The sequence below is a fragment of the Phaenicophaeus curvirostris genome, chromosome 1 (genome assembly GCF_032191515.1).
Source record: "Phaenicophaeus curvirostris isolate KB17595 chromosome 1, BPBGC_Pcur_1.0, whole genome shotgun sequence".
In the NCBI taxonomy this organism is placed as follows: domain Eukaryota; kingdom Metazoa; phylum Chordata; class Aves; order Cuculiformes; family Cuculidae; genus Phaenicophaeus; species Phaenicophaeus curvirostris.
The window spans coordinates 165494599-165766768 of NC_091392.1; the positions used below are offsets into that span (position 1 = coordinate 165494599).

At 39.5% G+C, this 272170-nt stretch overlaps 3 protein-coding genes across 19 annotated transcripts; 1 reads left to right on the top strand and 2 right to left on the bottom strand.

Moving 5' to 3' along the window:
• Positions 1-53020: 53020 nt before the first annotated feature.
• On the bottom strand, positions 53021-197339 carry LMO7 (LIM domain 7). Of its 16 annotated transcripts, none has more exons than XM_069880157.1 (35): positions 197170-197330; positions 155693-155763; positions 152105-152174; positions 132661-132767; positions 102557-102587; positions 102038-102151; positions 101349-101547; positions 100004-100256; positions 99243-99542; positions 98606-98893; positions 98157-98354; positions 97000-97716; positions 95028-95057; positions 92272-92389; positions 91024-91166; positions 89325-89766; positions 88239-88565; positions 85263-85377; positions 79098-79259; positions 76854-77038; positions 75931-75991; positions 74829-74885; positions 72706-72731; positions 72293-72397; positions 70299-70391; positions 68555-68898; positions 68285-68338; positions 65312-65377; positions 64660-64725; positions 62752-62804; positions 60859-61078; positions 59732-60004; positions 58254-58362; positions 56526-56628; positions 53025-54198 (listed from the first exon to the last, which is right to left on the bottom strand). In XM_069880157.1, exons 1-35 carry the CDS (start codon positions 197236-197238, stop codon positions 54176-54178), a joined length of 5592 nt encoding a protein of 1863 aa, XP_069736258.1. In that variant the 5' UTR covers positions 197239-197330; the 3' UTR covers positions 53025-54175. The 16 variants fall into 16 exon arrangements, with proteins under 16 accessions (XP_069736271.1, XP_069736258.1, XP_069736241.1 ...); XM_069880131.1 differs by lacking the exon at positions 53025-54198 and adding an exon at positions 55855-56014 and having other exon boundaries at positions 98157-98351; XM_069880148.1 differs by lacking the exons at positions 53025-54198; positions 74829-74885 and adding exons at positions 55855-56014; positions 74634-74675.
• Positions 197340-203785: 6446 nt separating this feature from the next.
• On the bottom strand, positions 203786-236358 carry UCHL3 (ubiquitin C-terminal hydrolase L3). The gene is made up of 7 exons (XM_069880248.1): positions 236230-236358; positions 232868-233024; positions 232390-232475; positions 231259-231306; positions 208397-208472; positions 205783-205841; positions 203786-204501 (listed from the first exon to the last, which is right to left on the bottom strand). The coding sequence occupies exons 1-7, from the start codon at positions 236302-236304 to the stop codon at positions 204418-204420; spliced, it is 585 nt and encodes a 194-aa protein (XP_069736349.1). The 5' UTR covers positions 236305-236358; the 3' UTR covers positions 203786-204417.
• A 15204-nt stretch (positions 236359-251562) lies between these two features.
• On the top strand, positions 251563-260966 carry COMMD6 (COMM domain containing 6). 2 transcript variants are annotated; one of them, XM_069880260.1, is made up of 7 exons: positions 251563-251638; positions 253395-253453; positions 254263-254328; positions 254487-254563; positions 255767-255935; positions 257056-257208; positions 258250-260966. In XM_069880260.1, the coding sequence occupies exons 1-7, from the start codon at positions 251596-251598 to the stop codon at positions 258298-258300; spliced, it is 618 nt and encodes a 205-aa protein (XP_069736361.1). In that variant the 5' UTR covers positions 251563-251595; the 3' UTR covers positions 258301-260966. The 2 variants fall into 2 exon arrangements, with proteins under 2 accessions (XP_069736361.1, XP_069736370.1); XM_069880269.1 differs by lacking the exon at positions 251563-251638 and adding an exon at positions 251665-251681.
• Positions 260967-272170: the final 11204 nt, after the last annotated feature.

Here is a 272170-nt window from a genome sequence, read left to right on the forward strand (position 1 = left end):
GTTTTGGGCTTCACAGTAGAAGACAGACACTGACATACTGGAACGAGTGTAGTGGAGGCCACCAAGTGGGTTAAGGGTTGGATAACATGTTCTACAATGGGGGTGGTCAAACACTGGAACAGGTTGTCTCAAAAGGCTCCATCCCTAGAAATATTAAAAAACAATTGGGCATGGCTCTGAGCAAACCCTGACTCTGGTTTGAGCACAGGAGTTTGATGAGAGACTTCCAGAAGGGACTTTCTGTGCTGCCTGATTCTCACTTTCAGTTTCTGAAGACTTTTGTTGTTCACACAACAGCAACAACAAGATACAGAAATTCTCTGTTGGCTCTCCGGCACTTCAGCAGCTAAAGAAGAAACAGCACATGACACTAGATCAGAACATTCACTTGAAGCTGTTCTTTGTGCATGTAAAACAAAATTCCTGCCAATGAACCTTTATAAAATTTTTGCTTCTATTTTATGTGTTGGAAAAGCAGCTACCTTTCTGTTAATTAAATGCTGTTGTTTAACATCATCTGTAAATGGCTTTGCCTGCCTAATAGCACAGTAAAAATATGAGCTGCCACATTACCAGAGAACGTGTTCAGTATTTTCCAATTAGTGGAAAGCAATTAAGAAACTTCTGTGTCACTCCAATAGGGGTGATCTGTTGTTAATCAGACATAAATATCACCTTAAAGAGATAAACAGATAGGTCATTTCTAAGTCAAACACACACATTAGCAAACCTGGGGTCATGTTTTTTTAAAAAACAGTAGCTCTCACTGAGTCTGCTCTGTTCAGCAAGTCGACTGGCCTAAAATGCCTTCTCCTTTCCCTGATCCATGAAGACAGGCAAGGGAAGTTTTGGAAGCCTACTGAGTTATTTCCTTTCAGTCTGTAGAAGAGGAGAGTTTAAGGGGCATCATGAGGACTTTAATCTTCAAAGAAAAAAAGTTGCAAATGACAGTTTTCAATATCCATTCTCTTCGATCAACTCTGGCATCTCCATTGATGCTATTCTCAGTAGGTTAACGTAGTATTTAGGATGACCTCTGTTGGAAAAACTTGTAGATTACAGATGTTGATAGGGAATTTTAATATTTTTTTATGTTACTTCCTAGAATGCAAAATTAAAGGTTATAACTTAACATCAGTTGCCAACTGAGAAGAACATATGAAACTGTGTATCAATGTCTGTAACTGCCACAGGTAATGACAGTGCCATGAATAATGTATGAGTGACAGTGATTGCTAATCATACTTGGAGTCTCTAAGATGTAGCTCTGAGTTAATTTCTTCTGATATTGGAGGAAAGTAGTAAAGTTTATGGTGCATGAAGTAATGCAGTTTCTTGTTACATATATAGGCCTCTAAGGGTATTAAAAGTGCTTTCTGCCAGTCTTTATCTGCAAAAGAAATGTTAACATCTCTGGCAAAAATACAGTACTTGTAACTTACATTTGGAATATTTCTCATTGAAGAAATAGCATAGTAAATATAGATTCATATTTCAGGCAAATCTGTTGTTATTTCAGAATTTCTGAGTTCTGCCTTGATTGTTGACTGTCTTCTCAAGAAACTATAACAAATATTTGTTTTCTAAGTATACAAAGAAAGGAAACAGAACCATTACTTTTAATTTATTGTAAGCATTTCAGTTTCAGAGTATTGATCTCTCATCTTTCAAAGTCACCAACTCTTAGTCCTGGAAGAAGAACAACAACAAAATAGCAAACCCCAAAATACCTAAAGATGAAAGCAACTAGGCAGCACATAAGAAAACTGGTGATTTTCCAAGCTCTCTCATTGCCTCCTTCTCTGTGAGAAAGGTGTCTGGTAGCAAACACTACTTTGATCTCATGAGTAAGATTGTCTTCTCCATAAATCATGATGGCAAGAATGAAAGGAAAGCAACACACTCCTTTGAAGTTTTGCCATCCACAGCTGCTGGTCTGGGTGTTTATAAAAGTAATCCTCTCTAAATACATTGAGTTACAGTTCCCCAGCTTTTGGATTAGGAGCCCTGTTGAACATTGCTGTATTAAGATGTTGTTCTCATGCCCGTGGCATTTGGTAACTTGCCTGATTTAAGGGATGGGAGCATATTTGATTGGAATGTTTTGAATGGCTCTACGCTTAGCCACTTCCTTATTTCTCTGATGCCCTTTGTCACAGATATAGAACCACAGAATCATAGAATCATAGAATCACAGAATCACAGAATGGTTTGAGTTGGAATGGACCTCAACAATCATCCAGTTCTGAACTCCCTGCCATAAACAGGGACACCTTCCACTGGATCAGGTTGCTCAAAGCCTCATCCAGCCTGGCCTTGAACACCTCTCGGGATGGGGAATCTGTGACTTCTCTGGGCCATGAGTGCCTCACCACCCTCGCAGGAGAAAATTTCTTCCTGATACCTAATCTAAATGTCCCTTCATCTGTTCCCCCTCATCCTACCCCTGCAATTCCTGATAAAGAGCTCCTTTTCATCTTTTCTGGAGGCCCCCTTTAAGTAGTGGTAGGCTGACATAAGGTCTCCCTGGAGCCATATCTTCTCTAGGCTGAACAATTCCAACTCTCTCAGCCTTTCTTCATGAAGGAGGTGTTCCAGCCCCCTCATCACCTTCTGTAGTTGTCCCGCGTAGATCCTTTTCTTATCCTGAGTTTACCTCTCTAGTGATCTATAGCTCCTCAGCACCTTGCAGTTCCCTTAGCTGGGAGAAAACAAGCTGTCTGCAGTGCTGCAGGAAGCTTGTTGCCAGAGCAGAAGCACAACTGTTTCTCTTTATCGTGAGGATCCAAGACAGCATTTTATGTGTTCAGTGTTTTAAGATCAAGGTAAGACAGTTACTTCAAAAACCTTAAAGAGAAAGCATGGCTCAGGAGGTGTGTAACAAGATTAACTCTATGCATAAAAGCCACAGACATGGGATGCATCTGGTAAAAAATAGAAGTTATTTGATTCTAAAACCAAATACCTTGATATTTAACTGAGACAAAAAGCAAAGAATGAGAAAAACTAAAAAAAAAAAAAAAGGCAACTAGAGCTTCAGCGTTACTATTGTGATATTTTGCCAGCAGCACAACAGTAAATAAAGACACTGGCAGTTTTTCGAGGGTGCCTAATACCAAGGTTTCTTGGCTCTAAATGTTTCTAGAAGCACAAATGCTTTGACACTTCAAAGGTAACGTAACACAGATGAATAAAACATGGATGCTAATGTAAGGCACACAGATACATGATTTCAAAAAGGAAAGTCAGACAGCTCGTTTAAAAGCAGGGAGGAAAAGGAAGGAGTCAAAAAAACCCCCCACCAAGCAGTGAATTTTCTTTCACAGCTGACCTGAAGTTTTCTTCCTCTCCCTATAGTCATTCTCAGTCAAGCACTTAACTTCTGCCACTTTGCTGACTACTCCGTACCACTGTTTGGCCTCTTCCAACATTCACTCTTCTCATAGTTCATGCAAAACTTATCTACCTGCCTATCTATCTGTTCATACATATCAACACACAGATACGGAGTCAACATTCTTGCCCTTTAATCTGAGCTTTGTTTATTCACCTCTGAATTCCCTTGCTATGGTCTGCCACTTACAGTTCAATTCACTTGCCTTTCTTTTCACTCTCATGCATGATGCTAACCTTTTTCCCCCTGTTCCTCTCTGCCTTCTCCATCAGAGGTGATCAATCAGTGATTATCTCTCAGTTATATAAATCTTTGTAGCTAGAACCCTCTTCACATTGATTTATCCTCTTGAGGACAACATCAATTAATCATAATATGGCAGAAAGGGGAAGAAGTTGGATGGTTTAGGTTTATTTTTTTAATTGTAGTCTTCTATTTAAATTTTTTTTCTAGATAGAAAGCTGTTTTTGCTCGAGGGGTAGCAAACTTCTTGGTTTGTATGACAGCTTTCACTTTGACAGTGTCATTGCAATCAAATTGCAATTGAGACAATATATGGTTTGCTCCAGAAAGCTGATGAAGTGTGGAAGGGACATTGAAGATGTGGATTTCCCAGCAGCATTAAAAGCGATAAGAAGGATGGATTTAATTCTCACCAAGAGAGAGGAAGGTAAGATTTCTCTACAGAAACCCATTAAAGGGTGTTAGGAGAGACTTTGAGATCAGTAGATACTTAAAGGGTAGCCACTGTGAGAGATTAATGTTTTTGGAAGAGAAAAAGTACTGCCCCTCCCCCAACATAAGCAGGACATGGACCTGTTGGAGTGAGGCCAGAGGAGGGTGACAAAGATGATCAGAGGGCTAGAGTACCTCTCCTATTAAGAAAGGCTGAAAGAGTTGATGTTGGTCAGCCTAGAGAAGAGAAGGCTCCAGGGACGCCTTACTGCAGCCTTCCAATATTTAAAGAGGACCTACAGGAAAGCTGGGGAGCGGCTTTTTACAAGGCCATGTATTGACAGAATAAGGGATAATGGCTTTGAACTGAAAGAAGGGGGAATTTGTTTTAGGTATTAGGAAGAATGTTTTTTACTGTGAGGGTGGTGAGGCACTGGGAAAGGTTGCTCAGAGAAGTTGTGGGCGCACCCTTCCTGGAAGTGTTGAAGGCCAGGTTGGATGGGTCTTTGAGCAACCTCATCCTGTGGAAGGTGTCCCTGCCTATAGCAGCAGGGTTAAAAGCGGATGATCTTTAATGTCCCTTCCAACTCAAACCACTCTATAATTCAATGAAAAGTGTTAAGTAAGAACATAGGTGCTAGTGGAAAGCTGACTGTTGCTTAAACAGGAATAGAAGTACCCACCCCCCAAAACCAGCGTCCATGCACTTCTATCACCTTAAAAATATTTGCCCAAATCAGTGAGGGTTTTGGCTGTATGCACATTTTTTACTGGTTTTGCTATTAAATATACAGCCAAAAATAATTTCCCTGATTTATTTACAGAACTGAATTCGACAAAAGAATTTTCTTTTTTAACTTACTCTGTAACAGTATTGTTACTCAAACAAAGAATGAGATAAAAAACATACAGAAATACAGGTTGGGCAGCAGTGTTTAATTTCTTCATTGCTTACAGAATATACTCATTTTGTTTCCATATGTACTAGTTCATTAAAACTCTTAGCTATATAACTGTACCAGTATGGAAATAACATGTTGAACATTCAGCCCTGCTATAATCATGACCTCAGCTACTCTATTAAGGTAGAAAAACTCTCTCAGGAGCTGTGTCCACAAATGCACCTGTGGGAGATTTTTGCCTTTTATACCTATGAGAAAACATGCTGGGATATTCCATTTGCTGGTTTAATACAATAATTATTCAATGAGAAAGGTATATGAAAGCTATCCGAGCAAAACAACAAAGTGAGGCAGCATCTGGAATAAGCACAAAGCAGCCACCCAAGTGTGAACTGGAGCTATGTAAAAGTGATGAAGAAGAGAAATTTTGAGCCTTTGAAACAACTCCAGTAAGCCTGAAATAGACTGGACTGCTATTCCAGTAATAATACTCCTAAATAAATTGTTACTATTCCAACAAGCAAAACAATCAGACTTTCTTTCTTTTCTGTGATGAAACCATATATACTGATTCCCTTTTATCTGTCTCTCACAATGCCCTCTTCTGACACAATGATTCATCCTGTAGGATTGAATTCTCCCAACAAAATTTCTATTGATAAATAGAACCTTTTGTGGCAGAACACATTGCCTGGGAGTTTCTCAAAGAGTCAGGTTGAATATTTAAGACAATTCTATGTAGAAACAATACTAAGAGTTGGCCAAGGTCTTCAAGATCTTTTCTTCTCTGTAACAAAGTGCTTAGAAATTACTTATCTTAACTTGTTAATCTGATTTTCCTTGTAGGAAACACTTTATAGTTAAATATAGAAAATAAATTTGGCTTATAAGTCTGTGTTACAATGATAAGCATTGCTTTTATAAACATGCTGCAAAGTTCAAGGAAAGATGCATGCTGTTTGGTGATGTACTGATAATATTTAAGAAAGATTTCTAACAAAAGAAATTCCTCCTTTGCTCATGCTAAGCTTTATGGACTCTGTGCTGCACAGCAATGAAGTTGTAAAAATCTCTCCTTTCAACCCAAAGTATTCTTTCTCAGGTTTGCAGGAAGGGTAAAATCACGAAAAGGAGAACAGTCATTTGAAATCAGCTTTTGCTGGCAATTTTTGGTTTTGTGTTCTGAAAAAGAAAGGGTAGAAAGTCAAAGAAATTCACCTGTGGACGGAAACACGGCATAGATAGGATAAACTAGGGGTAAGAACACATCACAGGCTTGTGATGCTGGATGCATAGAGAATGCAGGTTTATCTGAAGTTCAGATCAGGAAGTTTTAAGCAGTCATTCTGCTACTTTTAAAGATTTTTCATTCACCAGTACTGTCCAAAAAGAGCCGTCATCTCACAGTAGAAGCTTTCTGAGAAGGGGAATAGCTATAATTTGACATGAACATCATTTCAAAATAAACCAAGCCAGAACCTATGCAGAATTTAGGCTCACTATGTTCAAAATTGCAGTTCTTAACTCTCTGTTTAGCTGCTACCTAACCTTGGAAGCATCACTGCTTTCAAAGAGAGAGCTGTTCAGCAGTTGAGCTTTTCTCTGCCCATGCCTCACATGCTGTGAGATTTGGCAGATTATGTCCAGACTCACTCAAGATCTGCAAGTTAGTTGTTCCCTTACAAGTATCTAGTAATCATTTCCATTCAGTAAGTGTACACTGAAAAGTACCATAAATCCATGGATGTGTTACACAGTGGTAATAGTTTTCTTTTAAAATACTGCTGTTGCTACCTTCTCTCCTCAGCCTCTACTGCAAACTTCTACAATTTACAGTGGTGAGACATTGGAACAGGTTGCCCTAGGAAGCTGTGGATTCCCCCATCCTGGAAGTGTTCAAGGCCACATTGGATGAGTCTGGAAGTGGCCTGGTCTAGTGGGACGTGTCCCTGTCCACAGCAGGAGGGGTGGAATTAGATGATCATTAACTTCCCTTCCAACCCAAACCATTCTATGATTCTATGCTATCCAAGGAAATGGAGATTGAGGTCTACTTTCCTGTGTCTTCTTGAGATTACTCGTATCAGTAGGCTTCTAGCTGACAGAGAAAGACCTTGTAAGAACATGTTAGTTTTGTTCCCTTTCTTTAATCAGTCAGTGTTACTTTGTGCTTTGTGCATAAATTATTTGAAGATTCATTGCATCAGAAATGAAGCATGAGTCCGTGAGAACTATGCTCTGTCCCTTGCCCCATGGGCTGTTTAATGAATGACTTCAGTGTTGCTGACGAAAGAAAAAGGTTTGAGTGTGTGAAGACATCTCAGGTGAAAATGCATTGGCTCCAGACTAGTAGTTGTTTCTTCCTGAGAATGTGTCTGAAGGCTACTGATTACTGTAGTTCAGTCTGACTTATTTGACAGACAAGACATTCATATGTCTATGTGTCTCGGTAGTGTGATTAAGTAGTAGCCTAGACATGAGCTGCAGGACTTTCTCCAGATCCGAAGCCAGGCCATCACTCTATCTCTGTCTTCAGTCTGGTAGAAGAATTATAATAAGCCCCTGAAAAATCCCCTCCAGCAGATCACTAGCATTGAACTTCACTAAATTGCAGTCATATGAGGAAAATTATAACCATCAAAACCGAAATCAAAATGCTTGAAGACTATAATACATGCAATTTCTCTGTGCTCACCAAACATTTTCAAACGTATTGAATAAAAGCATGTTAGATTCCTTTGCCACTGATTAGTAATTCTGAATCTTTTGCCCACAGCTCAGACACTTCTTTGTATATCACGAGACTCCTGAGGTGTTTTGTTTAAATAATTGAAGAAACACATATATTTGAGAAATGTTGGGCTGGTATTGTGAACAGCATGATTTAGACTTAGCTTGTTTCAAGATTCATGCAAGGATCCATCTTTCTAAAGAAATTCCAGAATATATAATGTTTGATTGTTCCATGATGCTTTTCACTAATCTCTTTCCAAGCTTGAGACATATTTGCTGTGTTAATAAGGGTGCGGTCAGTGTCTCCTAGTTGTCCAAATACCTGATGATACACAGAAAGCTTTGGACAGTCAGTGTAGACTGTACAGCAATTTTCAGCATAGGAGAAAAAAACAATGAAACCCAAGAAAAAGCTCATACTTATTAAAAACCCAGAAACAAAAGTGAAGTTTATGGCATGTTGGATTAACCTTGAGAGGCATCTCTACTCAAGAGGAGAGCCCTTTGTGCAGGAGAGCTCAACAGGCTCTGGGCTGTCCACTAAGTATGGAGTAAGATGCTTGATTCATAATCGCATTTACATACCAACTGGAGGTGACAGTTTCTTCCAAATTTGTCTTGAGTCAGACACTGACCAGTACTGTGGCCAGGCGGATGCATTGTCATAGATTAGCTCTTGACTATCTGTCTCCCCCAAATCCACCGTGAGCCAGTTGCAGCAATCATGATCACCACTGGTGGCTATTGCTTGAGCATTATTACAGGAAAAGGTCAGGTTGAGAGGGGGAGTGGGTGGGTGGAGAGGTAAGAACACTATCACAGTTTGCAGTAGATGTTTTGTGTGTTTTCCCTAAAACAGGACGAAAAAATCCAGGGAATTTGTAATGGATTGTCTGTTGAAACCAAAGACACTCTTTAAATATCTTAACAGCTGCAGTACCTGTTTAATTTTAGCCTTTGTGGATTTTTTTACAGCTCAGCAAGAGGTGTATAGTTTACTGACAAAGGCAGAAGGAGAAAGAAAGGAAAACACAAAGGTATCAGTTGTATCCCTGAGGCTCTGATAATTGTAGAAGGGCTTCCCATTTATCTGGTTCTATTTTGGTTCATTGAATCAAGTCTACCTTTCATATGTTGAATTATGACAGTAGAGTTTTAAGTTTTCATGTAGGAGGCTCATTACAGGTCCTATAGCAATGTGTGAGGAAACTATTTCAGTGCTGTTTCAGGGTGAGGAAAATGGGTTAAAGCTCAGCAGGCTCTGGAAATGGCTCTCTTTCATGGGAAGAGGATGCTAGCATTGTGAGAAGCAGAGACAGCACAACTCTATGATTCTCAAGCAACAGCCCAGGACCCACAGCTTTTCAGTATGGAAAGGTACTGCCAGCCAGGAGTATCCAGCAAGTAGAAGATCCTGGGACCTGTAGGCAGGGAACCCAGCAGAGCTGTGTGACCCCTTCTCACTGCTTAAGGACGCCAGATGCTTGACTTGGGACTTATCACCTTCCTGAGGCAGTGGGTTATAGCATCGCATGGCTCCAGCTGGGCTCACAGATCCTGCATATTGCAGGAGCAGCTTTTTCCATATAAAACTTCTGCATGCACTTTAAATAAAACCCTCTTCCCCTAGAAGCAGTGAGCATATCTTAGGAGAAGAGGAAGAAACCAGAGGGCAGAGCATACCTCTGTTCTCCCACTTCGAGGATTATTCCCACATCTATCTACAAACAGGTGAAAGTGCAGATAAAAGACTAATTTACCTGCCTTAGCTCAGTGGTTAAATTGCAAACAGAAGCCAGGCATCCTGACTTCCTTACTCTGTTCTAAAGCCATCACCATGGTTAGGAACAACTCAGACAGTCTTGAAATTACAAGTGGTGAGGGTGACATCTTACTGTGAAAAGAGAAAATGTCAAATATGAGCAAAGACAAGTTACTCCATTGTAATATTAAAAGAAATGGAATACATGATCAACCATAAATAGGATTTGAGGTCTGCAAAATAAAGGTCTTGATCCAACAGAAGTCAAATGGCTGGATTTGCAGCAATACGGATAATCACTGAAACTATCCGTAATGACAGCTAGATGTACATTTACCTGTGCAAATATCACCTGATGCACAGCCACTGAGTGCTACATCCTCTGGCAATGAGTTTTACAGGTCTGCTAGCTATTTCACAAAGAACTGGCTCTTTACAGCTTCTCTAAATCTGGCTGCCTCTAGTTGAATTTCATGGCGCTTTTTTCTTACACTAGATGAGACAGCAGTCATTTACCTGTCCTGTGTCACTCAGGTCTGCAGACCTCTGCCAAGATGTATTGGCACTGTTTTCCAATTGCAACATATCCTATAAAAATTGGAGGGACCAGAACTCTACTCAGTGTATCAGCTGTGGGGGAAAAAATGGACTATACAGCAACAAGATGATGTTTTTTCCTTGTAATTTATTTCCTTCCTAATGATTCCCAGCGTTTGATCGGCTTTTTGACCACTACCGAGATAATGTTTTCTACTATCTATCATAACCCCAGGGTTTATCTCTTCAGCAGTAATGACCACTCCAGAGCTTATCATTTCACGCAATGATACGATTTTTTCCCCTTGCACTTTGCTTTATATTTATTGATACTGAATTTCTTTTGCCATTTTTTTGTCCAGTCTCTCACTTACATACATATTCAGCTTTTTCAGCTGCCAAAAATAGAAGTACCACATCCATGTAACTACTTTGTTTGCTTTTCATCTGCTGTCAAACACTTTCTCATGAAAATCTTTGCAGAATTCATACATCTCCAATAACTATTTCTGTTTTGCTGAAGCCACAGCTTTTCAACAGAGTTGTATTCATCAAAAAATATTGCATCCAGCTTTCCTTGGTAATATAATAGTCTTCATTTGCTTTGTAGTTCTGTGACTTTAAGCCTTTCCAATGTTTTGCATATAAATTAAGCTGAAAAGGACATAGACACAGCTGGTGTAACTCAATGTGGTTTCAATGAAAGTTTCTAATTTTCTTCTCTTATTTCCAGTTATTTGAATAATTTTTTTTGTGCAGTTGAGCGGAACTGTGTGTAGAACTGCTGGTGGGATGTGTGAGATAGCAATACTAGAGATGAATATAGTCCTTTAAGGGTTTTCATTATTTTATCTTTCCCTTCTTTGTCTTCTCTGCTTTCATTTTATCCACAATCTCTTTGGCATACCTGTGTTGAAATGACAAAACCCACAACTGACATGGATTTGGAGGCATGACACTGGTAGGCTGTTTTCTGGGATATGTGAATAAACTAGTGAATTCCTAGCAGGAGTCTTTAGAAATTATTGAATTGGAATTTACTTGCAGAACCCTAATTGCAAATATACACCCAGAAAACTGCATAATTGGGCATTGTTTACACTGTGGTCCACATTAGAGTAGCTGCTCGATGAGACCTATATGATTATCATACCATGTGGTGATACAAACTCGTACAACAAAATAAACTGTTCTTGATCCATAACAAAGGAGGCCTGGTAAGCAATATTACATTAGCACTGAATCAACAGCTTATTTTGAACACACAATAACATCTGCCAAATAGTGATATTGTTGAAAAATGTTAATTTTATTATTTTTTAAAAATTAAAGCAATTAATGATCCAGTTGTTAATGTATTCTACTTGTCAGTGGTTTTATTAGCTTTCAGGAAATATAATTGCTTTGGCAGCTGTCATTGTTAATATTCTGTTTCAACATTTTATTATACACCTATAAAATTCAAGATGGTAACTGCTTTGAAATGTTTAAGGCAGAGCTAGATGTTATTTTATTCATTAACTACAAGAGATTACCTGACCTGTTTATGTTTAATCACCAACGTTGCAAGATGCTTACTAAGTTCACTTGGACTGAGGAGCATAAAAGAAAAGATGCATCAAAAATTGTATAAATACTGATGGCATTCGCAACTACAGCTGGAACTCTGCAAGACATTATAGGTGGTTTTATTATACTATGGTGATTCCAGTCTTTTAATATATTTTTTCTAGCACCCATGTATTAAATTTCTAAATATATGGATTGCAAAGATGCAGTTGTTATGAAGATTAACAGAAAATAATTTCATATAAATAAATGTAACACTAGGGACATAAATATATTCTGAGCCAAAATGTCATAGCTACCTTGTAATCATAATGGATTATGTACGCAGCAGTCCAGTGTTAAATCTACCACAAACATAATATCTTCTAGAATAGATTTAGGGGTAATTTTTAAATCCTTTATTATCATTTTCCTGGGACTGAGTTAAAATTCTGATCAATTGTTTGATTTTTGCAACAATTTCTTGAAAAGAGAAATCCTCACGAAAAATAAAGTTTGTGTTTGCATTGCAATAGTGTTGAGGGAACTAGGGGACTGTCATGCCAGTTCCAGGAAGAAGTCCTGTTGAAAAGACATTATAATCTCAATAAAAATGAGACCTATCCAAAAAGAAACAAGCATTTTGTGTTCACTGGTATTAACTATATGATTTATGTTAAGGCAAATAAGAATCAAGGAGTTCTTGCCCTGCATTTCCTATCATCTCCTAGAAAATTAGTGAGTGACAAGAAAATGGGTAACAATAATAATTTCTTTGTTGTTTTATATTCATGTCAAACTGGCAATGGCCTCCCTTTATGTTATGATCAAATCAGTGTGCAAGGAAGGTATTTAAGTGTGCAGTAAACATATTCAAAAGCTGCATTTTAAGTAGAATAAAGCATGTGTTTGGGATGCTGAGGAGTAGTAACTGGGACAAGAAGACACAGAGGAATAACTGAGATATTTGTCACAAGGAAAGGAAAGAAATGGGAGGTCTTGAAGATGCTGAAGAGGAAAAAGCACTAGATGATGCATAGATTAGGCATATGTCAGGCTAAGAACACCTCTGAAAGACAGAGAAGGAGTTTTGCAGGTAAACCATACTAATTTATCAATTACTGGAATAAAGAGGCTACTTGAAACCATGCACTTCAGTTTGTAACACAGAATCATAGAATGCCAGGTTGGAAGGCACCTCAAGAATCATCTGGTCCACCCCTTTTTGGTGATACATAATTTCAATGAGATGGCCCAGCACTCATGGTCAAGAGTTTTAGAGCAAATAGGAACAGGGAAAATGAATACTGCAAAAAGTCAATGAAGGTCAGAACTAGAGAGAATGATCCAAAGCATTCACTTGCAGAGATTTTAATGGAAATATTGATTCGTCTGAATGAAGAACTAATGGAAATATGTGTGTGTGACAGCACCAAAGAACCAAATAGGGTGATAACCAAGGAAATGACTGATAGCAGTAGACTTGTTCAAACTTAGGAGCCTGTCACTATTTACATCAAGATCAGCAGATCAATGATCTGATAAAGACACTGCACACATGACTTTTCAGCAGAAATCCTGTGTGCTGACAATAGGAAGGTGGCAATAAGGTGAAACCACAGAATGTGCATTATACATTTTTCTCTTATCCCAGCTGGAATACTGGAAGAATGAATATAGCTCTGAGGAGACCCAGAATGAGGAAACACTGACAAAACTTTGCTCTGTTTTAGGCAGGCTGAAGAAAGAAACATTCTGAGGCGAAAGAATCACATCACACCTTATAAAAAGAGTTAAAAAAATATTTTATCACTGCTGGAACAGAGCATGGTGATTTGATTAGGATTCAATTGCTGCTATTCCTTTTCTCTGTCCCACACAAGTGACCCTGGGTAGACCACTCAGACATGCATCTTTGTGCTTGTTTATCAGTTTGAGAGTGAGGGAAATCTTCGTGGGAATGACCATGAGAGTCTGAATGAATTGTTTGGAAAAAAGAAAATAACTCCTTGTCTTTCACAAGGTCTCACAGTGAGTTAATTTGCTGATTATCTCAGATAAACCAAGCCTGTATATTTTGATCACAATTACAAGCTTAAGAAATACAAGGATTCCCTTTTTAAACAAAATAAATTTGTCTGTGCAATGAGACTATATTCACTGTAAGGCTTTTTTAAACCTTTTCACATTACTATTTTTTTTTAAATTGCGTGCAGATATAATAACTACTGAAATATATGTATTTGTATAAAAAGTGGGAAAGACCTCAGCATTAATAGAACATATTTACTGGTGAACATATATAGCAGTTATTAATTCAATTAGAAATTCAGTTTTGCTGACTAGTTTGAGCTCTACTCACAGCGTTTAAAAAACGGACAGTTTCTTACAGAATGTATTCATAGACTAATCATTGAATCATGGAACTGTTAAGGTTGGAAGGGACCTTAAAGATCATTCAGCTCCATCCCGCCTGCCACGGTCAGGCACACCTTCCAATGGATCAAGTTGCTCAAAGCACCATCCAGCTTGACCTTGAACACTTCCAGGGATGGGGCATCCATGACTTCTCTGTGAAACCTGTTCCAGTGCCTCACCAGATTCACAGTAAAAAATTTCTTCCTGATATCTTATCTAAATCTCACAGTAAAAAATTTCTTCCTGATATCTTATCTAAATCTCCCCTCTTTCAGTTTAAAACCATTCCCACTCATCCTCTCCCTGCACTCCTTGATAGAGAGCCCTTTCCCACCTTTTCTGTGGGTCCCCTATAAGTACTGGAAGGCTGCAATAACGTGTTTCCTGGAGCCTTCTCTTCTCCAGGCTGAACAACCCAAACTCTCAGCCTATCGTTATATGTGAGACACTCCAGCCCTCTGATCGCCCTTGTAGCTTCCTCTTGGGCTCACTTTAACAGATCCATGTCTTTCCTGTGCTGAGGACAGCAGAACTGAACACAGTGCTCCAGGTGAGGTCTCACAAGAGCAGAGTAGAGGGGCGGAATCCCCTCCATCAACCTGATGGTCGCAATTGTTTGGATGCAGGCCAGCATACAGTTGGCTTTCTGGGCTGCAAGCACACATTGCTGCCTCGTGTTGAGCTTCTCATCCACCAGTCATTTCATTTCTTTACACTCATAGAATCATAGAATCACCAGGTTGGAAGAGACCCACCAGATCATCGAGTCCAACCATTCCTATCAAACAATAAACCATGCCCCTTAGCACCTCATCCACCCACGCCTTAAACACCTCCAGGGAAGGTGAATCAACCACCTCCCTGGGCAGCCTCTTACAGTGCCCAATGACCCTTTCTGTGAAAAATTTTTTCCTAATGTCTAGCCTAAACCTCCCCTGGCGGAGCTTGAGGCCATTCCCTCTTGTCCTGTCCCCTGTCACTTGGGAGAAGAGGCCAGCACCCTCCTCTCTACAACCTCCTTTCAGGTAGTTATAGAGAGCAATGAGGTCACCCCTCAGCCTCCTCTTCTCCAGGCTAAACAACCCCAGCTCTCTCAGCCGCTCCTCATAAGGCCTGTTCTCCAGCCCTTTCACCAGCTTTGTTGCTCTTCTCTGGACTCGCTCCAGAGCCTCAACATCCTTCTTGTGGTGAGGGGCCCAGAACTGAACACAGTACTCTAGGTATGGTCTCACCAGTGCCAAGTACAGAGGGAGAATCAGAGGGAGAATAACCTCCCTGGACCTGCTGGTCACGCCGTTTCTGATACAAGCCAGGATGTCATTGGCCTTCTTGGCCACCTGGGCACACTGCTGGCTCATGTTCAGTCGACTGTCAACCAACACACCCAGGTCCCTCTCCTCCAGGCAGCTTTCTAGACAGACTTCTCCTAGTCTGTAGCACTGCATAGGGTTGTTGTGCCCCTAGTGCAGGACCCAGCATTTGGCCTTGTTAAACCTCATGCCATTGGTCTCAGTCCAGTGGTCCAGCCTGTTCAGATCCCTTTGCAGAGCCTCCCGACCCTCCAGCAGATCAACACTTCCACCCAGCTTAGTGTTGTCCGCAAACTTGCTAAGGGTGCACTCGATGCCTTCATCCAGGTCATTGATAAAGACATTGAACAGGGCTGGACCCAGCACTGAGCCCTGGGGAACCCCACTTGTCACTGGCCTCCAGCTGGATTTCACACCATTTCCCACCACTCTCTGGGCTCGGCCATCCAACCGGTTTTCCACCCAGGAGAGTGTGCGCCTCTCCAGGCCAGAGGCTGACAGTTTCTCAAGCAGAATGCTGTGAGAAACTGTGTCAAAGGCTTTACTGAAGTCCAGGAAGACCACATCCACAGCCTTTCCCTCATCCAGCAGATGAGTCACTTTGTCATATAAGGTGATCAGGTTAGTTTGGCAAGACCTGCCTTTTGTGAACCCATGTTGACTGGGCCTGATCACCCGGTTCTCTTGCATGTGCTTCATAATAGCACTCAAGATCACCTTCTCCATGACTTTCCCTGGCACTGAGGTCAGACTGACTCGAATTATACACTTTACACAAAGTTCTGTGAATCTGTAAAACAAAAATTATAAGGTAGTAATCTACTGAGAAGACAAAATTATTTCCCATAACCATGTTACATGTTGGCAATATAACCCAGAAATGACCTATCAGTTGAAAGGTGGAAGGAAAAGAATACCTGTACATACCTGAATTATATACAATTAATATATATGCCAGAATCCTATTGATCTTTACCCATGTCTAGTTCACAAAACTCTCAATAAGGCAAGCAGGATTTTGCACTTACGTGCGCTGGATTATAAATCTAATGATAATCCTGAAATTGAATACAAGCAGGGACAATCCCAGGTGCAATCTCTGGATCTGGATTGGAGTCTTAACCATATGGCTTCTGACCTCCTTGCAAAAACTCTTTTACTGCATACTTGCATGAAATAATACTAGAGCAAAGCTCAGATGCAGAATGCACTTGTTTTGTTAGTGACATAAAGCTCCTAAACTTGCAAATATCTAACACCGACATGATGTAGAATAATAAAAGAGCTGAAGAAAGTTATTTTATAGACGTATATATGCATATACAAATATTTCTTAGCTACCCTTAAATTGCTGAGAGCCATTCATACCTAAAAAGTTGCCACTCAACGGTCTGGAACCTTCACAAAGTTAAGCTAGATCAGGAATCTGTTCTTTCTCCTACCATGCATGGCTCTGCATTAGCAAGGATCCTTTTGGTCTTCACCCACTGGTAATCCTGCCCACCAGGCATGGAGGGCAGCAGAAGGCTATTCAAGAAGCCCAGGGATGTGTTCTCTGAGCCACTTTCTCACCCCTGACTGAACTGAACAGGCAGTGCATCTGCTAGTTACTTCATGTTTGATCAGTGCCTCTGGCTGTTAAATCCCAAAGCTGTTTGTGTCGCAGAACTAAAGCTACAACACCTTTCTACTGATGGTTTTTAGCAGCTTGGCTCTGAATGTGTGTGAGTATGAATTATATTTTCTCATTTATTTGGATAGCACCTGGCACAGTTGGAATCAAATCTGTGCTCTCTTTCAAAACATCTGTTAAGTAACTGATAATTCCAATGGTGATATTCATCTGGAATGGAGAGACATCTCGTTATTTCTGAGAGGCAGAAAGATCTTACAAGAGGACTGAATTCCTATTTTTCCTCCCATCTTATTCTACATAATTCTCCTCCAGGTGTTGTACCTTTTCTTTTTCCAGGAGAAAAATATATTTTCTCTTGAAGCCAGCTAAAAACTTGGATTTTTTGCAGTGAGTGATGTAATCTCACTTTTGACATATATGGTATTATGAAGAAATAGTAATATTATTTCATATCCCATTAAACTGAAAATAAATGTCTAGTGCATGCAAGAAGAACCATTTTAGAACTGTAACCACAGAAATCTTTCATTTGCTTGAAACAAGATGAAGTCAGTCATGCCACTACCTCAGCACTGGTATTAACCTCGTCCTGGTGGCAACTATCTCCTTAGTTGATAGGCCTGAAAAACCTGCATAAAATCTTCCATAAAGAGCTACTTCTGCATGAATTCCTTCCCTCTATGTTACTCTGGCTGCAATACCAACAAGGTCTTTTAACTAAATTTCCTTTTGACCAAAACGTAGTGATGGATTGAGTTTATAAACCCTGAGTATTACAAATACATTCAAGTATTCTTTTAGTGCCAGTCGGATAATCCCACTTACAGAGTGCATAGCAAAAGCCATTCTGTTTGCCTAATGGTTTTATTTATACTTATAGTCATTTGAGGTCATTTCTGAATTGTCTGCTCCTGCCTTACAATGATGAAATGCAATTTTAAGGCTCTCCCTGAGCTAATAATTTTTAAGTGCACTGTATGTGCGTTGTATATGTGTAGGAAAAATTTATTATAATGAGGTCCTGATTGAGTTCAATTACTCAGGACTTGCATTTGTTGAAACAACATCTCCTGTTGTTCATCAAAGAACTTCATGCGGGTCTGTTGTTTCCTTAGCAACAACAACAAAAAGCCTGAGCATTATCTAGAGTTAATCTCTGGCCAATTTTGTTTTGTTTCATCACAGTAAATTAGAGTTGTGGCTTGAATTGATTACTAAAGCCAGGGACTTGGGGCCAGAGTCAGTTGTTGTTCACATAGGAGCTCCATCCACACCAGAGAAAAACACCTGGTTTAAGTTACTGAAGGGAAACTTAAGTTACTGCAGTGTAACTGAGAGAATAATCCAATCAATTAGCCAAAAGGATGTAGAGGAATTTTTACACCTTGGTCTAAACTTTCACCCTAATTTACATGGTTTTGCATTCATTATACTTTTTTCAAAGCCATTTGCATGAAGCAAAAGATATTTGGTCAGTGACCACACCTGGCTACTCCAGAAAATTAACACTTAAAACCCATATCAACAGCAGGCTGCATACACAAATTAAAATAATCTCAGTCCAAGGAGTTGAAAACTTCGTCTCTGGTTTAGTCCCTTAACATACAAAGAGCAACTAAGTCAAACTGTGCCTCAACACACTATTTATTAGAGTCCAGTTACATTTCACAGTTCTCCTTGCCTGTGAGACAAATAATTTGGGGTGACATCCATACAGCTAGAGACAGTCTTAATACATGGAAACATTAAAATTCTGTTGGGGAAATACAAGGCCCTCAAAAGATAAAAACACACAGTTTTGCTCTGTTCAATAGACCAGATCAATTTCTATTACTTGGGCCACAAAGTCTCCGGGAGGCCTTTCCATGGCTCCTATTAAATGAGGGCACAGTCAAGATCTGGATACCTCTCATCACTGCAGTGTGATGCGCCAGCTCTGATCATTATCTAGCCATTGCTTTTTATGCCTTCAGTGTCAAAAAAAAGTATAAGGTCCTCATTTACCAAAGGTATTTTTCTCATGGCATGTGGCTGAGCACACCCAGGAAGATCATAAAAGCAATAGTCAGAAGTTTCAGAAGCTCATTGGCAACTGAAATTCAGTTTCAGGTGAACCTAAACTTCACACCATCTTCTCATGTGTGTGTGCGGGGTAGGTTTATTTACTGCTACAGCTTCCAGAGGTGGACTAAGAAAGGCAGCTTTCCCTACTCAAAGTGCAGTTGCTGTTCTTGTATTCATGCAAATTCATCCCTGAGCCTGCATAACTCTTAAAAGCAACATGTAAGGTCAGTGATTGTGCAGAGCAACAGGGGGTGACTTTTAGTTAATGTTACTGCTCCATTTGCAGCAGTTTTCTAAAATGACTGTGATAGCTGGTATGCATTCTGCATTTGACTGGCCTACTCTCCTTCCTATTATATGTCTTCTTTCAAGCCACTATTTATTTCATTTCTTTTCAGATACTTTCAGAGGTCCCTATTGAAAAAAATAGCCATTAGCTGTCTGCCATGTACAGAAGCACAGCAACTAAAGAAATCTAGAAATGACAAAGCGATAATGCCAGGGAACAAAAGGTTACTATTTATGGTGGTTTAAATCTCCAGGGGGAAAGAATGCATGCAGGAGTTGAAAGAAGGCAGGTCGGAGGGAGAAAAGTTCTTGCTGAACGATAAAAAATTCATTATTGCTCCTCACTTGTGTGTTTGCACTTCATTTTCAAGAGTAGTATCCTACTCTGTTGATTCTGAGCTCAATTAGAAAAGAGCAAATTCCAGAATGGTATTAGGTTTTATGCAGAAGAATGACTCAGGTAATTTAATATCCAACAGGTCACAGGCCAGAGCTGAAATTGTTTACAGTGCAGAAAAAATAGGTCTAGCTTTCCACTACATATAGCTGCTCCTGCAAGCTAAAAAAAAACCTCAAGAAACTCCAACCTGCACCTCCTTAGTTGCAGTACTTCTACAGGTTGTTTGTTCCAAACACAACCAAGTATCACTGTTGCATGATGTGTGACATTAAAAATCACAAGCTGGGATCTCTGTCAGTGAATCACTTTGTTGAAATCCACCAACCTTTGCCATCAAGAAAGGGTCTGACCCTTTGTCTTCTCTTTGCTCACAACATGACTTTGCAGCCAATATAGTTGTAGTGGGTTGACTTTGGCCAGCTGCCTGACGCCCACCCAGCTACTCTCCCCCTCCACCTCCTCAACAGGATAGGGGTAGAAAATAAGACAAAAGAGGTCATGGGTTGAGATAAAGACAGATAAATCCCTTATCAATTACCATCATTGGCAAAACAGACTCCACTTGGGGAAGATTAGTGTTATTGATTGCCAGTTAAAATAGAGTTAGGTGGTGAGAAACAAAGACAAAAGTGAAACACTATTTTCCTCCTGCATCCCACTTTTTCCTAGGCTAAATTTCACCAATCCATTCCACCTCCTCTACTTCTTCCTCCTCCACAGGAAGCACTCAAGGATGAAAAATGTAGCATGCAGTCAGTCCATAACATCTCCTCTCTGCTGCTTCTTCCCCTTTTCTCCATTGCTAGGAATTAGTCTGTTCATGCCTCCTCTGCTTTTCTCCTGCTCCAGCATGGGATACATTCTTCAAAATCCACACAGGCAGGGGTCCTGCCCATGTGATGCAGTCCTTCAGGATAGGCCTGTTCCAGCATGGGTTCCCCACAGGCTGCAAGGGAATCTCTGCTCTGTTTCTTGGAGCACCTTCTCTTTCTTCTCTCACATTCACATTTTAAGAATTGGAATAATTTTTGCTTGTGTGCTACTGTATCTTCTAAGCCAGACTGAGGGATTTTTGTTCATTACTTACTCATCCAGACAGTAAACTCACATCAACTTTATTAATACAACCACACTCTCAAAAAAGAAACACATTCATTCAGGCTTTAAAAAGTACATTCAAGACATGAAATTAGTTACTTTTTTTTTCAAAATCTATTGGATTTGCTTATTTCTAGGTGCTGCAGGGTTTTTTTCCCCCTTTTTCCTGGTCTTGCAAAGATGACTGAGCACTGGCACAGGTTGCCCAGAGAGGCTGTGAAGTCTCCATCTCTGAAGATGTTCAAAAGCCACCTGGACACGGTCCTGAACAACCAGCTGCAGGTACCCCTGCTTGAGCAGGGGAACTTGGATCAGATGACCTCTAGAGGTCCCTTCCAACCTCAGTCATTCTGTGGTTCTGTTGTCTTAACATAATGTCAACAGGGCTTTGTGTGGAAGTTGGTTTTACTGACTACAGGTGGAAATAACTCACTTGTTACATACAACAGATACACTGAACACCTACATACAGCAAAATGCATTTGGCAGGACTGTGATGCTTTGTTGTTATGAACAGACTAAATCTGAGCAATGAAGAGGGAAAAAATGCTCTTATAATGCTGAAAATTGCACCAAAGGCAATTAAACTCAATGTCTAGGGTTAATTTTGCATGATTTCAAAATTGATGTCAGTAGTTAACTAGTGTCAATGATTTTCTCCTTCTTCTTATGGTCAACTACAAAATCAGGTGTCGGTAATGCTAAAATTGAAAAATCATTTTGGTTGATAGTTAACTTTAGTGGTGGAGAATATGACAGAAATATGATTTCTTTTCACATGCACTCCAGTACTTCGGTGTAGCTGACAAATATAATTTTTTCATTTGAAATCGTTTTGTGCATAGATACAGAAGGAATTAAATCATTACAGATTAAAGCTGTCTCTAACGTCATAATTAAAACCAAAATATTCAGAAAAATATACTCACTTTAGTGTTCAGTTTCATGCAGTGACATTAAAGTAAGTAGAAGTACCTCACTGAAAGGCATTTTCATTTAAAACCTCTGAATTTATTTTTTTAAAATAAATAAGTCAATAAATAAATGAGTGTGTCCCCTGCTGCACATAATCATGATAAACTTGGACTTCACTAGTGGCATTCTGGTGGAGGTTTCAAGCACGATAAGCTGAATTAAGATCTGCGAGTTACGAGGCATATTTTCCTGGTTTAATTGTGCTTTATTAGGCTAGAAGGGTCTATCCCTGCTCTCAGTGCTTTGGGTTAGACTCATACAACAAAACATCTCTGCCCAATTATTCATTTTTAAGTTGCTGACTCCATATGAAAACTAGGAAATTTAAAAAGTATGAAAAAAAATTTATGTTTCTGTAACTAAGATGGTAGTTAATATTATTTAGTTATTTTGCCTTGAGAGATAGCAATAACTGGGAGACAAACAAATGTACGTGATCAAAGCACAGGAATCTAGCAGCCTGTTAATGTTAGCAGAGGAGTGCCTTAGGGATAACTTCAGCGGGAATTTCCAGAGGTAAATGCAAGCTATTGTCATGGCATTTCCCTGACGGAGTAAAGGAAATTATTAATCATCTCCATGATAACACTTATTTCAAGGATTAAAATAAGGAAAATAAGGAAAAATAAGGAAAATAAGGAAGAGTTTGCCCAGAGAAATCATGGATGTCCCACCCCTAGAGGTGTTCAAAGTCAGGCTGGATGAGGCTTTGAGCAACCTGATCCACTGGAAGGTGTCCATGCCCATGACAAGGGGGTTGGAACTGGATGATCTTTAAGGTTCTTTCATACCCAGACCATTCTATGATTCTGTAACTCTATGAAAATATCAAAGCTTCTTCTAATTTTTTTAATATTCAAATTTTGTTAAATATACTTCCTGAAGAATAAAATAGCTCTCTCTGAGATATACACAGAAATGACCTCTAGGAGAAAAGAATTAAGTTACTGTTAAATGTAGGCATTATACTTTCAGAGAGTGAACATTAACAAAGAAAAAAAAAAGAAATAAAGAGCTTTCTGCTGTAGCTCTAATTCAGGAAAACACACACTTGCTTCATTTTATTTCAAAGAGGAGTTTAAATACAAACTCAGTAGGACTCCAAATGCCATAGCCTCAGCTGAAGTGCAGTAAGATAACTCTTTTCCAAAAGATCATATAGGCTTCTCTAACAGTTAAGAAAAAGAGAGCAGTGAGCCCCAAAGGTGATTCCCAGCACAAGCCTTTACAGTGAGCTGAACTGCCCTTGAAGTTCTTATCTTTATGAGGGAGGCTGAATGACTAAGATCTTGCTCAGCTGAACAAAGATCTCTGTCCTGATCTCCCAGTGCCAAGATGCACCTCAGAGCCCCTGGAGTAACGTGGAGATCCCAGTGCATTCTCAATACAGGGAGTGGAAGGCTAGCAGGACAGAGCTAGACCTAGTTCTCAGTGAAGGATTAATCTCACCTAACTTTAGATGTTTCAGTCACTGTAAGCTGACTGTGTAGCCAATGGAGAAAGACTGGCATTTTTAGAAAAGGATCCATTTGTTTGTTTTAGATACGTGTTCTAGGATGAGATGGTATCATAGGATCTTACAATGGTTTGGGTTGGAAGGAACATTAAATATCATTCAGTTCCACCTCCCCTGCCATGGACAGACACCTTCCACCAGAACAGGTTGCTCAAAGCATCACCCAGCCTGGCCTTCAGCACCTCCAGGGATGGGGCTTCCATGACTTCTCTGGGCTACTTGTGCTAGTCCCTCACCACTCTCACATTAGTGATGATGGTCTGGGAGATGTGATGCTGTAATTCTTGTACAAGATGTCCAACAGATGTGCTGTGATAGCAGAGAGATACCTGGCTCCAAGCCTGTGCCTTTGAGAAAACTGCCTAAACCAGTGTGTCTGAAAGCAGTCCAGTATCTCCACCTTTTGTCAATGATTCTGCCAAATAATGTATTCTGTATCTAACTAGAGTTTTCTGTCAGGCCCAGGCAGAAAGGAAGGAAGGAGCTGCACTGAAGGATAAGGTTTTCCCTTAAATCTGTCTCCTGTTACTTTGCATCCCATTTTAGTATTTGTTATGCTTGTGTCAGAACATTTTATCTTCACAAGCATAGTACCAAAAGTAGATATAAGGTCTTACTTTTTGATTTATGAAACACTCATCTCATAGACTGCTCAGTGAAAACTGAGGAAGAAGGAGAAGCTTTACGAATAGCATTCACTACACTACTTAAGAGCATCCCAAATTAGCTCTCGGTTGCCTCCAACGCCTTAGCCCTTAGACTACACCTAGTCCTGCCTCCTGAAATGATTCTGACCATTTTTATTCTGAATAAACATTTAGCCTTCTGAATTTTTCTATTAATTCACTTTCCTTCCTTCTTGCTTTCATTAATTCTCTGTCAGACAGGAGCCTATTGGTTCTTTTTGTCTCCTTCTCTATCAAGTACTACCAAAATACTATATTTTTTTTTTTGTTGGAGAAAATACTCAAATCCTGTGGCAGCTCCCTTTTCACTCTCATCTTGTATGCATTGGTTTCCCTTCAAAACTTCCTTTATTCTACATCATTTCGTGTCCTAGATTCTTCGGATTGTTGGCAGTTGCCTCCATTTATAACTCTTAATCTTCCCCTGTCACACTTCTAACCTGCTATTTCAGGCTTATCTCAGTCACCTGTCATTCACTCCAGTCCCCTGACTCCAATTTACTTCCTTTTTTTTTTTTTTAGTGAGTCAACATAGACACACATCATATTTGTTTTCTATTTAACAAAAACGCTGAAAAGAAACAGATACACGAAGGACTAAACTCTGTTCTGCTATGTCTATCCATTCTAAATCACTTAAATGGAGAAAGGTTGTTTTAACTGTGAGAAGAACTGACATCCCAGTCTCAAATGTATCTGCTGGAGTACTTTGAGAATGGTAAAGACAGATGAAATCAAAAGGCTGAGTGGAGAAGAATACATAAGTGGGTAATCATGCTCTGTTTTTTAAAATCTCAACAGATAGTGATGATTTGCAATGCAAACACAGAAAAGAAAGAAAAAAAACTTTCTTGAGCAATAGTTTGGAAATTGCACGAAATGTTGTAGTCTTTCTTTGCGGTAAAGGTGGGTTTGGAAGAAAAAAAATTAAATGTATTATTGAAAAAAATAAAATCAAATCAACCACAGAAAATTTTTAAGCATCCCAAATCTCTCTTCAATACTCTCTTGCCCACAGTTTAATGTAGACTAGCACATCATGCAGCATGGCAAATGCTGTTATAATGTTACTCACCTATCAAAGAACTTGCAGGCCTTAGCACCTAATTAATTACATCCACCATGAATTGGTTTAAATGCCATACTAACAAACATAAGTGAGTTAATAAATGAAAAGGCCATATATGGAGCAAGATACATCAAAAGTGGTAAATACTCTGTCAATCTAGGTTTTGCAGTACAAAAATAGAAAATTTTTCTTCTGGTGGCCGTATTTTTGAGCCCCTCATCACAAGAAGGATGTTGAGGCTCTGGAGCGAGTCCAGAGAAGAGCAACAAAGCTGGTGAAGGGGCTGGAGAACAGGCCTTATGAGAAGCGGCTGAGAGAGCTGGGGTTGTTTAGCCTGGAGAAGAGGAGGCTGAGGGGAGACCTTATTAGACACTGATTAAACCCCACAGTTGTAAATCAAGCAATAAGATTAAGGGAAACAGAGACTCTATTACAAAGGCTGGACAAATACATGCAGAGACAAATCATTTTAAAATCAGCCTAAAAAAAACAGGAAAGAGAAAAATACTGCATTCCTATGAGACTTGCTGAAAAAAGCTCCACAGCAGAAAGCAGAAAGACATACCACTATTCCCCTGCAACGGTCAGAAGTCAGATGGCTATTTCCTAAACAAGGGGAAGGCATTAAAAATCAATTTTTATGAAAAATGAACACAGTTGGGTTATGGCAGAGATTTAAAAGAACATTCTTGACTCAGATTCGTTCCTTCAGAATTTCGGGTTTGTGAAAACAAGCTTTTACAAAACTGTATGATGACGTTTCTTTAAGACATCACTGGAAATAATTTGGTTTTAAACAAATATAAATATATTCCCCAGTGCTGTTGGCAGCCTAGGCTTCCTCAGACACCAAAGCTGATATTAAACAAAAATGCAGCTAACCTCAATGTCTAAAACGGGTGAAATGAAGGAAAGGAACAAAACAAGCTGCCTACAACCTGGCAGCTGAAGACCTGTTTAATATCTTCAGTCTTCCTAAGGTAAGAAGTTGATCTCAGTCTTCCTCAAATCCGTGAAAAGATTTGCAATGCCTTTTAGGGAGCTGTGCGTTAAGCCTTCCATTATTATCATAGAATGAATCATAGAATCTCAGAATGGTTTGGGTTAGAAGGAACCTTAAACATCATCCAGTTCCACCTCCCCTGCCATGGACACAGACACCTTCCACCAGATCAGGTTGCACAAAGCCTCATCCAACCTGGCTTTGAACCCCTCCAGGGACGGGGTATCATGACTTCTCTAGGCAACCTGTTCCAGTACCTCACCAGCCTCACATGAAAACATTTCTTCCTAATATCAAATCTAAATCTCCCTTCTTTCAGCTTAAAATGGTTACCCCTCATCCTGTCCCTGTAATCCCTGACAAAGAGCCCTTCCCCAGCTTTCCTGCAGAACCCGTTTAAGTACTGGAAGGCTGCTAGAAAGTCTCCCCAGAGCCTTCTCTTCTCTAGGCTAAACAATCCAAACTCCCTCAGCCAGTCCTCATAGTGTAGGTGCTCCAGCCCTCTGATCATCTTTGAGGATTCCTCTGGAATCCCTCTGAGAGATCTATGTCCTTCCTATGCTGACTATAGCTTGTAACCTACTGTGTTTAGCAATTATTAGTTGCTTGTTCATTAATTATCAAATTCTCTAGGATATATCCATGTTAAAAACATAAAAAAGTTAACTTCCAATATCCTTCTAAAAGCTTCATGGTAACTCTTGGTTTTGCTAGAGAAGTTTTCTAAGGTTTCTCCTGCTGATAATCCAACACAGAACTTAAACATAAACCATATTTAATACCATATTGAATTGCTTATTCCAAACATGAGGATTTTGGAGACTAAATAAATTCCTAAATAATATTACAAGGTAACTAATGACTTATATGGATTTTGGTTAACACACCTGACAATGAAAAAAATAAACTTACTATTTCTCCAATCCCATGACGAAGAGATTTGCTAGTGTAAGGTTCAAAACATGAGCACAGTAATGTGTACAGATTCATTTGGTCTGCAGTCTCAGTACATTTGCTGTGTTTCAAATCTTAGCACCTAAGCTCACGACAGGTGAAATCAGGAAAGTGGTGGGGAATGAGACCAGCAAGATATCCAGGAACTCACAGTCAAAGCATCAATTCAGATCATGCTGCTCGACGCTGCAAAGAGTACTTTAAAGTGGAAAGTTGAAAGCACAGTACAAGAGCTCCAGCCCACTTCTCTAAGTGTTGCCTTCTGCATTCTCAGAAATACAGCAAATCCTTTAATGCGCTTCATCCATTTGCAAGTTTCCTAATAAAAAAAAAAAAACAACCAGTGAAACCCCTCACTTTGCTGCCAGGCTTTGCTGCCACTGTGATTGCTTGGGGGCTTTTTCAATTCCCTGTACAAAAAGGGGAAACGAAACAGCGACAGAGAGTTGCTTCTTACGTTCTCATCTCCTTCAAGTATGTATTGAAAGAAATCTCTCCAAGAAGAAAAGGCATTTCTCCGGTATCCATTGTGAGATAGTGTCTGAAGAGTCTTTTAAAAGAATTCCATGTTGAGAATTACCTGAAAATGCTAGTCCTCTTTTGTCCTTCTGTCTAGTATTTATATGGAATTATGAACATGCATGCATAATTATATATATGCACAAAAAAAGAAATTGTAATTATAAAATTTCTAAATACAATTTATTATAGTTATACTTCTGGTACTTTTTTTTCCTTTAGATTGTTTCTCAAGAGGAAGAGGACATAGCAGTCTGCATCTGTGATGCATGGATACTGCGATACTGAATCTAATAGAATCATAGAATCATAGAATAATCAGGTTGGAAGAGACCCACCGGATCATCGAGTCCAACTATTCTTATCAAACACTAAACCATGTCCCTGAGCACCTCGTCCACCCGTGCCTTAAACACCTCCAGGGAAGGTGAATCAACCACCTCCCTGGGCAGCCTGTTCCAGTGCCCAATGACTCTTTCTGTGAAGAATTTTTTTCCTAAAGTCCAGCCTAAATCTCCCCTGGCAGAGCTTGAGGCCATTCCCTCTTGTCCTGTCCCCCGTCACTCGGGAGAAGAGGCCAGCACCCTCCTCTCTACAACCTCCTTTCAGGTAGTTGTAGAGAGCAATGAGGTCTCCCCTCAGCCTCCTCTTCTCCAGGCTAAACAACCCCAGCTCTCTCAGCCGCTTCTCATAAGGCCTGTTCTCCAGCCCCTTCACCAGCTTCGTTGCTCTTCTCTGGACTCGTTCCAGAGCCTCAACATCCTTCTTGTGGTGAGGGGCCCAGAAATGAACACAGTACTCTAGGTATGGTCTCACCAGTGCCAAGTACAGAGGGAGAATAACCTCCCTGGACCTGCTGGTCATGCCATTTCTGATACAAGCCAAGATGCCATTGGCCTTCTTGGCCACCTGGGCACACTGCTGGCTCATGTTCAGTCGCTGTCAACCAACACACCCAGGTCCCTCTCCTCCAGGCAGCTTTCTAGACAGACTTCTCCTAGTCTGTAGCACTGCATAGGGTTGTTGTGCCCCAAGTGCAGGACCCGGCACTTGGCCTTGTTAAACCTCATGCCATTGGACTCTGCCCAGCGGTCCAGCCTGTTCAGATCCCTTTGCAGAGCCTCCCGACCCTCCAGCAGATCGACACTTCCACCCAGCTTAGTGTTGTCCGCAAACTTGCTAAGGGTGCACTCGATGCCTTCATCCAGGTCATTGATAAAGACATTGAACAGGGCTGGACCCAGCACTGAGCCCTGGGGAACCCCACTTGTCACTGGCCTCCAGCTGGATTTCACACCATTTCCCACCACTCTCTGGGCCCGGCCATCCAACCAGTTTTCCACCCAGGAGAGTGTGCGCCTGTCCAGGCCAGAGGCTGACAGCTTCTCAAGCAGAATGCTGTGAGAAACTGTGTCAAAGGCTTTACTGAAGTCCAGGAAGACCACATCCACAGCCTTTCCCTCATCCAGCAGCCGAGTCACTTTGTCCTAGAAGGCGATCAGGTTAGTTTGGCAAGATCTGTCTTTTGTGAACCCGTGTTGACTGGGCCTGATCACCCGGTTCTCTTGCATGTGCTTCATGATAGCACTCTAGATCACCTGCTCCATGACTTTCCCTGGCACTGAGGTCAGACTGACAGGCCTGTAGTTTCCTGGGTCCTCTCTGTGACCCTTCTTGTAGATGGGCACAACATCAGCCAGCCTCCAGTCCAGCGGAACTTCCCCAGTCTTCCAGGACTGTTGGAAGATGATGGAAAGGGGTTTGGCCAGCACATTCGCCAGCTCCTTCAATACCCTAGGGTGAATCCCATCCGGCCCCATAGTCTTCTGGGTGTCTAGTCGGGCTAGCCCAACTAGTCTGCTACCCCTCAGAAATGGCTCCTGACTTTATGTCATCTAACTTTAAAGGCCTAGCTGAAGCGTCTTGACTCCTCATGAGATCAGTAAAGGGACGGACAGAGGCATCTGGAAGACCTCTAAATAGGGAGCTAAAATAATATCTATGTCACAGGTTCTAATTATTCTCTGGCGCTGACTCTTCCCATGGCTGTATAAAGAACTTCAGCTCTCAACCTAAAACAAAGAGCTAAAATGTTCTCATTGTAAATGCTGGAAATACCCTCCCAAACATCAGCCTTCATCTCTCTTTCCTGCTTTTGAAGAAGATCAGATTAGCCAGTTAAATGACTCCACATTATTTCCCAGAGAAAAAAAAAATCATTTACCCTCATGAATCACAGAATCACAGAATCATTAAGGTTGGATTAGACTTCTATGATCATTGAGTTCAGTCATCAGCCCACTAGTACTATGCCCACTAAACCTTGTCCAAAAGTGTCACAACCAACTCTGAGTTAAAGTGTATCCTTATTCAGTATGTATTCTATTCAGAGTCTGATAAGAGGTATAATCCTTAGAGTAAAGCTAACTTGATAGAGCTCAAGATTTGGAGGGGAGAGGGAGGATGTGAATGGATATTTATTGGTTTAGGTCATCTTTTGAAAAATGATTCCTGTACTCAAGGCCTTCATAAGTAATAGAAAACATAGCTACAATTCAGCAATTCATTCAGAAGACCTATTATTTCTGATAAGACCAGAAGTTTGGAAGCAGTTCTGTGGCTTGGTTTATAGTAGAATCATAGAATGGTTTGGGTTGAAATGGACCTTAAACACCGTTCAGTTTCAAGCTCCCTGCCATGGGGCAGGGACACCTTTCACTGGATAAGGTTGCTCAAAGCCTCATCTAGCCTGGTCTGGTCTCATGGGGCATCCATGACTTTTCTAGGTAACCTGTTACAGTGCCTCATCATCCTCACAGGAAAAATTTTCTTCCTAATATCCAATCTAAATATGAATCTCTATATGAGCAGCAGTATGCCCAAGTGCCCAAGAAGGCCAACGGCATCTGGGCCTGTATCAGAAACAGCATGGTCAGTAGGAGCAGGGAAGTCATCCTTCTTCTGTACTCGGCATTGGTGAAGCCACACCTCGAATTCTATTTTCAGTTTTGGGCCCCTTGGTACAAGAAGGACATTGAGGTGCTGGAGCATGTTCAGAGAAGGGGAATGGAGCTGGTGAAGGGGATGAAGAACAAGTCTTATGAGAGACAGCTGAAGGAACTGGGGTTGTTTAGCACAGAGAAAAGGAGGCTGAGGGGAGGCCTTATCACTGTTTACAACTATCTGAAAGGAGGTTGTAGTGAAGTGGGTGTTGGTCTCTTCTCCCAAGTAACTAGTGATAGGACGAGAGGAAATGGCCACACGGTTTGCCAGGGGAGGGTCAGACTGGACATCAGGAAAGATTTCTTCACTAAAAGGGTTATCAAGCACTGGAACAGACTACCCAGGGATGATGTTGAGTCACTGCCCCTGGAGGTATTTAAAAGACAGGCAGATTAAGTGCTCGGGGATGTGGTTTAGTAGTGGATAGTTTTGGTTGGACTTGGTGATCTCAAAGGTTTCTTCCAACAAAGCATTCTATGATTCTACATATCTCCCCTCTTTCAGCTTAAAACCATTCTGCCTCATCCTACCCCTGCACTCCCTGATAAAGAGCCCCTCCTTCACTTTCCTGTAGGTGCCCTTTAAGTACTGGAAGGCTGGTAGAAGTTCTCCCTGGAGCCTTCTCTTCTCTAGACTGCACAATTCCAAGGTTACATACATAACATTTAAATACCAAATTAGGCAAATACGTATTCAGGGATTTTTTTTAAAACCTAGTTCATGGATACATTTAAGCTATTAGCATCTATTCCAGACACAACTTCATGAAGTTCATAAAATGTTTATTAATCAAACTGAGGAGAAGCAGAGCACTTGCTCCTTGCTGTAAAGTAAAAATTTCATATTAAATGTCATTTTTATACCAAGTGGGCCATAAAACACCCGTGAATTATTTTTACATAGACAACATAAAAAGCACGGACTTCTGCACAGAAAATCTTTATTAAAACCAGAAAAATGCTCATATCTAGCAGCTGACTCAAAATTGCAGGCTTGAGCCAGCTATGAATTACTTTTAACGCATCGGAGGAGGAAAGTATGAGACCATATTCAGGGATTAACAGCTAGACACAGTGCCTAGGTCAGTAAAAATACAAATTGCCCTGTCTTAACAGCCAAGGACATCAGCTCATGGAATTGTTTAAAAAAAATCTTTCCTAGTGGAGTTAAGATGCCAAAGTTCAGACATCTGTGTGGCTGGGCTAAGCGGAAGAGAGCAGAGCTGCACTTAACAAATCTGATTCCCTTATTATCGTGCTATCTGGGTGCAGCAGCCATGTCTCCACTCTTCTCATTTAGATAGACTTACTTTTCAGAGAGTTTTCAGACCTCACCTCCAGCAAATTATGAAATTACACATGGACCACCTGCATGTAAAACATCTGTTGGTGGTGTCATTGTCATCATGTCATGTCCCTCTCCATGTTTTCTGCTTCATTCATGTGCTCTTATTTGCTGCATTTCTTTCTCACCCAGCCCTGTGGAATGGATCCCTCCAGCCTGTTTCCTGCAGAGGGAGCGGTTGCTCTGGGATTAGCCTGTGTTCACTAGCATCTCTGCCTCTCTTAGGAGAGAGGAGAGGCCTCATGTGAGGTTGTTAAAGGGAAAATCGGCAGCAGGTCCCTTCTTGCCTTTGCTCTCCTATTGATCACATATGGTGTAATGGGGATGGGAGTACTAAATCCTTACGTGTCAGCATCACTGGTCTTCACTCCTACAAGGTGTTTCTAGCCAATTTTTCTAGAGGGGAAGATGTCTGCATTTTCAAAAGCAACTAGTAATATTAGGATCTTTGTATTTTGTCTAGCTTGCTTAAAAGGTGTTTGCTCTGAAAGTTGTATACTTCCATCCTTGGACTGTATTGCCTATTATTTAAGGTATCTCACACACTAAGTACCAAAAACAATGCAGTGGTATTCAGAATCTAGTCCTTTTCCAAAAGAGGCTAATAATTTTAATAATAAACGTCGACTTCCCTGTGTTACCCACACAGGCATGTTCCAGCTATTCTTTCTCTCTACCCCATGTAAGAGGGAAAAGCATCAAGGCTAAAAGGAAAAAAGTCAGAATACAGAAGAAATCAATCACTAGATGTGTCACTTAAATGTCTTACCTCCTAAACCTTCTGAAGATTGCCTGCTGACATATGCTGATTGTATTTCATCCCAGATGCTGGGAGATTCCCTGTAGTTTGATTTCTTTGTAAGGCAGCTCTCTGCTTTGCTAGCGGGCTGATTACATGCAGTTCATGCCGAAGTTGTCCTATGAAGAATCAGAAAGCAGAAATCCTCCTAGGAAGTACATGATACATAAAGGCTATGGCAGCAGGGTGCTATCATGTTTTCTTTAAAAATCAATGGCAAGATGCTTGTTGACTTTGCTGGTGACAGGATTTCAGAGCATGTACACAAAGTCCAAGTCTGAGTGCTGCTGAGGTCTCAATTTCATTCCTCATGAATAAGTAAGATACTAGGAATTTTTAAAATCCTAAAACCAGTTTTGATACTTCAGTGCTATCTTATGTCCCTGCAAGAATGCCTTCTATATTCTTGAGGTATTTTTGAATGGTTGTTATTAAAATATCATTCTCCTCATCCTCACTCTGACATAGTTTACTGTAGCATTATCTTTTAATCTTAGCCAAAATGACTCAAGGCGGCTACGTTATGCAAAGTATCTCCGGGGTAAAATAGCAGGAAACCCCAGGGTGGGGTGCTGGGATTTGAATCTGAGTCAGCTCCAGGTTCAGGCATCTCACTGTAGACGCCTACAGAAGTGTCCACACTCCGTGTTAGTGGAGACCTTGTCAGAAGGTTCAGAAGAGCAGTTCAGTGAGCAAACAAAGGGACACAATTCAACTGTCTTAGTCAGTCAACTCTCATATCTACAAGGCCCATACAGATACCTCATATATCAAAGACAATTTCAAATAGCCTACATTTGCCTACATTTTTTTAAAAACTGAATTGAGCCCTAGCTATCAGGTATAGGATAAAATGCATAAACATCCCTCTCAGTTGGTCCCACTGACTGTATTATTGTCTTTGTTTGGACTGTACTTCACACACAGGTGGACATGTAGCCATGTACATTTATATATGAATCTGGAGCAGAACCCCACCTTAGTACAGTGATTGCATGTATCTTCGCTGTCTGGACAAAAGAGGATCGCAATTTCAGAATTTACTCTCTCGGTCCAAAGTGAACATGTGCTTGCATTGATTACTAGTGTTTATGATAGTCACTCACTTGTTAACTTAGTAAGAAAGGCAAAAAAACCCCCAAAACAAAACAAAAAAGTGGTATCTACAGGCATAACATTAAAAAAAATCATATATATTTTCCTTTTTTCCTGCTTTTGGATCTCGTTGATCCACGTTGGGTTGTGTGCCTACTTTGTTAATACACATTACATATGTGACACGTATATACAAGTACTTTTAACAAATGTTAAAGTCACCTCAAAATTTGAAACGGTCTTGAACACCTACTTAAATAAATATTCACATCCATAATTAAACATCGTTTCCATTCTCTCTGCTTGACATCAGCTGTGCTGTGACATTACCCAGCTAGTCACTGATACTTTCCAGACACTCCTTTACAGTGTATTTGAAAAGGATTTCAGTTGCTTTTCACATTATCTTGTCTGGCTTTGAGACTGTTAAAGGTGGAGACTGTTAAAGGTGGATACTGTGGAAATAACGTTCCTGGCTTTGAACATAAACTAGGGTAACAGGCAGGGAAAAATAATTGGAAAAAAAAACCCAAACCAACAAATGGGCAGCAAAGCCTAAACTATGAAACAATGCAAGGAGTCTTTTCAATACATGGCAAAGCCGTTTCTGTGTCTGGTCAAAAATGCCTGCACCCATGAGCAGCAGAACAGTCCTGCCGCTGGCTGCCTATGTTTGCAGCCTCTGTTCCCAAAACCTCTTCATCACCCCAACTCTACCTCTCCACAATCCCTGCAATATCTCCGTGAAAACCCCAAGGTGATTGACAGCCACTCAGTTGACACGTATGAGCCAAGACACATAACAGCCGAGCCTGGATCCATCTCTGTTTGTCAAAAGCTTTCAATGCGGGCACTGATTTGAGTCTTTTCCATCCACACAGCATTTTCACAGAACCCCCAGGAATGCAGCTATTTTGAAATTTTTCACATCTCTGCCAGGTTAAGTGGATGTGAGCCAACAAAAGCCTGACAGGCAGAGACAGTGCAATCACAGAAGTCTTTGCTCATAGGAAAGCAAGATAAAAACAGGCTTCAAAGTTATTTCCCAAGTCAATGGGGAACAACTTCTATTTCACTCATCCTGGAGGATGTGCAAATTGAAAGTAGTGCACTTCTTCAAGTGAAAATATTTACTTTGTATGAAACATGAACCAAAACTTTTGTTTGATGGTGTACTGATGTCACAGAGCGAAAGCCGTGTTAAATTAAATGACCACAACATAAATGCTGAGTTTGCTGAGACATTACTTGGGTATTTGTATTTCATCCAGGAGTTTCTTGATTTTTTCCATGGGGAAAGGCAAAGAACGTAGACTTACTTACCATATCTACCTGTAGAATCAGAATAAATACATTTACAAAATCAGAAAGCTAACAGGTTTTCTTAACAGAAGACTAACAGGTTTCTGTTTTTTTTAACAGGCTTTCTTGTTGAAGGCAGGCAGGTAAAATTCAAAGTGGACTTAGAGTCAATTAAGGGATGTCAGTGTTAACAAGCAGTGTTTCTTTACTATTTTGCTATTTATCAGCAAAGAAGAGAAAAGAAAGTTTCTTTGACTACAACAGGAGTCAGATAGCAATAAGCGACAGCCTGGCTCATCAGAAAGCAATTCCCTGTCATGGGAAAATTTGTTTTCTTGTTCCTCTATAAGGGAGAACAGTCCCATGACCTGTAAAAAATTGCAAGACTCAGCAACTGCAGTGAATATTCAGTGGCTCTGTGGTCACAACGCTTGCATTGGATGAAGAAAACCCAGAGGTTGGTACAACTCTGTGGGTTCCCTCATACTGTACTTCTGGGTCTACTAATATTTCTGGGATCTGCTTCTGCATTTTTGCCCGTTGATGTAAACCTAAATTGTTCCTGTTTGAAGTTTCATTGAAAGCCCTTTGGAAATTTGCTTTAAGTAATTAGTATTATCCTATTTAATTTTTTTTTCTGTTTCAGATTTTTAAAAATGTGGCCTTTCTCAGCTCACTTTCTTCACCCAGAGGAACTTTCTCTAGGCTTCTCTGGGGATTACATCCTTGGTCTTGGATCTAGCTTTATGCTGTCTCTCCTGTTTTCAGCTACATGTACACATTTGCTTAATAGTTCCAAACAGGACCTTTGTATGTCACACTTCTTTACAGCTCGGCAGAATAGGTGGCAGCAGGGAGAAGCTGATCAATTAGAGTGGGAATGGAGGGAGAAGCAGGGCAAGGTAGATGCTATTCACCATGTGTTACGGTTTAGCCCCAACCCTGGCTTGACTGGCAGAGAAATCTGAGCAGTTGTGATTCCCATCCCCAACAGGGAAACGGGAAAGGGAAGTGAAAGAGAGACTTCTGGGCTGGAAGCTAAAACTAAAATAGCTTTAATGAAATAATAATAATTATAATGATAAGGAAAATACTATTAATAAAAAAATATATAAAAAAATAAACGAAATTGAGCCCTCCTTGATGACTATCATCACCACTGATGCTGCAGAGGAGACACAGGGAAATGACCCCAGGCTGGACTTCACAGCATATGGGAGCTGGACTCAGCAGGTGAGTTTATGAATGCACGGATCTGGGACCAGGGGCAAAAAGGCAGATGGAGATCTTACTGGACGTCGGCAATTGAAGAAGAGAGCTTGACCCTTGTGATCGTTCACAAGGGTCCCCTCCCTGCATGTGGGGCCATTTTTGGCTTCTTTGACTTACAGCATTCCACAAACTTGAGGATGACCTTCGTCTCCATAGGGACACCTATGGAGTGCATACCAATATCCTGTGATTTTGATGGTAATCATGAATTTTGTTATCACTTCTAGAGATAGGCACTGTCTGAGAAAACATGTACTTAACTTTCAGAAAATGAAGTTACTTAGATGAGGCTTAGTTGAAACTTGGAAAATCAATACTGCTTTATCTCAAACCAGAATGCCACGTGAGTTAGAGATCCCTAAGCAAACAACATGAGCAGCCCACAGCCCACGGTTTCAACACAAGCAGCAGTTTTGATCTATGCAAAAGCTCTTTTGGTTAGTTGGGTTTTTTTTTCTTTTATGGTATTTTTCTCCTAGGGCAGAACAAGAGGGAAAGTCTCAACATAGTTTTTTAATACCTTAAATGAAAGTTTCACAATCTCTTTATCTGCACTCCTTATATGAACATGTCATGCAGTGTTTTATTTGTGTCAGGTTTGAAGTAAAGCTAAACTAAGATTTTTCCAAAGCAAAATAAGCGGTGAAGAATTTTTGCAATTACAAACACATTTTCCTTTTTGTTTCCCTCAGACAACTCATCTTCCATTGCAGCTATCTTATGATGTATTTTCATACCTAAAATAATTATGTGCTCTCATGATCATTATTTTGCTATTTGTGAGATCTACAAAGGACTTTCTGACAATGAACTTTAAATAAGAGCCGATGACAAGGGGCTCTTTATCAGGGAGTACAGAGATAGGATGAGAGGGAACAGATTTTAGTGGAAAGAAGGTAGATTTGATGAGATATTAGGAAGAAATTTTTTACTGTGGTGGTGGTGAGGCACTGGCACAGGTTGCCCAAAGAAGTTGTGGATGGTCTGTCCCTGGAGGTGTTGAAGGCCAGGTTGGATGAAGCGTTGAGCAACCTGATGTAGTGGAAGATGTCCCTGCCCATGGCAGGGGGATTGGAGCTGAATGATCTTTAAGGCCCCTTTAAACCCAAACCATTCTCTGATTCTACGAGTCTATGATTCTATAAAATAAAACCTTTAATTAGAGAAGAAAACCAAATTAATTTTCAAACCCTGATATTACACTGCTCGACAAACCTTAAAATTATTTCAAGGAAGCAATCAGCCAACATGTGGTGACCTTTACTTGATTATGATGTAATGACATTGCGAGTAGAGAATTTACATTCAAGTAAGCAATCAGCTCTTTGGAAGCATATCAACACGACAGGATATTCTTCCTTTGAGTTATTGGTGTAACTCATCTTCATGTGAAGAGAAATAGGCAGCATTAAGAGGGTATGATAGAGGTTAGCTGAATTAAATGGCTGTGTGCTTGCAGAACTTTTCTTTATCCCAATTAACCATGTTTTTCAAGGGGATGTTGGCTGCTTTGATTGTGCACAGAAATGTCTGGATTTGCACAGCAACGAGTCATATGGGCCTGTACTGCAGGCAGATAAACACTGGAAAAATGAAGTTTAATGAATAGATTAGTTGAGTAAAGGCAGTTGGCAATGAACAGAACTAACAGCTTTTTTTTTCTTTTTTGGTAATGAAGAAATTACAGATTTCTCTATTCAGGTTCCTGTGAGAGGTTTCCTCCTACACTCATGAATACACCACGACTCCTTTTTTCTAAGTCTCCATTCAACACGATGTGCATGGATCTGTGCAAGACAGCTGCATCCCACTGATGAAGAAGAGTTCTGCCAGCAGAAAGGCCCAGCTAGAGATCTAGGTTAGAGATTCTTTATAATATTCTTTCATTACCACTAAATGTTTTACTGAAGCCAGGCATTTTTCCTCCAGAAAGACCCTCAAGTGGGTTTAACCTCTACTGCTCTAAGGAGAACAACACTGAGCCATTTAAGTAATGAGTATTTTGAGAAAGAGGCTTCACACAGCTCATGGACATTAGATTAGTGAGTGAATTCCATCAAGGAGTCCATACCTAAGCACCATTGTCATCTTTTCCTGTATACAGCTGCAGGATAAAACACAGCCTGGTAATATCTGAGGGGACTAATCCATAGCTTATCTGCACAGCAGTTACACATGGTAAAGAAGTCAGCTGTTCAGGTGTAACCCCTCCACAAGACTTAGTGAGATACTATATGATAAATTCAGACAGCACAGATGTTTACTTTACCTGACAGTCAACAAGCAACAGAAACAGAAGCATCCCATTACCCCATAGACTTTTTTTTATTATGGTTGTCTTCTCTGCCTTAAGGGAGATTCTCAATACCATGTGCTAGACAGTGCTAAGAAAAAGTCTAGCAAGGAAGAGCCTTCACAGCACAATGGCTTTAAATAGACAAGAATTGTCAAAACTTTGTTTAAAAAAACAAAACAAACAAAAGCAACAAACCCTATCAACAGAAAAAGCAATGTTTAAAGGAAAGCAACAAATCTGCAACAGTACCTCAGAGGAGATTCAAAGAATGGAAAGGAGTCCTCAGCCCATGGGGAAAATCACAGTGACCTTGTGATGAGAAATGTGCAAAAATTTTGTCTGCTGGAGTACCACAGTCCACTGAGATAGTCATAGCAGTAGAGAATCATAGAATCATTAAGGTTGGAAAAGACCTCAAAAATCAAGTCCAGCCTTCAGCCCAATGCCACCATGTCTCAAAAGTCCCCTAAACCATGTCCCAAAGTGCCATGCTTACATGGTTTTTGAATACCTCCAGGGATGGTGACTCCACCACCTGCAATGCTTCACCACTCTTTCAGTAAAGAAATTTTTCCTAATATCCTGTCTAAACCACTCCTGGTGCAACTTTAGGCCATTTCCTCTCGTCCTATCTCTTGTTACTTGGGAGAAGAGACCAACATCCACTTCACTACAACCTCCTTTCAGATAACTGTAGAGAGTGATAAAATTTCCCCTCAGCTTCCTTTTCTCCAGGCTAAACAATCCCAGTTCTCCCAGCTGCTCCTCATAAGACTTGTGCTCCAGACCCTTCACCAGCTTTGTTGCCCTTCTCCCCACCAACAGGGGAGAATAGAGACTAACATCCTGATGACTTTAGACATAATGAAATCAAATATTACCTTAGGCAGTCTACAAGAGAAATAGAAAGACTCTGGCTCAGCATTACTCTTGAGGCAGATTGACAGGATGCAAAACTGAAAAGTTTTAACAGAAACAACTAAGTGTGCTTGTTAAATATTGCAGGTACGGCAACTTTACCCTGATTAATTTCTAAAACACGTTATTGTGAATACTATTATATTTTATATTTATCATATTACAAACAGAGCCAACACAATCTTGTATATTATTCTGCTGTTCTGATTCATGATGTCAAATCTGTACCTTCTGTTACAGCACAGCACATTGGGCCATCAATATCCAGTTGTGGAATTCTGCTTTTCTACAATGAGGTGATCCAGCTGTGACCTACAAATCTGAAACTCTATATGCTGAAATAATGAAATAAATGAAAATACCCCCACTGCCAGAGTCTTTCAACATCTTTTTTTCAACATGCCAGAATCTTGCCAAATGATTTTGAATGTATTGTCCATCTTGTGTCTGTTGCCACAACTGGAAGACAAACTCAGATCCCATTCTTCAAATGGTCATTAATCTTGTAATTTCCAGCCTAAATTTATGACCCGTGTGCAACACTAATCTCATGCCAGTACTTCCTCTTAACTTGAGATATTGTCTTTTTTACCACCTTCCCTCTCCTGAATGCATTTGTACATGAAACATCACATTCTCCTTCAACCTTTTCCTAGGCCAAACAAATCTAAAAGCAATGGGACAAAGTCATACACAGAGCATTTTTTGTTATATAAAAATATATATATATATATAATGTGAGAGTCAGGCTCATATAGCATCCTCATGTATTACAACAATCACACAAGATGTATGAAAAGTTGCATTTATAATATAATTTAGAAGACTTTATCTGCTCCTCTTCCATTTATTAGGACTCTAAGAACATGCAAAGGAAATGCAATTGATGATCATCTACATTTAATCTTAAAGCAACAAAACTCAACAAATTAGACTCATAGCAAATAAAATAGAAACTGGTATGTCCACCTAATTGAATATTATTTTGAGCTATGAAAGCAGTTAATTAACTCTGATAAAGTTTCTCAGCATAAAAAAGTCATGTAAGTATAGCGTAATTTTAAAGAAAAATATTTAAACTTATTCACTAAATATATTTAAATGGGATTTATGGAAAAGAACACGACCTTCTTTTAAACAGTCTTAATGAATTTAACCTGAGAAGATGAGATTCATGCTGGCTGACAAGATTTTTGAGGGTAAAGAAGAGATGAAAAGAAGGTAATTATATTGTGTCAAAAAATGTATAGCAGTTTGTGTTAATGGATGTAGTCTTGTAAAATTATTTTAATATAAAATATTGCTGTCAGTGGCCAGTAAACTCTGTGAGCCTCTTTGGGCTTGAATTTCTGATTCCTGGCTTCTAAGTGTCCAAATAGACTAAAGCCCACAGGGAAAACAGAGAACTCAAAGCGTGGATGTACTTTCCAAGTACATGTCCGTGTATCCCAATCAGTTCTTAACCAAACTACAAAGACTGAATCAGTTGTAGTTCTCAAACATAACAACAGCTGAAGCCAACTCAGAGGAGAATAAAAACTTCACCTTTGTAGGACTCTATCATTTTGCTTCTCCGCTTCCTCTATTTTAATTAAAAATTAAAAGGCATATCTAATTCTGTAATCATTGTATAGGTCTGCAAAGCTAGAGGCAATGCGTCATATGCCACAGGGGAAACAAGGTTAAACCTACAAAAAGCTTGGATACAAACCTCAGAGAAAATCCACCATCTAGGCAAGAAAATATCTATTACAGAGTCTAAAGCCAATATTTTTTTACAAAACACAGAAAAACACTTGAGTGTTTTTCAGATAAAAATATCCGAAATTCAGCTCTTTCATTGATCTGCTACCAGTGGCTCAGCTTCTCTTGTTGTCAAGTTAGACCCATTATCTGAATTCTTCAGAACAAGACCTGTAGAAAAAGGTATCTCTGGTTGAAATACAAAAAAGAGGGGGTTATCACAGTCTAAAAAAAATAAGAAATTAAACCTATGATACCCTCTGTCTATGTAAGTAGTTATGCATCCAGTTATTCACCATGTAATGCAAGCCATAGTTCCATCACATAGTCCTCCAACAGAGTGGGATTTTCACCAAACTGGTTATAACGTCTTCTTAAGAGGAACTAAATGCATCTGCCAGAAAATGCAGGAAAAAAAAAGGCTTTTTGCATTGTGTCATTATCATTTAAGGTCTAATTTTTTTCTTTAAGGATCGTTGAATCATAGAATGGTTTGGGTCAGAAGGGACCTTAAAGATCATTCAGTTCCAACACCCCTGCCATGGGCAGGCACACTTCCCACTGGATCAGGTTGCACAAAGCCTCATCCAGACTGGCCTTGAACACCTCTAGAGATGAAGCAGCCACAGCTTCTCTGGGCAACCTGGGCCGGGGCTTCACCACCCTCACAGCAAAAAAATTTCTTCCTAATATTCTAAATTTCCCCACTTTCAGTTTAAAACCATTACCCCTCGTCCTATCCCTGCACTCCTTGATGAGGAGCCCCCCAGCTTTCCTATAGCCCCCCTTTAGGTAATGGAAGGCTGCTATAAGGTCTCCACAGAGCCTTCTCTTCTCCAGGCTGAACAATCCAACTTCTCTCAGCCTCCCCTCATATGTGAGGTGCTCCAGCCCTCTGATCATCTTCACGACCCTCTTCTGGACTCGCTGTAACACATTCACATCCTTCCTGCGCTGAGAATTCCAGAACTGAACACGGGCAAGATCTCACAAGAGTAGAGTAGAGGGGGAGAATCGCCTCCCTCAACCTGCTGGTCAAGCATCTTTTCATGCAGCCCAGGATACCGCTGGCTTTCTGGGCTGCACACACACATTACTGGCTCATGTTGAGCTTCTCATCCACCAGCATTTCTAAGTCCATCTCTTCAGGGCTACTCTCAATCCATTCCTTACCCAGCCTGGATTTGTGCTGGGGATTGCCCTGATCAAAGGCTCAGCTCAAGGTGTGATAAGGGAAATAGTTTTTAATGACTGCAACCAGTGAGTTGAAAAACGCCTTTCCCTCTTCTGGGTCCAGACCTTTCCTGCTGTGACTTACCTCCATTAAAATTCCTGCAGTCAGCATATATGATCATACTCATTACAGTACTGCCTAAAAACAGGAGGCAAGGCTTCATACAGTTCCTCATATTTTTGCTCTTACATACTGCTCGCTGAGAGTCTTTGGCAGCAGAGGTGGCTTCTGCTGAACACACACCACTCCCATTGTGTGGTGGCAGGCAGATATACAGCTGATAGAAAATGGGGAAACCCTAAAAGTGGTGCACATTTAAAGGAGGTGATTTATGAAACCTACAGCTTGACTGAGTTCCCTTCACCATACTGAGTGCAGAGAAGGAACCCAGTCCCTGGGTATATCTGTAAAGTGCTGCTGAAGCAGAGCTGAAGGAAAAAATACTAAGTACCGAGTCACACGTGGGCCAGCTGCCAAGGAGACATCACTCCTTTTGCCAGCAACACGACTCTCACTAGATAATTGTTGAGCCAGCCTGGAAGTGCAGTACAGAAGCAAAGAAACTGTCACATTTTGCTCAGCAGAATGGCTGCAAGAACCCCAGGGCTTACTGCTTGGCAAGAAAAACATTGCAGTTAATTACTGACATTATAGGGAGAGGCTGAACATCAGGTTTCTTCCTGCTTCGGCTGTCAGGAATGTAAAAATCTGACTTTACTGCTGGAATGTGAGTATAGAGAAGGTAAAACCAACAGCCATGGCATGGGAGTGTGTCCACCTCTCTTGGCCCAAGCCATCAGTGGAGAAAACGCACTGGAAAGTGCTGTTCTGCATAGAAAAGTGACTAGGCAAACACATTAAATTATGTACAATGCAACCCCCAAAGCAAATCCTATACTGGCAGAAAGAAGAGAGTCCATATTCCAACACTGGAGAAAGCAGAACAGCAGAACTTGACTGATATTTATCTGTCCTGGCTGTTATCTACCCAATCTTGCATGGAAAAGCTGGTAGAAGACAGCCATTTCTACACATTGCAGCTTCTAAATATTGAATCCACTCTCACAGGTTCAGGGTTTAGTAACTGGGCAGAAAAAAGAAACAGACACTGTTCCTTCTAATCTGACCCCGTGCAGTCAAGAGGGACGTGTATGGCAACAGATCTGAGTTGCAAAACCTTGTACCACTGGTGGAGATGATATATTGCAGAGCAGTGTCCCCATCCCCACAGCATTTGTCCTCTGCACAGAGAAAGAGTAACACCTCTGCTGAAATTGGATCTATTTAAACAGAAACTTTTATCATGCTTCTAAGCATTCTTCTCACAGGTTCATTAATGGGTGATGGGTGGTATGAGTATGTCTGGAAAGTTTAAAACCTAAGTCCTCATGTGAAAAATAATAATCAGTACAGACACACAGATCCATACTACAAATACGTAACTAGGAAAATTAGAAAATATTGCCCAAAGATTCCTTCTAAAGGTACTCTGTAATCACAGACACATCACTCAAGAGTCCAGGACCAGCACATTGTCTGAAATTCATTTTATAATTTAAGGAGGAATTCAAACTTGACATTTCTTTTGGTGCAGCAACCATTTATCAAGGGCTCTTCACACCTCTGGCTGAAGAAATGCAAATGGAAGCTATTTTTTTGTTGAATTTCCTGGTTTGCCATCATAGTTTTCCTGCTTTAATGAGAAAAAAGGTCACCTAGTTTATAAAATTAACCATTTATTTAGACAGTTTGACCCATCTCACAACTAGCAGGAGGCCTTGCTGACATACTCCATGAGCAAATGTCCACCGGCTGGTACACCTCATCAGGTGAGGAGCAGGCATGGGAACTTCAGATTATACGGAGCACCTTATGCACAGCAGTGTATCTGTATATCACCCGAGGAGGACAGGAGGGACATGCTGGACAGTGTGTTCCATACCCTAAAACTTTTGAAGTTAAATGGTGCCCAGAATCCCACCCACCCTCCATGAGAGGAAAAAGCTCCTCACAGGACTGATTAATATGTATATGATCATGTCCATAAGTTGGGTTAATAACAGGTTGTCCTGTGACATAAGGATATACAGCTCTTTCACCTTTGAAGCTTTGGGTTTTGTTCATGAGGGCCTTATTTACCTTTCTTTTAAAGATGCTCATCATTTTAGTATTGTTTATGACAAGGAAAAGATCCTTTCTCTATATATTGATTTATTTACATACAACAAACGGCATGCTATTCTATTAGTCTCATGACCACTTTCCCAGGTTAATGAAAATTAAAGACAAACGTATGCTTTAAGCCTGCTTAAAAAAAAGTGTAAGCCTCCGTACCTGTATTTAAAAGCTGCAATTTTTTCAGCAGTTACAGAGCTGCTGGCCACCATATTCCAGGTCCAGAGGACACCAAACTTCTTCTGAAGGTTTTCTACTAATGTAACATTGTTTGAGACACCACTCCAGTAACATAGGACTTGTTCAGTAAAAGGCATCTAAATGAAAACCTAAGGATAGGAACTTGTTCCTTGTTGGCAAAGTGGAAACCATGAGGCAAGGCTGTTGGAAGCCTAGCTGCTGCGCTTGAAAAAACTGTCCCTTGAATTTCAAGGGGCAGACAGGGCATGCTTTTGGAAGCCTACTATGCAATACAACACAACACAACACAACAAAACACAACACAACACAACAGGTCTGTGTTCAAAGAGCATTAATTCCATCACAAGGATGACCCCACCTCCCAGCCAGGGTAAGGAGCTTAGATAAGAGAACAAGTGAAAAGTTGAATGCCTGATTTCATGGCTGGTGCTGTACTCAAGACTTCTGTGATCAGAGATCTACCTTGGAGAAGCCGGTGCTTTGGGGAGCTGATAGGATTCACCTGGCCAAGTGGGCCAAGATGGTTTTCACCAAGAAGGTGTCCAGACTTAGAGGGAAAGATTTAAACTAGATTTAGCAGGGTAAGGATATGGAGTTCTGAGCAATAGAGAAGAGCCAGGGGCAGTTGATGGATTAGTAACCAACAGGGAAACACCTGTGAAACACCCACTGGAAAACATAATGCCTGTTTTTAAAAAGGGTAAAAAAGAGGAATCTGGGAACTACCAAAATTTGGAATCACCTCTGTGTCCAGTAAAACCATGGAGAAGGTCCTCCCGGAAGATATGTTGAAACTTATGGAAGACAGGGAGGGAATTAGACACAGCCAATATGGCTTCAATGAGGGCAAATTGTGTCTGACGAACCTGGCACCCTTCTACGATGGAGTGACTGCATCAGTAGACAAGGTAAGAGATATAAATGACATCTAGCGCAATTTCTCTGACCACCATTAAGGAGATTATAATCTAAGAAAACAAGTGAGCACCCAACATCTTCACAGCGTATAGTTTTCATCATTCTCCCAAATCTCTAGCCACTCTCTCAAGGTTCCAAAAAAACCCACAAACAACCCAACCTGGTGACACTTCTAACACCTCGCAGTGATCTCAAGGGTCTTTTCCAATCAATTGATTCTATGATTCTACACCTGTAGAAGACCTACATAGCACCTTATAGAAAAAGGTAAAGTAGAGATAAGAATTACAAGGTAGTTTTAATTTTATCTCCACCGCACATACATCCCCAGCTGTGGCACAACTAAAAAGCTAGTTTCTCCTAACACCACCCAGCAACAAAGCCTTTAGTATCTAGCTCAATCAGGGCTATAATTTCACAGCCTCTCTAATGGGCCTTTCTTATCAGAGTCATAATCCGGTTCTAAACCGATCAGTAATGAAGCAAACCTTCAGTGATACAGGCTCTCTTTTCACACAAGCCACTGGAGTTTATTGAACAGCTGAGCATACCCGCAGGTTGCACGGGGAAATCTTTTTCCCAGTCTAAAGAACAGCAGTGCTGTTGCAAAGAGACTGTTCCATCATGGGAGGCAAGAGGTGAGCAGACAACTCCCAGGCTTATCTTTGTTGAGTGCTCTGCTTAAAACCAATCAGGCTCTGTGGGAATTGAAGAATTGCAGTCAATCTATGTACATGAGAAAGGCACTATAAATGCATCTGTTTGGCTGCCTCAGCATGAAGCCTGATCAGACGATAAATACATTTGCTGAACAGTATAACCACTGTTGTCATCATGGAAAAAAACAGTGAAGCAAGACTGATGAGAGAAAAATAAACTTTGAATTTAAAAGTCAGTGGATGTAAATACCTGCTTCTTGTGGGAAGGAACATTTTTGCCCTTGTCTATAGATACTTTTATGGACATACTTGCAATGTCATAGCCTTGAGACACAGAAGGGAAGAATTCAAATGCTCTCTAGACCTAGTTAAAGGGGTGCTTGGGGTTTACAGGCTTAATGAAGTTAGCACCGTTGGTTAGTTATTTTTTTTTACACAACTCAGCCTTATGAACAATTCATGATCTGGCAAGGAGATAAGGATTAAAAGATTATGTAAACAGTGTTTCTGAACAGACAGGTTTCTTGGCTTTGAGCCCAAGATGTTACAGAGAAATAAGATTTAAGAGAACAAGCACATATGGTATCAAGAATACACTGTGTGTAAACACTATCTTCAAAACACTATAGGGAATGATCAAAAGGACTATTAGCATAATAGGGGCAAACGGAATGTGTAGCCTGTATATCCCCTCTTGTTTAGCATCTATCCATTTTTCTAGTACCAAACTAGTGTTTATCTGCTCAATTTTTGTTTTCCATTTAGCACTGCACTACATCACTAGAAGGTGCAGATAAAATGAAAAAGATTAAGTGACGGTGAAACCAAGGTGGCTAGTGTAACACAGAACGTTCTGGACAACCTAAATACCTTTTTACATTGACAGGGATGACCTTCAGTCCAGAATTGCCTTTTTTATTGCTGAGTTGATGCAGTACTAAGGGAGAAGTAACACAAAATCCTGTGGTTTGCAGGTGTTATACATCCTATGAACTATCATAGAATAGTTAGGGCTGGAAGGGACCTTAAAGATCATCTAGTTCCAATCCCCCTGCCATGAGCAGGGACATCCCACTAGATCAGGCTGCCCAAGGCATCATCCAACCTGGCCTTGAACACCTCCAGGAATGGGCCATCCACAACTTCCCTTGGCAACCCGTTCCAGTGTCTCACTGCTGTCATGGTGAAGAAATTCTTCCTAATGCCTGTGGCTCAAAGAAAACTCCAAAGAACACTGACTCTACCAGTCAAACGCCAAAACATCCAATTATCCAAACAGCAAAGAGTAAAGACGTGATTTGTTACCGTTTTCACTTGCTGAGGTCCATAAATACTTGTAAGCATTCAAATTGTTCATAGAAATGCTAATCTGTAACATGAACGTTGCATAAAATATGCTAACTAGCATAGCTTGTGACTGCCATTCTGCAGTATGCTATGCTAGATGGCCATGGTTTATTAACACACAGTAGCTGTGCCTAGCTGAAGGCTATTCATTTATCACCTTGGGCCCATTGCAATCCTCTAAATTATTTTGGGATGCTCTGCTGATTTGTGCAAACAGAAGTATACCGGGACAACCACTGGCATTAATAATGAAGTGCAGCACATATATATCTGATAAATGCAATAATTACCTCAGCAGGAATGAATTTTACTTAAAATGAAGCATCACATGCAAGTAAAACTGTTTCTCCGTAGGAGTCTTGTTTTCATGGGCATCAAAAGACAGTAATTGTTACCTCTATAGAGCTAGATTTTGATGAAAGGCTGCAAGTTTGACCCCTCCTATGAATACCTGCCAAACATACCAGGAACTAATTGTATTTTTGCAGCTGACACTTCATGCTGTGAAATAAAAATGAAACGTTATCTTTTCCCCTTGTCAACAGACACAAGTCAGTATGGGAATCTGTGACAAGTACTTCCCTAAGGCAGGAAAACTAGAACCACACAGGAACTGGGGCACTGTCATTCTCATAAAGGTAATTCAATGTCTTACAAATATGCCGGAATAGTTACACTTTATGTTCAGGTATAAGAAATAAAACTGAAAAGAAATAGGGATTGTCCCAAGGTCACATGTACAATCTAGGAGTGAAAATGACAAAGGCGTGCTAGGAACATAAATCACGTTAAATGAACGAAATTAAAGTCATAATAAGCTAGAAAGCTCATTAAAATAAAAGTGCTAAAAACAAAATTAAAAATTTTAAGAGTGCTAATTAACCACTGGAACAACTTATGTTGACACGTGGTAGATCTTCCATCATTTGCGTACTTCAGAAGTACACAGGGCTTCTTTCCAACAAAGAACAGTTATTCACACAGTTGTGTGTTCAATGCAGGAATTATTGGGTGAGACATTCTGACCTTTGTAGGGATATAGTTGGATCAAATTACCGCAGCAGTCTGATTTGATCCTGAAATTTCCATCCCAGCAGGGCCATATACAATTGACACACCAATAAACAGTACATCTGGTTGACTGCCTAAGGACAAAAAGAAAATTCCCATTCAGGGAATCATAAACACTTGCTCTGGCACAGCTACTTGCAAAAGGCCACTTAAGATGGCACGCTGTGCTACTGCAAGCCTTGCTTTCACTGCTGGAGCTTGTCCAGAGGAGAGCAACAAATCTGGTGAAGGGTCCGGAGAATGAGTCTTATGAGGAGCAGTTGAGGGAACTGTGATTGTGTAGCCTGGAGAAGAGGAGGCTGAGGGGAGACCTTACTGCTTCCTAGAACTACCTGAAAAGAGGTAAGGTGAGTGTTGGTCTCCCAAGTAACAAGCAATAGGACAAGAGGAAATGGCTTCAAATTGCATCAGATTTAGACTGGATATTGGGAAACATTTCTTTGCCGAAGCATTGGAAGAGACTGTGCAGGGAAGTGGTGGGGTCACCAACCCTGGAAGCATTCAAAAAATGTCTAGATGTGGCACTTCGGAATATGGTTTAATAAGCATGGTCTTGTTGAGTGGTTGGACTTGATGATCTTAGAGGTATTTTCCAAACCTTAATGATTCTGTGACTCTGTGATTCTAGGTTCTGTTTATGAAGTGTCCATTCAATGGCCCGAGCTTCTTCTTTCTTCTACTATGATCAATAAAGTAATCTGTGTGTACATACACTCTTACACCTACCTTTTGTTTTTAAGTCCTTAGGTTCTTTGTACAAAATTGATTGGTAAAGCAAACCCATAGAAGCCAATAACTCCCACTGCACAGCGCACCTCTTGACTATTTACTGCCTACAGCAGCTACTTAATCAGCAAGTTTGTTTCCAGTAGACTGAACCAATTGAAAAAATTCTTTACCTTTAACAAACTGATACCTTGCTGTTCACCCTAGAATGCTCCTTTTGTAAACAAGTGCTCTCCATCACCCTGCTATGTTGTTTTATATCAGCACCTCTAGCTCCCAAGAAGCATGGAGCTAAAATGAAAATGCTGAAGAGCTTCCAGCATGAAGTTGCTCTTTAGTGTAATTATTCCTGCTGCTAATAGCCTTCCATTACGGTCATGGCATAGGTTTTGCTAATCCATTACAAATGATTGGTTGGAATTTAAAATACTGCTGCAAATGCACCAGTTTTCACTTTGAGCTTGAACTGTCCTATTTCAAACCCATTTGCCCTCCATAAGTGACAAGGTAGGCCATGTTACAACCGCTGTTACCTAAGGGAAGAGCTGAACTTGTCACTTAGGCCCTCCTCGGGGCTCACCTGCAAGCTGCTTTCCTGAAAATAATGAGCCTGGCTGCCCATTTCTAGTATCAGCAGTAGCACACCATGCTCTAACAAAGAGCTTGCTGCATATATCCTGCCACTAACCAACACTGCCTGCTGTGCTGCAGCTTGCCTAAAGAGATTAATGCACAGGTAATTGAGTTTGAAATTTCTGACAAATCTATTAAAAAAATCTTAAGTAACCTCAACAAAACAAAGAACATACGCAATACCTTGAATTTCACTCCGAGATGCTTGATTTGTTTGTTCATATGTGTTAGAGAAAACCCACAGCAATTTCACACTGAAAGTTACAGAAGACATTTTCTATTTTTGAAGTGCCATTTTATTTAAACATTGTCCCGTGCCAGAGCTGTTATCTGTAGACCACTCAGTTCTAAAGCTGTATTCAAATGTACATTGCAATTAATCAACTGACAGCCTGCAAGCCTAAAGACAGGCTAGATGAAAGACTTAGCTGAATCAGTTTCTGAGTTATTTCTTGAAAAATTCAGTCAGCATTAAGATAGGTAAACACAGATACATAAAAATGTGGGTGTCTATATGTGAACCAGGGTCCATGTGCCTCTTAAAATCAGTGAAGCTTAGACAGCCAAGCAGCTCACCTGAAAGTGGACACCTACTCACTGGCTCAAGAAATCATACCTCTGCTCCACCAGCTGTAGGGACTCGAGCCCGATTCAGTTGCTTTCTTATAAATCTCTGCTGCCCTTTCAGATGCTCTAAAGCACCCCACGAGACCTGCATTGGCAGCTGCATGAGCACCTCCCTGACTTTCACCTGTGGATGTCCTGTATGCTTGACAACACCTCAAGTGGGACTAGATACTCGAGAGTAAAAATAGAGCAGAGCTCTAAATCCACTCAGATTTTAATAGCAGTGTAGAGGCTTAGCCCACCTGTAGACACGTCCATTTAAGGGTTTTAACCTTAAACAGTGTGTCTGAAGCTGACGAACTGAGGGAGAGCAATTGATTCTTCCCCAAATAACATCTTAAAAAAGAATCCAACCAAATATGTCAACTAGAAATCATCTAATTTTTCTTCCTAGGAAGTGTTCTCTTCACCTCTGTCTCTGCTTAACACGGGTTTAAGAAGCATTTAATGAAATAGCAAACAACAACAAATGAGAGAGATTCAGTCACACATCACACCTTCATGATGCCAGGCTGGGAGAAAGGCCCAAGATTAAAAGAAAATTCTCCCTACAACTCCCACCACATCACAAATTAAACATCATTTAGCAAACACGACTTTTTTTTTTTATTCAGGATTACAAACATGGAGAGGGCTTTTTATTGTGCAAGTTGCACTTAGACACACTGCCATCTTGTGTTGCTAGCAGATAATCGGTTTTGCTGAACTTCAGAGCCCAACAGACTCCAAATACTTTAGCTAAGATCAAGATACACAGATAGCAACAACATTCATAATGTGGGTTTCTCCATCTGATCCCTTCCAGGGATCCCCTCCAGAGAATGAAGAGAAGGAAGGGTTTTTCTTTGCTCACATATGCAAACTTGAATAAGCAAATGCAGGTTTGAAGAAGCCCTTTTAAAGTAGGCCTTTCACAAAGGTGATAAAAACAGCGTCAACTCTGCAAGAGCTTCAACTTCAGCTCTTTGGCCTTTGCTAAATCTGAAATTCCACTCGCTGTTTGCTCACAGGCAAACAATTTAGAGCAAGCTAATGAAATAACCCATTTTTTCACAGGCATTTTATGGGAAAATGAAATTGGAGCCCACACGGAAATACTTGACATCATTTAGGAAAAATAAGCTCGTCTCAGAGTGTGACACTCCAGGCTTTGGGACAACAGTCAAGCAGCTCTAGTACCACTGCAGACACAGGTTGCTGAGCTTTCTTCTCCCTCCTTTTCCTTTACCTCCAAGTGACTTCGATGCCCAAATGATTCCCAGGGACAGGGCAACAAGACTGGGCTCAAGGTGCAGAAGCTGTCCATCCCTAACTTTCCCCACAGCTTTGCTGCATAACACAATGCTGAAAGGGGGGAAATCATAGACATGACTTGGAGGTTGAGAAACTTTGACCTGTGACAAAGAATTTTGCACCTCTCAGTGCATTTCAGGGCTGATGACAGGAATTGCGGGGCTTCTGAACTTATAGGGGGGCATCACTGATAGTCTGATGCTGCCTGCCATAAAAGAAGGCTGACAGCTAGGCAGTATAGAGGGACATCCACATCAACTCAATTAGGTATGGGTCTTAACTGAGAGCCAGATCTGCACAGCACCTATTTTAGGTTCCTATTCTGAACAGCTACAGGGAAGTGATCTTCCACAAGCAGCAGAGAAGACCTCAGGCTCCCAGAAGTCTGTGTGAGTAGGCAGTGTGAAAAACCCTCAAAAGTCTGTATTCAGTGACTAGGGTTTTCATATGCTAGAGTTCTCACCTGCAGTCTACTGCAGTGAACCACTGCAGTGGTCCAGACGACTTCATAGAGGACACTTTACCAGAACACCAAAAGCCAAGGCTGAGTCACCAAAGTGGTTGAACAAGAGCTCGGCAACTTTAGGTGGATGAAGCATCACAGAAGGAAAAATTTGCAAATAATGTTTGGCACTTTGTAATTCAGCATTTATTAGCATGAAATTCCCTGGCTCAAGGCAGAACCAAACTGTTCAGGAGAAAGATCAGTCACAACCTCTCTCCCTAGTCTGCTAGCTCTCCTATTCACCCCGAGATACCTCAGTAGGAATCAGCACCCTAAGCTGCACTCTTGTTGCACTTTTTCATGGTGTCATGCATAAGCTCAAACTCAGCCCCACCACCCTCCTACACATCCAAGCTGCCCTCTTTCTCCATTTCATCCACAAAATGCTACTCCAAATTCCTCTGATCCAAATCCCGTGTTTTCTTTGCTGCTTCCGAGGATGTGGACACAGAAGGGTACATAAATGGGCATGAAAAGATTTGGAGGAGTCACTGAACAAAGCAATTGGGGAGCCACCCCTGGAAAATACTTAACAGACACTGAAGCCAAAGAATCAGTCTCACCACTTGTATTAAATGCTGTCTAGAAATAGCGTGAGGAGCTGGATAGAGAACTACATTCAAAGCCTGAAGTCTACTGTGAAGTGTAAGACAAAAGCAAGATCTATTGTTCTTACACCTGCTTAGGTAGACATCTTAATCCTTTCATAAAAAATATTTTCCCAAGATGAAATTAAAACAATTTTATATGTCAGTAATTCACCTCAAATACATTAGCTGGACAGAAAGAAAAAAAAAAAACTTTCTAATAAATGCAGCATCCAAAATTTTATTTACAAATATACTGTAATTCAACAACCATTTTCCACTCAGTTAGTGGAGGGAAAAGTGACAGTTACATTTTCCAAATGAGAAAAGAGAACTCTTCCCCTTAAATGGATTCCACAGCATATTATGCCAACACCACTGAGCAAGCAAATTATTCTTTGTATTTAAGTTTCAAAAAAAGCACATAATTTTAGAAACCCACATATGGAAAGCAGACACACTTGTGTGCATTTAAATGCAGCTTCATATTGATCTAGAGAATTCACTTTCAGTATAAGTCAAAAATAAAGACAGCAATTGCAAATATATATTTATATTAACTATTTCTCTAATGCTCATTTTAAGAGCTTAGAAACAAAATACCCTCTTCATATGCCATTGGAAAGTCAACTAGTTGCTTATAAGCCTCAAAAATATTTTGAAGTTATTACTGAAAATATACTTATTCTCCCCTTGTGCTCTCAGTACTTGAAGCTGAAAAAGTGAAAGCATTTTCCCCAGGTATTTCCTTACTGCAACTGCTTTCTTATAAATAAAAATAGTTATATATGAAGAATACAATGCATTGGTATGAAGACTAGACAAGCAAGAGATGCTCTTAGAAAAAACACACATACACACTATATATATTTATAGATCTACATCAGCAGCAATCACCTCTTCTTTTATCTGCAACAGTGGTTTCAAATCTTCATTTGCTTCACATGGAGGTTGGTTGTCCAGCTGTTACAGAGAGACAGAAGAAATGGTCATTAAAGTTTAGCTACTGAAGACAAAAATTAAAATTTCCATGTTACAAATTGCCAGAGAATGGTATTTCCAAAACCTATTGAAAATGGTAACACAAACTAAGGTACACATTGTGAACCTAGCAATGCAAATATAATGAACAATACTAAGTTGAGCTTAATCCAATTATAGCACTGCAAGTATTTCAGGCCAAGGAATATTCCACAGAACATGCACCTTATCAAGTTATTAAGAATTATTTTTAGTATTAGCACAGAGACAGGGTGATGTTTTTACTAAATTTACTCCCATAATCAAATCAAAATCTGCTAAATAACTGTAGCAATATTAAAAAAAAGAGCTTTTTATCTTCTCTCTGCTTACACTTGTGGGCATCTCCAATATGCTGGTGTTTTGCTACAATGTTACAAGTTTAGAACACAAAATTAACATAAAAATGTGCAAATATCACACCATAAAATTATACAATTAATATTAATAATCCTATAGTTTATCAGACCTTCTAGTCAATGTGCTCATGTTCTAAACCAAGGAATAATTAGTCAGGTTGATGTCAAGTGCCGACTGCAAACAAAGTAAACTGCATTACAGTGCTGTGCTGTCAGTATATTTTCATTGCAGTAAATGCATAGCTGGATTTTATCTTATTCAAATAACTAAGTTCAATGCCTTATTCTGTACCTAAAAGTCCTTACAATTCCTGATTTATTTTTATCTCATACAGCTATGGTTTGAGCTGCCCGTTGGCCCAAGAAGATGCAGTCTGAAGGGAAGAGAATAGAACAATATCTTACAGATCAACTCTGCTTCTGAAAGGCATTGCTGCAGTTTTATGGGCTATAATGTCAAAAAGAGACTAAGCAGCAATTTATCCTTGATAAAACTTTTGCTTACTTCCATCACTGAATTCCCAAATCCCGTCTTGCCAGGCAATAACAGGGGTTATTATACAACTCATCCAGCAATTTTGCTCACTAACAGAAAAGATAAAGCAAAAATAACATGAGTGAGCTCCAGATTGAATCTTCCACACTTTTGGGTGCTTCAAACACGGTCACTTTGGTGTAGTCTTGTCATCAAGCAGGAGACCAGTATCTGAACGTTAACTCAGAGATACACAAGTGGTCCTCTGGATCACCTCTAGAGGGATGGTAGAAATTCCCTTCTTCCTTCCATTAATCACAGTTGCATCCTTGCATCCAATATAAACCTCCTTGAGTGCACTATCAGCATCAAGGAGAGGTGTGGGGTTTCCTGCTTTTAGCTTGGGCACCACACAACGATTTGTGTGGTGCAGACAACTTTTCCTCTTCATAGAAGCCAAAGAGCCTGAAAACAGCAACAGATTCAGATGCAGAGCTTCTCTTTTTCTGGGCTAGGCTTCTCTGCCAGCAGATGCCCAAGTCCTGCTCAAGTGTTGTAGCATGAGTATCCTGTTCCCTTCACTGCCTTCGGGTCCACTGTGAGAAAAATGTGCTGGGCTCATGGAGAAACAGAGACATATTTCCCATGAATGTGTTTCGAAACACTTTCCCATGCCCAAATGTTATCATTCTAGAGATTTCTGTATTTGCTACATAAAAAATAGTCATATAAAACTCTCAAGGCTTGTCAAAAATATGAGATTGTCTACCATCATCTATGATAGCAGAAAAACAACAACATCATTCAAAGCCTTAACATCATGCTCCAATAAATCAGAATTCTGCAAACCATAATAAAGGAAAAAAATTATACTGCACCTTTTAATTAAGATCTGTAAGTAAATCAATTCCTCCTGAACTTGTACCTAAATGAATAACCAATCACAGACCTATAATTTAAATAATAGCAGCATTGCAAAAAGAAACCAGCATTTGGGTCACCTGCACAAGATAAACTAACAGCTTTCCAGGTATGCACTAGGACTGAATTAAATACACGTTCAGACTACTTTTTTTTACATGTAGACAATTTTTCAAAAAGATATCTCTGTTATCAAGACAAGTCTGTTCAAGAACTGACAACTTCCTTGACACCACTTCCTCAGATCTATGAAGAAAACAGGGTGACTATACCACGTTGTTTGTTTGAAGTTGCTTAGTAACAAGGTGGTAAAATCAGCTACCAGAAAGTTCAAAATTAGGAATGACTACACTACAAAAGACAAACTGGCAATCAACCCTTGTTAATCCTATTCACTAAACACCAACTTAAAGCTAAATGTGAAAGCTATTGAGTGGCTCAGCTGTGGAAACACTTGAGGTTGTACAGCACAGAGAAGAACTATGGTCACACACACTGCAGTCAGATTGTCTTACTTTTAAATCTGATATAGCAGTCGTTGCAGAAGAGTTTGTTGTTTCGGATCCTAACTTCAGCTCCAGAGCGGGATCCTCCAAGGTCGCATCCACAGGCAACACACTGTATGACAGATGAATAATTAGCAACTCCTTATAAAATATTAAGAAACAAAAAAGCTGTTTAAAAGCAGCTTGGATTGAGCTCAACAAAGCTTGAACTATAAACCCACAATCACCAGAAGCCAACGTATAATGATTAGTAGATCAAAATGCAGTTAACCTTGATAAGGTATTTTAAGGTGACAACTGGACAACAAATAGCAGAGATAGACCAACAAAGCAAACATAGAGTCGACCGTTTTTAGTGATTAGTTCACTAAATCTAATTTCAACTTCAGTTTCTCTAAACACTAAAACTGGTTCAATACGAAAAAAATTAGTTCTTTATACAGCAACAGCGATTTTGGCACAGAACACCTGGGTGTGCTACCTGCAGATTTCCATGCGGCACCATACACTGCAGGTCCTTTGGCACTCAAGGCACCAAATCCTCAGGCACCCTCAAATTCCTGGGTTTGCATTATAGAAACAACTTCTTATTTGGAGAGAAGGGGATGATTTAAGTTTCTTGAACAAAGGGCTTGAAAGCTTTTATGCTAACATTAAACTATTTAATGGTGGCTGAACACTTCTTTGCCGCAAATACGAACCATCTCCAGAAAGAGTGGAACCCAAAGCATAACGCACTCCTTACCAAACATATTTGGCTGGCTGCAGGAGGACAGATAGTTTGCTTGCTTAAATAAGCAATGAATCTTTTGGATGGCAGTTTGTTCAACAGCTCATTAATGTTCACAGATTTGAAAACTAGAAATTTGGTATTCTCTTATGCAGGTTAAGAGCTACAGGTGGGCTCCCTCGGACATAATACATTCTGTGGAAAGGGAATGATGATCAGCCCACATGAATTATTCCAGTCACTCCTGTTCAGGCAGGCAGGATCAGGAAGAGCTTTGAGTCAGTCCAAATCAGTCTACTACTCATCTGGTCCTAGTGCAGGGGAACTTTGAGTGCTTTTGCATCTTTTGCAGGCAGGTATTTATTATTTCAGTTCTGTGTATGCCTCAAGTTGACTGGAAACCACGTAACTGTCTCAGCGCTGAGAGCTAATGCCCCTAGCTTCTCATCGAGGTTGATGAGCGCTAAATATACCTAGGCCTGAACAGAGTTGTTTTGCAGAGATTCTAATTTGGTGCTGGGTTTTATCCTTCCAGGCTGAACACTGCCAACTATGCCTCTGCCTGGAAAACACCACATGAACACTGTCTGCTAGGACTAGCTTAGAAGCAATGGGTCATCTTAAATGATTCAATTGCCAAGGTCCAGGCTGAGATTCTTTGTTTTCTTTTTTTTTTATTATCAGTTTCTCTGGGAGAGGTGGCTCAGCACCTTCTGATTTTTTTTGCTGTCTATTTGAAGAAAGAATAACTTCGATCTCACAGTCACCATGTCCATTTCACTTGTCAGTGTCCTACTTATGAGCTCTGGCATTTAAAAAACAGTTCTAGAGCTGAGTGCTAAATGCCTGCAGACAGGACTGCCTCATGGAAATATGCAAGCACCACGCTGTCAAGAGTAGAAGGCAAAGCAGGTGATTAGTAGAGCCCCTGGTGAGCAAAACACTGAGTAGCCATGCGTGCTCCTGATTAGTTCCTGTTCCTTCACCATGTGACTCCCAACTCTCACCTTAAAGCAATGTAAATGATAACAAAGACCAAGAGACTCAATGATCATGGCTGCTCCTTTGCCCAGAACGTTATTACAGTATGAACAGATTTTCTTCCCACTGACTGACCTAAATACAGAACGAAAGTCCTTAAAACCAGCTTGAAAAGGTTTAAAAGACAGAGAAAAGTTATCAAAGACTTTTTGAGAGTAAAAATAAAAGCACACTGGTAAAAGGTGGACTACTTGGCTGCTTGGGGAAAGTAAACTGAAAATTAATATTATTTACAGTAGATCTGAAAGTTAGGGAAAGTTGAAGTGTTATAATTTAGATCAAAGTTACACAGGAACAAATGAAAGAATTCTGTCACATTCTTGGGAGATACTTCAATGTATAAAATATCTTCTACAAATAAACATAAGAAGTATATTTTTAAGTTTGGAGATTAAGAACACAAGTTTTGTGTTCCTGCCTTATTTCTTATTTGTGGGGAATTATCCCAAAGGCTAAGTTTTAGGTAGCACCCCTGCCAAGTCCCACCATCTGCACCTTGTTAAGTAACAGAAGGCTAGTGCTGAACATATAAAACTATGTTAACTCTTTGAACATAAACCATACAGAGGTCAGTTTCCATAGACCTACAGAGATGTTAGCAAGTAGAAGTGAGAACAAGATAAGAAAACATGGCTAAGAAGGTAATTTTCTTACATTATAAAGAATGTAGAAGCCTATCTTAAAAAAAAAAAAAGGAAAGAAAAAGAAAAAAATGAGTCAATTTATCACAAAGTGCCTGAGAACGTAGAGCTAGTGAAGCAGTGCTCACACTGTTGTTATATCTAATACATATAATTGTGTGGGAATGATTCTGTATAGTATTATCACAAGGTATTCTGAAAATGTTTTGAATACATAAAGCAGCAGAGTTATCTACCCTATCACAAGCAAGTTCCATTTTTGTTTCAAAATGTGTTGCAATTCTTGTTTTCTCCTCCTAGATTAAAACCAACATCCTACTCTAATTCTCTAGGGTCATGGGTTAAGAGCATTCCTAAGTGCTCCTTGAGATGCCACATGCCAGGAAGGGAGGAGGAGAGATCAAGATGGGGGCCATAAAGTGTGGGTTTTAGGAATCTTTTGTCAAAACAAAGCTAAGAAAATAAATGTCAGAAATGCCATCTGGTGTAGGCTTTTACTAATCATTTCAGTAACCAACATACCGCTTGGAGACTGGAGATTTATTATTCCAGTTCTTTTGTTGTTTTAACCGATGTCAAGCAGTGACGACAAACCTGGGGAATTTTCTGAATGATTGGAGCAGAGAGGTAATACCAGCTCATATTTCCACTGTTCCATTCAGCCCGAAAACTCCAGGTACTTTTCAGACTTGTTATGCAATGTTATTGGCAAGAACACTGCTGTAAACCACTATATCTACAGAACCTACTCTTTAGTGTGAACTGACATTTATACCTTTCCCAGCAGAAAGGTGCACGCTCACCTGCTGCGCGTCTGGGACCCTGTCTGGGAAGTAGAGAGGGGAGACTGAGCCCGGGGGGCTGTCTGCGACACAGTGGGGGCTCTTGCAGGGGTGGCCGCAGGAGGTGCTTTGCTGGAGGAAGGAGTGCACATGTAGGCTCGGTTTGAAGTGGACACTGGGCGACTGAAATCTTGACTAGAGGACAGAGATGAAGAGGAGGCAGACTGGTTCAGCCATGAATGGTGCCTCCATGAGCTCGTTCTCGAAGAATCAAGATTGTCCAAAGACTCGCCTCTGTAACACAGGGACACATACAAATGTAAATGGAGCAGAACTATATTCTGATTTTAAGAAAAAGAAGGAAATAATTATCCTAGCATTTTTAAGGTTTTCTAGTGTAAATACCCTTGTCTGATCACTCCAAGAAAAGTTCTTCACATACTGATTTAAAATGTTTGAGCTGCAAATTACCCTTTGTGTCCAGTCCCAGTCTCACGGGAAAAAGCAGGTGAGGTAGAAGAGAGGTGGCACTTAACCACTACAGAATAAAGGCAAAACACTCTTTACTGCAACCTTATCAGGGCTAACCATATCAAAAGCCGCTGCACAGCAACAGTCCTCAGATACCAGGTTTGTTTTTGTTTTCTCCAAGGGATACCAGATGGAAAATAATCCACCCAGACTGGATAGCATCATCTAGGTACAAGGTGTTGGCCCAATAGCCAAACAAACGCTTGACTGGTAGCTCAGCAGTTTCCTCAGTGACAATGCCAACATTCACACATTTCTTAAAGCAAGAAAACAACTCCAGACTATTTCTGTATAAAAAAACCAAAACTGTAAATTGTAACGCTGAAATTCTTAGGCATATCTGTCATCAACAGGCACACATTAATTTCCGTTGCTGGTTTACTGACTAACAAGCAATTTAGTTATTTACAGCTTACATCCACATTCTTTATTTGAAAAATGATTTAGTCCCAGCTGTAATACTGCTACTTTCTTCTACCTGTGCTGCTATTCAGTTTACCTTAGAACATTTCACAGACTCAATTTTTTGGGGGCCACTGTAATATAAGCTGAAGTTTAGAATAACCAAACAAAAATATTTGATGAGAGACAAAATTAATTTTTAATGCAATTCCTACCTCCTCATACTATTGCTGTACAGACTAATAGGCTCCTTATGTATACTGGAACTGCGCTGCCTAATCCAGCTGCTGTCTGTGTGTAGAGATGTTTTCTTTCTCATTTCCTGAAGGATTTGCTGTCTCTCCAACTCTGCTGCAGAGAGGTTGTGCTCCTTCTGAGACTTCTTCTGTGTGTCGCCTGCATTCCAGGACCTCTCTGAATACTTACTCTGTGTACCTGTTTGGACAACACGTGCAAACTTCAGCTCTGGCCCTTAGGGCACAAAATCACACATTCAGTATCCTGGTGGTAACTCCAAAGGCAGTCATTCATCACTACATCCCAAGTTGTTTCTATTTCTTTTTAAAGTGCAGTGACCAGTATCAAACCTGACAATACACTAGTATTATTATGAAGTGTTTTAGTCATATACCCATTAATGTGTCCTTTAGCATGTTTTACATTTTTTTAAAAGGTGTGATTAGGGAGGTAGTGGAGGACCCATCCCTGGAAATAGTCAAGGCCAGGTTGGATGGGACTCTGAGCAACCTCACCTAGTTAAAGATGTCCCCACTCCTGCAGAGGGGTTGGATGAGATGACCTGGAAAGTTCCCTTCCAACCCAAACTATTCTATGATTCTCTTTTAGCACCACAAGTTGGACTCTCCCTCCAATACAAACTGAAGCATGAATAGAATATATAATTTGATGGTGGGATACCTTCTTTCCCTTTAGGATTTCATATTTTCTTTTTCTATAAGTTGTTCCTGTTTTCATTATTTCTTTCCTTATTGAAGGCACTAAACAAATTGCTTTATCATCCTTTACAAATACATATGTGTATTTGTGTACTAAATTTACAGAGTCTGTTATTTGGATGTTTACCAGCCAGTCAAAATAAGATTTGCCTTATAGGAGGCCTCTGAAATTTTGGAAGCAGAAACAAACAAGTCATGTTTTTCCAATACGTGATGACATGTAGAAGGCAAAATTTTTTAATTTCCTAGATTCAGTAAATATTCTCTACAACAAGACTTATCAAGAAAATTGCTCAGCAATAAATAATTCCACTGAAATTTCAGTTCCCTTCAAATATTTCTCTGACTACCGATTCACTTCTGGTTTTATTGCTACAGATTACGATTATAAAACATTGTGGAATTTTACACGCTCATTAATTTCAATGACTGGGCTGTAGTGTATGAAAGGAGTGTTTACAATCTGCAATATTTCCTCTAATACACCATTTACTTTTCCATGATTACTAGCGATTACTTCTTTTAAACCATATTTCAGACACACAACTTCTGGGCATTCTACTATAATATATTTATAACTCTGGGGTGGAATTTTTGGTTTGTTTTACGCACTTTCCCCTAAAAAAAGCAGTAACATAACTGAAGGACAATGCAACAAAGGCAGCAATGAAGTACAGTCCAGGAGATAAGCTGCTGTGACAGCAACAAGAGCTGACTTCTAGCTGTGTTATTCCTATGCTAATAGAAGTTAAAAAGAGCAGACAGTGGTATTAAATGCATTACCATCATGGGTACATGCAGCTTTTTTTATTGATAGAGTCAACACATCAAAAGCACATGCATCTTTGATGATATACCTACGTGATGGGCTTAATCTCATGTAAGTCTCAGTCATGTAAAATTTAAGGCATCCAAGATCCATTTGCTATCACTGCTACAGCACTTCAAGAAAGCAGTTAATTACATTTGCCCTCGGTTTATATGTTACTGCATACATTTTCCTTTTGCTATTAAGACTTCATTAAATTGTGGCATGGTATGAATTTGAATTACAATGCAGCTATCAAAAAGCATTTTGAGAATTAATTTCTTTCAGATGACTATGTCCAATACACCTCTTAGTAAAAATAATGCAAATTAAACAGTATTTACCATTTCTGATTGTGTTGAAGTCATTCAGTTCTGAAGTTGACTTGGACTTATTCCTAAGGATAAAGAAAATATTCATTTCTCTGTCTCCTATAGGAGATCTCATCATTGACAAAGATGTTATTACAGACCACAGATACACAGATTCTTTTTTCAACACCCCTCCCATCAACAACTTATGCTGCGCTTAAAACAAGAGGCAAAACCACCCAAACAAAGATCAACAAGATATTAAGGGGGAGGAAAAAGATGCCAACAGTTAAATGCCAACAGGTAATCACCAATTAAAAATCAAAACTGTGTATTGAAAGTTCCCAGTCCTTCAGGTACAAGGAACTGGTCATTGCATATGCTTTAACAAAACTATAAAAAAACAAAGTCCTACCCTATGGAAGCTTTGGGAAGACTACAGTCAGACACAGTCAAAGTGATAACTTTCAAAACAGGTTTATAAATGACTTAACCTCATGAGAAAATTAAATCATACTTCAGCTTGCTTATTAGAAAATAAGCAAAACACCTCCTCAAACACTGCATGCAGATTGTTCTCAGGAAATCTATCACTCACTGATTCACACAGCAGCGTAACTATTTACTGAGTTCTAGCCAAGAAACGTCATTGAAAATGCAGGAAGAAAAGTGGCAAAAAGCTGTTTTTCAGAGAGTACATAGCAGAAGCCTCAGCAACATCTCTGTGCTGTAGTATTAGTCCTAAGTAATACAGCCAGTTTCTCAGCTTAAAAGAGCAGAAATTCTTCACTGGGTCACAATTCAAAGCTGCTACAGCAATGTGTTTATACATACACCATTGGCTGCATAACAGCCTTTTGAGGGAGTTTTGCTCCTTGTTGATAGATAAATGACACAAACTACATCACATTTCTTGCTTTTCCAAGTTCTGATAATTTTTCGTATGGTGTGGGCCTATTTTGTTATCTATTTGAGATGATGCAACAATTTTTCAGTTGCTTGTAGTAAAGAGGAGCTACAAAAAGCATTTCAGCTTTGCCAGGAATGCTTTCAGGACCTGAGTGTCCTCCTCACATATATCCAAGAGGAAGCTATTTAGTGCAGGCCCCTTCTGAAGCTGCATTTAGATCTTCCAGGTAACAGATCCATTAGCTGTGCCCTGTAAATTTTGGGGGCTCCTCTTAATATAAAAAAAAAAAAAGACATGCTCACTTCAAATACAAGAACTGACTAAATATGCAGCAGAGGTGATCATTCAGCACTACTGTGGGATGCCGTTGAAGACAAAGGCTTGATACAAGTATTCTGGATTTAGATTACTACAGAATTTTTTTAACCAATGTCCAGTAATTAAAAGGGAGAAGAAATAGCTATCTATTCAGATCTACACTGGCTAATATATCCTATTGAAATAAAAATAAAACAACCCCCAAAAGCCATCAATAACCCTCCCAAACAAATGACCAAGCAAAACAAAATACAAAATAATACAGTAAGAGAGTGTAACTTTATAGGTGGCACATCTACTGTCTTACTGATAAATACGCTTCTGATGTTTCTCACTTCCCTCCCTGTTTACTCATCTTAGATTTCACAATCCAGATTGGGATGACTGCACCTTAGTTTGTACGGCACGTTATGACATAACCACAATTGTTTTCCAACCAAAGAAGTCTAATACCACCCACATATTTACTCCCTTATAGTTCTGCTTCCCTCAGTAAAATCCTACTGACTAATTGTTGTTTACAGCACAGTGTATAATACAGCAAGAGCTTGGCTGCTTTTTTTTTAATATGAAAACATGCCATAAAAGCTGCAAAACACAGCAGCAATACAAAATATACACTTAGCTGCCATGGCTGACGTTTATTGGAAGATTAAGGCTGACATCAAAACTGTGATGTTATAGTTTACATTGAGATTCAGTATCATGCACACCTGTCAGCAAATGACTGATCGGGTTGCTCCTCAATTGTTTTGGAAACTTCATATCGCTCATAATGCCTATAAAAAAGAAAAAAAAGAAAGGTAAATTATGTTCATACACAGAAAAAGACATACATAGACATAAATATTTCATAGAATTTCAAAATAGTTAGGGTTGGAAGTGACCTTATAGATCATCCAATTCCAACCCCCTACCACGTGCATGGACACCTCCCACTGGGTTAGGTTGCTCTAATCCTCATCCAACCTGGCTTTGAACACCCCCAGGGATGGGGTGCATCCATGACTTCTCTGGGAAACCTGTGCCAATACCTCACCACCCTCACAGTAAAACATTTCTCCCTAGTATCTAGTTTAAATCTCCCCTCTTTCAGCTTACCATTCCCCCTCATCCTATTACTGCACTCCCTGATAAAGAAAGAAGGAAAAACAAACAAACCCAAGGAGTTATAGTTCTAAAGAGGCTTAATTTTATCAGAGAGAAATACAATTTACAAGGCAGAAAAAGAAAAGTTGTCAGAAAGACTGCCTGAAATTACTTTTTTTTGTAAGTAACAAGAAATCCAAATGCGGGCATGCCAAAATGGTTAATGCTTATTGCTGAAGATGTCTCAGCCTACCTATTGATTCAATTTCTTATTACCTGTCAATGAGAGGATAGCCAGCTCGATCCTCTATTGTTTTTGAAACTTCATAGTGCTCATAATGTCTAGAAGCAAAACACAGATAAAAGAAAATACATATAAAAAACCTCAAAATTTACTAGAAATTGAGCATACAGCATGTATGCATAGGGACAACTGAGGAGGCTCAGATGCATTAGTTAGAAACATGAAAACACAAGAATAAACTCCCCCAAAGACTGTAAAGGATGCCAGAAAATCTACAATTATAAGTATATGACAGAGTTTATTTCACCCATTTTGAAGCCAGGAACTAAGCTTTGTCCAAACACAGCGGTTCTCCAAAGTTACACATACATTCCAGGAAACAGCATAGGTGTAGTTTGTAACACAAGGAGAAACAGTCCCCAGCTTCCACAGACAAAGCTCTTACAGCTGCCTGTCCCCAGCCTCAGTGCTCTCTGCAGCAAGTACCATTCCTTCACAGACATTTACATAACGTTTCAGATTTCAAGTCAAAACTTCGGGTATCATCATAAAGCAAATATTTAGACACCAGATATTTTCAATCCCAGACTCACTGCAATTCCCCCTTTACTACTAAGCAAAGCCATCCTTGTTTGGCAAAACACATCCTTTGGCAGCAACCTCAGGAGCAATGAAATCCCCTGCAACTAAAATATTTATCAGGGATTTAGATATGCAGATATTACAGCAGCTTAATAAGTTACCGCACAAAGTCCTATTATCTTGCAATTGGGTTAAGATGAAACTGTAGAGATACCCTGGCACAGCTGCCAAGAAGAACCTGTTTAGCATTGTAACAATTGTGGCTCTGCTTTGCTCGGCAGGGATCTCAAGCAGCAGTCATTTACAATGAGCTAAAGTAACTCAAGGCCTCACAATATCTCCCACAAATAAATGCAACTTTATAATGATATTTTCTTCTCATAGGACTTAACTTCATACTATCTTCAGTCATCTCTTATTACATATACAAGAAAAGGGCAAAATCCTCAAGAGAACAGCAAAGCTAGTCATACACAAGGCTGTATGGTAAATGCTCAATAGATAAGGAAAAGGTACAGTTTTAATCTGATTCAGATAGATTAATCTCCCACGATGCCTGTAGCAGCAGTCCAACAACTTCTGGACAAGAACATGCACTCGTAAACTAAGTGGGGGGTGGGGGCTGTTTTGTTTTCTAGGGTTTTTTTTTATTAAAGAAAAGCTGCTAAAGAAGGGAATTGAAGGAACTTTTTCATGCTCTACACAGTAGAGCATGTGGGCACAGTACCACAGAGAGTAATTCTAGCAGAAGCACTAGCTTCTTGAGTTTGGAAACTTCTTGAGTTTGGAAAAGACCTCTAAGATCTAAGACCTCTAAAGTTTAACAAGGCCAAATGCCGGGTCCTGCACTTGGAGCACAGCAACCCTATGCAGTGCTACAGACTAGGAGAAGTCTGGCTGGAAAGCTCCCTGGAGGAGAGGGACCTGGGGGTGTTGGTTGACAGCCGACTGAACATGAGCCAGCAGTGTGCCCAGGTGGCCAAGAAGGCCAATGGCATCTTGGCTTGTATCAGAAATGGTGTGACCAGCAGGTCCAGGGAGGTTATTCTCCCTCTGTACTCGGCACTGCTGAGACCGCTCCTCGAATCCTGTGTTCAGTTCTGGGCCCCTCACCACAAGAAGGATGTTGAGGCTCTGGAGCAAGTCCAGAGAAGAGCAACAAAGCTGGTGAAGAGGCTGGAGAACAACTCTTACGAGGAGCAGCTGAAGGAACTGGGGTTGTTTAGTCTTAAGAAAAGGAGTCTGAGGGGAGACCTCATTGCTCTCTACAACTACCTGAAAGGAGGTTGTAGAGAGGAGGGAGCTGGCCTCTTCTCCCAAGTGACAGGGTACAGGACAAGAGGGAATGGCTTCAAGCTTCACCAGGGGAGGTTCAGGCTGGACATCAGGAAAAAATTTTTCACAGAAAGGGTCATTGGGCACTGTAAGAGGCTGCCCAGGGAGGTGGTTGAGTCACTTTCCCTTGAGATGTTTAAAGGACAGGTGGATGAGGTGCTGACCGGCATGGTTTAGTATTTGACAGGAATGGTTGGACTCGATGATGCAGTGGGTCTTTTCCAACCTGGTGATTCTATGATCATCCAGTCCAACCATCAGTCCAACACCTCCATGCCTACTAAGCCACGTGCTGAAGTGCCACGTCTATAGGCTTTTTGAACACCTCCAAGGAGGGGGACTCCACCACTCCTTCAGTATAGAAATTCTTCCTAATATCCAATCTAAACCTCTGCTATGCAACTTGAGTCCATTTCCTCTCGCCCTATTGCTTGAGAGAACAGACCAACACCCACCTTGCTACAATCTGCTCTCAGGTAGTTGTAAAGAGCAATAAGGTCTCCCCTCAGCCTCCTCTTATCCAGGCTAAACAATCCCAAGATCATCTAAACCAGTACCTGTTCACTCATACATCATGATACCCCTCAGCAACAAATTAACCTAGTACTGCAAATAAAATTTATGGTTGCACTGTTGAACTAAAACGAGAGAGGAGTGTGGTAAATCAGGGTAGATCACACATTTGTTGGACCAGACTTAACTTGGTATTTCTTCTGAAAGCCCTGTATGTTGAGCCACTGGATCTCAATTTACAAGCCTAAGCAGGGCTCTTACAAAATTTTCAGAGTAAGTGCTTCAGGTCATCTTTGATTTGGCTATAATTACTGTATTTACTCTTCCTACTTGAAAAACAAGCTGAGGTGGGTCAATAGAGTACTTGATTCATGGGGAAAGATTGTCTCATGCCTGATTCTTCTATCATTAGAAAGAAAGGCTCTCCTGTGATATCTTACACCGACTGATTAATCTACAGTACGAGTCTTAAATGAATACAGTTATATATTCAGGACATACACACTCCTTTTAGAAATAAATTTGAATTTTTAAAGCAGATGGAAGAGAGCATACATCCCAACACAAATGCACACCTTTGGTATTGAGGAATCTTCACTGACTCCTCCCTCTGCCTTTCAGTTTGCCGCCTCTGCTCCTCCATCTCTGCCTGCCGCCTTTGCTCCTCCATCTCTGCCTGCCGCCTCTGCTCCTCCATCTCTGCCTGCCGCCTTTGCTCCTCCATCTCTGCCTGCCGCCTCTGCTCCTCCATCTCTGCCTGCCGCCTCTGCTCCTCCATCTCTGCCTGCCGCCTTTGCTCCTCCATCTCTGCCTGCCGCCTCTGCTCCTCCATCTCTGCCTGCCGCCTCTGCTCCTCCATCTCTGCCTGCCGCCTCTGCTCCTCCATCTCTGCCTGCCGCCTCTGCTCCTCTATACATCGTTGTTCCCTCTCTTTACGTTGTCTCTCAAGTTCCAGCTCCTGAAGTGCCCTGTCTTGCTCAAAACGCAGGGCTGCTTCTTCCTGGATCCTTCTTTCCTCCTGAAGCCTCCTCCTTTCTTCTTCCTTGCCCAGCAAGTGTGGCGACACCTCACTTCCTCCATCTCCTTCTGATTCTTCAGGAATATTTGCTTCAGGGCTTGACCTCCAGCTGGACACAGATGGAACATGTGCAGAGAATGATGTTGCATTTAAGGTCAGAACGGTCTGCTCCTGTAGCAAAGAAAAAACATCATGTTTTTAGGTGAGGGAGACACTTTTCATAGAATCATAGAATCATCAAGGTTGGAAAAGTCTTCTAAGATCATCAAGCCAAATTACTTTTAAAAAGGTTGCCCACTCAGAAAAAAAGTTGATTTATTCTATGAGGGAAGGCTGTGCAAAAAGCATCCCAAAAACTTTCAATGTAAGGCCTAGGGAGTGCTTTGGTTTCATGTTTTGAGTGCTTTCTAGCACATTCTTCTGATACAAGACCTTCATTCCACATAGCAGCCTTAGTGAGTGCCATGGGTAGCATGGCCACAACTATGTGAAACATTCCGCTTTCTAAAGTATCACTTACATTTCAAGCCATTCCATCCCTACTTATATACCCATGGAAAACAAACTCTTCCATGATACCCAGCATTTCTCCCTACTGCTTTGACTTAGAAACCCAAGACTTACCCAGGAGCATATACACGAAGATAGACACTGTGAGTGTTAACATTGAAACTCACATGGAGGAAATCCCCACCTTCCTCCATTCTCCTATGATTTACACATCAAGCCTCAAACCTCCCACTCTATGACTCTTCTCTCAACCATAAGAAAAGGTCTTTCAGCGGTCAAAAGATGTTTTAATTGCGGAGAACAAATACTGTTTACAGGTCTATCCAAAACTCTAATGACAGAAAAAAAATATGAAATTGTTTACATTCTTTTAGAGTAAAGCTCAACGAGCTTTATTATTGAAGTCCTAAGCCTTAAATTGCAGTCTACTTATTCATGACTGTATAAACACAACTAATCTAGCTAGGATGCCTAGAGCAGCACTCACAAGGTAACAGAAAAAAGATATTTCAGACACCTCCCACACTTGGCAAAAAATCTATTCATCTTCCCGTAACAACTGTAACAAAAGTCAGCATCTAGAGAAACCACACACATTCAGTGTTTTGAAACATATGACAGCAAATCTGAAGTTGATTTGATATGCAGATTTGTCAGAGCTAGGATGAACTTGTTGCCAGTATCAAAGTCAGGCACTTATGAAGATGCCTCATAACGGAATATAGAAGCAGAATTCCAACAAGAAGTATCAGGAGATAAATACAGAGCAAAGGTGACCATGTCATTCTGTTCACAATAATTAATACATACTGTAACTTTTTGCCAAGATATTTCTGGTGTTAGTAAAAAAGCCAAATGTAAAAGGTCTTAAATCATCCCATTTAATTTTTCCTTCCCATTTTTTTGCAATCTATTTCTACCAAGTAATAAAGAACAATTTATTTTTCAAAATTAGAAGATGATACAGCAAAATAGGTTATTGTAGATGCATGCAGGTAGGCAAAGAAGGAAAAAAACCCATCATGAAACTAAATAAACGTGAAGCCATAATCATAGCCTACCTCATCAAAATACTTGGAGCTCTCTTTTTCTGCTTCTTGCTTAGCTCGTAGCCACTCTTCCCTCAGTTTTTCTTGTTCTCGTTTGTATTTTTCCTGTTAAGTTAGATTGAAGTTAAACATGCAAATAAGAAACACTGTATTTTTTTATTTGCTTTAAAAAGGTACCACCTGTATTTGATGTGTTTTCTTAACAGACCAGCATGGTAAAAACATGCTTGAGCTCCACTAGAACATTAAGCCTGCCATGAGTAAATGAAATCCTGACTCAAATACAATCCAAAGTAGCTCTGCAATTGATTTTGGAGAATTTTTGCTTACTACATGCTCTACCTCATAACATCTGACTTCACATCTGTTATATTCCCTGTCTTACAGTTTAGTTCACATATGAACAAAAATTAGCTGCTTCAGGTATTTCTTGAAAGATTAAGTGGTTGTATTTAACTTGGATTTGGGCACATTAATATGGCAAATACAAAGTGATCACTAAGTGAAATATGAGGCAGGTTTGAGCAAGAACTCCTGGTTTTTTGGAATGTTATCTAAACAAAAAAAACCCAATATCTTGACCTTCAGATTTGTCCTGTGACTGGACTTGGTAGTAAATCAATGTAAATGCCTTAAAGACATAATATATACAACAAATGTTTTGGTGGTTTTGTCAGTCATCACTTAAATCTTGGGAAAACAGACTATTGAATAGGTTCAAAAGTATTATTTTTAAGATGTTGGAAACAAGCAAAGAAAGACTTTCCTTTTCTCTGTTATTCGAAAATTCATTGCTGGGATCATGGGGAAGATAAAGAATAACTATTTCTCTCCCAAATTTACTACTTTAGGACTAAAGAAGTAAAGAAAAGAAAAACTATGGCAGAGAGCTGAGATTGCTCTCAAGAAAGGGGAACCAAGGTTTATATTCTTTAAAGCTATCTCTTCAGGCATCAAGTGGAGTACCTAAACATAACAGAGACTACAAATATGTCTAGGGAGGCACAGCTCTTGCCTTACAGTGTTTGTAAGCTAGAAGGAATACAAAAGATAAAACATCCAAAAAGCAACAGAAATGCTATGTTGTACTTTGACATTACAATTTTCTGCTGAATGCACCAAACTTAAGAGGGCTTGTGCAAAGTAAACAATCACAGAATCATAGAATGGTTCACATTGGAAGAGACCTTAAAGATCATGCAGTTCTAACCACACACACACCACCAGGCTCCTCAAAACTTCATCCAGCCTGGCCTTGAGTGTCTCCAGGGATGGGGCATCCATCATGTCTGGGCAACCTGTTCCATTTATTTTCACTGATGCCTCTCCTAGCCAACAGACTAATTTTAATTTAATTTGCAGAAACATGTCTTGTTGAATGATCTCTTGTTTTATTGGGCTGAGGTCTTTGCAGAGTTGCAGATTTTCTGTGCTATCCTAAGATTGTAAACATTGTTTCTTTCCTCCACATCTAGCAATTGTTATGAAGGTGGTTTTGCATTAGTGGGTTCAGCTTTCTGACTCACAGGCATCCTGGGAACCAGGTCAATGCCAACCAATTAGCCAACTGATAAATGACAGGATGCTCGCAGGCATACAATCATGACATTGGCCACCTTCTCTTCACCTCTAAATTTAAGGCACTATTGCTAATCCAAGGTAAAACTCACTCTAGAGACAATTTTCTTAAGGGGAAAAAATAAAACTCGTACTCAAAAGTGAGAACTACTGCCCCTTAGGTCTTTGCTTCTCCTTTAAATCCTGCTGCCAGTAAGGCTGCACCAACTTTGTGACAATTGAGCACTTTTAGCAGTAGTGAATACTCAGTCTGGGTTTGATTCCATACATCATCCTCTTTTTGCCAAATAATTCTTAGTGTGTGAAACTTTGCAGCCTAGCAAACATATCTGAAAGTCCATCAGTAAGAGTTAGAGGAGTTGTGCTCTTTCCTAACAGTTGCTGCACCCAAGGGATTATCAGCCTATGATTATGAATATTAATTATACCTGCAATAAACGGTCCTGCTCCTTTTGCCATTTTTCCTGTCGTTTTCGTTCTTCCTCTTGATCCCAAACTCGACGACTAGGAGCACTAATGGATGGGACTGGGAGCTGATGTAGCACAGAAATTAAAAAACATTACTTTCTTCCATGTAATCAACACTCTTTTAAAAGTACTTTTTTCAAAGTAAGAAATAACAGCATTACAAATGCTACAACTTTATAGTCATAAGGACCCTAAATTAGCCTTTTCTTCAAAGGGACAGAAAGCAATCATTCTATTACAAATTAGAAAATCCCAGTCACCGCTCTCAGCTTTGATCACAATTTTAAAGCGTATAACAAGCAATAGAAAGCTGTGGGCTTCTTAAAAAGACCAAGATTATACAACTAATTAGTAGTTTGTAAATAGTACTTACATCAGGCATTGCAGGTTCTGGACCTCCTGTGAGATTTGGAAGACAAACACCAGAAATCATTAGAACCATACATAAACAAGTCTTGCAGTACTGACTAAATGTGGCAAGTCCAAGCTTCAGACTAATTTTTGCTTCCTTTGTAAGCCATGCTTGCATTTTGCCCTACTGAACTTACTTAAGGTCAGAATTCATTAGGTGCTTTCAGCTAATGTGCATAATATTTTAAAAGCTTTACATGCTTATAAGTGCCATCAGCTACTGCTTGAATTAGCCGTACAACTCCCACTGTGACAATACTTCTTTGCTACATCTCTCCTACTACTGTTCTGAAACCCAGCTTTTAGCATGACCCATGAACAGAACATTGCTCCAAGGGAGAGTAACTACCGCCCTTGATGTGAATTAAGAGCAACAGACATTCACAGGCAAGTTCTCTGCCACAAAACTATCTATTTTCCCTTTCCAACTGTCTTCCTTTCCTACTCCCAAAAGCACATTTAAATTTGGTGAGCTTGTCACCATTCATCACAAACCTTATGCTACTCAAGGCTATCATTCTTGGTCTTAACTTGCCCCAAAACAATTACTAGAGACATGTATTATGCTAGCATATTAAAATCCAGAAAACATGGAGAAGAACAAATGTAAGTATAATCTTCTCCCAAGCATCATCACTATTTTTGTTTGTTGCTAGTCTACTTGTTACATGGCTGTCCAAATTTTAGTCAAAAAAATGCATAAAAACAACAAGTTACAACTGTTTTCTGAAGCGGAGAAAAGATTAAATTTATGCTACAAAAGAGTCACAGATTAGTGTCCAATCTACATATGCACAATTTTGTCTTCATTATCAGATCGCAACAGCCACAGTGACGACAGCACAAAAGGACTCTGTCTCCTGCAACTGCACCAGGAGATGCCAAAGGGAGGCTTAGGAAGCATCTGTCTTTGCTACCCACCCTCTTCTCTCACCCTTATGCTGGCCTGTACAGATTTAGAAACAAGAATCTTTCATAACATTGTAAAGCTAAAGTGTCAAAAGCTAAAAAGTGAACAAAACTGGATGGCGGGTACACTCCAGAAATACTCCCTTCTTATCCCCCACAGAAACCAAAAGTAAAATACTTCCAGTATTGCTATAAATTTGATTATGATAAAACCAAAACTTCATAGCTAACCTTTAAAACAAAACCAGCCCCACAAAATAAGAAAACAACCAACAACAAAATACCACCATATTGCAGATACAATGCAGCAGAAGGATTTAAAAGCAAACAGAACCACAAACACAAATTTATGCTGTGGCACTTCACATCATTTCTGGAAAAAGAAAAAGAAAAAAAAAAAGCCATCACCACTGAAAGCAAAGTCCTGGCTCCACTAAAATAACTGGCAAAATTCACATAGAACTTCCAGTGGGCCAGAATTTCACTCTTTCAGGCTACAGCAAAACAGCAAGGCATACGTCATCTGAAGACAGCATTAGACATACAACATTAGTGGAAGCGTGTGAGTTGTGACATGCAGAACGCCAAAAAGCAACCTACAAAACCAAAACTTAGTGCTTCATTTTTTTGCCTTTAAAAGCCACCATATTCAATTCAAAATTTGTATTTGTCTTCTTCAGATCTTGTGATATCACCACACCGTGGAAAGCCAGAAACTGCCTTTTTCCAATTTAGATGAAAGCACAGAGCTGCAACTCAAGATAAACTCAAATCCAGAGTTAAATATTTTATCAACAGCTCTTTGAGATCTGCACTAAGCCTCTGCTGGAATATTCAATGGTATTCATGTTTTGTAGGTAGTAGTGAACCTGTACAGAGAGTGCTATCCTTCTTACTACTACCCAGTGAAAAAATAGTAAGAACAACAAAGAAGAGATATAAACGGCTATAGATATAAGAGAACACGCAAAGACCCATTACCACAAAGGTAGACCCATGAATTGTAAGAATAACCTGATGACCCTGGGGAAAGAAGGGAAATTAATTATGTTGCTTTATTGTAATTGCAACAAACAACGCTGAAGAGATTGAGTACCCAGCACCAGACTTGTCAGGAAGAATGTGCAGCAGGAACAATTTCATGGAAGTACATGAAATGTCAGCTCTTTGCTTTACCTTGTTCAAAAAATTGTGATCGTCTTTTTAAGTTTTTCAAATAAATAGGTTCAGATGCTATTTGAAAAATACAAAGAATACAAACAAGTCAATGAAGTGCTGCCTTTTTTTTTTTTTTTTTTAGAAAATGACCACCACCATTGGATAATAAACTTTTGTTAGATCTCAACTCTACAGCAACATCACTTCAGAGAAATAAAAGGCCCCTAAACCAGAAAGGAAATCTAATATTTCATGATAACAAATACACTTTTTAGTAGGTTATATCATATATTGATTAGTATTTCATTTTATCACTAACAATGTCCCAATTATAACAACAGTGGAAGCATCAAACTTGGACTCAAATTCTCTTTATCTAATTTAAGCCTCCTCATCCGAGATGCCACACAGGATTGAGGAGCCTAATGACCACTTAAGGTTATCAGAAAGGCACCTCCAGAGGGAAATTGATCTCTTGGGGAACTTGTTTATAAATCACCACATTCAAGATAAAATGAAACACAAATTTCCACTTAAAGATTACTGTTCTATTAGGAAGTCGACGTACATGGTTTCTCTCACTGTCATCAAGCAAGGCTATAATTGTTCATAGCATCATAAGTAATTATTATTCCTATCAGAACCATCAATATCATTCTTCAGGAAAAAAAAGTAAAATAACAATAATAAAGCAACCACTACGCCCAAAACCTCACAACTGAAATAGGAGAAAAACAAAGTTGAATACTCTTTATGCTCTCCTCCTTGGCAGTGAAATAAATTGATGTTTGCAGTGACTCAGTCTCCACATAATGCAGCGGCAATTAAAATAAATTGCGTGTTGCCTTCTCTTTCACCCCTACCATACAGAAAATTTACAACTACTAATGCTGAGATGGAGTAGTTGTCACTTGTTGTCAGTTCTTCAACTGCCTCCCATGTCATGGAAGCAAACTACACCCAGTTTAGATGCAACTAGATCTCTGTGATACCTGTCTAGCTTTCAGTTCATTAAGGTCTCACTTCATCTGCCATATAAAGCTTGCAATGATTACAGGTTTAGTGACTGTGCTTGTTGCAAACCCATACAATTAGTGGATGAAAAGCAGTAGTAGTTTACCTTTTTGCTCACTAGAGGAGAGATCTCCTTGCATTCCATTTATCAATTTTTTTTCTGTATCCTGAAAAAATAAAAAAAATAAAGAGCTTAGGTTCATTAGATTTGAGAAAGTTTATCCAATTACATGTCTCGCCTGACAGGAACAGTATATCATGGAACACTTTAGAACATATTCCAAAGAGAGATACAAGACTATCTAAAACATACTGAGTGTATTATATGACCAAATGACTCCAGGCATTTGAGGGGATCAATAGCCAGCTGTGAACTGATGGCCAAAATAAAAACCGCCCGTTTACAAGAAAATGCCAGAAGCCAGGATCTTCTTATTTCAGCTCCTTGGCAGGCAGGGTATTATTTGCAAGTAATTTGAAAGTGTGCATACACTTGCTCTTTGGGGCTACAGCTTTCATTTACACAAATAACGGAGGTAAAAGTCTTCACTAAAGAACTCCATACACTTTAGTTGAACATAGTCTGCAAATATTTTAATACTTATCACTTAGCAGTTGCCCACTCATGAATGGACAGTAGCAAGTCTTTAAATTATCTTTTCAAACATCTTTTAAACACCACTGGAACAGGCTTCCTGGGGAAGTAATCATGGTACCAAGCCTGACAGTGTTATAGAAGCATTTGGACAGCCCCCTGGGATACATGGTGTGAACGTTGGGGTTGTCCTGGGCAGAGACAAGAATTGGCCTCAATGATCCTTGTGGGTCCCTTCCAATTCAGGACATTCTGATTCCAAGATATAATTTATCTGAATATTTATATAGCTACATCTCTGTAGCTGTACTATCCCATAAGTTCCTTAAGCATTAGAAGTCAAAATAAGATTTCCAAGGTCTTTTCACCATCCTCCCCCTATTAAGGTGTTATATTTTTACTTTCTCTTCATGATCCTTCAATAACATACTCACAGAACTTGGAAGGCTGCTGGAGGAATCTCTTTTTGTTGATACGGTGGAAACATTTGAAACTTGTTCTCCAGAAGTTGCATCAATCCATTTATTTTCAGGTGTACCTATAATGTTGGTAGCCATACTGGTGAGATTGAGGATTTTATGCCTTACATGTGGCAGGGAAGGCTGGTCTTTGCCCCAGTCTTTTTGGTATGTGGAGGATCAAGAAATTAATGTAGACAGTAATGTCAAAGAACAGAATAAAAGTTAGTGAAAACACATTAAAATAACACAAAAAAACACATAACAGAAGAGGGAGAGACATAAATCAGGTGGAATTTGTGAAGATAGGAAAAAGGGCTTCTATGAACAGACCGCCTTCCCCACAAATGCAAGTGTTAGTCATAAGCCAGGTAAAAGTTTACGAGATGCTTTCCTAATATGGACTACAGCAGTTCAACATTACAGAAAAATTAGTATTCATTGGAAACTATTTCATTAGCATTAGTAAGGATCGAGAAAATTCTTCCAGCTTTACTCACACAAGGTACAGTTTGACTCATATATAGTATCCAGGGAAGTGTCATTCTCATTTCCGTGCTCCTCAGGCAACACACAGATGGGCAAAACAAGGCAGTCTAAACTAAATGATCAAAACTGATGAGGTGAAGACAATTCATGATCTTCAGACTCCATCATTTCTCCCACTAACTCCATAAAATTTACCCTGTAAGTTCTTCTCCGTTGATTTCACTCTTTGTTTGTGTTAGGGCCTGTATAAGTTGTGATTTGTTTCCTGTTTCTTCCCCACCCCACTAATTTTCTCTTACTTGCTGGTAACTTATTGTACCTAGCTTCCCACCAAAAGTATGTTTTGTTTTTATAATGTGAAAGAAGTTATCGATCACACTGCCAACTCTGGCAAAAACCACCAACCACCAAAAAGGAGGTTGTAGTAAGGTTGGTAATGGCCTCAAGTTGTGCCAGAGAAGGTTTAGGCTAGATATTAGGAACAACAACTCCCTCTGTACTCGGCACTGGTGAGACCGCTCCTCGAATACTGTGTTCAGTTCTGGGCCCCTCACACAAGAAGGATGTTGAGGCTCTGGAGTGAGTCCAGAGAAGAGCAACAAAGCTGGTGAAGGGGCTGGAGAACAGGCCTTATGAGGAGCGGCTGAGAGAGCTGGGGTTGTTTAGTCTGGAGAAGAGGAGGCTGAGGGGAGACCTCATTGCTCTCTATAACTACCTGAAAGGAGGTTGTAGAGAGGAGGGTGCTGGCCTCTTCTCCCAAGTGACGGGGGACAGGACAAGAGGGAATGGCCTCAAGCTCCGCCAGGGGAGATTTAGGCTGGACATTAGGAAAAAATTCTTCGCAGAAAGGGTCATTGGGCACTGGAACAGGCTGCCCAGGGAGGTGGTTGAGTCCCCTTCCCTGGAGGTGTTTAAGGCACGGGTGGACGAGGTGCTAAGGGGCATGGTTTAGTGTTTGATAGGAATGGTTGGACTCGATGATCCGGTGGGTCTCTTCCAACCTGGTTAATTCTATGATTCTATGAATTTCTTTACTGACAGAGTGGTGAAGCACTGGAAGAGGCTGCTCAAGGAACTGCTGGAGTAACCATCCCTGTAGGTGTTCAAAAACCATGTAGATGTGGCACTTTGGGACACGGCTCTTTAGGCACAGTGATGTCAGGGTGATGGTTGGACTGGATGATCTTAGAGGGCTTTTCCAACCTTAATGATTCTACAAGTCTATTTGAGTCAAAGGTCAAAATCATAGCACAGAAGTTCTATAACAACCACAACTTCATATGAAACCCAAAACACTCCCTGAAAGAAGGAACACAGATCCTTGTTCCCTGATGAAAAACTGCTGACTGAAGGAAGGAGGCTTTAAAAATTTCTGTCCTTAGAGACCTGGTCCTCTTTGTTTCTGTGGCACGGCAGGAATAAAAAATTATATTCCCTTGTGTGGTAGTTGCACATATTTTTACCTGTGCATCCTCTCAGAAACAGGACAGAGTACAAGAGAGGTCAGTAGCTCAATGTTTTGTACACCTGCTTGTCAAGACATTTCTAATGCATGAGTAGTTAAAGAAAGCCAAGTTGTGTTAAAATGCAACAGACATGCTAGCAAACTACTTAGCTTAGGTAAATATTACTACTGTAAGGGTAATAAGGACTCTCAACTGCCAGGCACAGCAGAGACAAAGCTTATTTACCTTACAGTGCATACTCCATCTGCCCAACGAAACAACTCACCATTCTTTCCGTATCGTCTGATATCCATGACCAGGTTTCCAGTTTTTAGTGCTCTGCTGATGGCTTCTTCCCACTGACTGTAGTCCATATATGAAACCTTTGTGCCATTGATAGCAATGATCTCATCATCTACATGCAGCTGACTAAATGCAGCAGGGCTACCTGCAGAAAATAGAAGAAAAACAAAATTATGTCTCTGTTCACAAGTTTTTTTATTAATCCAATGTGACTGAATGACTTATTTGCCCCGCTCAAAGAAGTGCTTATTGGTGGATATTCAGCAATTCTTTGAAAAAAAAAAAATCTACTGTAGTGTGACCATTAAACTCAATATATAAGCAGTGTTTCAATTTTAAACTTTTGAAAATGACAAAGGACATCATTCTTTCAGACTTGCCAATGTTCACATTCTGGCTGGTCCATGTAATAGACAGTCCCTGTGCCCACTGTGGGATAGTGAGAGAAAGGCAGCACCACATAGTTTGTAGCCAATGATTAGCTGAAATTGAGCTAATGCTTGGGTAATCCTCTTATTTGCCAAAAAAAGGGCCTCCACACTGTTAATTCTAGTAGAAGCTGTCTTTCTCATATTCTTATTTAATTTTTATGGGCTCTATGAACAAGAACATGCTGCTTTATTTCTTTAGTAAAACAGCTCTGAATTGACTGATAATTAGACCCAAGATATTGCTAGGTGCTGTCCCATTAGACTTCTCTGTATTCTGCTCATTTTGCCAATTAAGAGCAAATTTTATGGCAACTTGGACTTTGAATTCTACCGATAGTTTTACAAGACAGAGTGCACTTTATACTCTTTTTCATCTACCACTAAACATTGGCAGGTGATCTCACTAGCCAAAGGACAGAGAATATACAGGACTAGTTAGTAAACTGTTTTCTATTTAATTCAGAAAATGAATGAGCTGAGAAACTGACTTCCCCAAGTAAGATTTTATGAATTAGATCTGAATGATTCTTCCATTAACAGTTATTCCCTAAGCAGAACAAAAAACAGAAGGTAAGTGAAAACACAATTAAAGACTGCACAATAAATCCTCATGTTAATAAAATAAACCAAATTTGAATTACACAATGAAAGCATTTTCCAAAGTAAGTAGTGAAATCCACGTATCTTGTTTAAAATACCCAAAGAACAATTCAATATTACATTATCAGAAAAAAATGTGGAGAAGCATGACTTGACTTCTGGGTGGTATCTGGGGAGCGAGGGGAAACGACTTTTTACAAGGGCATATAGTCATAGGACAAGGGGGAATGGCTTTAAATTGGAGGGGGGAAGATTTAGATTAGACATTAGGAAGAAATTCTTCATAATGACTGTGTTTTGACACACTGGACCACGTTGCCCAAGGAAGATGTGGATGCCCCCTCCCTGGAAGTGTTCAAGGCCAGGCTGGATGGAGCCTTGAACAGCCTGATCTAGCGGGAGGTGTCCCTGCCCATGGCCCGAGGGGGTGGATCTTTAAGGTCCCCTTCAATCCAAACCATTCTATGATTCTATGACAAAAGAATTTAAATTTAGACATCGTACGCTTCATTCCAACCTTCCTCTGACTCACTAGCAAAATGCTGCTAGAAGTGTGGCTCATCCACTAAGGATTCAAATGGCTTTTGATATTCCTGGCACCCTAGGGAGTTAATAAATGAAGAAATGTTACTTTTCCTAATGCTGCATCAGTGATCCATCACAGTTCACTAAAAAACAACACTGCTATGTTAGAAGAGCATAGTTTCATATTCTGTTTTTTTACATTATTCTTAAAAGCGTGGACCAAAGACTCCATTAGCAGTTATCAGCAAAATTTTCAAATCACAAATACTTCTAAGCAATATTATAGAAGGAAAGGTAGGGTTTTCATTTGGAGGAAGAAAACATGGGTGATAGTTAAACTGGAAAAAAATGTGCATCTCCTCAGAGTCAGGAAGAAGCTAAAGAATTAATGGATTTTCAAAACCATAAATGGAAGGAACTGTTAAGGATACTATTGAAGATACTGACACTGAAGTTACTGTTTTCAACACTATCATATAAAATTTGGAACTATGCCTGATTTCAAAATCAAAGAACTTTAGCATCATATAGTTTGACCACATGTAGACTGAACTTTGTGCTCATGGTACACAGAATACCTCAGGCTCACGAAGAGTCATCAGAAGTGATAATCTCCCTGCTTCATGTTGCAATAGAATGAGCTCTAGTTCATTTTACTCAAATAATTTGACAGGGATGACACATAACTCAAAGGTAAGAACTGTACACCTCTGCTCAATTACAGTGGGCATGTGAATGGAAAAAGTGGGTTGCTATTCAGGTTTTAGGAAAAGAAGGGAATTCAAGATTGCATGGGTCCTCCTACATTTGCACCACAAAGACATATCCAGACCACAACCCAACCATACAGATTTGAATGGATAGCAGTAGTCTCTACATTGCACAGTGCAGACCTAACATATCCAGAATAACTTACACCACTCAATTTTTGACACAACTTTGCCAGCTGCTCTTCCTCTACTGCCTCCACAGTCTGTGAATAAAGGGGATTCTCAAGAGTGCAAAACAGAGCTCTGATTTTTGGCTTCTGCTCTGATTCACCCCCAGAAATGCCAACAGAGATAAGCTGGCAATTCAAGTTTTACGGTTCTAGCTGCCTTTCCCTGTCCAGCTCCCCCAAGACTACAGGATTTACTGATAATTCCTTTATTCCACCGCAGAGGATTTAGTTTACATTACATAGAACAGGTAATGAAAACAAAACCAGGCAATAGTCACTCACTTCCTATATGGATATAGTTATCTTCAACTTATCCCCATCTGTTGTTATTACAACAGATAAAATACCAGCTCAGAGTTGTAGGAAAAAAAAAAAAAACCTCTTGAAGGAAGTGGGTCAAATTTCCTTTGTCCTACATACCTGCAAGTGTTTGATTGCAGACTTGTGCACTCTTACATCAACAGCCTCTCAAAAATTGATTGCAAATAGGGTGAGTGAAAGGGGAAGGACTGAAACAATAAAGATTACATGGCAGCAGGGAAGCTGACATAACAATGTCTAGATGTAATGACTTTAAGGCTTCCCATTTACTTTATTTTTAGTGTAAAGGCTGAAAATGCCTGTAAAAAATTAGTACTATCTTTTCTATGTAGTAAATGGGCTGCAGCAAAACATATGTTACAAGCTTAATTCTTATTTAGCTTTTTGAGAACACTTATAAGAAGTTAAGTTTGCTTGCCACATAGTTTTCTTAATTTTTTGAAGGAAAAGCATATGTAGAATAAAGCGTAATTTTAAACAATAAAAAGACTGATGCAGATTATCATCTAAAGAAAATCATATAGCTAGTTAGGCTGACAAGTACGTCAAGGTAATTGGAGAAATTCTTCCTGAAAGATATTTATGGGCTCACAAAGACAAAAAGGTGACTGGGAACATTTGGTATGAATTTGTGAAACCTAAATCACGCTTGATCAACGTGGTTGTCTTCAATGATGAAATTACCAGATCTGTGGGCAAAGGGAGAGTGGTTGATAATGTCCACTTTGTCTTCAAAAAGGCTTTTAATGCCATCTTCCACAGTATCCTGGTGTCAAAGTTGGGGCAATATTTTATCTACGGGGCAGAACAACCAGATGGGTGAAAAGTGACTGGGCTGTCAGGCTCAATAGGTAGCGGTTAATAGTTCATACTCAGCCTGGAGGCAGGTTGTAAAAAGAGCTCCGCAGGGATATATCCTGGGACCTGTCCTCTCTAAAGTGTTCATCAATAACAAGGAGGAGGTGGTGAAACACACCCTCATCAAGTTTGCAAACCACACCAAAACGGAGAGTGTCTGTTACACTGGAGGGCAAGGCTGCCATTCAGAGCAGGCACCTGACATTCAACAAGGGCAAATGCAGAGCCCTGCTCCTGGGATAGACTAACCTCAGTGACAGCACAGGCTGGGGGCTGATGGGCTGGGGCGATCCGGGTAGTGGTGGAGCTATATGAAGACCAGCAGATTGATGGGAGTAGCTCATTCACTCAGCACTTGTTATGTCACATTGACAATGCTGTATCTAGTTTTGGTTTCCCACTCTAAGAGAGACATCAATAAACTGGCACACGTTTCACTGGTGGCTGCTGGGGTGGTCAGGATTGGAGCGCCTCTCTGTGAGGAGAGGTCGAGGGACATGGGCTTGTTCAGCCTGGAGGAGAGAGGCTGGGGGGAGACCTAACAGCTGTACTCCCAATCACAATGCCTACAGGAAGGTCTCAGGTTGTGCCAGAGGATGTTTAGATTGGATATTAGAAAAAAAATTCTTTAAGTGAAGAGAGGTCAAGCATTGACACAGGTTGCCCAAGGAAGTGGTGGAGCCACCATCACTGGAGGTGTTAAAAAAACATGTAGATTTGTCACTTTGGAACATGGTTTAGTAGGCGCAATGCTGTTTGGCTGACAGTTAAACTGGATAAACTTAGATGTCTTTTCCAACCTTAATGATTCTATGATTTATCAAAAATCACAGCAGGAGAACACAGCACAGTGGTTATAACCTGAGATAGTCTCAATAGATATACAAGGAAAATTTTCTCTAAGTGTGTAATTATGGAATGCCCAGAGCAGTGCAATTTTCATCCTTGGAGGGTTTCAAACCCACCTGGATAAGGCCCTAGGCAACTTGATCTCAATTAGCCTCAACACTCTTTTGAGCACGAGTTTAAGTCATCTTCAGAGGTTCCTTACAACCTGAATTATACTACGATTCATCATTAGAAACAGCAAAAGCAACATTCAGATGTGCTGAGCCAAAAGCACATCTTGCTCTTTCAATGGGTTGTTCACTTCTTACATCCTTCATTCCTCTAAAGGAAGCTACAGCTTATTGAATAAGGATACAAAACAAGTTTCTGAAAAAAAAAGACTAAACACATGCTCATCAAAGATACAGTCTATTCTCCATTTAATCTTTATGCTTTGCACTCTTCCTTGCAAGAATGGTAATAAAGCATAACCAAGATAACAGGCACAAGGCCTTCATGCTCTCATTGCCTACAGAGCTGGGGATAGAGCCCATGTGGACCTCTGTGAATGACCAGCAGGAATATTCACTATCTTCAGGTTTCTCATTTACAACTGTCAGTGCAAACAGATACTTCTCCTTCTCGAAGTAACAAAATTAAACTAGAAGCCTAGCAGCAGGGCAAGTAAATGGAAAGTTATTCTTCGTGCAAAGCAAGTATTCACATTTACAATCTAATTATGAGAAGTACACAGCTAAAGTGAGGAGAGTACTTTGAAATGAAAAAAAGAAAAGTGAAACCCATAAAAACCACGCGAGGCTGCTCAGTAAGTGGTGCTAAGTGGTATTTTTCCCTCTCTGGAAAGCATAATGAGGGGTCAACTAAACAAGAACTTTCCAGTAATTTCTCCTTTCTCAGGATGACCTTGTATTAGCTGGAAGAAAGGGCACAATTAAATATTCTTTACATGCTACTGGCTATGAGAAAGATGACTATTCAGAAAACAAGCATTATGTGTTATTTGCCTGTGTTTTTGTTCTGCTTTTTTACTTTTTTTTTCATAATTAAGAAAAGTGAGCTTGTTCTCTGCAGAAGACTACTACAGCTTAGAAATAAACTTTAAGTATGTTTAATTTCAAGACAAAACCATTGCTTTTCCACAGCATTAACACACCTGAAAAAAAAACCTGCTCTGGAAATCAATATAGAAGTTGCATCTGCTTAAAAATATTAACTGTCTCCAAAATTCAATAAGATTAAAAAAATACTAACTCCTCACTAAGTTTCCTCTGCACTGTTTATAAACCACATGAAGTCAAAACTTTGAAACCTACCTGAAAGGAACAATTTGGATATTAAAAGACCGTATGTGTCTGTTACTACTGTTCTCTCAGGGGTTTAGTGAATGTTTAAGTAATCATGTTTATGCCTTTTCAGTGGTTTTAGAAATGTCTTTGTTTAGGAAAAGACATTTTGGGATTTCTGAAAATCTGTTTCAGGATATGAGAATTCACAGTATACATGAGTAAACTAGATTTTGAATTTTCAGTTCTCAATCTGATTTTTTTAAATATTTGCAGCATTCTTAACAGCAAATGCCTTAAATGAGAAGCAAATTAAACACAACAAAAATTTACACATTTACCTTCTTCAACTGTCTGTACAAAGGCCCCTGAAGAATTCCAATTTGTTGTAAACCCAAAGCTGCGACTGTGGCCAGGTCTCTGGTTTATACTGATTCTCATTTCACTGTACTGTTCCTGAAAAATAAAACATGACACTACAGTATCTGGTATCACAGGAATCTAAATGAAGGAAAGTTTATCCACTAAATAAGTGAAGCTGCTGCTCACAATGTGCACTTTAATCATCTATTATTAGCATCACAGACAAAGGAATCAGTATTAAAGTCAATTAACTAACTCATTTGGGTTTTACTCAAACAGGTATGTTTTCAGTTTCCACGTATATTTCCTCTACACATATATTTAGCCATGCTTTTCTCTTCTTTTTTTTAAATGTTTCATAACACAACACTACAAAATGAAAGAAATTTGAGGAAATTAAACTCTGAAATGTGTCTTCATGCATAGTCTTGTGAAGTTGTGGAACACACTGCCTTCTGAGAAAGCATCAGTCAAACAGAGATATGAAAAAGCTAGATAGTAATAGCATTTTATCTTATATTTTCCTTGCACATCCTACAGTGGGCATCATCAGTTTCCCTTAGGCTCAATGGTGCAACTACGTTTATGTGGGTGAACAATCACCTTTTTAATTTTGTGTGAAATACTACTATCTTTCTATGGAGGCCTTAGACAATAAAACTAATCCCAAAATTTGCTAGAATACATAACTTCCATTCTAGCGGACTTGCAAGAGTCTTTCAAAAGCAGAATCAAACCCTAACATTACCATTTTTACCTACAGAAATATTTGATTGGGAAAACATTTTAGAGTTCTTGTTTTCAATCCCACACAAGATTATGAACGTGTGTTGCATTTAAATGTTAATTCATTAAAAACCAATGAAAATACCCAAATGCATGTCATTCACTTCATTATCATGGAACTGACATTGTTATAACAGGAAAAATAATATATTATAGCCTTTCCATCAAATATTTAAAATGGACAGGCATGTAGGAGATCCCTGCACATATACCATATTTGGTGTAATAGATGTACATCTGCATTTTAGTTGCCTAGTAAACTAGCTTTCCTGAAGTGTGGGATTCATTTTCCCTGACTGAAAATATTTACATGTCTAGGTATCCAAGCCAATTCCCCAAAGGTAGGATGCAACAGGCAGACGAAGGGAGCACTGCACAAGCTGATGTAGTCAGCCAGTCTCTCCAGCCAGAGCACAGGCAGAGAAGGTCTCAGCATCTCTGGATGCAGAAGACAACAACACTGCAAGGCAACATCCTGAGGTTCTGCCTTATGTTACATGACTGTTCCTGGCAAAACACTCCTCATTACAGACCATAGTAGAAATGAAGTACTTTCTTCAAAACAGCTACTAGCTTGCAAATGTTCCTACACAAGCCAAGTCCTTATGTGAGTAACAGCATATTAAAACTGAATATACTAATAGGTGAGTTAGTATAGTGGGCTAGAGCACACATAGAAGCTTTTGTATTTGAGTGTGTTTGCAAATTACTGTTGCTATCTTTATTTTCACCATTCCAACCCAGTTATCCTTCAAGCCCATCTCTTGTCAGAGGAGTAATGTGATTGTACATTGAAATTCATAAGCTGGACCGATTGCCTCCAAAATACTTTTTACTCTACAAATCTGGTTTTATTGCCCTGATGACTAGTGAACTATATCAATCTCTCAGCTCTGATAAGGATTTACAAACATGCTGAATGGAACTTGCGTTCCTTAAGTTACAGCTTGTTTGAGGCACAACACAAGCTTTTTTAAAATTTATTAAAGATTTTTTCTTATTTAAAAAAACCCAACACATTAATCATTTGCAGGAAGGACAATTTATAATCTTGTGACTAATGACAGGAAAAGAAGGACCTAGTACACTTAGTTCTCATTTGACTCTCTTAAAGTTATACTAAGAACTCATATTTAATTTATTTTTTCACTGATTAGAACAGCAATTCCTCTGCCTGTTTTTGCTACAATACAGAAAAAAAATGATCATGACCTGTTTCCTTATAGAGCACTCACAGTTTCAAAATATTATGATAATTTCATTGCAATGGCCACAGGTTATCAGTAGAATTAAACTGAAATGTGTTTCTTTTCCACAAGTGATTATGAAGAACAATGGTTTGAAGCAACTGAATTTCTAGAAACCTGGAGTGGGAAGCGATTTCATAAATCAGCATCCAACAAATCAGCAACCATCAAACAATTGATCTCTAATCTGTTAAGGGGTATGAACCACATCATTAGATATTATAGAAAGGTATCAACAATTAAAACTGTTGCTGATCAGTTTTTCAAATATGACCAGTTGCAGAAAACAGCACTAAAAGTTACATATTCCACAATAGCCACTGAAAGATCCAACTCCTGGGTAAGCACAGACACAAACTAACGGTGATTTTCTTTAAAATTCATTAATGTGAACATTATTTAGATTAATTTAAAGTAAATGACTGTTTTTAAATAAAGGGGAAGCTCAATCCACAACAGATGGGAAAAAAGGATAGTATTATACTAATGTTTAAGACTGGCCTTCGCAAAGCTGATCTTCATTTTCCACCACCAGTTTAAAAGTGCAAATGAAAATACAGCAGCTCACATCATTCATCTAACTGACACACTTGATTGTGTGCACAATCTGCTGATTTGGAGAATAACAAAAACTTTGGAAGCATTAAACAATATTTAGAATAATAATTTTGAATTAGAATGAGAAATACAATTAAGCACATTTAACATATAGAGGGTATGACAAAAATGCTGCAAAAGAACCAATTATTTTCTCTCCAAAAATTCTTTTCCCCAGAATTAAATCAAAGCAAATAGCAGTTCTCTGAGCTGCTTTCTCACTACCAAAATATACCTGTATCAGATGTAGCTTTATTTTATATTTTCTTTTACACTGCTGTAGCATTCAGTTACACTAAGAAACCACATTATTTTCACACTTACCAGGTATTTTGAATCCTCAGGATGAGGCAGACTCGTATGTTCTGCAGAAGATGCAAGCAGAAGAGAATCAGGAGGAGGGCAATATTCTGGTTTAAGAATACTGCTTCCAGCATCTTGGTCTTGGGATTTTACAGGTAATGCCAAACTAGGAGGAGATGTTGACTGAATCCCTTCTTTTTCCTCCTCCTCTTCCTCACCTCTGCTTCTGAATGCACCAGTGGAGAGAGGGTGTGCAGAGTCTGGTTGTGAAAATGAACTGCTAGTGAACAAAGTCTGAGTTCTTTTAGTTTTTTCTACTTCTCCATTGTATTTCTGGGCATCATCCATCTAGGACAAAAATGACAGTTTGGTTAATAAGTGTTTTTTAAAAAAAACCCCTAATCATTCAGCAAACTAAATATTTAACAAAAACCCCTTTTTCATGCAAATTCTGGTTACCATGCCCTTTACTAACTTTAAAGAAGAGCCACATATTTTTTCTCTTGAAGTGCTCACAGAGTCAGTAGTTCAGACTTCTTAATATAAACTTGTCAAAATTACTTGCTTAGAATGATTTGTATTCTTACCATTTTTTAAACTGGGAAAAATAGAGATTTAGGAGAAAGCTACGAAAATTGACATAGTAATTGGCAGGGGTGGGGTGAATCAATTTCTGTGTTTCAGTGCTTTACTGAGCAGATAAATTTAGGCTAGCATAAAATTTCAATTTCAAGATAGTGAGCAGAGTAGAGGAAACGTATACCATCTGAAAAAAAAAGCATCTTTAACACTTAATCATTTTAACTTGGCTTCAGTTACATCTGATGAAAGCAGGTTTTTTGATAAGGAACACTAAGGAGACTTCCTACAAGTATTAAGAAGATTATTTTACCAAATCTATTTATTGGTCTTATTTCTAGGGAGTGCCTTTAAGTAGAGAAATACAAGCAAACATCAAAAGCCATGACCAAATTGCCTGCTCTGTTAACAAAGCCTTCAAACAGCAGACTTCTTTTTAAAAAAACAATTAATGTAAAAACTCTGTGGTTCCCCCAGCTATCCAAGACCCTAACATTTACAAACATTGTGAATGAAGCAGAATTTTACCGTGAACGACCGTGGAAGTGACGAGATTCCTCTTGAGTGGACACCAAAAGGTCTTGGTGTAACCACAGATGTTAACCTAGAGGTATCAGTTTTCTGGTAACTTCTCGGGAGAGAAGCTGAAACCTGAGCTGACCCAGTTTGAGCATTCATCGAGTAGCGAGTAGACAAAAGAGCCGAGCTCGGCTCCTCTGCCAGGCTCTTTGGTAGAGCAGGAGCTTCATGAGCAGCCAAATTCTCTGGCAGGTTCTCCTTCTGAAGTTGTGTGGCATATGCACTTTTGCTGTCCTTACTGCTGTAGGAGGTATCCTCTTCCAAAAGGGAATCTTTTGCTGCTGACTGCATGGAAGGTGCTTTTTCTTCACGAAACACATCATCATTCAGGGAATACATCCACCTGCTTTCATGTTTTTGCCGACCGTAGGAGTCTTGATCTCTGTCCTCCCTATGGGGACAGAGTGTATTAAAATACCAGATAAAGTCACTGGACAAACAGGCAGGCCCTAAGTCTTTTGACTGCTGAATATTCAAGGCAGAGCATAAACTGAGAAACACATGTCCAGTAAATGAGAATGAATGGTACCATTGAAAATACAGTCAAATACTAATATATTTTAAATCTACCTTCTTTCCTTTCCTCCCCATTTCAACGCTCCCCTGACATTCAGGCATGCTACTGTCACGTTATCAGGTTGCCACCATGGCAGAAATCTCTTTGCCAAGAAAATGATATAACTGTTCAAAATAGAAATCCAGGTTTTATTGAGGAAAGAATAGGAAGAAAGTAGTCCCACAACACTGCCTGAACCATACAGCTCTACTGTTGTCTTTGCTTTATGAAAATGCTATACTGTACTTTAGATAACGAAGTAAAAATCTGTCAGATTTTCTGTCAGAAAAGTTCAGATTATTTTTCATTCCTTTGTCATAAAGAAACAATCACCAGAGATAATCCTTATCACATCATTTTTAAGATTCTGATGGTACTGGACATTCAATACAAACAGCATTTGTATTTTTATGCAAAAGAATAATTTTTACCCTCAGAAATAAGTATAAATATACAGAAACTCAAAACCTCATTATTAAGACTTATTTAATTTTCTTATGAATACATGCCATGTGCATATTCCCTTCATCTCAGTCATAAAAGACTACCACCAGTAGAAATGGTACTGTGCTACTCCGTTTACACTCTTTACTCTTTAGAAATGATCTTGTTCTGTAAATATCCAGAGGAACAACTGGCAATAGAGGAGAAATCAAGTTAAAGTTCACAGCTCTGTAATATACATTAAAATTCTGGCTGTTATTTATCTATGGTGGCTAAAAAAATAGTAAATACAGTGGTAGACGAAGAGAAATAGTTAAGCTGATCCAAGAATAAAGAGGGCAATTATCTATTCTTTTAACCTCTCTAAAGGGGATGCAAATACTGACTTCCCAATAAATTTATTTATGGGTAGAATAAAACATCATTTACAGAGCAAAACTGTTCAACATTCTGTGAAAACAAAGCATCAGCAAACCATATTCTACCCTTCAATTGTTAAGATTTCTAAACTACAATTTGCAACTAGAACTGTTGAGATCTCTGCAGAATCAATTGCAACTTGCCAGTAGAAACTGCTTAAGAATTCAAGGGAATAAAAATGCTCAGATATAAGTTCTTCAACATAAATACTCCCATTAGGATGATTACCTCTCTTCCTGCATTTCTTTCAGCGACTTGGTTCTCCTTCCAGACACCTCAGAGGCTCTCCTTTCTATTTCTTCTCGCTCTTCCTTCTTCTTCTGCAGTTCAGAAGTGAAGCTCTTTCTGCGATTCTTCCATTTTGCTAGATCCTGTAAGAATAACATGAATATATACAACCAGATTTTCTCAAAACTTCACAAATCCACAGACACATTCCATCACACACTGCCTAATGCCCTGATACATTTGTATGTCTGCACGGCAACCACATTTTTATGCACCAGGTTGCTCAGAGCCTCATCCAGCCCAGCCTTGAACACCTCCAGGGATGGGTCTTCCAATGTTTTAACCTCTTCCCCTTCAACATTTTCAATTTTGTTCTAGAATACTTCACCTAATGACACACAGTTGCAAACTAATGCAAATGCCCTCTATATTTATTCGTTGGAAGCTTTGGAGTTTAGGATTATTTTTTTTCCTAATAGCTACTATGTTAGACTGATACATTCACTTAAAAATAAATGTGCCTTGAATTCTAAATTGAAAATATATACTTCCACATTTTCTTCAGTTCTGTAAAACCACATGAACTGGCAATATTCTTCATGAAATACCACAGCAAGTTGAGAGAAGTACTGAATATTAGAACTGGTATGGCTGAGAGGCATTAAACAAACATATGAACTTCTTTCTTGGCGCTCTGTTCTTAATTTCAGCTTCTTCTTGTCAAGCAGAGATTTTAATAAAAAAAGAAGAGGTCTTCAGATACCCTCATGATGTTGTGCAAAGCTGCCACCTCAGTTTACAAGCTGAATGTAAGACAGAATTACTAGGAAATAGGAACCTCATGGATTTGCACACAGAAATAATATTTCCCTCCCTTCTCCCAAAGGGTCAAATACTCAGACATTCCAATTGTTTCATAAAAAAAGTATTCACAAATTTCAGATAACACATGAAACTGTGCCCTAATATTTCTTTATGCTCCACAGAAATCAAACCTAGAGGCTTTATAACAACGCATACAAGTCTTATCTGAAACATTACTCAGATACTTAAGATGATCTTTAGAATAATTTCAGATTGTATTGAACAAACATTCCCAAAACAACTAGTAGTTGCATAAGATGGATCATTTTAGAAGACAGCCCCATAAATTGCTGCATGTGTGCCAAAGACAGTTTGCTAGGGACACTTAAGGTAAGCAGCACCCAGTCCTACAGCAGGACACGAGGAGTGAAAAGGAGTACTTACTTCTTGCCACTTTAGATCTTGTTCTTGTAACTGTTCTTTTATCTTTTGTAGCTCTTCATAACGGATTTTGCGATATGACTGCAGCTCCTCTGCACTGACATCATTCAAAGATTTACTTCTATAAAGAAAAAGAATACTCAGCTTTATCATATCTTAGCCATCGTTTATGCAAGTGGAACCTTTGAGAGAGATTTATATTAGTACAACTGAGCACTCAAGTGTTATTTCAAATAGAGCAGGTAACACATAGGCAGCTGAATAAGCAAGGCTAGGATGTACTCTAGTACCATGCATATTTGAGCAAATAAAACCAGGTTAAGGGAGTAAGCAGCTCTCTAGCAGTTCCATGCTGATCATTCACATTGAGCTCCCAGTACTGTCTCCTATTTCTGTTTAAAATTGTTACTCTCTTTATTGACTTTGAGTGTTTCTTTGACCTAACAGGCATGCCCCTCTCCTTGAGTCCAAATTCCCATCCATTCACTTCTCTTCAGTAACAGCCCCAGAATCACCTCCCATTCTTTCCTTTCTTAGACTCATCATAAAATCAAGTCTGTTATCAATGCACATTACTAAAAAATAGAAGTTATTCACTGCGAAATGCTCAGATGATGCATGTCATGGGCCCCACTGGCCTATGTTACTTCTACCCAAGCCTCCTGATGTTTTCAATCCAAGTAGCCAACTTCTAACTAATTTCTTCAATATGTCTATGAGTTTATCCCATGAACTCCTACTCACTAGTTACCTTTAAACCAAATTCCTCAAAGCTCACCCTTCATACTTTTTTCTCCTCCCTCCAACACTATTTACCTTTTATTGTGCAGTGATAAACACAATAGCATTTTTAATTTAGGTATAGGACAAGACTACTGCTCAGAGTTGACAAGCCTCTGAGACACTGAGCAAAATACAAGTGTTTCATCATAAGGTTCAATCCTGTAATATAAAAAGATAGCTAGACTTATGGATTTTATTTTTTTAAAAAATACTTTTGTTTGCATTTATCCAAACAAAATTGGAATGACAGAGGAGTGCAACCACGTTCTAATAGGACTTGAAAATACGATACTTCTCTGGTACAACAGAAAATCAGGTTAATTCAGCACAGGGCTTTACTCTGTTATACACGAAGAGAGCTCTGAACTAACAAACCAGACCCTCTCACTTCCTCCAGAAGGGCCCAACTCACTTTTGTTGGTTACATAAGACTTTGGACTTTGACCTCTAGAAGTAAAGGCTAGGGCATTAACTCATTATAGCTGTTTGCTTAACTGTTTCTGAATGGGAAGAATGCCAAATTTAACAAAAAAATCACCTGGTCACTATTGCAGGAACTCTTTTCTTGTACAATTCTTTTCCTCATTTTTTATAATTAGATTAGATCACATGTAGAAATGCTTTTGGATAATTGAACTGTATATAAGTATCAAAATGTTCCAGCTGAATTCAGGAAAACTTACAGGTTGAGAGAGTTGGGGTTGTTCAGCCTAGAGAAGAGAAGGCTCTAAGGAGACATTAGAGCAGCTTCTAGTACTTAAAGGGGTCTATTGGAAATATGAGGAGGGGCTCTTACTCAGGTAGCATAGGGACAGGATGAGAGGTAATGGTTTTAAGCTGAAAGGGGGGAGATTTAGACCAGCTATCAGGAAGAAATTTTTTTACTGTGAGGGTAGTGAGGCACTGGAACATGTTTACCAGAGAAGTCATGGATGCCCCATCCCTGAAGGTGTTTAAGGCCAGATTGGATGCAGCTTTGAGCAACTTGATCCAGTGGGAGGTATCCCTAGCCATGGCAAGGGGGTTGGAACTAGATGATCTTTATGGTACCTTCCAACCTAAACCGTTCTATGATTCCACGTCTTATAGTTTTCTTGACTTTCTATACCTGCCTGCAACAAAATAGGAAAATCTAGACCAAAATACAATATACCCTGAATACAGGTATTCTCAGATATTCATACCAAGGAACAGGAGGTTAGTTTCAATTCCAGTCTTAATTTCAAAAATCTAAAAATTGACTTCAACCTTCTGAGCCTCTTTCCCCTAATATCTTCTGAAGCATTTCCCCTAATATCTTCTGAAGCATTTCTTACTACTTCTGGGAGCGTTTAGTCATTTACTAGGTTTGGGTTGAGGGTAAAAATAAATAAACAAACAAACATTTAAAAAAAAATCAGAACACCATCCATAGTCAAATATTTAACATGCCATTACATGGTAAGTGGCAAAATATTTCTCTTTGAGTCACAGTACATCATAAATGATGCCTAAGTTCACGTGGCATTAACCAATAAGTTTACCACTGAGGATTCAATAACCTGGAGTATAAAAAATAACCACAGAACATTCATCAATCCCATTCTAAAATACAATGTCATTAATTATTTTCAGATTCTAGCTGCACCGCTTTTGAAATAAAATAGTTATTAAGCTTCCTTTAAGTTTCCTAATGTTGTAAACCGTAATTTAAATACAGAACACCAAATACTTCACTCCAGCAAGAATAAAATCTCAGAGCTGGCTTTCAAAATGAACGATAACTGTGACTCGGATACCCTAGGTGCCAGACAGAACTTTTGCCAGACACATAGCTTTTAATCTTACATTCATTACACAAATTGCCCAAGCACAGAACAACAAAGCAGCATGCATAAGTTGCTTTCAGTATGAGTTCTTAGCTACTCTGCATGCACAAAAACTTAAACAAGAGGCAAAAATAGCATCATGGCCTTTCAAGCTTTTGTAAAACTTACCCTTGCTCATCAGAAAGCTTTTGAAACAGTCTGAGAAATCAGAAACCAAAAAGAAAAGATTCAGTCTTGATATTCACAACAACATCAATACCACCACTACACCACCACTTTTCACTAAGTGAAGGGAAAACTGAAAGCTTGAGGACCAGCCAACATACAAAGGCACAACAGAGACCTGATACTAGTCAAAAAAAACACATCAGGACTTGCATGATGTGTAAATCGAGCAGAAAACTGACAGAACAAGGCTGCCTGCAGGTTTCCAATGCCTCAAATTCAGCAACACCACACATGAATAGAGCCTTGTATTAATTCTACATCGCTTACTTCAGTGCTGCTGAACAGCATGATACACAGAAGATACTCATTTCAAGAAATGAACATTAATGCCAACTTGAGTCCCATCAAGAAGTCTGGCTTACAGAGTCTTGTTTCTTGTTACTTCAACCATCTCTAATACTAAATGCAAGTAATACTTGAAATGCATAAAAATAGACGTTTAGCACATTAAGTGGAGAACCACATTAATCCAACGTGATTCAAGAAGATTATTATTATTCTTGAACATGAGTATTTTATTCTATTTGAATGAATTCTTAAAATGATAAATCTTTTCAAGCACTTTAGAAATATTCCTCAGCGAAGCTCACACTTTGTTAACAGCATTAAGCCTAAAAATTAAATGCAGCAACATCAAAGAATCCACTGGAACATGGAAGTGTCTTAGTCAAAGTAATGATGCACAGCTTGGAGAACTGCAACTTGCAATGCCGTATTTTCAGAGCTAAGGAAATGCTTGAAACCTCACTCTCTCCCAGGAACTACAAAGTCCAAAAGAGAGAGAGGAAATAGTTAAAAACAGTATTCAGTCAGAGAAAAATTTTTATTACACCAGGAAAGGATTAGGCAAAAGTATTAGTTAGGACTGTAGGAAAGCAGGAGGAAAATACTTCTAGGATAAAATAAGCCACAGCGGAATTTAATATTACTTAGATACACACCTTGCATTCACTGTGACTGTGAGTGGGCAAAACACCACTAGTATTTTTTTCCACCTCATCTAATCATTTCAAAATTGTGGCAAGAGAGTTTAGAAGCTTTTTCAAACTTAAGTGCAAACAATAATATCAGAATACCCATAACCAGAATTTATCATTAAAGCATTCATGCATATCAGAAATGTTTTCACCAACTAGGGCCACGGAGAAAATCAGAGGGCTGGAGCACCTCCCATACAAGGACAGGCTGAGAAAGGGGGGCTTGTTCAGCCTAGACAAGAGGAGGCTCCAGGGAAACTCTACAGCAGCCTTCCAGTGCTTAAAGGGAGGCCTACAGGAAAGCTGGAGAAGGACTCTATCACAGACTGCAGGAATAGGACAATGGGGTAATGTTTTTAAGCTGAAAGAGGGAGATTTAGATTAAATATTAGGAAGAAATTTTTCCTGTGAGGGTGGTGAAGCACTCGCACAGATTGCCCAGAGAAGTTGCAGGTGCCCTGTCTCTGAAGATGTTCAGGGTCAGGTTGGATGAGGCTATGAGCAACCTGATCCTTTGCAAGGTGTCCATGCCCATGGTAGGAGGGTTGGAACTTGGATGATCTTTAAGGTCCCTTCCAACCCAAACCATTCTATAATTCTATCAATTCTATATTTCTAGCTTCCACGGTCTTCTGAATAATCAGTATTCCTGTTCAATTATGGACAGAAACTTCTGTAGAACTCTGAGCCTGAAGGAATGATAATATAGTTTCTCTAAAATAACAGTCTAAAACTAGGAAACAAGATAATTTTCTGTTGAAAATATGGTATTGCAGTCATAAGCTTCTATTCAAAGCAAATAAAATGTTTGTCCAGGATGCCACGAACAAATAGCAGACTGGCACTCTACAAACAGTTCAGCACAAGACGATGTTTTTTGGAATGAAAAAGGTTCAACTGCACTCAAGCACAATCCGTGCATGACACAACCTGACCTCTCCACCATCTGCCGTTTCTTGTGTCTAACTTTGCTGGCCTCCCTGATTGCTTCCCACTTCTTCCAGTCTTCTTCACTGCACGGACCAGGGATGAAATTTACTGGCTGGACGTTGCTTCCCACCTTCCAAGAATCAATCTTGCGGGTCAGCATATCATCCTTCTTATGGCGGGAAGATGGAGACAGCACTCTGCCGTTGCTCTTTCTTTCCTCCGGTGTCGTGTTTTTTTCAAGTAAACATAGAAATTTGGACCGGATCTCCTCGGGAAGACTCCATGGATCAGGAAAGAGTGCTGGGTGATACGTGTCTGGAGCACCCGATAAAGGCACCTCTTTTTTCTGAGAGAGGATTTTACGGAAAATCATGTCATCCTTTTCCAAATCTGGAATCACCTGTTGGCCCTCTCTGGGTTGCAGAATTATCTCACCCTCTAGGGAAGGCTCCTGCTCAGAATTCTTTTTAAAATATCGGGGGTCTTGGAGAACAACTTGATTCACATGGAAAGCTCCAGTTTTCCGAACAAACAAGTCATCGTTTTCTAAATCTGGATACAAATATCCATTTTCTCCGTCTCCTTGCTTGTATCCTGGTACAAAGGAAATATTCTTTCTACATTTTATGAGCCTAGGACCAGAAGTAGGATCAATTTTGGTCTTCGTTTCAGAAGACAAGTAGTCAGAGTATTTTTGCAGGGCCTGAAGTAACGAAAACTGACTGAAGCATATAAAACAAAAGGAGGGAAGTAAAAATATGATTAACTCGCAAGAGACAAGCAGATCACAATGTATCGTGATATACATTTGGTTTAGACTTGCAATATCCCAAGCAGTACAACTACATGACTTGGCATTCACCATCACTAACTGTAGCACAGCACACGTTAACCAACTAAAAGGTACCACAGCATAGTAACCTGCTCAGAAACAGCACACTTACATGCTCACACACAAAGCCAGTAACCCTATGCACCATGTTATGCTTCTGCATTTGCAGGTTTAAGAAGACTAGCAACCTAAAGCCATGTTTACAAAAACAAAATTCTAATAACCAAAATGTGCAACATCACAGGACACATTCTAATTTCGTTTAGCTGTTGCATATCCAGCCATTTCTTTTTGATGAAGCAAGAGTACAGCTCATGCAGCAGTATCAACCTGGGCTGATCAGAAGCCTCCAAGATTTTTCCTTCTGCTATCTGGGACAATGAGCTTCCCACATATTCAGCAGTTGGCTTATAACTCTGATCCCTTCTGCAACTGCTCCAGTCAAAACTTGGTCTTGGTTGATTAGCAACAATGGCAGAGCTTTGTTTGTAAGCAAATTCCTCTTCATCAGAATCCGATTTCTTTCTACTGTGCAGCAGTACAAAGAATGAGCAGAGGGAAAGAAGAAAAATAACAAAGTGTACTCATTGAGTAATTGCACAGAGGCAATGATGCAGCACTGTAATGACGATTTCAATTATTTTCTCAAAAACAGAAAAAAGTGTATCCTGCAGCTACACTGACAATAAAATTGAGAATTAAAAATAAAGCCATACAACTACACTTTATTTATAGGTTTTGCACACAGGAGAGAAACAGGGGCATGCATGAAAACGCACCTGAACCCTTGAATCTCTTTATACCAGGGTTTGAAAGAGGATTTCCTGATTTTTTTCCATAGCAATTCTTCTTCTGGAGTCCAAAACTTAGGAAGAAATTTGTCAAAAGCAATTGTATTTGCTGCTGTAGAACTTAGCTTGCGAAAATACAGATCATCTTTTTCAATGTTTGGGATGCCTATTTCTTCTTCCTCGTCCTCATCAAAATACCCAGATATTTCTGAAGGAATGTTAACTCTTGGTTTGTTTTCCTCTTTTGTATCCAACTGCCTCTGCCTCCTCTGGTTACTGTTCAAAATACCCAATCAGTGAAGATATTTTAGGAGCAACTTAATACACAGAATGCGAAAAAACATGCTTTTTGGCTCAGGAGTTCAACCTCGTGAATGAAGCAAATTAGTTCTCAATTTCATCACTGCAGCACCAGAAATAAAATATATTTTAAAAAAAAAAGTTAAATGGTTATATCAGCATCCTATTTCCTCTGACAAAAAAGAAAAGAAAAAGTTTGACAGAAAAGACGTAACATTATCAGCTCTGTTAAAATGCCGATTAGAAGGCTAACTTTATAGAGTTATTTATGGACTGCAATTTAGGTAACACAATAGTTACTGGATCTTGGATTAGTATTTCTGACCTCAATGGTTCAAGCATTGCAGCTAGCGGGCCAGCTGGATAGTTCTCTTTTGAGCAAGATTTAGGAGAGTCATTGTGCAACATGAAATGATGTCCAGGTGCAGCAGAGCTTACAGGGCTCTTTTTGACTAGAAATCTACGATTGGCTAAGTCATCCATAACCACGTCGGGCAGCCTTCTTTCATCTTCTGAATCAGAGCCACTGTCATACTCATAGATCATCTGGATGGAAGCTGGATTTGTGAGCTCACTCTCTGCTTTGCTATTTTGGCAGGAAGCTATGGGATTCCTTTCACATCCACTAAGGCTGACCAAAACAGGAACAGAATGAAGACAGTGAAGTCACGAAGGCAATGATGAAACCCAAGAACTGCCCACTAATCCCATTTGTACACACCAAGAAGCTGGACAATCAAAATTCATTGCTATATTTTGGAAGGCTTTAATGAGAAACTAAAACCATTAGGTCTATCTCTCGTGAGCTTGCATTTAAGATCATACAAATCTCCTTTATCTGGAGTCTGACAAGCCTCAAAACATTACTCAAACACCAGAAAACTAGTTATGAAGAACAAAGTAAAAAAAAAAAAACAAAACAAAAACAAGGCACACAATCCCCCCTCCATTAAAACATGGAAGCTCGAATGCTTTATTTTGTACTGTAGCAATGGCAGATTTTTTTTAACTAATAAAGAAAAAAAATTATTTAGAAAGTCCTAAGTCAAAGTCCACCCTACTAAGACCATACACATACAGCACTACCTTGAAAATGTTCCATCTGACTCCGTGAAGACAGGACTTGCCCAGCTCCTTCTGCTGTCCTCGTTCTTCTCTGTCCTCTTCTTCCTTAAGGGTGCCGGCACATAAGCTGTCTGCTTATTTTTGCTGGGTAAGAAGCGATTGAAGTCAGTGGTAGGTTTCGGTTCAATCACAGAAATCCTGCGGTAAGACCTGTCATCTTTATGGGAATCGTGCATTTTGAAAGGCAGTTCCAAGTCAGTGTCACTGTTGCAACCTTAAAAGAAAGGAAAGAAAAGGGAAGGCAGAGATGAATATTATTCTGTAGACACAAGCTTCTAGTTAGAATTTGCACCAAAATCTTCTAGTCAATTTAACACCTTATTCATGATATTTCAGCTAGAAATTTGCTGAGCTACTGAAAAGACAGTAGGGGAGCTTTTTTTAGGAGTTTGTGGCAAAGCCACAATAAAGTTCACTAAGCTGAATTTGTTTTGTACAACCCTGCTACATTTGTTCCATTTTTTTCCACTATGTTTCCTGCAGGGAGCAGTGAAAGTGCTAGCCTTTATATTGAAGATGTAAATCAGCACAGAAGTTTTTAATTAAAACATACTTGCCACTCAAATTTACTAACAATGACAAGTTACAAGCAAATGGTCTTGCAACATGGTCATCTTACCAGATTAATGCCCAGTAGAAACCTAGGGTACACCACATATGTAACATGGCTACATATTCCTTTGCTCAGATTAGAAAAGCTCCATGAGGCCGTCACCCAATGATTTTATGTTATTCACATGGAACAAAATCCAAAAACTCACTATTTTTATACTTGTCAGTTAGACTATAAGTTTGTATTTGGCTATAAGTATCCAAAGTCACAAAACTTTCTTCATGTTACCTTTCTTTCCATGACAAACTATGTAACGTAACAACTACTATTCAGTTTTTAACTTAGGCAGGGAATATCCTACTGATTATTCACAAATACAGCAAAGATATGAAGGTTTGACATATCTGCACAAGGACCAAGGAAAGACCTTTGTAACCATTGAATTTTAGGTAATCTCATCATGATTCTAGCAATTTTATTTCCTGAATTATGAGAAATACGCACATTCTAATGTGGCTGTGAGAGAAACAGTCCCAGCAACCTGCCCTAAGAGAATTCATGTGTGTACTGCTTTGTTTCTACCTGGTAGAGGTCAATATTTACTTAAGCAAAATGCAACTGCAGGAGTTGCAAAACCAGAGTTGCCTTTCCAGCCGATTTAAGTACTGGGCACTCAAAGTACTAGGTCCATACATTATTTTTTCCCACACTCAGAAGACATATGTCAACAAAAGATTTAAGAGGGAAACATACCTTCACTGCCACCTTTCAAGGTTATATCAGATGAAAAGCTTGTGGAGGATCTTGAACCAAGAGAGTCCAAGCTATCAAAGGAATCGTCTCTTTTATGACTGGTTGAAGATGAAAAGGGCTCTCCTCTGTCAACGTACCAAATATCACCGTACCCACTATCCCTGCCACTTCTGTTCAGGTGGCTGGACTCTTCAAGTGCCTATGAGAGTAAGTTTTGAAAGGTCTTTTACAATAATTTAAGATATAAATGCTACTTGTGATTTTTCACTCAAAAATTTTTAAAATACATTTTCAGTGTACGAATGAACTTCAACAAAGATTATTGTAAATTCCTAAAACCCCCATATACAACAGCTTGGACAGGAGATTCAACACAACGTCTTAACTTTCTCTTATCTCAGCCAAAGGGAATCAAGACAGGGCTCTTCACTATATACCTCATGAATCAGAGCATGTGGATTCTGAATTCAGTGATTATATGGGTAGCAGAAGAACCAGCATAAGCTAAAAACCATTCATTTCCCATGGATTTGACAGCAAGCAGAAAAAAACCAAAATAAATTACTACGTTCTCCAAACTAAGAATAAAATTAAACCCTCAAGAGATTCTTTAGAGGAGTTGATGCTGTAACATATACCAAACTTAAAAATTCAGGCTATTTGTTTATTAGTCTTTTTGGACTCCTTACCTTAGTCAATGCTTGCCCTAATAACTTCTCAAAGGCTTTAAGATTGAGGTACGGACCATTATAATGAGGGTTACTTTGAGCTTTTCTCCCAAGCCAGTATAACGTAATCAAAACCTAAAAATGAAACAAAAAAATTTACAAATTTAATTATTTACCTCTCATACCATGTACCAGTATAAAAGACTGATAGCATGCTGTTAGAGATGTTCTCCACAATGAATCATAAAAACTTGTTTACAGCATTAGCTATGACCTCCATCAAAACCAATTCAAGTGTGTTACAATGCATCTCATGTATCTCAAGTAAGTGGATGTAGGTACTATTCTCAATTATTACATTTATTTGGGAAAGGAAGTTGTATATAAATCATCATAAGATGGCACTAGTTTGCATCAGAAAAATAAACAGCTGAAGAATAAGGTAAACATGATACTGCCATAAACAGAAGTGTGTTAAAACTATTTAATCAGAATTAGTCTGAAATTATAAGAGAAATCATTGAAGCAGATGTGCCTTACATTTTTCACTCTTCTGTTGGTCTCCTCTGGTCTGAAGCAGGGCAGGGAGAAAAAACAAAACAAAAAAGTTTTAAAGTATCTGACTTTAACTGTGCTTGAAACCTATTAAATATTTAATAATAATTAAATTTAAAGCCAGGATAAAATATGCAACTATGACTGTTCCAGAAAAAAATAAAAAGCATTTAGTTTTGGATTCATAGTCGTAACTCTTAACAATTTCAACCGTTACACATAAAGCAAGAAACTAGCTGATCTATTGCAGTTTCCAGTTTGAGAGGTACTCAGAAAGGCTCCAGGCTTCTTTGATTACCTAAGATTTTTAGTTAACAAGAAGAAAAAAAAGTTGAAAATAAGCTAATGACTGGGAAATACAGTCCCTATTAGCTGGGAAGATCTTCAGTTCCATACAAAAGCATATCCAACTGTTACTTTTTTTCCTGATTGTACTAAATTTTCTGAAATATTGCTTCAGATACAGAGAATGCTTTAGCCTAGATAGAATTTTTCAGACAAAAAACCGAGCAACAAACTGGGACATATGAAGAGAGAAGTTGTAGGGCTGGAGGAGGGGTTTGGTTCACTTTCATGTAAAATAACATGTTTCTCAAAACATGTTAAATAAATATGCAATCATTAACATCAGTAAACTTTATATATATATACACACATATATACATATCACAAACTTGTGGCATACCTCAGAATCATAGAATGGTTTGAGTTGGAAAAGACCTTAAAGATCATCTAGTTCCAGCCCCCCAGCCATGGGCAGGGACACCTCCCACTGGATCATGTTGCTCAAAGCCTCATCCAGCCTGGGCTTGAACACCTCCAGGGATGGAGCATCCATGACTTCCTTGGGCAACTTCTGCCAGTGCCTCCCCACCCTCACAGGAAAAGAATTCTTCCAAATATCTAATCTAAACCTCCCCTCTTTCAGCTTAAAACCATTACCCATTGTCCTATCACTGCAATGATGACAGGGCCTGGTCAGCATAGACGTACCCCTTCATGGAAACACAGTATTTGATGCAATGTGACAACTGGCAGGTACACAGATCACTCCTCTTTCTCTTTCTACCTAGTTTGAAAGTGCACGCTCCCACTCACTGCATTTCTAACTGCCATGCCTGTCCCCTACATCATAAGGAAATCAGGCTGCCAAGATTACAAAGTCCTGAGATGGTTGCAACCTGTGCAACGCACACCTGCGGCTTTCCTAATATCACATGCCAGAGATGCTTTGTAGCCAGTAACCTCTTCCTCACAGGTAAGGAAGAACTCTTCTCCTTTAATGCGAAATATTTACACTTTTTTTTTTTCCCAAATCCCTTCTGAAACATGTTGTTCTTTCTTCACTGGAAACTACTTCTGGAAAAAAATGTCCTATCCTTTTTTTCAGTACGTGGTTTTCTTTTCCAGTGTCCATGCTGCAGGATGCACCATGGCTGTGACCTAACATGCTGACTAGAGACAGGTTGGTGTCCCAAGCAGAGGATGGAAAATCATCCTTGTAGTGGTGTGTATGAGCGTTATGCTTCTCACTTTACAGAGAGCATTTTAAAGGTTTACATACACTAGCTTCAATATCTAAGAGGCTTTCATTAGGGCAGAATTTCTTCCGTTATTTGCAATTATAAGAGCAAAGGTCATGAATGCCCTTGATAAGCGTGCCTTAAAAGTTTGTTTTCAAACTTCAGCTGCCTAGCAAGCAGTAAAAAACTCCACCCTTATCTGGAGCCTGTATTGCCAAACTTCAAGTAGAGCAAAGCTACCTGATTGAACATGACTGTGTCCACTTCTGCTTTCCATGAGTTCTCAGAGATCACTGATGTCAATCATTTGCAACAGCAGGAACATCCAGCTGTTTTTATATTTTAATGCATTTTCTAGACTTGAATAACCATAAACGCACTAGGCCTAAACACTCAAGCTATAAACAACATAAAACTTAACATTCACACAAACTAATGAGCATTATTGAGACCCAAAATGCAGGCAGGGAAATATTTCATGCTCTCTTGAATGAGAAACTGTGCTCTATTTGCATGTTTGCTTGACTAACGTTGGAAGCAAACAGACAGGTTGTCTCCTCTTCATGAGCAAAGTTTCTTCACTCGTATTGTGGCTCTCTTCCTTTTTAACTACACCTATTGGTCTTTAAATCCTTTAAGCAATTTTTCATGATAGACAAAGTCTGAGCAGAAGAAAAAACCAAATGAGAAAAACCCTTCTCAACTACAGCAATCAGCTCCTCATTTATATAGATGTATATTTATTCTTTGGTAGCTCTTAAAGTAAAGGGGGGAAGAAGGATTCTGGATGATTAGTGTAAAACAGAAGTTATATAATTTTTTGCCAAAAGATAATTCTGAAAAAAGAAATAATGCTTTTATATTACTGGAGGGCCTTAAAAGTCACCAACCACCTAAATACTTCACAGTTGCTCCTTCCGAGGCGTGTACATTGTAGAAGATGCCATTTGGATCTACTCATTATCATTCTCAGGGTGAAATAAGAGCCTTTTATATGTACAACCTGGCTGAGCTCATGATGCACATCTGAGCTTAGAAACAGAAGCCATTGCCCAGTTAACCTCCAATATACTGCATTTAAAATAGCTGGGCAAGTACCTACTGGACAGAAGTATGATATGAACCAAAACACATTTACAAGGAATTACTTTTTCCTGTTAGCATCAAATAGGAAGATTTTATTTCAACAGAAGTAAATGAAAACACAAAATGTAATAATTACATTAAATAGAAGCTAGATTTCATGAAGTGTCATCAAAATGTAAGTACTATGCAGCAGTATGCAAAGAATTCAAGTGCAGTCTTGTATATAGCTCTGAACAACTACAGATCATTGCAGGGAACAAGACAGAGGCATCAACCTCAGGCACAGAAAGTTCTCTGCTTCTATGAAAGGAGGCATGGCCTTCTCTGCCAACCCGTTGCTACCCAACAGTGACCTCCTGCTCTCACCTCCACTCCCTCTGCTTCCAAATCAGAAGATGGAGTGCAAGAACTTCAGCAATGTAGCCTTTAAACTTTTCAAGCACTGGGAAATTATAATCTGATTTTTAATTTGTCTATAGCATCAAATTGAACACACAGCACTGCTTATGGAGACTTTTGTCCTATGAAAGCTATTTTACGAACTGAATAAGTAGTATAAGTAAGTCAGCAAGTAATCTACTTGCTGAAGTATCTCTATGAATGCAAACAGACACCAATCTTACACTGGATAACTGCAAAAGTAGTCAACTCTTTGATGTTTTTATCCAAAATCACCATAGAGCCCAGCTGGTGTGGACTATACTCCTTATGAAAAAGTATATACAGACACATAATATATATTCTGTATAAAATACATAAAATAAGTATTGTATAAATATACAATATATCTAGACAATAAATATATATATATTTATGTATGTAAAAATACAGTATATACATTCTGCAAAACCTAATTTCTGGCTTGAATAAATTAATGCCATTATGCTGAAAGTTATAAGCAGACTGCTGCTTTGCTCAGGAGGAAAAGTGCTCAGGGACATGGTTTAGTGGTTGATAGGAATGGTTGGACTCAATGATCCTGGAGGTCTTCTCCAGCCTAGTGATTCTGTGATAAGCCAAGGTTGCATCTTAAAAGCAGTCTGCCGAAAGACATGGATTCCTATCCAAATGACAATACAACACCAGTTTACTAGACCACTTCTTGTCATTTCAAACATTACTTTCTCTGTCTTCTCAGAAGTTTTTATATCTCCTTTCTAAAAATGCAACTTCACCAAAGATGCCTGAACTAAGCAAAGAAAGCTGCTAAAGAGAGCAGTTAAGATCTCACAGAAAGAATTTTACTCTGACCACTCTATCTGCTCCTGTCACTGTCTCAGCATTTTAGTATTCATTCTGAAGTTTAAAAGAAAGGCAACACCACAGAATCATAGAAACATTAAGGTTGGAGAAGACCTCTACGATCTAAAACCATTGATCCTCTGCATTACCCAATCTAATCTCAGTGTCAAACCCCAAATCAAAATTGTCAGAATTTAAAAAGTACAGTTTTTAATGCACAAAGCACAAACCTTAATCACTTACAGTGGTTTCAATGAAAGTTTATGTACAACTTCAAGATCAGTCAGCCTAGAAAATATCTATCAAATGCAGCATGAAAGTCTAAAGGGCACAAGATAACAATCTCTGGGAGTTATTGCAATAATAATGAAGAACAACTGCACCATTTCAAGTTCAACACTAATGCAAAAAGTAGTGAAATAATTCTATGTAAATCATCTAATCTACGTCAATCCTTTAGCAAACAGAAAAAAGACAAACGCGACAAAAATAGCTCTCACTTGTTAGTAGGTGATACACTTAGAGACCAAATACCTCTGTTACAGCTGAACACAATTCAATATTCACAGACATCACTTACACCCAGCCACCATGGACTGACGGATATTTCTGTAATGCGTACCACTCTAAAAGAATAAAGCAAAGTGACAAGGCAGACCAGCAGGCTGAGTCGCAGTTCAACGAATTTATTCTCAGCTCCACTGTTTGCTCAAGGTTAAATAGCAGAATTAGTCACCAAAGCCCTAGCCTGCCATTACAAAGGCTTTGGCAGCAGCTCTAGCTTAAGGATTTCCTGGTCTCCTCCTCCCTTCCAGCCGCTCCTGTTTACTGCCCCTGAGGTTATGCCAACACAACTCTAAATTATACTGCAGTTCCATGTTGCCCATCAGGACCAGAGGGTTGCACCCATTTCTGTGTTTGGGTTTCTCCTATTATACATTCTCAAAGTCCAAATTAACTTGCCATCAACTGCATTAGCACTGCAGCACAGGCAATACATTGTCACAGAGGAACGAGCAGGGAGCTTGTTGGAGGAGGACTCTGCTCCTCATTCCAACACCATCAGAGTCCAAACACGACAAAATCCCAGCCACAGGTGCTCTATGCATCCCATTCATCTACTAGTGCTTGACTTTGACAGGTGAAGAAAGCTTGCTTTCTTTTCCTAACACAGCATTTGTTTCCCCCATATCCCAATACATATTAAATTATAGAAACTATTAATTCATTACATCAAATCTGTTTTGACACTTCACTTAGTTTTACTCCAGGGATAACATAAGCATGGAGTCCAAAACAAAATCCAAGATGCCAAGAAGTCAGAGCAAAATTATGGAAGACAATTTTACAGCATCCTGTTTGGAAAGTGTGGCCTTATGAGGGTCTGTTTCTTGTACAGAAACATATTTACAGTATAAATATCAATCTATGATTATTTTTTTTTAAAAAAAAAAAAAGCTAGATTAGAGAATTCCACCCCTTCCCCTAAATGAGTTATCTGCCAAAAAGAGGCCACATGGTCATGGCCAAAGAGATAAGACAAATCTGAATCCATTTACGGGGAGAAAGAAGGGACAGAGACACTCCCACTGATAGAAAGGAATGTGCCAGTGACAAATGCACCCTGCCCAGTGCCAAACCCTTCCCTTGGTGACGAATACCCCAGAAACTCCAACAGCTGCCAAGGCTATCTGTTTTCCATTCCTTCCTCCGTACTACAGATCTCACAAACATAGGACTTGAATAGATTCCTCTTTAAAAAGAAGTATCGGTACTTTGAACTTCCACCCACCAAGCCAGCAGTTTCACGTCCCAGATGCCCTGGAAGAGCCATGCCCTGGCCTGGGAGCTAGAGTGGATCAGCAGGCTGCAGAACAAGCCCACTCCCAAGGTCCTCACCAAGCTCCAGGCACTCTAGCCTGATACAAACGAGTTTCACTTACGCTTCTGAGAAGAATGTTGGAGAGTCTGAAGGATTCGCCACCCCCACGGAGGTATACTTTGCAGGAGACAAATGACGGCTGTGTAACAGGCATCAGGCTTGTGCTAAATTTCAACCTCTTTGGCCACCTACTCAACTGCTATTAATACTGCCGTTATCGGATCTCACTGAATTCCCACGTGCTGCTGAGAATAGAAAGGGTCCAGTGGAAGATGGGGCTGCCGTATGGGTACAGAAGCATGAGGACATTCCTCCAGCACTTGGATTCTTAGTGAACTGATATTCAACCCCAAGAGCCACAGTTCAATGCAGAGATTACTGGAAATAAAATGGTCAGATTGTGGCTGCAGCCACATTTGAAAACAGCTTTTGAAAATGCACCTTTTTATTTGACCATAAAAACCCACTTCTATTTTCCATAGCAACCCATCCACTAAACTCAATGCCATTTACATTGTAACAGTATGCAGAGTCAGGTATAAAACTATGCAGAAAGCATTTCTCCATGCCCCTGCAAAACCACTGACTGGCAGTAAGGATCTCTGTGGGCCCTGATGACCCAGCAGTCTGTCCCCACCCTGTGCCCTCACCTACTGATGAAGAGGCTGAGAGGTGGAGAAGAGATGTCCAAGAGGGGAAATGTTGAGAGGGAATGCAGCCAGCCAACACCCTCTGTAGGAACGCGCCCCCAATCATTACATCAGAGCCTGTCCTTTCATACTGCTTCTTGAGTGTAGCGCTTCCTCGCTGATCTCACCCATTATGCTTCCATGCTATTCTTAAATCCCTTATCAAAACAAAACCAGGCACTTCTAGATATCCACTTCTGTGGATCAGCCCCAGCGAGTCACCAGAAACTTACATTACCCATTTCCTCACGCTCTTTTCCGACCCCTCCCTGGGTGGTCCATCTCTGCCAGTCTCCTTGTATCTCAGTCTAATCTACAGGTTCTCCCAAAGAGAAAACTAATATTCAAGATAGCATAGGGCAGAAGGCATACCTGTCAATTAAAAAACAAAACAAAACCAAACCAAACCTAAACACCCAAACAAACCCCAAACTGTCCCCAGAACAAGCCTGTGTGGAGGAGCCTTGATGATAACCTAAGCACTCCTTGGCTCTCGGGGTGGGCAGGGGGAGAGGGATGAAGCATCACTGCAGCAACAACGTGCACAGAAAGAAGAGGCTGACAGGATACTCCAGCTTCCTGCTCAAATTTTAAGCTATAGAAGAGAAAATTATAATAAATAGCGTGACCTGTCCCTTTTTGTGCCTTTTTCTCACTCCATTCCTAAAACCCCATAAAAGTCAGCAGCTTCAATAATTAAGGTAATTAAACTGTGTATTTCTTCTACAGTTTTGTTTGTTTGTCTTTCCCAGGGCAAACCTAGAATTTTTCCCCAGTCTGCATTTATTAATTTAAATTCCAGATCCAAAAGAAAAAAAAAAAAATAGTGGTTATTTTATTTCTGAAAGCTACCTGTCACGTGCCATATCCTTTTGCCAATAAGCATGAGAACATCATTCATTGACTTTTATGAGAAATGATGGACTTTCTGCACAAAGAATTAGACACTGGAGCTGACTCTAAGCTCACACAGAACGTTAGCAGTTCTCAAAGGAAATCAAACAGCTCATTCACTTTCAAGAGGATGCTTGAATTTCAGAGGTAAAATTAATTGCTTTTCAAGAAATAAACTCCATACACTAAAAAACATAGCAATTTAGATAGATGGATAGATAGCTATTATATCACTATTCACACACCCTATAGATTTTTATAACTTCAAAACCACTGGCGTATAGAACTTGGAGCATATTACCTTGGTGGATCACTCCAGCTCTCCTTTTACCTCCCAGTTTCTCTTTTTTTCCTTTTTTAAAATCTGTGCATAATTCATTTGACTCTTACACCAGAGTTCTACTAACTACTACCATTTCTACCTTTTTTCTTCCTTTTACCTTCTATAAATGCTAATATTTTACACTCTCCCCTCTGAAAAAAATCAACAGACTTAAACTCATCCTGTCGATCATCAGGATCACCATCTACCTTAACTTCTCCTGCATTCAGTTTTGAAGATCCCTTTCACTTCACTCCCTCCTGCTCCAAACTGGACCACATTGCACAAATTTTGTTCATTAATTTGAATAGAAATCCATATGTGGAACACAGGCTTGTACTAGACATTGTTTCTAAAGGAAAAGTTGGTGTATCTGGGGAGTCACATGGAAAAAACAAACATCAAAATAGGCAATTAAGTGCGATCTTGTACTTTTTTTTGGAAATATATACAAAATACATGGAGGTGTAGCTGTTAACCAGCATAGAAATAGTACAAGACCATTTGACAATAAAATTCTTCTGTATAAAGTATATTATTTGCTTTAGCTAAACTGCTGCAACCATGGCAACTCACAGTTAGCCTTTTTTTCCAAGACAATACCAAAATTCACTTTCTCTATTGCCTGACGCATCTTTGCCATTATTAAATTAAATATTTCCAAAACTGTTGTCCTTTTTACTCCCACTATTGCATCTAACCAAAGTATTTCAACATCCCCTCTTCCCACACACAGATACAAGAGGTAATTTTGTAGAATAGCCCTCAATACTGACTCATTTATTCCCTCTGAAGCATCACTCAGACACCTCTTCACCAACTCTCGGTATGGATAAACAAGTTACTGCAAGGTAAGCTAAGGTGAAAAAATTTCCATGTACCAGCTACTCCATAGCAACTGCCTATGTGCACTCCTACCCTGGAACCCCAGGATTAATACAATCATTCATGTTGGGTAGAGCGTTAGGAATTGGTCTTTTAGGAAGAGCTAGGATTTGGCAGGTTATACAACTTTACTTGCTCAGAGAGACAGAGATTTTTATAGCCTCCATAATCAGAGAGGAGGAGGGGAAAAAAAGAACCAAAACCAAAACACCAACAACTTGCCCTCCTGCATTCAATCTCCTTCCTTGCACCATGCCCAGAGAAAGATTTGGTAAATCTAATCTTTTGTTATTTTTGTGTCATGCAAACAGGTGGTGATGTACAAGTGCCTTGTGTATAAGCAATACAGTTTAGCCCAGCTTACACCACTCAATAGTGGCTTTTGAAGGCTGATTTAATTTCTCATGGTGTACAGATTAAAAATATAACTTATGTCTATACTGTATAGTTTGTACTGTATATTTGGCAAGAAACATATTCATTGATAAAGAGGATGACTGACAGTAACATATACCTGGTATTGCTACATGCACACCTGAGCTAACATCGAGTTTCACAGTCCAAATAGATATCTGCATGGTTGCTGTTCTAATGCATACACAGAAAACAAGTCAGCACAGAGGTGACTCACTAAGAGCTAACAGCCGAAACTACAGATGCCCTATCCACATCTGGTGAGTGGGACATAATCCACGCTTCAGTCCAATTCAGTCACCATCTCTGCAGGGGAGACAAGACCCATAATGCTAGGTACAAGCACAAGGTTGGATACACCACCTGAAGGGGAGACAGGCCCCCTGCATTTTGGGATACATGGGATGTCCAACACTTTGGAGTCATTTACACAGATCTCTATCAGATCTTTTTTTTTTTCTTCCCCCTAGAGCATGGATCTGTTAGAGTGAGTCCAGAGGACGGCCACCAAGATGATCATAGGGCTGGAGCACCTACCCTATAAGGACGTGCTGAGAGAGTTGGGCTTGCTTAGCCTGGAGAAGAGAAGAATCCAAGGAGACCAGATAGCAGTCTTTCAGTACTTCAAAGGGGCCTACAGGAAAGATGGGGAGGGAGTATTTAACAGGGAATGCAGGGATAGGATGAGGAAGAACATTTTTAAGATGAAAGAGGAGAGATTTAAATTTAATTATTAGGAATAATTTTTTTACTGTGAGAGTGGTGAGCCACTGGAACAGGTTACCCAGAGAACTTGAGGCTGTCCCATCCCTGGAGGTGTTCAAGGCCAGGTTGGATGAGGCTTTGAGCAACCTGATCCAGCGGGAGGTGTCCGTGCCCACGGCAGAGGGGTTGGAACTGGGTAGTCTTTGAGGTCCCTTCCAACCCAAGCCATTCTATAAATCCCAGTTTAGTGCTAACCAAACTATTGCAGAGAGTATTGAGGCAGTGTCTACCCTAGCCCCTCTTTTTATTTTCAGCTTTGTCATATTAGTAAAGAACTCATGCTTTAGCAGTTTAAAGGGGGATAACCAAATGCAAAGCTTTTGAGTTTCATACAGCTAGGATTTTGGAAAAATTTAAATATATTTATAGAGATGGACAGAACAAAGATGACAAAATGGAGGTAGAAGCAGTTTATTCCACAATAAAGATTCCAGAAACAAGTTAAAGCAATGTTGGAATTTGTCCTTAAGTAAAAATAAGTCACCACTGCATGACTGCATCGTTTAGTTTAGTACCTACATTAGAATAAAAACTTTAAAGACTACTGGGTTTTCACAGTAATATTTTGTCAAATTATTTCACTAGCAAGTAAGAAACACTGAAGAAATTATAATGCTTCCTTTTTGAAATTTTGCCATATTTTCTCTGTTTCTTTGGGTTACCCTAGCAACACAGAACAACATCATCATTCATGACACAAAGCACAAAAGTATAAAGCACAAAATGAACCTCAATTCTCTCTATTGAAGTCAGTTCTCTATTAACATAGGTGAATGCATGCGTGCCTAGAAGAGGCACACAGATACAACTGAACTTTATTATTTCTTATGTTTTATTGATCTGCCTTCATTTGCAAAAACATATTTAAAGCCAGGAAAGAGGAGAGTCAAAACTTTATCTGTTCATCCTTATCAAAAAAGAATTCTAAAAGAGGGTGTATTCTGTTGAATCAGATCTCCAAGAAGACAAGGTGTGAAACAGCAACACAATTTAAAACAAAAGCAATACACAAAAATCAATTAAAATTCAGAAAGTGTACTACTCTTAGCAAAAATATGCACTTTTGCTTTTGGGAAACAGGCAAGGTCTCAGATGAGCAGATATTCTGCACATTTGCTATAATTCTCACCTCACCTCCTCAGCTCTCGCAAGACCCACATGCAGGGGAGCTACTTAAAGATGTAACTGCTCTTATTCAGGTTCCTTATGGCTTCAGATTTATTTCTGTAACATCTGAAATTGCTATAGTCAATTTGTTGTTATCAATACTACTAGGTAAATATTAGCTTTTTTATTAGCTATTTCTGGGAGGGAAAGAATTTGTCCACCCAGTCTGCTTAGAGCAGAAAGGTCAGAGGGTATTTTTAAACATTTGCTCAAAACATTAAACTTTTTGGTCTAGATTTTCTGGCCAAGCCTTTTAATATTGGAAAAATGAATGCTTCTTTACTGCAAAGTGAGAGAATGGGTCTAAGTCCAAATACTTGCTCTGCCAGAATGTTAGAAAGTCTGTATGGGAGGCAAAAAAAACAGCGAGAGAGGGAAAGAGAAAAAGAAGAAAAAATTAAGCTAGTCTGACCATATACCTCAAACTGGAGAATTTGCATCAATTTTGAGCATTTCAACCTACTGAAACCAAATGTGGTATTAGTCACTTGAGAGTTTCTGTTGAAAAGTTGGAGGAGTCTGAGGATAAAAACTTGAACAAAATTAATGATACGGGAAAAGAATCCCAGCCAGGGAACTATAGAAGGTCTCACACCTCTCTCTTTTACTTGTACTCATGAAATATGTAATTTGCACCATGAAACCAATGACTGAGGGGAAAAAAAAACCTTAATACATCAATTAAGACACCACCAAAATGCTCCAACAAGCTATTACAGCTAAGTCTGGTGGTAGGGAGGGAGTGGAACAAAACGATCTGATTCTCCTCCAAGTCAGGCCATGGCAATACTCTCAAGGTTTTTAATAAGTGTATGAGTAAATGCTAAATTAAGAATATTCCTTCTTACAAGAAAGAAGATACTATATGCACCAACTCTTGGAAACTACAGTTAGCCATCTGCAGAATTTCACCAACTGTCTAGCCAGATTAAGCACTGGAGAAGTAGGCTGCTTAAAACACACATGGTGGTTGTAAACTATCCCTGCCAGAAGTCAATCAAACCACAGAGCTAGGATAACACAAAAGTAACTCTTGGGCTCTGGAAGAGGCTGTTCTACAAATCCCTTTCCCAACAAGTCCGATTTTATGATTCTGTGATAAAGATTGGGCAGTCTTTTCAATCCAGATAAGCTAACAGAAGCCTTCAGACTCTCATCAAGGAATCCATAGATTCTAAAGATTAAGATTCTTGAAAAAACTTAGTTCCAATCATTCCAATCACTGCAAAGATTAAATAAAACTAATGGTTAAACTGCAAACCATGTCGATGGCAACAGTTTGCTACAAGGCTCAGCTTTGTAAAGGACAGTACGCATATGGCATTAGCAACTACTAAATCCAGACCTGCTACCTCAGAAGTACCTATGGTAGTAGCCCTTTTGATCTCAAGTTTTATGGCCCTACTAGATTCAGAAATCCCAGTATCAACAGTGCTTTCACTATATTCATTGTTTCACAATTCAAGGAAAAGCCAAGTCCTTATCATTCCCCAATCAAGACAGAATGAGAAATGCATAGATAGCTTGATAAAGCTAATCAGATATTTCTCCACTTAATCCTAGAGTTGTTAGACTACCTGAACCAAACTGAAATAGGAGAAGAACTACATGGGAAGCCATCTCAGAGGTCCCATCACCACAGTGCATATCGCAACTGTGAGATTGAGAATAACTTCCAAGGTCTCCCTCCTCCTTTTCACCTCCAGGCTGACAGAGCAACAAGAAGAAATTAACTCAGTGCAATGGAGGAATGACCAGTAGCATCCACCAACGAGAGAAGGATAAATCAGTCTCTGCTGATGATTTAGAAAAAAGTTGTCAAACTGCAACAAGAGTCAGATGCTCCTTGACATGAAGACAACCATCACAAAGTACAGGAGAAAAGAATGGGATGGAAATACCTTCACCCTTTGACCCACAGATAGCAAACATGGGGTATAACCTTCAGCATTATCACCACATTTGGTTGCCAGATAGCAAACGGTTGACCATGTTATCCACACAATACTGAACTTTTTTTCGCAACCTACTTGCACTTTCTTGCCACATGGCATTAGATAGGTGGAAGAAAATACCTGGAGTGCTCCCTAAATTTCCTCTCTAAATTTCAGCATACATATAGTTAGTGGCCTAATTAACCTGCTAGAGTATAAATTTTAAAAATAAATTTAATAGAAGTCCCCATCATAGGTGTTATTTTAGCAAGTGACGGTACAGAGACATGCAAGTCTTCATCATTTCTAGTAGAGCAGTACAGCGTGCAAGTTTTCTAAGATAATCAAAAATAACTTATATTGCAGTGTAAGTTACACAAGCCTCATCTTTAATAACATCAATCAGTACCATCAAAACCAGCTCATGATATAACAAACCGACCATCTGTTTGATGCTAATTTCTTGGAAGACACTGATTCAGAACCACCAACCACAGTCAGATATTTATTGCTCAGTCAAAGAGAAGGAAGATGAATGTGAAGTCCTCTTCCACACCACGTTTAAAGCTCTTTGCTTGGAAAACAGCACACTGAGTACATGTCAAAGTATGCCCCCTCCCAAGTTTTTTCAGGCAGGAAAGAATCTGTGGAAGCTTTTGCTAGAGAAAGAAATCCAGAACTGTCTCGTGAACCCTGAACAGAATGTCAAGTATGTAATTATTTGAACTATTATTAAAAGTAACATAGTTATTATTTTAGCCCCTCAAGGAAACACCCTAACAGACACATGATAGGTACAGAGGTGAATATATTTGAACTGTTTTGTATAATAAAGATACCAACAAAAAACAGGCAATGCTTCAAAAATGAAAACCACCAGGAAAGAAAAATAAATGTGAAGGAGAAAGGCACCACTTTTTTCATAGTAAAAAAAAAATACTGTCAAACGCACTCTGAAATCCCTTCTCTTTTTAAACAGTGACATTGAAATGTTCATGTTGGTGATAGTTGATAAAAGCATAGAAATCAGCAGATTGGATGTGAAGTAAACAGTCCTTTGAAAATACATAAATGCATATTAAAATTCTTTCTCTGCTCATTTTCAATGTGTAAAATCTCAAACACACTCACTCCGAGTGTCATACTAACTCCCCTCAAAAATATGTTCTCTAACATGGTCATGATTCCCAAGCAACTTAGAAAAACAAAAACTTTTTTGAAATTACGCTTTCTTCAAAAAGGCTTTGACTTGTGCTAATTTTGGCTTGCACAGAGAATCCTGTGTTTCACAGGTACAACTAAGCCTTGCCAGAGTGCTTTTACAAGTTGGAGATCAGCCAGGGAGCACCACCAGTAGTCACAGAGCTTTAGGCAAACTAAAAAGCAATTCCCTATGAAAAATTAAACACAGAATTATCCAATAAACATGATATCCTAGTATTCACTCTCTTAATAATTAATTTCATCGTGAGTACAAAAAGCTTTTTACATGGTTGATGGATGAAGATTAGAACGGACCGCAATTTGCTTTCTTTAATGAGCCAACTTCTTTTTCTGCCCTCTTTTTTCTATAAGGCTTTTTAGTTGACCATGCATATCCAGTTTGTTCTATGTTTTTGTCATTGTCCCTGTACCTTCCTCTGTTAACTATCACTTAAAAGCAATCTTAAAAGCCACATGCTTTCAAATCCTGGCTATAAACTAATTTCTACTTCTATATTCTCCAACACCAAGGAAAGTATAAGGTTTTTTTTTCTAATAATTACCCACTAATTACCTTTTGTTTGTAAGGGTCGGGGCATTATACACTTTAATAAGCAAAAGCATAGAAACATCTACATCTACCTTTTGGAACACCTTTTAAAGATGTCCATATAAAAGGACTAATCTTTTATAACCTCACCTACACTCTACCTCAAACTGTGCACACTTTGAGGGTAACTTGGTGTTGCTGTTTGTTTTGTGAGTTGCCTGGGATAGACGCCTGAGAAATGGAGAATGAAAACAGAGGGCAAACATCTTCACCATGTATCCCAAGTTAGATGGAGAGTTATCAAAAGGCTATTCTGGATCATGGTAGTGGTGGCACGCTGATTGCCTACAGCAAGGAACTGGAATCTGAGAACATGCTACCCTCTCTTCATTTACAGTAAAAGCAGATTCTAGAATATTTTAATACACTTGATTTGAAACCGAAGAGACTCTTCATCATTAAACACGCAGCATGAACAAAGAAATCACAGCACCAAGAGTTTAAAAATCCTGCAATAATTAGCTGGAGTACTCTCTTATGGGTGAAGGCAAAAAAATCCCATTGCTTTGTAGTATTCTTCCACCGTTCTCACTGCTCCCTATTTCAGCTTATAAAGAGACTAGTCTCTCCTGCAACTACAGATGCACAAATAATAGGAACATGTTCCATTAAACGTTGCATGCCAAAACCTACATGCAATTAAGCCTGACCAAACAGTAACTAAGACTTCAACATATTTGCTTTCCTCACAAAAATTCTGCAAACAAAAGCTCCTTGCATAAGTAAGGTATGTGTGCCTTTGGTACATGTCCATCAAAAAGATTCCTTCTCTCTCTCCTCTGACTGATGAGAGAGTAATACACCATTTGCACATGATGTAAAAGACGCACACACACATTCCAGGGCAACAGGAGACAAGAAGAAATTTCCAGTGTTCATTACTTCCCCATATCCCCTGAACCAGAATTAAGCCACTACAGAACCTTTCAGACGAGGCTCCACTTGGACCTGAAAAATGCTTCACAAATACAACCAATTCTGTCATGTTAAATACTATACTTGAAAATGAGAAAAGGCATTTCAGTGATGGTGACATTAACTTACAATGCTTCTTTAATACTAGTCATTAGGTAAGACCCATTTCTCCATCACAGACAATAAAAGAAATAGAATCATAGAATGGTTTGAGTTGGGAAGGACCTTAAAGGTCATCCAGTTCCAATCTCCCTTCCATGGACAGGGACACCTTACCTTCCACTGGATCAGGTTTCTCAAAGTCTCATCCAACCTGGTCTTGAACACCTCCAGGAATGGGGCAGCCACAACTTCTCTGGGCAGCCTGTGCCAGTGCCTCATCACCCCCACAGGAAAAATATTTCTTCCTAATACCTAATTTAAATTTTCAACCTTTCAACTTAAAACCATACCCCTGTGTACCAGCCCCCAGCTCCTGTCAGCCCCATAAAGAGCTTGATTCTTTCATATCAGCTTTGAATCAAAATTTGCCAAAATTTCTTTTGTCCTTGCTACATTGCCCTCTAAAGTCCCGTAGAGGAACATATTAATTTAGGCAGAGCTCAGGTTAGATAGCTACACCAAGCAGCATGGTGCAGAAATACTACAGCTCTCATGAAAAGGGTAAAGAGAAAGGTGTGATGTGATGCTACTCCAGAAGGACCTACAAGATACAATCCAGATGCGCCATGGTGGGATACAGCTCCAGGTCAGGGCTTGCAGGATTAACAGAAGAGACTGCTGTTCCCATGGTTAATGTGTTAAGTCAGCCCAGCATACCTTATCATTAAGGTCTACCTCTGATAAAACTCACACTGTCCGATAAAGAAAAGAAGTTCGTCAAGCAACTTCAGCAGACACCTAACACAACATAAGCACGGAACACCTGCCTTAGTTTATCCTAAGAGTCTGAACCAGCACACTCTTCCAAAGCAGTGCTGGCAAGCTAGGCAATGAGCTGACTTGCCCTCCTGTGTTGGCAGTCTGATGGGCAGCTGAAAGCAGCTACTGTGCACTCCTCACTCAACATGGTACACGAGCAAGCAAGGCTCGGACAAGGAGATTCATGCTGTTTGGTGCGTCAATTCCTGGATTCACAGATTTAAAATCCTATCCAATCAAGCTAGAATACTGAACAGAAAATATACATAATTTACAAATGCAGTCACATCATTTTAGTGATGATCATCCCCCTAGACTGACTACATCACTTGGATAACTGGAGATTTCTATATAGGTTATTTAATAACTAAACAAACTAGCTTGTTCAACACATTTACCAATTATGCAAACACTATTCATAGAATCATGGAACCTTAGAGTCATTAAGGTTGGAAAATGTATCTAAGATCATCAAGTCCAACTGCATCAGAGAAGACTGAATTAGATGAAGAATTAGATCACAGTTCAAAGAGGAAAATGCTTCAGAAAAATAAAGTGTTGTTTATAAAATGCAAAGTATCTTTTCGGAAGAGGTCCATCCCGTCCACCCCCTTCCCCCGAAGGAATAAAAACATCGCAACAAAATGGCAAATACTAGTAAATCACCAGTGTTAGGTGACTTTTGTATTGTTTCTAAACAGCAGTCAATATTCAATGCAAGAGATGATCTCAGATTTCAAAGAATAAAATGTCCTGCACAGCAAATGCCAGCATTTTGCAGAGCAAGCATAGCAGAGGAGTATCATTACTAATGCATCTTACTCTGCGCTTGTTCAGTCTGGGTAGGTCTGCCTTCTGCATAAGCATCTGATGTGTGATTTTAGTTATTTTACCCATGCCAAAATCAGTAACAAAACCTCCTACATTAACTGATCTTTTTAGAACAAAAGTAGGGCTTAAGTGATGATGCTGAATTTAGCATATGCAAATACACATTCAAACTTATTTCAAGAGAATTTCAGCCATTCTTATTTATTATTCTCATGAAGCTTTAGTAAAATTCCAAATGGTTTGATGAAAAATCCTCAAATGTTTAATTTCTAAAAATTCATAACATTTTTTCCCCCCTGATTGCACAAGTTGGTCACATATAGAATTCGTCAGATCCAGGTCTAGACTAATACATTTATGTTCCTTCCCTACCATGATTTTACTCATCTCTTTGGATATCTCTGCATACAATACTTCATGTTTGCTATATCTTAATGTTAGATCACTTGACTGCTCTAGCAAATCAAATTAATTGCTTCCATAGAAATTGTTCCAATATTTTCCTTAGTCTTGTTTCTTGGAAGAGATTATCACAGTTCTACAGAAGTTAAAAGTCATTTCATGGGATGCGACCTTTTCAAAACCACACACAGTAGAGTTCTCACTGGTCCTGACCAAAACTATCTAAGGCCAGGATCCCATCCTCCCCTGCAGCTCCTAGTGGTTGCCTAAGGAAGAGTAAAAATAGAGCAGGCGAGATGCTTCTCCCTCAGGGACTTCCCAAGCCAGATGTGGTTTCCCTGTACCAAGTAACTCTTAACAGATCTCCCTTCTGTGAACTTCTCTACTATCCCCCTGAAACTAAACCAACTTTTATGATCCACAGCATCTGTTGACAAGGAAGCCTCCCACTCCATCTGGTTCATTGATTACTTGTTTAACATGGGATGTGGCAACAAGTTGAACCACCTTGTCCATGCTATTTGCTCCTTTGGTTTTCTTGTTTGTTTTAAGGTTGTTACTTTGTCCACCTCTCCTCTTCATCCATCTCTCTTTCAGACTAAAGACTCCTAGCATGTTTAGCTAAACCTGCAGCAGAAACTATTCCTACTTTTAATCAAAGAAATACCACTAGGATGAAGATATTCCTGTTCAGTTTTGGTGGAATGTGGGGAGGCAAAGTGCAAGGGCAAGGAAAGGGAAAGCAATCTAAGCCCAAAGCTTTGGGCAGTATTTACACCACTGGCAAATACCAGTCTACCCACAGAATCACAGTGATGTGCCATTGTTTTTCGTATTCCTAATACTTCTTAACAATTCTTAGGGTTATTTCTGGATGGGATACTGGGGGGACGGTTGGGGTTTTTATTGTTGTTGATGGAGTTGTTTTCTTTTTTCTCAGACTGGAACTGAACACTGAATAGAGACCTTCAAAAAACTCAACCTCATTGCCTCACGCGTGAGCAGTATCAGATGTCCTAGAACTCATAATTCTATACACAAAATCAGAATTGTTCTGATTTTCCTGTTGTCCTTGAAGTAATCAAATTTTCTTTCTATGTCATATTTAAAAAGGACACAGTTTCTGAAGAAATAACTGCAAACTACTACTAAAAGCTGTTTACCAGAGTAGTTGATACTAGTAAATTTTTGACAGATTAGGATTAGTTTGTGGAATTGTGCAGCGATTCCCTAACTGCACAGATTTATGATGAAAATACATCACATCTTCAAGTCAAACCACATATAAATACACCATGCCTTCTGCTAACTTAAGCATTTTTAACTAGTGCTTTAGCAAATACATCACTCGTCCCAGAAAACAACCACAGCCAAGAGCACCTTACAAACATCAGGTCACAGAGTTAAAACAAATTTGTTACTGCATCATAAATCTGACAAGCATATTTCAGTGCTTATTCACGGGGCACAAGTGGCTGTCTGTAATTTAATAGCCTTTGCAAAAGCGAAGTATTTTGAACTCAGCCTCCCTTTCCCCGCCCCAGTTAAATATTTTATCACATAACACACTGGAATCCACGTCAGTTGATGCATATCTGTACGTACTGGGTTCAAAGGTGTGTATGTGTTTACATTTGCAGGACATTTTTTCTAGAAGGCAAAGGAAACAGGAAATATCATCCATATTAGTCAAACTTCTTACTGTAGTCCCAGCAACTGGTCGGAACAGCTTTCAAAATTTTTCTTTCTGCATTAGTTTTTGATACCAGGCTCCTTCCTTGAGCAGACAGGAGCACAGGGAGGGTGCAGTTGATACGCTGGAGGGCAGGGCTCCTGGAAGGACTAGCTCTGCAGGAACCTCATGACATTCAAGGACAACGTCTGAGTCCTGCCCTGGAATGGACCTAACTAACCCCTGGGGTTTCCACTGAGCTGAACGTGAGCCAGCAGCAGACCTTGGCAAAGCTGGCCAAGAACACCTGGGGTTGAATGAACTGGAGCACTGCCAGAAGACTGAGGGACCTAACCGTCCCCATTTTTCTCAGCACTTGTTATGCCACATCTATAATGCTGGCATCTCCAGTTTAGTGCCCCCCAGTGCAGGAAAGACATTGGCAAACGGGAGCAATTTGGGTGAGGGCTGGAGATCCTGAGCTTGATCATCCAGCTTGTTCAGCATGGAGAAGGGTTCAGCAGCTGGGTTTCCTTTAGTTGTTGTTGGGTTTTTCCTTTTGTTTCTTAAAGAAAGGAGATCACTATCATTTAAAAGAAACATGAAAAGATAATTCATGCCCTTGTGTTGTTAAGCATGGCTGCTATCTAGAAGTCTTCATCCCCATCCCCTGCCCTTCTTGTCTTCTAACCATGTTACTTCATTTAATTGGTTTCAGTGAAGATGAAAACAACCCAGCAACCCTCTTGACATGCACTATATAAAAATATTTGAATTTGCTATTGCATTAGTAATTATGTTCTGTAATACCTGCAGTAGAAAACCTGTTAAAGCCACTTTGAAGGATAGTATGAGTGTTCCAATTAAGCAGTAATAACAATTAGAATTTAAATCTCTGAAAGCACTGTAACAACAGTATTAATCACAGCTTAGGAATAAAAATTGTCAAAAGTAGTGTTTCGTATGAAGTAGGACCCAGAACTGTCAATCCACTCTTCAGCTCTACTTACTCTGTACAGACTATGGTTAACCGAAACTCCTGTATCCATAGAAAACTTCAAGAAGTTAGCTTCCTCCAGTATTTAAACATAGGAGCTCTTCCCAGCGAATTGTATGTCCACCAAAAAGCTATCTGACTTTCAGCAATTTAGTGGTAAAATACCATTAAAAATAATACAATGATGAACTTGCATACATGTTTCTGTATAATTGATAAAGGTATTACAAGCTTATTTCTTTTACAAGTCTCAGGTCTTACAACTTCTAATCTCAGACACAAGCCCTTTTTTTGGTATGAAAAAATCACCGCAAAAAATGCAGGTTCTCTCTTGACCTTCCTTGTAATTTACTGTTAGTCATCCCAATTCCTTTCCTCTCTCTGCTGCTTGTTTTATAAACTACATTTAATCCTGAAATATTAGGGGAATGATGTGTACGCTTAAAATGGATACAGGTGCCTAAAGTTTAGATGAATTCCCATGAGAATCCTAAAAGGTTAGAGACAGCAGATAGCAAAAGAGCACTGGAAAACATTGTAAAGGCTTCTTAGCCTTTAATAATAGTAATAATAGTTCCGTACCACCCCCAAAAGTTATTTCAGAGACACCATAAAAGGATAAAAAATAAGGACTTCGAACAAACCAACACCTTTCAGCAGAAAGCTAACACAAACACTTTCAGCAAATCATTCAGGTTTGTAGCATAGCTATTTCAATTCCAGTACAAGGCTATAGATGTGGGTCACTAAATCTACCTGAATTGCTCTTGATACAACACTTTAATGTATTTTTCAAAGATTCATTCAGGCTCCTCCTGTACACTTGTACACACAGGTATACAACTCCAAAGTTTTTCATTCTTATAACAGAACCATTTTCATAAAATAGGTAAACAGCAAATCAAACACTATCAAGAGCATCATGTCATAAAGGAAGGCAAATTATTAACTGTTAAATTACTCAACAAAAAAAAGTGAACAATCTTAAACATCTCTCTTAATAATCAGAAACTTTACAGATAAAATGGAAAGATATAAGTAGCACCACATCGAACACTTCATAAACGTTACACTGAAGAGAAGGAGGGAAATTTCTCACAGGTGTGGTCCAAATTCCAGAACATTTTATTGCCTACAATGGTTTTAAAACTTCAACAAGTTAATGTCATGAGTGTGAATATTTTACACTAAGCACAACTGCTTCACAGTCTGATGAAATATACCTTATTTTCATTTTATTTCCTTCTGCATAACCACCATCAGTGTTAATAAACATTAAATGCATGAACTGAATGATCATGAAATGAGTTAACTTATATACATAATAAATTGACAATTTCATACAATCATAAAATACTTTAGGTTGAAAAAGACCTTAAAGATCATGCAGTTCAAACCCCCCTGCCATGCGCACGGACACCTTCCACTAGATCAGGTTGCTTAAAGCCGCATCCAATCTGTCTTTGAACACCTCCAGGGACAGGGCACCCACAACGTCTCTGAGCAACCTGTTGCAGTGCCTCACCACTCCCACAGGGAAACATTTCTTCCTAATATCTTATCTAAGTCTCCCCCCTTTCAGGTTAAAATTGTTCCCCTCATCCTACCCCTGGATTCCCTGATAAAGAAAAAAAAAAAAAAAGAAGCCATTCCCCAGCTTTCCTGTAGGACCCCTCTAAGTACTGGAAAGCTGCTATAAGGTCTCCCCAGAGCCTTCTGTTCTCTAGCCTGGACAGGTCAAACTCTCTCAGGCTGTCCTCATATGTCCTCAATGTCCTAAACAGTTTGTATAGAATGCAGCTATGCCCGAGAAGATTAGCTGGTATTAACATCAACCATTTCTATGGAAGCACCCACAGCAACAATCTCTTCCTCATTTACAAAGCTGTAGGAATATTTCTAGAGTCACTTTGAAAAGAGAGTGCTGCATTTCTTCATTTCAAGGGAAGTATCACTAGGAAATTCAGTTATCACAATAAAATACCATTATAACCACATGTGTAAAAAATGTTATTTCCCTGAATATAAGAAGGAGAAAAAAAAAAGCAGTATTCATTATTCTAATTAAATTTTGGTTAAAGGGTTTGCATTTCAGTTTCCAAGACCAAAGAAGCACTATCTTTTATTCCTTTCATCTCAATTTGAATTCAAAGATGATTTCTTAAACCTTTATGCCCAAGCCCTTGGGGTGATTGACTCTTCAGTCACACAGTTACAAGCTGGAGACTTTACACAGGTGTAAGTTTTGGGTTAACTACTACTGTACTTCTTGCATAGAACCACTTGGCTTTCATCCACTCTGCAATTTTCTATTCCACACAAAGTAAAAAGGCAGGAAAGGGTGGTTCTGTGTTGTGCATTTTGGGCATTTTATTTTGTTTCTTTCTTTTTCCAAAGCCCAATTATAATTTTTTTTTCAATTCATTAAAACACGAGTTTCTTCAAAAAATTCAGTGAAGTAAATTCAGGTCCAGCTGCTTCATGCATTCTTATCATAAGCATTAAATTCTTGATCAAAAAAATTATTTCAAGAGTATATAGTAACTCTGCAGGTACAGTAGATATTGAAAGTGACAGTATGAACTCAGCAAACACCAGCTGTGAGCTACCAGATCACTTTTTTTTTTTTTTAATGTCTTCATTATCAGGGTCTTTGGTTTTTTTTCCCAAAGGACAAAATGGGATACAAGCTCCAAAAAAGTCTCTCACCATCACATGTCAGGGAGTTACTTTACTTCCAGGTAAGTCACTTGCCAGCCAGTTTAAAGAGTTGAGTGTCACTGGCAAGGAAACCCTAAAAAATTCCTCCAGAGAATGAGATGTGATACTGCTTTCACAATTAAAGCTCTCCAAAAGCCAAATTTATAAGACTACTGACAACAACCCTCCATTCAAAAAGACTATCTTTTCAGGGATTTCTATGCTGATTCCTTTCTTCAGTGATATATCTGTCAGTGGCAGCTTTCATCCCATAGAACAAGAACTTCACTTTGTCTTTGTTGACCCTACAGACAAAAGCACCCGGAGCAGAAAACACAAGTGGAAATGGGAAACCTGCCATATTCCCAAGGACTAGACAGAAAGAACACGAAAGCCATGAGAAACATCTAGCATCTATATACATATATATATATATATATATATATAAAAATAAATAATCTTTTCTCCAATTGGAAACTAAAATCTACTAAGTATTGCACAGTTCTTTTTCTACCACATAAAGAATGGGAAATTGCTTAAGGTCTGAATGTAGAACTGTAAGAAGCTACAGCTGCATTTAACCCCTCTCTGCTACTGCTTTCACTGGTATTTTCAGGAACCCTATTGTATCTTCACACTTAGTGGCTGCTCCCAGAAAGACAAGTGAGGCAATTTTATCACTGAAAAGAGGTGCTGGTGTTATTGCAATCTGTATTACAGGATAAAGATGGTAGGTACTAGAGAATGTTTTGGATTTTGCTTAACTTGGCACTAGAAGGCATCCTTTCCAACAGCCCCTAAAAGCAGATGGTTGCTTAGCAAGGGATAAGAGTTGGAATATAGCAGAGTGGTTTTGTACATACATTTAAATTAGTTTACTTTTGGATGATCAATATGATTGTTCATCCTTATTTAATATTAAGAAACCCCACAAAATGTATCCTGTTCCAGATGGATGAAGAGCTGTAGAATATATGCTTTTGACTGCATCACTTAGCAACTATTTCATTTTATCAAACTTTATGCTAAACACATTTAATCTCTGTGCAACTTTTCTGTGGTATTTTAAATTGAGAAAGTATTATCTCTGAACTGAAATAGAACCTGTCTCAAAAAGTCAGCTTCTGAAATGCTTGAACAAATAGATGAACATGACAGATTGTTGTTACTTCCCTCCAGTTGGTTCTAGAGCTTTATGCTACAGAAAGTGCAGCATTTAATTTTTTCCAGGCCTGTTTTTTTGCTTTAGAAAATTATGAAAAATAATTGAGCTAAAAGAACGTAATACCAAGTAATACCAACTATCTCAAAGTTAGAAACACCAGGGCTAGACTTGGAGCTCTGTTACTTTGTTTCATGTATGTGCTTAATCCTACTTCAGTAAAACTTCTCCAGCAGGGTTTTCTGTTTACTTCATAAGTTTTCCACTTCATTTAGTGCACATGACAAAATAACTGAAAAAGTAGATAGCGGCAAAAAGGTGAAGACCTTATCTGAATATCAAGTTCTGCAAGGTGCTGAGATAGTTCCAGCCATATTTGAAGACAATTCTTGAGTTCCATTCAAGACCTACTCTAAAAGTAAACCTTTCATATTAATATTAACAGAAGTAAAATATTTTTATTTGACATTTTACTGAAGAATCAAACTAACAACGTAAAACTCCAACATCCGCACTCAGGCGCTTGTAGTAGCTTTAAAAAAGATTGCTATTTAGGATTAAGGCAGTGAATTGTTTCACAATTTTCTTTGCTTTGTTTAATTTTTTTATCTATTCAATATATTAATCTTCGAATTTATTTTTAGTATTTAATGAGGCTCTTTAAATGGATAACTCATTATGCAAAATTAGAATTTTTTTCAGATAGGAGAAATAATTTGCTTGAAAAAAATCTGTTGACAGGCTGAGATAATTGGGCTTGTTAAGTCTAGAGAACAGAAGGCTCTGAGGAACAGCCTTCCAGTACTTAAAGGGGGGCTACAGCAAAGGCAGGGAAGGGCTTTCTATCAGAGAATCCAGGGACAGGATGAGAGGAAACAGTTTTAAGGTGAAAGAGGAGGGATTTAGATCACATAATAAGAAGATTTTTTTTTTTTTTTCCCCTGTAAGGGTGGTGAGGCACTGGCACAGGCTGCCCAGAAAAGTTGTAGATGCCCCATCCCTGGAGGTGTTCAAAGGCCAGGTTCAATGAGGCTTTGAGCTGCCTGATACAGTGGAAGGTGCCCTGCCCACGGCAGGGGGGTTGGAACTGGATAATTTTTAAGGTCCCTTCTAACCCAAGCCATTCTATGATTATATGATTTTAACTATGCCATCCGCTGGATTGTGCAGGCTGTCTCCTTTAGAACTGCTGATCAGGGTAACACATTCCATCGCTTCTGTGCCTGCCTAGGCATACTCTCACTTTTAACTCCATGCCATAATTTTTCTAAGAACCCTTCTACAGCTGGCAAGAACTGGGTGTGTCACCTCTAAAGAGCTGGGCTAGGAAGTGCTTAATATTTTTAAATAGTAACAGTGCTGACAGTCTCTAAGCTTGTATTACATTCTTTGACAGAACTAAAAAAGAATCAAATGTAGTATTAAGACAACCTTACATTACTACCCAAAAAAACCTCCAAAAACCGAACTAAACTCGAGTTGCTGGGCTTTAAGAGAATATCTCCTGATTAAAACTAATCAAATGCTAGGCTACAAAAATCAAATATACTGAAGGAACTGAAGATGGACACGTATGCATTTACACAGATAATTAGTCATGAAACAAAAAGCTACACACATCTGCCGAACACTGTAGGTGAGTAATAAATCCATCTGGATAATCTTTATAGGAACACATGACATTACTGTACTGTATCATTGAGCCATAACTTCTCCAGATTTACAGAAAGACTGAACTATAAATCTCAGCCATTAATCCACACTTGCATTTTCACTGGAAGAAAAGAAATAATCCACGCCAGAATTTTTTTCCACATTATCCAACTACTAATCTCATCGCTGATCTGGCAAAGCATAAAGTTTGCAAGTCTTTGAACAGCAACCAGTAATTTTAACCAGCCTTCTTCACACAAACTTGTAAACAATAAAATTTTAAGGAGATTTTCTTTGCAAAAAGGATAATCACATAATCACTTGGAACTGAACGTCTGGATATTTAAGAGGATTCTTGCCTCTCCCGTCCCAGATACTAGCAGTAATTACAGAGAAGGGTTTCACATTGTGCCCATGCATCATGTCACTTTCAATAGAAAAAGTACAAGTGAAAGTTGCAACCTCCCTACCAGATCAGAAGATTATTTTCTTTTATATCTTCTGACAAGCCATGATGAACACAGGATCTTTACCTTAACTCAGCTGAGCCAAGGACATTACACCATGTACAAATAAAGAATCTGGTATTTCTTAATGTCTTGGTGCCATTGTTGATGAGGCAGAAAGGCAGCACTGTAGGCAAAGGTACAGTAAAAGGCAGCAAGCACACTCAGAAATGAGGTACGTAGAGAAAAATTTTCCTGCTGGGAAGTGACTCTGTCTCAGTGGACTGAGATGCTAATAGCTTGAGGGTGTATGATTTCCCACAAAGCCAGAAGGAGGAGGAGGTACCACAAACTGCCAGACAGCAAAGATAGGAGGAACACAGGAAACACCTTTTCCAAGTGAACTCGATCTTCAGCAGGGAAGTGTTCTTCCTGTGGGACCTTCCCAACACCAGAGGCATCACAGCTATTAGACAAGTCTAACCAGGGAGGTTATTCTCCCTCTGTACTCGGCACTGGTGAGACCGCTCCTCGAATACTGTGTTCAGTTCTGGGCCCCTCACCACAAGAAGGATGTTGAGGCTCTGGAGCGAGTCCAGAGAAGAGCAACAAAGCTGGTGAGGGGGCTGGAGAACAGGCCTTAGGAAGAGTAGCTGAGAGAGCTGGGGTTGTTTAGCCTGGAGAAGAGGAGGCTGAGGGGAGACCTCATTGCTCTCTACAACTACCTGAAAGGAGGTTGTGGAGAGGAGGGTGCTGGCCTCTTCTCCCAAGTGACAGGGGACAGGACAAGAGGGAATGGCCTCAAGCTCCGCCAGGGGAGATTTAGGCTGGACATTAGGAAAAAATTCTTCACAGAAAGAGTCATTGGGCACTGGAACAGGCTGCCCAGGGAGGTGGTTGAGTCCCCTTCCCTGGAGGTGTTTAAGGCACGGGTGGACGAGGTGCTAAGGGAAATGGTTTAGTGTTTGATAGGAATGGTTGGACTCGATGATCCGGTGGGTCTCTTCCAACCTGGTTATTCTATGATTCTAAGTGTGACAGGGACAGAGATGCAACCTCCTAGCCAGCGTCAGAGACCAAGACGGGTGTTGGTGTCTTCTCCTGAGCAACAAGTGATAAGATGAGAGGAAGTGGCCTCAAGTTGCACACGGGGAGGTTTAGACTGATATCAGGAAAAATTTCTTTTTCTGAGAGTGTAGCATTAGAACAGGCTGCCCAGGGAAGTGGTGGAGTTACTGTTCCTGGCCTGAAAAGCCAACTGTTTCAGCAACAGTTTATTTAATCTATTTTGTGCAGACAAGAAGCATGCTCTATAACAGTGGTGCAACAGCAGCATACAGAAACACTGCTGAGGTGTCAAAATACACACTGCTTCAGGCACACGTTAATGTTATCCTGTATAACCTATCATAGCTGGTTTAAGATGTGGGCAATTAGCCTCAGGTTACAGCAGAAAAATTAATTTGCTTAGGAGTGTTAGAAAGCCAAAAATTAAATGTATTTATTTATAAAAATGAGCATATAAAAGTTTTCCCTCTATGTGACGAGAGTTGATTTACTTTTCATGTCAAGTCCCAGAAAGACAGAATATAGTGCAAAAGTAAGACACGAAACAATATCCCTTTTCTGAGGCCTGGCATCATACAAGTTTTGAAGAAATCTGTAATTCAGCTTAACATGTGAAATGATTATTTCTATTAAATAATAATAATGACAAAATAAATAAGATAAAATTCCTGAACAAATAGTACTTGTCTCCTGACACACACAACTCTCTCTGGAAACCCTCTAAAGGCTAGCTTGCCCTCTAGGTAATCAAGTGACGTGTAATTAGCTTTTCAATGGGGAAAGTTATCTTCATAGAACTTATTTCCTTTATTTCTTGGAATAAAACTTCCCTCCTGTCCCTCCTCAAGTTCCTAAATACATCAAAATGTGCCAGCATAGTTACATAACCACTTTACAGCATGCTCAGATACATAAGTTTCAAATTATTCTGTAAGCATTTTACACACAGTGTGGGACTGTCATGATGCGTAACATGTAGAAAAATCAAACTTATACTGAAACAAATTAAAAAAGCATGGCTATGCAGCTGGCAGCCCTTGCAACTCCAACCCCTTGTATTGCTGTCCATAAGAGCTCAACAGTTAAACCCGTTTTTTAAAAAAAAACACTAATTAATTGACTGCCGAGTAGCCATGATTAAAACCCCTATTACCTTACAACAACTTCGAATTCCAGCCTTACACCCTGCTCTAGGAGCCAAGAAGGGAATCGCTGGAGGTGAAAGGACTCAAAAAAATCTCCAGTGACAGACCCACTAGATAAATTTCATGGCTGACCTCACTTGGGCACTGCAGTTAATGTAGGGACAAGTTGGACAACATATCTTGCACAACAGCTTGATAACTCAGCCTCTACGCGGTTTCATCTTGTTGCTATTGATGCTGCTGACTGCCTCCAACCCTTCCCAGCTAAATCCTTGGAGCAAACCACCACCAAAGTAACTATAGCAAGGGTTTTATGGATAATTAAAGCGTGGTAGAGATTACCAACCCACCAGCTTTTGGCATGACATAGGAAGCAGCAGGAAGAATACCAGCACCCTGGAAAGGCACCAAGTCCCTAAACATCCCATTAGTGAGAAAATATGTTTCGGGTATGAGTCAAAGACTGGAAAGTGTGTTGCCATCTCAAGTATCAGACCTCAAAACAGCATGAGCTTTCATTCTGAAACGAGGCAGAGAGTATGTCAACACGCTAGCACCCGATCCACCTACAAGAGATTTCTAATTAAAGCAGTTACGTGTCATTTCATGATATTTTTTTCCCCTCCGTGTATTTACAGAAGGATTACTGCCTATTCCTCTTTGATAAAACTGGTAATTTAAAGACATAAATAAATTCTTAACATTTAACTTGACAGATCTCCAGCAATTTTTTTTTTTTTTTTGGACACCCAACAAGAAATTCACAACAAAAACAGCTAATACTGTAACAGAGCAAGATGTCATGAGATGATATTTTTCCATGGCATATATATCTTAAAACACCTGTTAAAGTGTCCTAATACTAAGTCTCCACCTGAATCTGTCAGAAACTAGTAATAAAACTCATGTTAGGAGGCACTGTAGTCCTGAAATTTGTGGATTCACTAATTATATTTCAGAACCAAATCATTGCTATTTCACTGGAAAAACCTCTTCTCTGTAAATATGACAGTTACCCTGTGGGCAAGTCAGTACTTGGTTTCTACTCACACACACACTCCTTGACAGGAGATGTGACATTCAGTGACAAACACCTGATTAATATTTGGAGTGGCAAGATCAGTGGTCCCTCAGGAAAACAGTAGCTGAGCCTCAGAGCCATTCAGATAAGCATCAAAAGTAACACTTCAGCCTCCCAGATTTTACATTGATAATCTCAAAGTATAAAGGGAAGTGATGATTTCCATCTCATTTAATAGTTGGTTTTGCACCAAGTTTAAAATAACCTGAACAGCTTCCATCTCATATTAAATGCTGTAAATATCCACTAACAATCAGTTTGCTTGTAAGGCATAACGCTACTTAATTTTCTAAATTAAATTTGTGCAATGATATCTACCAGTCTTAATACTTAAACCCACACCACACTATTCAGAACCAGATTAAAAGAACAATTTTTCATAGGTAAACATTAAAAAAAAAAACACCAAAAAAACCAAAACCAAACACCTATGAAACAGCAAAGAGAAAAAGAGGGAAAAAACAAAACTAGAAAACTCACTTGACTGTAACTCGATTGGACAAATCCTGAAGATCTCCTGGGTGAAAAAGTTGAGCTTCTTTCAGTCCAATATTTTCACACGCTTTCAGAAAAACATTTATATTATCCTGTGAAGAGAAGTAGAAAGCAGTTGCTTAGTTAAAAGCACTAAGCAGGTTTTGCAAGACGATTACTGTGAGCCTTTAAATGTCAAAGTCCAGCTCACAGAAATAATACTGAAAAAGCAATCTTCTGGATCATAAACGCAGGTCGTTTCTCATGCGCACAGGCAGGCTGGTTTGTGATCTCAGTGACTGAGGGGTATGTTAAAGATTACCTGGCATAAGGCAGCAGTGAGCCAGCAGGCAGCAATCTCCACTTTGATGTCAGCTCTGCTCAGCAAACAAACGCCCTCTTCCTAGCTTTGCACGACAAGCCTCACCTCTTGCCTTTAAAAATAACCCCAGCTACCAACATTCACCACCCAGAAACTCTTGGCAGGGGAGGAAGAAGAGGAGGGACACACTGTTTCTAAGCTCACAGACCGATGAGGGAATACTGCACCTGGAGTCTGCGTTTGGTTGCTGAGCAAAGCTCTGGAGAGACAGAAATCCAACTGTACTAAGCTTTACTGCTTCCTTACTTGGGGAGAGGGGGGGTTCTTTCCTTCGTGTTCCTCCCCTTTCCTCTCCACCCCCCTCCAGCTTACACCAACATATATCAAAATATAGGTGCGGTGTATTACAGTACCCACTCACTGCACCTGCTGCAGATCAAACGAACAGCAAGAGCAAGGTTAAAATATATATATATATATATATATAAAATACAAGGATATAGAGAGAGAGATTATACAACTTGTGATCTCTTTCCACTTCACAAACAATAGGCAAGAAATTCCTTCTTGTTAAGGTGGAATGCTATCAACAACAAAAGAATGTGCCCTCTTGCGTACTTGCTCCCTTCAGCTGGAAGCCACAGGAAAAGGTACACAGCATTACTTAATTCTTAAGTTACGTACAGCCCTGTCATTCGAAGGCTTTGTAAGTCAAGCTACTGGAATCAGAGATTCACAGTATGGAAAAGCAATTTAATACATCTTAAACATTTTTTTGACACGTACTCACTGGATGTAACAATTATTCCATCATTTAAAATTTATTAGGAAAAGGACTCAAAGAAAATAGCAGCTGCTTCTAATACATACTTTAAATAGTAAAACAAACTCAAGAGTCCCTACAACCTTCTGTTTTGAAGCTCCCTAGGATTCTAGCATTTCTTATCACTCTGTAAACATGGCTTCATTTGAGGAAAAATATTTGAACAAGGTATTCCCCATGCAGGCAGCAGACTCTGTGTTACCACATCTGAAAGACCTCAAGTGTCTCACACCATGAAGATTATGCCCCAAAGCCTGATACACAATATGCCACAGTAGGGGCACACAACGTGACAATGATGATGTGGGACATGATGCAGTGGCAGATGCGTGGAGAGGGCCAGGAAGGACGAAGGGCAGGCAACTTTACCTTTGCTTGTATAATAGGTCCTGTAGTACCCAAGGGGCTATTTGCCAAAGTGATGAAGGTAGAGCTTCATACTGGAAGGTGTAACTTCAAGAGTCATTTACTTTTCCTTTCCAAGCAACATCCTTCTTTTCTTGCCATGCAACATAGGTAAAGCTGGATAGATGTGTCATTTTTTTTAATTAATATTTGAGTGTCACATTAGTACCAAAACCCCAAGGACCTGAAAAGGCATTATTTTTTCTGCATGAGAGGCCCCAGGCTACAGTCTCACTGCAAGAAGAGGAATTACTTGCTAAACAACACCAGACATGTAAGTATCAGGTCAGTGTTCAGGGATCTGGAGAGTCCAAGCTGAAGGGAGACCTTATTGCTCTCTACAGCTACCTAAAAGGTGGTTGTAGGAAGGCTGGTGCTGGTCTCTTCTCTCAAGAAAGAAGCAATAGGATGAGAGGAAATGGCCCCAAGTTGCATCAGGGGAGGTTTAGATTGGATATTAAGAAAAAAAAATTACTGAAAGTAGAGTGAAGCATTGAAAGAGGCTGCCCAGGGAAATGGTGGAATCGCCACCACTGAAGATGTTCAAAAAGCATGTAGACATGGTGCTTTGGGACATGGTTTAGTAGGCATGGTGGTGTTGGCCTGATGGTTGGAGTGGATGATCTTAGAGGTCTTTTTCAACCTTAATGATTCTATGATTCTAAGAAACTGGCAGTAGGGTAAAGGAAGAAAGCAGCAGAGCAGAAAGAACAAGTAGTTGCAAGGTAATGAATGAAACTACACCAGTGCCAACCAATGCAACATGCTCTGATTTGCCTAACCAAACATCAAAACCCCGAACAAACTCACAAACCAATGGGTTACATCAACTGAACTAGAGAGAACAACCACAAGCTGCAGGTAAACAAGGAAGGAGAGTCAGAGATACAGAGAAATGCACGCTGTCTACATCCAGAGTAGAACGAAAACATGGGAGAAGACTTTTTTATCAGTGGCTGCTCAGCTACACAGCCACCAAATTATTAGCCCATGAGAAAACTACATTTTTAAGCAATTAAACCCATCAAATATCAACCTCCTGATAAATAACGCAGCCCCCAAGAACATCATCACTGACATGAGTCAAGATCTTCAGAAAACAGCTCATAGGCAGGAGGGTATAACATGGGAGAGAGAACACAGCTAGTCACAGCACTTGCTGGTGTGCAGGATAAAATACTGCTCAAAATCTTCCTCTCCTTAGCCAGCAGTTGGATCCTGCCATCTTGCAGCTGACTGCCGCAACACCAGGTCTCCTCCTGTGAAAACCTGAAATTTACACCTAGAACATCGGGAGAGAGTACCCAAAACACTATTGCTCAGGTTTGGATATTAATACTAAGAGGTATGAAGTCAGCAAATCAGCACTTCCAAACACTGTCCTTGCCAAGTTATTCTTGACCATCCCTAGTCATTGTAGTAAATCACAGAAGCTGCAGGTCTTGAAATAGCCAGCAGCTGTTTTAAACTCTACCAGAAAAAATGAACCCGAAAATTAATTTTAAATAGCACTACAGAAATAAGCAGGGAAAAAAATGACAAGCTATCAGCCTTGTAATTAGATTTAACATTTGAAATGTTAACACGAACATTGCTCAGTGATTAATGTGCTCAAATATAGAAGCCATCATGCTACTCCTTTTACCATCATAACTGTACTTTAATAAGACTAACCGTCATTACCACCTTCAGCTCCAAAGGGTATACAGCAATCTCAATGTCCTCACATTCCACAAAAAAAGATTCTTTTTAAACATTCCGAACTCAAAACCCTGCAGAAGCACAACATACCAGGCCTATCTCCTGGTGACCACAAGTCATCAAAGCTGCTCCCAAACTCTGTAAATGAGGGCAGAGCATTTCAATTTGAGAATTATTCAAATTAGTAGAGTTGCAGAAAAAGAGGAGTATGATGATGAGTGATGACAAGGCATCTATATAATGAGAACTGGAGAACTTGGTTTCATTAATTCCAGTGAAAGCACAAGAAGCAATACTGCTACTGTCTACCAGCACATGGGAAGCAAAACCAGAAGGGAAGAGAACAGATGCCCAGTCCAAAAGCAAGGACCCATGGTTAGGCAGATCAAACATTACATAGAAAATATAAAGTTTCTGATCACTAAAAGAGAAAGCTTCCAAACTAGCAGAGATAAATGGGGACAAAAGTCAAGTTGGTGACTTTAATACAAAGCTCAATCAGTGCATTTCAGAGCATCTGAAGTTGGAATTGGCAGAACAGAATTATAGTTTTTAGATGACAACAAAAATAAAGCCCGAAGACCTAGCCACAAAATTCAAGTGCAATGCATAGTTGGTACGTTATTACTACTTCTAAGCATTCTGGTAGGAGGGGGTGGGGAGGCTGGATGGAAACTGGGGGGAAGCTATTTTTTTTTCTCCAGACAGCACGCATGATGAAACAACAGATCATTTCAGATGCTCCCAGCACTATGTGAGATTCCCACATGCTGTACAGACTTAGATTAAACACAGCACTGACTTAGGTAGAGCGCTTATCAATCAGCATTTCATTTTTAACTCAAACTTTAAAGCAGACCACACCCAAAACCTCTGCAAAGTCATAATATGGGAAGAAAGCAGCCAGCAGTGAGAAGAAGATCATCCATGACCAGGCATTTAAATATTGCTGTTTGGAGGAATGGCAAATGATGCTGCATACTTTCAGGCATGCACCTGCTTTTATGGTCCCCACAGGGCACCAAGAACTACAGAACCCTCCCAGTACCTGTTGCTAAAGCATCCCCCTCTAACCAGTGCTGAGAAGGAGACAAGATAGCATGGCCTTATTGAAAGTGAGACTGTGGCCCATATCACCCTCCGATGTCCTAGCAGAATAGGACTTCCTTTCTCACTCCTGCAACCTCAGCACAAGAAGAACAGTGATCTGTTAAACAGAGTCCAGAGGAGGCCACAAAGATGATCAGAGGGCTGGAGCATCTCTCATATGAGGACAGGCTGAGAGAATTGGGGTTGTTTAGCCTGGAGAACAGAATGCTTCAGGGAGACCTTGTAGCAGCTTTCCAGTTCTTCAAGGGGGACTACAACAATGACAGGGAGGGGCTCTTTATTGAGAAATGTAGGGATAGAATGAGGGGGAACAGTTTTAAGCTGAAAGAGGGGAGATTTAGATTAAATATTAGGAAGACTTTTCCTGTGAGGGTGGTGATGCACTCACTGTAACAGGTTGCCCAGAGAAGTTATGGATGTCCCATCCCTGGAAGTGTTCAAGGCCAGGTTGGATGCAGCTTTGAGCAATCCGATTCAGTAGAAGGTGTCCCTGCTCATGACAGGGGCTTAGAACTGGATTACCTTTAAAGGTCTCTTCCAAAACAAACCATTCTATGATTTTAAACTCATGGATATGAGAAGAGGAAAGAGCTCTGCAGCTCCAGCAGGTAAAGGAGGTATGAAGAGAAGGACCTCAGCTGCAGGGCTCCTCATTCCTATTGCTGTCCTCCAGACAGCAAAGAAGAAAGAAGCCCATCACTGTATGGAAAAGCATGAAAATATGACACCTTCCTTTAAAAAATAATAACTAAAAAAAGAAAGACATTGTGGGATCACAAATGGTAGTGGTGCTGTGCTTACAACTGTTACCAGCTCATAATATATGTCACCATGGTAAGAACTTGAGACAAAGATGATGTAGCAGTATGAAAAGGAAGACAAACATAGCACTGTTGAGGTAGTGCCAGGGAAGTACTTAGGTTCCTCAACATCAAAAAAAACCACACGGGGTGGGGCGGGGAGGGAGGGGGGGGAATAAGAAAGGGCACTTCTAAATTGAAAAAAAATAGCAGGAGCAACAGTGAAATCAGGGAAGAGACAGGAGTAGACATGCAAAAACAACCAAGAGAGAGTTGATCTTAAGTAGAAAAAAAAAATCAACCAAACAACCTGAGAAGGGACATAACAGTGGGTAAAAAAAAAAAAAAATTTAAAATATCTAAAGTAAAATAGCTTGTAGTAAAAGGTAATTAAGAAGAGAGGTCTCCATATAAGAATGTGTAAATACCATCTTATAAATACAATCTTATTTTGACTACTTATGTGCAGCACATCACAGTAAATTCAGCTTGTGCATTTGAGCTGCAATTTAATTAAAAAAATAAATCCCTCATTATCATCATTATCTGGGTGGGGCAAGAATATTAATTTAAACAAGTGTGTAAATACACTTGCTTTTTTTAGGGTGCAGTCATGCTGTGTGGTAAGCCTGTCTTCTCCCTAGTTAACTGTTTCTCAGAAAACCAACACACACACTGCAACACAGTGAGATCTTGTAGTCATACAAGTTATGTATCATCATGCAATTCAGTTGGCATCTAGGAGAAAAAACAATTTAATTAACAGTGTTTTGCTATTTTTCCTGACTGCATCAGCCAACAGATGAAGACAGTCTGTTGTCTCTTGGTCTTATGCAAATACCCAACTGTTTCAATATAAGTAAAGGCTTTAACTGCTATTCAGGATGTTTGTTCCTTCAGGATTTTGGGGGGCTGGGATTCTTAGGTTTTGTTTTATTTTTTTTTTTCCCCAGAGTATGAAAGGGAAAAATGGGAACATAATTTAATAATGGTATCTGATGCTTCCAAGACTATGAAGCACATTTGCTTAGAAATACTACAGCATCATCCAAACTGTGAGTCAGTGTCAAAAATTGGTTTAAACTTCTAGACTCCCAAAAAAAAGAAAAATACTCTGTACCTACAGTGCCTAGCAACAAGAACTTTTGACATTTTAGGAGGAAACTGGTGCTTTTTTTTTTTTTTTTCTACAGAATTCTGAAAATCATCTGAATAGGCCATATTTAACAGCGTGGTTGGGGTTTTTTTTTTAGTACTACATTTATGACTCCAAAGACATTTGGAGTCTTACACTGTGTCTCTTATCGTGTCTCTTTCAGTTTTGCATACATGACCAAGCCTCTTTAATGGTACCTGTATTCCTTAAAGTAAGGGCCTATTTCCCGTATGAAAAGTAGAATTTTTTTTCAAGTAGGAAAGGTTTTCATAGACACAGCGTTGTAACAACCACTAAAGGTAAGTGAAATCAGTTTAATACAGATTCTACAGCTGCATTTTGCAGCAGCATCACTGAACTACGTGTTGTTTATATTCAGAGGTGGGGTGAGGGAAAAAACCTACAGCAAGAGCTTGTTGAACAAGTTGGGTAACTTGCTCTTCCTCGGAGGTACATTTCAGTTATTAGCAGTGGCTGTGGGTGCGGGGTGGGGGCAGAGGGTTGAGGGAAAGAGCAGGAAACAGAGCTGAACCGACTTTGTGGTCTGACCACAGGCCTGGGAGCCAGAAACCACCAATTACCACTTTGGCCTTGCATGTTGGGATGCTCAATGCCCATCACCCACTTGTCCCGTATCTAGACTGTGATCCCAGCTCACAGAGCTCTCTGTTTCTCAGAAGGCTGCTAACGGGTTCAACTTTGAATAGAAAGGAGGAGGAGGAGTAGGTGGGATAGCTAAACTAGTTTCTTTTCTCCCTTTGGGGGGGCAAAACTAAAAATAATAGTTAAAACAAACATCCTTGCAGGTGTAATTTGACTCCAAGAGACCTCAAGGCTTCTGTTCAGTAAATTATCCCACCTGTAACAGCATGCATGGACCACTGTATTGGCCAAAGACCAGAAACAGTACTAATTGCTTTGCCACTCCCCACTCTGTGCCCTTTGTTGTTTTGCTGTATTGTATAAAAATAATAAATGACTGTGATCCTTGACCACAAGGATTCCCTGCCCCAGCTCTATGCATGGTTACAGACACCAACTCTTCATCGACTCACTTCCAGCCTTGCCCTCAAAAAGCAAGTGCTCCCACTGCCAGAATGCATCAATGAAACTTTCTGCATAAATTCTTCCAATGCCTTGATGCTCCCAGTATCAGTAACTGTAAATCACAGCAAGGAGAAGGGATGTTCCCATTCACTGTTGCAATTGACAGATCTCACCAGAGCTCAGCCATTACAGAAATCATGTTCTGCAGCAGCCTTAGACAAGAAGCATCTTGACTCTGACAAAAATGCCCCTAATCCAAACCCTACCTCCTTTTGTGATGACTGCAGCCAATCACAGACCTCTAAAGACCAAAGTGTGTGCTGAAGGATCTTTCCCAGAGTTTGTTTCTCAGCTCCTTGCACTGCCCACTGCTGCATGTCATGGCCAGCAAAAGACCTCTCTGCCTGGCTCACTGTCATTGCCTACAAGCTCCCACAGGCAGCACGGAGCTCCACAGTTTCTTTCCAACTGGAGTAATGGGATTAAGGAAAACACACACAACAGAAAGAAATGGGGGCTTTTGAGTCAGGAATTCTGAGCTGACAACTTTTAAGGTGCTTGATGCAGGAAGGGTCCAACTGTCCCCAGAGTCTCGAAATCATTACCAGGCATTTGCCTCTTGCTATGCTATAGCATAACCTTTACTATGACATTACAGTCATATATTGCAGCAACAATGTGTACCAAATGAGCCTTTTACTGATGAGAGAGTGAACGTTAGGTTGTAAACTGCCCATGAGTTTCTGGGATGTCACTGCTGCCAAATAAGGCCAGATAGAAAGGAGAAGGGTCAAAGTACAGCACAGGTACGTTGGGCAGACATGCCCAGTTAATTGAGATAGCCCTCTGTACTTCACAGCTTCATCCCATTTTAGACAAGACAAAGGGAATACCTCACCCAGTTGTAGGTATTCTTACTGTAAAGAAAGTATAGGCTTGGAAAGCCAGTGTGGAATAACCATTCCAGGTTATTTCCGTGTTTTGACAAGCCTCAACTCTCCCACCAGTTATTACCATTGCAGTCAAAGTCAAGGAGGAGGGAATAAATAAATAAAGTTGTGCCTTTCACTCTGAACAGTATATACAAAATAGACTTTGCAAGTGAAGTGTGTAAAATACTCCAGTGCCAAGTCACCTCACTACACAGAATGGGAATGACAGTAATCCACTTAAAGGTGTAACTCCCCTGAAGCTTAATGAGTAATAAAAGAAGTAAAGACCTCTTGTTCTTGAAAACACTAAGGTTTGGCAGAGCTTGCTTTTCCCCTCTACCTTCCCCCTTTAAAAAAAAAAAAAAATATATATATACACACAATTTTTTCTGTTTTGCTCACACAGGTTAACAATTTTATATACATGAAATTCAGCCCCTCTGTACATAGGGCCTGAAACAGAGCAAGTTGCCTCAGATCCTCAATTCACATAGTCCCTGATGTTTACACTATGATTTAGTACTTCATTCTTCCTAAAAGACAATTTGGAAGTTTCTTCTAACATTGCTTCCTTCAGCAGCTAGACTTCTGGTTTTGCCTCCAGAGGAAAGGAACCTTCTACCATATTTAACTCTTGCTGTCCTATGTGGGCTCCTCCACAGCGCAGAGAAGCTCACCCTGAATGCCCGAACCAATGAGCAGATTCAGAGACGATCTGCCTTGCAGCCCATCTGAACTGCATTCGTGCCAGACTCGCTGTCCTCATGCCCCACAGAAAGCAAGCTCTGCCACTGCAGCAGCTCAGCACCCTACATTCAGCAGCAGCTGGCACCTTACTTAACAGCTCTTTTACATACATCACCAGAGGAGGGTGATTCAACACAGGCACACGGGTGTGGAGGTGTTCAGACAGGCATTAAAAGATGTGGTATGAGAACTCTGTACCAAACAGAAGAGTGAGTAACATAGCTGCACGGCTCCAGCACTGATGCTGCAGAAAAAAATGTTATCACTACTGCAATTAACATCTACTTTCTTTGGAAACTGCCACAAATTTTAAACACCGCAGGTCAATAAATACCTGACAAGACAGAGAAAAAAAGCACTATGGAGTCCAACATATAAAGATTTAACACAGATAAACACTGCCTGCTGCAAGAAATCTGAAAACCACACTTCCTTGGCAAAGGCAGGAGAAATGAGATTACAAATGTCACAAGTATGATTTAAGGTGTGTACCTGTTCTACGTAGTTGACATTTTTTTCCGGTTAGGAAGGAATGTTACTTTGCAAACACATAAAGAGTCATAAGTTATTTAAGGAAATAAAAATAGCATGCAAATGACAGTATACCACAGACTACAGCTGATTGAGCTGATAAATGGAAATTTTTTGTAGTTTGTTTGGCAACTGTATGCATGTATTTTGTTAAATGCTAGCTAGTTGAGGCAAGAAGGGTCATACTTTTTGAGACCTTTGGTTTAAAGCACAAGGAGAGATGAAAAGCATCCACATTAGGAAGTTCTTGCTGCCCAGTCATATTATTTCACACTTAGCTTAAAAGAATTTTTAAATTAAATAATTCGCATTTTGACATCTCATCCGAGAAACATGATGGAAGCATCAGTTTGGAAGATGTGATCTCATTCAAAGCATCTCAAAACACTACTTTTGATTCATAGAGATCAATAAACACTTATTGTCCCCTAACTGGATATCAGGGTGAGCAGTTGAACTGTCGTTTCTTGGAGTCTGCACCCATATAATTCTTCCCCACTTACGCCTCCTAGATACATCTTGCTTCACCATCACCCACCCAAAACCTGTCAAGTTCAATCTCCTGACTGGGTTCCATTCTGCCTGATCGAAATCTTGAGCTGCTACTAAAAATGTCACAAAGAGTTTGCATCAACCTCCTATTTCCCCACACCCTACATTTCAAAGTATTTAAGCAACAACAGAAAACAATCAAAGGAAATTCAAGGCTAAGGCTGAAACATACCATATGTTTTCAAGCAGAAGGGCACAAAACATCAGCAAACTACTGCCGAGATTACATACTCCTACTATCAGGCATTGAAAGACTAGAGAACAATGTCATCTATAGCTATTAATAACCAAACTTCCTTTCTAGCACACAGCCCTCTTCTCCTAATTGTCTAGCAGAGGTGTTTCCATACAAGCTACATTCCTCTTTCCCATAGACAGCAAAAAGAGTACCAGAAGTGATTTGTAGTTCCATATACATTCCTATCAGGTCTTGCATCACCCCTGACATTTCTTAATTTACAGGGTTAGGTTCCCAGAACTCAGGCCAGACATTTATTTTTTGTAGGCTTGCAGTATAGTCTATGAGAGAATTGAACCAAGAGTCAAGATTTCACTCCTACCCTGCTCTGACTTACTGATTGGCCTCAGGAAAGCCACTAAAACTCCCTGTGCCTATGCTCTGCTATCTTCAGGTGTAGAACTGAAACCATGGTGAGCACCTCTTTGTGAAATAGGCCAAAATATAACATTTTACAAAGTTCTTATATAGAGATAAAACTTTTCTTAAATTCTTAAGTGTAATGATCAGGCTTCTAAAACACTTCATAGATTTACAAAGACCAAATAAAGATCATAACTTCCTATTTTACTAATTATAGAATCATAGAATTGTTAAGATTGGAAAAGACCCTTAAGATCATCCAGTCTAACAGCCAGCCCACAACCACCGTGCCTACTAAACCATATCCCAGAGCACCACATCTACATATATTCTGAACATCTCCAGGGACACTAACATTCCTCTTCCAGTGCTTTACCACTCTTTTCAGTAAAGGAAATTTCTCCCGATATCTAATCTAAACCTCCCCATGCACAACCTGAAGCCATTTCCTCTTGTCTTGTCACTTGTTACTCCTTTTAAAGATTTTTCATCTCCCAGGTTTTGTGCCCATCATTCTCATAAACAACATCTGCTTAAGAATTTGAAGTAAAGGCAACTGAATCTTCTGCATTTTACAACAAAAACATACATGCTAATTTCCAATTGCATTTTTTTTTTGTAGCCCTGAGAAAAATCTCACTAAAATTAATGAAGACATCTAACACGTTTTTTGATGCTTACATTTGAAATAGCATGCTGTGTCACTTCCCAGGTGTAAAGATATTTTCTCAGACTAATAAAAATTCTTTTATGTCCAGGAGACTTGTTTGAGCATTTCAGCTGGACCACTGATCAAAGAAAATATTTTCCCCTCCCATGTAATTGTACTTGTCAGAACAAAACTAGATACTTAAGGTGTATCCTAGTCACTTATTTGGTAACAAGCAGGTAAAAGTCCTCACCTGGTTTAAGCACCTTTAAAATCTGAAGATGTTACTGCACTACTTAAAACAATGCAGTAAACACCACTACACATCAGAATGGTTTTTGGTGTTTAAGATTGTATAATTATAGCTTGAATCCAATCCGCTCCGGCTAAGTGCAACAACAGGCTAAAATATCCAGAGGAAATAAAAGGCAAAATGCACAGAGAATATAGTGCCTCAAATTTCTCATTTGGTTTGGTTTGTTGTTGTTGGGTTTTGCTTTTAAATAAAATAATAAAATATGATTACTTTAAAGTTAATCTGTCCTGCCTGGCAGTTACCATTTCCTTCTTGAAAACTTTTGGAAGTTTCATTACCTGCAGCATAAAAAGGATACTGAACAAAAAGAGGTAGATAACTAGGTCTATAAAAGAGAAATATGACACAATTTCTTCCTGAGCCTGTATTAAATGTGTAGGCTGCCTTAAAAAGGAAAGCACACATTGGATGTTCTGTCAGACCATACCCACTTTCACTTTCTCTCCCTTGTTGGTCTTATGCATATATAGAAATAAAGAATAAAAGTCAAAAGAAACACTAAGTGCTCTCTAATAACTAAAATGTCCACACAGACAAGCAAAGATTATCCAAAGTTTCTAAAAATCCTTGTCTTCTGAATTCCCCAACAACTTTTTGAGTGTATTAGTTCAGAAAACTGGCATTTAGGTGCAGGAATTCACAACTTTCAGAAAAAGATGTGCATCATTTTGTGCCTTGCCTTATGAAAATCAATACAGGACTAATGAGCTTTCAGATGAAAGACATCAATAGGACTTATGCAACTTGAGGGAGGCAATTCTCCCCCTCTACTGGGTTGTCGTAAGACCTCATCTGGAGTATTTCATTCAACTCCGGATGCTTCAGCACAGGAAGGACGTGGATCTGTTGGAGCGAGTCCAGAGGAGGGCCACAAAGATTATCAGAGGGCTGGAGCACCTGCTACATAAGGACAGGCTGCAAGAGTTTGAGTTTTTCAGCCTGGAGAAGAGAAGAGACGGCTCCGAGAACGCCTTATAGCATCCGTCCAGTGTTTAAGGGGGGCCTACAGGAAAGCTGGGGAGGGGCTTTTTATCAGTGAATGTAGGGACAGAATGAGGGGTAACAGTTTTAAGCTGAAAAAAGGGAGATTTAGATGAGATATTTGGAAGAAATTTTTTTCCTGTGAGGGTGATGAGTCACTGGCACAGGGTGCCCCGAGAAGTTACGGGTACCCCATCCCTGGAGGTGTTCAAGACCAGGTTGGATGAGGCTTTGAGCAAGCTCATCCAGTGGAAGGTGTCCCTGCTCACAGCAAACCCAAACCATTCAATGATTCTATAATAACTCCACTCTTCACAGCATTGCAGCATACACTCTCAACCTGTACCTCTGAATTTATTGTCCAAAGACAAATCAAAATTCCAGGACTTCTATCAGCCATGAGGGAAGGGCTCAAGGCAGAGCTCACAGCCACCGTGTTAGCTGTGACACATTTTGATCCTTATCAAAAATGTGACTTTTTTCAAGGAAAAACCAATGCTCCACATCACTCAGTATCACACCCTCGCTGCTGCAGAAATACCAGACAAGAAAACAGAGCATGTTAAATGGATATCAATTCTTCAGTCAGCACTCAATAACATTTAGGAGGCTATTCCTTATGAATGTTTTTGGACACTGTTAGCAGCTGCACAGCCACCTTAGCCCATCTAAGCTGGAGCATTTATTTTTTTGGTGTTATATAGCAAAGCAAAGCAAATAACAGTAGTTTTTATATAACAGATTATGTATTTTTGTATTTGCCCTTCCTCATATGCCATGAGTGATAGAAAGAAGTTCTCTTATATTAATTTTCTCATACCAGACAAACTACTAACACCACTAATGTAGCCCATACTAGTCAAATATTTTTTTTAAAAAAAAATTTTAAAAAATACAAAATGCAAGAAAGAAAGAAAGCATGGGCTAATATGAAGGCTATACTAAACACAAGGTGAACAGCAGGAGAAAATAGTCAGGATTTTCAGCATGAAGGAATTAACTTTGATAGTAGATCTACTTTAAAAAAAGCAATCCCTTTGTCAAATTAATGCCAAGTTAAAATAAAATGGCTTATATTAGTAGCACCATCAGATTTTTAAATTTAATTGGAAAACATAACTAATTTGCTTCTAAGTAACTTAGAAAAGGAACTTTGTAGCCAAGTCCTAAATAAAACATAAGTGAACTAATCTTCACATTGCAAGTGTGGATTTTATCTCTGAAATTGTTTTAAAAGTGTCATTCCCCTAGAACAAAAAAAAAAAAAAACAAAAAACCAAAAAAAAACCAGAACACCCAACCTTTCAAGAAAACTTTCCCACAGAAAAGGAAGTTTTGGCCAGCTCTACCTGATGACAAGAGATAAGGAAGTACCAGGGCGGTTCCATGGTTTGCAAAGCGTTAAGCACAAAGTCTCAGAAAAGTCTTTCTTAATGGCAGTGTTTTTATCTTCTCCACCCTGTCTTTATCTCTCCTCTCATTTTGGGAGAGTTTTCACATTTGTCCCTTCCTAGCTTTATTATTCCCTTCTTTCCTGGTGTAGGAGGTACATGCCCATGATCTCTGTATCAAAGTGGCTCTCTCCCACTATTTGAGATGGTTGCCTGGTGCAAGTGGAATTGATACCTTCTGATACACTAAGTAAGTAAATTTTAGAATGTAACAAAATTACATTAGATAGCATTAAACTGAAGGAATAATGTTTGAGTAGCACTTGTCAGATGTACACGTTGGGCCTTAGTGAACCAGGAAAAATCCCACCTGGAAAACTTGTCTTTACCCTAAAGGAAACTCTATTCCCAACTAGAACAAAAAAAAAAAACCCACCTAGAGTTTCAGATGCACATGTTCAAACTAGTGACAGCCTAGCTATGTGCAGTTTTTTTCTCTTGCATGAAAGGGAAACAAATATTCACCAAAAAAACTTTCTGCCAAAGCTGAAGAACTTTATGATGACATTTGTTACTAATATTCATCCAGCACTCACATTGAAAGTCAGTTAGCAACAGCTCTACCCCTTTGAAATGAAGGACCAACTTCAAAAAAAAAAAAAAACCAAAACACTAATGGCATTTCATTTACAATTCTAAAAACCCAATAGCTTTCTACTCTGCCCTGTGGTTTGACCACAACCCTCAGATCTCTGATGTGATGAAACGCTTCCCAACCACAGAGCAAAACACTGCACTTTCATCTTATTCAGAAGCCACAAAGAAGGTTAAATGGACTTGAAAAACTGAATTGGTACGCTGCACAGCAAGGTTCCCATTAGCCAACTCTCTCCAGAAAAGATAGATTGACTCTAACTCTGAATTTGCTTCACCACCTGGTCTCAGCTGGAAACTTAGTTTAACTAAAATTTTGCCCTGCTACAGAGCATGCAGTTATTTATCCTGAGTAATAAGGAACGTATTATTCTGACAGATGCGTCAAGCTCACATACACTATACAAAACTCATTCTCCTTCCCACTGTCTATGCATTATAACTTCCATCTCCGCTCATGATTCTCTGTGTTCAGCCAACTGAGTTGGAAACGAGGTTTCTGGAGAAGAATGGCACTGCAGCCAGAGATGCACCTCAAAGTGCTCCACAAAGCCTTGTTAGAAAAATACATTGTCAGACCACACAGTCCTCCTCCTCTGTATGATTATATCCAAACCATCTCACATGCTGCGATTCAAGGTGAAAACACCATATTAATTAAGAACCAGCTTTTCTCTGTGTTTGCCTTAGCGAAGTATTTATTTTATTTCCACCACCACCTTACCCTGAGAACTCTAAACAAAAGAATTTTGCAGGATCTGAACCCTTGAAGATGTATCAATTTGAGTAATTCTCTTAATATCGCATCTCTTGCTTATGTAAGTATGGGCCAGAAAAATTGGATTTTTAAGGCAAACTGAAGTTTCACTACTATGCATAATGAAACTTCAGCTTCCACAATCCTCTGACCTTCTGATTACCCTTACCATGTCCCCCAGAAATGCCAGAGGGCTTCAGGAACTGTTCCTATGTGCCAATATGCTCTGCTGTACTAGGGAAAATACAGGCATCGCTCTCTATACAAACTGTGTAATTTGGGAAGTTTGCAAGATAAGCAGAAATTAAATTTTCATTTTCCAGAAACTGTTTAGTGCAAAGGTTTACAGTATTTTTAAAAATGGCCAAAATTAAAGCAAACAAACCAACAAACACATCCCAGCTAACTCCCCTCTGAGAAATCTATGGGGACAACTTGGTCTCTAAAACCTGCCATGTCCTGCTAAAAATCAAAAAGATGCAGATCTCTCTGCAATCATTGCTCAAGTTTGGTACATGGTTTAGTTTCAGAACATGGTTTAATAGGCACAGTGGTGTTGGGCTGACAGTGGGACCTTCTGATCTCAGAGGTCTTTTCCAGCATTACCGATTCTGTGATTCTAAGTTGGTCCTTTACACCCTGCAGCCAGCATGCCTTATAGCTCAGGAAACCACCTCAGGAGCTGCATGGGAAGTATGCGCTGCAGAAGAGAAATGGAGCAGTGGGGCTGCAGCAGCAAGCTGCAATGTGGCTGGGTCCAGCCCTCCTTCCCAAAGAGTTTTAACAAACTCTCCCACGCAAGCTGTAGCCCTGCCTTCCTGCACCATGCCAAAATTTCCTGGTACCAATTCAGCATTTTTTTAACTGAATGCGAAGTTTAATTTCAATATTTAATCATAAAAACACATAGTTATTTATCCATTCCACTCTGATTACACCTGAACCACTGTGATCCACACCCAATGTTGCTAGGTAGCAATATAATCAAACTAAAGGTGAAAGCTAAGCCTTGTTTTCAGTTGTCTAAAATGTGCTTGGAATTTAGGTGATCCTGCTAATATAAAGTCCCTGTTAGATTTTATGGTAACTAAGGTGTCATAAAAGTAAATATGACATAACAAATTAATAATGCATTTACCTAATTTACCCAAAAGCACTTCACTAACTCAATACAACAATGTATAGCACACAGTATTCCCTATAGCAGAACAGTTCTTTATTCACTTAGGCTTTCAATTCCAATTATACTCAATAAATTTGTTTTCAAAATAACCATGAACTCAAAGGAACAATATAATGAAACCCTTCTGGAGACACAACCAAAGACACCTGTTAAGCATAGTATTTCTGTATTGCTGAAAAAAGAACGGCCAAGTATTTGAAGTGAAAATAAAGCTCAGAAAACATGCTTATATGGAAGTAAAACAAACTCCCTATAGAACAAAACCAAATCTGAAGAAGTTTCTGGAGGGAAAGAAGGAAAAAAAAGAAAAAAACTCAAAACAAAATGTCTTAACGTATTTGGTTTCTTCCAGTAATCAGACTGCCACAAAATTGTTGAGGATACAGGGGTTTTGTTTCCTTTTAATCAGAAAAGCCAAGAGAGAAATGGATGCTAGCTGCCCGATGAGGAATGCATAAAATGTTTTGGAAACGAACTTGAGGACATGAGTCTAGAGAACTACAGAGAGGAGCTATGAAAAGAACATGATTAAAAGATCTTCAGATTACAGGATTTGCAAGACTGGAATTCAAACTGAGGCATCTGTTTATACTTTAGAAAAAAAAAAAGGCCATTTCTTGAAGTCAAATTCTCCATCCGGTTTAAAAAAAAAAACAAAACAAAAAAAGACAAAAAGAAAACAAACCGGAAAAAAGGTCCCCATACCAACAATAATTTCTAAATCTCAAAGACTTGGTGGGGAGCAACTAAAGCAAGACTGAAAGACACTGAAAATAGCAGAACTGAGAGCCACAGAAGTATATAGACAAATCCTGTCAGACACCAATGCTTGCTTTCCTAGAAATGCACAAAATAATCGTTTTTAGTTTCAGTACAACATGCCAGGATGAAAGCTGGGCTCTTCAAAGATGGAATATCTGAGCACGTTCCTCTCAAGCCTGGGAAAATACATCACCCCTCCCACTATTGTCACTGTAAGCACCATCCTCTGAAAGCCTCTCCTTATGGCCCTCATTATTCTGATCTTCTGAAACCGAAGTATTTACGTAAACCTTTTCCAGTGTTATCACGAAACATCAGCTCTCTCAATGACTACCTTCATAGGGTATTTTATCACCACCACCCCTGGGTGATCTTGGTTTATGAGAATCATTCACCTTCCCTCCCCTTTGCTTTATTTTTGAAGACTAGTAGGAACTAGAAACAACTTGAAGGAGCATTAATATGCAGCAATTAAGAGATAAACTACACACCTAAAGAATACTCCAAATTTTTACATATGAAGAAAAACAAAGAAATGTATGTGAAAGGAAGTTCTTACAGTTATGATTCAATGCAACGCTTCAGTCACCACAAAAACGAAATCTAACCTACGATTTTCTGGTTTGGATCAAATGGTTAATTCATGGGCCATTTAGGCAATCAAACTGCCAATGGATAACTGTGCTGCCCTCTTCAGAATTATTTTGGTTTAATTTGAATTCTTTTTGGATTCCTCACAGGAAAAGAATGTGCAGCACTTGTTATTTTGCAAGCATAATACCCTGAGCTTTTCTGGGACAAAGGCAACTAATACTTTCTACATTCATTTGGTGTGGAAATGCATGTTGTCAGCTTGTGCAATAACATATGGCAAGTTGACTACATTTCTTCTCTAACGAGATACACAGCTGACCAGCAAAAGCAGACATTTTGTTGGCTCATCCCATTAAAAGGTATAAATACAAGTATCTAGAGATGTCTTCTGTTCTACTCCTACTAAGAAGTGAGGTAACTTAGCTAATGTTGAGATGGAATGTTTACCATAAAATAGGATCCTCCATTTATTACAGGAATCACACCTATGTCTTTGTTCACCTTGAGTCTTTTAAGATAAGACCAACAGTTCTGGTGACAGGACTAAGTGACCTAGATATCCTAGTGACATGAAGAGCCAACAAGGCTTTTGTAGGAAAAAATTATGAAGAAAAAATTATCTCTGGAAGTGTTCAAGACCAGGTTGGGGGAGGCTTTGAGCAATCTGATCCAGTGGAAGGCGACCCTGCCATGGAAGTGGATGATCTTTGAGGTCCCTTCCAACTCAAACTGTTCTATGATTCTACGAAAAATTATTTTGTTTACCCACAAAAGTTTTCTGATGCTAAATGGCTACAAAATTTATCCTACAGTCTCTGGCCAACAAATTTGCCAGACAGCATACAGGAAATCTTTTAAATTTCTGTGAAAATAATTACATGTATCTCTCCCCTTTCCCCCTCCAACAAAGTGATTTACAGTAAAAACATTGGCAAGTCCCTCAGCTGAAACCTTAAGAGAGATCTTTGCATCATCAGAGTTATTTTAATGGAACCTAAGCTTTGTTGTGGGCAGGGAAAAGCAGACACTAAAAATACTCATGTTACACAGATTTCCAAGTCCCTCCCTTCCCTAATACAGGGACCTCTGAAGTGGCTTGAGAACATAAAATCGGATGGTGACTTTTAAATAAAGTTAAGTAACTCTACAGGTTTGTGCACAGGAGCTGTCAGTGCTTGGTATAGCTAGGGATGATGCTTCATGCAGTGACAAGCTGATTAATGTTACAGATTCAAATCACAGAACAGGTAGCCTCTGTGGTCTAAAACAACATACAAATGGTACTATTTTAAACAAAAACAGAAACAGAACTAAAGTTCTGAAAACTTAAGTGTTTGTATGAAGTCCCTGTAAAAACAACAGGCTGGAGAACACTCATTAAAACCAAACATAATTTGGTATCTACCCCACATATTTGATTTGATATCATGACTTACCAAGCCAGCTATTGGAGTTGACAGACGATTGATCTTCTTAATGACTCCAGGTTTGATCTTGTTAATCAAGCTGAAAAGAAATCATATGATTTTCTGTTACATAATCAACTATTTAGCAGGAGCATCAGCGCTAATTAAGAAATACTTGGCATGTATTCCGAACTTATATGATTTGTACCAAGTAAATTTGAGCATATTAATGCTCCTTGATTTTGTTTTCAATCAGTTTTTCAAGAAATGACAAGCTGTGACAGAGTGTAGAAGCAAAAGTGGGACAAATCACACACAAAATAGATTTCCAAGAAAGGCGAAGTCAGAAAGAAGATAAGAAAACGCCTGGGTAAGCATAGGCAGAAATAGATGCGTTTCTACTACATGGATAGATGTTAAATCAGATTCAAATTTCCCATTTAAAGATTTTCTTCACATGAAAAGTTCTGATGCAGAAGATGGCAAAAACATCTGAACATTCAGTGTGAAAGCACTGACACTGCTATAAGCACAAGAAATCAACTCAGTCTTCATAACGCTATCAAGCCCAGTACAACACATGCAACAACCATTTTTGGTACATGTAACTTACACATGCAAGTCATTTTTAGTGTCAGTCCTAAGAGACTAGCACCTATCAACTCTGACATTATATAATACTCATAATTAAACTGAGAAGATAGGACAGACTAACGCATCACTGTTGGGTACGCAAGCCCAAATGCACACATTATCCTGCAGTAAGGATGAGGCACAAGATTCGTTGCACATTCATACTTAGGTTTTCAGTCACAGAGATAGGGAAATACTGTGGTTCACCAAATAACACACTAGACCACAGGATCAACATAGAAAAGGGACCTGAGGACACCCTGCAAAATTCATCTGCTTATATACTTTTGAAGATTTTGGACTTGCTCTCCCTTCTTATTGTTGCTTGCCTGGCCAGTCCCTTTACCCCACAAAGCATTAGTTAGATTTTGTGATCTACCCACATCCATGCAGAGTCAGGACCCAGAGTTTAAAACTCTCTGAGGTAAAAGTCAATTTTTGCTCAAGCAGCAAATTTATTTGGAAAGTAACAAAAAGAACTAAGTTTACCTATACATACTAGAAGAGAGGAGAGATTTCTAAGTGCCTGTAGAAGAAATAGCAGGTCCTGAGATTTTTCAGCTGCTTTAAGTTATCTAGTAAACAAAATGCATTTGATGAATTTGCCACAAAGAACAGAAGTAGTGATTTGTTGAGCCCTAATTTATTTATTTATTTCATTTTCCAAGTTTTTATTTGTTTTATTATACTTCAGAACATGAAGTAACATGTGATAGGGAAAACTTCCTTCCTTCAACCTAAGCACAGAAAATAAGGTATATTTTAAAAGGCTTTATTTGTCAACTACCGATCAGTTGGTCAGGAGGCACACTTGGTCATTAATAAGACAAACCAACTAGATTGATATAGGAATACAGGGTGTAAGTACAGGTCTTACCTGCAATAGTTTAAATCAAAAAGATGCCATCTCCAGAAACAATAAATATGTGAACATTAAACTAAATTGTCACAGGTAAACCAAGGAAATGAGCACTGTCATATCTAGTTTGTCTCCACTATTTACAATCTTGCTGTAAAGCTGACTTTGGTGAAGACTGGACACCTGAAAACCTTTTCCCATCTTGCTCCTCTCCTTTTCCACAAAAATCACTTCTCCTTGTACATGAAGTATGTGAAGTTTAAAACTATGATACAGGAGGGCAACTATATGATTTAGTGCAACATGATGAGGTACCTTTTGCAGTAAAGAAAGTTGTGTGGCTCATAAGGCAAGCTGTTCAGCTGAAGGAATTACAGCTTGTTTTTCTTGCATGTGGCTATGGATTACAGATAAATTCAACTGATTTGCATTTGGCAGATGAAAACTCATTCTTATGCCAAATAAGTGTTAACAACAAAGATATCAGAGGATTAGAATACATCAGCTCACTACCAGTTCTTAAAGATACTATTTCAAAGTTACAGCTGAATACAATACACACATCCCACTAAATACATACCTGAAGAAATATCTTATTATTAAAAGTATAAACTATCTTTAATACCACAGTCTGGTTAACATTTGATTATGCAAGAAATGGAAATACACTGCCTGTCGCTACATTATTCAGTCTTTAAAAATTAATCAGCTCCCTCATATCACAAAAATAACTGCAGAAGCAACTAGCAAGATAGACTGAATGGGCAAACGGGCCAAAGAGAAAAACAGTGACAAGGACAGAAAACAGTAATATTCACAGAAGGGAAATAAAATGTAGAAATACTACCCTTTCACACTTGCTTTGATATTTTTGATATATAACAAGAGAAAAAATATCAGAACCTCTATAAATATTTTCTAAAAGTTCGCTCTGCTGAACTGATTAAAGAGTAGCTCCAAGATGAGAGATTTTTTTCATATGTCCCAGGTAGTCCACCAATGAGACTTACTGGCATTCTAATGACATTTACATCTGCCTTTCCTTAAAACTTATGGCATTAGCACAACTTCCAGTCCTGGAAACCTGTTCTACTAAGTACAAAACCAATTATGTATATGTGGAAGAGACCTGACAAGCGGACTTCTTACACCTCTGAGTCAGTCTAGCAACGAAACCAGACAAGTCCTATTATTGCCAAACCTATAATATAAAAGCACAAGGAAGCTTTTCAGAGAAAGCACTCCAGAAAAAGCTGATGTCAGTTTGTTGTTGGAAGCAATAACTAAGTCAATCCAGACAGTACTGAAACCTGGATTTCATGTGCACACACGTGACAGAAGATATACAATACGATAAAGAAAATTTCTTTGGTAGGAATAGGTAGCTTTCAGGATTTAGAAAACAACCAGCACACAGTTTACAATAGTTTTCATGGGCAAGTGGGGATAGAGGACAAAAACCTGGGGATATACGGATAATTGAACGCCTTGTTCTCAGCCATGGCAACATCACTCTGCAGAAGCTGAAGAGAAAGCCCAGTGATATCATGAGCATTACAATCAATAAAACCAATTAAATGGCCAGAGGATCAGCATGACCCTCTTGCTAATGCATGAAGACGCATGTACGACAACACATGAAACAGATCCTGTGAATTAATATATAACAGCCTAAAAGGAGATTGTAGCAAGGTGGGTGCTGGTCTCTTCTCTCAAGTAACAAGGGAGAGGATGAGAGCAAATGGCCTCAAGTTGCACCAGGGAAAGTTTAGATTGGATTTTGGGAAAAATGCCTTTACTGAAAGAGTAGTGAAGCATTGGAAGAGGCTGCCCAGGGAAGTGGTGGAGTCTCCACCCCTGGAGGTATTCAAAAACCATACGGCCGCGGCACTTTAGGGCATGGTTTGGTAGGCACAGTAGTGTTGGGATGACAGTTGGACTTAGAGATCTTTTCCAACCTTAATGATTCTAAGATGTTTGAAAGCTGTTCTACCTTCCTACAGCAAACAAAAAATAATTACTTATTAGAAAATATTTTAGGTACTTAAAAAAATTCAGAGGTCAGCAAAGAAAGGGCATACTGACATTAACCTGAAGGATTTTCACATTGGTAGGTCAATACTTACTCACACAACAGGACTCCATTTTCCAGAGCTGCTCGAAAGTCTTTGGTTCCAAAGCCTTTCCCAGTAACTGTCTATAAAAAATAAGAATTGGGATTTAATTGGACACACACAAAATCAGGAGTAGCAGGAGTATCTAAGAAGTACTTAAAAAAACCAAAACAAAACCACAAAACACACCATAAAAAGCTCTTTTCAATTCAACAAAGTTTATAGTATCTATTATTCTATATTTTCAAATAAGAAATTTCTTATTTCAAAAGTAACAAGTATTTAAAAATACAGTTCTTTATGCCTCAAAAGAAGCAAAATCCAACATCTTTCCAACACCTTCATACAGTTTCCTCTAGCGTAAATCACTCTTCAGCTAAATTCTGTGGGAATACTTCTTGCTTTCTAAAGTAATACCAGCTACACTGAAAAAAATAAAATAAAATTTGAATAAAATAAATTTGAAACAGAAGTGCAAAAGAGAGAAAGTCTTTTATCTCCTACTTCGTATTATAGCATGCACATTCACGATATCCAACATAAATTACTTCAATAGGGTTTTTTTTCCCCTGACACTTGCACCTAAGGCTGTGTGACTGAAGAACCACGCCGGCAAGCCTATATTACCACATGCACATTGATTCCCATTACAAGTGATAGGAGTACTCTAATGGGGTTACTTTTTATATCCAGAGTGAAAAACAGTGAACAATACCTTATTAAGAACTTAAGATACCTAATGCCAAAAGCATCACCTACCAAGCTGTTTTCCATAAAAAACTCCCACATTTGCTTCTGACATTAACTCCCTCCATCTCAAACGAGACCATCAAAGTAGCACCTTCAAGTCTAAATTCATTTGGATTCTTCCTACCAGAACCCTCCTTCACCCATATTCCTGGAAGAGATGAAATTTTTGCAGGTTTCTTATAAGCACCCAGATTAATAACCCACACAAACATCAGAAAAGGAGGCAATATTCCTAAAGGGTTTTGTCCCAGTTGGGTCTAGAAATCAAACACTGTGAAGGTTATTTATTTGTGCTTAGAGGTCACTAGATACAGCCAATAGCTAATTACTAACCTCCCTTTGGAGACCCTGACCATTTCCACTGCTGCACAGGACTTCAGGCACACAATTACAAGTGCTGTGGAACCTGCATGCATCCAGACCAAAGCTACTGGTTCCCACAGTAATTAAGGAATTCCTTAGTGAAACAAATAAGTTGTGTTTGGTGAAAGACTAAGGAGAGGACGTAGCTATCTGAAGAGCTGTTACATTACCATCCTATAATTTTTTCCCAAACTGCAAAAGGAATTTATACTGAGACCAGAAATGCTGGAATATAAGTAAGCAGTTTTTATGGAAGTTATTTTTTAATTAAAAAGCTGTAACTTCAGTCTCCCTATTAAGAACATATTTGCTCAGAGAAGTTGTGATTACCCCAGCCCTGGAGGTGTTCAAGGCCAGGTTGGATGGGGCTTTGACCAACCTGATCTAATGGAAGGTATCCCTGCCCATGGCAGGGGGGTTGGAACTAGATTATCCTTAAGGTCCTTTCCAACCCAAACCATTCTATGACTCCACGTTAAAAAAAAAAAGTGTATATATATATAAAAACCTCACTTAAGTTTTTTTTTCTAGGATTTAACAAATAAGGTGAGAGAAAGAATTATGACAAACCAACTCAAAATAACAAAAATGTCAACATTTGAGGGTGCAGGGAAGGAAAGAGAATCAACCCCAAAAGTTTCAACAACAAAGGATGACAGTCATTCCCCTGGGAAAACTTCATTTTAATAGAACAACCCTTTAATGGTCTGTTCTTACTGAAGAGTAGGTGTTGCATCTTAGCAATGTCATTTTCAAAAATAATTTCAAAACACAGCTTCTGGAAATCACGCTAATCTCAAATGAAATACAGCCTTTTGCTTCCAAAATGGTATAGAAACCTCTTGTATTGAGTGATAATAATTTTGAGGAAACTAGCCAATGTAACGTAACAGCAGTGAAAGTTTGAATATAAATATTTGTGTTTCCTAGGTAATATGGAATATGCATTATAAATTAAGTCAATTAAGTCCTGCATTCGGCAAGGTAGAAACTTGACGTCTGCATGTCATACAGCAGAACTGTACTGGGACAGGGGTTATAAGACAGAAGTCTAGCTCTATATTTATGTTTCAAACTACAATCTGTTCTTTAAGTCCAAACATTATCCTCGTCCTGGAGTCATCGCTGACATCTACAGGACTAGACAGTAAAAATGTTTGGTTTAATATAGACAGTCAGTGTTAAGCCATGCATGCAATAGACGGTTAGATATTCACTTCACCTAGAATTGGGCCCATTCTAAACCTGCAATGTCTTATACATCTGCAGACAACCTTCACAACGAAATTTCTTTTTAAAAAAATATTCCTAGAACTGCAGCTAAGGAGATTGCTCCTCAAAAAAATCATTCGCAATAAGTCAAGGTGCCTGTGTCAACAAAGGCTTCAGCATAGCCACTCCAGAACAAGGGCCACACCGTAGTGCATAATTACATTTTCATGGTGCACGTTGTCGTGTTTCCCATAAAAAAAAAAAACAAAACAAAAAAACACCTCAGCCTCTGAAATGGTGTGTGAACACTTCTGACTGCCACAAAGTCTTCAGGCACGTGATCTTGGGTAATTATAAAGTATCCTTGAACAACAAGAGTCCAAGTTGACTACAAGGCTGTAAATGCTATTAAGACTTGCAGACCTCTTAAAATTACACTAGAGGACATTACACTGGAAGCGTTTCGACTAAGTTGTTTGTGCAGCCGCTGTGGCAATCAACACCTATTTGATACACAGGATGGAGCTGTCAGACATACCTTGTGGCCTACAGAATGATGACTGTATGCTTTGCTGCCATTAAAATAAAAGCAGGAGTACTGCTAAGCTACATTTCATTAATATGGACTTCTCAAGGATAACTAATAATTAAGTAATTAAAAGGTATTCTCAAGGAACAATTTAACACTAGTGGCTTGAAACCAACATTTTCCAAGTTGCACAACACCTTGAATTTGTTGATGTCACAAAAATAAGTACTCCATTTTAAACCAAGCTTTCAGACAGAGACAGAGGACTTTTCTCACCACAGAGTTTCATCCAGCTTAAACTCTCTGCAAGGCACTAAGCTCAGCTGTAACTATTATAGCAACTGGGTATCATTAAAAAAAAAAATGGATAGCCACAACTGGCTCAGAGTTCCCTGACTTTTAAGAACCTGAGTAAGACAGTGAATCCCACCCTGAGCTATTACACCTTCAAACAATGCCTATGATTTGTGAGTCATTACTTATTCATTAAAACTGGTTATACTGGGTGTGGTGCTGTTATGTAATGGGCATAATTGATTTTGAACAATTTTTCAACCACCTAGGCCATGTGAGCCACCAAATAAAGGAAATATCTTGCAAATGTGATTTTTATCCATGTTTGAACAACATCTCTTTTCAAATTATGTATCTTTCCTTCATTCAGTTGCATGTATTCTGCTTCTTTCTCTGCTTTTTGGTAGAAAGAGCAATGACATAATTAATGGCTATATTATAAAAAACACAATTAATTGCTGCTATAAAACAGGTTGATTTTATTTTTGTAAGAGAGCATCCCCTAAAACTTCGGTAACTTGAAAGTGCCACATGCAAGCAATTTACTTCAAACAGTATGCAAACTGAGTCTTTACTTAAATTCAGACATTGAAAAATGCTTACACACACATTCACACGCAGAAGGCTACTTTAATTTCACATTTGCCGTGACTTCTGTAGAAGGAGGCAAATCAAGAAGCAATAACCAAAGATCAACTGCTCTGAAGATAACATGACATCAAAATCATGATGGACTGAATGAAAAGCACAAGGCACAGAAGAACATGCTAATTATACAACTCAGTATCAAAATTAACATTCAGTACCCTTCTTTGGTTTGTCCTACTAAAGGTCAAACATAATTGATCATAATAGGCACTCTTTTCCTTGAAAATTGTTAAAAATTAAAAGATTTTTCAGTGTTAAAAAAAAACCTAAGGGAGTTCATGTCGAGTTGCGTGCACGGTCTGCCCTTTAGCAGAAAGGCAGCTCTGCCGCAGGATGGTAGACATTTTCCAGCGGGTTGGTTTCCCATACATACCACCACATGCAACTCAAACTGCAGTGGACTGGCAAGTTTCTCAATTTGACTTGGCTATGGTGGAGACACCAAAAATAGACTTTCCTCATCCAATACAAGACTTGCACCATATTCAGAAGCATGCTGGCTAAGTGACTCTTCATCACAAAGGCAGTAGCTGCTCAGAAACAAGAAGGCAGCATCACATCCAGCCTGTGACCTGAACAATGCCTTGCTGCAGGAACCAGGTACTCACCATTCAGCCAGCTCAGCATTTCATGCTGGCCAGCCCTGCTTTCTTCATCACATCCAGCTGAAAGAGGATAGACCTAGATTAGATATTGGGAAGAAATTTTTTACTGACACTGGTGAGGCACTTTGGACAACCTGTTCCAGAAGTCATAGATGCCTAATCCCTGGAGGTGTTCAAGGCCAGGCTGGATGGAGCTTTGAGAAACCTTATCCAGTGGAAGGTTTTGGTGACCATGACAGGGAGCTTGAACCACATGATCTTTAAGGTTTCTTCCAACCCAAACCATTCCATGATTCAGGGCTCCTCTTCCACCACTCCCAGGATATCTCAAACTATGCAAGGATAACACACACTGATTTGAGAGAAATGCTAACTGCACAGACATAAAGCACACAGCTCTTGATGTAGGGTTGTAGGTGAGGAATAGAAGACTGAAGAAAGATACTGAACTACACATGATAGCAACAGTCCTAATGCAGGCTCGTGCAAGACTCATGGAGCAAGCAGTTAATCAGACAGCAACCTCAAGAATACTACTTTGATTTATGAGCTTCAGGTCCCCAGCTAAGCCTGCAGCAAGAAAAGCCAATGCTCTCTTTTCTGATGCTGCAAAGAGGACTGCTTGTGTACTATAGGGAATTGGGGCAAGTAACACCAAACTGACACTATCGTACCATTCCCAGTACAAAATTTCAGCTACATCTGCCAGTTTCTGTCACAGTGCCTGCCTTGGCAGATCACCCCACATAAACATTAATGTCTGAATACCTTGCTAATGGCCCTCTACCCCAGTTACCAAAAATCTGGATCAGACTACATGACAAACGGCTCCCTCCTTACATAATCCCAGCTTTACATATCTCTATTTACAGCAGTCTCTTGGCTCTAACCGCCCCCATGCAATATATCACTCCAGAACAGTACTGTTACTGTAAGATGCACAAGGAGATATCTGCTACACCCACAGCCAACAAGCAAGTGTTCAAGACACTCCCAATGCTCTGGCATCTGTATGGTCTAGCAGGGCCTGGAAGTCCATTCATTACACATTTTTATACAGTATTTTGAGTCCACCGCATTTTATACACAGCTGTCAGTAACATGCTCTACCTCAGCTTGACAGATTTTATCTCTTCGGATTTGCCCTGAAGGAAAAGCAACATCAAAAAGCTACACAAAAGCAATAGGGTTTTTCCCCTCCTTCTCCAGTGTTCCTGGAGGAACTGGTGGCTCTCCCGGACTGCGACAACGAGCAGCTGCTTTGTGGAACATTTCTGATGCAGCACCCAAAGTCCTGCCTCCCCCTTTCATGGCTATTTGAATGGTTTATGCAGTAGCTGTCAACAAAATGCCGCTATTACACTTTGGAGTAAGGAGTTGGTGGTGTTCGGCCTTTGCGGACTTCCCATCCAGATTTCTCTTCCCCCCTTCATTGAATTTATTTAAAGGAGCAAAACAAAACAAAACAACAAACAAACAAAAAATCCCTCACTCTAGCACAGCCACCATTTGCTTAATTAGTCAACTGATTTGTCCAAACCCCTCCCCCGAGGCCCAAACCCCTCTACCAAGATGGTAGGAACTATACTCAGAGGGTTGCTACACGCACCCAAGTGACAAAATCAGGCTGGCCACCAGCAGGGTAAGAAAGCCCTTTACCATTGCAGCAAACAGCCCGATCACAGGAGTTACTAGCTTTCTCTAAGTCAAGTGGTGGAGAAGACTGTCTCATTTCTGAAGCAAGCAAGATCAACCTCCCTGAGTCTTGGCCTCTGGAAAGATGTACAGAAAGAGTGAGCACGCTTATCTTCCAGTCATGGGAGAATGGTACTGGCATTTGATCTCTGGCAGCAGGAGGGACACCAGGTCTAAAGCAGCCAAGGTCAGAGAGAACCTTGCTGCTATCTTCCCTTCCAATGACAATTTAATTCACGGTCCAACAAACTCCTTAGAGGTCAACAAGTGTTCAAGAAGCTGGTATCCACAGCGGCTTTCCAAGTCAGCTGTCCAGCAATGAAATTACAACACTGCCCAGCCTAACAGCTTCACACAATTCAAGAGCAATGCCTGGATTTCTACAATAGGAAGCCACTCATTTCAAGTCCTTGAGCCTCATTGTTGAAACCCACGACAGGCACAGTTCCACTGAGGAGAAGAGCTAGTGTGGCTAGAAATAAGAAGGAAAACATCTACCAAGAAACCTGCTATATAAAACTTAACTGCGCAGCAGAAATAAGGAGGCTGAAGAAGATGAGTGGCACTGACACATCAGAAGGCTGGCAAGCCATCCAGAGGGACCTGGACAAGCTGCAGAAGTGGGCCTGTGTGAACCTCATGAGGTTCAAAAGGCTCAAGTACAAGATCATACACCTGGATGGGGACAATCTTCAGTTTCAATACAGGCTGGAAGATGGTGTGATTGAGAGCAGCCCTGTGGGGAAGGACCTGGGGGCACTGATGGATGAAAAGCTATACATGAGTCAACAATGTGCACTTGCAGCCCAGAAGGCAAACCGTATCTTAGGCTGCATCAGAAGAAGTGTGGCTAGCAGGCTGAGGGAGGCAATTTCACCAATCTACTTGGCTCTCATGAGACCTCACCTGAATACTGCGTTGAGCTCTGGAGTCATCAGCACAGAAGGACATTGATCTGTTGGAGCAGGTCCAGAGGAAGGCCACAAAAACGAACTGAGGGCTGGAGCACCTCCCATGCACAGACAGGCTGAGAAACTTGGAGTTGTTCAGCCTGGAGAAGAGAAGGCTGTGGGGAGACCTTATAGAGGCCTTATAGTACTTAAAGAGGGTCTGCAGTAAAGGTGGGGACAAACTTTTTAACAAGGCCTATTGTGACAGTACAAGGAGTAATGGTTTCAAACTAAGAGGATAGATTTAGAAGAAGATTTTTTTTTCCCCCCAGTGTGAGTGGTGAAACACTGGTTGCCCAGGGAGGTAATGGAGGCCCAATCCCTGGAAACATTCAAGGTCAGATTGGATAAGGCTCTGAACAACCTCATCTAGATGAACATGTCTCAGCTCACTGCAAGGAGGGGTGAACTATGTGACCTGTAAACGTCCCTTCCATCGCAAACCATTCTACAATTCCATGATTTCTGCCATTGATTACTTATGCTGGTCCACATATATGTCCCTCTTCATATCCATATGACTTCTGCTCTTCAACTGGAACAATTCCTGCTGTATTGTTCAATACTAAGTTGTGCTTTTCTGTTTAACCCCATACCCCAAATCCCTGGGCATCATTTCATTTCAGAGGATGTGGAAATTTTTCAGTCTTCAGCCAAAACTGCCTTTGATTACAAACCAGAACAAACATTTATAAAAGGAAATGAGTGATTATTGAGAAACTCTTACTGTTATTTTCTATCATCAACATAATGATGGGGTCTTATTGTGGTATGGGTTCTGGACAGACATGCCAAGACTTCTGAAATAACATACAACTACATTTTCACAAAAGATAAAAAAAAAAAAAAGAATAAGGGGTAAGCAAAGAGGCACACAATTACTGGTGTGGTAGGTGCGAGAAACACAGATCTCTGCTCATCAGCTGCTTATGCTTTTTCAAACTCTTCTGTCAAATTATATATAAAAACACAATCTGAAGGACAGACATGAAGCATTTCTTCCAATATTTAAGGAAAATCCTGACTTAAGGGAACAATACTGCAGAAAGAGCAAGGATAAACATTTGGGATCAATCCATTCAGTCAAGCTTCCCCACACCTGCAAACAAGATAATCCCCCAAAACAGCAAGATTAATAAGCCTCCTGTTGTTTATACTGATGACAGGCATCACATTAAGAAAATCAACATACATTTTGTCTGATAAAAAATGTCTTGCTGCTTATGCAAGTTCAGAGGAGGCCATGGAGATGATCAGAGGGCTGGAACACCTCACATATGAGGACAGAGAGAGAGGTGGGATCGTTCAGCCTGGAGAAGAGAAGGCTCCAGGGAGACCTTACAGCAGCCTTTTAGTACTTAAAGGGGGCATGCAGGAATGATGGAGATGGGCTTTTTACCGGGGAGTACACAGTGATAGGACAATGGAGAACATTTTCAAGCTGAAAGAGGGGGGATTTAGATGAGGAGAGCAACCATATCCTGGGCTGCATCAAAAGAAGCATGGCCAGTAGGTCGAGGGAGGTGATTCTGCCCCTCTACTCTGCTTTTGTTAGACCTCACCTGGACTATTGTGTCCAGTTCTAGAATCCTCAACATAAGAAGAATATGGAACTGTTAGAACAGGTCCAGAGGAGCGCTATGAAGACTATTAGAGGGCTGGAGCACCTCTGCTATGATGACAAGCAGAGAGAGTTGGTGTTCTTCAGTTTGGATAAGAGAAAGCTCGGGGAGACCTTATAGCAGCCTTCTTGAAGGGGGCGTACAAGAAAGCTGGGGAGGGACTTTTTACAAGGGCATGTCATGATAGGACAAAGGAGAATGGCTATAAATTGGAGATGGGAAGATTTAGACTAGACATTGGGAAGAAATTAATCACAATGAGGGTGGTGAGACACTGGAATAGGTTTCCCAGGGAGGTATTGGAGGCCTCATTGCTGGAAACATTCAAGGTCAGGTTGAATGGGGGCCTTGAGCACTCTGATTCAGTGGAAGGTGTCCCTGCCCATGGCAGGGGGCTGGAATTGGATGATCTTTAAGGTCCCTTCCAACGCAAAACACTGACTCTGATTCACTTTCTCATGTGTATTTTTAACTAATAGAAGTGATTACTTCTGCACTTTCCCAAAACAACAGAAGAGTTAAGACAAGTTTTATATTTGCTAGCTAAGCTCCATACTACTTCAGCAGTCAGTGGTAAAAGAAGGGTAGCAGTAGGTGCCTTAACCATAAACATTCCTAATTAGGCAGAGGAAAGGACAAAATCATCATGAAAAAACTAAAGTCTAAATATTCAGTTCACCCCTGAAAGAAGATACTAACCACTGAATTCCTTAAATATGAAAAAAAAAAAAAAAAAGAAGGTTGATCAAAAGTTGTTTTTCCCAAGTAATTTGCAGTATAATGGTGGTGTACCAGAGCTGGGTGTTTGCCACATGGGGAAGAAGGAAAAAAAAAAAAAAAAGAGAAAGAGAGAGAAGAAGAAAAGGTTCAATACACCCAGAGAATGAGGAATATGAAGGAATAATTTTAGAAAAAGCCATTAGCTGAGATAATCCAGAGAAGTTCTTGATACCCCATCCCTGAAGGTATTCAAAGCCAGGCTGGGGCTTTGAGCAACCTGATCCAGTGGAAGGTGTCCCTGCCCATGGCAAGGGAGGTGGCACTGGATGGACTTTAAAGTCTCTTCCAACCCAAATCATTCTATGATTTCAAGAAGTGATAAGCAGAGGTTCCAGTTTTACTGCTTAGATATCTTTTGATGCCCATGTTTTGTAATGCATGTGCTCTCATGATAGGCAAATTTTGAACCTGCCCTTCGTGGAAGTCAGTCACTCTATACACCATTTCTTAATCTTTTTCCTAAAACATTTACCTCTTCAGCCCCTCACTGGCTGTTGTTACCTGACCTCTAGCTGTTAACACCTTTTCAAGATGGGGAATAAGTGATCAAGAGATAAAGTAATCTGTGTGTACCCGTCTCTCAGCTGGACTCCTACACAGTGTCCACTCAAGTCATACAAAAAGGTTGCCCTGAACAAGAAATTAGTATGCTCTCAACATTTTCCTTAGGAGATTGAAATTAAAAGAAGATATTAAAATGAAGAAATTAAAAGAAATTAAAAGAAGAATAGCAGCAACAACACAGTTTCGAAAAAAAGGACTTGCAATAAGACTTAAACACCACAGACAGAAGGTTATGTAGGGATGGCTGAGCAGTCCAGTCACAAAAGAAGACCATGATCTTCCTGAAATGGCACCAGAGCCTCCTTTCCCACTCTTCCCCATGCTTATGTGAAGGGTCTGCATTTAGAAGGTGTCCTGTGATTATCCAGACTATTTTGTGCTTTAGTATTATAGAACCATTAAGGTTGGAAAAGACCTCTAAGATCATTCAGTCCAACCATCAGCCCTGAGCCACCATGCTTGCTGAACCATGTCCTGAAGTGCCACCTCTACACGATTTTTGAACACCTTCAAGGATGGAGACTCCACTTCTCCAGACTAAACAATCCCAGGTCCCTCAGCCACTCCTTGTAAGATTTGTTCTCCAGCCCCTTCACCAACTTCATTGCCCTTCTCTGGACATGATCCAGGAACTCAGTGTCTTTCCTGCAGTGAGAGGCCCAAAACTGAACATAGGATCCAAGGTGTAGTCTCACCAGCACCAAATACAGGGGCACAACCACTTCTCTACACGTGCTGGCCACCTGAGCACACTGCTGGCTCATGTTCAGCCAGTTGTCAACAAATATCCCCAGGGTCCTTTTCCACTGGCAGCTTTCCACTCACTCTTCCAAGCCTGGAGCATTGCATGGGGCTGCTGTGACTCAAGTGCAGTACCCAAAGTATAGTACTAAAAATGAAGCTGAATATATAGAATATAGTTTACAGGAAACAGTACTACATTTAATATAATATATAGAATTTAATCCTAAAAATGAAAAAATATCCCCACATAACTCTCTCACACATCCCCACCACCACTCCCCTGCCCCCAGATGACAATGACAGTTGAGCCAGGGGTTCCAAGCATTGGAGAAGGGCACCGCAGGGCTGAAGCTACAGCACGCTAGAGACGAGACAGAGATAACATTAGGACTTTTTGCAGATTCTTGAGAGGCTTAACATACCCAAAGATCCAGTGACTCAGCACTCTGACAGCCAGGCAGTATGTGACTGATGGGATGGGCAGCCATGCAACCTCACAAAGAACTTCAAGTTCAGACAACAGTAAACAAAAAAAACACCTCAAAAACCGCTATGCAAAATCTGTCTGGACTATTGCTTTTGCTAAAGAAGGAAAATGAAGTTTAAGACAGCTGCAGCACTCTAGTTTCAAGTGAACAAGAAAAAGACAAATTATTTCTACAAGTTTAATTAAAAGAGGTATTGCTTGAAAGATTAACAGATAAAATGCTAGTGATACTAAAATCACATTTGTCTAGGGCAAATGTCAAGAAAGGATTAAAAGTAAATACAAACTTGAACATGTTTGCTATAGAGGTACTAAAATCACATTTGTCTAACATTTTTATCTATTATTGTGTTTAGTATTTTAAACGATGCCTCTACTTCACTGTAATTGAATCTTTAAATATTTTGTTCATTTAGAGCAAAAGATAAGTGTGAGCTATAAAAAGCCTTTTGATGTTTGTATTTTCTAAGCTTACAGCTCAATTTTACTACTACTGTAATTCCAGGATGAAGAGTATATTTGCAAGTTTCAATACAGGCTGCAGTTAACTAGCATTTATTTTTTTCAGGGAGGACCTTAAAGAAAAAATATATTTGCTTATGCAGATGAAGAAAAATATGCTACAACTCTGCTGCTACTTGCAAGCAAGTCCTTCTTGGGATTATTTATGCAAGTGGCAGAAAGCTACAGAGATTATGAATGTAACGGCCAAAACCAGAGCAAGCTCTGCCCTAGATTAGAGTTCTCACAGAATCATAAAATGATTTGGGTCAGAAGGGACCTTAAAGATCATTCAATTCCAACTCTCTGCCAAGGGGAGAAAAATCTTCCACTGGATCAGTTTGCTCAAAGACTCATCCAGCCTGGCCTTGAACACCACTGGGGATGGGGCATCTTCTCTGGGCAACCTGTGCCAGTGCCTCACCACCCTCAGAGGAAAAATTTCTTCCTAATATTTAAACTAAAACTCCCCTCTTTCAGCTTAAAAATATTTGCCCTTGTCCTATCCCCGGACTCCCTGATAAAGGGCCCCTCCTCAGCCTCCCTGTGGGCCTCCTTTACATACTGGAAGGCTGGTATAACATTTCCTAGGAGCCTTCTCTTCTATAGGGTAAATGAGCCCAGTTCTTATAAATTGACTACCTTGCTCCTATTTAATACTTAGACTTCTCATATATTTCAAATACAGATTGTTTTCCAGAGGGCAGTGTCAGTGTTTGAGTGAGGGATCTAACTGCAAGGTCTTGAAGCTACATTCTGCAGGAGGAGGAAAAAAAAGACATAAAATAAAAGAATTTGCACAGAAGAGGGAAATATTTTAGATCCAATTGCTTGAGAAACGTTTAGTGAGGTTATTCATGCATGGAAGCCATTTCTTGTTATTACTGGAGATCGGTCAGGTTTTTTTCTAATGGTTTAGCCTTTACTGGAAGCAGTACTTTGAGCAGCATACACACCAGGATGCAGTTTGAGTCAGCTTCAGCTAAAAACGTTCACCAACAGACCTCCTTTCTCTCTCATGCATCCACCCACATGTGCATACACAGGATTTGGGGGACTAACAGCCTTTTAACCATATCTTCCCTCCTGTCCCCACATCCCCTGCCTTTTCCGTCTCTTACACCCACAGGCTTCCAACCCATTTCACCAGGTTTACTTAACTCATTAACAAGGCAACAGATGGACAGCAAGCAATGAAATCTGGTGGAAACGAACACTTAACAGGGTCAAAAGACATGGTAAAGGCAATTAGTGTCACGTAGAGAGTCTGGAAAAACAGTCATGACACCACCTCCCACTACACGGCGTCACTTGTCACCAATTGCAGTGCTTAAATTACATCATTTAGCAATTTCAATATTGTCTAGCAACAGTTGTGTAGAAACAAGCTATCAGGTGGAAGTCACTGAAGTCAATGTTGACTTCAGCTGTAGAAATATTATGTTCTTCTCTGGAGTTAAAATAATTCAGAGGGAAGGATCAGCTTAAGAGAACTCCACTGACAGGATCTGCACAAATCAAAATAAAAGCAAGACTGTAAAGCTCTTCAATACTGGTATGTTTAGCAGCTGGTGGGTTTTTTTAAAAAAAAATTTCAGTTTTAATGAATAAGAGCAAATAAGCAGTAAAAGAAGCTATATAGAAATGAGACATCAAGAGAAATATTTTGGGGTTTGGGGCTTTTTTTAGGAATTTTTACAATTTTAAATGTAAAGGAACATAACATTCAAATTATTATATTGGAATATTTGAAATGCACTGCGCATGCACCAAGTTGCTAAGCAAAGAGCAAGACCTCTGAAGGCTCCGCTTCCCAAGGCTCATAGCAATTTACTGCACTACAGGTGACGAGCATCTATATTACAGTGCTGAATGGCAGAGGACATTGCCACTGCCACGCAGCACCATCTAATGAGGGATGCCAGGTACGACATATGACCAGAGGCTCTGCACTTACACTAGTCCCTCTCCCTGGCAGGAGATGAAAGAAATTGCATCTGGCAAAGAAATTAAATAATTGCAGTCAGAGGAAGAAGGATGGCTAAGGAGGAAATTGAAGTCCAAGGGAGCCACAAAAGGATGGCATGCATTTGAAAAGATGACAGGAGCACAACTAGAAGAGGCAGAATATCAGTCTGGGCAAAGGAATAAGGAAGTTTAGGCTCAGTAAGTTTTGCTGACCGACTCTTGACTGTGATTAGGTTTTTGAGGAGCTGTAAAAGAGGAATGCTGCCCTTTTAAAGGATTTAAATGTAAAGGAATACTTGATGAACATACAGCAAGTTACTGAAGTGTCTTTATACTTGGAGAACTCTGATATAAACATGCTTCTGTGCTTAATCATAGAGCTTTCAGCTTTTCAGAGGATCCTATTCCAGTTACGCCTCCTTCACAACCCTTCTGTCATCTTGCAGTAGACATGCTTCCACCCTGAACAGCAGCCCATGCTACTCACCCATTATTAGTAATTATAAATATTTTGCCCCTAAGATGTAACTCCTTTACTGTTTAAGATGCATTTGCCTTTACAAAATAAAACATCATTCAGAGAATCATAGAATGTGTTGGGTTGGAAGGGACCTTGAAGATAATCCAGTCCCAACCCTCCTGCCATGGGCAGGGCCACCTTCCACTGGATCAAGTTGCTCAAAACCTCATCCAGCCTGGCCTTCAACACCTCCAGGGATGAGGCATCCACAACTTCTCTGGGCAACCTGTTACAGAGTCTCACAGGAAAACAAATTCTTCCTAACATCTAATCTATATCTCCCCTCTTTCTGCTTAAAACCATTAACTCCCATCCTATCCCTACACTCCCTGACAAAAGGTTGCTAGCATAAACTGGGGAACAGTCTACCATTGACCTCAAAATAAGTACTTCACTCTACTTGAAGAGGACACTAAAAGGTCCCTCTTTATGTATTGCCCATCATCTGTCTTTCCCATCTGAACATTGTGGTCTAGTTATTTGATTATTTAAGCCAAATAAACCATTATCAAACTCTTACTCTCCAGGGAACTCTTCTGCTTCCTTCACAAAGTCACACATAGAGAAGTGTTTGCAGCTAAGTCACAGGCATAACTGTGCACTTGAATTGAAGAATCCGGGTCAAGAGCAAGGACAAAAGATTATGGTCCGTAAGGGAAGCCACAAGTAATAACAGTTGTTATTCCAAACTCTTTGAACACTTTCCTCTTCCTATCTTCCCTCTTTGACATCGCCACTCACCACTAATTCTGATCCAGGGTGAGCATCGATATGCCCCAATCACTGCTCAACCACCTCCAGCCATTTTATTGCTCCTCTGCAAATGTAGCTTTATCCATTTAATAATTTAATAACTTGAAGAGCCAAACTGGTTTGACAGAGCTCCTCACCTGGGTGTGCGAAAAGGAGCCCAAGATAAGACTGACTGTCATGGCAACTAGACAGAGTTGCTACGTACACTGTGCAGAGGTAGGATTTAATTACTAGTTGAAAGCAACCAACCTCCCCCTTATTGCAGAAGGGAATTATAATTCAATTATATTTATTATGACATCCTTGCAGAAATGTTCATGACCTTCTGTAAACAATTCCATGTCCTGCAAGGAACAGGCATAAATTTACCCCAGTTTCCACATTCAGCCCATCCCACAGTTTCCATATTCAACCCATTGAGCATTTAAAATTAGAATCCTCAAAATCCATGAAATTGAACACATTTTTTTAATGAAGATTCCATGTCACTGAAAAATAGAATTTATTTTCCCTTGGGGGGGGAAGAAAAAAATGGATAGAGAACAGTATATCAAAGACTTTATCTGCATATGGCTGATACACCCTTTCTCCAAGAGACACACTGACCTGAAGTCCTGTGTAGAAAAACCAGAGCAGTTCCAGCCTGTAGCGGGCTGGTTCAAATATTTTCACATAACCTTCCCTAAAGATACAGCCACAGTGATTAAAAAAAACCTCCCAAAGACACACACAAGAAAAGCACCAAGAGGCAAGCAGACACATTATACCAGAAAATGCTTTATGTTCTATCTTCAATTCAGAGCCATAAAACCAGTCTTGGATGACTGCTCCAATACATTTGTTTAGTAGGATAATGCTCATACCTCATAACCACAGAAAAGATGCACTTTTTTGACTACAGATACATGTACTTTGGGATATTTTTGTCTCTAGCTTTCTTTTGTCTTTAAAAATAACAATGCATTAAATGGAGAAATATTATCCACAGTTCTTCATGGACAGATAATATCTCCATCCTGGAAGACTGAGATTTTCTTTTACTGCAGGCAAGATGCCTCAGGCATTTCAGGTTCAAGCCACAGTCATTTCTATGACCAGCTGCCTTCTAGGGCACGCAGACTTCAAGAATGTCTGAAGTTTTGCCTAGCAACTGAGACAAAGAATAGAATGCTCCCAATTTAAACATTTTCCTCCATACATATTGCATGAATTTATGCCAATATCCGCTGCTTAATCTGGTACATGATTACCATTTCTACAGGAAAATTTGTACCATTTTATTTACAGCTCAGTAGAGTGGCTGAAGGTGCTTTTCCTACCATAACAAAAACACAACTAGGAAGTGTTTTTGACGTTGCGTCACTGCTTTATCAAAGCAGAATTATGTCTTTGGGTTTGTTTGGTTTTCTTCAGTTAGAAATTCCAGGGAGAAAGGAATGATGCTTTGCATCACTGATGTTATTTCCAATGCAGGAATTAATTTTGTTTGGGGGCATCACAAAATTATGCATTTTATTGGACACATGTACTCTTAAATATTTTCTGCTAGAAAAAAGTTGGATGTAACTTCAGCTTGAAGCATTCAAACACCACTTGCACAATGTTTACAGACTAATGAAGGCATTATCCAATTTAGTTAAACTAGTTGTCCACCTCACCCAGCATACTCGGTCTGACAATGACCTGAACTAGGTATGTAGGCACATTCGCAGGGTGGGGAGGGAGGATACCAGTACTTTCTGTAGAGGAATTCTAGCCTTCTCTATAATTAAATGGTAAAAAAACATAGATAGGGAGAGTAATACTTTTCATAAACAGTTTTCTTGCATCAGAAATCATTAAAGAAGGAAGAAATAACCACCCACTTCCTCCTACCCCTACATATTTTTTTTAATAATTGCTTGCTTAAAGATTTCTTTGTTTGTACTATGCAATAAGATAGGAAACATGTATCCAGAAAAAGCTGGACATGAGTCTAACTTGTGTTAAATCCAAAATGTTAAATCTCTACAATGCCTTTCAACTAGGGCATGTAACCATGAATACGCTGTTAAAAACTCATGTATCTCCTGCTGGCCGATGTTCTCCAAGACTGGTGCCTCAGTTTCGGAGAGTGCAGTCATATTGGGTGTGAACTCACACAGAATCTGAGTGTCACTGCAGAACTGATCATGTGTATATCTCCTGACATATTCTGACCTCTGCTGTTAAAAAGTGGAATTCATTTTGACAATATTTATTTTTCCTTTAAAAATACTGCCTTACAGATGAATAAGAACTTTCAACATCTACAATTATCTAGGGTAAAGAACTGATGAGAAAAATAATTTATTTTACACCAAGAAGCACAAAAATAAAGTGCCCAAGCTTTCCACCCTGCCCACTTTCCCATTATCCTGTTATTTATTATAAATTGCATATTTGACTATTACATAAATTCAAGTACCCTGTTCTTTTAGCATCTAGACTCTAAATATGCTACCAAATGGTTCCAACATCTTCCTTCTCTGACTGTACATTGGGTGAGGCTTTTTATGATGGATACCAGCAAAACCACTGAGCACACCAATTTGCAGACTATTGCTAATCCGAAACTATGCGAACAACTAGCCTAGACAGCATTTTTTTTTAGTGTAAGTTGCATTTTCATTTCAAAAATATTCTATGGCAGACTAGCAAGATCTCAGTTATGTACAAGTCTAGGACTCTAAAACTGAATTTTGACAGTACTGGTCAATAAAAAAAAAAAAAAATCATATTGTAAATATCCAGTATGTAAACATCAGTGGAAGTATAAATCTGAATGAATTACGACTATGTTGGTTGGCAAGACTTTGAAGGCAGCGAAACATCACTTTTTAAGTGATAAGTATACTCAGAAGGGAAAAAGAAGAAATGAGAGAGTGTCCAACATGATGCTCTACTTATGAGCTTCTCTTTCCCTCCTGCATAAGAAACATTCTCCCTGACCTTGATCTTGAAGATTAAGGCACGGACCTTTACTACACTTATCACAAATGATCAAAGAACATTACTCAGAGTCATAGAATGGTCTGACCTTAAAGATCCATGCAGTTCCAACCCCTCTGTGCTACAGGCACAGAAATCTTCCACTGGATCAGGTTGCTCAAAGCTTCATCCAACCTGGCCTTGAACACCTCCAGGGATGGGGCATCGACAGCTTCCCTGGACAACCTGTTCCAGTGACTCATCACCCTTACAGGAAAAAAAATTCTCCCTAATATCTAATCTAAGTCTCCCCTCTTTCAGCTTAAAACCACTACACTTTGTCCTATCCCTGCACTCCCTGATGAAGAGCCTCTTCTCCCCAGCTTTCCCGTAGGCCCTCTTTAAGTACTGGAAGGCTGCTATAAGGTCTCCTTGGAGCCTTCTTTTCTATAGGCTGAACAATCCCATCTCTCAGCCTTGTCCACACATGAGAGGTGCTCCAGTCCTCTTATCTCCATGGCTTCCTCTGGACTCACTCTTAACAGATCCATGTCCTTCCTGCGCTGAGGACTCCAGAACCAAATGCAGGACTCCAGGAAAGGTCTCATAAGGGCAGAGCAGAGAGGCAGAATTGCCTCCCTTACCCTGCTGGTCACAATTCTTTTGATTGCAGTCCAGGATATGGTTGGCTTTCTGAGCTACAAGCGCACATCTCCGGTTCATGCTCAGCTTCTCATCCTTTCCCATCATAACGCCTGACACACTTCAAAATAAAACTGACTGTGTCTACAGCTTGAATTATTTCTGCCTTGCTGATTTCCCATGGCTTGGGAGACAATAAAATATTTGATCAAATATTTATAAGCAGTACTAATTTGAGATGATATCTCCCTGTCAGATGACACTTTTGACTAAGGAATAGACAGGCAGTGGCACAATGCCAGATATGTGTTTTAGCACTTAATGCTCTTTTATCCTCATGTTTAACTAGAAAAAGAGACTCTAATCTCAAATCAGAGCAGCTCACCCTTATGCCAAGAGGCTGCCTCTTAGTGCTAAAAGCAGGAAGTTGTCTTCAGTTCTTTGGCACTATTTTATTCTAAATAAATTAAAAAAAACCAAACACAAACAACAAAATCCCCCACTCCTTTCACTAACAACTGTGTTATTTACCAGCAACACTAAAGTTAATAGGTTTTTTGTTGTGTTTTTTTTTGTCTGGTTCCCTTCCACGCCCCCACCCCCAAAAGTGCTCTGCATGTGACTATTTTAAACTTCATGCAACCACTTTATTTTAACCTTCATGCATACAATTAAGCAATTTATTTTTGTTAATCATTGAAGACTTTGCTTCTGCTGGGACAAACATAATTTGCCATAACACCTTTACTGGAGTGAAAGCAGGAAATGCAACAGCCTTGTATGAATATATCACTGAATCTTACAGGATCATCAACTATACCTACAAAACAAACAAGACATTATAACTCAGCATGGCACCTTATGCCATTTCACAGATGTCCAGAGGAGAGCCTGCTAGCATACACGTGCACACCCCATTCCAATAACCACCCTCGCATGTTTTCTTTTGCCTTCAGTTGCAACCATCTTTGCCTGGAAACAAACAGAATAGGCTTCAAAAACCATTACTGCACCTCCAACAAAGAATATCTAGCTCTTACCATCAGCAAAGATGCCAAGCAATAGGTTCTACAAAATATGACCAGAGTCCTGTAAGTTTTAACAGTACAACCGATAATTTAAAACATGAACTACTTGGAAAAAAAAAGGCATACCAAGATAGCTCAGTTTTCTTTTAAAATAATTTAGTATTCAAGGCAACAGTTCTGCATGATAAAAGGAAGCCTCAGTTTTGCTGCCTATATATAGAGGCTACCCAGCATTAGCTTGCAAGTGGGCTTAAAGCTTTATTTCTTGTTTTAAAGGCAATAAAAGGATCTGCTGGATGTTCAATCAAATCTAGCAAAAATGTGATGAGAACTGAATAGTTTAAACCAACCACAGCATGATTAAATAGGAACTCCTTGAGAAACCAATTAGCGAAAATAGAAGTGAACAAAACTCATAACTAGCAAAATAAAAAGAGTCAGGCAAGTTAAAGAGAAAAACTAAAGACAAAATTCCACTCTAAGACAAAAAGAAAGGGCTGATTTGGCATGATGAAGGTCAATGAACAGTCAATGACAGGATGGCTATGAAGTTTGCTTAAAGAGAAGCGTGAGACTGAGTAAACAACCATTGAGAGCAGAAGAAAAGTGTTGAAGATGGCAAGGCTGGAAGAATTGCTTAATTAAAGTCTCATTGACTGAAAATTAAAAAAAAAAAAAAAAAAAAGATGCCTTTTATAGGTATGACGCTACAAGAAGAAACCAGAGCAAGAGTCAGAAAAATATTCAGACTACTCTACCCAACTTTCTTTTCTAGAAGGGTATTAAATACAGCTGGTTCACCACCACCACCAAGCCAGTTTGATAGTTTTTAAGAGGTCCAAAAAAAAAAAAAATAGATACATATGCCAGGAATTGTCTAGGTATAAGACCATCCAGTCTTACAAGAGAGTAGTCATGAACTACATGACCTCTGAGATCCTTCCAGCCATATATGCAATTTCCACATGAAAGCACTTATTACTCATTCAGTCCCATCATCTGAATACCAAACCGAGTGAAAATTCTTAGTTAAGCATGTATGTATCTTCAAGACTTAGGGCATAAGACAGAACAAATTGAGTTTCGGGGGTAGTTTTAGTGTTGCTTTGGAAATGGGGTATTTCATAGCAAACGCTCAAAACATATGATAGCGTAGACGCAAAAAAAATATCTACATGCAAATCAGTTTATTTTAGAATACATATTTTAAGTTGCAAAGCAGAAATTCAAACCCGTAATGCCTACTATGACCTGACATAGTTAAAACAACAAAAGAAAATAACTCCATTCTCAAGGTGGGGCGGGGACAGACACATCTGTTTCCCCCTCAAGTAACTATAATTACTCAGATCAGAATAATTATCAACTGTGAAGACACACAGTTTAAGTAGCACTTACACTATCATATATAACCCAAACACTAGATTCTATAACCCTAATGCTATAATAGAAGTTGCATGGGGAACTATGATTTATTAGAATTTCAAAGCCAAGGTACTGGTTGCATCCAATTTATGCTCTCTAATGAATTCTGTTTGCAAAATAAAATTCCTCTGTATGGTCTGTTAATTCTCACCACTTGCTGGGGATGGGGAGGAGGGAATTGACTTGTCTTTACGTGCAAGGTTATTAGCGTTACACTGCTTTGAGAAGCTCTTGGTTGTCCAGCTGTGCTCCTCCAGTGTCTGTTGCCCCGGAACCACTGGTGATTGCTGCAGAGAGATGGGAGGGCACAGGGTGGTGGTGCTGACAAAGCCTATGCACTGTTGGCACTTTCAACATTTCCACAGAGATTATGTGACAGTATCAGGCAAAAAAAAAAAAAAAAAATCTGCTTTCCTTTTCCTTGGTGATTGTCTTGATCCAATAAAAAAAAGACACCTTATCACCTTTCACAGCTACCTGAAAGGAGGTTGTAGCGAGATGGGAGTTGGTGTCTTTTCCTAAGTAACTAGCCATAGGACAAGAGGAAATAGCCTTAAGTTGCATGAGTGGCAGCATAGACTGGGTATTAGGAAAAATTTCTTCACTGCAAGGTTAGTCAAGCACTGGAACTGCCCAGAAAAGTGGTGAGTCTAGAGGTGTTCAAAAAAGATATAGATATGGCATTTTGGGATACAGTTTGGTACACATGGTGGTGTTAGGCTGACATTTGAACTTTATGATCTTGGACGTCCAACCTTAACTCTAAAACGACTGGCTTACAAGTTCTGAAGGACAAAGGGCTCCTCCAGGGCACCTCCAGTGACAGTTATTTGAGAATGGAGAAGGTACAGTGTAGAGAATAGCTACTGCTACTGCAGTGTTTTCTTTGAAGAAACTCCAGAAACCACTTAAGAAAAATAACAGAAATATACTATTTAAGGAGGGAAAATGAAAGCAGACCTGGACTTCGTAACATACCTTTCAGTCACAGGTGCTACATTAATCCAGCTGCTCAAGGCATCATTGTAGACAGACACATTAAAAAAAATTAAAATAAAAAACCCCAAGTTTTTGCCACCTCAAGGGAAAATATGCAAAACCCCACACAATCTTGCTGACAGAGGAAGGAACAAAAGCAACACAGGACAAAAATGGAGCACCTAGAAAGATCCACTGTTCTTATATCCATTGGAGGAATGTAGGTGAAAAGACAAAACCAACCATTTTTGTTGTCTGCCTCATCCCCTGCCGGCAAGTCCAGCACAGCCCTCATAGCCCTAACGTTGTCAGTGGAGAAATGACTTGTGTTACACCTTTGTCTCCTGTCTTTGTCTTTGCTTAGCACTGGACAAGGTGCAAGTCCAGACAACAGCAGTTCCACTGCTGCTTCCAGGAGCCCTGCACAACATTATCACTGAATTCAAGGAGAAGTCACAGAAACCTGCTCAGCTGAGACAATCCAAAAGCTTGATGACCAGGCATTTCATAGTAATGATGACTGGCACAAGAACCTCAAAAAAATCCCAATAAAAATGTCAAAAGCTGGCAGATGGGAAGTAACCCTCCCAGGTTTTGTTTTGACAAAGCTTTGTTAGGGCTACATACACTTGAACACGTGCCAAATTCATACCAATAAGAGTTTCTGTCAAAAACCATGTCTATGAGTAGTGAATGTCAGTCCTTGTATTAGATTTATCAATAGAGATCAAAGGACAGATTTTAGGTCAATAAAGCAAACCATATGAATAGTCCATCTTTTAATGGCTGTAAAGAAGCAAATAACTCATGTCCAAAAAATAACAATAAAAAGCTTATGAATATTTTTTCCTCCACATAGACAAGAATTAGTCTACAATAGAACTTCACAAAACACCTTTTACCACAAATAAGAGTACAATAAAACAATTATGAGGCTTTTATTCGGCATACAACTATTCAAGTACTTAAAGGGGGCCTATAAGAAAGCTGGGGAGGTGCTGTTTATCAGGGAGTGCACGGATAGGATGAGGAGGAACATTTTTAAGCTCGAAGAGGGGAGACTTAGACTGAATATTAGGAAGACATTTTTCCTGTGAGGGTGGTGAGGCTCTGCAACAGGTTGTCCAGAGAAGTCGCATGCCCCATCTCTGGAGGCCAGTTTGGACGAGGCTTTGAGCAACTTGATCTAGTGGAAGGTATCCTTTCCTATGACAGGGGTGTTGGAACTGCATGATCTTTAAGGTCCTTTTCAAGCCAAACCACTCTATGATTCTGGTTTTTTTAAAAACTTCTTATGCTGGAATTACCCTCACAAACACTACAGTCAAAGAAATTATTTTAATCATATCTGAATATTTTGCACAAACTGAAACTGGATTAAGCAATAAACATTTTGCTGGCTAACGTAAGATTTCAAGCAAATTTGCGATAGCAACATTTCTGCCAAAAAGAAAAAAAATGCTATTGCAGAAAATTCTTTGTAGCTTTTTATAGTAAAGAATGTTGTGCTATTCAAAAATGCATTGCAGTGTTGTGATTAGCAGAAAAAAAACCAGACATAAAATACCAACTTAAATCCTTTCTGTGTCTTGATCTTTTTTTTTTTTTGTTCTTTTCACATAAATGAAACTTTGTGCAATTCATAGTATCTGAACACCAAACACACATTTTTTCAGTATGACATAACGAGGGCTATTTTAGGACACTGGAATGTCATTAATTTGTGCCCCTTAGCTCAGCAATTTGTAAATGATTAGCTGTAGAGCACCAAAACAAAGTAAAGCCTGTCTATGCCCATTTCATCCAACTACTAGCATTTAACTTAAACACGATTTCAAGTTCTGATGCCAAAACCCAGCATATGCTATTTATTGTAAAACTAAAAATGAAGTCTGATGGATGGTATAAATCTACAAAAAGACAAGAACCACTGTTACGATTTTTTTTTTTAGCCTAAAGCTTGGCCCTCTCAGTTTCCTGAGATTTAAAACAATCATATGATCACAGAATCATTAAGGTTGGAAAAGACCCCTGAGATCATCCAGTCCAACCATCAGCCCAACACCACCAACGTCACAAAGTGCCACTTCAGCCCATTTTCTGACCACCTCCAGGGCAGGAGACTCCGCCACTTTCCATGGCATTTCTGCTGGTAACGAAGCCCCCAAGGAGCAAGTTTAGCTCAAGATGTCACTGCAAATCCTTTTTCCTATAGTGTTAGTGGGAGAGGGAGAGGAGAGGGGAGGAAGAAAGAATACAATGAAGTACAGTGCTATTTAATTATCCATTTTTCTAGTTACAAGACATTCCTGTATTTAACAGCCGCCTCACACCTTAAAGGGCAAAGACAGTTGTACTCTTAGATTCCTGTTCCTGCTGAGCTTTATGGGAAATAGCAACTTCTTTGCTGTTGTGCTTCATCATCGGGGGCTGCATGAATGGTTACAGGGCTGAGGCAGTTCTGATCTCTGGAGAAGCCTTAAACTCACAAGGGGCCACAGATTCCTCCAATGAGGCTAAAAATGAAATTATGCAGGGAAAAGTGAGGCACTCCAGAAAGGAGGTCGTAGCAAGACGGGTGCTGGTCCCTTCTCCCAGGTAACAAGGGAGAGGATGAAATGAAATGGCCTCAAGTTGCAGAGGGGAAGGTTTAGAATGAATATTAATAAGAATGTACCTGCAAAAAAAGCAGTGAAGCGTTGGAAGAGGCTTCCCAGGGAAGTGGTGGAGTCCCCATTCCTGGAGTTGTTCGAAAAACATGCAGATGTAGCACTTCAGGACACTGTTTAGTAGACACTGATACTGGGCTGACAGTTGGATGATCTTAGAAGTCTTTTTCAACCTTAATGATTCTATGAAAGTTCGGGTCCAGGAGAGAAGCTCTCCCAACAGCAAACTGCTCTGCGTGGGACAGCAGACACTACTTAACATGTGCTTGTTTTTTACATCCATGAAACAGAAGGAATCTACCACTTCTCTCTTCATCCTGAGCAACTCATTCAAAGTCAAAGCTTTGGTCTGAAGCTTAACGTCTTATTTTATTTCATTTAGTTCTAGGCAAGCCTTAAAGGAGCAGAGAGAGAAGTTTAAAACTGGCAATATCATTCACCAGGAAATACAAGTTACATGCTCTTAGGCACCTATGGAGTACACTTGTTTCAAGTTCTTCAAGAAAAAAATCTAGACTTCAAAAATTCCTTACTTTAATTAATGACTCACTCTAACTTGACTTTAAATTAGTTTAATCACTATGAAGTAACAGTAACAAAAAGAAAAATGTTCAGAATCACTCGATATTTTAGAGTAACAGCTTCAAAATGGTACTTCAGTGGTCAACCAAGGCCCACTTTGAGTCACAGCACCTTCATAATAGGTGTCAAGAATAAGGGAAAATAAAAAGCATTGACCACAGTGTTCACTTTCATTTTAAACCTAACAGAGCTCACTTCATTTTAAACAATTAACTGGAAGTTTTAGAAGTTATCACCTAAAAGGAGTTCTAATGAGGACGGTACCACAAAGAAGTACTGAAACCCAAGCTAAATTATTTCATAAAATAATAGAATGTTTTCGTTTGGAAGGGACCTTTAAATCGATCTAGTCCAACCTCCTCACAGTAAGCAGCGACATCTTCCACCAGATCGGGTTGCTCAGAGACCCATTCAACCTCATCTTGAATGTTTCCAGGGATGGGACATCTACCACCTCCCTGGGAAACCTGTTCCAGTGTTTCACAATCCTCATTCTAAAAATTTCTTCCCTGTTCCCAGTCTGAATCTACCTTCCCTTAGTTTAAAGCCATTACCTCTTGTCCTACCACAACAGGCCCTGCTAAAATGTTTGCCTCCATCATTCTTCTAAGCCCCCTTTAAATACTGGAAGGCCACAATAAAGCTTCCCTGGACCCTTCTCTTCTCCAGGCTGAACAACCCCAGCTCTCTCAGCCTGTCTTCATACGATAGCTGTTCCAGCCCTCTAATCATTTTTATTGCCTCCTTCTCCGTTTCTACAACCTCAGAAAACTTATTCCAGGTTTCTTCTCCCTGACAACTGTTTTTATCCCCAGTTGGAAATATCTTCTCTCTGGTTTTGTGCTTAAAGAAAAAAGTTCCAATACACAGGCAGGCTGCTGTAGCAGCTCTAAGTTGAGAGGTTTCCTGTTCACCTCAGCTGGGAAATCTCCTAACTCTAACGGGTCCCACTAAAGCAATCAGATTGTTTAACATCCTATGGAAATTACTGGGATGAAAGCTCAAATCCACCAGCATCCAGAGAAATGGAAATTAGCAAAAAGCAGCAAAATGGTAATTCAGCACAATGCTGAACTTTATACAAACACCACCAAAGGAAATCAACAGGACACAGAAAACAAGACAAATCTGGGACTGTAGCATGAGTTGCAGCAGAAGGTCCACATGATGATATTCAAAACAGAGAAAAATCCCACTCTGCAGACTTTCTGCTGTGGAACAAAGAATCTTTACCTGACAGTAAAGGAAAACAAAACAGAAAACCCACAGAAAACCTCCTCCAGCCATAAGTACATCTTAAAGTTGTTGTGGCAGACAGTCAGTACTATCCACCTTGAACCTTCTCCCCCACAAACTTAATCACCGTGTAATTAAAGAAATATTAATAATTGAAAAGTACACAAAGTGATTTTGCTCAAGGGGTAATTAACAACATCTCAGTTTAGCAGCTGATTTTCAGTTGGCACTAAACCAACAGGAGCTTGAAAGAACCTATTACACGGATAAGATTCTGAATAAACTTGTGAGTTACTAGTTGGCAGCTTGATGTGACCCTCAGACTTCAAAGGCCCCTTTCATAAGAAAACAGGACAAAAGCAGCAAGGTCTTTATCATCATTTATGGTAAATAAGATAGACAAATCCACTACGTACTAGAAAGCTGATGTAAGGAAAAGATGAAACTTTGCATGAGCTTCGTCAGCATTTCAGGAGCCCTAAATTACCCAGTATCTTTTTGATTAGAAGGCGACAGTAATTTGGAAAGGCAACAGTCAACAGTTCAGTAGCACAGAAGGACGCGGATAAAGAGTTTCTGCACTTTGCTATGGGCAGATGCTTGAGAGGAGACATCACCATGCTGCAGTGGAGCACGTGCCCAGGCGCTTCATGATACCTTAAGCAAACAAGTCCAAATCTCCCACCCTGGGCACACACAACTCCAACTCACTTAATTTTCTGCTACTCAGCCTTAACAATTCCTACTTAACTGGTTGTGAACACAGGCAAAACTGACAGTCCCTGGTGTCAGTGTTGGAGTAATAGCATATTAATGTCTAATGACTAAATACACAGTTGATAATTAGGCCATGTTGAAACATAAGGATCTCCCCCTTACCAGAAATCACCGATGAAAAACCAGCAAGGACATACTGCTTAAAATTAACATAGTGTAAAATGAAAAGCACAGGCCTTTAAGTGGAAAGCTGTCTAATGTAATTTTCACAATTACCATTTAATTTAAGAAGCAGATCAAAGAAATGCATCATTTACATTTTCAAACATTAAGTTTTAAAGATCAAAGACCTCTAGTATTTCCAGACTGCATATATGTGAGTGACTTGGTTAGAGTAATGAATCTATGCAGAGGAAGAACATGAGCTGCTTGTTTGCTTGGTGGGGCAGTTTCCCCATCACCTGAGTTTAGGACAATGGGTAACTGCAAGCAGCAGCATCAACAAGCACTGACACTACATATGAATAAAAGCAAGGGTCTTCGAGATCCAAAATAGCATTATACTAATTTTATGACTGCTGGAGAAATCTCTGCCTGAAACTAGCCACTGCTTCAGAGATTTCTTCACAACTCCAGCCTGACAGCTATGATTTAACAGTGCTTACATAGTGCACAGGGACACCTGGGACAACTGCAGCCTACAGGATGCCTCCTTCAGGTACTTACAGGGGGCCTAAAGGGAGGCTGGAGAGGGGCTGTTTAACAAAGAGTGCAGGGATAGTAAGGTGATGGTTTTAAGCTGAAAGAGGAGAGATTTAGATTGGATGTTAGGAACAAATGTTTTATTGTGAGGATGGAGAGGTACTGGCACAGGTTACCCAGAGGAGTCATGAACACCCCATCCCTGGACGTGTTCAAGGCCAGGTTGGATGAGGCGTTAAGCAACCGCAGTGGAAAGTGTCCCTGCCCATGGCAGGGGGGTTGGAACCGTATGATCTTTAAGGTCTCTTTCAATCCTAACCATTCTAAGATTCCATGATTCTATGATGTTCCAGAGGTCATTAAAAACTTACAGGCTGCCCAGGGAGGTGGTTGAGTCACCATCCCTGGAGATGTTTAAAAGATAGGTGGATGAGGTGCTGAGGGCCACGGTTTAGTGATTGATAGAAATGGTTGGACTCGATGATCCAGTGGGTCTTTTCCAACCTAGTGATTCTGTGATTTACTTCATTATAGAGTTTGACCAAAACTATGTCTTCATGACAGTGCTGGAGCCTAATTATGCCAAAAGTTAAACAGAGAAAGGCACTATGTAACTATTCCAAAACATGTCAGTTTGATTCCATGTAAAAATAGCAGCAGCAGAAGTCCTGCTTTAATGATCACTAGGAGTTGCTGTAACAGACCCTCGTCAAATTCAGTGTAAAGTAGAAAGTGTCCTGACACTTATTTCCAGGAAACTATCAAACTTTTAGTCCATACTAAAGACTCATGCCTACGTCTGAGCACCTTCCAAAGCTGCAGCTTAGAACTCAAGATTAAAACCAGACTATTCTTGGCAGAAAATCAGATAACATCACAGCCATAAAAGCTACACTAAGAAAAGAGATGGTCATTCAAACTGAAGCAGTAAACAAGAGCTTCTCACTGAAGTTGTGAAGGTAGAATCATAGAATAACCAGGTTGGAAGAGACCCACCGGATCATCGAGTCCAACCATTCCTATCAAACACTAAACCATGCCCCTTAGCACCTCGTCTACCCCTCCCTTAAACACCTCCAGGGAAGGTGAATCAACCACCTCCCTGGGCAGCCTGTTCCAGCTCCCAATGACCCTTTCTGTGAAGAATTTTTTCCTAATGTCCAGCCTAAATCTCCCCTGGCGGAGCTTGAGGCCATTCCCTCTTGTCCTGTCCCCTGTCACTTGGGAGAAGAGGCCAGCACCCTCCTCTCTACAACCTCCTTTCAGGTAGTTGTAGACAGCAGCAAGGTCTCCCCTCAGCCTCCTCCAGGCTAAACAACCCCAGATCTCTGAGCACACAACTTCTCTTGCTAGGTTGCGAAATGTGACACCACCACGTGTCACATGCAACAATATTCAGTACCTGATTGCTAGTGTTATGGTAATATTCAGTCCCCAGAGGCTTCCTTACTGTATGCTAAGATTGTTAATGCACCATGCTGCCCACCAGACTGGTCCCAAACACAGGATTGAGTTTTATCTGCATCTTCTTTATGTTACCTATTTCCCGTCCAAATCACAGGTTTAAAACTAGTTTAAAAATAGATGGGAGGGGGTGTATAATGCTAACATTTGCAGAGAGACTTTAATTCTTCTAACATGCTGTTAATTTTTATATCACATCTTAAACAGTAAAGAAAGGGGCATATGAAATCCACATACCTAGCTCTAAACATGAGAGGATTTAAAGTAGCTTTCTCAAGAGAAGCTTCTCCAACAGACAGTTCTTATTGTAAGGATGTTGTGTTCTATAACTAAGATGATCAAGCTCTTGAAAAGATAATCAGCCATTATACTTTTAGAAAAGCTGAAGAACCTCTTTATTATTATTACACCAGGAAACAGCCTTCCTGACAGACAAAAGAGGTTACATAGAAGCAAGTTTCATACACTAAAAGTTCTTCTACAAAATAAAAAGGTGAGCAATATCCAGGCTCTTTAGATAATGAAAATGATGAGCTGTGTCCGGCTGCAAGGAACTCGTAGCATCCTAATCTCAAAGGAAGTTTATGTTGCATAATGTTGTAGAATACATGGGCGTTCCTGCCAGACCTAAACTGGTTCACATAGATTTCTTTATAACAGCAGCCACACTACTTCCAATTCCCAGCCTACATCAAATAGGCAGACACAATCAAAGCTGTTAAAGGTCTTAATCTGCATTTATGACAAAAATTAAAACCACCACTTGAAATCTAAGCAATCTAGAGTACTCAGTCCAGCTCTGGAGCCCTCAGCACAGGAAGGACATGGAGCTGTTGGTGCAAGTTCAGAGGAGGGCCACAAAAATGGTCTGAGGGCTGGAGCACCTCCCATACAAGGACAGGCTGGGAGAGTTGGGGTTGTTCAGCCTGAAGAAGAGAAGGTTGTGGGGAGACCTTAGAGCAGCCTTCCAGTACTTAAAGGGGGCCTACAGGAAAGATGAGGACAGATTTTTTGGCAAGGTCTGTTGTGATAAGATAAGGAGTAATGGTTTTAAACTAAGGGAGGGTAGATTTAGACTGGATATAAGGAAGAATTTTTTTATAATGAGGGGAGTGAAACACTGAAACACGTTGCACAGGGAGGTAGTGGAGGCCCAATACCCAGCAACATTCAAAGACAGGTTGGGTGGCGCTCTGAGCAAACCCATCTAGTTAAAGATGTCCCTGTTCCTGCACGGGGATTGGACTATATGATCTGTAAATGTCCCTTCCAACCCAACATATTATATGATTCTATGATTGTAGGCATCAGCAGGTGAAAAAAAAGGTTAAATTGGCTAAAAACTGATGCATGTCATATCTGCCTCCATCAGCAGTTAGCGAAGAGTGCCCATTCCTAAAGGGGAATATATATCCCCTGCCTCAAGAAGGCAAAGACACGTATGCTTATTGACTTGCATGGAGAAGCACATGCTGCAGGTGGAATGAGAAGGATCTGGACATTCAGATCTCTTCTCCATACCCTCTCCCGCAGAGTATGTCTGTTTAACAGAGCACTGAGTTCATCTGTTCCCATCCTGAGCAATAGTGCAAGAATAAACATAAGATGTGACAGGGCCACAGCTGGTGCACAGCTGGGTTAAAGATAACACTTAAAAGAAATAGAAAAAAAAATAAGACCAAGGTGAGGAAGGCTGGTATACCTTTAAAACCAGCCAAAACACATCAATATTCTTTCTATCTTTCATTCCTCTGCATCTGAAAGGTAGCATGACATTAGAGGTGTCTTCTACTGTCCGAGGGGCCCAAGGGATACCTTCCTCTATCCAAACTCCTCAGCTGATCCCAGAAGCAAAAGGAAACAATCCAATGAGTCACTGTTGGAAATCTGCAATGCTGAATTGCATCTAACCCATCCACTCAGCAGACACAAGAAGCTAAATTACTGCCAGCCTCCTGACCGCATCTGCTGGTACGTTGGAAAATGCTGCTCCAACCTTAAAGACTTATCGTGATCACTAGATATGGTTGTGACAAGAGATTTGACCGCATGCAAAGACCAAGTCTTGCTGCTGAAATGTGCATATTAAGTGTTCTGTTAGAACTAATACCATTATACTGAGAACCAGACATGATTTAATGGCATTGTTCTTCCTAACTATAGTATATTGACATAAGTTTAGGAAAAGAATATTCACCTTTTTACGGTAATCTTCAAGGGAAGACAGCTGTCAAGAAGAAAGATCAAAGAATCCACTGGGAAATGGAAGGCCACAAGATTTTAGTTGCCACTTATGATATATATATACGTGTATATATAGATATATATACACACACACACACATATATATATCATAAATACTTAGATGGGGAGGTAATAAAGAAAAAAAAAAACCCACAGAAAAGGAACCATGGGTAAACACGTTACCACATTTTTCAGCCAGGTCTAACAGTAAGCTTCCATGCCCCATGGCAGGCAAAGCAGATGCGGTACTGATTTTATAAATGCGTTAGTGAAAGAAATTAAAATAAGTGTAATAAGAGATTCAGAAATTCCGAACAGTGTGAGACTGTCTTCCCTCAATCTTTTAAATGGCCTAAATGCAAAACAAATGCAAAAGCCCCAGATTTAAAAGTCAGTAAGCTCTACAAAATGTCATAATTTAAATACTTATGAGGTAAGAAATTCACTCCAGTAAGAAGGAAAAGCAGTTATTTACAAATAACCTTAGGTGCACATTTCTCCTCTCTCTGTTTCAGTCTCTCTCCTCTATCATTTCCTCACAGCACATAGCTCGCAACTTCAGCCACTTGTACATGAAATCCAGAACTTCCTGTTGTCTTCTATGATGCTTTCAAGTAAGGTTACAGCCCATGTCTGTAAAACCTACCCCATTGTCACAGAGGGCTGTTGGATTTTATCAGATGCATGAAAGCCAGGTCATTAGTGAGCAACCCAGTCTGTGCATTTTAATGGAGATTTCTCTTCCAAAAAATAAAAAGACTCATAGTTGTAAAGAAACACCCTCCTAAATAATCATCGAGTTGATGGCTATTGTATCATGACAGGGTTGGGTTTATTTTCCCCACCACAGCATCAGACAAATGTCTGTGAAAGATCACCAGCTGTACCTGGCGCTCATGCCTTTATCCTCACCCTCACAGAACCATAGAATAACCAGGTTGGAAGAGACCCACCTTCCAGTACATAAAGGTGGCCTATAGGAAAGATGGGGACAGACTTTTTAGCAAGGCCTGTTGTGACAGGACAAGGAATAATGGTTTTAAACTAAGGGGCATAGATTTAGACTGGATATAAGGAAGACATTTTTTTACAGTGAGGATGGCAAAACACTGGAAGAGGTTGCCTGGTGAGGTAGTGGAGGTCCCATCTCTGGAAATATTCAAGGTCAGGTTGGATGGGGCTCTGAGCAATAGGATCAAGCTCAAGATGCCCCTGCTCCTGCAATGAGGTTGAACTAGGTCACCTGTCAATGTCCCTTTAAACCCAAAGCACTCTATGATTCTATCATTTTCATTCAGGTCAAAAAAAAGCAACTCCATGAAGCCTTTGTATTGAATGCCAGGAACTTGCAACGAGGATGCCCACCTGACATTTAAAACAAAGATTATACAAAGATAAGACCTTTGTAGTTAGTTAATAGAGTCAATATCACTTTGCTACAACCCCTTCTGTTTGCAAAAGAACCTGCAATGAAATGTCTGGCCAATTTTAGCTCAGGATTACACTTTCAGGTGCATCAAAAAGGTCCATCTCAAACAGAGCATAGTAACACAAGGAAGAAAAGGTTTTTCTTAGATTGGAAATGTGGTAATGCCTAACTTGGTCCCCAGCTTCATCTAACCTGAAATACTATCCAATCAAGCATTTTAAGGCAGTGTAAAGGCTGTGTTTATAACCTCCTCTCTCCACCCCCCACCCTGTAGTGTCAAATTGTCAAATCTGGATTTTAATTTTTCTTCCCCTTTTCCACATCCACTTTGACACCTGCTTTCGTTTCCTTCTGTTTTTACCACTTTGCGAATTACTACCTGACATGGCCATTTAACCACATAGAAAGTCTCCAATCAAGCTCCACAAGCTAGATTTTTCAAATTCCTTCCTGAAGGAAAAAATAATAAATAACAAATAGCGGGGACAATAAAGTACTTCCAGGAAAGAATTTGCAAACAACACTGGAGATTAGATCTGGGATTAGATTGCATTCTTGAGGGCTTGTGATGATCACTGCAGAACTGCTTGCCCAGATGACCCAATGCCTCTGAAGGACAACCTCCCAATCAACCAAACTCAGGTTGAGGGAGTTGTTTAGCCTGGAGAGGAGAAGGCACCAGGGAGATATTAGAGCAGCCTTCCCGTACTTATAGGGGACTACAGGGAAGTTGGGAGGGGCTCTTTATGAGGGATTGCAGGGACAGGATGACAAGAATGTTTTTAAACTGAAAGAGAAGACATTTACATTAAACATTAGAAAGAAATTTTCTCCTGTCAAGTTGGTGAGGCACTGGAACAGGCTGTCCAGCGAAGTCACGGATGCCCCATCCCTGGAGGTGTTCAAGTCCAGGCTGTATGAGTCTGAGCAATCTGTTGCAGTAGAAGGTGTCCCTGTCCATAGCAGCGAGGGGGGGAACTGGATGATCTTTAAGGTCCCTTCCAATCCAAATCGTTCTATGATTCTATTTTACACCAGCAAGATTCAAGGGCTGCCTCTGCCATAGCAGCAGTCAGCATGTAAGCATATCAAATACTTTCAAACACTTTGGCCAAGAAACTCCTGGTAGACCTTCTATTTAAAACAGCTCCAACAGTATTTGTAAGCCTTACAAAACCTGTCCTGAAGAAGTTACTGATGGCTGGAAGGCAGCCTCCCTAATTCAGGTGTCTAGCTTATACCTAGACCCCAGGCACCTAGCAAACAGCTCCCAAGTCATACAAAGAAGACAGCTCAGCAATGGACAGAAGCAAGTGACTTGAGGGGCCTCCAGGGAAAGAGAGAGCTTATCTAAATTCAGGTGTCTGCCTCTTCATCCCACTATCTCAGCCGCATCCCAACAGGAAGCTGCCACCAAAAGGCAAACTCTGCTATCACCACCTCTTCCCTGGCATAAGCACCAGTGCCCATCTTGCCTTCCAGGAACCAAGTAAGTACCAAGTACCACAAAGCACGTTGAGTTTCCATCATCACGTGGACTCCCTAAACCACATCACTGGAGGGTCAGTCAGACACTGCTACTACCACAAAAAAAGGCTAGAGAAGGTCATGCCAAGCACAGGAGTTTCAATGACACTTTGCTGTGATAATGACCTGGCATTATCACTAAACCACATCGTTGTGGGACTCGTGTACTATGAGGACAGCTTGGCCCAACACCTAACACTCTCACTGTCTGTGGTAGCTGAATTCATCCCAACACAGATATTGCTTTAAAGCTGTGTTCTAGATGACAATGATTTTGACTTTTTTGGCCAATGTAGTAATAACCATTTCTGAAAATTATTACATAATTTCTTTTCTAATGGCAATGACTCAAAGCTGAATCCCATCCAGAAACAAAAGTTAGGACTTTCACATGAGCTGGTGCAAAAAAATGAACGTGCCAACACACTCAGCATTGGCAAAAAAAATAAAGCAAGTCTTGTATCCTCATGCTCTTCTAAAATAATCCCAGAAGTTTTATACCGCAAATGCAAAACACTGTTGAAACTAAGTTTCTTTATTCAATGCAAGACAAATCAAAGTTTTACAGCTAAATATCTAACTGGAAACAAGTCCATATCCATACACCTCTTTTCATTGGAAAACCAGAAATTTAGCACTACTTCTAAATGCTATGTTTACAACTGGTTGCAGAAGCTCACAGCCTGAGAAACCAAAGAATCTATTTTAAAGTAGCTTATTCACAACATTCCTTTAAAGTTAATTTTTCACTTGGACTGACAGTATTCAGATATGCAAAAAAACCAGCAAAACCAAAACACCCCTCCTAAGGGAATTTGAATAATACATTAGGTGTGCCAAGCACACCTTAGACAAGTAGAAGCATTTCTAGTACAGTGAGTCTGAGGGCATGTGCTTTTCATTAGTTAGTTGAATTCAGAAAGCCCATTTTAAAAATTATAGTTAAAAGTTATGTTAGTCTCATTAAGCAGAAAATGCTGAGTGTTTTTAAAAAGTTGTTTGTGATTCTTTTTTTTAACAAACCAAAATACCTCCTCCAGGAGTGGATAAAGGGACTTTGAGTACAAGGAGTGGTAGGTGAAAGAAACAGCTGGAATGTATCTGGTTCTTACAACACAGTAAAACTAAAGTGTTTTCCAAGCTCAGCAAGGTCATCATCTCATGTAGTAGACCCAAGTGCTCATTAAAAACTTCAAAATTTGGACCAAAAGAAAAAGATGTTTGACAAAGAAAAGGTGCTAAAAGGGAGCCCATAGAAATGGGAGGTGGGAAAAATGCTGAATGTGGAAATCATGATCTCGCCTCCTCCCAAACTATAGGAGGGGAAAAAAAAAAAACCAAACAAACATGACCTCACAAAAGCAAGGAAAGGAGCTCAAAGAGGTCAGAGTTCAAAAAGGAAACAAACAAGAAGACATGAGGAAAAGAACAGAAGTAACTCATGATTAACTGTAGTTGGCAATCACAAAACATAGAACAGAACCAAAAAAGACAGGTCAGAACTGCCTGTACACCCTGAAGCTGCAATGCATTTCCCCAATACAGAAGATGCACCCATTTCTGTAGTCAACAAGTCAATTCTTCCTCTTACAGTGCTTGCAGATGCTGCTTTCATGCAAAATTTTAAAACAGCATTCAAAACTACAAAGAGAAACCATCCACAAAGGAAACTACACTGTAAACCGAGCTCAAAGCTATGAATGCCCATCACACAGGACTGCATGAAGACTTCGAGCATCTCTGAGAAATCTGAATATGGACTTAGCCTGAAAATATATGAACCCACCTTGCAGAAACCAGGAAATCACTTTTACTCAAGCAAAACTCAGTTCCTTTTTTCTCTTAAAAACACATCACTAAATGCACAGAAACCTTTCCTAAGGTCAGACAGGAGGAGGACAAGGTAACACAGAGAACAATGTTCAGCCAGGTGGAACAGTTACTACTGTCACCTTCTCCCTCTAAAACGTTATTGCCAGCCCTGTTATATGGTGTTTTGCCACAGTGCTTTCAGAGTCTGCAGCCAGTAGAGAACATTACATCTAGGATTTTTATTCCCAAAGTATTTATTTAGCAGTGTGCATTTTTATGTATCATTTCATATTTACATATTAATTGGATAAACTTCAATTTACTCTATGCAAGGACTCACTGCCAAAAATCTATATACAATACTAAAATATTGATGCATCCACCTAAAGGCGGGTTAAATACATCCCTTATGTAGACATGAGCCAGGACTTTGGCAGCAGTGCTGTAAGAAGTTCTCCAGAAACTAGCCCACCCAGGTTTTATGACTTGACAGAATTACCCAGTATCAAACATGGTTTAAGAAACACTATATATAGATTTTGGTTTTTCAGTCACATATTTTTCATGCTGACACCATCCAGGACAAACTGGCTCTCTACACACAATCCCAGAGTACTTTACCTGGCACCGAGAAAAACCTTTACATAATTATTAGTCTGACTGAAATAAAGGCACCTACAAGAAGAGATTAGAGCTGTAAGACTAGTCTTCTGTCTCTACAGTTATTCCTCCCATCTGCCATTCCAGACTGTATGCATTAGATTCATGCTTAGGAGAAAAAAAAACCCAAAATAATCACTGAGGTAAGATCTCTATGCAAATACAGGGAAAACATTGCTGCCAGACTTCTCGCTGCATTTGCGGAAGCCTTAAAAATATACAGTAGAAATGCAGATTTCAAACAAATAGAAACATTTGGTGACCACATGTCAGAGACCATCACTGGATTTGATTGCTGTACTGTTGGTCCAAACCAAAAGATTTCAGTAAGTGCTCCTGGCTCTCAACTTTTATCCTCAAGCTGACTTCTACCAAGCTACTCTGCAAATCTGCATTTTTAATCTTCTGAGTGGGCGGGGGTGGGGATGTATGCACACATTTGTACTTTTCCTGGAAAAGGACAAGAACAACAGCCCCCAAATGATTTTCCAACATCCAGAATGAAATAGATACTCTAAAATCACAAAGGAAGATAGTTTTGGACTCTGAAAAGCACACCATAATGCAATGATAAATGAAACTGCTAGCACACAACAGCATTCAGATAGATGAGGCTATTTCACTGCCTGTTTAATGGCCACGGCAGACATGAACAGCAGAAGTACTTTTAGTTGCCATCCACACATGCTGGGCCTGCTTCCTCTATTGCTGTCTATCGAAAATAACAAAAATCTTACCTTGCTACACAAATCCTTACAGTGAAACACCTCTCTCCATCAACACGGCATAGTGTTAGCACTAGAAAGGACATGCAATGTGCCTGTGTGAAGAAAGGTCTTGGATCCCTGCTTGTGGCCAAGACTGACACAATCAACAATGGAATCGGATGAAATGAATAGATCTCAGAACACCCAACTTCAACTACTCTAGATGAGTTACTATGAGAAGAAATCCAGCTCCCAAGAGGCATCATAATAGCTGGTGGTATTAAGAGCTACCTGGCCCAACACCTATTTTTCGCTTCAGTGGATTTATCAAGGTTGGTCCATGTGCTTTCCTACAGCTTTGCTGCTTCCCTCCAATAATTCATTCAGGCACATGCTCACTGCATACGCTTCCTCAGACAGGATCTGTACATTCAACTACTTCAGGGGAAAAAAAAATAAATCCAAACAATATTCAAGCTTTATTTGCCTCAGGGCACTCTAACTAAAGATTTACAGACTTGGTGGGTCAGGTTTCAAGTTGCTTTAGCAAACAATTTCAAACACCAGACATTTACCTGAGGCTTAGGGTTCATTTAAGACACAGAACAGGAATCAAAAGCTAAGAGGTTTTACACAAAAAGGGCACACTCTCTTTTCTTTCTTCAACTCTTAGAGGGGCATTACCCCTCAAGTGGTGAAGGGTATTTCGGGGGGAGAATGACCAAGTCTCCCCTTCATTCACAAGGATGAATATCATAGTGGACTGCAGAAAGGAAAAGGCAGACTCCCCTCCCACATCTTGAGGCAGGAAAACAGACTCGGCAGTCTGGGATATTTAATAGCTGGGGGAAGAATGCTTTGGTTTTGAGGAACAGCTTTTGGCTCGCTTAAGTTATAATATGGAACAGAACACAGTAAAATAATTTTAACTCAGCTATTTCTAGCTTTGGCAAAACATAGCTCTACCTTAGAGAAACTATTTCTACATTGTGGTGTTTCAGTGTTCTATTCTGGTCTAAGCACACACCATCTGCCCAGCTGAGGTGCTAAGGAAAGGCCAAGCCACACATGAGTTTGACCAGCACCAGTTGTTACAGGCAAAGCTAAGAAGACTTCAGAAGTCCCAGATGCAAAAAAAAAGTCACTAACCAGTGCTAGATAAGGGACGTCTGGAAGAGGGAATTTTACACAGAAAGGGACTACTCTTTCCCCAAAAGAAGTAGATGTCCTCAACAGCTCGCTCTCCCAGAGGTCGCTAACCATCTCCAGCTGGAGAAACCGACACAGAGACAAGCAACAATATCCCCTTCCCCAGTTCACCACAGCATACAAAACACATTCTGCAAGAGGCTGGGGACTACGCTTGAAGAGGCCTATGAACTGTGAAGATTACAGACCTGCCTTGCCTGCATTATCACAAAATATGCCTTGACATGAATCTGAATTAAAGAACAAAGTCTTTCATTAACCAGCATCAGATATCAAATGCAATTTTCTGTTGTTATTGCTCTTAATCAAGTTGTTGGTTGGTTTATTAATAGCATAAGAGCTAGGATCAAATGATTCTGCTCCCACCAGCTAGTGGAGACTCCACAACACGGACATTCCAGCTGGGAACAGGACCTGACCAGACAATTTTCTCTCACTGAAAGCCTCAAGAACAGATGCAGTGAAGACGATGTATTTGGGTGTTCCCCCCACCCCGAGATCCAACAAACACAGCTGCCCAACTCCCCTTACAGAAAGCCCTCAGCTTCAGAGTTTGAGCTCAGATTTTCTTTCTTTTTTTAAAATCTCAGACTCCAAAAAGCTCTGTATTGAAATGCAGAAATATGTTAATGCAGATTTCATTACCAAAGAGGAACTTTAACAGTTTACAAAGAGATTTTTGTTTGTTCTTTTAAATATATAGTAGCTAGTGTTTGTATGCTTTCATCTTCCTCTAATGTCAGGGGAAGCTGGCACACAAAACCTTACCAAAACATAAGAACTTCAAGTTCATAAATATTTGGAAATCTGCCTCATCTTAAAAACTAATTGGTTAATCATTAGGACTTCACTCTAAGGCATGTACACACCACTGCATTTCATCAGACTCACAAAACTTTGGGACATGTCTCACTATCCTAAAAATATCTTTATTCTTCTCATACAGTAACAGCAATGGTTGGATTTGGCTTTTTAATCCGTCTGGGTTTAAAAAGCAGAGAAACACAGCAGACTCTCCAAAATGCAAACCTCATTTCACAGGGAAATAAATATTTACATTTCCTTCCACATTAGAGAATTCTTAACATCCTGTTTATCAATACCTTAAACTTTTTAAGTCACACTATTTAAAATAAAAGGTTTCTCCAAAGGGGTAAATTTAAAAGATACTTCAAAAGGAGAACAGCTTTCACGTATCAGAAACAAAGCAGAGCCACACAGATGTGATGGGGAAGGGCGGGAAGCAGAACATACGATTTTCCACTATACAAACTGCTCACGCTTTACACTGACATCGCTTTGCTAGTGCTCCCATGTGCTACTGGCAGGCAAAGAGGGAGCCCTTTGTAGGAACAGCACAACCAGCAGTATCAAACGAATAACAGCAACAACAGCAATAATAATAAACCCCCCCAAAGCCTTAAAATAGGCATTTTGGAGATGGTATTACATCGCGTCAAGGAAATTATTTAAAATAAGCTTTGCCAATTTCAAAAAAGCAATGCAAGTTCTGTGTACCCAAAAGAGGAATGCGTTAATTATGCCAACTCATGGACGGCTCTTACCAAACTGGCACTTGGGAAAGCCAGGACTGCTCTGCTTTACTCACCCACATTCACGGACAGCACTTAACAAAATTGCCACTTGTAGAAGTCACTTGCGATACCTTTGCCTAGGGGACTCTCAGTTCAAAATTTTCAATAGATTTTAAGCACTAGATGTCACCGTTTTACAGAAGAAACAAAGACAACCTCACTTGGGGCTTGACGCTGTTAGAAAGATGGGGGTAAAAAAGTAGCAAAGAGAGTATTTGCTCTTTTGAAAGTTCCTAGGACAGACTTTTCGATAAGTTTCACCTGAAGTGAATGGGTGCAAAGAAATAAGCTTGGGTTATTGAGCTGTTAAAACACACACAAACCAGCTGCTGAAGCTCATCTTTAAAAGTACACACCAAGTTCAAGCGAGGCTGTTGAACGTGTTTTAAAGTTTCTGGAAACACCTTCCCCACCCTCCGCCTTGTTCACAGGGACACAGCTGGGTGCCCCTGTGCCCTTCCCTAGGGGACAACATCCATCGTGACAGGATACAGGGACGCGAATATTTACTCCGAGCACTCCGTGCAGTCAGACGCTTATGTTTAAAAATAGGAGAGAAAGAAAATGACTGTGATTTCAGGTTGCTCTCTGTCCCGGACTCTTTGGAGTCGGGAAGCAGCGCCTTTAATTCAGGCTGTCTCCAAGCGAGCACCAGGGAAGCAATTTACGAGCTCGCAAGGAATTATAAGCCTTAATTACAGGAAGGCGGCCCTCCCAGCCTTCAATTTGGATTCTGGGGAGGGGGCGTCGGCGATGCTGCAAAGGGAGAGCTCTGCAAGCTGAAAATAGCAACTGCTGACAAAGACCCAAAGTTTGGGAGCTGCATCCCGGCTCCCGGGGCGGGACGGGGGAGCCCCCGGCTCGGCGTCCCCGCGGGATGGGGACCGGGGGGGACAAGGGGGGAAGGAGGGAGGGGGGTGACGCCTCACCTCTACCCATCGCTGAGCTTCGTCGAACGCCGCCTGGCAGTCGCACTCCGCGTCCTCCCTCCCCTCCATGGCCGGCGGTGAATGAGCGAGGAGGAGAGAGCGGGGGGGGGGGGGGGGGGCGGCTGGTCCTCCGGCGGGGTGGGGACAACGGGGAGCAGGCGCTGTCATTCAGCTGCCTCCTTTTAACGCTCCCCGCTCCGTCTCCTCCCCCTCCGCCTCCTCCCCGCGGAGCTCCCCCCCCCCCCCCCCCTTCCCGGGATCCCGCTGGCGCTCGGCGACCGCAGGAATTCGAAGGAGCCGCTCGGCTGCGAAGCGACGCCGCCCCCCCCATCCCCGCCCCGGGGCGGCCGGAGCCGGGCTGCAGCCTCTCCGGCCCCTCGCCCTCCCCTGGCGGGGAAGGCGCTCCCGGCGCATACCGGGAATGGCTGGGGACAACCGCACCTTCCAGGGACGCCTGCCGCCCCCGCCCGGCCGGGGCAGCGGGACACGCGGGTCCCTCGCAAGCCCCTCGGCAGCCGGGGCGGGGAGAAGCGGCTCCAGCTTTCATAGAATAACCAGGTTGGAAGAGACCCACCGGATCATCAAGTCCAACCATTCCTATCAAACACTAAACCATGCCCCTTAGCACCTCGTCCACCCGTGCCTTAAACACCTCCAGGGAAGGTGACTCAACCACCGCCCTGGGTAGCCAGTTCCAGTGCCCAATGACCCTTTCCGTGAAAAATTTTTTCCTAATGTCCAGCCTGAACCTCCCCTGGTGGAGCTTGAGGCCATTCCCTCTTGTCCTGTCCCCTGTCCCTTGGGAGAAGAGGCCAGCACCCTCCTCTCCACAACCTCCCTCCAGGTAGTTATAGAGAGCAACGAGGTCTCCCCTCAGCCTCCTCTTCTCCAGGCTAAACAACCCCAGCTCTCTCAGCTGCTCCTCGTAAGGCCTGTTCTGCAGCCCCCTCACCAGCTTTGTATCTTTGTTTTGCGCAGCATTGCCCACTTCAGCAAGGAAGTTAGGAGCCTTTCCCACTGCTTTGGAAGACACCTTTTCCTTTTTGAATGCTCCTCACACATGCGTGGGGCAGAGCTGGGGCTGCGCAGCTCAGCTTCCCTCCTGCCCTGGAGACCACCAGCACTTTGGGCTTTGCCTACAGTTCATAGAATCATCGAATGGTTTGGGTTGGAAGGGACCTCAAAGATCATCTAATTCCAACCCCCCCGCCATGGGGAACAGGCTGCCCAAGGCCCCATCCAACCTGGCCTTGAACACCTCCAGGGATGGGGCAGCCACAGCTTCCCTGGGCAACCTGTGTCTCACCACCCTCATGGTGAAGAAATTCTTCCTTATGTCTAGCCTAAATCTGTCCCTCTCCAGTTTATACCCATCGCCCCTAGTGCAGTCACTACAAGCCTTTGCAAACAGTCCCTCTCCAGCTTTCTCATAGGCCCTCTTCAGGTACTGCAAGGTTGCTGTAAGGTTTCCCCACCAGTGCCCACTGCTTTATTTCACACGTGTGAAGTCATTCCACTCTGAAACAAGTTTCTTTGTGACTCCCCACACTCTCCCAGGCTCAGGCTCAGAGCCAGGTGTGGTGGTGTTGGGCTGACAGTTTGGCTTGATGATGCTAGTGATCTTTTCCAACCTCAATCACTCTACTAAAGCCCCGTCCTGGTGAGGCCACTCTCAGCCTGACTCCTCCAAGTCCGGAGGGAAAGGATGCTGGGCTCTGGACCCCATAGTAACCACAAACATTGGGTGCCTTGGGACTGTGATGTGCCCCAGCGAAGTTTCTTCCACCCTGATACAGCCGCTCAAGCTGGAGCCAAGAGAGAGGGCAGGTGAGCTGGCGAGCACAGCAAAACCCTTTCTTCCTACAGGAGTGCACAGCAGATGCATGCAGAGCAGTAAAGTTAATGAAATACTAGGGAAAAGAAGAACCATTTTCCAGAATATCCATGCATAACTTCAGAGGTTTTTTTAAAAAAAAGCACTTGATTGGAACAGGCTGCCCAGTGAAATGGTGGAGTCACCATTCCTGGAGGGGTTCAAAAAAACATGTAGATGTGACACTTTGAAACATGGTTTAGTAGGCACAGTGGTGCTGGGCTGATGGTTGGACCTGATGATCTAGTTTTTTCCCAATCTTAACGATTCCATGTTTCTATTACTTTACATTGTGTTTAGGATGATCTTTTTTCTACTTAACAATTAATATTTTTCTTTCCATATCTTTTCTGTAAGCGAAATGGAGTTGCTTACAGAACACCTTCTGCATGCACAGCCCAGGGCAGAACATACCCTGTAACTTTTGAAGGACTACTGAAAAAAGATAACTTAATATTCATACTGCCTACAAATTAGCCTCTCTGTAAACAACCCTCTCAGAACAGGAAAGACTTTAGGAGATCAGTTCAAGAAGCTATTTGCAATCAATTTTTGCAGTACATGGACATTTGTGTTACTGGTGGCACATACAGGAAGGAAAACTCAGTGACTTCGGCTGAAATAAGTTCTACAGGAGACGTTTGCCATTTAGTAGTTACAAATGCACAGAAGATATGTAGTTAGCTCCTCATAGTGGTATGATTTGAGACATCTATGCTATAGTCAGTTATGAGTGAAATGATAATGCAAGATATAAATCCTGGTTTTTTTCCTACTCCTTTTTCCTGCTCCAAGCCAGATCAGCCACAAGACCCTATACAAACAAGGAATTTGCCTTTTTCTTGAGTGGGAAGCCTGAGCACCAGAAAAAAATCCCTCTTGTCTCCCTATTTAACATTTATGACTACAAAGGCTAAAAAGAAGTCTAAATAAAGCATGTGTGTGCTGCTGCTGTTGGCTGACAGCAGTTTGCGTAGGCTGTCATAGCTACACATTTTTCCTGAGAACTACTGCAGCCTTTCCCAGATTTTTAAGGTCTGTCTTTTCACTTCATATAAAAATATGATGCTTGTACTTAAGTAGGAGGAAGTAACTATGAATGATATAAAAGCAGAAACATATTTGAGAATAAAATTCTGTGAAACAGGTTTCAGAAGAGGTCACATTTAAAAAACAGTTTCCAAGTTCCTGCTTATTTCTGGCTGTTTTATTTCACTTAATGGCAAATCAAACCAGTTTTTCCCGTGAGGGGGGTGAGGCACTGGCACAGGTTGCCCAGAGAAGTTGTGGATGCCCCATCCCTGCAGATGCTCAAGGCCAGGTTGCATGATGCTTTGAACAACCAGGTCTAGGGGAATGTGTTTCTGGCCATGGCAGGGGAGTTAGAACTTCATGATCGTTAACATCCCTTTGAAATCAAACCATTCTATGAGTCAGTGATTGTATGAATTAAGTATTTAATGTTCCAGATCAAGTAATACAAGTAACTCCAGTAATCATGAGATTTGATTAAAACCTCCTGTTACTAAGCTGCATGGACCAGAGCAGCTTCCAAGCTGGTTATTCATGAAGAAAGTTCCAACAAGCAAATTTCTTCCTCAAAGTGAATTTTAAATCAACTGTCACAGATAATTTATCTATAAAGGCCCAAACAACTAAAAGGGTTTAATATTCCTTTGCGCTAGCTAGGTAAGTCACCAGACTCCTAGATTAGAAAAATACTACATATACCAGACAGGACTGCTATTTGGTGGTGTCAAAAGCATCAGCCATGGTGTGGTTGTAACTCAGCAACTGAGTGCTCCCAGGGAGAAGTCAAGCAACAGTTTAAGTCATTTTTTTTTTCCACAGAGTTCTATGAATATTTGATACAATAATATTTTCTACCAAGGCAGTCTTCTTCCCTACGTTAAAGACCATATTTGTTTTTTTAATGTTGGCTGTTAAGTGTGTTTATTTTCTAAAACTTACATTTCAATGACAGAAAACACTTCCTTCTCCTCCTTTCCTTAACTGAATCATGCAACCATGATTGAAAGGAAAGGGTGTTGTACTAATTAAATTCTTACAGTTTCTCAATAAAATGGGAAAACTTAAAAGAGCTTGAACAATGCCAAGTGCTTAATAGCACAACAGCTCCACTCAGCTAAAATGAATATAAGCTCTGAGCATGCATCATCACCTCATTCCTCTGTGCACCATCTCCATGAAGCGATGTGTAGGGCCAGCTCAGGCTGCAGGAGCTGAAGAGGGATTTCCTGGCAGTCACTAGCACTGCATGCCTGTGGTCAAACCAAGCTCCACACAAAGGTAGTGAAGCTCTGGCAGGGCTGCACGTATTTCAAAGTAGTGTTATTTTCCCACAGAGCTTGAGCTAATAAGCAGATTGCACAGGTGAGGTTGTGTCTGCGCATGCATCACAGAGCCAGAAGCACTGTGCAGCTCTGTGCAGCTCATCAGCCCCTGCTCAGGACCATGCCGGACTGCACAGGTCATCCAAGTGTTCGTGCCTCACTCCTTGTATCCCAATTATACAGGTTCTGTCAATGCCAAAGATATTCCAGCATCTTGCAGATCCCTTTACTTCTTGTGCTGCTCAAGACGGTTGCCTACGCCAAAGCACAGAATCAGATTAGTTTGGGTTAGAAGGGACCTTAAAGCCCATCCAGTTCCAATGCCCAACTGCCATGGGCAGGGACACCTTGCACTGGATCAGGTTGCTCAAAGCCCCATCCAACCTGGCCTTCAACACTTCCAGGGAGCAGAAGTTCTTTGGACAACCTGTTCTAGTATCTCACTACCCTCAGAGTAAAGAATTTGTTCCTAATATCTAAACTAAATATGCCCTATTTCAGCCTAAGACCACTTTCCCTCCTCCTACCACTAAAGTACTTGATAAAGAGTCCCCTCCAGCAGCTTTCCTGTAGGCCCCAAGGCCTTCCAAGCACTGGAAGGCTGTTACATTACATGCGTTAGGTGAAATAGTATTTCTGCAGTGCAGTCTTCCAAATTTTCAACCTGGCAAGGGACTATGCAGTGAGCAGATACAATTCAGCATAAAGGCTGGAGCACCACTCTTCCTTTGTCATCTCAGACATTTAGTAACCTTTCAAAAAGCCATGTTCACTAAAAGGTATCATCTTATAAATTAATAAGCTGGAAATTAACACTGAAAGTAAAACAAAATAGAAGGAAGCCTTACGCTACAGGACAACTGATTTGAAGATTACACAAAAAACACTAAGCAAAACTATCTCATTGCCAAAATACTAAGAATTCTTATTTATAAGTTTTTCTTAAGAGTCAAGATGTATTTTTTCAGTGTGACCACAAAAAAAAAATCCTATCCCAAGTTTCCTAAGCTAACCCCGATTTCTTTTGTCATGAAGTCACTTAATTGATCCTACTACTCAAAGATCCAGTTCTGAAGTCATTTTGCAATAAATAATTGCACAAAAACAGAACCCCTCCCTTTTATTACTTAAACCCAGTGAAATCGTCTGAATACCGAAGAGCATACATGGTGTGAGTATTTCCCTACAGCAACAACTGATGTAGCGAGTTTAACAGCTTTGAACTGCACTTCTTCCTCACTCTTCCCCCAACCCTTACCTATATTAACTATGGCTTACTCTATACGTATTCCTCTGAGTCACCTCTAGCATAAAATATGCAATATCCCAATTAAATTGTGACAAGTCTGATTTTTCTGATATTAGCAGGAAGACAATGCAGCTGCTTTGGTTACTAAAGCCTTGAATTTTTATTTAAAAGCAAGTTTTTGGGCTTTACTAATGAGCATGGTAACATAGAGCAAGTCTTTACAATACTTCATTTTATTAGGGTGAGAAAGTGCTCAAGAAGAGATGCTCATTAATGTTGTTCGTCCCCCTCACTTTTCCAACCAGCTCACTTACAGGAAACAGACTCTTGCTGTTAGTGGACTCTCCAGGTGAGATGTTTTAGATAGTCACTCCAACTTTTACTTTGGAGTTCAAAAGATGTTCTTAAGTGACAGAGAAACTCCCAGGCCCCTTTCTTTCCTATAAAGAAGGAAAACCCTGCCAGATTGCTTCTGGCATACCGCTATTCATCTTTCATGCAACGACAACTGATAGAGAATGAAAGCACCCTCTGCGACACAGAAGGTTCAGTGTCCTTTGGCAGAGATCTTGATTGGAAGCAAACCTGAATTATTTCACTTCAAAGCAACAAATAAGGAATATTTTTCTGGAATACCAAAAACATGCACATTAACCAAAATCAACCTTCATAAGAATCCTGATGTGTAAGATTGCTTAGCCTAAAAACAACCCATCCAAGTCCCACAAGCCCTAAATCAACCAAGTCGTTACTAATTCAAGTGCAGAAATTTGTTGACAGTACCTTAAGATCCACTGGGTGGGGTGGGAGGGATGGCACAGGGAATAAGTATCACATAGCATTCACTAATGCCACCTGACAAATTTACAACAGATATTCCTAAAGGGGGGAAAAAAAGTGTATGACCATCATGGCTACCTCAAAATTTATAGTTTCTTCTTGATACACAACTTCCTCACAACAATCATTACTTCTCTATCATTTATTTCGGTTAGGACCTACTTCCCCCTGCTGTGTTCACCTGTGTGCTCCTGCTGCAGTCCCACCATCTGAACTAGCTTTAATTACTTGTGTGCCTTTTTGGGGGGCAAAAATCCATGTTGCTTTTCCACATATACAAATATCAAACGTCAGTTTAACTCAAGATTTTTGACAATTTATTAACATTATTAGGCTTGAGAAACAAAACTTTTATTCAAAATGTAAAGATCAATATTTTAAAATGTTAATGCTCAAGAACAGTAAGAAGAAACAGTCCTTTTTCTGCTTTTTTTCCCCATATATTTATTTATAAATAATGCACTGCAAAAAAATGCCTTTGTCTTTTGAGTCACCTGGCAAAGTTTTTATAATACTCTTGTATCATATTAATTAAATGATGCAGATAGCCTCATATTTCAAGTTTTTACCCAGTAGCATACTACATACTCCACATAAAATGTTATCTGTGAATGATACAAATGATAATCCTGCTCTGAACTAATTCATCATTGTTATGTTGAAATATGACAGAAATTCCCAAAATTTTTAAGGGAGTGGATGGGCAAAAACCCACCACACACAAGTCTTGCACAAAATGCATGCATATAAATTCTCAAAGTTGCTTTAGGAACAAACAGCAAGATAAAGCAACACAAATGCAAAGTTTATTCCACGTATGCTACAATTAATCAACATGTTAGGTAAGTATCAAAATTTGTACTATTAACATATGGCAACAGGTTTATTGTCACAATACATTGCAATAGATTATCCCCACTGGAAAAAGGCTTTTAAGCTGCAGACAGTGCAATTGCATTAAATCTTAATTCTTCTGGGTCACGTTCCATGAATTTCTTGCAAACTTCTATTGCATCCTAGGGAAAAAAAGCGAAAAACAAAACCAAACAAAAACCACTATAAGTCATACTTATTTAAAAAAAAACCCCATAACTGAAATATGATGATATACTTTATACAAACTATCCTCAAAATGGAGTTTTCCATAAAGGATTACTAACCAGTGTGTCAAATCTACATAAGCTATTTCTGATCTGAGATACCACTATACAATATTATTTACAACACTCATATGGGCAGCATAAGAGAGGAAAATTTGTATGGAGAACTTGAACAAAATTTATTTTTGTGACTGAATATTCCTTTGTGCAACAGATGTGTTTTGTCTGACTTTCCAAATGCATCTCTGAAGTTTGCTTTTATTGGTGCTGCTGTAGTCAGAATTATTTCCTTTGTCTCAAGATGAATCTAAGCTGTGTGGGGTAAGTGAAAGATTACAAGCACTTCCTTCATCTAGCTTTAGGGTGCAATCTGGAGAACACATGGTATCAGTAAAATGGAAAAAAGCCACATATAAGAAAAGAAAAGCCATACCCAACTTCTCCCCCTGCCCAAACAAGCACAAATCATTTGCAAACTTTACAAACATTAGTCTATGCTACTAAACTATAGAAGGTTTTGTATTGTTGTGTTTCAGCTTCTCCAATTTCTTCCTTTTGTAAAGTTAATCCAGTCTGGATACCATGAAAGTCAGATCTCTGCATTGCCTTCTCTCACCTTCAACTTTGCATTATTCTTTGGGTTGCCAGTTTACCCATGCAATTCAGAGTATTTCTTTCCAATTAATTTCTCAGCTAAACAGCTTCTAATACAAAGTGGCATCCAAAAGAAGTCACGAAACTGGAGAATAACAATGACTAGCAAGTGGCAAAAAGGAAACTGACTTCTGTCTAGCATGGCACCTTCCAAATTATAAATAAGTCAAAGGAAAGAGAATGAAAAATTACCCTAAGTTTTCAATTCAATGACTTCATGTCATGTACAACTGGAAAGTAGCAAGGGTATATGAAAATCTTCGGACAGAAAAGTCAGTCTGATTTTCTGTTATGGCCCATACTTCTGACATTTCCTGTTATGACGTTATGGTAAGTCTGTCATTCAGAACCACAACATGAGCATTTCAAAATACCTGTTTTAAAACTGAGTAAACCTAATTTTGTCTCACCATCCCACTTGTGCTAGTGGCTTGTCCAACCATAAGCATCACAAGACTTTTATGTAAATATTTTTTAATAAATTTTGTGGAAATATAGCAATAATTTTGCATGACATCATTTAAGGAGGTTTTCTATTCCTACCTCTAAAAAAGAATCATCACTAGTTTCTCCATGGTTTATTGGAAATGGCTTGCGCCCGTCTGTCAAAACACAAAACAGAATTGAACAACACATTTAGAAAATTAAAAAAGCTTCACTTTCCCAGTTAGAACTATGTGAACAGATTTTTTGCTTTTCACTAACAAAACACTACCTCATTTTTCATAAAAGCATCACACATGCAGCTAGGTATTCCCTGGTCTCTCCTCTATTCCTGATGGCTTCAACAGGTATCATTGTCACATTAAAAACAAAATCCAGTCCAACCAATGAAATACTTTTTTTAATACCTTACTTGAAAACTTTAAGGCTCTAAGTTGCAATTATTCTAGTACTGGTATAGTACTTCAGTTTTTCAAGTAGAGAAAAGAACAATTTCAACTACATGTCATGGATTTACATCTGTAGTCTTAAGACAGTTGTGAGGAGGGACTCCACAAGAGAAGAGAAAACCAAACCCACCAGTTTCAAGAGTTTGGCAGAACTGAAATGTTACTCTCATTTAAAATAAATAAGCAAACAAACCCACTAAGTTTAAGTACTTACACAGCATTTAAAAATAGTTGCTAGAGTTAATTATTTTTCTCCATTTGCAATGCAATAATGCTATTCATATCAGCACTTTTTAAATAATTTTATTCCTAGAAATAGGTCTCAGGTTACTCGTGAAGAACTAACAGCATGAGAACATATGGCGCGATATCATAAGTATTTGCTAGACCAAATTCCATTTTGTCTCTGTCCTCTCTTTTAAAGGCTTTGCCCTCCCCAAGGATTCCATCAAATCTGACAATATTTCCAAACCACACTTTCCATAACTAAAAATAGATTAGAAAGCTTTGGGATTTACACAAACAAGAGGGTATTCATTATTGTAACCACCATGACTGAAGATACAATGAGGCAAAACCCCTTGAAACGTGCCAGGGAAATGGAACTGATTGTTTTTCTGTACTTGCAACTGTACTGTTGCAAGCCAAGTTTGATTTATTCATTTTTTTTATTTTTTTCAACATACATCTTGGCAGAACAGCATTTTAATTCCATGTGCCTATAAATAATGTGCCGAGGGGCATGGTGTAGTGATTGATGGGAATGGTTGGACTCGATGATCCAATGGGTCCTTTCCAACCTAGTGATTCTGTGATTCTGTGATTCTGTGATTCTATGGCAAAAACATAAGCATTTAACATTCATGTGCTTCCTTAGCATGCTCTGCCTGCCAAAGCCCACTTGCTAGTCACAGTGACTGAAGTAAGGGACCTAACTGAAAAACCTTCTCCATTTTCCTACTTCTAAGCAGTTTTTTTTTGGTTTGGTTTTTTTTTTCTTTTGCTTTTTTCTGCTAATATAGAGAGAAGGGATTTAAAGAACAAAGGAAATAGCAGTATTGGCACTCCACTATAAAGCTGAGCTAAACGACTTCTTTTTTTTTAATTTAAGCAAAAAAAATTAAGCGTGATTATGGAAAACAACTAAACATGGTAATCATAGTCTGCAGTGTGCTAGTTAAGCAGACCAAATTCATGCACAATAAAAAGGTAAGATGGAAATAGTAGCACACAATAGAAGAGCGAGCCATCCATCACACCTGGAAACTTACAGACATAAAATATTTATATTGTATCCTGAAGCAGTTGGCTTATTGTTTGATCTAGTTCACTGACAGACATACAGCATCATAAAAACACAGAAACCTGTGCCTAATGTTCTTGACTTACCACTGACAATACCCCTTAGATCGCCTTAATATTAACCTATGCGCTTCTTATATACCACTTATGTTAATGGCAAGGCTTAATTCCATGTTGATTTTCAAAAGATTAAAACATTCTCACCATAAAATACTGAAAAAATGATGTTGGGAATGACCAATGACTTGCAGTTTTAAAATACTGATCTATCTGCTAGCATTCCTAAATGCTTGCAGCAAAACCTAGTTGCCCAGCAACACGTCTAAAACTGAAGTCATTAGAGAATATCTGAGCAGAACCTGATGCTGCAAAATCTGAAGAGGGGAAAAATAGCTGCAGTTTAGAAAACAGAAATTACTAGTTTACAGTTAACTGCCTAGTGACCAGAAAAAAAGTAGAAGAAAAAACAACCAGCCTGTAACAAATGAGTTGCAGAATATTAGTATCTGCCACTATTCTAACTACATAACTTCAGATTAACGTCTATCACGCTATGGAGTAATGTAGTTAACACTCCTGAAGTGGCATACAGTTCATTTATGAATTCCACAAGCAGTCCAGGGACATAAGCGTAACAGCGCTTTCCTCTCTGAAGTATTCATAATTCTTTCTTGCTTCCTGTCATTTTAGATCAGAAGGGAAGCCCAGAGGCAGTCTAGTATTCTGTACCATTTTATCTTAACAGGAGGGAGTTGAGGGAAGGACAATTAAAGAAAAAAAAAAAAAGTGGGAAGAAGGCTGCAATTATTTGATGGAATCCCCCACCACCCAGGCCTTATGATGCAGCTGAGAAGTACCTAAGCCCTCCATTCAATCAAGTAATCTCTCTCAAACTTTGATAGTTACCGTTACAACTAGTATTTGCTACAAGCAAATGGAAAGAGCAGATAAAAAGCACTTACCCAGTTCATAGAGATGACCACCTACGTTAACTAATGCAATAAAGTGAAGATCTACTTTTTCATCTATACTTGGTGCCTGTAAGACAAAACAAAAAGAAATCGTGTTCACTAAAACTCTTATCACGATATGATTTACAAGAAAATATTATCAGAATACGCAAAACATCTGGTCAAGAGAAATCACAAGCGAGATGTACATTCTGGATCTATACAGAATAGCAGATGCCACACTGCAGAACACTCAGGAATACGAAGAAGCTTTCAGCAATTGCACAGACCAGTAAGAAAATTTTCAATAAAGTATCTGGAAGTATTTCAATTATGGCTCTATATAAAAGCTTTACTTTACATTATTGAGTTAGAAGTAGTATCCGCTTTCAAATATGTTAAAATTAAAAATAGATATTCATATAAATGGAAAGTCCTTCACTAACCCGTGTCCTGTAACAAAGCAATGCAGGGCTGAACACTGAACCTGTAGCATTTTAAAACTGATAATATTCTCCTGGTCAAAACAAATTTTTCTTCCCAAGCCACATATAGCACAGTTAACCTGCTCAGAGGCAGCTGAAATAAACAGATATTCCCAAGGTACAGTTCAGGCATCTTAGCTGAGGAGGAAGGAAAATAACCAGACATGCCTAGAGCTCTGTTTGTCTCAGAGTCCTTTGAAATTTCCAAGTGGCATCTAGGCATCCTCCCTACATACCAAGAAAGGACAGGAATGCAGTGACAGCTTCAAGTGATACAACGTAAAGGTTGCAGTTGGTAAGGATCTATCTAGCCTGATCCTTTGTTGGCAACTACAGCAAGCAAAAGCATTTTCAGAAGAAAACAACGCATGCAGAGAATGGAACTCTGCCAGCACACATCCCCAGTATTTGCCAAGCGGTGGGTTTTGAACTTCTGAGCCAAATGGTGCATCGCTGTTGTTTTGTTCAATAACAAATTGATGATCTATTCCCTCATCGACCTGCTCAGTCCACAGCTGAGCTTGCATCCACAATTAAATATGATACTGTGTGAAGTAATGGGAAAAAGCACCTCAGTTTTCTTGAACTATAAATAATCTGGCTTCCATGGAAATTTATTTCATGCAGTTTTCTTCCATCTTGCAATCACCGGTAGCCTTATGTAAAACAAGTTCTTGAACCTTACAGTCATATCACGTTTTCAAGACTAGGTTAAAAGCTTCCTTCTTACTGATGGTCATGAAAAAATACTTCAGAAGATGTTCTAAGTTGAAGAAATGTAGCAAATAATCAGAATAATAAAGCAAAAGACAAGAAGCCACTGTAAACCCTTCAATACATCAAGAACACCAAAGAACACAGTATTACATAGAATCATAGAATGGTTTGGGTTGGAAGAGACCTCAAAAGGTCAGGCAGTTCCAACCCCCTCTGCCATGGGCAGGGCAGGGCAGGACCATCTTCCATGGGATCAGGTTGCTCAAATCCTCAACCAACCTGGCTTTAAACACCTCCAGAGATGAGGTACCCATAATTTCTCTGGGCAACCTGTGCCAGCACCTCACCACCTTCACAGTACAAAAATTCTCTCTAAGATCTTACCTAAATCTCCCCTCTTTCAGCTTAAAACCATTCCCTTGTCCTATCTCTGCACTCTCTCAATCTCCCATTACAGAGGAACTGCCAGCAGCTTACAGGAATTCTACGTAGCAAGCTCAAAAATGCAGAAGAGAAAACCAAACCACACAATCTCTCCTCACCCTCATTTCAGATTCATCTCCATGACCAATTAAAGTGTGAAAAACATAATACCCCATTTACCACTGTTTCAGAGGGCCGAGAATGGAGAAAAAGATCATTCCTGACACTGAAGATGAGGTAGCTAGAATCTTTGCACCAGAACTCCAAGGAGTCCTTTTCCCTTATGACATAATTAATTGCCTTTGAGAATTTTGCTTTACAGAAAAAAAACCAGAGCCAAGGCTCAGATCAAAAACAAGCAGCCTCTAGAGTATGGCTACGCCAGCTGTAGGGAAATCTGTGGTTCTTGGAAGTTTAACATCCTGAAAACCACACAAGACAGTAGCTGACAACCAATGGGAATAACAACAAGGTGGCATCGCTCAGCTTACACTTTAGAGGCATCTCATCTAAACCATGGCGCCACAAGTGTGCACGCAGGCAAAGCTGAGAGTCCTTGCCAAATCCCACACTGCAACCTAATGCCTGGGTAGAGATATGACTTCACAGCTGCTTACTTATCAATTAAAGCTACCAAATGGGAAAATTGGTCTTAAGGAATTTCAGGGTTAGGGGAAAGACTATGGCCAGTTAGTCTCACATTCAGAAGGAAATGGCTTACCATTTAAAAGCTTGGATCTGAACATAGGCTACCTGGCTTCAAACTGATATTAACAAGAAGAGTTCAAAGTATTGCTATTTCAGAGCATTTGAGATGTTCAGGATTTGGTTTTGACCCCATTTAGAGCAGTTGCCCCTTCGACCATTTTGAAGGTTATATTCTCTGCCAGATTCCAATCAACACCTTTTCTATAGAGAGACACACTTGGCACGCTTGGAATGCTGAGCTTATACACAGCTAGAAGATGGATAGAGAAGTCATCAAAAACGCATAATTAACTTTTCATAGAGTTTAGTTGGAGACAAGACTCCTACAGAATCCTGCTGAGTTTTTGTACAGGCCTAAGCTAAATAACATGGTTTTATTAAGTACTACTGTGACAGCCTATGAGAAATGTGGTTTTACATATTTAATTCCCCAACCTCAAACAGAGAATGAGAAGTGCCATGCCATTATGAAAGTTTCTACCACATGTTCTAATGTAGACCATCTCCTTCCCTTGTGATTTATTTTGATCTAACATACAGAGAAGTAAATTTACTACAAAGTAGATCTATTACACTTCTTGAAAATTAGGATTTCAGTAATTTTTGACTGACAATTATTTGCATAATCATAAGCACAGAGAAACAACAGGGTCTAAATAGTCAAGGTGACCTGAAACGTTATATCATAAAACTGTGTTGCTTATGATTAGGCAAACGAGTAACTGGATTAAATCTTCCCAATGTCATAAAACCAATTCAAAATCCTCCCACCCATTCCGGGGTGGGGGGCCGGGAAGAGACATCCATTTGCATATGCGCGCATGCACATGCACACACAGACACATGAAAAAAAGACCCGTGAAGCCAATTTCTATTTCACTGAGAAGTTCTAGAAATTCTAACACTTGAAACAGAAGATTTTAGATTTCAAAGGAATGGAAAGAAGAGGGAATGTCAGCTTCAGGGAGTTGTCTTCTCTGGTTTCCTTGAAAAGCTACACCTTCGGCCAAGTTTTCAGCTTCTAATAAATAGTCTGTGTGAATGCTTAAAAGAACAAGAGAACATTGCTTTAAAAAGCCTGCCTGCATGCTCACCACTAGGTAGTATTTTCAGAACAATTACAGAGGATTTTCTCTTGATTATTCTTGTCAAAGAACACAGTAACACAAATGTCAGTCAAGCGTTGGGGTGACCTGCTTTGCTAGAGTTTTTCATTTAGAAGCCCACTCAGTGTGCAAAAGGGGACAGCAGATTTGAATGATCACATGTATGAAGCAAAACGAAGGAGAAAGACAAAGGAATTTAGAAAATACGCCTGTCTAATCAGGATTTGGAACTAACCCATAGGACTCAAGACTCATTTTTCAAGCCTTGCAAAGAGCTGTAGCACCCAGGGAAGAAAATTTATATTACTTTCCCATTCAGAAAGGACAGGAAGAAGACAAATGTCATCACCTTGGGTAGCTTAAAGAAGCTTATGTTTGGGTAGCATGGGTTAGTGGACATCAGTTTTCCAATTTGTCTCCTTAAAAAAAAACAAAACAACCCCAACACTGAAAAATAATGACCAGTAAACTTGAAACTGATTTAAAGAGAAAAAAAATACAAAAAGTTTAGTGCTCAAACTGACGTTTCTCAAAACACCTTCTCAGCTGTAATTTGTTCTCAAGGTACTGAGACAAGGTTCAGTATTAATGATACAGTGTATCTTCATGAATACTCAGTGTCCTATACAAAAGTGATAGCCAAGGTTGTCATGCCCTCTAATTTTGGACACCATATTAAAAGCATCTAAATGAGAGTGATGATTTTTCAGACTATTTGGCTGCCTTCTCTACTAATCTGGGCAATTAAATTAAATAATAAACAATTGCTGACTGCAGTGATAAGTTAATTTTAATTGACTTGTCTCAGGTCAATACCCACAAGTTCATGTTACCTAAAGAGCATATCTACATTTCTTCCTCTATTCTTCCAATCAGTAATTTCTAAAATGACACTTCAAGTTTTTAACGTCACAAAAGATAACCCTCCCTACAACCTCTTACTGTACTGAAAAAGTCCCTCATTTTACCTTTCACCACTGCATTCTACTCTCTCCTCAAACTACAAGTCTTCTTTCTTGCTGTTGCATTAACCTTCAGAAACTCAATGGGTACTCTTGCATCACTATTTGCCGAATCCTATCGGCTGCTCTAATAAAGTATATTTCATCACCTACACAGTTTATATCATTACCCATTCTAAAAGTCAGTATTCAATTTTTAGGCGTTTGAAATCTTTTCATCTTCAAATGTTGCTAACTTAGAACAACTGTTCATCAAGTGCAACTGGTTTCTTTGACCGAAAACTGCATTTCTGCAACAAACATACACGTTAGGGGAAAAAGAATTGTCTTGCTCTCATGGGAATATTGAACAAGTCCTCACCACATACTTCTCAAAATTTATGAAAAAACACATTCTAAAACCAGGTTCGATGTTACATGATGTTTCAGGTAACTTCTTCAAACTAAACCCTGTAATTTTATTATTTCCTTACACATGCTCCTGAGAGAGAGGAGTGAAGCAATAAGTCTCAAACCAGTTTAGCAGAATACTTTGCATTACAGATGGTGACTGGAAAAGAGAAAAACACCACTTGGGTTAAGTCAAGAAATTGGCATCGAGGGTCTGCCAGGTTCTGGTAGAAAGCTAGTAACAACTGATAAGGAAAAGACAATTTTGCAGAACCTTGAGGAATAAAAAGTTTCAGATGCATCAAGCTGAAGATCATGACAAAAGTAACCGAGGTCTAAGAGAAGAAAAAAAACTTAGGGGTTTAACCACACAACTTCACTCGCAAGGAGTTACAAGAAGTCAAAGAAAAACATATTAAAAAATTACGTTTACACAGCATAATGCTAGGTATGGTTTGGATTCAATAACTTTTGAAGTAAAGGGAAAAAAGTGATGCAATTGTTATTGGGTGGATGAGGCATCTGTGATTTCCATTTTGAAGCATGGAACATGCTTGGGCAAATGTACTGTGTAGGCCCATGAAAGGCATTTGAATCCTGGTTAATACTGCAATTAAAACAAAAACCATTGGAATGATGATCACAAGTTTCAGCAAGATTACTTCTGGCTCATACTCACAAAACAGTGACATTTCTTCACATTCGATACACTGGAGTGAGTTTACTGTGAAATGCTCTGGAGCTTCACAGCCGAACACACATAGCTTAATTTAGATCAAGGTATCCCTTGTCCAGAATAATGAAAAAGAATGCCTATAAGGATGGTGCCGAGGGACTGACCCGAGCGCTGAGCCAAGATGCACAAGAAGTTTCTTTGCTAAGCATTACCTTATGTATTTTTCTACCATGCTATCATGATGGACATGCTGTCTCAAGCTTATTAACACTATGTCCTCAATTATAGCTAGAGTTCTCAAGTGTCAGGTGCAGGACAGCAGCATCCGACTTTGAATGGGAGGATGTCAAGCAAGATGAAATTTAGAGATGGGCTCTATCAGTGACCACAGTATCTGGATACAGAATGTTTATAAAAGCACGGCTTTCTCTTTAGATCCATAAGCAAGAGGGATTGTTTTGCAGTATGCTGCCCTAAAAAAACCCTCAAGAAGTACCTATTTAAAGAATAGGAACTTCAGTCTGACACAAAGTAAATGAGAGAAAAAAAAAAGGGCATGCTTTCCAACTTCAGAAGTGCAGGAGAGAAAAAAAGAATTAGGAGATGAGCTTGACACATAAAAAGCAGCAAAATGACCCTAAGGCAAGCAGACACTAAACTAAAAGAATGGATGAGCTGGAAGAATAAGAGATCAGTACAAGGATCGAGGAAAAGTCAACATTACTAATGAAGCATACTGTTACCTATAGCTTAAAAATTTGCCACAGTTAGTGTAATTTATCAGGACAGTATTTTCAGTTATTTTTTCTATTACATATTCTTAACTCATCTGGAGATCCACTTCAAAAAGTCAAGGGAAGTTTTCAGCTAGGAAAAGGAGCATAAACGCAGACTCCCATCTTTAAGACTTCTGCTATTAATTTTTTTAACAATGTTTCCTGTCTGCCAATGTGTAAGTAGTAGAAATGTACTTAAAACGTCTAGAAAGCTCAACTGTACTTTAAGCACAATATGCAGGATGTTCCCCCTCCTTATATTTATCTTCCCAGATTTATTAATAAAAGTAATCCTAGAACATTTTCATACAACGCTAAGACCACTCCAGCCTCTTTGTACATCTAGCAGAATGATCAGAGCTACGCTAAAAACATTTGTTGATAGGCACTGACAGGATGAAAATTGAAGGACAAGGCAGAATTTATAATCATACCAGCTGAGACAGCTTTAATGCCCCAAATGCTGGTTTCTGCATATTAAACTAATTTACATATAGTTTATATATCCTTTTATCTTGTTGGAAAGGTATGTTACACAACAGTGTAAAGACAAGAATACCATTTTAGTCACAAATAAATATCACTGAATGCAATATAGTCTGAAAAAATCTTTGCAAATAGGACTTAAAATCTGTCAGATGGGGACAGTTAGGATCTCGGGGGAGTTAGCAAGTAATATTTTAAAACTATTTTTAATAGCAATCTTCTGTTTTGCAGATACAGTTATATTGAAGGCCACTTATTTTTTTAATGATTTTTTTTTAGTGTTTTCAAAGCAAATGCTCACTGCTAAGTGGATAAGGAGTTGTTTTAAAAAACGTTCTGAACTAAATAAGGCCCTCAGCTTGCCAACAGTGTTTTTCTAGCATAATCACAACATATTATTCTGTAATGTCCATCCTTGGATATGTCACAGTTTATTTAGTTTTAAAGTAAACTGTTCCAGGTAGGCACACTCAAGCTCAAACATTCCTCAGTAAGTCTCTTGTCAATAATAAGCTTATATAGGTCAAATTCATACCAGATTCCAGTTTCAAATTACAGAAATATGATGTGATGTTTTCCAAGTTTTTGTTAAACAAACAGAAGAGTCCCCAGGTAAAACATCAGAGGTCTGGCAATGTTAACGGCATAAATATTAAATGCGGAGAAACATGAGTTGGGGAGAACTTAGCTGCACTAAACACCATGCCTCCTCAAATCCCAAGATATTTAACTAGCTCCAAATGATAACATCAAGAATGTTCCATAGTTCTGAAGACTACAAGAGAGCTAGATACTTAACAGTAGCAATCATTATTCACAGAAAGAGAAAAGAGTCAGGAAAGGTCTCATCTTGATACACTTGTTGGGATAAAAAAATATAAAAGATATAAAGAAATGAAAGCATTCGGACACTAATTTTAACAGCGATAAATCATTAAGAAGGATATCCACATGTGGAAAGAAAGATCCTGTGAAACAGGAATTTATTTGGACCATAGTCAGAACAATTATTTCACCTCAGTAAAAAAATCCACATACATCATATAAGAATTTCTAGCACCACAGGTGAAATGTGGTGATTACCAAAGAATCATAAAAATAAAATAACTGTCCCAATTTTTAATTTAAGACCATTTGCTTCTCTATATCAAGATTTTTTTTTTTTTTTGTCTACGCGTACTGAATGTATGATCACTCCTTAAAAGCAGGATGAAATACCACTACACCATTGTTTTGGTTTGCTGTTTCTGATGGTAGTCATAGGACCAGTTAGAAATATCAGCTATTCCATGCATGCAGGGTTTTCTTCTACATTTTCATGTGCCTCGTGAGTGAAGAAGGGAAAAAAAATATAGAGTATGGCATTTGATGACAAGCTTTTCTTATTAGAATGTCTTCATCTTCAACTAAAATGTATGCATACAAACTGGATAAGAAACAGATGTCAAGTGATTTGGATTAAAGGAAATAATTCATCTTTACTGAAATACCCAGGGACCATTAAGCAAGACTCGAATGAAAGAAAAGAAGACTAGGTTTAGGATATGAGAACATAAACCAGGTCTCAAACACAGAAGAAATAATATCATGTGGCAAAGAATCAGAAGCTTCTTGGTTTAGCACATCCAAATGAAAGATCATGAAGATGAGGTGAAAAGAAGAGGTTGGATGTGGAGCCTGTGGTGGTAAAAACAAGCCATTTCATGAAGGGCAAACTTCCTCTATACTTTGAAAATGATTTGGCACGTGTACTGAATCAAAAATACCTGGACAGCAAAGAATGAAGTGATGTATTTTTGCTGTCTGACATGGAAGAAAGTAAAATAAAGAAAAGGAAGAAAGAAACCCTAAGAATGGTTGAGAAAAGACCCCAACAAAAACTGATGCCTTGAAGACCAAAGTTACATGGCAGAAGGCCAGTCGTGTCAGAGTAAGAAAAGACTGAAGATGGACTACACTTACAACAGAATGAAGCCCAACAGATGGAAGGCGTATCAAGGGCCGCCAACGACGAAGACGGATTGACGGACTGGTAGCCTTTGCAGGACCTATATGATTACGTTTGGCCCAGGAGAGGGATGCAGAGTGACACAAGGGTGAAGCCTTCGTTCTGCTGTGGCTAACCTGAGGCTGCGATGAGGATGGTGGTGAAGACAGCGAGGACGATGATGACTACATAAACATTAAAAAAGAACACACTTAGCCCACTTAAACTTGAAGTAACATACCTAAAAAAGGCAACTGCAAAGATGTCTGCTATTCATTATACTGTCCTTTAACTGATCAAATCACACAGATAGTATTCAAGAACATGTTGAATTTGAATGAGAAGACAAAAGAACAATGAAAATAAGCAAAGACATGGTTCAAATCTGAAGTTTATCACCAGATAAGCTAGAGGTTATTCACACCCAGTGAACTTGATAATATGAACACAAGTTAACCAACTAATTCAAGTGACAGGCCATTGGAAAGTGAGGAGGGAGAGGATTTAAGCATCATCTCATGGAAGGAATAGTTGAGAACAGTGATTGGTTTTTATTCTAAAGCTACAAAAATTGTAAGCAACAGTTCTTTGGTAGTTTTGGAAAGCTAGGTTTTGCTACTCTGGGATTTGAAATTAATCAAGTAACTACTGTAACAGAACCCAGTGTTTCTTTACTGTTCCATGTCTAACATAAAAGGAAAGCAAAGGAGAAGGGAAGCTTACCGTGGTGAAGTATGCAACTTCCTAAGTTTTTCACCTATTCTTCTAAAATAGCAGGCCAGTGGCAGTACTGCCATTAACACTCAGGATCCCTTTAGTATCCGTGGAAGCAGTAGGACTATGTTAAACCATTCAAATTGTTACTATTAGAAGAAAGACCACAGAAGTATTAAAAATGACTCTCAGCTGCAACTAACAAAGTTACAGTAAATATATTTCAGACCAGAAAGGACCATTGTGATGATTTAGTTTTGATCTTCTGTCCCATACAGGCCACAGGACCAATCGAGTTCAAGCTTTGTTTGGATCAGTACATACTCACAAACCAAAACATTCAAGCACAATAATATTTTTTACTACTGAAATAAATGACAACAAATTAAAATTTCAACCAATCCTGTCTGTAGCTACAGAGATGGTATCATATTCATGCAGTTTACTAAATACATTAGAGCTAAATAAAAAGGCAACACTTCTTCACGATGATCTGAACCTGGAACAATGGGTTACACTGCTTCTTCTGGCCATGATGTCAAACCAGGGCCTCATCTTCAGCTCATCATCCACCACTGGTTTTTTTAAATGCTAAGAGGAGAAATCTCCAGTGTAATCCTCAGTCTTTCAGACAGCCCCTCACCTTCTGTCACAAAAGAAACTATATTTTGTGCTAATTACACAGCTTTTATTTGGCCTCACAAAAACTGTTTGAATTTGGCCTCACACTCCATTGTTTGAAACTAACCTAAAGGGCGATCTAACTGTCCCATGCTGTTGTCTTGTGCTTTAATATCTCTTGATATATTAACACTGCTTTGTAGGTTTTGAGGTGCATTGTTTCCCATACCACAGACAGGAGCTGTTTAACAGTGAAGATCTTGGAACCAATCCCTGTAAAGCCCCACCAGCAAATGCTTATTAATCGATGATATCCCACTTATCTGCACTGAGACTTGCCAGTGGCCTGAGAATCCATTAAAGCTATGCAAGCAGAACTGGTATGTCCCATATTATGTGTTCAATTGAATGATTCTGGTAGACTTTAAAAATAGAGCTTCTTTGAAAATATTATTTTTACTCTCTTTTAATCAATGCATAAGTGCCAGTCAAAAGCATTTACTTTCTTTATATTAATTTTGAAGCAACTAATCTTCTTTCCCATTTCATGTTTTTTTTCCTTATCCTATCAAGAGTGGGACAATGAATTGGTTCTTTCTGCTCCCATATTGCTGACCTTAAGGAACAAAAGCAGGGATAGGAATTCTTCATCAAGGGTAAGCATCGAGCACAGCAGAAACTGCATAGCTGAGAGACAAGGGTGGAGTGTTACGATGACTCATAACCTGCCCAAAGAATAGAGTTTTCCACAGGTTTGTGGGGTTTTTTTCCAATTAGCTTCTAATTTTCAAACATTCTGATCCTCCTCCCCTAAGTACCCCCAGCTCCACACAAAAGATAACACGAGTAAATCACCAGCCCAAGATTTTAACTATCTGAAAATAGGAACTTAGTGCTGACAATATTTCTACTAGTCAGAGAAGCTTACAAGAGTTTAACAGCTATTACACTTTATCTGTACTACTGATTGTTATTTTTCAAATCCTTCATTTGAAGAACTGATTTCAAATGAGACTTTTTACATTTAAATAAGTATCAGATGGCTTTAAAAATAATTTACTTTCAGCTTGCTTAAGAAAATTCCAAAAGACAACTGATAAAACACTGCTCCTAGATGCCCTCACAGTCCACAGACTTTGTGTGGAGGGAGGAACCTGTAAGATTAGAACCTGCCATGGGGCAGAAATTTAAGAGCTTTGCTGACTAGAAAGTTCATGATAAAAGGCACAACACGCTACATGATGTTTTACAATTTTGCAAGCTGCTGCTATCAAAACAGACAAGAGTGCTAGTCTTCCTGGAATCTGCAATATAGTAACTGTTTACTTAGAAACAGTTAAAAAATGAAACTGAAGAACCTGTTGAGTAGGAATTTAGTCTAACTTTGATGCATTCCATGGACTGGAAGCTGTTAAACTGCATACTTCTGCTCTTAAGAAAAACCTGTCTTTTAACAATCCTAGTGTAATTAGTATGAAACCAATAGTAAAACTTCAACAACAGCAAATTTAACATTTGTTTAACAGTACAGGGCTGACCAGACTATTGAAAGATGTTTTATATGAAGCATTTTTTACATTTGTTACGATATTTACCACGTTTCTTCACTTTCACCTTTCTTAGTGATTGCACTTATCTCTTTGGTTTGTGGCTAATACAGCTAAAATAATAATATATTTAAAACATCCCTTGCCTGAATGTAATGAGACAAGAAAAGACTTTAAGCTCTCAAAACTGGATTGATAACCTAGAATGCCATTTAAGGAAACTAATATTTTAATACTGCTAGGTCAGTATTGGTTTTTATTTTAAATTCCATTCACTGAATCCTTTTATCTTTTATTTCCTGGCACTAATGCGTTCAACCAAGAAAGAGAGAAATTTCCTCCCCACTGAAAATATACTTTCATATTTGCAAGAGTGAAATTTTGACATATAGTACACAGGTATTCTGGAAAAGCAAATTTAATACTGGATTACATCTAAATAGCCTTAAAATTCCATGCTTTACTTGAATAATAAGTACAGATTAAGCTATGTCTACTGAAGTTGTTTACTAAAAAAAAAAAAAAAAATAGAATTACATGTCAACATTAATACGAAATTAATGTTAAATACACATCTCCCAACAAAATATACAAAGTCCTACATTTCACATTTATTTTAAAATGTGGAAAACAAACCCTTAACTTGAGATATACTCAAACAAGACTTATTAACAACTAGAAACTGCAGAGAAGAGAGAATTTAACTAACTTCACAAGATGAAAAGATCACAGGAGCATATTTCTGTGCTGAAAATTGAAGCAGGTCAAATAATTTCAAGTTGTAGAACAAAACCCCTGAAACAGAATACAATGTTATTGTCTCATAAACCAGTAAGGAAATTACGTTTAAAGCTTGTAATGCAAAAAACGCATCATAAACAAGTTAAAAGGTTCATGAAGTAAGTCCAGAAAAAACATTCAGGCACTTATCTGCCCCAATCCAGAAATCATTCCTTATATAGCTGTTACCAAAGCCTCGAGCAAATTAGATCTAAGATCTAAAGGAAATACCTACAAAATTCATCAGGCACCAAGAGCTGTGCTTTTGCATATTCCAAGAAGCACAGTATTCTGATAGTGCCAAGTAGCTCAAGATCTGGCTCCCACCCAAACCTCTCAGGTTCTAGAAATCCCCATCAGGGATCTGTCTGCTCATCTGCTTTGAGGAAACCAATCCAGCAAATTATCTCAGTTCACATCTAATGTGTTGAAGACCTGACAGGAGAAAGCGGCATCTGATATTGCATGACCATTTCTTTCTAAGAATAAATATTTATTACTGATTGACTTCTTAAGAATTTTTGCAACCACTAGAATCATAACAGTTTGGGTTGTAAGGGACCTTAAAGAACACTTAAATTTCAACCCCTGTCATAGGCAGGGACGACACTAGATCAGGGTGCTCAAAGCCTCATCCAGCTTGGCCCTGAACACCTCTACGGAGCTGCGGCATCCATGACTTCTGGCAGAGAATGACCTTCTTACCTGGCAGAGAAGGACATGGGGGTGATGTTTGACAGCTGACTGAATATGAGCCAGCAGTGTGCCCAGGTGGCCAAGAAGGCCAACAGCACCTTAGCTTGTATCAGAAACAGTGTGGCCAGCAGGTCCAGGAAGGTTATTCTCCCTCTGTACTCAGCACTGGTGACGCTGCACCTCGAATACTGTGTTCAGTTCTGGGCCCCTCACCACAAGAAGGATATTGAGGCTCTGGAGTGTGTCCAGAGAAGAGCGATGAAGCTGGTGAAGAGGCTGGAGAACAAGCCTTAAGAGGTTGCAGCAAGGTGGGTGTTCGTCTCTTCTCTCAATTGATATGCGATAGAACGAGAGGGAATGGCCTCAAGCTGCACCAGGGGAGGTTCATATTGGACATTAGGAAAAAGTCTTCACTGAAAGGGTTTCCAGGCACTGGAACAGGCTGCCCAGGGAGGTGGTTGAGTCACCATCCCTGGAGGTATTTAGAAGACAGGAAAATGAGGTGATTAGGGATTTGATTTCGTAAGACAAGTATGGTTGGACTTAATGATCTCAAAGGTCTTTTCCACCCTAGTGATTCTATGATTCTCTCAGCAACTTGCCCATGTCACCTTTCCCTAAGGAGGCATCCCTGTTTATCAGCTGACAAACCATTCTGCAACGGGTGCTTTCTTTCCTCCATTTTGAGATTCTGTTGCTGTGTAGAAAGAAGTGCTAGCTTCACTGACACAGAGACCAAACCTTTAACTGCACACCAACACCTCTGGAAGCTTGGGCAACAGAAGAAGATTCAATACTTTTAGTCCTGGTCTTTGTTTCAGAGGCACGGCCCTGGGATCAGGGGCCCTACCATGTGTTCTGCATCTGCTGAGCTGAGCTGGTCCGTGAGTGTGCAGTAACTCTGCCCAATAGACTACACGTTTGTAGCCTCATTAGACAGTTTCAGTACAGTAAGCCCTGTAGCAGAGATAGGGAAAGGTTGAAGTGACAATACAAAGTGCAACTTTTCCAGCCAAAGGGACCATATAAGAGTTATTGTAGCCTCAAGACGATATTCAAAGAAGAGGTACTTAATATCTACGATTTCTCTCCACCACCTTTTAAGGCTTTTTTCTTCTACTTCAGCAATTGCTCATTTTTGTACCAAACATGATGTTTTAAAGGGTCTGTATAGAAGTTCAAAGTGTAATACATTTTTCTTCCTTAAAAGTCATAACAGTTAGTGGTTTTTTTACATGCAAATTAAATCTATGACTGAAAAGATCCTCTTCTCCTTCCTCCACAAGTGTTTTTAATCTTTTAACAGCATTTCAAGCCTGTTTTGGTGGTAGTTGTGAAATCCTAAGAGGGATTAACTTCCTTCAAGTTTTTATAAGAAGATAAGCAGCTAGGCAGGGAAGAGCAACCTGACAAAGGAAGCACAAAATGGAATTCACACAAAGGAGAGACACTTAATATTTCAACTGCAAGAAAAGCCTTTTTCCTACCTAGAACTTCCTTACATGCAACAACAGCTTGCACAACATACAAATCCTTAGAAAGTTAAAGTTCAAGAATTCCACTTCTCACAGACCTACTTGTTTTGTCAACATTACCATTATCAGCATAAAAATGTATTGAAACAGAGACTATCATTTTTAACTGAGTTGGGCTACATCTGCCAGGTGATCAACTTCTGCATCAGTAAGTTTAATTACTGTTTCTGCAGCTGGTAAGAACAACATCATTACAGTATTTTCCATGTCAGTTCAATCCAGCATTAAGAATGGACAGTACCACAAGAGTATTACTTTGCTAAATGTATGGGTAAAAACAGAGCTTAAGGACAAGAAAAAATGGTGAGATCAGAGCACCCAAGAAAATCTTTCCAAAATTAGTGATAATTTACCTCTCTCTGAAGACCTAAATTTAAGTTCTATGGCCTATGTTAGACAAAAGTCAAGCTAGATTATCACAATGGCGACTTCTGTGATCAAAAAATTAGTGGAATTACAAAAAAAGGAAAATTCCAAAAGTTAGGGAGCTCTGCAAAACCTAAACTAACTACATTTTTCAAGTAGTTTTTCCGTTGCAAAGTTTTGTTTTTTTTTTCCTCAAAATAGATTGAACAGCACTGTTGCACACCCAGTGAGTGTATCTTTAGAGTGCTTCCTGGTGCAAAGTCAGTTGATACAACATCAAGTCTCCAAGTAGATTTAGCCTAATGTCTAGCTAGACATTAGCAGTTTTAACGATTATAAATTCTTACATTTTTTTCCCCTGAAATTAGTGGCTGGATAAAGAAAGAAAGCCAAATTAGTTTTCCTTTTGCCTGAGGGAAAGAGGTCAAGTGTGAACTCAACCATTACCTGTCCCAATCAGCCTGCTAAAATTTCAGTGAGCAAACACACAGCTAGAGCCTGCTGCTACTGTCTCCTACACTGACAGCACAACAGCAGCACTGAAAGCATTGTGGAGTGGAGAGATGCAAAACAAAAATCCCCAACAAAGCCCAAACCACCTATGGCAGTGGACTGGTACAGAGGTTGGATGCAAAACTGCAAAAAAATTGTCATTTATTATATACTTGTTATTCAAAATCATGGGCTACTTTTATGGGTGCGAATATCCTCTATATTTATGTTTCATCCTAGGAATCAGAATTCCTTTGTACAGATTTTACAGTTAAGCACAAGACTCAGAATAACAAATCAGAGCAATACTGTATTGGTACCTTACTAGTTATTTGCTCAGCAGAGTATAGAAATTGGACTGATGCATGTCTGAAACACTGACACGTTAAATTACAGGGCAATGCAATGAGTCAAAGACTAATCAGTTATAATTCCCAAAACAGTTCACATGATTCCAGTAACCTCATTTTTACACTTATACTGTGTAGGCTGTAAAAGAGAAAAAGATAAAGCTAACATTTTCAGGCCACTTCATTGCCTGTCCAGGAGATAATAGATGCTTGTTACGTAATGCTAAGCTAAACAAAAGTCACCTTAGAAACAGTTACACAATTGATCTTATATTCTCCCGAGATGGTTTCTTTACAAGACTATGGATTATTCAGAAGAAACACTGAGGAATACAGGCTATCTATGAAAAAAATCCCACCACGTGCTCTTGGCAAGAGCAAAAGGGAAGTTCCTTTATGTTTCTTCTCCAACAATAAATCATAATGCCCCAGGGAACCAGAGATCTTTGGAAGTTCAAGTTTTACAGCAGCTGAGAACAGAGTGCATTGACTCTACTTAGTTCCTGCCAATGTTAATAACTGTTTCTGTGATCAAAGTCTAACTTAGTGCATTCCAAGCAAGATTATAGTTCTCAAGGCACAGTAAACAAGTTTACAGACTGCAGTTTGCAGTTACGGTTTGAGCTGAGGAACAAATCAAGCTGTGGTAGCTTTTTCAGTGGCTGCCAACTCCAAGCCGTGTTAGAAATATTCTTGATCATACTGGTGAACAAGGAGTATATCCAAGTAAATATACTGATGTGCTCATGCATTTCAGGCTTATGTGAACATCTGAGACCAGTTCTTACTTGTGGCTTTTATACTGACAGAGTCAAACCCTAATTTTGATTTTCAAAGGCTAAATTTCCAACCATCCATGTTTTTCATAGAGGTCTTATGAAGTGCAAGAATGTTATTTTCATTTGAAGTAGCAGCTCAGATGCAGCACCTCAATCTGCTCAGTTCTGAGGCTCATTTAGCCCAACATATAGTTCTAGTAGCCAGAGCTGTCAGTTGGGAAATAGATGTATGAAGCATACTAATTAAAAACAAAAAAACAAACAAACAAAAAAACCCAACAAAAACACAGGAGGAGTTTCAAAACCAAAGACAGTATATTCTGCGCTCCTCCAAATAGCAGATATATTTTATATTCCAGTTCTGTTTTCTTCTCTCTTCCACAATAACTAGTAACTGAAATACTATAGGTTAAACTTCATTTAGTTGGACATTGTCAACTGCATCTAAAGAAGTGGAAATAAAAACAGTACTTTGAGAGCTCCTAATTTTCTCTTAAGAATTTAGGCCATGAACAAAATCAAAAGCTCTTGCCATTCTCTAACCAATATCTGACACAGGTATTTCAAGTGTCCATTTCACTTGTACTTATTGGCTTAATTTAAACATTATTTTGATCTATGCTGTAATAACATTTAAAGAAGCAAGCTTCCCAAGGACTACAAGTCACATTCGGCTAAACACTAACACGTAAACCATGCTAAAACTCCTGTCTGAAAAAACATCCACCTCAAACACAGAAGTGGTTCCATGTGCCACAAGTGCCTCAAGACAAAATAAAAAGTTCACTCTAACATTTGAACTTTATAACAAAAAAGTGATATGGAAAGCCATGTGTCAGCAAGTAACGATACCTTGATGGTGTACAAATAGCCAATTACTTAACAGCACAACTATTATGAGTATTTGCTGTCCACAGCAGCAAAAGGTGATCTCAGCCTAGTGTGTTAAGCCTTCTCCTCTCCTCAGGAGAGTGCTTCCAACACCTCTGTGCTACAGGATGAGCTGTTTCAGGAAATTTTTTGGGAAGCTGATGGGAGAGTGAAGATATTGCAGGTAATCTGATAATTCTTTCAACAGCCACAGACACAAACAGATGGCTAAAACTTCATATGCTATTAACAGAATAGTATTTGAACAAGAGTTAAGCATATCAAAGCCTTGAGAAACACAGAAACTTAATAGAGATTATTCTCTAGATACAGTTCCTTGACTAAAGGCCAATTAATCTTTTAAGAAGTACTTAATATGGCATAACTTGCCATTTTCCTACTGTAGAACTGAGCTGTAGTAATGAAGCGTAGCTGCAAAGTAGTGGGTATGGATGTCAGTAATATGAGAGCAGAACAAAAATCTCTTGCTACTCACATTATTATATTCACATATTAAAAAGGTCACTTATTTCAAGAATCAGTACAGATAATATTTTTTACCTGGAATAACTTCCCTGAAGCTATTGTAGCATGTTATTGTTTAATTACAATAAAAAGGTTTTGCTGGTTTATTTCTATAACAAATGCGCCTTCACATTTTCCTCCTTTCCTACTCTCTCAGAAAACTATACAGTAACTTTTTATTATTAATGAAAATAAGAAAGTAAGACACAAAATAAGTTTCTTTCCCAACTCCAGATTCAAGAAGGCTACTTGCTCTGCAAACAGCTCTAGACTGGGAAGTCTCTCTCATCTAATGACATGCTTTCCCATTTCCAAAAACACTCTCCTCTGGTTTTCGGATCCCTTACTTGGAAACAGTTACTATGATTGTTTTGAAATAAAACAGCCCAAAGAAAGTTAGATATGAACCTAATCCTGATCAGTGCTATTAATTGCTACTTCTCCTCCCTCTGATTTTGCCATTAATTATTCATTAATGATCACTGTAGATTAGACAGTTAACATGGATGAATACGTTTTAAAGGTTGTGGGGTTTTGGAGGGTTTTTTTGGTTTCGGGTTTTTTTCCTATAGGAGGGTATCAGAAATCTTAAGATGCGTGGTAGTACAGGGTCTCAGCAATTCACGAATGGCTGAAAGAGGCACAGGAAGAACAAAAAGAAAAAAACAAATGCAAAACAAACAAACCAACCAACCAACCACAACATTGTATGAAACAACAATGTAAGGACTCAAAAAAAGTGTGTGCACTTCTGCAAAGAAGCAGGTTATATTTTCCACATCTTCAGACATCCTGCATATTATTAAAAAAAAAAAAAAAAAGTCTATGCTCAACAGAAGACTCATGGGAGAATAAAGAGGCTCTTAAAGAGCTGGCAATAGGTGCCTTTCAGGAGCCACGGAGAAAGGCAAGCAAACTAGATCCATGAAAGCTGTATTGTGAAGACCTAGTTTTGGCAGCTTTGGATATGAAATACCTGTCATTTGAGAAAGTATAAGCCTCAGCAGCATAAAGTTTAGCAGAAAGACTGTTACAATAGTCTTCCATTAAATGTCCTCATTATGGTACTGGAACATGGGACCAGAATCAAAACACCCTTGGAACCCCCAAAATCAACACCACAATTCTCCTGTGAAATACTCCCAGATCTTACTGCTTTCTACTGATGTAATTTTAAACAGATCTACATTTTTTACACCAAGAAATACCCACAGGACTGCTTTATCTATATTTATGCAACATTGACGAAAAAAACCTCCCCAAAACAGTCGGTTCTAAACCAGTCTACAGATGGCCTCCGAGAGCTTTAAATGTAATACCGAAAGTTATACAAAATGGCTAGAAACACAGCCTTTTATTTTCTTAACTAGGCAAACTAATCACAGCTATCAAACTTGGAAGTGCCTATCAAGGCACAACACTGTAGCTCTCAGCTTCAATCCATTCGCTTAGGAATTCATCTTAATGCTTAATCTAAATAGATCATGTTATTAATGATAAATGTCAGAAGCAGACTGACCATCATAATTCTCTTCCAGGAATCACTAACTGGAACATAGAATCTAGCAGTCCACTACTAATTAAGTTGTACAAGTAATAGCTTGTCAAATACCTTTTTTTTTTTGCTAAATATGACTTTTCTTAAAAACAAATTAAAATGGAACTAATGTGATTAGAAGCTATTCTAAAAACAGAAACACTTCCTACCCACTGGACAAGACAAATAGATTAAATTAACAGATACTAGAAAGATAGCATTGCTTGACTCTATTGTTGCTAACCTTTTATTTCTAGGGAGACATGATTTATTTCACAAGGTTTGAAATACCCACATACACAGAACAGGAACAAAAGCTGCAAATCCACTTGCACATTGTAAAAATCCAGTAGCCACTGAGATGGCTTAGTGGTACTGTCAGAGTGATCAACAAAGGCTTTACTTAAAAGCATTAAAGGCTGAATTCTCAAAGATCTGAGAAATAAGAACCCAGGGGAAAAAAATATCAGAAGAGAACCTGTCTATATTCTTTGCTATTTTAAAGCCTTCTAAATCTCAAGATTCCAGAAAATTTTACTTTTATCTCCTAATGCTGATCTATAGCGTGGTGGTGTGTTTTGCATGGGAGAAGGAAAGAATGGCATCTTGAAAGCAGTTACATACTTCCTTAACCAAATCAGCAAGGCCAACAGCCCTACATTCCACACCCAATAACCGGAAGTTATTCTCTCTGAAACACAGTTGCACTGAAGCAATATTTTCAGAAAAAAAAAAAACCTGAGTGGACAGTACAATCTGCAATACCTACCTAAGGGACAGAGCTACCCACAGAGCAGGCTGCTCCTAGGAAGCACACAAGCCAAGTTAATTATCCTAAAATAGTAGGCCTGCATGTTTTCCTAATCTTTAATTCTGTAGGAGTCCTTGAAAGGACTTTTGGCTCGCAGAACTACAGCGCTTACTATCGTTAAGCAACTATATAAGTCACTTTACTCAAAGAAAAGATTTCTGCGCAAAAAGCCCTTGCCATTCTATGGGGAAGATGAACAGAAACCCAACAGAGACATGGGAAAGCAAACATGTTCCTTTCCAGAAATCTAAAAGGAAGTTTAAATTAGGATAACGATCATAATACCAGATTTGCAGGAGAAATGGGATTCTCTTCTCTTTCGCTCCAAAAGAGTTACAAGTGATTGATTTAACCTGCAGGACAAGTCAACATTCTTGTATGACCTGCATGTGCTAACTTCAGCATCTTCAAGGGCAAGCTGTTCATCAGTCCCTTCACCCCGACATGAAGAAGTATACAGCAATATTTGAAATGTACCATTGGAATGAAAAGACCAAGAGGTTAATTCACTCCAACTCTCGATAACACTCCTTAAGACACTCATGGTTTTGCTTAAAAAGGATTTTACTTTAAAATAAAGCAATTCCTCCTGTACTGAAAGATGAGGGGCAAAGCATTGCCCCTAATTTAGTTACGCTATGGTAGGGCGGGATCTTCAGGTAATTAGATTTTCCAGTACAATAACTTGGTTACTTCTTCCCTCTTCGGTTGATAGATCAGTGCTACTCTGGCAAGTGGTCCTAGGACGTGTGTTCAGACATTGTACTATTTCAACTTCAGAAACAGGACGGGAAAAGGTTATTATACCATTCTAAGGAATATCCATATTGAATTACTTCTATAGTCAGTTATGCAAAATGGAACAATAAATACTTGGCAGGGAAAATACCTATTCAATATTGGTATTTAGAGATGGTTGCTAAGACAATCTTGTAAATTTTTGTTATGAAAAAACCCTCTTCATCTTTCCATACAATTTTTAATCTTTTGTTCTGTGGTTATTTTGATCAGGAAACCAATTAATTTGTGGAAGTTCAAGAAGTTAACTGTCCCGTATTCAGAGATTCCATCATCACTTTGATGCTTCCTGAATCTTTACAAAGACTCTCAACAACTATGTAACCCTTGTATTTTCTTTGCCATTCCATAACTTCTGCCAGAAGAAAGCATAGACAAACCATTCCCTGGATTAATGCCACAGCACATCAAAACAACTAAAGAAGTAAGAAGTTTCTCTTTCACCAGGATCTTAGGAAAAGATTCAGTTTTCAGTAACTTGTGGGAATAACCTCCACAGCCTCCTTCTTAGTGAGCTTGCGAAGAATACCAAGAAAAGGACGCTGCCATTTGTAAAATAAGAGACGAGAATAACAGACAAGTCTGTTATTTCAAAAACCAATATAAATCTGAAGTTCTTCTATGTCTCTTCTTGAATCATGGAACCTTCCTTGATTAATTTAAGGAATGAGATAAGAAGAAAGAGTGCTGGGAAAAAAAGTAAAATATCATAAAGGAAGCTGAATATCTATAATAGAAATGGTTAAAACAGTTCTCTTAAGTTTCTTCCACCCTTCACTTCAACAAAGTAGTAGAGGTTCTTAGATGGCGAGGTAAGTGGGAAGCAGAAAGGATTGCTTTGCTTTCTCCTGCAGTGTGTAGAAGACACTATACAAGCCGTAAGAAGAAAGAAAACCTCACCTAGTGTAATTAAAAAAAAAACAAACAGAATGAGTTACTGAAGTCCAGGTTAAACAAAGGAGGATTCCTCTCTTTGTCAAGCAAAGCAGCACTACCAACAATCCAATCAGTTTTGTTTTTATGAAACACACAAAGAAATACGAACTGGAAAGACAGAAAACTGCCTTAGTATGATGGAAGCAGAAGAACGTCAAATGCTAAGTTTATTTTATTTTAAGTTTTTCTATTAGCTCTACTTTTGCAGTTGTCATTTGGTTTTTGGTTTGTTTGTTTTTTTTTTTTACATTACCTGATCTTGAGGGGACAAAAGCTTATAAATATATGCATTAGTGAGAATCTATGTGAATTTGTATTTGTACAAACAGCATATACACAATGGCAGACCAAGTATTGTACTATTCCTCTTCCTGAAGTGAAACTTTTCAGACTGTCATAGAATGTTTGTTCCACTTGTATGACTACTATGGATCTTACAGTCTCAGGTATGAATCCGCAACATTAAAACCTCAATTTTCCTTATAAACCCTACTATCAGCTGGTTTACTCTGAAGTGAAGGTTGAAAAGATCACCTGTTATACAAAAGCTTAAAAAAAAAAAAAAACCACAAAAAAAGAACACAAAAAAACACCTAAGCAACCAAGAAAGCTTCAAGTTCGGTGATCCCCTGCAACAATGCCACTTCATTTTGTGTACCGATTTTTGATCAATCACATAATACCACAAACAAAGCAACGATCTCCGTTTCACTGTAAGCCTTTAGCATACAATTGACTTGAATGTAATTTAAATGAAAACAAAGTACTTTTTAACAAATATTTTCTTTAAAAAATGAATACCTCAGTCTGACCTTCGTGGGCACTGGATTCATGAGTGACACGAATAGCCTAAAATTAAAACAGATTTCAATTAGACTCTAAATGAGACTTCTGGTCTTTTAAGAATTACTGTATGCTCTTCATTTTAGCAAATGCTGCAGCTGTCATTTTTTTGTTCTATGCTTGTAATAAATAAAAAATAAAGAAATGATCTCTACTTCCAAGGATCTTTGGATATCAATATTTAAGCTCCATCACAGACAATTCAAATACCTAACAGTTTGTAACGACACTTTCACATACAGAAAACACTGTCAAGTATTTTTTGTTTTATATATATACATATGTATATATAAGCTCCTGAGCAGACAAAATACTTTAGATAGCAGGTCTGATCAGGCATCTTACATCCAGCTTTTATACAGAAAATGAACCTCAACTGTTTGTCTGTTACTACTTCCCTCAGCCATATATTAACATCCTTATTCCTGGGGGCTTCATAATAAGCTTAAACTGAATTCAGACTTGGAAAATCAAGGTTCTCATTTTGATAGGATCATCATTACCATCAGGAGCAACAGCACCATTCTCCCCTTGCACCACTGACCAGATACTTCTGCCAAATCCTTTCAAACAACACTAATGATATGGCTAACCACACCGTCAAGTTAGTTCATCTGTTTGGGGTGGTGGGGGTAGGAGATTATATTTCAGCAAAATCAGCTCTTTGTGTGCCCCAAACTGCTAGAACCAGAGAGGTGACCAGAAGGCACAAATTAAAGGAGGCAGCAGAAGAACCTTCCTTTCAGTAGTAGTCCCAGATCAGCTTAAAAAGACCATTACACTGATCCTGAACCTACCATAAACATTATGCACATATTCCTCATCCATTTCAAAGTCTTTTTAAACTAAGCCAGTGGATTAATATGGATGAGGAACACTGATAAAATCCATTATGCTGACTAGGGACAGGTAGAAATACTTTTAAATTAACAAAGTAGTTTCTTTGTAGCAACTGGCTGATCACAAACTCACATGTAAAACTGCATTGTTTCAAGAGCTTCACTGGATCAACAAGTCACAAGGACAGTACCTTCTAATGCAAACAATTCTTAAACCATTTTAAATAAAAGTAAAAGATATGATACTAACTTCATAAGTTTCTAGATATTTGGCCCTCTCTTCAGGAGTCATAGATAATGAATCTTCTAGGAACTTTTTCAGGGAAGAATTAGTTTCTTTAAAAATAAAAAAAAAGGACATAACATAAAGCATGACCCAAAATTCATTAAACACAAGCATCATTCAAAGCTTACGGAATAGTTATATCCAACAAAAGATTTAAAGGTACAGTTACATCATATCTTTAAGACACTGAAGACTAAGGCAAGAGGAATTGCCACCTGCTGCAGTTTGTAATATTTTAAATGCTTTAGTTCTTTGATTAATATGAAATACTGTTTTTTATAATTATAAATAGAAATGCTCTTTGAATAAAGCCTATCCTTATGAATGGGTCTATTCAGAGAAAACAGTACAAAACCTATCCTTTTGTCTATGCCTTCCCACAGTTAAGGAAAAAAATGGAAAAGCCAACAAAAAAAATCCCAACCATCTAAAAAAACCTTACCAAAGTTCATTTTCTCTCTGTTGTTTGCAATAGCATGAATTAGGCCAATTGTTCCACAAGCATTATTAATGGTCTGCTTCATGAAATACACTGATGATTTGACATCTTGACCTTTAGCTTTTATTCTCTCTTCTTCTTCTGTTCTGAAAGTTTCATACTAGAAGGAAAGTCACAAACATTTCACAAACAGAACAAACAGATACTGGTTACATTACCCAAGAAAAAATGTTAAAAAGCAACAGCTCCCTAACAAAAAACAAAACCCAGCTTGTAATTTGAAACACTTAATAGGTGGCATCCAACCAGTATAGGTAAACTTACTCAACTGAATAGTCTTATATAATTTTTTAAACCAAAGCCTTTTACTAGCCAAAATTCAGTCATTTGTTTAAAACGTGACTTGAAAATAGGGTTCATCTACTAGAATTTCCAACATGTTAAAAATATTTCCTTGATCCAAGCACCTGTCCTTGTCTCTCTTCAATCCAACTAAAAGACTTTGAAAACAGAGATCTCAAGCTCTATCATGCAAAACATAATACTTCAAGTATTTTATCAGCATGAAGTAGTCTTACAAGCTCCATCTTTACATTTCATTTTTTCCAGGAAATAAGATTTATATAACGCTCACAGACTCAAAACACACCCTTCAAAAGCCATCTTCATAAGCTGATTTTTTTGTAGTATTTTCTGTAGTAAGAAAGAATTTATTTGATCGAACAATCTAAAGTATTTTTTTTGCAAAGAGCAAAATTGACTAAAATCTGATTTACTGTGCAACAGTGTTTTTGTGATTTTTGTTGTTTGCGGTTTGTTGGTTCCTTTAGCAGGTGATTGTTTTTGTAGGGTTTTTCTGAATTGTTTTTTTTTAGGTTGTATGGGGTTTTTTTGTTTGTTCGTTTTGGTTGTGGTTTGGGTTTTTTTTTTGTTTGTTTTCTTCCGTTTGTTTGAGTTTGGGTTTTTTCCTAAGATTTCCATCTTAAACAGAAAAAAGATGAAAGAAAACTGCAGATGTTCCAGACAATGCTGTTCTTTCTTCCTCCATTGCCTCTTTTACTAGGTAGTTTTGCAGATAAAAAACTTATTGAAGTAGACAAGCATTTTACACAAATATGAAAAAAGTAAAGCTTGAATGGAGAATGTTATCAACTCTTACTGAATCCCATGAGAAACTCCTCTCAGCCTGTATGTACTGTCAGTGGCAAACAGAAACAAGAAATTTTCCCAGCATTGTGATTCTATGCTTGCAGCTTATCTGAACAGTCTAAATGATAGCAAGATCATTCATGAAGCATTTTAATTTGACACCACTTCTTTACAAGTTAACAAAAATAGTCTTAATTGAAAAAAAATTTTGTAAAGCATAATCGGACAGAAGTTCATATTAGACAAGTATTACATTAGGAAAGTATAGTATATTTGCCATTCAGTATAGTCGCCATTCATTCCCTGCCAACCAAAATAAACCATACAGCAAAAACAAATACATAACTGTGGAGAATACTGAAAATATGATTTTGAGCAAGGGTGAGACCAGATCATCTCAAGAAGTTCCTCCTAGCCTGAGCTAACCCATGATATGCACTCAATAGATCATGTCCAAAACGCCTGATGCTCACAGTATTCACTCTGTGTAGAGCCTACAATGCAGACTAAAAAAAGTCACTGACCTTTAAACTGGACAATAACCCTAAGATCATCTGTATGCTAACAAGAGTGTCTTGCCCTAAAGCAAGTTCAAGCAAATTGATATATAGGAAATATGAAGGAAAGGAACTTCTAGACAGAACAAAGACATGATAGAAAACTGTTTAGAGGCAGCAAAATGAATTGAGACACTTTCACAAACGTAGACACAAACAAGAAATATAAATAAATAATATGTTAAATAAAAGCAGAATATAACAGGCCACATTGAAAGGCAGACTGAGGAGATAAGTACTCCAGAAACAAAAAATAATACGGAAGACTTTTGTGGAGCTCACCCTGAACAACAAGAGCTTCAAGAACATTCAGCCTCCACACACTCAGGCTAAACAGTTGGTGGAAACACTTGTGCCGCTTATGTTTCTGAAGGATTAACATGCTAGAGGAAATCTCAAATATTTAGCTGGTGGTCAAATTTGATTGATTGATGCAACAGAACATATGCTTCTTCAGGGTGAAATCAGATACATCATCTCCAACAACAGGAAGGTTGTTCTCCCCCATGGGATGATGGTCCCATAGCATAATCCAAGCTTGCACAGGCAGGCAAGCAACAAACAGGAGAGGGATAGTCACAGAAACAGCTCAGTCCTGTGGCTCAAGCAGTTATACAGAAACCACAGCACACAGAAAACAGGGCCTCGAAGGTGACAAAGGGAACTTCCTGAAGATAGGTTGAGGACATTTAAGAATTTGCTTAAATGCCAAACTACCAACGTAGCCGAAATCAAGCCTGAAAAGGACTGCCTGCAAAGCTGTTCTGGAGAAACCAAGAATGCAAAGGTTTACAGGACCTAATGAGTAAGAGGACTGACCTAGTCACTCTTCTTTCTATTTAAACAGGTTTTGTTACAGAAGTAGTTTTTGTTACAGGACAGACAGGTTAAAAGGAAGAGATTTGGGCAGATTCACCTCAAACATTTTGGCTGACCTTATCACAATCACATAAGATTTTTATGAGTTGAAAGATCAATATGAATCACACATTTCAATCTACACAACACTCAAAGGAGACACACAAGATGGATGCCTTCTCTATGCAGAAGCATAAGATGACACAAACAAGCAGACTTGAAGACTGAACCAAATCAAGTATTTCAAAGTCTAACACAGAGGAAGAAGTTCTCTTTCATTTTAGAAATATGCTCCATCTGTCCACAAAGTGAAAGCCGTACCGATACTGATGACTGAACTAAAATTGGATGGAAGTTTGGTCAGTGCAACAGTACAAAACCACAAAAAATATTTGCATTTGGTGTAGTCCTACATCCTACCTCTTATCTAGCATACGTTGCTGTAGCTTTCTGCCAGGAGTAGAACTGAGCCACTTTACAGTGCGTATTTAAGAAAAAAAAGCGTTAAATTGTTTGTAATAGAAAAATGTGTGGCATGTTTCTCTGTGCTTCTGCATTAGCCTTTCCCACTCCAAGTTGAAAAGAAATTTGAAATACACATCTAAGGTTATTGAAAGAAGGTTCTGAAAGAAGGATTTTGTTGTTGATGGTTTTAATTAAGAAGTCTCTTCAACAAGCTTTGAGTCTCATCTTGATTCTATTATGCCCCCGAAGTACAAGATTCAAACTGTTCATTCAAACCGTTCATTCCAATTTCATTTACAATAAAAGTGACAAGCTGACTATTAAACAAACATTTACCTTTTCAGTTATTGGAAACAGAAGTAGCACTGCACAGACAGGTCTTGGCACCATGCTAAGCAGTTCTGGTTCCATACCATAAACGTCTACAAACTGCCAGTCAGGATGTATACCCAGCTGTTTGAGAAACTGGAAAAGAAATAAAACCAGAGTAATATTAAATGAATACACTCATATATCTATGATTTTCTGAAGCTAACAGAATATTTACACTGTGAAACGCACTGCAACAACCCATACTTTCTAAAATTTAAAGAGAATAAAGGAGAATAAGTGAGATCCAAGTTTTAATAAATAAAGCCAGATAACTCATGGCGCTAACAAAGACACAGAAAATCCCCATATCTATATCTACTCAATAGCTTTATTAAAGAGAAAACACTCCCAGCACAATTTACTAAAGCATTAAAGCATTCCAGACATTTTTAAAGCGTTTTGTCACAGAACAGAAAATAACTGAATATTCGCTTTAACTAGAAATCATGGGTCAGAGCAGATAACAAATAAACTTAAGCCATTATTTGACTCCATGAGTGCTTCAGAACACCTGGCACCAGTGCTTATATCGGAGTTACTTGGTTTCAGCAACTCAAAAAAAATCATTATTGTCAACAGCCTATTGAGCAGAGAGACACACAAGATACATATTTTTGTAGGTATACCTTTTAAGGTGTTCTTTTACATGAAGAATACTTTCAAACTATGATAGGGCAACATATTTTCAAGAAGACAAAGATCAAGTGCAAAACAATGATCACGTATCTTCAAGTAATTCTCATTTGCTTCTTTAGAATTTCTGAACGTTGTCTAAGCCAAAGACTTTCTGATCACCTTTCTTATTCTACAGCTGTATGTCACAATACAAAGTGATTTTTGATCTTTCACCTAAGAATAAACCACTTAAGAAGTAAAGAGAAACTGCAGCACCTACTAAGCTCTCTGACAATCTGAGCATACAACTGGGTACTCACTTCTTAAATCAGATATTCTTCTACTCAAGTAAGTTATGTACTACAGCAACAGCTGCAGAATTAATAACAATATGTGATACAAAACAATTAAAAATATTTGTATTACCAGAGCCTAGGAGAACCTAACTGAATTCAGAAACTCCTGTTACTATACACACACAGACTACTCAAAATTATAAGAAAAAGCTAATTGTACACAGCGGCATATACAAACCCTATCTTGAAACACTACTTCTCGTGGTAAAAGAAACACATTTTGGAGAAAAAAAACTTAAAGACATGAGAACTCTGTGTATTTTCCAAATATTTACCATTCCACAACTTACTATATTTCTGCTGAAAAAAAAAATATTCTACAGTCACCTGGGTCTCTCAAACCTAAAATAAGGAAAGATTGCTAACAAGCAGCTGCAAATTTAAATGCCTGAAAAAACATGCAGCAAGTAATACTTCTCTACCCTCCTTAAAGGGGAAACAATAAGCTCCAAGAGCATTTCTTTAGCCAGGTCTGAACAAAATTCAACTCCGCAGCTCCCAGTACTGTTCCCAAAAGCGAACCTGTAGAAGACCAGAGTAACCTGCCCATTATCTTTCTTAGGGGGGAAGATTACTTTAAAAGCTTCATCATACTTCCTGACCAACTCTATTTGAGGAAACACATCTATTGATACATTTGCAGTAGAGATGTTTAAGCATCACATAAGATGATAAGCCAAAATGAAAGGCATAGATTGTATTTTTCTCTCCATAATCAACCCAGTGAGCACATTTATACATATGCACAAGAACTCAGTAACAGTTATGCCATGTTTGAGTGGATTCATACCTGTATAGACATACCAGTAAGAAATACCCAAAAATGAGTTTTGTATTAAAACAAAGCACAAGAACATACAACAAAACACAAGTGTCTCCCTCTAACATGAAATTCCTTTAAATACCAGTTTTGACTTGTCTTGGGCAAGAGGCAAGGTGGTTGTCATTCAGGAGGCACAGCCAAAGGGCTGACTCTCAGTATTTAAGATACAAAGGAGTTCCTAGAGGCAGAATGTATAGACAACAAGTATTTTTAAAGAGTAAGGAAGAGAGTTTCATTCAGGTCTGGGAAAAAAAAAAAAAGAGATACCTTCTGAAAAAACTGGTAGCATAAGCCCCTGTGTAAAAGGGACAGACAGATGGGCAACAGATGAACAATAGATGGCATGATGGCAAGAACCCTTAAAACAAATATATGGAGTTTATTTTTAATATGGAGATGTGCAAAGAAAAAGAGGAGTTCAATCAATGCTACAGACAGATAAGTAAGCTTTTGTAATGTGTACTGAATGTCTAAGAGCAATGCAAGACTATTTAGCAAAGAAGAAATTTTGTAGGAATAAAACCAAGTTGTTAAGAACCAGGAAAAGTTGTTCAAAGGGACAAAAATTCATATTAGATGTGACACATCTCTGAAAAGAGATGACACAAGCACCAGCTTAAGTTTTGGCAAGTTACTTGCATACCCTAGTATTAAATAAGTCAAACCTCCTTTTTTTTGTCCCTTAGTCTTTTCCAAGCCCTTTCCTGGGCCAGATGAAGATGACAGTATGGGAGGCAAAGCAACACCCTCCCTGCTGACAAAAGCATTCCTGTTTTAGGACAGCATGCAGTCCTGTATGCTTGTTAGGCAATGTCATTCACAGGGAGGGGACTCTGCTTCTTTACATTCCAATTATTCAGCGATTACCCAAGCAGTTTTATCCTGCAGATACCTACCAGCTGGAGCAGTTGGGGTACTTTACACTGCGTCTGAGGCCTCACTGACTTTCAGCTGTTTATTTTCTCTTAGCTTGTTGATAATACATACAGAAGTCAAGATAAAATAGCAGCTTTACATTTTTCTAGATCTGCACAACAACATATTAGCTACTTATTTTCAGTAACTGCTTATCACATTGCTGACTACTTTTAATTTATATATCTGAGTATTTACCTTAGAAAAGAAAAAAATAGATACTTGGCTCCATTACAGAAGTCTTACAGGGGCTCAGGAACAACAACAGCAGCAGCAACAACAAACCCCCACTACACACCTGTATCTAGTTTATTAACTTTTTCATTATTACATTTTTACTGATTGTTGTCACATTTCAGTTGTGTCTTCTGCTATTACATTAAAATACCTTCCTGAAAAACACATCCTGGTTTTTCACTGGTTCACCTTACCATTTTACAAAAAGTCTCTTCTGAAACTACTTTACACACCCCCTCCTCATCTGCACTGCTTATTCATTACTTCTTTTTTCCCCAATATTCCAGAAGGCAATTCCTTTTCACCTGGTCATTACTGTTTTCAACCAGCTAAGGTAAAGGGCTGAGAAGACAGAGACAGACTCGTCTATCTCAGCAGCACACAGTAGAAACAATGGACATGGGTTTGAACACAGGAAATTAGAACTCGATAAGGAAAGCATTTAAAAATACATTTTAAAAAATAACAATCACTGTCAAACCCCAGCTGCCCTGTCAGGCTGTGGAGTCTCCACCCTTTCGAGGAGTTCAGAACTTGACAAGTTGCTGAGCAACCTGTTTTGAACAGAACGTGGATGGACTATAGAACTCTAGAGGTCCCTTCCAGCTTACCCGATTCTACTCTAAATAACCACAAACTGTAAATCTGTATGTCAAAACGTTAGTTGACAGCAAAAAAACATTACAATTGGCACATTCAGGCATGTTACCTACGCAGTATGTGGCATAATCTATGCTGTGTTCTTTGTTGGTATCAGTACTTCACCTACTAACTGTTAGGCATTGAAAAAAGCACAAAGATTATCTTTAATACACGATTCTGCTGCGAGGCACACTGGCTACCTTTAAGGTTCATTAAATTTATTTAATTTAAACAGAAAAAAAAAAAGAAAGAAAGAGTTTGTGCTTATTTATACATTTTTAAAGAGCCTCAAAAGTCAAATGGAACCCCAGTGGACAAAGGCAACCTAGCAACATCTTGACCCACACAATTTTATTTCAGCAGTTTAAAATACTTCCTTTGCCAACAACAACTTTGTTTTGTAATAAAGTTGGACAGCATTTGCAAATATTTCAAGACCATCACATTCTGAATACTAAGGCTTTATACTCAAGACTCAGTCTTCCACATTTTACTGTGATATTTCTATACACGTGTGAACCATGAAAACATGAAAATGGAAAACTGCACAACCACTTCTAGACACCCCAATTCAGAAGTGAAAGACCTTTTGTGGGAAGAATGAACTGTTGTAATCCTCCTCTAAATACAAATGCAAACAAAGACACCAAGTCTACATTCTATTGTACATTTGCTCAAAGGGTTAAAGCATCCCTGTATCACAACAAAACCACAGTTAAGATGTTCTGCAAAAACAAAACATGTCTGTCTGTGACTTCAGGAAACTGGAAGGGCTACATCTAAATGAATCTATTAAGACTATCAATGTTTTGTAACATTTTCATGAAAGCACAGGAATTTTTAGCACTTTGTTAAATTGAGGCTAATCTTTTCCCCTAGAAACTAGTGAGACACTACATAAAATATGATGGAATTATCACCAAGAAAAAAAACAAACAGAAAAGCACTTAAATTACAATTAATATAAATCCCCAAACAGATTATTGTAATCAGCCCTTTAAGTATCCAATTCTTATTAAACTAATCTATATGACAAATATAAATGCACAATATTGATTTCCTTTTTCTGAGCATTATATATTTCTCAATTCTTTCATTATTACATTTATGGAATTAAAATAAAAGGATCATTTTTCAATACGTTTTAGAGAAGGCATCTTTCAGACCAGTAACTGAAATGACTGAAGTGACAAGATGGCAGCAGCTGTATAAACTCCATTTCTGTACAGCAAGTTAAAAGTCATAACAAATACATGGCTGTAACTTACATGAAGAGCATTATTCTTCTTTACCCACTACTGTTCACTTAACACCACAATAGGGTCTTGCTCAAAGAAGATATGCTCCATTATAATAAACTTACTTTGAAAATTCAAGATTAAAAATTCTTCAATACCCTTAAGCACTGTATTTCAGGACCTCATAATAAAGTTCAAGGAATACAACCCATTCCTCATCACAGTTTTTAAATTTTTTTTTTCAAAATTTGCAATGAAGGAGGAAAAAGGAAACACTTACAACTTAATCAAAAACCTGAAATACTACACCCACAAAACATTTATTATTCCAGTTGTCTTGGTTACTTCAGGTTGTCTAAAAGGGCAGCACTGACTTACAGTTAGTGCTTCTGATCTTTACCGTAAGAGGTATATATTTTAAAGTTATTCATCAAGTAGTTTTGAAACTTAATACTCGGTATAACCAGGCACTGCTGTATATATTGAACCAGGAGATCACACAGGCAGCAACACGAAGCGCACAGAAAGCCAGGCAAATCAGCCGAGCCAGGCTTCCTCCAAAACCAACCTAGTGAGCAAGAGCTATACAATGCTCTAGAGTCCTGAGGTGCAGCTACCGAACCGCCAGTTCAAAACAGGACAACATGGTACGCTGTGAAAAACACTTCAAGACCCACTTCCATTATCTAAACAGTATTTCATAATGGGCACAAGCTGGATCAATCCACTCTTCCAAATAAGGTGTTGAGCATGCTATTTTTAAAGTGTACTAAAGCAACAATTGGATTCTACAGATTCTGCTAGTTCTTTAAGGGAAGGACAATAAGCAAGGGAGGAACAGCATCTTCAGTGCAACAAGATAATCTATCACATGAAGTACTACAACTTTTTTTCCCCACTCTGCAGAATCCCATTCATTTAAAGAGTATTTGAAACAGTCAAAATATATAAAAGGTCAGAAGTAGCAAGTTCAAATAAAATGCAATAGGTGGTTTTCTCAGCTTTCAATTACTAAGGTACAAAGACAGCTCTAAGTCGATCTTGCAGCTATTCATACGAATAATGCTTTAAACCCCAAAACAAGCTGCAATTTTCCTTTTGTGACACATCTATCTATTTAAACTCAATCAGAGGTCTACATAGCTTGAGATACTTTAAATTAGAGGCAGTCATTCAACAGCCGATCTCACAGTGGACGTCTACAATCCCTTCATATTTGTCCCTCTGCTTATTCTTTGCTATCCTGTGCTTTCCTATGCTGCGCCCTTCCCCACTGCTGTTTCTGTGGAAGCCTTTCTGGGGTGTTCTCTTTACAGAAAGACACAAATTGAATCCAGGTCTTCCACTTTCTGATGCTACACTCATAATAAGAGGTTATTTGCCAAGCATGCATGCTGTCTCTGCTACATCCACTTGGCTTACAACAGAAGAGTTAAACTCTAATCCACTACGGCCCAACTAAAAAAACCAAACAAGCTTAGCTAAGCATTTTCAGAAGGACATCTCCACTTCCTCACATCTGACATGCTCTCACTCCCATACAGTAGCTCATCTACAAGCACTATCACCAAACACACTTCAGGAATCCTGGGTACTGCCTTTCAATGGCTCTGATCAGTAGGGCTTTCCTTTGGGAAAGCTCATATGATAGTGTTGCAGAACTTATAAAATGGAAAGACACTTTAGGAAGAGTAAAGTTTGTTTCCTCATGACAATCTCTGTACTTGCCCAACAGCCTTATGAAATCTGCTCCATAATTGGACAAAGACTATCCGTGTCCAGTTCCTGCCATTTGTTCAATGTTTTGTGATCTTTATTGCCCCAGTGATTTTAAAGCCATAGCTGTCAAGGGCATCCATGGACTAATAGATTTCTCTATGTAGCTGACTCTCAGTACGCTAGTAGATTTAAAAAAAACCCAAGAACTAAAAAACATTACCTAAAAGTAGGATCAAAGGCCTGAAAATAATGCCGAAAGGTAACTATCAGCAAGTAAGCACTACATTGCAAGAGAAACCCAAGCCACTGCTAACTCTCAATAATTTAACTCTGAACTACCTGAAGCCAGTGCTCAAGCTTTACCAGCAGATGCCATTACTCTCTTTATATGGATATAATGAAGGCAAGAGTTGACATGTTGCCTTATCTAGGAAGTAAAGAGATTTCTTGGAATTTGTGAGATGAAGAAATGTTAAGAGAGATTGTGGGAGACAGAGAAAGATATCCACCAAAACAAATATTTTGTTTATCTATACTTGCTGGGGAATCAATCGTGGGTTGCAAGCCAGACTGAAACGACATCGTGATGAAGAATAATTAGCTTGTGTCTGATCTTTTCACTTTAAAAATCTGTATGCAGTCTGACTTTTTTTTGGTGGTAGAAGAACTTGAGAACAAGATACAGAGCCAAATACCACCCAGTAAACAGCGGGCAGATAAATCCTGTTCTCTTGCTTTCTCTTTCCCACCAGTGGGAAAGTCTTAAAAGAGATTCAGGAAGAAAGGCAGCTCTGGTCACATCAGGCCCCACAGCTGAAGGTCAGCAAGAAAAATCCTTCTTGGTCACCATTGTACACAACGTGGAGCTTTGTAATTACTGAACTATCAACTCTTTCTGTATCTGAGGTGGACTAACCATTCTATCAGACTGTGGAGAGGGGGAATAAAGAAGTATTGTGACAATTAAGTTAGCACTGTTTGGTACATTTAACTATTCTGACTTCTCTCTTAAAAAGATCACTACAGACATGCGGCTGTGGTTTTCTGAGTGAGTCACTGCCACTGGAAATCTATAAAGCCAAGAAATAATATTCCCATTTGTCCTCACCAGATACCTTCTGAACCTTTAAATAACTCTAATGCATATGCAGTAAGAGAAATCTTACATACACTAAGGATTTAAAAATTCCTAGACTTGTATTGTAACATAAATGCTTTTGAGGAGAAAAACTTTCAATATATTTTGGAAACATTTCACATCCTTGCAACTAAGAAATACCAGTTCTTCTCCATTATAGTCTGAATTTCTACCACAAAGACTGACAGAGTCTCAAATTTGCAACTTCCTATTCAAATCTAGAGAGCACAGTGTATGGCAACAACATACTGAAAGCAGGTGAACATGCATTTAGTGCATTTCCTTTCTATTAAAAAAGGGGAATAAAATTATTGATACAATAATCAAAATAGGATAAGCATTTGGCATATCATAATACAGATCTGACTATAATCTAATACTTAGGAATCCATATATCTGCAAGGTGACCAGAATTTGGAGGGGGGAGGGGGAGAGGGTTGAGCTCTCACTACGACACCTAGCAATAACTTTAATACTAACCAAGTGAGTTTGTTCCAATAACAGTCTAACACTCAAGTAAAACACATAAAACATCATTTAAAAAAAAACTAAATTACAAAAAAAAAAAGTCTCCACCAAGAAACACATGGCTGGATGTGTGTATAGAGATGCACGTATTAAACTACTACTAGATATATATATTAGGGGACGCCACTTTTTTTTTTTTAATCCTGAGAACTCTAGAATATTTTACAGAACACAGCACAGAGTGCCACAAAAAACATCTGCACTTGCAATTATCACGATTCTTTAAACATGTCTGGAACTTCATTTGAATCTCACATTACTATTATATGATTATATGATATGAGTAACTGGTGACTAACAGCCCTGTTACTAAACAGTTTACCAGTGTAATGATGAGATAAAAAGAGTAATGAGTAATAGTGCAAGGTGTATTCATATTCAGTACTGATCATTCACACTCCCTTTTTTTTTAAATATATACCTCTCAGTCTAGATAATAACAACTGCTGTTCAGTTCAGACTGGCAACATACAGTGAAAAAGGAACTCTAACTGGTCTTAAGTGGCCTCTTTGTACAGAGCTATTTCTGTACAAGAAAATCCTTGTAGAGTAAAAGTTCCTATAATCCATCATCATCCACAATTAATAGATATCATACATCATCAAATGCCAAGCCAATGGACAAGACAGAGAGGTTTTGAACACACTTAGAATAGTTCATTTAATATTCTTCGAGGATTTTTCTCCATACAATATAAACATGTAGTGGTATGAGATAATTCAGATATTTGGAAAAAATTACTAGGTTTTCCTCCTCAATTTCTACTTTACAGATGACAGGACTTCATATGTACCCTGATAAGTCCATCTCAACATCTGGAAAGTGAGAAGAAGTTAGAGATTTTGAAACTCAACTAGTTATTTTTTGACATTAATTTTCTTCCAAACTAGAACTTAATCTCCAAATTCCAAAATTTAACAAAAAAATAAAACAGGAAATGATGACACACATTTAAGAAAAGCTCCAAAGGAAGGTTAATTTTAACTCAAAAGTGGGATTAAATTATTTGCCCTGAGAAACTATAAAGCCAAGTACAAAACAACCCAGTATCTAATTACCCTTGACTTTCCTGCAGACTCAGTAAATAGACTGAGACCAACAACAACAAAAAAATCACATTATCTGCATACAAATTCCTAATTTCAAAAATATTTCAACGATGTAGTTTTAATAATGTCATCTTGCTGCTGGAAGCTTCAGAGTCTTTTGGTTAAAACGCCATCCTTAACATAACCATTAGGCCTGCTGGGATCAATAACTGACCTTTGATGCTAAAAACTATCATTGATAACATAGTGTAGGGTTGGAGCACGTATGATTTCCTTTCAACTAGTTTATATAGCACTTACATTGTTTTGTGGACTAGAACAAGCTTCCTGTATCTGGTCTGTATTCTATTACAAAATCAGCAATAACAAATCATATAGATATCGTCATGAATAAACAACGAAGTGCAAATATGGTAAAATGACATAATTTCTTATGGTTAGCTAACAAAGAAAGAGGCAGTGACACAGTAATAGCAGATAAGCAGACCCTTATAAGTACACAAAAACATTGTATACATGTCCAGAACTAGCATACATTATACATAAATACACAATAATGTTTTAATCATTAAATAATTAATTAAAACTCACAGTAAAGCTCATCAGAGATCACATTACATTAATAGCCAGACCACATCTATCCTCTTGCTCTTTGCTGCTTTTTCTTTCATGTCATATCTTTACAAGACCCCACATACTTGGAGGTTTCAGTAGGTGCCCACGAGGTCCAATACGAGAAGACTCAGCGCAGACTCCCAGAGGGAGGAAGGGGTTACTCTCGTTGGAGAACCAGGACATGGAAACGAAAAGAATTGTCCCTGCTCCTGCAAATGGGGGGTTGGACTGGATGACCTGCAAAGGTCCCTTCCAACCCAAAACATTCTATGATTCTAAAGCTACAGAGAAACCTAAAGGTTACCTCAAAGAAGAGCCGCTTACCTGATTCTACATTACCGAGATTACATTACATTAATAGCCAGGCCACATCTATCCTCTTCCCCTTCGTTGTTTGTTTTTTTTTTCTTTCATACCGCATCTTTACAAGACCCTACGTACTCGGAGGCTTCGGGAGGTGCCCGTGAGCTGCTTACCTGATTGGTGACCTGAAAAGCAAGCAGAAAACATAAAGAAGTTAAGACCCCGGTCAGATCCGGAGCCCGAGACACCCCCTCACCTCGCACCCCGACGCTCCCTGCCCCCCCAGCAGCCACCCCGCCGCGCTGAACCCGGGCTGCCGCGGGCCCTGGGCCCTCCTGCCCTCGTCCCCCCCTCCCCGCCGCCCCGGGCCGGGCGCTCACGTCGGGGTTGGCCTCCAGGGGCAGCCAGCGATGCGGCTCCATGGCGGCGGGACGAGGCGAGGCGAGGCGGCTCGGGGCGGATCCCGGGGCCTCGCGGCGCGCGCTGACAGCGCCTCGCGCCGCCGCGCCTCAGCCCCGACCCGGGGCCGCGCCACCGAGCCTCGCGGGGAAGGGGGGATGAGGGGGGAGCGAGGGGAGAAAGCTGGGAAGAAACCGACCCCATTGAGCTCTCCCCACGCACATCTCCCCACTGCCACGGCGCGACGAATCACCCAGCCATGAAAGCCTTCACCCTGAGCGCGAAGATTCCCCCCCTAACCTCCTTCTTGGCTTCATCGCCCCCCCCACCTCCGGTAATGGACCGTCCCGGCGGGGCAAGGGGTGGTGTCTCCGCCGCCCCGCCCGGCGCTTGGTCCCGCCCCAGCGCGGCCCCACGTGCCTGCAGGAACCCGGCCCCGCGGCCCCGAACGCCCCCGCTGGGAAGGGAGCGAGGCGGGGCGGCGGCCGGGACGCGAAGGCCTTGTGCGGCCCACCAAAAATTACTATGAGATGCGATAAATCAATTACAGCTCCCAAGTAACAAGTGATGGGACAAGAGGAAAGGGCCTCGAGTTGCGCCGAGAGAGGATTAGATTGGAGATTCGGAAAAAAATTATTACCGAAAGAGTGGGGAAGTGTTAGGAGAGGCTGCCCAGGGAAGCGGTGGAGTCACCATCCCTGGACATGGTCAGAAAATGTGTAGATGTGGCACTTGGGACAGGGTTTGGTAGGCACTGTGGTGTTGGGCTGATGGTTGTGCTTGATGGTCTTCAAGGTCTTTTCCAACATCAATAATTCTATGATAAAAATAGCATTTTGAGGGGTACCTCTAAAACCCTCCCACCTCAGGAACATCAAGACACCACTTCTTGGCCTTTTGGCTAGGATCAACCCCAATGTAATATATGCAATGTAATATGGAGAAGAGGAGGCTGAGGGGAGACCTCATTGCGCTTAATAACTACCTGAAAGGAGGTTGTAGAGAGGAGGGTGTTGGCCTCTTCTCCCAAGTGACGGGGGACAGGACAAGAGGGAATGGCCTCAAGCGGCGCCAGGGGAGATTTAGGCTGGACATTAGGAAAAAATTCTTCACAGAAAGGGTGATTGGGCACTGGAACAGGCTGCCCAGGGAGGTGGTTGAGTCACCTTCCCTGGAGGTGTTTAAGGCACGGGTGGACGAGGTGCTAAGGGGAATGGTTTAGTGTTTGATAGGAATGGTTGGACTCGATGATCTGGTGGGTCTCTTCCAACCTGGTTGTTCTATGATTCTATGCATCTCATTATACAGTGTTATATACATTTTATATTTTATATGTAAAGTTATACCCAATCCCTGGAGTTGTTCAAGGTCAGATTGGATTTGGCTTTGAACAATCTGATCCAGTGGGAGGTGTCCCTGCCTATGGCAGGGGGGTTGAATTGGATGATCTTTAAGGTCCCTTCCAACCCAAACCATTCTGTGATTCTATGCCGTCTTTCAAGTTAATTCAAAAGAACTAAGGATGATGAAACAACATGTTGGGTTTTTGGCCCAGCCATCCCCGACTGCTCTGCCCACCACTCTTCAGACTGCAGCTGACCGACACAACCCCTTGCAGCACTGCTGTGGGGCTTGCATCCTCTGAAGCGGACATATAGACAAGGAATTCTGTAGGAGCCCATGAACGGGACCTCCAGGCCTACCCACCTCCTGACCAGAGGGACCTGCGGCAGTGGGATGCAGGTGGTGGCGCCTGCCTATATGTCTGGAGTGGGCAGTGAGGATGCAGGCAGGATGGAAACTGTGTCAGTTTGCAGGCAAATGGGAGAGTCGCATGAGAGAAAGAAGCAGTATAATGTGAGAAAATGGCATTTCTGGGCAGAATGGAGACAGGGGTACCAACATGCCGGCAGTCAGAAAGGCAGGATTTTGAAGATACCACACAGTCAAGTGCCCAGGCTCTGAAGAAACCCCATTCAGAGACATGCTTCCTCCTGTCTGCCTGAAGAGCTTTTAGAAGAACTTGGTGAAGCTCTTTAGAGAGCGTCGATGCCAATGATGCTCCGTTCTGTACATGTGAACATTTTTCAGGTAAAAGAGGGGTGATTTCATTTAGATATTAGGAATAAATATTTTACCATGAAGGTGCTGAGGCACTGGAACAGGTTGTCCAGAGAATTCATAGATGCCTCATCCCTGGAGGTATTCAAGACCGGGTTAAATAAGGCTTCAAGCAGCCTGATACAGTGGAAGGTGTCCCTGCTTTTGGCAGGGGCTGGAACTGGGTGATCTTTAAGGTCCTTTTCAACCCAAACCATTCTACGATTCTATGATTATATGTGAAGCTTATAACATGGAGTAAATTACCTAATGATGTTTTCATTTTTTTGTACCCCCTGTAATCGCTTAGCAGGACTGCGGTGACGCTACATGCCTGTGCCTGAAGCTTCTGTATTGACGTATCAACAACAATACTGCAGTGTCTTTCTTCAGCAATCCATTCTACTTGTCCCTCATGAGATTTGTCTTCTGGTTTTATTACCGAGTGTCTTCTCTCATCAAGACCTCAGTCCATATTGAGGTAAAAGGTACGCCTGTGCTGTCAGAGCATCATCATAGTCCACGTCTACCTTCTGCAGCTGCAAAAAGCTTCACAGAGCACGCTGACTGAAGGCAGAATTTTCTTAAGAAACACGGTTTAATTCTGTGGCTGGGCAGACAAGCTGAAGTCATTACACACCTCACCCCTTTCTATTCCAGATTCAAAGAACAAAATACATGTTTATGTGTTGATGAAAATAGCCCCCAAATAACTCCAAATTTCAGCAAATGATTCTGTAATTACCAAACTGCTAAAACATTCAACTTCACAACTATCTCCATATCCTAGAGAAAGAATGAAAAGTAACATAACAAATTTAGTCATTTTGCTAAAGGCTCTACTAAGAGTCTTGACAAAACTGTAATATAAAATAATTCATAAAGTTCTCTAGGTAATAATGTAAGAGTTACCTAAGTTAAGAACAAAGAGATTGTTAAGTCATCTTCTTGCTATCAGAGGCAGATCTTACCAGTACATACGTTGCTAGCGTTCTGCTAATCATGAGGTCATAAAAACACATACCACTCAAAAACACTTGTGCATTTAATTAGATACTTTAAAAGGGAGAGGCTGCAATCAGACAGACTATAAACATATAAAGCTCATAAACACACACCATGTTCCAAAATAATTACCCTTTTCCTGAAGTATATTCTAAATTCTTTCATTAACATTTATTGAAAATAGTTAATTTAAAACTAGCCAGCACTACTGTGTGATAAGTTGTATTTTACAGTCTTACAATAGATCTACTGTGTTCATATTTGAGTGCCGCAGTACATAAAGGATATAAAGTTACTGGAGAGTGTCCAGAGGAAGGCCACAAAAGTTGGTGAAGGGTTAAAAGGGGAAACTGTATGATTACTGGCTAAAGTCACTTGATTTGTTCAGCCTGGAGAAGAGGAGACTGAGGGGAGACCTCATTGCAGCCTACAGCTTCCTCACAAGGAGAGGAGGAGCAGACACTGATCTCTGGCAACCAATGATAGGATCCAAGGGAATGGCAGGAGGATGTGCTAGGGCAGGTTTAGGCTGGATATTAAGAACAGGTTCTTCATTCAGAGGGTGGTGGAGCACTGGAACATGCTCCCGAGGGGAGTAGTCATGGTGCCAAGCCTGACAATATTCAAGAAGCATTTGGACAACTCCCTCAGACACATACTGTGAATGTTGGAGTTGTTGTTGCAGGGACAGGAGTTGGACTAGATAATCCTTGTGAGTCCCTTCCAACTCCGGCCATTCTATAACTGCCTGATTCTATACTGATATTATAACATTATAATATAATAACCCAAATCCTAAAAACAGGTGTAAAACTGATTATTAGAGAAACTGCACTGTTTATTTGCAGGTATACAGGCTGATTCCACGACACATTTGCATAAAGTATGGTTGCTCCATGTACCTGTACTGAGTTGAATACACCACACGTGCCACATGCACACAGGTAGTTGTAGAGAGCAATGAGGTCTCCCCTCAGCCTCCTTTTCTCAAGGCAAAACAACCCCAGTTTCTGGAGCCCCCTCACCAGCTTCGTTGCTCTTCTCTGGACTCGCTCCAGATCCTCAACATCCTTCTTGTGGTGAGGGGCCCAGAACTGAACACAGTATTTGTGGTATTTAGTTGTCTTGTAAGATACACTTGTCTTATGTGAAGAGACAAGCTGAAGGAAGTCTCCGGACATGGCTGGATAACCTAAAAAAATAAACATTCTTTGAGAACTTAAAGAGTTCTTTGTCTAAAACTAGTACATCTACCTACTGCTTTTGGAAGACGCTTTGCCTTTTTAGAAGGGCATCCAATTCAGCGCTGAGTTGTACAATAAAAATATTATTGCCCTTGCTTCAAAGACTGTGTCCTTTTCAACGTTTTACCGATGAATAAGTGTTCCTCACACGGGACGGGACGGGACAAGCTCTCAGGTCCCTTGCAGCCCAACCCACCTTATCGAACCCAGCGGTCACACCGGCCCCGCGCTTCCTCCCCGTCAGCCAATAGGGGAGGGGCCCCCGCCCCCGCCTCGTTCTGGCTCCGCTCGCAGCCAATCAGAAGCGAGGTCCCCGCCTCCGCCTCGTTGTGGCTCCGCTCGCAGCCAATCAGAGGGCGGGCGCTGTGAGCCGGAAGCCGGGCTGGGGCGGCTGTGAGGGGCCATGGCCGGTGGGGCGGCAGCGCCGCGGGCGCTGGTGGCGCTGGGTGAGGGACCGGGACCGGGACCGGGACCGGGACCCCGACCCCGGTGCGGGAGCGCAGCGCGACCCGTCCGGGTTCCTTAGCCGAGAGGCCGAATCGTCCGGGGCGAGGCGTTCGGCGTGGGCCTGGGCTTGGCGGGGCTGCGGCTGCGCTGCTGGGACTGGAGGGTGAGGCGGGGATAGGCGGCTTCCCGGTGTGCCGCAGGGCAGTGACACCAAAAGGGCTGGCAGATAAGCTCTCCTAAGATCCGTTTTGGAGCTTTAGAAAACAAGCATCCTTTAATCACGGCTGGGCAACGTGAGGGAGTGATTTCCATCAGTCACATTGTCACCAGCTCTTGTTCCCTTGCATTTCCCACTTCTGTGCGTATAGAATCATAGGAGTCATAGGGTAGTTTGGGTTGGAAGGGACCTTAAAGATCATCTAGTTCCAACGCCCCTGCCATGGGCAGAGTCATCCCACCAGATCAGGCCGCCCAAGGCCCCATCCAGCCTGGCCTTAAACACCTCCAGGGATGGACCATCCACATCAATTTTCCCAGAAATCTTATGTATGTTCTGTTACTTTCCAAGGACTCATTTTAGTATCGTTATGCACTTCGCAACAGTCAAAACTCTTATTAATTTGGGGCTGGTATTAGCTGTCTTCTTGACCTTGTATTTGAGATAGGAAAGCACTGCAAACAGAGGCGATTACAGAAGAAACACCTGTTATGTGCAGATCATACTGCACACAAGATGTTATTATGTCCTGAGAATAAACAGTGTCTGGAAAAAACATTTTAATGAAAACGTGCTATTGGAGGGGTATTCTGTCTTAACTTTCAAAAAATACAGTTACTTAAGTGAAACTTAACTCTACCTCAGTTAAATCAAAGATATTCCACTTTTTGCAATAGCAACTATTTCTTGTATCAACTACTATCAGCAGCATGGATGCTGTGGTACAAGAAGTAGTTACTATTACAAAAAGTGGAATGTTTTTATTTAAGATGAGGTAGAGTTAAGTTCATCGAAGTAACTGTATTTATTGAAAGTTAGAATGTCCCTCTGATAGCATGCATGTGTTTTGTTTTTTTTTTTGTAGCATGTTTTCAAATAGTGTTTTTCCAGACACTGTTATGTCTTGTGTTAAGTATGATCTGTGCTGAACAGATGTATCTTCTTCTGTAATCACTGTTGTTTGCGACCTTTCCCTGTATCAGATGCAAGGTCAGACAGAGAGCTGGAGCCAACTCCAAATTAGCAAGAGATTTGACTGTTGTTAAGTTCATAATAACATTCAAATTGGTCCTTGGAACGTAACAGAACATGTATAATACTTCTGGGAAAACTCATACTAATGTGTTGGAGTGGGAAGCATATTCTGTAACTAGCCCTTGTTTCACTGCACACTGGATGGAAATCAATACCTCATGTTGTCCAGGCCTGCATTAAAAAGGATGCTTGCTTTTTATAATTCCAAAACAAGCCTTAGAGAGTTTATTTTCTGGCATTTTTGGTATCAGCTATTTTGTAGCATCGGGGACTGCCAGGATTTGTGATTGTAGAGGCTTGGTCTGAAGCCTTTTGGAGTTGATTCTGTTAGACTTGGAATGCCGTGAGCAGGTGGTATTAATGTAATTCATGAAAAACTCCCTTAAAGAAAGCTTGGCTTTAAAGGGAAATGCATGCAGGATACCTAGGAATTATTCAAAGAGTGATTACGTTTATTTCTATAACACTTTAAAGATTTGCTTCTGATCATTTGTATTTTTCAGATGCTGATGGTGCAGCAGATAAGATTAATTTAATGCCTCAAGACTTTTTTGCAGAACTGGTGAGTAAGGGCAATAAATGCCTCATAAATAAATGCTTTGATGGCCTCAAGCTGCACCAGGGGAAGTTTAGATGAGATGTCAGGAAAAATTTCTTTGCTGAAAGAGTGGTGAAGCCTTTGAAGGGGCTGCCCAGGTGGAGTCTCCTTACATGAAAGCGTTTAGAAAATGTGTCATTGTGGCACCGTGGGACATGGTTTAGTAGGTGGTGTTGGGCTGACAGCTGAACTTGATGATCATAGGGGTCTTTTCCAGCCTTAATGATTCTGTGATAAATGGGATGTAGAAGTGTATCTGGTGCGTTTTGATTCTAGGAAAACTTTGTTTAAGCTCTTCTGGTTTTGTCTTCTTGTAAAGCAAATGTTATGCCTGTGATGGCTTGGATTTACGTGGCTTATAATGGACCATTGCTGCTGAGAGCAATAGGGTTGCTCTAAGTTTGTTTTTATCACAGAAACATTTTTAAATGTTTTTTTCCCTTTAATCTAAAGGAGTTATCAAGCTAGCTTGTCTAGCAAACATTCAGCTTGTTTACTATAGTGTCCATTGTTCAATAATTATGAAATGGTGCGTTAAATAAGAGTAATTAGAGAGGTAGTAACTAAAAGTCTTGACTGAGTTTATTTGCTTTTCTTGAATTTGGTGTAATTTTAAAAGCAGTCATTTAATTGACTTTGTTCTTCACTCTGCATATAAAGCATCCTCATGTTGTCTATTTTTGCATTAACCCGTTTTCTGAGTAGTCAAACTAGCTTTGTCCTGTGTATTAAAATTTGCATTAAGAGTATTTTTAAAATTATTTTCTTTACAGTGTGAGCAAATAATTCAGCATCTGAACCATAAGTTCCCAGGTGTAAATACAGCTGAACTATGTCAGGTGAGTTTGGATACTAGCAGTTATAAGCAAATATATTTGCTGTATATACTGTAAAAGATGGATTCCCAGAGCGATTTTTTGTATGTGTGTATACACAAAGAGGATTTTATTAATGCAAAATCTATTATTATTTGTAATTGTGAACATTCTGTTTTTAGAGAATGCAGACATCTGGGATTGAGATTAATGTTGGTGATCTGGAAAAAATAGCTAACATTATTTCCTTTCTGTTTAGGTAAGCACAAAATAATTTACCTAAGCCTATGTAGTTTTTACCTCCACCCTAACTTATAGTAGTATTAAAAACTGACATCGAATATGGGTATTAAATGAGCTCATTGGGGAAAGGGCATAAGTTTGTAACTCAGTACACAAAAAAACCCCCTTTGGGGCTTAGTTTATGTTCTTAAAAAATGTGCAGTTACTTAGTAGTTAGTCTCATAAAGAGAGGAAATTTTTCTAAGATCTTGTCTGCAAGCTTTAGAACTACTGGCAAAATAAAAGACTAAATGAAGCTCAGTTCTAAAGCTAAGTCAGCTACGCCTTTTGCTCAAAGAACAAGTTCTAAAAACGTCATGTTTCTTAGACTGGAAACCAGCATTTGTGCTTGTTTGAAGAACACACAGTTCTATAATGTTGAATTCCACTGTGATAAAGGTGGAGTGTTTAGGCAGTGTTTTCAGCTACTGTTTGCAGTTTTTTTCTGTTTTCAGAAAGGTAAAATTTTCAAGATGTTGCTTGTTCTTTTGATACCTAGAATGGAAATGTTTTATGTAATAATAATTTGACTGGAGAAAATATACCAGTAGAAATTTATGCTATTATTTTCTCTATAAAACATAATGTCTTAAATTACATTAGGCCATGCTAGTTGGAGGACCAACTTTTTTCTAGTTCGTTTTTTTTTTTTTAATGTCTCTTTAACGGGAGTGAATCTGCATGAACAAAGCTATGGTGGGATTTTTTTCTTTCTATTTCTATAGAAGGAAATAAATGGCAGTTTTCCTTTAGAGTTGCTACCTTTTCAACTGAGGGCTTATTGTATCATTTCACTCCTGTTAATACCAATTATGTGATAACTTAGAGGTCATTACTTGCCTTTTGGTGATACTTAAATGCTTAATTAAGCTGCCTTATTTCTAGAGTAATAATATTTAACTGCTGTGTGCACACATCTTTTCACAGCATTATGCCTTTTTTTCAGTTGCAATAGCACTTGGAGTCCATGATTATTTTTATTTTGTGTGTTGCGCTAGCCCAGCAAAGCATATTAGGACACATGAAAAGTCAAGTCGTGTTGGGTTTTTGCACATGGATACATAACACTAGTAAAATATCCCAGGAAAAAAATAAATCACATTCTGCCTGATTATTGTGAAGTACAGTGAGAAATGTAATGAAACTAAATTGATTCAGTGTTCTTTGGATATACCTGTAGCACAGCAGCCAGAAACGGTCTCTCTACAGAAGAACTTGTCACCACCTTGGGCAATGCAGTCAGCACTCTGCCAAAACATGCTGTTCAAGTTATTCGTCACGTATGGAATGAACGGGGCAAATCTATTAGTGTATCAGAAGATGCAAGAAGTATGGCCACAGTGGGGCAGGTAACTAAATGACCAAGTGCAGTTGAGCAAACTAATAAGTTCTCAGAAGCGTCAGTGCTTCATTGTGTATGTTGTATTGCCACGGACGTGATGGTATCTTGACTGCCGAAAGCTTTCTTATAGATGTTACCAAATGTTTACCCAGAAAATGGAATGTATTCAATAAGAGTCATCGAAATGCTGACCAGTTTTCTAATATTATTGTTTGGATCATAAATGCACATTTCATACAGTTTTAGAAATTAATGCTTCATAGTACTGTTAGGGAAAGTGAGTGGCAGTCAGGGTGGTAGACAATTGCATGAAACTAGTTGTTTATGTTAATCTGTCTTACGTGTAATTTGAGGTGTTCTTCAGAGTTGATAACAGCAGTGCTTAGTTGTTTTATTCTTTGTCTCCCTTAAATTTAAATTTTTTTTAAAGATACTTTCTGTCAATTTCCAGTGTTCCTTTTTTGAAAAAGATAAGACAGAGTCTCTGCATTTTAGGATCTTTTTTCTAACAGTGGTTTAAAAGTACGGAATTGGAAAAAAAATCTTGACAATAAGCTTTTAAAGGCTTTTTTTTTATCTCTTCATTTGACAGTTCTGTCAATTGTAAAAGGCTATAAGTGGTAACTTACCTGTCTGAAATGTATTTATGATGTACTTTTAGATAAAAGACAGTTATGGAATACATTAATTTCTTTTCCATTTTTGCTATTATAAAACATTTGTGCTCTGTCTGAGGTTTTTATGTTTCCACTTGACTTAGAAACTTCAAAAAAAAACAAACCCAACCCATGACAAAAGCATGACTTATATACAAGCCAGGTGAACTTGTGCTTCTATTACTATAACTTCCTGAAATAGACTGTACTTGAACATTGGCAGTAATTGAATAAGGAAAGCAGGTTAAGTGAAGTAATTTGTAAGATTGATTCTCTCCACACATGTATACCTAAAAGGAAGGGTAGATTTTTTTTTTAATTGACAATAATATCTGAATGTGTATGATTGTTTCCTGTTTGGATAGGAGCTCTGTGTGTCCCATGTTGTCTGTAAAACATCCATCCAACAGAACAGCAATGATCAGCTAGATCTTCCATTAACACTGTTTCCAATTATTTTCTCCCTTGTAGTTTGTTGATATTAAATGGAAACTGGGTGTTGCAGTGAGCTCCGACTCCTGCAGGTCTCTGAAGTATCCTTATGTTACAGTGATGCTAAAAGTGGTGGACCCGTCAGGACAAATAACAGACAAATCTTTTGAAATGACGATCCCACAGTTCCAGGTCTGTAATCAGCATTACTTGATTCAGTCTTTTAAAAGCAACAGTGACCTTTTTGATAAGGAGTAACTGTAGACCTCGATGCATCCACTTGTGGTGCTTATTTACTAATACAGTCATTAGAGGATGAAGCATTTAATAATTATTTAAGACACTGAAGCCAAGTACTTATTGTACAGCATTTAGCTCTACATCACTTATGGAAAAAATATTATTTTAGCAGTCATCACTCTGCTCTCTTACAAATATGCTAACAACTGAGGATTTTTTAGATGTTTCTTGTCAGCTGTTGCTCTGCCTTGTTAAAAGGGGGTTCAAAATCTATGGAAAGTTCCCCAGCCTCAAAATCTAAAGCTTGGGTTAAGCCTAACATTTGTTAATGATTAGGAGTGAGGGTCAGGCTGCTTTGTCACTGGCTTTTAATTGCTATGCCTTCATCCATGAACTTATGTAACTTTGTTTAATTGTGCAGAAATGTGGCAATTCTGTTGTCACTAAAGGGCAAATGTACAGCTTAGAATATTGTACGTGCTTACAGATAAATCCTTGGAGTTAGACTGGAAGGAATTTGAGAAGGATATTCTAAATCCTTGTGTTGTGAAATGTGTTCATTCTGGTTGAAACCTCTGTAATATAATTTTTTGTTTAACTATTATAAGAAATGAATACTATGTGAGAGAAGCCTAGATTATTTCAGCTGGGAATAGGAACATGTGCATAAGAAAGCTTTTTTGTGTTTGCTTTTTTTTTTGTTGTAGTGTGAGAACTACTTTGGATTTATTGCATAGTATCGCCTCCCATTAACAGGCTAACCCATGCAAATAAGGCATCACCTGTGTACATTTAATAGTGAATGTGACCAATTGCCAACCAGCTCACAAAAAACAAAAGTGGAAACTTTCACTTCAAGCTGAAAATTGTGGCTGGAGGAAAGGGGAGAATGTGAGAAACCTGGATTGTCATTTTTGTCTAACGTGCTCGTTTGAACTACAGTTTGAGCTTTTCTTCATGCAGCTGAAATTTATCTTAACTCTTGCTTTTTAGAACTTCTTCAGACAGTTCAAAGAAATGGCGGCTGTTCTTGAAACAGTTTGAAGAGAACTCTTATTTACACCGAAATTCTGGACAGACTTAGATCAAGTAAACTTTCCATTCTGCACAGGTAATCAAGTGCCATTGTTCAGCAAGGTATGTATCCTTGCATTGCTCTGCTCTGAAGATTTCTTCGCTTTTGAATACTTGAAGCCAACTCTGCAGTGTTTATGAAAATGTATTCAGTTTTGTTCATTTGGGTAGACAAAAGACTGGGATGAGCATGGCGAAGAGTAAGAAACTATGTGTAAGAAACTACACACTTAACTCTGGAGTGTGGAAAGACACCTGAAAATCTTGCACGGGAAGTTAATGATGGGAGAAATGTAAATCCAATTTTAACACTTCTGTCTGTAAAAGTGATGTGCGCTTGGACTCAACAGTAATATTAAGCGTATGGAGTATGTGAAGTTACTGGTAAAAAGCATACAGGTAAAAAGCTGCAGGTATTTGCAGACCTGACTTCCACTCCTCTTTTAATAACTGGAAAATGTATTTGTCCTAACAGCTTGTTTATTTCAAATAGTTATTTCCCACCACCTTGGCGTATAAAAAACGTGTTAATGCATTAAGCTTTTCTGGAAACCCAAAACCTACTCTCTAAAATGAAGCCTAGAGGCTAATCTTAAATAAAGGTAGAAAGATAAATTTAAATCAAAAGGTTTTAAATACATTTTGCCTTTGCATTTAATCCAGCTCTCATCTGTGGCACTATGCTTGGCATTGATCAGCAGTCTGCTTTCTAATTAAATTACAGTATTCATGTACTTGCCTCACTCCAGGTTCTGAACTACAAAAGTCAAGAGGAAACTTGAAAACTCAGGCTGTAGTCTTAGCAAAGCACATAAGAGAGAAGTCTATGCTAAAGGTCCACAAGATTTCTTTGTTTGTCATTGTACTGTGTGGCAGGAGCCCACTGGACCATGTTGGTCACTCTTGCTCTTGAGAATGTCCTAACCAGCAAAATTTTGACTCTGATTCTGAAGGAGAATGGGGGCATTTCCAAATGGGGAGTGATAAATCCAGTGTGGTTGCATGCTCTATTTTTTTTTTTTGTTAATTTGTGTTGTGTTTTTCTTCTTCTTGAGTTTTGCATAAACATAATGCAAACTGCAAATACAGCAGGAGGGAATAAAAACAATATTACTGCATTTCAGGGTATGACGGTGGTGGAGTAAAGCAAGTAAATCTGAAGAGAAACCATTCATATTGATAAAGCAGACTGAAGTTCATGCTGCAACTTCAGAATGATAGAGTCTGAGACCCAGTTTTGCTGGGACAGATCCTCAGGTGATTTCAGACACCCTTCAGTGACAATATTTGCCTTTCTAATTCACATTTTTGGTTTCTTTTTCAGTAACCTTGTTTAGAAGCTGGCTGAAAGTCATTGATGCAAGTTATGCCTGCCATTTTGTCATGAAAATAGAATGTAGCACATTGTGTGTGCTGCGCACTGCAGTTCTATCAATAGAGATAACACCCTCACTATTAGGGCCACCACTATTTTGGTGTGTAAAACCAGTACTTGGAGTTGCTTAGAAGCCCAGCAAGTGAAACATTATTGGCTTCAGCAAAAGATAGTAAATATTTTGGGCCATGGCATTGATCTGGATGATGTTTTCTCTGTGCTGCTGAAGTCCGAGGTGTTTGGGGAGAGCAGATTGCTCTTTACTGCAACCCTCGCAATGGAACGTCACAAAGGGGTATTGGAAACAGACTTCCCGTTTGCCTTTTCCCTTGTCTGCTTCCAAGGGCTCAGGGCTGATTATAGTGCAAAAAATCCTCTTTCTGTGCGTGGAAATGCAATGTGAGCAGCTGATTTCTTTTCAGTTAGCAGAAGTTGGAGTGTAAGGCTGCTGTAACTGGAAATCATTGCCATGCTTTGGCTTAATGAATTAATTGGTTTACATTAATGGAAGAGTTCCAGAAAAAAAAAAGTTTTCTAGTAAAACTGGAGTCTTACAAATACTTCCCATTTGTTCTAATGCACTTGTATTTCCAGCTGTCTGAAGAATTTAGGTGACTGCCTTGGGACTGGATGGAAAATAATATTTAATTAATTGCATTTTAAATTCTAGAAACAACAATTTAATAGATGCTGGAAGGTAATGAATAAACATTCAGGTGCTGGTTTTGCTTGACACATCACCAAGAGGAGAAAGTTAGCAGCCTTTGAAAAGTCCTATCTTATAGTTTGTCAAGTCAGATATTCTAGAAATATTAATGGTTATTTTTTAAATGCCCCTGAACTCCAACGTGATGGAACTCTGGCTGGAAGATGTCTGGGCATGTGTGCTATACTGGTTTACTGTCTGAGAATTTTCAGAGGTGTTTATGAATGTCTAGGAGATGTGATTAAGAGTTGGCTATGTATTCAAACTCCTGAGATTTGTCCTGATCGCTATCGGTAGGAATTCCTATACTTGAGTAATGGAAGAATTAAGTACTTTTTAAAAATAAAAACAAACTAAAAAACCTAACAGTTTGCAGGGTAGCAATATTAACATGTTCAAACAAGCTGTTGACTTGTCTGTATGTGCAGAAACCAGATATTTTCACAGAGAATGAGGAGTCCTTGCGTATTCTGAATTCTACTTGTTGGTTGATAGAAAATTGTATAACATATTTTTATATGTTCACAGTCATTAAACATAGAGGTAATAAAGAAATATGGTCTGTATTTTGTTTCAAAGCTACTGCATGAAAGTCTGTCTTATAAACACTGTAGTGTTCAGGACTAGACTATGACTAAACTTCTTTCCTTACTATATTAGGATGAAGTTCAGGCATCTGCAGTCTTTCTCTGTGCTGAGGAGAAACCAGGGAATACCAGGGAGCTGAGGGACAACTGTGGGCGGCAAAGATTACTTCGGTCAATTAACATTTTGTCTGGCTGTAAGTAGATTGAATGAGGAAAAGGCAGAGGACACGTGAGATTCATGAAATTTTGCTGGACATTGCATTCAAATGGTTTTCTTTGCTAAATTGTATTTAGGAGACAAGCAAACAATGCTTCTTTTCAACGTTTGCCTGAAACAGAGCAAAAGGAAAGAAGAAGAGTGGGGGTAAGAAGGCTCTTAAACAGTAAACAAACCAAAGTGAGGGAATAATGAATCTCCTAGCAATGTCTGTCCGTCATGTTCATCATATATTGCAGTCATTTCAAACACACCAGCCCACTTGCAGAAAGCAATTTTTAGAAAAATGCTGAAAAGCCCTCAGAAGAGAGTGCACAAGTGGCTGTAGTAAAGTCTGTGCTTTATGTGTTTAGCTTCTGCACACTTTGGCCTAGTCATGGCTAAAGTAAAAGCATGTCTCTGTTCCTGCTTCCACAAAATTGTACTGCCTTTCTTTAACCACATCTTAAAGGCATGTAACCTTGTTCACTGTGGATGTATCCCCCTTTATTTCTTTACCTTCCCATTTTCAAGTGTTCACTCTATTTGAATACCTGAAGGTACACCAGCTTGGATCAATTAATAACAAAGGTAAAGAGATGATAAATGGAGGGACAGGAAGAAGGCTGTTTCTTCTTCCTGCTTGCCCTGTTCCCTGTTACATTTGAATGTTTTATTACTCTTTTAACTGTGGGTATCATGAGAGGATGACTTCTAACCCTTTGCAGAAGCATGCAAGGTTCTTCTCTTTAGCTCTTGTGGGTACTAGAATCACACACAAAAGCGCCACAGTCATTTAATCTCCCTGCAACAAACAGTGCCCCAGCTCTGAAGAACCTTTGCAACAGTGTCAGGGACTTAAAATTCAGTAGCCTGTATCCTATCCCTTACCCTATGGTTGATTGTGTAGTGCTCATTTCCCAAACAGACTTCTAATAAAATGACCTATGCCTGTTGGTTGTGCTGCTGGCTGACTGGGCATTCACTCAGTTAGGCAGTCAGATCTGTTCAGGTCAGTACATGATGTATGAGATATGACACAAACAAATGAGACTAACCTAATTGCTCAGGAACCAGGATTAGGAGGGGAGAGACAAATAGATAGTTAAAGAACATATTCTAACCTATCACAGTGAGACAAGGCTCAGCTCAATCACTTCACTTGGTATGAGTGGATGCATGTTCAAATACTGATGTTTTCTTACCTCAGTCATAAAATGTCAGTGTGCAACAGTGAACAGTGAAGTAACGTTAAGTTTCTTGTGATACTGAATGTGATACTACAATGGAAACTTTTTAATTATTGACTGAGGCTTACAATGAAGAGATCCCAAAGATCAAGTTGGTGCTCAAAGGAATCCTTTTTTTTGTTGGTAGAAGATAGAAAACCAAGGGAACTCCTAGATAACCTTTTGGAAAGTGATCTACAGAATTGCTTTGAATGGTGGCAGCATCGTATGCAGCTGTGTGCCATCTCAGAAGGGTACTCTTGCAGGTGATTGTAGCCGATTTTATTTATTTGTTAGAAGAGTACAGGTACAGTCTTTTTTTTTTTTTTTTTGTGTGTGTGTGTGTGTGTCAGACTGCGTAATGAGTGTCTTAGTGTTGGTTGAGCTTACACAGTATGCTGCTACAGTCCTTCCATCCTGAGCCTGGGTCACTATAAACAAATGGATTTGCTTGTCACTGTGAAATGTTGACCAAATGTTTCCTTTACTGTTGCTTCTCCCATACCCCACTGTCCATACATACTCATCCAGTCCCACTCTGGGTGCTTGAGTTGCTTGAGTACATGAAGAAGTGTACGTGTCAGAGGGGTGATGTTCAGCATTCCTCATCCCTGGTCCTGGATGCTTTTAAAGCCTTTCTGACCCTTGTTTCCAAGGCTCTTCTGAAGGAAGGTGGAGAAATGACCTACCATTTGTATTGACTTGCTGGGAAAAGTATGAGCGAGCAGTGTGCTCAGGTGGCCAAGAATGCCAGAAGCATCCTGGCTTGGATCAAAAATGGTGTGGCCAGCAGGAGTAGGGAAGGGGATGTCCTCATGTCCTTGGTGCTGGTGAGGACGCACCTGTGATCCTGTGCTCAGTTTTGGGCCTCTCAGTACAAGATAGACATTGAGCTGGAGCGCATCCAGAGGAGAGCAGCAGAGCGGAGGAAGAGTCTGGAGAACAAGTCTTAGAAGGAGCAGCTGAGGGAACTGGGATTGTTTAGTCTGGAGAAGAGGAGGCTGAGGAGAGACCTCATCACTCTCTACAACTATGTGAAAGGAGGTTATAGCGAGGTGGATGCTGGTTTCTTCTCCCAAGTAACAAGGGCAAGAGGAAATGACCTCAAGTTGTGCTGGGGAGGTTTATATTGGATAGTAGAAAAAATATCTTTAGCAGAAAAGTGGTGAAGCATTGGAACAGGCTGCCCAGGGAAGTGGAGTCGCCACTGAAGGTATTAAAAATATGTGTAGATGTGGTGCTTCAGGACATGGTTTAGTAGGCATGATGCTGTTGGGCTGACAGTTGGACTCGATGATCTTGGATGTCTTTTCCAACCTCAGTGATTCTATGAGATGTCTGTTAATTATTTATGATTTTGTGACATTGAGAAAGTGAGGAAGCTGAGATTGCTGATCTTCTCCATGAAGGCTAATTTCAGTTTTTCTGGGTTTCCTCTTCCCTGTGCTGCATTTTCCTCACATGGCTAATTATGGTCTAGCTGCCCTAACTTGAGAACCATTTCTGTTCAATATGTGCAGGTGCCACTGTTTACAAGTAATCAATGTTTACATTACTGATAGATTTAGAGATTGGAAATTTCAGTGTCAATTTGGTTATTCACATGCTGAACAGTGGAACAGTAAGCTTTAATGTGCATATTAAAAAAACAAGGAAAATTCTATTTCTTCATAAAATAAGTTATGTGCTGTTTAGTATTTTAAGAGGAATTGGTTATAGCATCAGTCACCAGGTGGCACTGCTACATATAATGTTAACACAGTAATCCTTCGAGAGCACGGCTGATGATGGGATAAGGACTTCTGATTTTGTCACCCGTGTAGCTTCTGTCTGAAACTGTATGTGATTTTGGCACTATAACTTCCATCCTACTTCTTACATTGTAGAGAATTACTCTTAGCTTGCGTGTTAATTATTAAAAACATGAGTGTAAAGATTTCCAATAAGATAAACAACATTCAGCGTTTTAATGAGAACAGAATATATACCATACATTGTATATTTGCAGTAGCTTAAAGCAGGAATTCAATTATACTACCATTTCCATGTTATAACTTGCTCTTTCACAGAATCATAGAATCATTACGGCTGGAAAAGACCTCTAAGATTATCAAGTCCAACCATCAACCCAATGCAACTGTGCCTAGTAAACCATGTCCTGAAGTGCCACGTCTACGTGCTTTTTGAACACCTCCAGGGACAGTGACTCCACCCTGGAGGTGTTCAAACGCCTTGGATAAATACTATCATGTTACATTTGTATTGGGGCCTATTGTCCTTTCACATTTTCTCCCTGCTTATATATCTATCAAACAGATTTTTCTAGATCTGTATCTTATTCATAAAATAAACATTTGCATTTTCTCTATCCAAGGTTTTTGTGCAGTTTAACCACTCTAAAATCCTTTTTCTGTATTTTGTTATGCAGTCTAGTTTTCAGTGTATTTATGCAAAGTGGCCCTGTTGCTTAATTTCCCTGTGAAATATTTCTGAATCTGAAAAGTAATGTTCTGATGTTCTCGTAGCATCTACTGAACATTACTGAAGCTGTAAAGGATTTTTCTGTTCCCCATCAATGTGGTCAGAAAGGTCATCCCTACTGTGTCTTACCCAGGTTACAGATGGGTTTTTAAACGTCTGAGGGCTTGACCAAACTAAAGCAAGACAGGCTTCCTTCCCAGTGATTCTTCTGAACCAGCAAGTACTGGGTGCTGCGGCCACGTATGAATCTTGAGAGGGGTGCTAAAACTTACATTTGAAGTGAGAACAGGAATATAAGTGTGTGTCTTGCATGAATCACTGCTATGCTGGGATATGTGGGAAGATGAGAGATGCTCAGCATTCGACAGAGTCAAGACAACAGATGTCGATTTACCTAGGAGAGAGTCAAGGACGATGAGAAAGAGGATTAAGGAGTTCCCATCTGTTCTTTTTTTTTTTTTTTTTTCCTTTCGGCAGCTCCGCTGGCACCATTCTTGGTATTGTGCTAGGACTACACGTGCCCTCTTGTTCACGGTAAGTTGTACTTCTCTCAGTTTTAAGCTGAAAGAAGGGAGATTTAGATTAGATATTAGAAAGAATTTTTTCCCTGTGAGGGTGGTGAGGCACTGGGACAGGTTTTCCAAAGAAGAGATGGATGCCCGATCCCTGGAGGCTTTGAGGAACCTGATCAGTGGAAGATATCCCTGCTTTTGGCAGGCAGATTGGAACTCGATGGTCTTCAAGGTCCCTTCCAACCCAAACCATGCTATGATTACCAGACATACTGTACTGAGTTGTGAAGTTGCAATAACATTTTTAATAGCAATACACTGTTGAAGTCTCAACATTATTTACATTTTCCTCTCAAAGAGATAAAATTTGTGACCTTTGAAGTTAAAGTACTCTTGCCTTCCAAAGCATCTCAGCTGGTCTCGCTGTATCTGATACGGACCAAGATGCCCTTGGCCTTCTTATTCATCTGGGCACACTGCTGGCTCACGTTCAGTCAGCCATCGACCAACACACCCAGGCCCTTCTTGGCCAGGTAGCTTTCCAGCCACTCTTCCCCAAGCCTGTAGCACTGCATGGGGTTGTGGTGTCCCAAGTGCAGGACTTGGTACTTGGCCTTGTTAAACCTCATCCCGTTGGTCTCAGGCCACCGATCCAAGCCTGTTCAGATCCCTTTGCAGAGCCTCCCTACCCTCCAGCAGATCAACGCTTCCTCCCAGCTTAGTGTAATCCACAAGCTTACCAAGGGTACATTCAATCCCTTCATCCAGATCATTGATAAAGATATTGAACAAAACTGGATCCAACACTGAGCCAAACCTTTCCTTCCAACACATGGCATTGTGTGATTCAAGATGTTTCTTTTAGCTTTGGCAATGACAATAAATCCTGTCTTAGTTTCTGTTTCTGGAAAGCACCAGGATCCCTTCCAAATCACAAAATGAGGTGGGGGTAGTGAGCACCACCATGAAGAGAAAGACCCCAGCAGCTGCGGTGCTCTCTTCTTCCTCTTTTTTTTTTTTTCTATTCTTTATATGTTACTGCAGTGGTTGGGGAATAGTAGGGAAGTAAATGTCTCCTTTATATAACAGCAGAAATAATCGGGAATGTGGAAGTTCTTGTTGCAGAAGTTGCTCTATCTCCATTGCAACTGCCTGAGCTGCTAACAGCCACTATGCTCTGTATTCTCTGAAGAATGGGGGATGTTAGTAAGCTTACCTGATATTATTTTTGGCGGGGCAGAAACCCTAAAAAAAATAATAAAATTACAAATGTGCAAATGTTCTCACCTGGAAAGATGCTCTGATCACATGTAAGCACACAGGACTAGAGATTAAAACTTAGCTTTAATCAAAAAAGCATTGTTGTTCTTCACTGGATGTGAAGTTTGCTGGGTGAGAAAGTGTCATGGGATGACTTATATGGAAAAATGACAAAAATAATCTGTTTCAAATGCTTCTTTGAAGAGAAATATAATTTAACGCATTGTCTCTCTTAATCAGTGAATAACAACACACAGAACACAGACGTAAAATATAGTGGGGTGCCTTAATTTCTAGAGATGTTTATGAAATGTCTAGAGAGGGATTATACTCTTACAAACTCGGCTCGTTCCAGTTCCTCATAATTTGTTTTGGAGTGGTTCTTACTGGCAGAAAAAATGAAAATCTGTCATTACAATCAAAAAAGATTAGTACCATTTGAGAAGAAGAAGAAAACCTAAACCATCCAACCTCCATGAGATTAACTTTCTGTCATTGTTTTGTGTACAAATCACAGTGAGTGTCTCCTGCTGCTGACAGTTATCTCTCTGCAAGACAGTTTTCTCAGTTATCTCTCTCTCTGTCTTATTCAAACCTTTGACATTTCATTTTAAACTATAATAACCCCTATGCAGCCTGCAAAACACAGTTTTCATTATTTCTAGTTATGTTTTTACACACTTAATAGAGGAGGCACCAGAGTTTCTCTAGGAGCTAAAGTTCAAAACCTTGGTAATGTGCCCAGAACTTATGTTCTAATACTTCAATTATATTTCCAAAAGTTAATTCATTAGAGTATTCAGATAAAACTGGATAGTTTAGATCAAGAAAATGTTTTCTTAGGTAAAAATGTCTGTATCCCAGATCTTACTAAAAGGTGGTCTGAGAGTAAAATAAACTGACTAGTTAAAAATAATGCAAATAAGGTAGTGGACTTTGAAATCCCAGAGAGTTAAGTGAAAGTGTTCTCAGAAAAGCAGTAGGATGAGAAGCAATTCTAGCTACAGGGCATATTGCTGAAATAAAGTACTCTAGTCCAAGTTGGTTGAAGTTACGCATAAATTATAGGATTGTAAAGTCAAGTCAACAGCTCCTCTAATAACTTAATACTTTTTCTGCAATTAAAATTGTGGCTAGAAAGCTTAAGGGGATGGGTAATTACTAGCAATTAACAGTCAGATCATGTGAGATGCTGAGGTCTCTCTGCTCTTAAGAAATTACAGAGAACTGTGGTTGCTTATCATTTCACAGGTTTAAATACTTTTAACACTGAGCCTGAACTGATGATCCAGATATGATAAATGAAATGACTGCTGTGGTGCCCTGTGCAGAAACAGAATATATTATCAAGGTATTGTCTTAATGAACAAAACATACTTCCTTTGATAAACAAAAGGAAAATATTCTTATCCATTTTATTTGGAAAAATTGTCTTTACTTGTAGAACTCCATTGACAAGCATACCGAATCCAAAGAGTTCAGAGGCATTTTCTTACTTTCAGTTAACTGCATAGCTTATTTTAAGACATTTTGCATCTAATGTTTATTTAGTCAACAGAAATCAGTGGCAGGCTACCAACAATTCAAAGTCTGACTGAGTATGTAGTTGGTTTTATTTGACCAACTGAACATGTCTTTGCAGCACATGATATGGCAATTATTGAGCATAGTGCACTTTAGATCTTCTGATATAGTTTTTACTTTGAATTTTTTAGTTTGCTTCAAGAAGCTTGGCTAATAATAATAATAAAAAGGAACTTTTTAAAATTGCAGCCTCTTGTCAGGGGCTTTGTTTGTCATGTCTCTGCATGGTGCTACATTTTCACTTCTTTCCATTTGGGATGACCTGGAGAGAGACTGCTTTTTTGTCAAGAATAGACATGTACTTTCAAACCTCTGTGGATAAGGGATACAGAAAGTTGCTTTCCTCTTTGTCCCAAAGTATCTGATTCCCATTAATTGAGCTGTAAGACTCTAAGTTAGGCTAATTCCTAACTATATTGTGCAAAGAACTAGAGGACAATGCTCTAGTCCCTGGTACATTAGGGGAGAAATTACATGAGGAGCATGTCAGAGGTGATGGGCAAAGGAATACTGTGCTCAGCCTGAGAGAGGTTATGAAGTGTAACTTCAAGATGAGTAAAAACTGTAACTGAAGAGAAATGAGAAAAAGGGACCAACTTCACAGAATCATAGAATGGTTTGCCATGGGCAAGGGCAACTTCCATTAGATCAGGTTGCTCAGAGCCCCATCCAACCTTACCTTGAACACCTCCAAGGATGGGGCATGCACAACAGAGGCAGCCTGTGCCAGCGCCTCATCACCCTCGCAGGAAAAAAAGTCTTCCCAATATCTATTCTAAATCTCCCCTCTTTCAGGTTAAAACCATCACCCCTTGTCCTATCCTACATTCCCTGATGAAACGCTCCTACCCAGCTTTCCTCTAGGCCTGCTTTAAGTACTGAAAGGTCTCTACAGAGCCTTCTGTTCTCTAGGCTGAACAAGACCAACTCTCTCAGCCTGTTCTTGTATGGGAGGTGCTACAGCTTGCTGATCAGCTTTGAGGCCTCCTCCCAACACACTCTAGCAGATCCAGGTCCTTCTTGTGCTGAGGACTCCAGAACTGAACACAGTACTCCAGGTGAGGTCTCACAAGAGCAGAGTAGAAGAGCAGAATCCCCTAGCTTGGCCAGCTGAACATGCTTCTTTTGATGCAGCCCAGGATGTGATTGGCTTTCTGAGCTGCAAGAAGACGTTGCTGGCTCATGTTGAGCTTCTTCAAGAGGAAAAGTTATGTAACTAAAGGAATGAGATTCTAATGAAGCACTATTAACTAGATGGGGGGGATCAAAAGTGGCAGGAAGATTAAAGGATAAGAAAGAAATTATGAAGTAAATGGATAAAGGTAATGGACAGCTAAGAAGGATTACTATAAAGAATTAATTAAAAAAGGCATAAAAAGCTGAAGTGAGAAGAAAGCATGAAAACTTTGGATTAACATCTGAAAGTTTGATTTGAAGGTAGTTAAAATATTAGTGGTAGAGTTTATATAGATTAATTTTGTCAACAAAGGGATGTGTATAAGGAATTCATTAACAAAAATTAATTAGATCAAAATAACTGGATCTCATATCCTATTAAGTAAATCAACTGAAGAAGAAACCAAACAGCTTTACATAACAATTTAAGAACTTCAGATTCATTTTCCATGTTTTGTTCCTTGCAGTTATACCTGACAAAATAATTGGTAAAAATTGAAGTGTATCCTTAGCAGCTGAAAACTCTGCTCTGTAGCATCTTCAGTTGAAGGCTTCTCGTTCTGTTTGAACAATGTGAGAACATCAACGGATCTGTGATTGCTTACAAAAATTTCAGCCTCTTTTTGCTCTTTTTTAAATGTATTCACATGATTGTTTTCACATTTCCTGATTATAATTAATTATCTGTTTTGCTACACTACCTAAAAAGCCTAAGTGTTCGCCCACAACCTGGTTTGTGTAGGACGTACACAAACATGAGACAAAGAATTCCTATAGTCTCAGAGATGCTGTTTCTAAGCAGCTGCAGCAATTCGGTATGTTGCAGCCTCCCCCTTAGGCTGTTTCATCAGAACCATATAATGATTATCTCATCTAAAATCATCACAACAGAATATATGAGGGGGGTTCTCCACTGTTTTAAGTGCAAGCCCAGTGTTCAGTTCACTTCCTTGGTAATTTAAATTGATCTTTGCGCTCAAGTGACTGAATTGCAGCTTCACGCTCCAGATAAATCACCTAACCAACCGTTCCCGAAAGAAGCGCGGAGTCTTGCTGCCCTCTTCACCCTCTAGCAGCTATTCCCGCTTCCTTTGTGCCAACAGCATCGTCTGTGTGAGCGCTGTCACATAGATTAGAGGCGGCTCACAGAACTGAACTGGCAGAAAACGAGCAGTTCAGTGCAGCATGAAACCGGTGCCGGCACTGCTGCCACGGAGCGAATGGGTCTTCTCCCAGGTGTGCTGGTGGAGGATCCTATCAGCTCCCCAGCTGTCACCTTGCATTGTTGGAGCACAAAATCTCAAGGACTTGATTCTCAGCTAAAGGGCTAGTGCTAACTGTGGAGACTGAGGGACAAGAAAATTTTTAGATCTATGATAAAAAAAAGGTGGCTATTATTATTCTGACTACCCCAGTTGTAAAATCTACAACGGTGCAGTTTGGATGTTAAGGGGTGTGAAAATGGTCAGCTTGGAAAAGCGATTTCATCCTGGCTTTGACTTGTATCATTTTGCCAGATAGTAAAGCTGGTGTCCAGCCTACGTAAGATTTTTTGCATTAGGTGCCCTGTTCTAAGAAAAAAATCATTTCAGGATGCAGTGGGAGGAGGTGTATCAGAGGTCTTTCCAAGTCATAATTTTAACACTGAAAATTACAACTGATAACCAAAATGCATTCAACCAGATGATTAAACTGGGAAAAAGAAGCAGAATGCTCAGGAAATGAGTGCAGTTGCTTATCACTTTGTCATTAAGGCTGGAAAGGACCTCTAAGATCAAGTCCAACTGTTAATCTAATACCACTCTGCCTGCTAAACCACATTCCAAAGTGCCGCATCTACACAGTTTTTTAACATCTCCAGGGATGGTGACTCCACCACTTCCTTGGGCAGCCTCCTCCAATGCTTGACCAGGATGATTTCCAGCAGGAAGAGCTGGGGAAACAATGCTGACTTGAGAAAACCAGACTCTATCACTGAACAGCATCAACTGAAATGCCAGCAGTTTGTTGTGAGACAGCCTGACGGCCCCAAAGGTCCTGAAAGTGGAGATGTCAACCTTGGTCCTTCACCCCTCAGCTTGTAACACTCTTAAAATATTGTCACCTTGAGAGTTCCTGTGTCAGTCCAGCCTGTTGTGGGTTGTGTCCTGCTGTGCTGTGTGACCCCCCTCTGCCCAAACAGCCTAGCGCACAGTCTCAAATTACAGGGAGCAGCTCTTCTTCAGCACAAACCGCAGATGCATTTTTTTTCTAGGCAGGGTTAAAGCAGTTCTCATAATAGCCACGTTCCTAGGAATTCTCGCCGGCGGTGCTATGGATGTAAGGACAAGGACAGCCACCAAGATGGACAATTATAAAACGCGTACGGATGCCAGAGGGCTGGAAAAGCTTCGTCCAGCGCCTTTCTCAGGTAGGAAAGACTCATTTCTAACATTTACAGTAGGTGGCAGATTTTTCGTTGACAAGAGGGATGTTATCGCGATAGCGAGTGGAAGAAAAACAAAACAAACACAAACATTTAGTAGGTCTAGCAGGAAGTCTACGGGGAAAAAAAAAAAATTAAATGCTTTAAACCCAGCCTTAATTGAACTGTGAGTGGACGGTGCCTCGGCAGGGAGCCGCCGGCTGAAAGCACGGGAGCATCGCCGAGCAGGGAGGGAACGGAGGAGCCTCAGGGGTCCCCCTCCGGCTCTCCACAAGGAAAAGCAACTCGGGAAAAGCTTCGGGGCTTTCG

Bases quoted from the DNA above. Each gene is read 5' to 3' on its own strand.
- LMO7 (XM_069880123.1), bottom strand. From the start codon at position 197,238: ATGGAGGGGAGGGAGGACGCGGAGTGCGACTGCCAGGCGGCGTTCGAC. The intron at 61,079-62,751 runs GTAAATACTGTT...TTGTCCAAACAG, and splicing joins CTTCAACACAATCAGAAATG to GTACACAGAGTAAGTATTCA. The intron at 60,005-60,858 runs GTAGGAATTGCA...CCTGTGTTACAG, and splicing joins TACAGCAATAGTATGAGGAG to AGGCGAGTCTTTGGACAATC.
- UCHL3 (XM_069880248.1), bottom strand. From the start codon at position 236,304: ATGGAACCAGAACTGCTTAGCATGGTGCCAAGACCTGTCTGTGCAGTG. The intron at 233,025-236,229 runs GTAAATGTTTGT...CTTTCCTTCTAG, and splicing joins TGTTTCCAATAACTGAAAAG to TATGAAACTTTCAGAACAGA. The intron at 208,473-231,258 runs GTATTCATTTTT...TTTGTCTTACAG, and splicing joins CCCACGAAGGTCAGACTGAG to GCACCAAGTATAGATGAAAA.
- COMMD6 (XM_069880260.1), top strand. From the start codon at position 251,596: ATGGCCGGTGGGGCGGCAGCGCCGCGGGCGCTGGTGGCGCTGG. The intron at 251,639-253,394 runs GTGAGGGACCGG...TGTATTTTTCAG, and splicing joins GCGGGCGCTGGTGGCGCTGG to ATGCTGATGGTGCAGCAGAT. The intron at 254,329-254,486 runs GTGAGTTTGGAT...TTCTGTTTTTAG, and splicing joins ATACAGCTGAACTATGTCAG to AGAATGCAGACATCTGGGAT.